The following is a 266,134-nucleotide window of genomic DNA, read 5'->3' as shown; positions in this document are numbered from 1 at the left end:
CACATCCTGTGTTCTCTATCTCTGCTTATTTTTTCACCAGTGCCACATTGGGCAACCTGAGATCTGGCTTTTTGTTTACATTTTTTTTCTCCTCTTCTCTTTTTGGAAAATAAATTGTAGAAGTATCTTGGCATATAGATTAGGCCACAAGACTGAACTCAATAACAGCTTTCTTCAAAACGGCACCAATATAAGATGCTTACCACAGACACACAAAGAATCTGGTACTGCTGCTTGGGTTAAGATGGTCTTAACTGTGCCCACTACAGAAGGATGTTGACCAGAACCAAGAAGTTCAGGGCCCTCAGGTAAGTGTGGGAGGCCATCTTCAGAAGGTTTCAAGTCAGGAAGATAGGAGAACCCCAGTAAGCAAGGGACACTGGAGAGGCTACTTGTTTTCCTGGAGTGAGACTTCCACAGGTCAACAAGGAGGCTCACCACTGGAAAGGCATCCTTTAGAGGTGGTTGCCAAAAAGCCCAAACAATACTCTGCCATGTGTGTGCCAACGAGAATGGACTCTTGTTAGTTGACCCTCTACTTTGCAAAGAAACATCTAGAACTGAAGTACAAGGAATCAGAATCAGCTCATTTGGCATTGAAGCATCTGGAAACGGGAGTGCCAATATACAGTGAACCCTTGCAACAGAAATAGGTACTGGTGCTGACAGTGGCCTTCAGCTGTGAAAGTTATAGAACAAGTCATCCTGATGCCAAAGGAAGATAATTTCTCCCTCATGCTTCCTGCATTATCGTCAAACTCATGCTGATGTGCCATTTCTTCCCAGTCAGATCAGAGAAAGCAGCTTAGCCAGTCCCTGAATAGATATGCAGTCAGTCCCCCTCCCCTTTCCAGGATATTTTGGGTTTTCCTATCTCTCAACAGGTTGCAGTTTCAAGGCTTGAACAGGTTCATATTTTCACTGCCATCTAGACCACTGGGGTAGTCATCTGCAGAACCTCATCCTTCCTGAGGAGGATTACTACCAGATGCTAGGAGATCTACCCTTCTCTCCCAGTGGGGCACTAAGACTTTCTTCAGGGTTACAGTCCTGGAGTACCTCACCTGAGTGGTTGGAGTGGGAGAAATTTACAGGTCTTCCATTGGACCCATCATTGCCAAGTCCAGGGGTCACTCAGCCATCCCACTGGGGAAAACCCAAAAGAACCCAGGGCTCAGTAGGCAACAAGATATTCCAGAGTGCTATGATGGACTCCGTAATCACAGTGCACCAGCTTGATATGGTAATACATCATACATGTACCTGCAGAAACTAAAGTTGCTCTGAGAGGCGTATCACCACTTTCAAGGTCCTGGAATATGATGGTATGCGGAAAGTAGCTCATTCATTCATCTTGGGAGTCATTTGATATATCCCATAGCACTTTACCCATAGTGACAGAAGTGAGGCAATGGCATGGGTGCATTTAAGCAGCCTAAGGGAAGACATGCATGGTAGCTTGTTTGAGAGTAATGTAGATAAAATAGTTGATCTCATCAGAGACTATACCATTACATAGCTTCCCACTGTTTCAGTACCTGTGGGATAGTTGTGTCCATCAACCAGCAGGTGGAGATAGACAGCTGAAAACTGAGCTTAGACATATCTCTCTTGGCATCCAGTCCATCTCTTTAGTATTTTCTATCTCCAGCAGGTGTTTGAACACACTTTTCAGCCTCTAGTTCTGAGTGATTTGCTCCTGGTCCAGTTGGTTAAGTTGAGCTTTGCAGGTGACTTGAGTCTGCAGAGTCATATCTGGAGGACTTGAGAATCCTCTATGTTTGTTGCCTTGAGAATTTACTTCTTCCCTCCATTCACGTCTTCCCTGTTTCCTGTGGAGTTCTCCTTTTCCAGCACAACCTTTTAAAAAGAAAAAAGACAAAGTTTTACTGGAGACCGTGGGACAGAATATCAGTCCTGATTCTTTTTCAACTGAGGTGATACTGTGAGCTTGGGGGGGGGGGGGGGGGGGGGGGGAGCAGTGTGCAGTGGTAAGATTGACTAAACTTTGACTCGGAACCACTTGAAGGATTGCAAGTTCTACTTGGTGCAGTGGAGGGACCTGACACCGCTTGGGGCTGTGTTGTGCTGCGTTTGTGCCAGTTGTGGTCAATGGCGACTTCTGTGGAGGCAGTTAAAGCTGTTTTCCTGCTGTGGGATGCACTGGCTGGCTGCAGTATGTGCAAGCCAGTAATCTTGCGGGACTGGGGGAAGTGATCACCAGCAGCACATCTTCAGATTTGGTGCAGCATCTAACTTTGGGCCGGTGTGCAGTTTGATGCAGGGTGACATTTTGTCAGGAACAGCCTCTGTTTGATCCTGCGCTCAGCACAGCCACCATTTTACAACCTCAGGGCCCAATTCAGCTGCATAGGACTCTTTGTTTACTCTGTAGTTTATATTGCTCTTACACCAGGCTTATTTACTGAAGCAGGGACATTCAGAGTTGCAGCAAGGTGCTTCAACTTCTCACCCTGCTGCACCTCTGGCTCCTAAGAGATATTGTTTAGTCTCATCTGTCTACTCCTGGAGGTCTCTTTCTGATTTTTCCCTCATTTGATGTGGTCTTGGTCTGTTCAGAGGCACCATCATTGAAGGAGCCATTAGAGAAGGGAGAACTCCCTCCTGAAAAGGGGAATGTCCCAAAAGTACTGATCTTGTTTCATAAAGAGGAGCTCAGTACTCTTATTTCTGAGGCATTGTCTGTGCTTTCCATTGAGGAGCCTTTTGCTTTAGCATCAGGAATTCCATCTTTGTCGTCATGAGTAGGCTTCCCAGACATTCAAAACCTGATTACAGCAGAGTGGGAAGAGCCAAGGCTCACTTCTACCCGTTTCCGTGTTACCTTGGTAACTAAGACGACCACTTTGTTATTGGAAGGGGGCATTGCCCTAAATGAGCTACAGTATAGGAAGCTAGAAGGCTTTGAAGTGGCCTCTTTGGGGCCTTCAAGCAACAGTGTGCAGCTCATTCGTGGCTAGAGCATACCTGAAGTGGCAGTCTGCAACACAAGACATGTGTCATAATGTCCAGCTGGAAGCGGGGCTGGCTTACGTGCCGAATGCTGTTTGGCACGTTTATGGGTTATGGCTTGCAGTATGTGTTTGGCTGTCGTGGCACATTGGCAACTCTAGTTGCAGCATTAGGCAGCAGATGCAGCGTCAGTCACGTCTAGTTAAACTGCCCTTTCGGGGCAAGTGGCTATTGGGAGACTATCTCGGTAACTTGGTGAAAGATCTGGGGAAAACTAAGCCACAGCAGTTGCCAGAGGATAAGCTGAAAGCCTCTGGTCACCCGTCTTCAGGGGGCTGTTGATTTCAAGACAGCAGACGGTACCGCCTGGTTGTCAGCAGTATGGTCAGAAATCTTGCTTTTAGGCAGAAAGGAAGTCCTCTCAGCTAGAGTGCCCAGTGCCTCCCGAGTTTTGCAATAATGTGAGGCTGGTCCACTCTTCTCTTCCTCCAGTGGGATGATGTCTTAATGAGTTTCGGGAGGTGTGGGCCAAAATCACGTCAGACCAGTGAATTCTGGATATGCTTACAGAAGGTTAGAAGTTGGAGTTCTCCTTGAAGTCTCCTTGTGTGAAGGAAACCAAGGTGTTCAAGGTTCAGGCCACTGTAGATTCTTTGCTGACGCTCCGTTCCAGTTCCCCAGGCCAAATAGGGACAAGGCAGATGCTCTGTTTACTTCATTGTTTCAAAGAAGGAAGGCACCTTTTGTCCAGTCTTTTAAACCGCTGCTTCCAAGTGTCCTGCTTTTGCATGGAAACGCTAAGAGCAGTCATAGGCATGGTTCAAGCGGGAGAATTTCTCACCGCTCTTGATATCTCTTGCCACTTCATTAGAGGTTTCTACGTTTTGCAGTGCTGTGCTGTCACTTCCAGTTCAGGGCTTTGTCCTTCAGTCTTGTCACAGCACCAAGAACGTTTGCTATGTCATGGAATTGGAGTTCACCCGTATCTCAATGACCGGTTCATTCGTTCATCATCCTATTTGTATGGACAGCATGGCAGTGACTGAGTTGTCCGTCTTCTGCAGTCATTGGGTTACATGATCAATTTTGAGAAGAGCAGACTATCTCTCATCACACATTCTGGAGTATCTGGGCGTTCTAATTGACACAGCATGGGAGAGGACCTTCCTCATGGAACACAGGAGGTTGAAGGTGGTTCAACAGATTTGTCTTCTCAGTCAAGGCAGGCCTAGCTCTGAGGTCAATTAAAGTGGTGATGAAAGTGGTGCCAGGGGTAATGGCTCATTTTCGGCCATTACAGGAGTCTCTTCTCAGTCACTAGTGTCCAGTGTCACAAAAGTACACAACCTTCATCTTACTTGGATGCAGTGGTGGTTGTCGTTAGGAATTTGACCGTTGGCGCTCCCTTTCTGTTAACACACTGGGAGGTGGTGACAGCAGATGCCAGCAAGTTGGGTTGGAGAGCTCATTACAATTTCTATCTGGCACAGGGCATCTGGATGGAGCAGGAGTCTGTGTATGATAAATTGCTTGGAGGTCAGGGCCATGCAGATGCCTTATGCAACTTTGCTCTGAATATAGAGGTGAACTTCCTCAACAGGCACTCCTCCCGGGAGAATGGGAGCTATCCAGCCAGGTTTCCGGCTGATAGTGCACTGATGGGGTTTTCCGTTTTTAGATGATTGGAAAGAACCTTCTGCAGCCATGGCCAGAGACACATGTACTGTATGTCTTCCCTACTTTGCCTGTGGTAGGCCATTTGTTGAAAAGGATCACATGGTACCAGGGTCAATAATTCTTGTAGCTCCGATTTGGCCATGGAGGCTGTGGTATGTGCACCTGATTCCAGTGCTGGACGGGGATCCTCTCCATTTTTCGCAGGCACACGGCCTACTGAAGCAAGGTCTGGCGCTCATGGAGGATATGTGGCCCTTTGGCCTTATGGCTTGGCTGTTGAAAGGGCTTGGTTGAGATGAAAAGGTTATTCTGATTTGGTTATTGCTACCTTGCTTCAGGTTTGGAAATGCTGTACATCAATAGCTTATGTGAGGGTGTATAGGACATTCAAGGGCTGGTGTTCTGAGCATGGACTTTCTCCCTTCTCTGCTCAGGTTGTGCACATCCTAGCTTTTCTCCAGGCAGGTCTTCAGAAAGGATTGGCGTTGGGTTCTTTAAAAGTTCAGTTTGTGAATTTGACCTGTTTCTGGGACTGACTACAGAAGACATCTTGCGGCTCACACAGATATCATTTGATTCTTGTAGATAGCAGGCGGCTTATGGCATCCCTTTTGTAGGCCATGTCCAGAATGGAACCTTTAATTTAGTCCTTTGGGTCTTCTTTTAAGCCACTGTGGAAAGCGTCCTTGAAAAATCTTATGCTAAAGACAGCATTCTTGGTGGTGGTTGCGATGCCACATAGGGTTTTGGAGCTTCAGGATCCTTTTTTCCGTATTTTGGAGGCCAGGGGTCTTCCTGTGCATGGTTCCTTCCTTTTTTCAAAAAGCTGTGTCAGCATTTAATCTCAGCCAGTCTGTGGAGCTTCCGTCCTTTCAGAGAGGACGAAGAGGCTCCATATTCTTCCTTGAAGTTTCTCGAAGTGTGTAGAGTTCTCATTAGATATCTGGAAGTCACATAATTACATAAATATTTTCATACTGGGAAAGACCAAAGGTCCATCGAGCCCAGCATCCTGTTTCCACAGTGGCCAATTCAGGTCACAAATACCCGGCAAGATCCCAAAAATGTACAAAACATTTTATACTGATCCCAGAAATAGTGGATTTTTCCCAAGTCCAATTTAATAATGGTCTATAGACTTTTCCTTTAGGAAGCCGTCCAAACCTCTTTTAAACTCCGCTAAGCTAACCACCTTTACCACATTCTCTGGCAATGAATTCCAGAGTTTAATTATTTATTTATTACACGTTGAGCGAAAAAAAATTTTCTCCGGTTTGTTTTAAATTTACTACATTGTAGCTTCATCACATGCCCCCTAGTCCTAGTCACAAAGGAGTTTCACAATTTGGACAGACTGACTGTGCTTTTTAGTGAACAGAGGCATGGCCTTATGACTTCCAGGCCAACAGTTGCTAGATGGTTGAAGGAGACTATTGCGCCAGCTTATTTGTTTGTGGTGAAGCAGGCTCCTCAGGCCTTGTGGGCTCATTTTTATCTCTTGTTCAGTACAAGTTATTGTAGAGAAGAATAATTTGTAGAGAACATGGTTATCTGTAGGTATCTACCACAGAGGGCCTTGTATTCGGATACATCTGTGTTACTTGTGAGTGAATATGGCAAGATATGCTGTGATGTAAGCAGCTGCATTTTTAATTGCTGGCCTACAGATTTGGGATGCTTTACTTGAGGCCGTGCAGCAGTATGGAGCAGTTTATCAAAGGTTTGAAAACCTGTCTATGAAGGTATGGGGTTGATACCTTTGTGATGGGCTGGGTTTGATCAGCAACTTCTGTTTGTGATTTTTATGATTATGTATGTTTATTTGGTACTCCACCTGATCAAGTGGATGCTCTCCTTCCAGGTGAATTTGTATTCTCCAAGTTGGCACAAAGACTATCAGATTGAAGGTGGGACAGTTCTGCTATATACTTCTCTTTCTCAGGTCTGCCTGAGATAAGACTCATTTTCTGGGAGCCATGAGCATTTGCACAGATATAACCTCTCCCCAGTTGGGAGGTAATTATACATATGTGGTACTCAATACAAAAGACAGAATAGTTCTATGACCATACCCAAGGTTCCTGCAGAAGCAATTATTGTCTTTATTGGTCAGTCCATAGTGCTGCCTATCATTTTTCCAAGGCTTCATACTAAACGAAGAGGAACAAGTCCTGGCGTACTTTATGAAAGAACACAACCACCCTGCCAGTCCTCCCAGCTGTTTGCTTCCATTGTGAGCAGACTAGGATCAGCAGTATTTATTGTTTTTATTTTTATTTGTTGCATTTGTATCCCACATTTTCCCACCTATTTGCAGGCTCAATGTGGCTTACATCATACCGGAGGTGCGTTTGCAGTCTCCGGTGTTTACAAATATAGAGTGATGTTGAGATGAGAGAAAGTTCATATGGGACAGCCACATAAGGTCGTATCTGAACACACATCCATATTTGTTGCCTATGTATGTTCATTTGGTAGAGGAAATCCAAATATACCACATGGTCATTGTTACAGTACTATCTGGATAATATGTCTTGAAGAGGTCTTTGGTTAGGTTATCCTACAGGGCCAACTCCTTTTCCGAGCATTCTACGAGACCATTGTTTAGACTGAAAAAGGGCAACATCAGCTTGAGGTTCCTTACTAATATGTGGCTGATGTCATCCTACATGTTGACAGAATAGGAATTTGCTTACTCCCAGTGGGATTCTTTGTAGACAGCAGGATAAATCAGATGCAGGTACTCTCCAGCATTCGGAAAAGTTGTGTCTTCTGTCATCAACTGAGGATCTGGAGGTGATGCACACAGTGCTCAGGACACTGGTTAAGGATTAGTTATGATTCCTTCACTATTCTGAGTGGGGTACATTTAGGTTTACTATGCTGAATGAAAGGGGGTTGGAAATGTTTATGTAACGATATTATGTGTGTATATTTGCATTTATTTTTATTTAGATTGTACAGGTCTTCACAAATTTTCTTTGGACCTGGACCCAAGAGCTATCTCCAAAACTAAGAAGCTATTGGCTGAGAGCTTTCTCAATCTTCCTGTTGTCCTTATTGAAGTTGTTAGGGTGGTCTTCATTGACAGTTTGAAATTAGATCTCCTCTGATATTTGTCACAACTTCTTTGGTGTTGATTAGGGAGAAACTTAGTAAATCAGGTCTTTACCAGTTTGCTGTTGTAACAGGAGCATGTATCCTAGCATTTCCCGTAGTTTTCTGTTTGGCAGTATGTTAGAATGGAGGAGTAGCTTGTGGTTATAGAAGCAGGTTGAGAACCAATGTTTAAATTCCACCTCTCACTAACTGAGACAGTTGGTCCAGAACATATCGGTCTCCCTTTCTATATCATCAATCCCCTTCCTTGTCCCCAGCATGTCTTAACCCAGTGTTTCCCAAGTCTGGTCCTGGAGTACCCCTTGCCAGTCTGGTTTTCAGGATATCCACAGTGGATATGCATAAGAGATTTGCATATAATGGAGGCAGTATGTCAAATCAAATTCATGCATATTCATTGTGGATATCCTGAAAACCTGACTGGCAAAGGGTACTCTGGGCCTGGACTTGGGAAACACTGTCTTAACCTACCTTGTTCTTGGCTGTGTCTCCTGCAGTGTGCCACGCTATCTGTGTGGTATTGTAGTAGTAGTAGTAGTAGTCATCCACTTTCAATCTCCCACCTTGCTCTGGTCTCCGTTTCTGAACCCCTTCTCTCAGCACCGATCACCTAGCCAGCCCCACACCAACTAGCTGTCTCCTATCATTCCCTAGCCAGAATCCTGCTTCCCCAAGCCAGCTTTGAGCCAGCTGCCCCCAGATTTTAGCCAGTTACCCATCCCTGCTGCTACCACTGAAACAGTTTTTTCCCTTTCATCCGGCATCATAGTTTGACTTGCATTGTGGCTGAACGCCTGTGCTAGTCTTGTGGTCTTGAGTTTTTTTTTTTTTTTTGTTACATTTGTACCCCGCGCTTTCCCATTCATGGCAGGCTCAATGCGGCAGGCAATGGAGGGTTAAGTGACTTGCCCAGAGTCACAAGGAGCTGCCTGTGCCGGGAATCGAACTCAGTTCCCCAGGACCAAAGTCTACCACCCTAACCACTAGGCCACTCCTCCATCAAGGTCTTGACAAATAAAGCTTCTCCAGTAATTGCCCTAAGTTTACGTGAACATCAACCAACACATTGTCATCAGTTAATTTTCTAGATGTTCCTTGTTTTCGAAGATTCACCTTGATGAATATAGAAACTTGGTATTTTATGTGGGAGGTCCTAGAATGTGGAATTCACTGCCTTACTCTGAGATCGATGAGGAACTTGGAACAGTTTTAAAAAGCCTTAAAGACTGCTGTATTTCTGTGAACATTTGATATTGAGTCACCCAGGTTATCTTGAGTCACCTGATGCACCCTGTGGAAGGTTATTTGAAACTGATGTATATTGTTTGTTTTTATGTTATTTTGAAATTATGTATCTTTTTGTAGTTTGCTGAAGAGTGTAGATTAAGCAGAATGTATATAAACCACAAGCAAGCATTCATAGATGTTTGGACACTGCACAGCTTAAAGTCACTGAGAGTTGTGCAGTGTTGGTCCAGAGGAGAACAGTTGTTTGGGGAACAGTGACGGAAAGTAAGGTTATTGGGGGGCAGTTGTAGTAGTGACCTGGAGCCTGGAATTTGTCCAGCTTTGTTATATATTGCTGAAGCTGCTTTGAGTCCTTAGGACATTTTGAGGGGCATGTTTGATAAAACGTCTAAAGTCTGATTAAACGTCCAAAAATTTAGTGGTGAACATAGACACTTTCAAACCTGAAAAAGTCTCTTTAGGTTCTAAAATTGCCTTTTTCTGAAAGCGCTGGGATTGGTTTTGGGCTTTCAGCCACTTTGCATTAAGTTGCTGCCTTTCTACTATTTAGCACCATTGATAGAGCAGTTGTCTGTCACTTGAAGCACTGTCGACCCCTGAGGCAGGTGGGCTTGGTGCTAGCTTAATACAGAGTGTGTTGACATTTAACTCTCCCATTGGAAGTCATGTTTGTTCCCTGGTTTGTTCCATGGCTATTTCTCCACTCTACTGGGATGCACAAGTGATGCTAACTCTACACAGCGTTCAAGCAAAACCCAGCATGATACTCAGTGCACCATACTGGACTAATCAGAATTGGTTTCTTTGTCTCGAAAGGTGGTCAGTTTTCCTTCACCAGACTCAAATCCTTAGCTTTAAAAACATGGAGGTTGAGTAACACTTAATTAGCCTATTTAGATTACATTCAGGATATATCAGTAGCAGTGCAGAAACCTTCCACAGGATGTTCCTGTTTTCACTTTCTTACATGACAAAAGGCCAAAGCTCTCTCGGTTGTCTCCAGCTACCATACTGTACTGCAAACTTCCTCTGATTTCATCTTAGTGCATCTATTATATCTTCATAAACAAGGCTCCTGATTATATCTTGTTTGTCAATGGAAAAAACTGAGTTGCTTACCTGTAACGTGTTCTCCATAGACGACAAGATTGATCAGGCACACCATCCCTCCCATGTCCCTGAGGTGCAGTCCTCTTTGAGCTCTGAAACTAACTGAGGAGACCTCTGTGCATGGGAAGGACCACACATGCTCAGACCCTTGTTCTGAGCCCTGGGATAGTTCCTTCTCTACGCTGTATTACCCACCTGTATTTCCAATTAACACCTATTACAGGTAAGCAACTTTTCCTCTCTCTCAAAAGCTCAGACCGTCTTCAGTCCATACCCCTTATCAAATTGGAATTTGTAGCGGCTTTTGCCTTTGTATCTTCTTTGGAAGCTCTCCGTTTGGGTCACATGTTTTTTCCCCAGATGGAACTGGCTGCTTACTCTAACTGCCATCCCAATATTGGCTGTGCAGGACTGTATTTTGCACTAATAGGAGCTATTCTGTAGCTTAGTAAAGAGAGAGGGGTCATCTTGTTTTAAGATCCACTGTACTATTTAGACTACTCGTTCTGCCCTACTCTTAACCTGCAGTGCATAAGGATTAATTTTAAGGTGGACCATTGTCGGTAATTAATTCATCTGAATGTTCACATCTGCAGGGATTGAAAAAATACAGTGGCCTGATGGAAGGTCAGTTTCGCAGAGGAAGGGGCAGGAGCTGGACCACGAACTGGCAAACACTTCTGACTGCAAGTGGAGATTAGGGCTGTGGGTTGCACCTTTCTTGCTGGTAAGATAAGGTAGAACAGGGTGATAACATATTCCCCCCTCCTACATCAGAAAATATTTCATAGTAGTGGTGTTGAATCATACCTCCTGCTGGCAGAAGTAGTGAGGAGTAGGGCTGCAGTACACATTCCCCTCAACGGGCAATAACACAGGGGGATGCTGAAGGGACCGTATACTCAAGCAATTTTGTGGATAATATCTGCAAAGTAGCATCTGTGTTTACTTTACTGTTAATATACCTGACAGAAGGAATGTGTAATTTTTTAATCTGGGTTGTTCCCCTTTCCATGTTTATTTTTCAAAGTCTTAAAAAAATATTTGAGAGTAGCAAAAGGCAGTATACCAGTGCTGTTATCTATCCCAGGAGGTGGTGGTTCAGTGCCAAAAAGCCTGCTGTGCCCCAGAATCTGAACTCCTAGTAGTTACCTTTTTAATGAGCAACCAAAGCACCATGTTGATCACTGGTACTTTCTTCATAAAACTTTGTAGTCTTCACAGGACCATAGGTGCCATCTGTCCACAGAAAGTGATCAATGAGAAATGGTGCCAGCAGGATTGGTCAAGCAAGCGGTGAAGAGTTATGGTATGAGAAAGTAAATTGGAGTATGCTCATTTTTCCCCCCAGTCAGTGAATACCGAGCAAGTTTTTACACGCCCACCTCTGGCAAAAATATTCAACTAATGACGATAGAGCATTTGAGACCTGGCATATGGTCTTTCACCAAGTATCTAGAAAAGTAGTCTGTAGTAACTCAAAATCATCATCTCCAGCTCTTTCCAGGGTCTGTCTGACAATTGTGCTACTAATTGTGGCTCTTTGGGCTGAGATTTGTTTATCTTTTAGTCCCTCCGTTTGGTTTGAGCCTATTTGTGGCCATTAAAAACATTGTTGCTTGCCCAGGGTATTTGATGATGATGGGATACAGTAACATCTCGATTATCCGAACTAAATGGGACCGATCTGTTGTTGGATAAATGAAAAGTCGGATGATGGAAAACAATGGTAACCCCTCAAACAATGCAGAACCAAAGGCTGTAAAGGCAAGGTCCCAGCTCACAATAGTGGTAAATGTAGGATCCCGTGTTTGTAAAGTGGAAAGAGAAGATGTGTGACATCAGTGCGGGTCTGTAGGATATGATGGATGGTCATATCTACTACTACTACTATTTAGCATTTCTATAGCGCTACAAGGCATACGCAGCGCTGTACAAACATAGAAGAAAGACAGTCCCTGCTCAAAGAGCTTACAATCTAATAGACAAAAAATAAATAAAGTAAGCAAATCAAATCATTTAATGTGAACGGGAAGGAAGAGAGGAGGGTAGGTGGAGGCGAGTGGTTACAGTGAACAACGGATAGTCGAGACTGTACTGTACTTCTTTGTGGCAGCTCTTTAATGTTTTGTCTGCCTAAAGATCCAATGTCTTAGATTCTGCAAGCTTATTTTGTTCAGCAAAGAACAAAATGCTCATTGGGCATTTCTCAAGAACCAAAAGAGTAAATTGACCAAAAGAGTAAATCTCTTCCAAATATTTGAGTGAGGTTTATCACTGTCACAGTGGTGTGCATACTAGTAGACATCCCCCATGAGAGAAACTTGCTGTGGGTGTAAAATACTCTTGGACCTTCGTACCTGTTTTGTGTGTGGAAATTAATGCATGTGTATGGTTCAGTGATGAGAACAGATGCATAGTGGTTTGTGATTTTAGATTTGATTCCTTTCCAAATTTGAACTCAAGATGGATTATATACAGATACAGTTGTGTATGTATTCCTCTTCCTAAGAATGCTTACAATTTATAAGGGGTCCTTTTACAAAGTAGTGCTACCAATTAGCATACACTAAATGCAAAGGAGCCCATGGGAGTTGAATGGGCTAATTGGTAGAGCCACTTTGTAAAAGGAACCCCAAGTTTGCTAGATCAGGGTTAAATGGGCTTTTCAGCTTGGAGAAGAGACGGCTGAGGGGAGATATGATAGAAGTGTATAAAATAATGAGTGGAATGGATCGGGTGGATGTGAAGCGACTGTTCACGCTATCCAAAAATACTAGGACTAGAGGGCATGAGTTGAAGCTACAGTGTGGTAAATTTAAAACGAATCGGAGAAAATTTTTCTTCACCCAACGTGTAATTAGACTCTGGAATTCGTTGCCGGAGAACGTGGTACGGGCGGTTAGCTTGACGGAGTTTAAAAAGGGGTTAGATAGATTCCTAAAGGACAAGTCCATAGACCGCTATTAAATGGACTTGGAAAAATTCCGCATTTTTAGGTATAACTTGTCTGGAATGTTTTTACGTTTGGGGAGCGTGCCAGGTGCCCTTGACCTGGATTGGCCACTGTCGGTGACAGGATGCTGGGCTAGATGGACCTTTGGTCTTTCCCAGTATGGCACTACTTATGTACTTATGGCTTGCTCAACATCAAAGACGGTGTTGGGGGTATTTGAGCTTCTTTGCTTCTTATTTCAAATCCACAGGTGTTGAAACTGTGGCCTGCATGATGATGATATCAAAATGTTCCCCAGCATACATGAACTTGCAAGTATATTAATAATTTCAAACTACAAAGTAATTTAAACTAAAATATAGGAAATTTCAGGAAAGAAAGTACAGGTATTTGGATTCAAAATGGACGCAGTCTTGAGCAGATAACACTGCAATCATTTCTCATTGCTGAATTGCCCAGAGCTTGTGATGGAGTCACACTTTTTGAGGAATTGCAGAACTGTTTAGTGGAAGTAAAGCCACAGTTTCCAAGGCAAGTTACAGATTTGATGAGTATACATTATGCTTTATATTTATGTAACTGGATTCAAACCAGAATATGTCTGAATTTCTCAAGCATCTTCCCAGTTAATGTGACTGTTGGTTTCAAGAGGGACTGACCGACTGACTGAAATGAAGCTCTACCTTCCATGAAGACACAGTATGCTTGGAATAGAGCTTCTAGATCTACTCTAGAATTTCTAGCTATCTCACCAATCTGTGCAGTGTTTAGTTCTCTGAAAGTACATTCTCTTTCAGGAAACTGCTGCGAAAAAGAAGCTGAGAGCCTCCACTGCTAGAGACAGATTTGAGAGATGCTCTGAGGACATGAAATGAGATTGAAGGGGGGCAGACTCAAGAAAAAAATGTCAGGAAGTATTTTTTCACAGAGAGGGTGGTGGATGCTTGGCATGCCCTCCCGCGGGAGGTGGTGGAGATGAAAACGGTAACAGAATTCAAAAATGCTTGGGATAAACAAAGGAAACCTGTTAAGGGATCCTCAAGCTTAGCAGAGATTGGGTGGCAGAGCCGGTGGTTGGGAGGCAGGGCTAGTGCTGGGCAGACGTCTGCGGTCTGTGCTGTGAAAATGGCAGATACTAATCAAGATCAGGTATACACAAAAAGCACATATGAGTTATCTTGTTGGACAGACTGGGTGGACTGTGCAGGTCTTTCTCTGAAGTCATCTACTATGATTGAATACACCCATACCACCAGCCCCCACTAAGAATAATAATATCCTCCCACTGTCCTCTTGTACCTTCATGCTACATTGTGTTCTCCCTTAATTATTTTAAATATATTGTAAACGACTTAGATTTCTTTTGAAAATTGGCGGTATATCAAATAAAGTGAACTTGAACTTAAGTACCAGTATTCTCATTGAAAATAGTTAAATAGCCTGTAACTGTGCCCTTTTGTATGAATGTTTTTTAAACCAGTATTATTGACTTGATGAAAATTGATCAGTGACTAGCACTGGGCCAATTACTGTGCATTTTTATATGAATAAAGTTGATTTAAATTGTTTGTGAATTGCTTTTGTTGCTGCTTTAAAAAAAATCTTTTTGAGAAGTTAGCAGACAATACTTCACTATTGTAATAAAAAAATTAAAAAAAACAACAAATCAAGCAGCCTGTATGCTTTTGGATGGATGGGGGGGGGGGGGGGGGGGGGGGATGGCAGTTCTATAACTGGGTACCAGAAGTTAGGTACCTAGAGGCAGTGCCCTGAGCATTAATTGTATAATGGCAGCGTCAGTTTTCAAGTGCGTAAGTGGGATGTGTGAACAGCCCCTCACATGTATGCGCTAAGGCGGCTGTGCACTTAACATGTTACTGTTACAATTAGATTCATAAGTGTTCGTATTCTATCGCTTACATGCGCAATTGGTACCTAACATTGGGTGGCCTGTTGGAGAATGAGGGGGGTAGTTTGTTATTGAATGCTCCTGCTCTAACCAATAGACTTTAGTAGCATCATAGATGATTCAAGGTAAATGATCATTATGTAAGGATGAAATACCAGACAAACTACAGGAAAATAAACTTCAGTGCAAACCACTTGAATTTTAAACTGAGTTAACTGGAAGGAGATTGAGGATGTCCTGAGCTTTTGCAGAAGTGAGTTTTCACAAGATGCTATTATACATATCCTAGCAAAATGGAGTAATAGAAAATAAAAGTAGGGCTCTAACTGAAACAGCCAAATATATGCTAACATATAACAGTATGTGTAAAAAATGCTGGGGTGAACTAGGACAAACTTTGGAACAGTGAAGAAAACCCCATCTGAATTGGGACATGTAGAAAAACTTAGTGTGGGATATCAGCATTCTCCGAGGACAAGCAGGCTGCTTGTTCTCACGACTGGGTGACGTCCGCGGCAGCCCCCACCAACCGGAAAAAAGCTTCGCGGGACGGTCGGCACGCAGGGCACGCCCACCGCGCATGCGCGGCCGTCTTCCCGCCCGTGCGCGACCGCTCCCGCCCCCGCCAGTTCCTTTTTTTCCGCGTCTGGAGAGAGTCGTGCCCCGCCGCTCTCTCTGATTCAGCCGCCGGATTTTCGATCGCGTTTACGCCGATCGTGCTTTTTCTTTGTTTTTTTTTTTTCGGTCTAGTTACCGTCCGGTTTCTTTTTGAAAAAAAAAAAAAAGAAACCCTGCGCGTGTGAAGCACGCGCTCCCTTTTTTCCCTCGCTTCCAGCGGGGACGCTGCGTTGCGGCCTAGTGGCCGCACGGTCGTTTTCCTTTTTCGTGGTGTGATTTCAGCCACCATTGACGACTTTGACTTCGCCGACACGATTTTTCCGTCGATGTCCTCGAAGGTCCCGAGTGGATTTAAAAAGTGTGGTCGCTGCGGCCGGCCGATCTCGCAGACCGACACCCACGCTTGGTGCCTCCAGTGCCTCGGGCCGGAGCACAATATCAAGTCGTGTTCTCTGTGTCTCGGTCTCCAGAAACGGACTCAGGTTGCGAGGCAAGTTCTGCGGGACCGTCTTTTTGGAACTTGCGCCGGCCCCTCGACGTCGACCTCGAAGGCATCGGTATCGACGCCCGGCCCTTCGGTACCGGTATCGATGCCCGAGACATCGGCACCGATGGCAGCGACCCCAGGAGAACAGGTCCCGTCGGCCAGCCGGTCCTCCGGTGAGAGTGGGGGTGAGAGGCTGCGTGGGCAGTCGGCCCCGGTCACTCCCTCAACTCGTGGGCCACGGGACCGAACCCTGTCTGACCCGGTACCTCGAGACCGAGGGGGATCGACCTCCTCCTCCATGCCTTCCGGCGCCGGTGACGGGCATCGTAAGAAAGATAAGAAGCGTCGTCACCGGTCGCCCTCGGTGCATCCGGATATCAGAGAGGAGTCGACGCCGAAGCGTCATCGTCGAGAGGAGAGGTCTCCGTCGGTTGTGGAGGTACCGACGCGTCGGGGTTCCGGCACCTCGGTGCCGTCTCCTGGCCCCCAGCAGCTTCTGGCGCCGACACCCCTACCGGCCCCACCGCCTTTCCCGGCAGCAGGCCTGGACGAGTGCCTCAGAGCCATCCTTCCGGGGATCCTGGAAGGGCTGATGCGCCAGGCTGCACCCCCCGGCGCCGATGACTGTGGCGCCGGCGAGCTCTAGCCCGGTGCCGGGGCCGTCGACACCGTCGCCGCTTGCGGTGCCGGTCTCGACCGCCACGCAGGTGGAGTCCCCGTCGACGTCGATGGAGGGAGCTCCGTCCCCGCCGGCGCGGGAGTCCACCGCTCGACGACACCGAGACCTTGGTGCCTCGACGTCGAGCCGGGCCCGGTTCAGGACTCAGCTACATGAGCTTATGTCCGACACCGAGGATGAGGACTCGTGGGGGGAAGAGGAGGACCCTAGATATTTCTCCTCAGAGGAGTCTACGGGCCTTCCCTCGGACCCCACGCCTTCACCGGAGAGGAAACTCTCACCTCCTGAGAGTCTCTCCTTTGCCTCCTTTGTGCGGGATATGTCTATTAGCATTCCCTTCCCCGTGGTCTCTGTGGAAGAGCCGAGGGCCGAGATGCTCGAGGTCCTCGACTATCCATCACCACCTAGAGAGTCCTCCACGGTGCCACTGCACAATGTCCTTAAGGAGACGCTGCTTCGGAACTGGGTGCGACCATTAACTAACCTCACCATTCCCAAGAAAGCAGAGTCCCAGTACAGGATCCACTCCGACCCAGAGCTAATGCGGCCACAATTGCCCCATGACTCAGCGGTCGTGGATTCTGCTCTCAAGAGGGCACGGAGTTCGAGGGATACCGCCTCGGCGCCCCCGGGGCGGGAGTCTCGCACTCTGGACTCGTTTGGGAGGAAGGTCTACCAATCCTCCATGCTCGTGACCCGCATCCAATCATACCTGCTCTATATGAGCATTCACATGCGGACCTATGTGCAGCAACTGGCGGACCTGGTCGAGAAGCTCCCGCCGGAGCAGTCCAGGCCTTATCAGGAGGTGGTCAGGCAGCTGAAGGCGTGCAGAAAGTTCCTGTCCAGGGGTATCTATGACACCTGTGACGTGGCATCTCGTGCTGCGGCCCAAGGTATAGTGATGCGCAGGCTCTCATGGCTGCATGCCTCTGACCTGGACAACCGCACCCAGCAGAGACTGGCCGACGTCCCTTGCCGGGGGGATAACATTTTTGGTGAGAAGGTCGAGCAGATGGTGGACCAACTGCATCAGCGGGAAACCGCTCTCGACAAGCTCTCCCACCGGGCGCCTTCAGCATCCACCTCCACAGGTGGACGTTTTTCCCGGGCCCGGCAGGCTGCACCCTATTCTTTTGCGAAGCGTAGGTACAACCAGCCGGCCCGAAGGCCTCGTCAGGCACAGGGACAGCCCCAGCGCGCTCGTTCTCGTCAACAGCGTGCGCCTAAGCAGCCCCCTGCGCCTCCATAGCAAAAGCCGGGGACGGGCTTTTGACTGGATCCACGGGAACATAGCCGCCCTACAAGTGTCCGTACCGGACGATCTGCCGGTCGGAGGGAGGTTAAAATTTTTTCCACCAAAGGTGGCCTCTCATAACCTCCGACCAGTGGGTTCTCCAAATAGTGCGGTGCGGATACGCCCTGAATTTGGCCTCCCTGCCTCCAAATTGTCCTCCGGGAGCTCAGTCTTTCAGCTCCCATCACAAGCAGGTACTTGCAGAGGAACTCTCCGCCCTTCTCAACGCCAATGCGGTCGAGCCCGTACCACCCGGGCAGGAAGGGCAGGGATTCTATTCCAGGTACTTCCTTGTGGAAAAGAAAACAGGGGGGATGCGTCCCATCCTAGACCTGAGAGGCCTGAACAAATTCCTGGTCAAAGAAAAGTTCAGGATGCTTTCCTTGGGCACCCTTCTGCCAATGATTCAGAAAAACGATTGGCTATGTTCCCTGGATTTAAAGGACGCATACACTCACATACCGATACTGCCAGCTCACAGACAGTATCTCAGATTCCGCCTGGGCGCACGGCACTTTCAGTATTGTGTGCTGCCCTTTGGGCTCGCCTCTGCCCCACGAGTGTTCACCAAGTGCCTCGTGGTGGTAGCGGCCTACCTACGCAAGCTGGGAGTGCACGTGTTCGCATATCTCGACGATTGGCTGGTCAAGAACACCTCGGAGGCAGGAGCCCTCCGGTCCATGCAGTGCACTATTCAGCTTCTGGAGCTGCTGGGGTTTGTGATAAATTACCCAAAGTCCCATCTCCAGCCAACCCAGTCTCTGGAATTCATAGGAGCTCTGCTGAATGCCCAGACGGCTCAGGCCTACCTTCCCGAAGCGAGGGCCACCAATCTCCTGGCCCTGGCTTCGCAGACCAGAGCGTCTCAGCAGATCACAGCTCGGCAGATGTTGAGACTTCTGGGTCATATGGCCTCCACAGTTCATGTGACTCCCATGGCTCGTCTTCACATGAGATCTGCTCAATGGACCCTAGCTTCCCAGTGGTTCCAAGCCACCGGGAATCTAGAAGATGTCATCCGCCTCTCCACCAGTTGCCGCACTTCACTGCTCTGGTGGACCATCCGGACCAATTTGACACTGGGACGTCCATTTCAAATTCCACAGCCCACGAAAGTGTTGACGACGGATGCATCTCGCCTGGGGTGGGGAGCTCATGTCGATGGGCTTCACACCCAGGGTCTGTGGTCCCTCCAGGAAAAGGATCTGCAGATCAACCTCCTGGAGCTCCGAGCGATCTGGAACGCACTGAAGGCTTTCAGAGATCGGCTGTCCTGCCAAATTATCCAAATTCGGACAGACAATCAGGTTGCAATGTATTACGTCAACAAGCAGGGGGGCACCGGATCTCGCCCCCTGTGTCAGGAGGCCGTCGGGATGTGGCGTTGGGCGTGTCGGTTCGGCATGCTCCTCCAAGCCACGTACCTGGCAGGCGTAAACAACAGTCTGGCCGACAGACTGAGCAGAGTCATGCAACCGCACGAGTGGTCGCTCCACGCCAGAGTGGTACGCAAGATCTTCCGAGAGTGGGGCACCCCCTCGGTGGACCTTTTCGCCTCTCAGACCAACCACAAGCTGCCTCTGTTCTGTTCCAGACTTCAGGCACACGGCAGGCTAGCGTCGGACGCTTTTCTCCTCCATTGGGGGACCGGCCTCCTGTATGCTTATCCTCCCATACCTTTGGTGGGGAAGACCTTACTGAAGCTCAAGCAAGACCGCGGCACCATGATTCTGATAGCGCCCTTTTGGCCCCGTCAGATCTGGTTCCCTCTTCTTCTGGAGTTGTCCTCCGGGGAACCGTGGAGATTGGAATGTTTTCCGACTCTCATCTCGCAGAACGACGGAGCGTTGCTGCACCCCAACCTTCAGTCCCTGGCTCTCACGGCCTGGATGTTGAGGGCGTAGACTTCACTGCGTTGGGTCTGTCTGAGGGTGTCTCCCGGGTCTTGCTTGCCTCTAGGAAGGATTCCACTAAAAAGAGTTACTTTTTCAAGTGGAGGAGGTTTGTCGTGTGGTGTGAGAGCAAGGCCCTAGAACCTCGTTCTTGCCCTGCACAGAACCTGCTTGAATACCTTCTGCACTTATCAGAATCTGGCCTCAAGACCAACTCAGTAAGGAATCACCTTAGTGCGATTAGTGCTTACCATTATCGTGTGGAAGGTAAAGCCATCTCTGGAGAGCCTTTAGTCGTTCGATTCATGAGAGGCTTGCTTTTGTCAAAGCCCCCTATCAAGCCTCCTACTGTGTCATGGGATCCTCACCCAGCTGATGAAACCTCCTTTTGAGCCATTGAATACCTGCCATCTGAAGTACTTGACCTGGAAGGTCATTTTCTTGGTGGCAGTTACTTCCGCTCGTAGGGTCAGTGAGCTTCAAGCCCTAGTAGCTCATGCTCCATATACCAAATTTCATCACAACAGAGTAGTGCTCCGTACCCACCCAAAGTTCCTGCCGAAGGTGGTGTCTGAGTTCCATCTTAACCAGTCAATTGTCTTGCCAACATTCTTTCCCAGGCCGCATACCCGCCCTGCTGAACGTCAGTTGCACACATTGGACTGCAAGAGAGCATTGGCCTTCTACTTGGAGCGGACACAGCCCAACAGACAGTCCGCCCAATTGTTTATTTCTTTCGACCCTAACAGGCTAGGGGTCGCTGTCGGGAAACGCACCATCTCCAATTGGCTAGCAGATTGCATTTCCTTCACTTACGCCCAGGCTGGGCTGACTCTTGAGGGTCATGTCACGGCTCATAGTGTCAGAGCCATGGCAGCGTCGGTGGCCCACTTGAAGTCAGCCACTATTGAAGAGATCTGCAAGGCTGCGACGTGGTCATCTGTCCACACATTCACATCTCATTACTGCCTCCAGCAGGATACCCGACGCGACAGTCGGTTCGGGCAGTCGGTGCTGCAGAATCTGTTTGGGGTGTAAATCCAACTCCACCCTCCAGGACCCGAATTTATTCTGGTCAGGCTGCACTCTCAGTTAGTTGTTCTTCGTAGGTCAATTTCTGTTGTACCCTCGCCGTTGCGAGGTTCAATTGACCTGGGTTCTTGTTTTGAGTGAGCCTGAGAGCTAGGGATACCCCAGTCGTGAGAACAAGCAGCCTGCTTGTCCTCGGAGAAAGTGAATGATACATACCTGTAGCAGGTGTTCTCCGAGGACAGCAGGCTGATTGTTCTCACCTACCCTCCCTCCTCCCCTTTGGAGTTGTGTGTTTCATCTTTTGCTAGTCATTCAACTGGCGGGAGCGGTCGCGCACGGGCGGGAAGACGGCCGCGCATGCGCGGTGGGCGTGCCCTGCGTGCCGACCGTCCCGCGAAGCTTTTTTCCGGTTGGTGGGGGCTGCCGCGGACGTCACCCAGTCGTGAGAACAATCAGCCTGCTGTCCTCGGAGAACACCTGCTACAGGTATGTATCATTCACTTTCGTTGTCTAGGGATGGTCCCAGGTCCAGTTTACAGAGGCAGTGGGTTCGTGGAGGCAGTCGGGTCCAGTTCACAGAGGCAGTGGGTTCCCAAAGAATACACAATCCACATGGGTTTGGATATATATAGAAAGTATATTGTATTTGCATATATAGGATCACAGCACTTAGTACAGGTAAATATTCCAATGCTGTATTTATTTATTGCATTTGTATTCCACAAAGAAAGAAGAGCCTAAGAAAGCAGAGCCATGTGCTCTGGAGAGAAAGCTTTGGGGTAGAGCTGAAGGAGAAAGGGGGGCCAGGACCAGGGGGTCTGGTGGCTGAAGATGTGTATGTGCAGAGAGGAAAAAAAGAGAGAGAAGTGAGAGCAGAGCCCTGTGCTCTGCTTTATATATATCAAATGACTTCTTTTCTTCCTAGCCTTTGAATTCAGCTCTTTCCTTTATAAACTCCAGTTTCCTTTCCTGAAGTCAGGAAGGTGACCATTTCACAGATTTTCCTCTTTGAAGTCCCTAGTTCTGGAGCCTGTCTGTCTGGCTTTGGTTCTCAAGCCCTGCTCCCAGATAGGACAAAAGGTACGTTAATCAGGAGTAATTAAGAAAACAGGGCTAGCAGGCAGCTGAGCACCATTTGGTCCATTTGCCATCCTTAGTGATTCCTGAGGGGGTGGGGGGGTTCTCAGAAGTCAGAAGCTGGTTTCATCAATCCTGACATTGGACACATCAAAGTATTTATAAACTATATGTTTTATATCCTACCAAATTGCACCTCTGAGTGGAGCAATACCCAAACTTTCTGTTGGTGTGGGCATTTTAGAAAGGACGTCCAACTCAGAATATGGACATTGCAAGTGAGATGGACATACTGACATTTTAGAACACAGCTTGTTCTAAAATATGTGAGATGGATGTTCATGTGCTGGAAATGTCCAGGTCTGACATCATAACCTGGCTATGCTTCATGGACATCTCTCTGGCAGCAGAGGAACATCTATATCATAAAATGGCCACTCAATTCTGTATGGAGGAATAGCCTAATAGTTAAAGCAGCCATTGAAGATCCAGAGGTTGCCTGGTTTTTAAGTTCCACTGCAGCTTTATGTAATTTTAGTTTCCTTTAACAATATATATATATATATATATATATTTTGTGAGCACACACGGGGGCAGAAAAATACCTACTGTGACTTTCTTTGTCTCCATTCAGTGGAGAACTACTCAATCAGAGCGTCTTTCTGTAACCTGGACGTGCCAAGTAGGTCAAAATATGGACATGGCATTATTTGAACGTGACTGTCCCTTCTCCTCCTGCAATTGGATCTGGGCATTCATCTTTTGGCCCAAAACACACCCAGACCACTCCCCCTTGTCATACTGCAATTTTAGATGTCCATATTCTGGTTTTATAAAATCAGTATTTGGATGTCCAATCTAAATGGCAGTTCTCAGATTTCCAAAACAGAAATAGAGCTTCTACAATAAGAACTATAAAACAAAGTGTGATAATATGTCAGATTTCAAAGGGATTTTACACTTTAACCATAGGGTGCCATTGTCTGAAGGCAACAGGTGTGAGGTGGAAATATACATAGAAACTGTTAATAAAGCTCTACAGTTCAGCAGATCGCCAAGACCTGTTGTTTCTTTCTTTACAACATCCGTAAAATCCGCCCCTTTCTTTCCGAGCACTCTACCAAAACCCTCATCCACACCCTTGTCACCTCTTGTTTAGACTGCTGCAATCTGCTTCTTGCTGGCCTCCCACTTAGTCACCTCTCCCCTCTCCAATCGGTTCAAAATTCTGCTGCCCGTCTCGTCTTCCACCAGGGTCGCTTTACTCATACTACCCCTCTCCTCAAGTGCCTTCACTGGCTCCCTATCCGTTTTCACATCCTGTTCAAACTTCTTCTACTAACCTATAAATGTACTCACTCTGCTGCTCCCCAGTATCTCTCCACACTCGTCCTTCCCTACACCCCTTCCCGTGCACTCCGCTCCATGGATAAATCCTTCTTATCTGTTCCCTTCTCCACTACTGCCAACTCCAGACTTCGTGCCTTCTGTCTCGCTGCACCCTACGCTTGGAATAAACTTCCTGAGCCCCTACGTCTTGCCCCATCCTTGGCCACCTTTAAATGGAGACTGAAAGCCCACCTCTTTAACATTGCTTTTGACTCGTAAACACTTGTAACCACTCGCCTCCACCTACCCTCCTCTCCTCCTTCCTGTACACATTAATTGATTTGATTTGCTTACTTTATTTTTTGTCTACTAGATTGTAAGCTCTTTGAGCAGGGACTGTCTTTCTTCTATGTGCAGCGCTGCGTATGCCTTGTTGCACTATAGAAATGCTAAATAGTAGTAGTAGTAGTCAGTACATTTCATTGTGGAGTTTGCAAGAAAGAAAAATGAAATACACATGAATAATGAGGCAGCCTATCAGGCATAGGTGGGGAGGGTGTAGTTGGGACATCATGCATCCTCATATACGTCCAATTCTTCTGTGTGTGGGCTTATGTCTGTGTTGTAGCTATTTGTATATGGATGACACTGGGAAAGTAGGAAAAAGAGGTAGTTTGAAAAGAGCAGTCCCCTAATTGTTATGAGTAACTGCATCAAAGTTTATATTCTGCAAAAGCTGAAACTGCTTCCGTAGAAATGCACTGGGCTGATGCAGTAGTGCAGTGCTTCTCAACCCAGTCCTTGAGGTACACTGAGTCCTATCAGGTTTCAGGATATCCACAATGAATATGCATGTACTACCTCATTGTGGATATCCTGATGGGACTAGGTGTCAAGGACTGGGTTGAGAAGCACTGCACTACAGCATCAAAAACACTGCCCATATGAAAATGTGTCAGATCAGACTGAGGATTCCAGGATTGAGAAGCACCACCCTGTATTTGGACACAGGTGGAGATAGTTCATTCAAAAGCAAGGGTCCTAGGCTTCAGAAAAATGAACTTGTCAAGATGGAGGACTAACAGAGTCAATAGTAGGATGGAGGAAGGATGTTTGTAAAGGATGTCCTTATTCTGGAAAAGAAGGTGAGTAGTGGAGCGTCTCGGGGATTCTGTTTAATATATTTGTGAGAGACATTGATGAAGGGTTAGCAGGAAAGGTCTGCCTTTTTGCAGATCACACAAATTACCAAGTAAGATCACTAAAAGGCAAAAAATGAAATAAAGACATGCCAGATGTAAAAATAGGACGAATACAAGGGAGTGTAATAAATAAATAAAAACAGTAATAATGCAGGACATAATAAATAAAATAATAAAAAATAAAAACAGTAACAAAAAGACACCCATAGGAATATTATGAGCATCTACATGGTTAGCACATCCTAATTTTTAACGTGTGCTATTTGTTTTTGTTACATTTGTACCCTGCACTTTCCCACTCATGGCAGGCTCAATGCTGCAGGCAATGGAGAGTTAAGTGACTTGCCCAGAATCACAAGGAGCTGCCTGTGCCGGGAATTGAACTCAGTTCCTCAGGACCAAAGTCTACCCTAACCACTAGGCCACTCCTCCATCCTATTTTTACATGCTCATCTTCCAATGTGGTATATATCATTCAGTGTAAAAAATGTAACGAAGGATGCTATATTGGAGAAACAGGCCAGATGCTTAAGACAAGATTCAATCTGCACAGACATCACATGAAAATAGCCGGTGCCAGTCCCTGTGGGCCAACACTTTACAAGACCAGAACACTGCACCAGTGATTTCACAGTAAGAATACTGAAAGGTAATTTTAAAACAATACAGGAACGTAAGACCTTTGAAATAAGAATGATTGAATATTTTTGATACCCAACAAACAGGACTTAATAAGTATCTGGGTTTTCTAACTCATTATAAAACATAAAGCTGTATTTCTCTGTTTATTTCTCTGTTTATTACCCTCCTCTCACCTACCAACACCCATCCTGTTAGAATATCAATGAAATGCTTTGATGTCCCCATGCATACCCCCACCCTCCCACTCTGTCAGACAGTCAAAGTAAGGCTTTGATGTTTCTCTTATATATACTATCTGCTAACACATTTGCTTATTTCCGATCTGACGAAGAAGGGCAACCTTCGAAAGCTAATCAAGAAATGTATTAAGTTATGTCCAATAAAAAAAGGTATCATCTTATTTTCTTTTCCATGTTTTATTTTGTTTGATTTCTATTGATAACGTGCGCTAAAAATGCTAGCACACCTTTGTAAAAGACCCCCTTAGGTAGGTGTCCTGTTTTTACTCCTCACTGCTGTTTCACAGCACAATTGGTTATTGTGGCTCACTTATCAATGTTATCTTTTTATATGTCTTGGGTTTTTTATTTGTAAATTATAGATAAGTTATCTCTATCAATGTTATATTTTACTTAGCTTATGTATATTTGTAAATTATGGTTGTTACTCTCATTGTTTATTATTGTTTTTTTTTATTTTACTAATGTTTTTGTTAATTTATTTTTAAGCCAGTACCATCAATCCAATCTGCCCAACAAGATAAACTCATAGCATAGCAAACTACATATGCACACGGGCATCAACACCTCCTTTCTTCTCCTAGTTATTCCCCTTCTGGCCATGGCCACCTTGAGATCCTCAGACACCATCATCCCAAGGTCCCTCTTCTGAGCTGTGCTCATCAACCTCTCTCCTTTTAACTCATACATCGCCTTTGGATTTCTGTACCCCAAGTGCATCATCGTTCTAAACTTCTTCACCTGATCATTCTTCAAATTTTTGGACATCTCATGGTTTCTACTCCCTCCGGGAGTATCCACAAATTTGAGGTATTTTTAGAGGTTTCCGTGGCTGTGCTGATTTTGGAATGCATAGTGACGTCATTAACACACACTGATGTCTCTGGCACCAGCTTTACTATGGGTTTTATTATTTTTTATTTTATAATCATTCTTAGGCATGTAGTTTTGATACATTTTTTGAGTCCTGGTCACCTTCTAGTGTTTTTTTAATGTATATGTGTGATTCAGTTTTTATCTTTTGATTTTCGTTTTTATTTATTTTTCACCTTTAACCCTTGTCAGGATAAAAGTTGCTGTCTGGATTCTTTGCCTTAGACTGCCATCTTCAGGACTTAGCCGGTAAGATTTGCATCATACTTTGTTCTCCAGCACATCTCTGCTGCCACTGTTTTTTGGCATACTGATTCTAGCAGGTTTCTAGGCATTGTTTGTTTTTTTAATAATATGCACACTACCCTTTGCCATTCCAATTATGTCTATGACTGATTTTTTATATATTTTCTTAGTTGCACCAAGGTGGTGAAGTGCCTTTGAACACCATTTAGGTGTGTGTTCTGTTTTTCATCCCCACTGCTATTTCACAGCACAATTGGTTTTTGTGGCTCACATAGCAATGATCTATTTTACATGTCTTGGCTTATTTATATTTGTAAGTTATGATTAATTATTCATATTATTTATTATTGTTTTTTTTACTAATATTTTTGTTATAATTTATTTTTTAGCCCCCGCAGCCCTTGCATGGGTGAAACAAGGCCTGTGTCATGCTCTCTTGGTTCACATATCCTATATAATAAAATGCACCTCCAACATTCTGAAGCTGACTGCATGGCTGAGGCACTCCTGCTCTCTGTATCCATCTCCTGAATTGACATCACGTACTTCCGGGTTCGTCACAAGCAGAAGTGACCAACCACACGAGGTTTCTCGGCTTCAGAATGTTGGAGGTGCATTCTATTAAATAGGATTGGTCAGTTCCTTGAAGCACAGCCAGAGCTCAGCGTCCTGCACAGTAACGCTCAGAGAGAGGGAGGGGGGGGGGCCTGACACCAGAGATGGGGGGGGGGAGGTATCTCTGTCACACACACACACACTCTCTCTCTCTCTCTCTCTCTCTCTCACACAGTCAATGTCTTTCTCACTCTCTCACACAGTCAGTGTCTTTCTCTCTCTCACTCTCACACACTGTCTCTCACACTATGTCTCACACTGTATCACATTCACTCTCAATGTGTCACAGTCACTCACACACTCTCTTGGTCTCATACACTGAGTCTCACAGAGTCTGTGTCTCTCTCGCACACACTGTATCTGTGTGAAACACACTCTCTCTCACACTGTCTCTCACATACGCACTTGCACACACTCTCATTCTCACACACACATTCTCTCTCTCACAGACACACTCGCACCCAGACTCACTCTCTCTTTCTCTCACACACACACACACACACACACACACACACACTCGCACATTCACTCTCTCTCTCTCACACACTCACTCTCACATACACTCAAACATACACACTCCGAGGAAAACCTTGCTAGCGCCCGTTTCATTTGTGTCAGAAACGGGCCTTTTTTACTAGTTATTAATAAAGGTGTTTTTTTAAATTCCATATCTGATCTGCTTGATTTTGTCGCCATCTTGAACTTTGAAGATCGATTGCCTGTTGCTTTCCAGGGACAGAAATGCCACAAGACATGTCCGGACCAGATCCCTGACCCTTTCACACAGAGAGGGAAGGAAATGTGGAAGGCATATTTGCTTCCTGTACAATTTTTGTTTTTTTAGTTTTAGCCTTGGGTCTACTGAGGAAACCGTTATGCTAGGTCTGGTGCAGCGTAGAAGGGTTGGCATCCCTTCTGTTCTCCCAACCCAACTATCCTGCCCTGGATAAATTTCTTCATCAGCCCCCCTTGACCACAACCCGATTAAAAAAAGTCCTGCTGTTTAGTGGCACCCAACGGACCCCTCCCTCAATTTTCCCATATTACTCTGGTGTCTAGCAGCACCCCTCTTCCCTCCCCCTTCACCCAATAAAATAATCCCTTGTGTCTAGTGGCGCCCACCTGATCTGTCCAGGATGTACCACACAGACAGGGCACTTTCATTTTGAGGCAGAAGCTAGTGGGCATCACTCCTGCCTCAAGTTATGGGGGTCTGGGGGAGGGATAAGGTGGGTGCTGTTAGACACCAGGATTATTTTTTGATTTAGGTTGAAGGAAAGGGGTGCTGTGCTGCTAGACACCATGGAGTTGGTCTTTTTTTTTTTTAATTGGAGGATCCTGGGGTGGGGTCAGGAGGGGGTCAGGTGGGTGGGGAGGTGCTGGAGAAGCACAACACAACATGGCCATGTTTTGGCAAGGAGTCCAATGCACCCAAAAATAACACAATTATTTTGCATACAGCGATGAGAAAAAAATGACTGAAGTGTAGCAAAGCTGCTATTCTGGAAAATGAAAGGAATGGACAAACAACAGCAAACTCTACTTGAACCCAAGCAAATGCCCTGTACACTGGCCAAACCAAAAAGAGTTTACATATACATAGTAGATGACGGCAGAAAAAGACCTGCACGGTCCATCCAGTCTGCCCAACAAGACAACTCATGTGTGCTACTTTTTGTGTATACCCTACTTTGATTTGTACCTATGCTTTTTAGGGCACAGACCGTATAAGTCTGCCCAGCACTATCCCCGCCTCCCAACCACCGACTCTGGCACAGACCGTATAAGTCTGCCCAGCACTATCCCTGCCTCCCAACCGCCAGTCCCACCTCCCACCACTGGCTCTGGCACAGACCGTATAAGTCTGCCCCGCACTATCCCCGCCTCCCAACCTCCAGCCCCGCCTCCCACTACCGGCTCTGCTATCCAATCTCGGTTAAGCTCCTGAGGATCCATTCCTTCTGAACAGGATTCCTTTATGTTTATCCCACGCATGTTTGAATTCCGTTTGCACAAGAACATAAGAGTAGCCATACTGGGTCAGACAATGGACATCTAGCCCAGTATCCGGTTTCCAACAGTGGTCAAGCCAGGTCTCAAGTACCCAAATCGTGGCAAGACTATGGACTTTTCCTCCAGGAACTTATCAAAACCTTTTTTTTAAACCCAGGTATGCTAACAAAGAGTTCCAGAGCTTAACTATTCATTGAGTGAAAAAATATTTCCTCCTATTTTGTTTTAAAAGTATGTCTATTCAAATCTTGAGTGTCCCCTAGTCTTTGTACTTTTGGAATGAGTAAAAGATTGATTTACTTCTACACCACTCAGCATTTTGTAGACCTCATCCGTCTCTTTTCTAAGCTGAAGAGCCCTAATCTCTTTAGCCTTTCCTCATATGAGAGGAGTTCCATCCCTTTATCACTTTGATTGCTCTTCTTTGAACTTTTTCTAATGCCACTATATCTTTTTTGAGATACAGCAACCAGAACGGAACACAATACTCACACCGTGGAGCGATACAGAGGCATATTATTTTTGGTCTTATTCACCATCCCTTTCCTAATAATTCCTTGTGTGCTTTTTTTTGGCCGCCGCACTGAACAGAAGATTTCAGCATATTATCTACAACGACGCCTAGATCTTTTTCTTGAGCGCTGACCCCCAAGGTGGATCCTAGTTTCAGGTAGGTAACTATGATTCGGATTATTTTTTCCAATGTGCATCACCTTGCATTAGACACATTAAATTTCATCTGTCATTTGGATACCCAGTCTTCCAATTTCCTAAGGTCTTCCTGCAATATTTCACAGTCCACACGGGCTATGTACAACTCAAGACCACCTCTACTTCAGGAAGCAGGTGAAAGCCTGGATCTTCTCTCAAGCCTTTAATACACCCATTCTGCACCTGGACTAGCTTGCTACACACACTGTAACTTATCTCTTGTTTAACTGTACAAAGAACTTGCTGTGAGTTTAGCCATCCTTATCCCAACTGCCTCGGTCCCGTCTATATATCTGCACTTGGCCCCTCAGCTGTATTGTAGAAAAGCATTTGTATCTTTGCAATGTTACTTGAATGTTCTAATGCATGCTTATTAGGGGTATCATTAGTATTATGCTAACATTGTATTATATCTCTGGTATTTAAATTTCAGAGCTGTTAAATGTGTATATTTTAATCCTGTTTCATGGTAGACCTATTATTAGGTTTCATTTATTGTATTTATGTTTATATTTGGTTATTTTATTACTGTTAACAAAATTGAGTGAATCTCTTCATAAAAGTGGTTAAATAAATCCCAGGGGTGTAGCTACGGGTGGGCCTGGATGGGCCCAGGCCCACCCAATCTCGGCTCAGGCCCACCCAGTTTGTCCTGATCCTCCAATCATAGCCGGTCTTCTAGGCGCCGGTTAGCCTGCAGTGCACAGCCTTTTAGTTTAGCGGCGTCTCAGCCACGTGCATTCAGGCAGCTGGCTGGCAGCAAACACAGCAGCTCGTCATGGGCGTAGACTGGGGGGGCGACCCCCAAACGACAACGACTGGAACGGCAACTTTTACCCGAAGTCGCAGCAACAAACGGGCGGGCAGCGCTGCGGTAGTAAAAGCAACAAGGAGGCAGGTTCAACTCAGTCCTTTGCTTCCCTGCCCTCTGCGTTCCGCCTTCCTCTGATGTCATTTCCTTTCGGGCAGTCAGGATGCTGCGAGGGCAGGAAAGTGAAGGACGGAGTCGAACCTGCCTCGTTGCTTTTACTACCTCCGCCTGCCTGCCCAACTTCAGGAGTGGAATGGAAGTGAGCCAGCCTATCTCGTCCACTGTAAGTAAGGAAGACATTTGAAATCACTGTTTCCACTCCACCGCACAGCTGTCGCCGTTCACTTAAAACACAGCAAGCAAACCTGCGAGCTGCTGCATCCACGTTGTCGTTCTTTACAGATGGCTGGGAGATGCTGCGAAGGGGGAGAGACGCTGGATAGAAGGGGGAAGGGGATGGACAGAAACAGGATGGGCAGGGGAGAGAGGAGAATTGCTGGACAACAGGGATTGATGGAGGGGACAGGGGAGAGAGGAAATTTGCTGGAGATGGATGGAGGAGAGGGCGGGGGAGAATGGAGAGTTGCTGGACAGAGCAGAGGGCAGGGGAAGGAGGAGAATTGCTGGACATGGATGGATGGAGGGGAAAGGGGAGAGAGGAAATTTGCTGGACATGGATGGATGGAGGAGAGGGCAGGGGAGAATGGAGAGTTGCTGGACATGGAGCGGAAGGCAGGGGAAGGAGGAGAATTGCTGGACATGGATGGAGGGGAAAGAGGAAATTTGCTGGAGATGGATGGAGGAGAGGGCAGGGGAGAATGGAGAGTTGCTGGACATGGATGGATGAATGAATGGAGGGGCAGGGGACAGAGGACATTTGCTGGATATGGGTGGATGGAGGAGAGGGCAGGGGAGAATGGAGAGTTGATGGAGGGAGGGGAGAGAAGTCAGGAAGGAAGTGCACATGGATGGAGGGGAGGGAAGAGAGGAGAAATGCTGGACATGGATGGAGTGGAGGGCAGGGAAGAGAGGAGAAATGTTGGACAAGGATGGAGGGAAAGAAAGACAAAGGAAGGAGATGCACGTGGATGGAGGGGAAGGGAGAGAGGAGAAATGCTGGACATGGATGGAGGGGGGGGGAAGACAGAGGAAGTAGATGCACATGGAGGGGAGTGAGGAGAAATGCTGGATATGGATGGAGGGGAAACTGCTGAGTTTAAGGGCTGGTTTGGAACACAAGAGCAGATACTGAAACTCGAGGAAGGGTAGGGACAGGGCTACAGATGGTAGACAGGACGCATAAGGACACAGGAGGGTGGTGGACATGGTGAGAGAAAAAATATCAAATGGAAAGAAGACACTACATAAAACAGAAGACACTGGGACCAAAGTGAATAGAAAAACTAAATTACTACTACTACTACTAACTAGCATTTCTAAAGCGCTACTAGGGTTGCGCAGCGCTGTACAACTTAAACATAGAAGGACAGTCCTTGCTCAAAGAGCTTACAATCTAAAAGACAAGAGAACAATCTAGAGACAAGTGAACAATCTAGAGGACGAGTGAACAGTTATTCTATATATCTCGAGCGGTTAGGCGCCGAAGGCAGCATTGAAGAGGTGAGTTTTAAGCAGAGATTTGAAGATGGGTAGGGAGGGGGCATGGCGTATGGGTAAAGGAAGATTGTTCCAGGCATAAGGTGAGGCAAGGCAGAATGAGCGGAGCCTGGAGTTGGCAGTGGTGGAGAAGGGTACTGAGAGAAGGGCTTTGTCCTGTGAGCGGAGGTTACGGGCGGGAACATAGGGGGAGATGAGGGTAGAGAGGTAGTGAGGAGCCGCAGACTGAGTGCATTTGTAGATAAGGAGGAGGAGCTTGAATTGTATACGATATCTGATCGGAAGCCAATGAAGTGATTTGAGGAGAGGGGTGATATGAGTATATCGGTTTTGGCGGAATATAAGACGTGCAGCAGCGTTCTGAACTTATTGAAGGGGGGATAGATGGCTGAGTGGGAGGCCAGTGAGGATTAAGTTGCAGTAATCAAGGCGAGAGGTAATGAGAGCGTGGACGAGAGTTCTGGTGGTGTGCTCAGAGAGGAAAGGGCGAATTTTGCTGATGTTGAAGAGGAAGAAGCGACAGGTCTTGGCAGTCTGTTGGATATGCGCAGAGAAGGAGAGGGAAGAGTCAAAGATGACTCCGAGGTTGCGGGCAGATGGGACGGGGAGGATGAGGGTGTTGTCAACAGAGATAGAGAGTGGAGGAAGAGGAGAAGTGGGTTTAGGAGGAAAGACGAGGAGCTCGGTCTTGGACATGTTCAGCTTCAGGTGGCGGTTGGACATCCATGCCGCAATGTCGGATAAACAGGCCGATACCTTGGCCTGGGTCTCCGCGGTGATGTCAGGTGTGGAGAGGTATAGCTGGGTGTCATCAGCATAAAGATGATACTGAAAACCATGAGACGAGATCAGCGAGCCCAGGGAAGAGGTGTAGATTGAGAAGAGAAGGGGTCCAAGGACAGATCCCTGGGGAACTCCAACAGATAGTGGGATGGGAGTGGAGGAAGATCCATGGGAGTGTACCCTGAAGGTGCGGTGGGAGAGATAAGAGGAGAACCAGGAGAGGACAGGGCCTTGGAACCCAAAAGAGGACAGCGTGGCAAGGAGTAAATCATGGTTGACAGTGTCAAACGCGGCGGAAAGATCGAGGAGGATGAGGATGGAGTAGTGACCTCTGGATTTGGCCAGGAGCAGGTCATTGCAAACTTTAGAGAGTGCTGTTTCTGTCGAGTGCAGAGGGCGAAAACCGGATTGAAGTGGATCGAGGATGGCATGAGAGGAGAGAAAATCAAGGCAGCGGCTGTGAACGGCGTGCGCAAGTATTTTGGAAAGGAAGGGTAAAAGAGAGATGGGGCGGTAGTTGGAGGGGCAGGTAGGGTCAAGTGAAGGTTTTTTTGAGGAGAGGTGTGACAACGGCGTGCTTGAAGGCGTCAGGGACAGTTGCAGTGGAGAGAGAGAGGTTGAGGATGCGACAGATGGCGGGGGTGACAGTATGGGAGATGGTGTTGAGTAGGTTGGTGGGGATGGGATCAGAGGAACAGGTGGTGCATTTCGAGGAGGAAAGAAGGCGGGAAGTTTCATCCTCGGTGATCTCAGGAAAAGAGGAGAAAGAGACCTGGGTAGGTTGGTTGAGGGAGAGGGTTAAAGGGTGAAGAGGAGGTGGTGGCTTGGTCGTGAACTCAAGGTTGATCTTTTGCACTTCGTCGCGGAAATAGTCGGCCAGTGATTGAGGAGAGAGAGAAGGGGGAGTAGGAGCGGGGGGCACTTTTAGGAGGGAGTTAAGGGTGGTGAAGAGACGACGAGGGTTGGAGCTGAGAGAATTGGTCAATTGGGTGTAATAGTCCTGTCTTGCACGGAATGATCAGACAACAAAGGTAGTAAAAAGTATTTTATTCAGAATTTATTAATGTCAGGTTCTCAGGTTCAGAGCCCGCGGGGCCGGGCTCTGGAGCAAACGTGAGCCATTGGGCTGCTGACGAGGAGCGACAGCAGCAGGCAAAACCCACCAACCAACGCTGGGCAAGCACACCGGCACTGGCAGGGACTGCAGGCACCGCCCAGCGAGCCGGAACACATGGACTGGAATCCCCCGGACTGGAGGACACAGGACTGGAACATCTGGACTGCAATCCCCCAGACTGGAGGACACAGGACTGGAACACATACCGGACCGGAACACACTGGACTGGAGCGCACCAGACTGGAACACACTGGACTGGTCCGTACAGCTTCACCTGCGCTTGGCCTCTACCCCTCCAAGGGTTGAGCCCTTGGGTTCGAGTGGCCGGCAGGACTTACCGGATACCGGATGACACAGGGACCAGGACTGGAAACAGAAGTACTCCTAAACCTAAACTGACCTAAGTGCTCCCAAGCCCTAAACCAGCAGAAGTGTTCCTAACAGTAAACTGACAAAAGGACTTCCTAAGCCCTATATTAAACAGAAGCTCCTAAGCCCTGCTCAACAAAGGGACTTCCTAAGCCCTAAACTAACAGAGCAGGAAACTAAACACAAAACTAACACAGGTGCTACTAAGCACCAAGCTACAAGCAGTGCTCTACAACTCTAAACTAACTAAGGTGCTCCTATGCACCAAACAACCAGAAGAGCTCCTAGCACTGAAAGGGAAGATAGGGGAGCCACAAGGAAAAAGCAGGGAAGCTAACACATAAGCCAAAAGTGCTTCCAAAGCACCGGACCCAACCGTGCTTCTAAAGCACCAAACACAAACAGCAAAGACTGCAATGCTCCCAATAGCACAAACACCAGAAGTACTTCTAACAGCAAAATCTGTAGTGTTCCTAACAACACCAAACCCTGAAGTACTTCTAACAGCAACAGAGCTTCCAAAGCCCTACACACAGCAATGCTTCCAAAACCAAGAGGGAAAAGCAGGGGAACCACAAGGGAAAAGCAGGAAAGCTAAACACACAGACACCAGTGCACACTGCACTAACACTAACCTGGACCTTTAGCAAAAGCAAGCAGGGAAACTAGACACAAAGTCAGAAGTGCACACTGCACCACCCTACCTAAAGCCAACGGAACCATTGCAAAGGCCCTGAAGGAAAGAACACCACTTCCTTATCAAGGCTCTCCCTGATGATGTCACACTCCCTAGACCCAGGCAGCACACTGAAACCCAGAGAGCACACTGAAATCCATAGAGGCCCAACCCACACCAATGCAGCACCGTGAAGCACTTGAAGCCAGTTCACCCAAAGACATGGCTGCATAAGTGAAACTAACTTTCAAAAGACCATAACTCATTCTATAGTAAATATACTTATACATCTGCTTTATTCCATGCTGCCATCTCCCATAACATCACATAGATTAAAGCTGACTACTTGTTGGCAGACACTGCTCTGGATCAAAATACAACAGCAATACTATCTGTGCTGTGGCTTCCCATGTATTTTTTATTTTATTTTTTGTTACATTTGTACCCCGCGCTTTCCCACTCATGGCAGGCTCAATGTGGCAGGCAGTGGAGGGTTAAGTGACTTGCCCAGAGTCACAAGGAGCTGCCTGTGTGCCTGAAGTGGGAATCGAACTCAGTTCCTCAGGACCAGAATCCACCACCCTAACCACTAGGCCACTCCTAGCAGATGTATAAGTATATTTACTACAGAATGAGTTATGGTCTTTTGAAAGTTAGTTTCACTTATGCAGCCATGTCTTTTGATGATGTTATAGTAAAGGCTGATAAAGTTTTAGGATTCAAGGTGGTCTATTTGTAGAAGATTTATAACAGTGAGTAATTGAATGCTTTACACCATGAAATATAGTCAATTGTTGATATGATGAGAATTTTAATTGAGCTGACTGGTGAGATGTAGAGTTTGTGATACATGGGCTGATCAAGATGGGATTAATGTATATATTTTAAATTTTGTTTTAGGCTTTTTTTGAAGGGGTATGTTGATCACCCCTGATTTTTAGGTATGTATTGATACATTATTGGATTTGATTAAATCCATTCAATGTTTTATACACTTATGTTTGGAAAGTGGCTTGTCTTATCTCCTCCTCCATTTTACTTTTGAATGTGTAATGCATTTATTGTACTTTATGTTATCATTTGCTGTTATGACTTTATATATATATATATATATATACATAACTTGAGATGATGTTATCACTATTTTTATGTTTTTATTTGTAGTTTTACCCCTGACGCAGCCTGAGGGCGAAACGTGGCCACGTCAGGTACTGCTTTTGTCTTGGTTTGAATAAATTATTTATTTGTTTTTATTTTGATTACAGCTTTTTCAGTAGTAGCTCAAGATGAGTTACATTCAGGTACTCTGGATGTTTCTTGGTCCCAGGAGGGCTTTAAGTTTGCACCTGAGGCAATGGAGTGATTGGCCCAAGATCACAAGGAGCAGCAGTAGGATTTGAACTGACAACCTTTGGATTACAAGACTGGTGCTCTAACCACTAGGCCACTCCAGCCACCTGACTTAAGGGCTCAGTACCTGTGTCCACCTTGAAAATAGTTTACAGGCTAGAATTTAGAAATGTTGTTGTTCCATAACTAGGGAGGATTGTAGGACTGTTCAATAATGTGGAAAACACATTCATTGCATATATTCTTCCCCTCTCCCCCCTCCCAGCAACCTTGAGAATGGGTGGGCACTTCATATATGGGGACTGGGGTTCACCACATAAAGAAGGATGGAACCTAGTGGGGTGACACATGAGGTTCAAAGCGGGAGAAAAAGTACCAGCTGTGGATACCCGTGAACCTGGTAAAAATAGAGGTAAGAGTTGACTGTAGAGAACCTAGAGAGAATGGGGAACCCTTGACCATGAGGGATGCACACATCCATTCTCAGGACCCCTCCCCCACTCCACAGGCAGCCACAACTGAGTGTGTCCAAGACAACTGTACAATGAATTGGGTACAAACAATCATGGCTCTCGGAGTCCAGTGTATTACAATCCACTGCTGTCTCTTGCAATGCTCTTGACCTGCAAGATGCAAGAAGTGTTTATGTAGCACCTACATAGCAGAAAGGGGTGGCTGAGAGATACGAGCTTACCTTGAACTTGTGGTGCAAAAATCTGTTGGCTCCAAGGGACCAGAGGCTGCCTGCTTCAACAAAGGAGAGAGAGAGAGAGAATGGGGGGCAGTGAGGAAGCACATCACACACAGCAATGAACTCCTGGAGGGTAGAGAATGGAGAGTTGGTCACATGTAGAAAATGCAGAGTATATGCTAAGCTACCAGCTAAAACCCAGTCTGAAACAAAACCCACACACCAGTTATCTTTCAAGAATTGGCAAAAAAGGTCCCCCCTCCCCCCAAAAACAAAACAAAACCACAAACAAAAAGGTGAACAAAAGCATACAGTGGGTTTACTATAACCGGAGCTAAAGCGCTTTCAAGTATAGAGAAAGCCATTTGAAAGAGGCGCCAATAAAGCAAATGCAAGCTTCCAAATGAGAAGAGCAGCTGCGGCCGCCCATAGTCCGTCCCTACCTAATCGAAATGAAGGCGGCCAAAACACAGAACTGCTGGGGCCGCCCATAGTTCCCTATAATCAAAATTAGGACGGCCAAATCTCCACATTTTATGTCGACCTTAGAGATGGCCGGCCTCAGTCTTTGGCAATAATGGAACCTGAAGCCGACCATCTCAAACCCAGCCAAATCCATGACATTTGGTCGTGGGAGGAGCCAGCATTCGTACTGCACTGGCCCCCCTGGACCAGGACACCAACCGGGCACTCTAGGGGGCACTGCAGTGGACTTCATTAATTGTTCCCAGGTACATAGCTCCCTTCCCTTAGATGTTGAGCCCCCCAAATCCCCCCAAAACCCACTCCCCAGAACTATACACCACTATCATAGCCCTTATGGGTGAAGGGGGGCACCTACATGTGGGTACAGTGAGTTTTGGGTGGGTTTGGAGGGCTCAACATTTACCACCGCAAATGTAACAGGTAGGGGGTGGAATGGGCCTGGGTCCGCCTGCCTGAAGTGCAGTGCACCCATTAAAACTGCTTCAGGGACTTGCATACTGCTGTTGGGAGCTGGGTATGACATTTCAGGCTGGCATAGACACTGGCAAAAAATGTTTCTAATTTTTTTTTTTGGGTGGGAGGGGGTTGGTTACCACTGGTGGTCATCTGGTGAGTTCGGGCACCTTTTTGAGGCTTGGTCGTGAAAATAAATGGACCAAGTAAAACTGGCCAAATGCTTATCAAAAACGGCCTTCTTTTTACCATTATCAGCTAAAGCCGGCCATCTCGTAAGCACGCCCCCATCCTGCCTTCGCTACACTGCCGACACACCCCCTTTAACTTTCACCGGCTCTGCGATGGAAAGCAGTTGAAGCCAGCCAAAATCGGCTTTCGATTATACTGATTTGGCCGGCTTTAGGAGATGGGCGGCCATCTCCCGATTTGTGTTGGAAGATGGCTGGCCTTCTCTTTCAAAAATGAGCTGGATAGTCTCCAGAATTTTACACAATAGTCTAAATGAGGGTTCACCAGAGTCTTATACAAAGTGTGATATGCCCCTTAAGACCAACAGCCCAGCTCTCCTCCAGTACTAGCCAGACCTTTCTGTCTTAGAAAGTGCTCAGAGACAGCTAGTATCTTCAGTGTTAGGGATAGGGTCCTCTCTACACTTAGGGTGACTTTTCCATACCCCGGGTCATCCAGCCCTAAACCTCCTGAAAGGTTCTTCATGGATCACATAATAGTTCTGGTACATCATATGAGCCCCCGGTGCCTCTTATAGGAATAAACAAACTTGGTTAGCAGGCTCTTCCTAGCCTTCACCAACCATTGGGGGAGTATTTTTCAAACAGTTTTTACAATACTATTCCAACTGAGCCTTCTTTTACTGGAGAACTGAGGTTTACTGGAGAACAGCCACCACCCTTTGGACAGCACTTTAACTTTCTCCATAACCATATGTCCTCCACCCCCAGCTGTTAGTCCAATTCTCAATTGCCTCACACTGATCCTAACATAGAGAGGGGAGTGACCAGCAGAAGAAAAGAGGTTTTAATGCCCCTGTATAAGTCATTGGTGAGGCCCCACCTGGAGTATTGTGTTCAGTTCTGGAGGCCGTATCTTGCTAAGGGTGTAAAAAGAATTGAAGCGCTGCAAAGAAAAGCTACGAGAATGGTATGGGATTTGCGTTACAAGACATATGAGGAGAGACTTGCTGACCTGAACATGTATACCCTGGAAGAAAGGAGAAACAGGGGTGATATGATATTTGAAAGGTATTAATCTGCAAACGAACCTTTTCCGGAGATGGTAAAGGAGGTAGAACTAGAGGGCATGAAATGAGATTGAAGGGGGGCAGACTCAAGAAAAATGTCAGGAAGTATTTTTTCACGGAGAGAGTGGTGGATGCTTTGAATGCCGCGGGAGGTGGTGGAGAGGAAAACGGTAATGGAATTCAAACATGCGTTGGATAAACATAAAGGAATCCTGTTCCAAGGGAATGGATCCTCAGAAGCTTAGCTGAGATTGGGTGGCATAGCTGGTGGTTGGGAGGCGGGGATAGTGCTGGGCAGACTTTTTACGGTCTGTGCCAGAGCCGATGGTGGGAATTGGGGCTGGTGGTTGGGAGGCAGCGATAGTGCTGGGCAGACCTATACGGTCTGTGCCATGAAAATGATAGATACAAATCAAGGTAAGGTATACACAAAAAGTAGCACATATGAGTTTATCTTGTTGGGCAGACTGGATGGACCATGCAGGTCTTTTTCTGCCGTCATCTACTATGTTATGCTATGTTATGATACTAGTTGCAACATTTATCCAGTATAATTTCAAGTTAAGTACCTTTTCCTGCCCTGGGATGTGGCTTCCTACCTCATGCATCCCCAGGCCTTCAGTGAAAATCCTTCTCACCAGTCCAGTTTCCTTAGGGGTCCATGCCCCAGCATTCGAAGCCCATTCCAACCGGACTCCAGGACTCCATTCTTCTTCCGGGTCCCCTTCCCTTCTGGATACCTCCTTCTAGGAAAGGCCTTTTATAGGGCTGCTAATAGCACACCTCACCCCTTCTGGGCCCCTTTTCCTAGGGTCCAGAATTTTCTCCAGGGTGTTTCATTGGTAAAGGGGAACCATACTCTTCCCTCTGCTGTGGGACCTCCCCGTCCCATAGATTCGTGGCTCTAGTGGCTCTTTCGCATAATTTCATAGGCTTTTTCACCATGAGAACTCCCTCTGGTGGCCTCTTCATGGTGGGACATTACTATTACTACTACTACTACTTAACATTTCCAAAGCGCTACTAGGGTTACGCAGCGCTGTACAGTTTAACAGATAAGGACATTCCCTGCTCAAGGAGCTTACAATCTAAAGGACAAATGTACAGTCAGACAAATAGAGCAGTCAAATTGGGGCAGTCTAGATTACCTGAATAGAGGTATGAAGGTTAGGTGCCGAAGGCGACATTGAAGAGGTGGGCTTTGAGCAAGGATTTGAAGATGGGCAGGGAGGGGGCTTGGCGAATGGGCTCAGGAAGTTTATTCCAAGCATAGGGTGAGGCGAGGCAGAAAGGGCGGAGCCTGGAGTTGGCGGTGGTGGAGAAGGGTACTGAGAGGAGGGATTTGTCCTGTGAGCGTAGGTTTCGGGTGGGAGCGTAAGGGGAGATGAGGGTAGAGAGGTAGTGAGGGGCTGCAGATTGAGTGCATTTATATGTTAGTAGGAGAAGCTTGAATTGTATGCGGTACCTGATCGGAAGCCAGTGAAGTGACTTGAGGAGAGGGATGATATGAGCATATCGGTCCAGGCGGAATATAAGATGTGCAGCAGAGTTCTGAACAGATTGAAGGGGGGATAGATGGTTAAGTGGGAGGCCAGTGAGGAGTAGGTTGCAGTAGTCAAGGCGAAAGGTAATGAGAGAGTGGATGAGAGTTCAGGTGGTGTGCTCAGAGAGGAAAGGGCGAATTTTGCTGATGTTAAAGAGAAAGAAGTGACAGGTCTTGGCTATCTGCTGGATATGCGCAGAGAAGGAGAGGGAGGAGTCGAAGATGATTCCAAGGTTGCGGGCAGATGCGACGGGGAGGATGAGGGTGTTATCGACTGAGATAGAGAGTGGAGGAAGAGGAGAAGTGGGTTTTGGTGGAAAGACGATAAGCTCGGTCTTGGCCATGCTCAGTTTCAGGTGGCAGTTGGACATCCAGGCAGCAATGTCGGATAAGCAGGCCGATACTTTGGCCTGGGTTTCCACAGTGATGACTGGTGTGGAAAGATAAAGCTGGGTGTCGTCTGCATAAAGATCATATTGGAAACCATGCGATGAGATCAGCGAGCCCAGGGAAGGGGTGTAGATTGAAAAAAGAAGGAGTCCAAGGACAGGTCCCTGAGGGACTCCAACAGAGAGCGGGATGGGGGTGGAGGAAGATCCATGAGAATGTACTCTGAAGGTACGGTGGGAGAGATAAGAGGAGAACCAGGAGAGGACAGAGCCCTGGAACCCAAATGAGGACAGTGTGGCAAGAAGTAAATCATGATTGACAGTGTCAAAAGCGGTGGAAAGGTCGAGGAGGATGAGGATGGAGTAGTGACCTTTGGATTTGGCAAGGAACAGGTCATTACAGACTTTAGAGAGTGCTGTTTCTGTCGAGTGTAGAGGGCGAAAACCAGATTGAAGCGGATCGAGGATGGCATGAGAGGAGAGAAAATCAAGGCAGCGGCTGTGAATGGTGCGTTCAAGTATCTTGGAGAGGAAGGGCAGGAGGGAAATGGGGCAGTAGTTGGAGGGACAGGTAGGGTCTAGTGATGGTTTTTTGAGGAGTGGTGTGACTACGGTGTGCTTGAAGGTGTCAGGGACAGTTGCAGTGGAGAGAGAGAGGTTGAGGATATGACAGATGGGGGGGGGGGGGGGGGTGACAGCCAAGTGCCTGAGCCTGCTCTGAGTTCCAGCCAAGCTTCGGAGCCTGCCCTGATTTCCAGCCAAGCGCCGGAGCCTGCCCTGAGTTCCAGCCAAGCGCCGGAGTCTGCTCTGAGTTCCAGTCAAGCCTCTGAGCCTGCCCTGAGTTCCAGCCAAGCCTCGGAGCCTGCCCTGAGTTCCAGCCAAGTGCCTGAGCCTGCTCTGAGTTCCAGCCAAGTGCTGGAGCCTGCCCTGAGTTCCAGCCAAGTGCCGGAGCCTGCCCTGAGTTCCAGCCAAGCGCCGGAGTCTGCTCTGAGTTCCAGTCAAGCCTCTGAGCCTGCCCTGAGTTCCAGCCAAGCCTCGGAGCTTGCCCTGAGTTCCAGCCAAGTGCCTGAGCCTGCTCTGAGTTCCAGCCAAGTGCTGGAGCCTGCCCTGAGTTCCAGCCAAGTGCCGGAGCCTGCCCTGAGTTCCAGCCAAGTGCCGGAGTCTGCTCTGAGTTCCAGTCAAGCTTCTGAGCCTGCCCTGAGTTCCAGCCGAGCTTCTGAACCTGCCCTGAGTTCCAGCCAAGATGTTCCTGAGCCTGCTCTGAGTTCCAGCCAAGTGCCTGAGTCTGCTCTGAGTTCCTGCCCAGGGCCTGAGTTTGTTTTGAGTTCCAGCCCAGAGGATGCTGAGTCTGTTCCGATTTCGAGCTTCAGCCCAGCTGTTCCTGAGTCCACTCCGAGGTTGAGTTCCAGCCAAGCTGTGCCTGAGTCGGCTTCGAGGTCCAGTCCTGAGAGCGGTTCGAGGGCCAGCCTTGATGCCTGTCCGGATGCCAGTCTTGACTCTGGTTCCAGCTTCAGCCAAGCTACCCCTGGTCAGGTTTCCAGGGCTCTCCTGGTTCTCCTCTTATCTCTCCCATTGTACCTTCAGAGTACACTCTCATGGTTCGTCCTCCTCCCCTATCCCGCTATCTGTTGGAGTTCCTCAGGGATCTGTCCTTGGGCCCCTTCTTTTTTCAATCTACACCTCTTCCTTAGGCTCCCTGATCTCTTCTCATGGTTTCCACTATCATCTTTATGCTGACAACACCCAGCTTTATCTCTCCACACCAGAAATCACTGCGGAAACCCAGGCCAAGGTATTGGCCTGCTTATCCGACATTGCTGCCTGGATGTCCAACCGCCACCTGAAACTGAACATGGCCAAGACTGAACTTATTGTTTTCCCACCCAAACCCACTTCTCCTCTCCCTTCACTCTCTATCTCAGTTGATAACACCCTCATCGTCCCCGTCTCATCTGCCCGCAACCTCGGTGTCATCTTTGACTCCTCCCTCTCCTTCTCTGCGCATATCCAGCAGATAGCCAAGACCTGTCGCTTCTTCCTCTATAACATTAGCAAAATTCGCCCCTTCCTCTCCGAGCTCACCACCCGAACTCTCATCCACTCTCTCATTACCTCTCGCCTTGACTACTGCAACCTACTCCTCACTGGCTTCCCACTTAGCCATCTATACCCCCTTCAGTCCATTCAGAACTCTGCCACACGTCTTATCTTCCGCCTTAACCGATATACTCATATCACCCCTCTCCTCAAGTCACTTCACTGGCTTCCGATCAGATACCGAATACAGTTCAAGCTTCTCCTACTCACCTACAAATGCACTCGATCTGCAGCCCCTCCTTACCGCTCTACCCTCATCTCCCCTTACGTCCCTACCCGTAACCTCCGCTCTCAAGACAAATCCCTCCTTTCAGTACCCTTCTCCACCACCGCCAACTCTAGGCTTCGCCCCTTCTGCCTGCCTCTCCCCATGCTTGGAACAAACTCCCTGAGCCTATACACCGGGCCCTCTCCCTACTCATCTTCAAATCATTGCTCAAAGCCCACCTCTTCAATGTCACCTTCGGCACCTAATCACTACATCTCTTCTCAGGAAATCTCATCTACCCCAACTTGACATTTCGTCCTTTAGATTGTAAGCTCTTCTGAGCAGGGACCGTCCTTATTCGTTAATTTGTGCAGCGCTGCGTAACCCTAGTAGCGCTCTAGAAATGTTAAGTAGTATTTGTAGTAGTAGTTTTGAGGCTCCTCCGTAGATTCCACCATTGCTACCCATGGAGATCTGAATTCCCCGTGGAGGTAGGGGGAGTCTTGTGAAAAATTACAAGAGGACCTTACGAGACTGGGAGACTGGGCGGCTAAATGGCAGATGATGTTTAATGTGAGCAAGTGCAAGGTGATGCATGTGGGAAAAAAGAACCCGAATTATAGCTACGTCATGCAAGGTTCCACGTTAGGAGTTACAGACCAAGAAAGGGATCTGGGTGTCGTCGTCGATAACACACTGAAACCTTCTGCTCAGTGTGCTGCTGCGGCTAAGAAAGCAAATAGAATGTTGGGTATTATTAGGAAAGGTATGGAAAACAGGTGTGAGGATGTTATAATGCCGTTGTATCGCTCCATGGTGCGACCGCACCTTGAGTATTGTGTTCAATTCTGGTCGCCGCATCTCAAGAAAGATATAGTAGAATTGGAAAAGGTGCAGCGAAGGGCGACTAAAATGATAGCGGGGATGGGACGACTTCCCTATGAAGAAAGACTAAGGAGGCTAGGGCTATACAGCTTGGAGAAGAGACGGCTGAGGGGAGACATGATAGAGGTATATAAAATAATGAGTGGAGTGGAACAGGTGGATGTGAAGCGTCTGTTCACGCTTTCCAAAAATACTAGGACTAGGGGGCATGTGATGAAACTACAGTGTAGTAAATTTAAAACAAATCGGAGAAAATTTTTCTTCACCCAACGTGTAATTAAACTCTGGAATTCGTTGCCGGAGAAAGTGGTGAAGGCGGTTAGCTTAGCAGAGTTTAAAAAGGGGTTGGACGGTTTCCTAAAGGACAAGTCCATAAACCGCTACTAAACGGACTTGGAAAAATCCAAAATTCCAGGAATAACATGTATAGAATGTTTGTACGTTTGGGAAGCTTGCCAGGTGCCCTTGGCCTGGATTGGCCGCTGTCGTGGACAGGATGCTGGGCTCGATGGACCCTTGGTCTTTTCCCAGTATGGCATTACTTATGTACTTATGTACTTATGAGGTACTGTTACGTCTGTGCTTTCCTCGCCCTCTGGTGGCCAGAACGGGTGGCTGCTATGGACCATCACCCGTTCCAGATTTTAGCTTAGTCCAGTCCGGATCTTCCAGGCTGCCAGGTTTGCTTGTGTTGTTTGAGTCTGCACCGCACCCGTAGCTGCCTGGTGATTGCAGCAACTGAGTCTCAACTGCTTTCAGGCTTATTAGCCATCTTGAAATGTTCTGCTTGCCTTTGCATTGCGTCTTAGGCCCTGGTATGTGGGTGCTGGTGCTCTTCTGCCAGAGAGACTGTCTGGACCTGATTCTGGCTCCTCCCATGACCAAATGCCTTGGATTTGGTTGTTTTTGAGATGGGTGTCTTCGATTTCCATTACCGCATACAGCCGCATGAAAAAGCAAATGAACAAACATTTGCTTATTTCCGATCTGACGAAGAAAGGCAACCTTCGAAAGCTAATCAAGAAATGTATTAAGTTATGTCCAATAAAAAAGGTATCATCTTATTTTCTTTTCCATGTTTTATTTTGTTTGATTTCTATTCATAACCATTATCACTGAAAACCGGGGATGACCATCTCAAAGGACAACCTAAGGACAACCATCTGTAAGGTCAACCTAAATGTTGAAATTTGGGTGTCCCCTACTACTACTACTATTTAGCATTTCTATAGCGCTACAAGGCGTACGCAGCGCTGCACAAACATAGAAGACAGTCCCTGCTCAAAGAGCTTACAATCTAATAGACAAAAAATAAAGTAAGCAAATCAAATCAATTAATGTGTACAGGAAGGAGGAGAGGAGGGTAGGTGGAGGCGAGTGGTTACGAGTCAAAAGCAATGTTAGAGGTGGGCTTTTAGTCTAGATTTAAAGGTGGCCAAGGATGGGACAAGACATAGGGGCTCAGGATGAGCTTCATTTCCCACTACCCTCTGTTGCTTTCTACTCAACCACTCAATTTAGGGCCCATACCGACAGCACTCAGTTTATTTATTAGTTGCCTATACGGAACCGTATCAAAGGCTTTTCTAAGGAAGTAGTAGTAGTAGCTTTTGAATGTGCTCTGTAATTTTGTTCTTAATAATAGTCTCTACCATTTTGCCCGGCACCAACGTCAGACTCACCGGTCTATAATTTTCGGATCTCCTCCTGTAACCTTTTTAAAAAATCGGCGTTACATTGGCCACCCTCCAATCTTCAGGTACCACGCTCGATTTTTAAGTATAAATTACATATTACTGACTTCAAAGGTCTTACTTTCCTTGATTGTCTTAAACGTTCCTTTTAGTGTTCTTCCCATAAGATCATTGAGCAGTGCTCTGGTTTTGTGAAGTGCTGTGCCACAGAGGTGACATCCTGGTTGGCACTGAAGTGCTTAATATTGTGTCTGTGTAAATTGAGTCATGTCTTGAGCATCTGGCTTGTTTCTCCAATATAGCAAGCACCCTTTCTATATTGAATGATGTAAACCACATTGGAGAATGAGCATGTGAATGATCCCCTTATTCTGAATGTTTTTCCCGTGTGACTGTAGGATCCTGTGAAAAGTGTTGGCACAGTTTGCAGCTGGGAATATAGCAGGGGCATGTGCCATTCTCTTCTTTTTGAGGTTGTATATGGGAGTTTGCTTTTCACTTTTTTTTTTTTGTTACATTTGTACCCTGCGCTTTCCCACTCATGGCAGGCTCAATGCGGCTTACATGGGGCAATGGAGGGTTAAGTGACTTGCCCTGAGTCACAAGGAGCTGCCTGTGCCTGAAGTGGGAATTGAACTCAGTTCCTCAGGACCAAAGTCCACCACCCTAACCACTAGGCCACTCCTCCACTGTTGCTACTATTTGAGATTCTACATGGAATGTTGCTATTCCACTAGCAACATTCCATGTAGAAGTCGGCCCTTGCAGATCACCAATGTGGCCGCGCAGGCTTCTGCTTCTGTGAGTCTGACGTCCTGCACGTACATGCAGGACGTCAAACTCACAGAAACAGAAGCCTGCGCAGCCTTCTACATGGAAAGTTGCTAGTGGAATAGCAACATTCCATGTAGAATCTCCAACAGTAGCAACATTCCATGTAGAATCTCCAATAGTATCTATTTTATTTTTGTTACATTTGTACCCTGCACTTTCCCACTCATGGCAGGCTCAATGTGGCTTACATGGGGCAATGGAGGGTTAAGTGACTTGCCCAGAGTCACAAGGAGCTGCCTGTGCCTGAAGTGGGAATTGAACTCAGTTCCTCAGGACCAAAGTCCACCACCCTAACCACTAGGCCACTCCACAATATAATTTCTGTTTCAAATGAGGTGGCTGTTGGAAGGCCAGCACTGGTGGGGCTGGTAATACTTCTTTCAGTAACTCATCCTCCTGGAGTACAAAGAAAAGAAAGCCAGAGAGAATCCCTCTTGTAGCAACATACAATCCAGAGCTAGAAAAATTGAGAAGAAGCACAAAAGATCTAGAAAAGCCTTTTCCCACACCAAGCTCCATCAGATAACACCATCCTGTTTCTCCCTGGGAAAACGTCACTATACATATATCTGAAGAAATAGAAACGATGTAGTAGTGGAATAAATCACAAGGGGATTTTTTTTGAACAGTATATTACAGAGCGGATATACATATATCCATGTTACTGTGGATTCTGGGGGGCAGCCCAAGCACCAAGTTGCAGGAAGCTTGTCTAAAGGCGAGAAGCAGGAACAGCGAACAGGGGAAACCTGAACGACAAGTAAAACAGACTAGCCTCTACTCCTGTTGGTCTGGAAGCTTGACTAAGACAGTACTACCAACAAATACAGGAAGATGACCAAAGAGTAGTGACGGACTCCCAGAGTCTATTGGCACAAAGCATTCTGTCCAAAATGAAATTAACAAGTGTAAGGGTAATTTTGTACATTTCATTTCTTTTTATTGTTTAAAGAATAATTTTTATTTACAGTAATAATATATGTGTCACAATCACTTATTTTGTAAACTCATGGTGATAAGCTCACATTTTTCCTCGCAATGATAATACCAAAGGATTTACTGGTCAATCTTGAAGCAATCTTGAAGTTTCTAGATAGAGACTCCCAGGGTAGAAGATGAAAATGCTCTGCTTTCACAGACATCCTTTGCAGGGTCAGAATTACATATGGCTGCGGTGGCTTTTATACTTTGATGAATCCATTTCATGAAAAATAGTTCACATATTGTAGACAATTTCTTGGTATGGTCATGTCACTTGAGGAAGTTGCTCGAAGCAGTAATACTGAATAGTGTTAAGCATGTTATCATATGCACTGCTGCAAAACATATGTACACAACAGTGGATGGTCCACTGGGGGAAGGAAAGGGGGAAAGGAGCTACATACTACTACTACTTAACATTTCTAGAGCGCTACTAGGGTTACGCAGCGCTGTACAAATTAATAACTAAGGACGGTCCCTGCTTAGAAGAGCTTACAATCTAAAGGACGAAATGTCAAGTTGGGGTAGTCTAGATTTCCTGAGTAGAGGTGTTGTGATTAGGTGCCGAAAGCGGCATTGAAGAGGTGGGCTTTGAGCAATGATTTGAAGATGGGTAGGGAGGGGGCCAATCAAAACAAAATTACGACTCTAATAGGAAGGAAGAGGATGTGCCTTATTTGGGGGGCAGAGAGAATCTTTTTCATGTTCGTGTGAAACACTTTAAATGGTTTTTGAAGTACAGCAGTGCCAGTTTGTGCCTGACTTGATCCTGCCTTTCTGTTCGGAAGGTGTCATAGGTTTTCTGCATATCTGCAGCCTTAGGATCAGAGGGCTTGCCCTTCTTCTGATGGCTAACAGAAACATCCCTGCAGGACCCAACGAGCAAGGTGCCCAGGCCATCAATAAAAAACTCTGTAAATCAAAGCAAACCACCAGTTACCATCTTCATATCATTCAAACACACGATACCTACTACTGTATAATGAAATCATGCTGTAGATATAATTAAGCCAAAGGATACATTTCAGAAAGGGAAGCCCCATCACAAAATATGTAAGCATTTGGTAATTGACTAATATTAAACAAAAAGATGAAGGCAATTTATGAAAACAATGTGAGAGAACCTGCTCCATCGTTTCCTACCACTAGAGGGCACTCATGACATGCTCTAATATCCAAAGTCTCTCCTTAAACAACAGGGACTTAAGTACTTTTAAGACCCACTGAGTCAGTATTCAAAGGGACTTATACATTTATAGCCCTGAAGACAGAGACATCCATGTTTGCATGTGGAGACTGCAGGTGTCATTTTCCAAAAGCAATGATGAACATAAAAAACATGATGACAGATAAGGGCCAAAAGGCCCATCCAGTCTGCCCTTTCTCATTATCCACTAGGTCCTCCTTTTCCTAAGGGATCCCCCATGCTGACACATTCTGACAAAGTCCTTGTCTCCATGACCTCCTCCTTTTAATTTCATGGCATGCCCTCTCATTCCAGAGTTTTCCTTCATATGAAAAAGGCTCACCTCCTGTACATTAACGCCACAAATATTTAAACATCTATCATATCCCCTCTCTCCCAGTGTATACGTGTTGGTGTCCATAAGCCTGCCCCTATGTTTTATGACAGAGACTCCATCCTGTTTATATCTTTCCAGAATTGCACACAGTATTCTAAGTTAGGCCTCACCAGAGCAGGGCTTTTTTGAGGGGGTACTGAGCACCGGCACCTTTTCCATTGTCTGCTAAAATTGACCCATAGTCCCCAAATTTTAATGAAAGAGCTCAGGCTCTACACACCAATTCTGTGACTGGTTGCAGGGGGCCTGGCTATTGTGGGGTGGATCCCTCAGTGATGACCCCAGCCTTGGCATTTGAATACCGGCACCTTTTTCACTAGAAAAAATGCAATGCACCAGGGGCACTATCACCTCTTTTTTCCTGCAGGTCATCCCTCTCCCTATGCACCCGAGCTTTGACTGTCGCCTTTTCTACCATCTTAAGATCATCAGACACAATCACACCCAAGCCCCGCTCTTCTTTCGTACACAGAAGCACTGTACCGTTCCCTTGTATTTTTGTAACACTACATTTCTTAGCATTAAATCTTAGTTGCCAATTTTCAGACCAATCTTCAAGCTTCGCTAGATCCTTCCTCATGCAATCCACACCCTCTATTACAGAGTTTGGTATAATCTGCAAAGAGACAAACCTTACCAGACAGTCCTTCCGCAATATGTTAAAAACAGCCAGCTCAAGGACCAACCTATGCGGTACATCACTGATAACCGTAGTAAATGGAGCTTGCTCTGAGGAAAGGGCTACCATCTGTCTCCTCCCATTTAACCAGTTTCTTTTTACCAGTTTGGAGGTCAATGTAATGTAACCGGCCAGCTATGAACTGCACATAGTCCTATTTCTTTTACCTATATTTGTAGTCATGGATTTAGCCGAGTTCCCGACTCCACCCATACTATGTTCACTGGTGCAGACTGTGTCATTGAAGTTCTTATAGCATTCACATAAACATACACACACATCTAGCTCTCATTCACTTTGCAAATAGAACTAGGGAAGGTTACAATTAAAATAAATCCTCTTATGTTTTCTCTGCATTCACATGAGTGGAGGAGTAGCCTAGTGGTTAGGGTGGTGGACTTTGGTCCCGGGGAACTGAGTTCGATTCCCTCTTCAGGCACAGGCAGCTCCTTGTCACTCTGGGCAAGTCACTTAACCCTCCATTGCCCCATGTAAGCCGCATTGAGCCTGCCATGAGTGGGAAAGCGCAGGGTACAAATGTAACAAATATAAAATAGATACTATTGGAGATTCTACATGGAATATTGCTACTTTTGGAGATTCTACATGGAATGTTGCTATTCCACTAGCAACATTCCATGTAGAAGGCTGCGCAGGCTTCTGTTTCTGTGAGTCTGACGTCCTGCACATACGTGCAGGACGTCAGACTCACAGAAGCCTGCGCGGCCACATTGGTGATCTGCAAGGGCCGACTTCTAGTGGAATAGCAACATTCCATGTAGAATCTCAAATAGTAGCAGCAGTGGAGGAGTGGCCTAGTGGTTAGGGTGGTGGACTTTGGTCCTGAGGAACTGAGTTTGAACTTCAAGCACAGGCAGCTCCTTGTGACTCCGGGCAAGTCAAGACTTGCCTGTGCCCTGAAAAAGACAGGTACAAATCAAGGTAAGGTATACACATATGAGTTTATCTTGTTGGGCAGACTGGATGGACCATGCAGGTCTTTTTCTCCCGTCATCTACTATGTTACTTAACCCTCCATTGCCCCATGTAAGACGCATTGAGCCTGCCATGAGTGGGAAAGCGCGGGGTACAAATGTAACAAAAAAAAAATCTCTGCAGGGAAAGGTGGTGATGGGGTGGGGGAGGATATAGAGATTGAAAGCAGGAACAGGCTACCCTAGCAGCTGGCATCCCCGGAAATCTTACAATTTAACTTTAAAAAATTAATTTTAATGATATAAAACAACCTGTTAAAAATTGTAAATGACTAAAACAAGTTTTTAGAAGTTTAAGAAAAAATAAAAAGATGCATAAAAACAGTAGTAGTAGGTAGTTAAAAAATTCCAACATAAGAAACCTCTCTATTCCTTGTAGCTGAGAGTTTGATGACATCTAAAGAAGACATCTTGAGATAAGTGAATTATTTCTTGTGGTGTATAGGAAAGATAAACTGGAAGTCCCAAATGAAAAGATATGCAAACTAAACACAAGCCCCTCAATATTCAGCTAGTGCTGGCTAAATTATCCCCCGATATTCAGCGCCAGACCATGTCTGGGCGGCACTGAATATCAGGGATAATTTTAGGTGGCCTGGTCTGATATTCCGCCAGGGCCGCGCAAGAATTATGTGGCTCCGGCTGAATATAAGACCAGGACCCGCAGCTGAGCTTCTGATTTTGGCCCACGGGGGGCCAAGTTAAACAAGCCGGTTCTAGGCAATAAGGAAACCCCAGGCAAGTTTCAACCAACTTAGTATTGTGTATTGATTGTTTTCAGTTTTCTTTACTACTTTATTTTGAAAGCCAAAACGTTCTGTCGTCTTCCACTCCCCAGCAGCTCCTTTTTGACACACGCCCCTGATGTCACTTTTGATTTTCGTCACCCAGTCTCCGAGATCTGCCTTAGTCTGGAGGGCAGAATCATTCAGGTTTCAACCACCATGGTGATCTGTGAATGGTGGACAGTCAGCACTGATGGTGGGAGGCGGGGCTGGTGGTTGGGAGGCGGGGATAGTGCTGGGCAGACTTATAAGGTCTGTGCCAGAGCCGGTGCTGGGAGGCAGGGATAGTGCTGGGCAGACTTATACGGTCTGTGCCAGAGCCGGTGGTGGGAGGCGGGACTGGTGGTTGGGAGGCGGGGATAGTGCTGGGCAGACTTATACGGTCTGTGCCAGAGCCGGTGGTGGGAGGTGGGACTGGTGGTTGGGAGGTGGGGATAGTGCTGGGCAGACTTATACGGTCTGTGGCAGAGCTGGTGGTGGGAGGTGGGGCTGGTGGTTAGGAGGTGGGGATAGTGCTGGCCAGACTTATACGGTCTGTGCCAGAGCTGGTGGTGGGAGGTGGGGATAGTGCTGGCCAGACTTATACGGTCTGTGCCAGAGCCAGTGGTGGACAGGTACAAATCAAGGTAAGGTATACACAAAAAGTAGCACAAAAAGTATCTTGTTGGGCAGACTGGAAAACTCTTTTTATTGGAAAAAACTAAAAACAAATAACATACAAATCAAAAACAAGCCCCTAGCTATACACGGTCCTCCTATCTATGTACACCCCCTCCCCCTCCTCAATAGTACAGTGGAAACTGTTTATTAGAAAAACCAAAGAAAAAAAAACCGGACATGCAAATCAAACCCCAGGCTCCTAGCTAGACATGGTCTGCCTATCTATGTACACCCCCTCCTCAATAATACAATGGATCAACCCCCCCCCCCGACCCCCCACAACCCCTTCAGACAACTGGCACACAATCCCCTGGGAAGCATGTCCCCTCATGGTGGCTTAAGCCTCACGTGTCTCCACCACCTTGAAGCCACCCCCACCCCTCTTTCCACCCTTTCCCACTTCGCCGCTTCCTGCACTGCCCTTACCACATCCCAGCTGACTACCTCCGCCGGCCGGACCTCCTGGTACAGGGACACCCTGCAGCGCGCCATCCAGAGGCAGTACCGCAATATCACCGAAATCAGAAAGCGTGTTACCGGATCCCCGCGTCCCCCTCCACCCTCTGGGCCGTACACCCAGTCCGCATAGCTGTAGTTGCGGAAACTGGGGATCTGCAGCAACGAGGAAACCCGGTCAGAGACCTGGACTGTAAATGGGCACCTCACCAGGAAATGCTCCATCGTCTCTTCAGTTCCAGCACATTCCTCCCGTGGGCACCCTCTATCTCGCACATTGCGATATTTCAAATTTCCTCGGACGTACAGTCTACCATGAAAGGACAGCCACGCCAGGTCTTTATACTTCGCCGGGATGCGGTTCGAAGCAATCAACCGTAACCCCTGCTGCACCCGTGGGGCCGGCGCGTCCCTCAGCGCCAGAGGAGCTGAGAACACCTGCGCCCGTACTCTGTCCATCCAGACCCCCCGTTGTCCTGCCTTCACCTCCCCCACCGTCAGCCCCCACACCCTCACCAATTTCACTAGGGTCTTGCAATAACTCACCCCCCCCGGGGCCCCCCTTCGCAGTGCCACTACCCTCCCCCCCTCCCACCATAGGTCCCAATATCTCGGCCACCACTGCAGGACACTCCTAGCCCACCCCGGTGGCTCCCGCCCTACCGCCCTCCCCAGATTAAACTGCAGGAACAAAGCGCTGAAAAACAGGACTGGGTTTATCATGCCCACCCCCCCTCCCTCCTAGGCAGATAGGTAACATTCCGTTTTACCGGATTCGTCCTGTTGCCCCAGAGCAGCCGGAAGAACACCCCATACAAGGCCGCGTACCGGCTCTCCGGCAGCAAGCAGATGTAACTGACGAACAGAAACAAAGGAACTAAGTGTGCCTTGATGAGCTGTACCCGCTCCCCCATGGTCATTTTCCACCCCTTCCATCTATCCACCCTCCCCTTCACTTCATGGAGACACCTATCCCAGTTGTAGAGCCTATAATCCCCCTTCTCGAAGTATATTCCCAAGACCCGTATACGTTCCACAGCTGTAGGAAACCTACCTCCCAACTCAAATTGCAGCCCCTGATCCCCAACCCACAGGCTATTGGACTTTTGAAAATTGACCTGCGACGCTGTTGCCTGCGAGTATTCCTGGATCAGATTCTGCAATCTACCTCCCTCCCTCTGGTCCGCTACCCACACTGTAACGTCATCTGCATACGCCACGACCCTTAACTGGTTATTGTCCCCCACCTCCACCCCTTCCAGCCCCTCCACCCCCCCCCTTCTCCAGCCGTCTTATAAAAGGGTCGATGGCGTATGCATACAACAGCGGGCTGAGTGGGCACCCCTGTCGGACCCCTGCCCCTACCTCAAACCCCTGCCCTCTCCACCCGTTAACCAGGGGAAAACACCCCGCATGCCGATAGAGTAGCTGTAATTGCTCTATCCAGCCCTTCGGAAACCCATAGCGCTCCAGAATGCTCCATAGGACACCCCACTGCACTCTATCAAACGCTTTTTCCTGGTCGAGTGTTACCAACAGCCTACCATGCCCTCCCACTCTACTGCGTTCTACCCCCTCCCGCACCCACGCTGCAGCTTCCAAGACCCCTCTCCCTTTAACCCCACATGCTTGCGAGGCTGCTAGCAAATCCCCAGACACCTGCCTCATTCTCTGGAATAGCATTCGCGCAAAAATTTTTCGATCCGTATTAAGCAGTGCTATAGGCCGCCAGTTGGCCAGCATCGCCGGGTCCTTCCCCTTACTTAGTAGGATAAGAGCCGCCTCTGTCAAGGAACTAGGCAAGGAACCCTTCAACTGGGCTGCCCCCCATACCCTCACCAGGATCGGCACCAGCTGCTCCTTAAAGGCCTGGTAGAACTCAGTTGTTAGCCCATCCGGCCCCGGCGAGGTCTTCCTGTGGAGCGCCCCGATGGCTTCCTCCACCTCCTGTTCTGTCCACGGGTTCAAGAGGGCCTGAAGCTGGGGTCCCCCGTGACCTATCCCCGGGGTTCCTTCCACATAACACTCCATCTGCTCCATATCAATCTGCTGGGCTGAAAGGAACGCCGCAAAGTGGTCCCTCACTGCCCCCAGAATCCCCTCCCTGGTGTCCTGCAGGACCCCCTGTGCATCCTGCACCCCCTCCATCACCCTGCGCGCCCTCCGCTCCCGGCAGCATGCGAAGGGGTCCGGGCTACACATTTTCCCGAAGTCCCGCTCATACACCAAGGAGGTGTACCGGTTGTGCTGTACCTGCTCCAGGAGTGCTTGGAGATCATGTATTTCTTCCTCCCTCCCCCCTTGTGAAATCAATGTGTCCCTCTTTTTCTTTATCGCCATGCCCAACTTTGTCCTTTCCCTCCCCTCCCTTCTCGCCTGTCTGAGAAAGAATCCCCGCGTTCGTCTTTTCACTGTATCCCACCACTCCCCCAATGACGGAAATGCCCCCTGCACTGACACCTGATCTTCCAAAAACCGGTGGTACTCCTCCCGCACCTGCTCGCTACCCAACCACTTTAAATTTAGTCGCCATAACCCCCTCCCTGGCCTCTGCGCTGCCGCTCCCCCCACCTGAAGGAGGACCATGTGGTGGTCTGAAAAGTCCACGTCCACGGTTCGTGGACCCCCCAGACAAACCCCCTTCTTTACCAGGAATCTATCGATTCTACTTTTACACTGCCCTCGAAAGAACGTGAACCCCTCCTGTTCCTCACAGAAGGCCACATGCGCGTCTACCAGCTCCGCCTCCCGCATGATCCCTGCCAGCCTCACCCCGTCATAGCCCACCTGTACCGATCGTCCCCCACTATCCTTTTTCCGCAATATGGTGTTAAAATCTCCCCCCCAGACTACTTGGCGCGAAGTGTATAGGTAGGGCTTGATCTTCCCAAAGAGGAGCACCCTTTCCTTCTTGCTTTGGGGCCCGTACACGTTCACCACCCTCAGTGCTCTATCCTCCCAAATCGCATCCACAACAAGACATCTCCCCACCCCCAGCTCCACCACTCGCTGAATATTCACCCGGTGGGACTTAAATAAGATCCCCACCCCACCATACCTCTCCCCCGCCAACCCCCACACCGAGGGACCCCACTTCCAGGCCCGCCTTGCCCGCCTGATCACCTCAATGGACCGCAGCCGAGTCTCCTGGAGCAGGAAGCAATCTGCTTGGACCCTCGCGAACCAGTCATACGCTAAACCCTGCTTCTTTGGAGAGGCGATGCTGGCCACATTCAACGTGGCAAATGTCAACACTAAGCCTGCCATCCTCATTGCGAGTCATGGGTCTGCTCACTCCCAACTTCTTTCCTTATCTCCTGGGATACCCCCTTCTTACCCTGAATCAGGTCCTCTGCTATGCGGTCTACATCATCCCCTGCCAGATCCCCCTCCCCCCCCGCAGCCGTCCTGTCTGCACCTTACCCCCCCTCCCCCTTTCTTCCTTCCTTTCTTCTTTGCTCTATCCGGACCCACCCCCTGATCCCTCCCTCTCCCCTCTTCACCCCCACCCCCTACCTCCTCCTCCTCCACCTCCCCCAAGTCCTCCAAGTCCTCCAGATCCTCCTCTAGCTCCACTCTGTCCCCCCAAGCCTGCACTTGGGCCTTCACCACCTGCCCGGCCCCCTCAGCTTTCCTCTTACTCCCCTTTCCCCTCCCTCCCTCCCTTCCCTCTTCCTCCTCCCTCACCCCTCCCCCTCCCCCCAGAGCCTTCCCGCCCTTCTTCCTACCACCAGTACCCTCCTCCAGTGCTTCCTCATATTTCCGTTTGCCCTCTCCAATCCCCCCTGCCGCCCCCTCTTCCTCCATTAACTCCACCTCTTCTCCTTCCCCCTGTTCTTCCTCCTCCCTCCCCACCTCCCTATCCTCCTCTTCCTCCTCCAACACCTGAAATCTGTTCCCCCCCCCTCTTCCCCTGCAGCGACCCCTCCCTGCCCACCCCTAGTTTCCCCCCCCTCCGAAACTTCCCTTTCCTCTGTGGCACTTGTACCCACTCCCCCTCTCCCCCCTGCTCCACTCCTGACCCAGCCCCCTGCCGCCCCCCCTCCTGCATCCCCTCCTTCTCCCCCCCTTGCCCCTCCCTGCCTATCACCCCCTGCCCTATCCCCTCCTCCATTACCCCCCCTCCCCGTCCCTTCCCCCACATATCCCACTCGTTATGGGCCGCCCTAGGGCAGTTCCGATATGCATGGCCTAACCCGCCGCAGAGGTTGCACCTGATCGCGGTGCAGTCCTCTGTGGCGTGCTGATCCCCGCATCTTCCACACTTTACCACTGGGCATGACATGCTGAAGTGCCTAAACGAACCACATCTGAAGCACTGCCGCGGCTGCCCCTTGTAAAAGCACAGTATCCTGTCGCGACCGATAAAGGCAGCCGAAGGAATGTGCTGGACCACATGGCTCTCCTGTCTCAATTTGACCAGGGCTCCCCAACCTCCTGCCCAAACCCTGCTTGGATCCGGTAACTTTGTAAGTGGGGATCTCAGCTCCGCGTGCCTCTGTAGCCAGTAGGCTAAATCTGCCCCAGAGATAGACTCATTTCTCACGAGCAGGGTGACCTGCACCAGGTCCGGCTTGCTGATTGGAATGGCCCTGAGGTCCCGCCACTCCCCCTTTCCCCTCACCCCCTCGTACCTTTCCCAGAATATTTCCATCCCCCTCTGGGTCATGAAGCTCAAGTCATATTCTAGGATGTTGATGGGGTGTATACACGCGTAAAAGTCCTCGGGTATAAACCCCATCCCCATCACCAGCCTCAAGACCCAATCCCTGGAGGGCATTGCCCCCTCCCCTATCCATTTGAGCTGTACCACATTTTGCCGCTTAGGCAGCTGTCCACCCCCTGTCCCCGCTCCCCCCCAACCCCTCCCTGGGCCCTCAAAACCACCCGATCTCCCCCCCTCCTTCCTTCCCCCTCCCTGGACTACTGCCGCAAAGGACTTGGACCCCAGCCCCCACCGCCCCCCCTCCACACTTGTTCCAGCCCTTCCCTCTGCCTCCCCCCCCCTTCTGTCCCTCTGCCCCTCCCCTCATCCCTCTCCCTTCCTCAATATCCACCGCCCCCTCCCCCTCCCGCTGTCCCCCGTCCCCTTCCCTCTCAGACAAACATCCAGCAACGTCCATAGTCAGTTCTGCGGCTTGGGCTGCCTCCAACTGATTGTCCTGCCCATCTCCACTTCCTGGAACGTCCCTGCTCGTCCCTGCCACTGCAGGCTCCAGGCTCTGGGCTAATCGCCTCCTCTCCTCTGTCTCCTGGCGATACTCTGGCACCTGCCCAGTCAGCTGGCGATACCAGACTCCCTGCTCGCTCCGCCCCCGAACTCCCTCCAACCTCCGGCACCAGGGGCGAAGCCTCCGGAACTCCGCCGCTCCCCTTGGCTCCTCGCTCCCAGCCGTCCTGCTGGCAGGTCCGCTCCACCACCCGCTGCACATCTGTTAGACTTGCCATGTCCACTTCTGTAGTCAATGAAAGTCTCTCAACAATCGGGTTACTTCCCCCTTGCTTCTGGTGCAGTCCCTCCTGCGTTCTCCCAATGGCTGGCACTTCCCGGGGGCATGGCTTGTCTGTTCCTGATTCCGCCACAGGCTGGCTGTTAGCACCCCCCGATTTCACCTCTTTTAATGGACAGCTGGTCAAATGAGCTCCCAGCTGCTGCCCGCTCCTATTCCTCTCTCTCCGACCCCTCTCCTGTAAACCGCCAGCTACTCCATGCTCAGGGAAGACCTCCCCTGCTCCCGGACTTCGTGGGCGGGGCTTCTCAAGCCATGCTGCTTCGGTTTCCACTTCAGTCATTGCAGACCCGGCCAAAAATACCGGAGTCTGCCTCTGCTGACCCTTTTCCAACAGGGCCTCCTTCACGGCAACTGTCTCTGTTGTTTGCACAACTGCAGGTAAGCCCTCTGAGACTTCGACCACCACCTCTGTAGAAAACAGGCTGCTACCTGCGTCTCCCTCTGCTGCCTCCATTATCTGGAGTTTTGACAATGTACTGAGCTCTTTCCTCCCCTCCACAGGTAGGATCTCCGCTCCAGCCCCCACCTCAGAGCCATGTCCTGCCGCTGCGGGGTAAGTGCTCTGGACTGTGTTGCCAACTGTCTCATGTATTTTAAAGTGGGGTCACCTCTGAACCCAGACAACTCTTTTGATTCTAATGCTGCTGAAGACACTGAAGCTTGCTGCAACTGTAGTGTTCCTGAACCCCCAGACTGTGGTATAGAAGCCATCCTTTCTCGGTTAACATAGAGCTCCCTCAAAGGATTCACAGAGCCCTTTTTTAAACAGTTCAGCAAGTGTTCTTTTTTCCCCAACAACTTCGATATCCGGGCTTCCTCTTTAACATACATTTGTCTGTGCTCCGCTGGGGCAAATTTACACATAGTTCTTGCCATTTTCAGACGTTTTCCTAGCTCCACTACTTCTTTTTCCACCAGCTTAATTTGTCTTACAATATTTACCACACTACTTGCTGGATCATCAGGGTCATAGCTCACTTCAAGGAACTCCTCATCTGACGATCCACTCTCCTCACTCTCACTCTCAGCTGCCTCCAGCAAAGGCTTCTGGCAAACTTCCATCGCCTCTTCCTTCTCCCTTCCTTGGAAGCGCCCTTCTGGGGCCTGTACTATCTTCCTCCCCCCTCCACTGTCTTCTCGCTTACCTTCCGCAAGCTGGGCCATGGAGGGGGAAATGCTCTGGTGGCCTCCACTGGGCTGCTTCTCCCTTCGGTCCACTGGACTCCTTTCCCTTCTCCCGGTAGTCAAACCAGGGAGAGAGCCACTCCTTTCGGCCTTCTGGTCCCGGGCCCCAGGAGGCCCCATAGCCTGGGACTTTCCTGAGGCCTTCTCCCCAGGGACCCTCCTCATCTTTGGGGAGGGAGCTAGGTCTCACTCCCTTTCCACTGGAAGTCAGCAGAGCTCTCTAAAACACCTCCTTCCTCCTCAGCAGACTGGATGGACCGTGCAGGTCTTTTTCTGCCGTCATCTACTATGTTACTATCCAGCTTATAATCAAAATTTTTCGCCGGTGATCTTCCGACACAAATTGGGAGATGGCCGGCCATCTCCTAAAACTGGCCAAATCAGTATAATCGAAAGCCGATTTTTGGACACACTCGCCGGCATTTGGTCGCGGAGGTGGCTAAACTTCAAGGGGGCGTGTCGGCAGGGTAGTGAAGGCGGGACGTGGGCGTGCTTACGAGATGGCCGGCTTCAGCTGATAATGGAAAAAAGAAAACCGGCGATGATGAGCATTTGGCCGGTTTTACTTGGTCTATTTAGTTTCACGACCAAGTCTCAAAAAGATGCCCAAACTGACCAGATGACCACCGGAAGGAATCGGGGATGATCTCCCCATGCTCCTCCAGTGATCACCAACCCCCTCCCACCCAACAAAAAAAAACTTTAAAACATTTCCTTCCCTAGGAGGGGAAGCCAGTCGGCCAGCTCGTAAAAAAAAAAAAAAAAAAAAAGGATCTTGCTGATCAGTTATGTTATGACTTACTTATTCTTGAGTGCTGTATTTTGTGATACTGTTTTGGTAAATGTTCAAGACTTCATACAAATTAAAAAAGTCCCTGCCATTCATTTTCCCTTGATGGCCGTCATGCACTTCCCTTAATAGCCGTCTTTCTCTCTGAAAGTGCAATTCTCTTAATGGCCGGCTTTCTCCCCGAATCTGAGGAAGAAGGGCGACTTTCGAAAACTAATCAAGAAATGTATTAAGTTATGTCCAATAAAAAAGGTATCATCTTATTTTCTTTTCCATGTTTTATTTTGTTTGATTTCTATTGATCCCCGAACAGGGAAATCAAAACAGTTTTTGCTCACTGTTTTTTTAGTAGTAACAGGGGGATTTGAACCAGCCACCTCTGCATTACAGAAGCCATGATGTAACCACTTGGCCACAGCTCCACTTACTTGGGTGTCCCTCTCTTTTGATTATACCCCTTCAGTTCTCTCTCAGTCAATCACAGTGCGTTTAGCTGTCTGTGAGTGACTGACAGAGACCTGGAGGGGTATAATCAAAAGGGAGGGACACCCAAGTAAGTGGAGCTGTGGCCAAGGGTTACATTACTGGGCTTGTAATGCAGAGGTGGCCGGTTCAAATCCCCCTGTTACTACTAAAAAAAATGGTGAGGTGAGCAAAAGCTGTTTTGATTTCCCTGTTCAGGGAGAAAGATGGCCATTAAGAGAAGTGCACGTCAGGGACTGCCATCAAGGGAAAATGAACGGCAGGGACTTTGTATAAGTCTTTCTTGAACATTTATCAAAACAGTATCACAAAATACAGCACTCCAGAACAAGTAAGTCATAACATAACTGATCAGCAAGATCTAAACATCCAGAAGTACCAGTGCACTATGAATGCTGGCCAGGATTTGGCCAGGTTTGAGATGGCCAGTTCCAGTTTCCATTATCGCTGAAAAACAAGGTCGGCCATCACAAACCCGGCGATCTCTGGCATATGGCCTGCCCCAACCGTATTATCGAAACAAAAGTTGGCCGGCTATCTTTTTCGATAATACGGTTCCGGCCAGCTGTTGCGGCGCCGCCAAAATAGATTGCCGGCGATCAATTTCGCCGGCGCCGTTCGATAATGCCCCTCCACGTTACTATGTTATAACCTTGTTTTATTTAAAAAAAAAAAAAAAAACAGCCCCAAAGCCTTTCTCGCCTCCCTGTGCCAGTGTCCCTTCCTTCCCTCTTCCCAGCCCACATAAAGAAGACCCTCCCCCCACCCCCCTCAACCGTGAAGATGTCCCCGGGCTTACCTACATCCCTGGTTGTCCAGCGGTGTCATTGGGGGAAGGAACTAAGCCCCCTTGCTCCTGCCCCTTCTGGCACCTCTGTAAAATGGATGCAGTTCGCGATAATTTGTGTAGTGCCACAAGACATTGTGGCAGCTATTTTACTGAGGCGCTGCAAAGGACAGGAGTGAGGGGGCTGCGTTCCTGCCCCCAACAACCATGCTGGACCACCAGGCATGAATGTAAGTAAGCCTGGGGGCTTCCCTTCATGGTTGGGGGGCTGGGGAAGGGGACATCGGTGCAGGGCAGGGCGAGATGGGGCTCGGGAACTGCTTTTTTTTTTTTTTAAGAAAACCAAAAGTTATTCAGATAGAGCTGTCACTATAATGAAACAATTTAATTTACTATTTCAGTCAATCAATTGTTCAACAAACTTCTTCAGCAAAACGTTTTTTTTATGTTTCAACAATTTTTTATTGATGAGGTCACATGGTATACAATTCCATCTCAGTCAATATAAATCGTATAACAGCAAAGTCTAGTACACATTACTAAACCTGAAACATCCATCATCAATGTTTTCCAAACGTTTCTCCCCTATCCCTTCCTTCGTCTTCTCCTATATTTATAATGTGTACATGTATAATTACTGTGCAGTTGCATAACTATTAACAATAAACTTTTATATGAAACTCCAATATTTATAACTCGTGTTTTACTCAGTGTAATATCCCAACAATATTTACTGGTGGGTCCTCTTAATGTGCTCCTTCAAAGGATTGTTCTCCTGTCTAATAATACACATGTCCCTCTATTATGCATTGAACATTACCCTTCCCACTCCTATACCCCCTCCCCCCCAACCTCCCTCCCCCTCTACTCGCTTAAAATGTTCTCTACACATCATGGTTAGTTACCTCTACCTCTGCACATGCTATTCCTACCAGAGTGTAAAATATTGGTCTTGCTTCTTTTGGCACTGTGCTCTCTTATAATAGGGGCAGATTATTGAGCACTGCGCTTCTCGCCTTATGTGAGATACTGTGTAAATATCTGTTCCAAATTGAAATAAAGGCTTTTCTTTTCTTTGGGATGCTGCATGCCGCTGTAGCCTCCCATAACATCAACTCATGAAATTTATTCCTCCAAAACCAGATGGTGGGTGGTTCCTCTTGCAACCAATGCCTCAGTATACATTTTTTCCCCACTGCGTATGCCTTACCCAGTAATAGATCCATGTTCTTGTCTGATAGCTCATAGGCCCCCCTTTTGTTTAATAACACCCAAATTTTGTTTAATAACTCCAAAATGCATGCAGAAGTGTATTTCTCCCTTGTCTACACTTTACATACTGAGCATCCGGTGCACAGCCTGCTCTTGCTGCCTGTGTTTGTGCCATGTATCCCCTATATAATATCCTATACTGGCTCTCCTGTAGCTCTGCCCCGCTAACTAGCCTGGGGATATCTTTTATCAATTTTGCAAAATTTACTCCCTTCAATTCATATCCCAGGTCTTTGCTCCAAGCCTCTATGCGTGCTCCATAGTTTCGGGGCGGACAGAGCAACAGCAGGGCCCGGTGCAAACTAGAGATGGAAACGTGACCATGTGCATCCCCTTTTAAGAATTCTCTGAGTTTTTGTCCTAATTTTGTGCCCAATGCCTCTTGATCTAAGCTGTACCAATAGTGATTTAATTGTCTGTATGTAAAGTGATCTTTGTTAATTAGAGAAAGTCTCCGCCCTAGGTCTTGAAATGTATACAAACCTCCTTCCTCATTTACTATGTGTTCCATTAGGCTGATTCCCATGTCTGCCCATCTCTTAAATAACCTGGTCTCCAGTCCAGGTGGAAAATCTCCATTCCCCCGGAGCGGAAGCTGATCGCTAATATTTGGGTTTTGATTCCAAACTGTCCCGTCTTCCGTCAGGACCAACGCGCGCCTGCTCGCCGCTGGCGCCGGTGGACCGTGGGGCCCGGGGCCGCCAGGGATGGCCGGCCTTCGCCGCGGGTCCTCCGGTGGCCGGCCATCGCCAGCCAGTAGGGAGAGGCGGCCATTACCTTTAGTCCAGCTGCAGAGGATCGCCAGTTGTTCCCGCTTTGTTCCTGCCGATGGCCGGCTTTCCAGTTCCGTTATGGAACCCCTGCAACATGGCGCCGGCGGAGGATAGCTGGCATCTCTTCCGGTCGTGGGACCAAGCAGGGGAAGCGGTGACTAGCGTCACCTTGGATTGGTTACGTAAAGGCTCAACCGCAGGAAGCACCAGCTGGGGCCCCACGCTATTGAGCAGGCCTACTTAAGGAGCACCACTCCTCCTGGCCAGTGCTTCGGCTTCTTGTTCCTGAGAGCTCCGCATCGTTGGATGGAACTCTGTACCTTGCTATCGGACTTTGCCTGCCTTGACCACTGCCTGCTACTGACTCTCCTTGATCGCTGCCCGTCTCGACCACTGCCTGCTACTGACTCTCCTTGACCGCTGCCTGCCTTGCCCACTGCCTGCTACTGACTCTCTTTGACCGCTGCCTGCCTCGACCACTGCTTGCTACTGACTTTCCTTGACCGCTGCCCGCCTCGACCACTGCCTGCTACTGACTCTCCTTGATCGCTGCCCGCCTCGACCACTGCCTGCTACTGACTCTCCTTGATCGCTGCCCGCCTCGACCACTGCCTGCTACTGACTCTCCTTGACCGCTGCCTGCCTTGACTACCGCCTGCTACTGACTCTCCTTGACCGCTGCCTGCCTCGACCTCTGCCTGCTACTGACTCTCCTTGACCGCTGCCTGCCTCGTCCACTGCCTGCTACTGAATCCCCTAGTTTGCTGTCTGGTTCTTCCAGAAGGCCTGTCCGCCCCCTGTTCCCGAAGCCCTGTAGGCTGCCCGCACCTGGAGGCTCAACTTCCAGGGAACGGCGGCCTTCCCAGGCGAAGAGTGGGGGTGGGTCGGCTGTCCTCTGGAGAAGGAGGGGTTTACTCCGCTGTCTCCGGCCGGATCCAAGAGCTCACACCAGCAAGCTGCTCATCCTTTGGCGGAGCAAGACAAACATCTATATACAAGAAACCCACAGACAGATGCAGCTACCTCCACAACTCCAGCTTCCATCCTTCACATACAAAAAGATCCATCATTTACAGCCAAGCCACAAGATACCACCGTATCTGCTCTGACCCAGGGGACAGAGACAGACACCTTAAAAGCCTGACTGCATCCTTCAAACAGAAAGGCTACAACCCCAAAATAATCTCCAAGAATATTGCCTCCTCCCTCAAAACACCCAGGGAGAATCTGCTACAGTACAAGAAGAAAAAATCCACAGACAGAATCCCCCTTGTAGTGACATACAATCCAGAGCTGGAAAAACTGAGGAAAATCATAAGAGATCTACAACCTATACTCCAGGAGGATGAATTACCGAAAGAGATATTCCCATCCCCACCAGTACTGGCCTTCCGACAGCCACCCAACTTAAAACACAAGCTAATCAGAAGTAAACTTCCATTACAGACTGAAAAGGAACAGACGGGCACACGTCCCTGTAATTTATCCAGTTGCAAACTATGCCAAAATATTTCACAGGACCCCACAGTTATCCACAAAGGAAAGATATTCAACATAAAGGGATCTTTCACTTGCTCATCTTCCAATGTGGTATATATCATTCAGTGTAAAAAATGTAATGAAGGATGCTATATTGGAGAAACAGGCCAGATGCTTAAGACAAGATTCAATTTACATAGACATCAAATGAACAATATTGGTGCCAGTAGGGTTCCCACGCCTGTTGGTCAGCATTTTACAGGACCAGGACACTGTACCAGTGACTTCACAGTGAGAATCCTGAAAGGTAACTCCTACGCTTCTAAATTCCTCACTCTGACATCCTCCTTTAACCTCCGACTATGCTCTACCACCCCTACTCACCGTAATGGCCATTGTCTCGACTTCGTTCTCTTCTCTTCCTGCTCACCTTCCAATTTCTGCACCTCAGTCCTTCCTATCTCAGATCATCACCTAATCACCCTCACACCATCACCCTCCCCCTCAACCTCGCCCAACTGTAGCCACTGCCTTCAGGAATCTCCAGGCCGTTGACCCCCCTACCCTATCCTCTCACATCTCCAATCTCTTCCCTTCCATCTCGTCTTCCGAATCTGTCGACACGGCTGTCTCTGCCTACAATGAAATTCTCTCCACTGCTCTGGATACCCTAGCACCATCTGTCTCTCGACCCACTAAGCGCATTAATCCTCAGCCCTGGTTAACACCTTGCATCCGTTACCTTCGCTCCTGCACCCGATCTGCTGAACGACTCTGGAGGAAATCTCTCACCTTATCAGACTTCACCCATTACAAATTCATGCTATCCTCCTTCCAGTCCTCCCTATTCCTTGCCAAACAGGAATATTATTCTCAATTAACTAATTCTCTTGGCTCCAACCCTCGTCGCCTCTTCGTCACCCTCAACTCCCTACTTAAAGTGCCCTCCGCTCCCACCCCCCCCCCCTCACTCTCTCCTCAAACACTAGCTGACTACTTCCGTGATAAGGTGCAGAAGATAAACCTTGAATTCACTTCCAAGCCTTCTCCTCCCTGTGACTTCTTAACCCACTCCCCCAACCAACCTAGCCTGGCCTCCTTCTCCTCCTTCCCTGAGATCACCGAAGAGGAAACTGCTCACCTTCTCTCTTCCTCTAAGTGCACCACCTGTTCCTCTGATCCCATTCCCACCAATCTGCTTAACAACATCTCTCCTACAGTCAACCCCTCAATCTGTCACATCCTCAACCTCTCTCTCTCCACTGCTACTGTCCCTGACACCTTCAAGCACGCTGTAGTCATACCACTTCTCAAAAAACCATCACTAGACCCCACCTGTCCTTCCAACTACCACCCCATCTCTCTTCTACCCTTCCTCTCCAAATTACTTGAACGCGCTGTCCACAGCCGCTGCCTTGATTTCCTCTCCTCTCAGGCCGTCCTCGATCCGCTCCAGTCCGGCTTTCGCCCACTACACTCAACAGAAACAGCACTCTCTAAAGTCTGTAATGACTTGTTCCTTGCCAAATCCAAAGGTCACTATTCCATCCTCATCCTCCTCGACCTATCTGCCGCCTTTGACACCGTCAATCATAATTTACTTCTTGACACACTGTCCTCATTCGGGTTCCAGGGCTCCGTCCTCTCCTGGTTCTCTTCGTATCTTTCCCAACGCACCTTCAGAGTATATTCTAATGGCTCTTCTTCCACCCCCATCCCGCTCTCTGTTGGGGTTCCTCAAGGTTCTGTCCTTGGACCGCTTCTACACATCGCTGATCTCATCACATGGTTTCCAGTACCATCTCTATGCTGATGACACCCAGCTTTATCTCTCCACTCCCGACATCACGGTCGAAACCCAGGCCAAAGTTTTGGCCTGCCTTTCAGACATCGCTGCCTGGATGTCCAACCGGCATCTGAAACTGAACATGGCAAAGACTGAGCTCCTTGTCTTTCCACCCAAACCCGCTTCTCCTCTTCCCCCACTTTCCGTCTCTGTTGACAACGCCCTCATCCTCCCCGTCGCTTCAGCCCGCAATCTCGGAGTCATCTTCGACTCCTCCCTCTCCTTCTCTGCCCATATCCAGCAGACAGCTAAGACCTGCCGCTTCTTCCTCTATAATATTAGCAAAATCCGCCCATTCCTCTCTGAACAGACCACCCGAACCCTCGTCCACTCGCTCGTCACCTCTCATCTTGACTATTGCAACCTTCTTCTCATTGGCCTCCCGCTTGACCATCTATCCCCCCTTCAATCTGTCCAAAATTCTGCCGCACGTCTTATCTACCGCGTGAACCGATACTCTCATATCACCCCTCTCCTTAAGTCACTTCACTGGCTCCCGATCCGCTACCGTATACAGTTCAAGCTTCTTCTATTAACCTTCAAATGCACTCAATCTGCAGCCCTCCATTACCTCTCTACCCTCCTCTCCCCGTATATTCCCACCCGTAACCTCCGCTCTCAGGACAAATCACTCCTATCTGTACCCTTCTCCACCACCGCCAACTCCAGACTCCGCCCCTTCTGCCTCGCATCACCATATGCCTGGAACAGACTTCCCGAGCCCATACGCCATGCGCCCTCCCTGCCTATTTTCAAGTCCTTACTCAAAGTCCATCTCTTCTCCCTTGCTTTTGGCGCATAACCACCTTCCCCATTCATGATACCTACACTGACTACATAGTTTGTAACCTTTAGATTGTAAGCTCTTTTGAGCAGGGACAGTCCTTCCCCATGTTAAACTTGTACAGCACTGCGCAACCCTGGCAGCGCTATAGAAATGCTAAGTAGTAGTAGTAGTAGTAAAACCATACAAGAACGTAAGACCTTTGAAGTCAGAATGATTGAATATTTTAACACCCAACAGAAAGGACTTAACAAGGATCTAGGGTTCCTAGCCCATTATAAACCATAAAGCTGTATGTCTCTGTTGATCACCCCACCCCTCACCTATCCACACCCATCCTGTTAGAATATCAATGATATGCTTTGATGTCCCCATGCATACCTCCTACCCACCCCCATCCTCCCACCCTGTCAGACTGTCATAGTAATGCTTGAATGTTTTCACTTATATACACTGTCAGCTAGCACATTTGCTTATTTCTGATCTGACGAAGAAGGGCAACCTTCGAAAGCTAATCAAGAAATGTATTAAGTTATGTCCAATAAAAAAGGTATCATCTTATTTTCTTTTCCATGTTTTATTTTGTTTGATTTCTATTGATAACCTTAAGAGTGGACTAACACGGCTACCACACTCCTCTACTTAAGGTTTAGGAGTTAAAAGCAACATCGAAGAGGTGGGTTTTTAGCCTAGATTTGAAGATGGCCAGAGATGAGGCTTGGCGTACCGGCTCAGGAAGTTTATTCCAGGCATACGGTGCAGCAAGATAGAAGGAACGGAGTCTGGAGTTAGCGGTGGAGGAGAAGGGTGCAGATTTGCCCAGTTAGCGGAGTTCCCGGGGAGGAGTGTAGGGAGAGATGAGAGTGGAGAGGTATTGAGGAGCTGCAGAGTGAATGCATTTGTAAGTCAGTAAGAGGAGTTTGAACTGAATGCGGAAACGGATAGGGAGTCAATGAAGTGATTTGAGGAGAAGGCTAATATGAGCATAACGACACTGGCAGAATATTAGTCGTGCAGCAGAATTTTGAACAGATTGAAGAGGAGAGAGATGGCTCAGTGGGAGACCTGTGAGAAGCAAGTTGCAGTAGTCTAAGCGGGAGGTGATAAAGTGTGGATGAGGGTTCTGGTTGCATACTCAGAAAGGAAAGGGCGAATTTTGGTGATGTTATAGAGGAAGAAACGACAGGTTTTAGCAGTCTGTTGAATATGTGAAGCGAAGGAGAGGGAGGAGTTGAAGATGACCCCAAGGTTACGTGCTGATGAGACGGGAAGGATGAGCGTATTATCCACAGAAATAGAGAAGGGGGGAGAGGAGAGGTCAGTTTAGGTGGAAAGATAAGAAGCTCAGTCTTGGTCATGTTTAGCTTCAGATGGCGGTGAAACATCCAGGCAGCAATGTCAGACAGGCATGCTGAAACTTTGGCCTGGATGCCTGCTGAGATTTCTGGTGTAGAGAGGTAGATCTGGGAGTCATCGGCGTAAAGATGATACTGAAAACCATGGGATGAGATCAGAGTACCAAGCGAAGAAGTATAGATGGAGAAGAGTAGAGGTCCCAGGACAGATCCCTGAGGTACACCAACTGACAGCGGGATAGAAGAGGAAGAGGATCCACCAGAGTATACGCTAAAAGTACGTTTGGAGAGATAAGAAGAAAACCAAGAAAGAACAGAGCCATGAAAACCAAGCGAGGATAGCGTATCGAGGAGTAAGCTGTGATTGACTGTGTCAAAAGCAGCAGATCAAGAAGGATGAGGATAGAATAAAGCCCTTTGGATCTGGCCTGGAGCATTCAGTGTAAAAAATGTAACGAAGGATGCTATATTGGAGAAACAGGCCAGATGCTTTAATTTACATAGGCATCACATAAAGAATGCTGGTGCCAGCCTTGTTCCCACCCCTGTGAGGCAACACTTTACAAAACCAGATCACTGTACCAGTGACTTCATAGTAAGAATCCTGAAACAATACAGGAACGTAAGACCTTTGAAGTCAGAATGATTGAATATTTTGACACCCAACAGACAGGACTTAACAAGGACCTGGGTTTTCTAGCCCATTATAAACGATAAAGTTGTGTTTCTCTGTTTATCACCCTCCTCTCACCTATCCCTGTTAGACTATCTCTGAAATGCTTGGATGTTTCTCTTATATATACTATCTGCTACCACATTTGCTTATTTCCGATCTGAGGAAGAAGGGCAACCTTCGAAAGCTAATCAAGAAATGTATTAAGTTATGTCCAATAAAAAAAGGTATCATCTTATTTTCTTTTCCATGTTTTATTTTGTTTGATGAGACCTTCAAAATTTAAAAATCACTTTTCTTTTAAACGCTACACATTTTTTCCAGACATTGACTTCAAAATACACTGAAAACTACCAGAGTTCAAGAAAAATTTAAGTAAGTTTTCTCTTTTGCGGCCACAACCGATGGGCCCGGAAGCCCTGCACCATAAGCAGTGGAAAATTACTTAAAATATATATTTTTAAAGGCCCTACAATACCTGAGTCTGCCTTTCAAGAGCCTTGAAACCTCATAAAAAAAAGAAATTTTTAAACTGCTCCCTGGAGACCGAACCCAAGCCTAAAAACCAACAAATTAAAGGGGTCTTTTATTAAGGTGCGCTCATGTTTTTAGCACACGCTAAAAATAGGCACACGCTAAACATTAGAGACGCCAATGCATTCCTATGGGCATCTCTAAAGGTTAGCGTGCACTAAAAACATGAGCGCGCCTTAGGAAAAGACCCCCTCAATAATTAAAATTTGCGGCTGCCCAACCAGCGAAATAGCTCTCTTCACTCGCTGCTGGCAGCTGTCCACGATGAAACAAGCAGTCAAAATTGAGCTCTGGTCACCACAATTGCACACGAGAGAGCTACCTCGCATGCATAGGAACTCTGGCAGGTCAGGCTTAGAAACAGCCATTTTCCTGCCGGCCTGCTTCTTCCTACTCCTGTATTTGTGGCAGTGCACCCACTCATGCCTGCCACATTCTGGCTTCTCTTTGGCCCTGGAACAAACTCGGAACTGGGATGAGTCCTAACAGAGCTGGGACCAGTCGAGGCCAGCCCCAGAGAGGCCTAACAGCGTCCCAGACCAACCCAGGGACCAAAGCCCCCTCCCTTTGACCAGGTTTTTTCTTCTTTTCTTCCTTCCTGCCTTTCTCCTTGAGTGATTGTGCTATTTTTTGAATATATTCCTTTGTAAAATAGCTGTTCCTGCTGTGTGTATTTTCCATATCCTTATACTCATTTTAAAAAATGCTCTGCAGTCAGTGAGCCTTTTGTAAATACTTGGGAAACTGTGAATGCCCAAAAACCTGGACATCCCTATTCCTACCCAGTCGACATATACAAAAATTGAGCTTCTCAGAAAGTAAACTACGTCAGGTCTGTGAAGTGATGTGACATATACAGATAATACAAAAATTAAAATAAATATTAGCTTCTTAATTGATTGATGTGTTACTAATGCTATCAACAGACAAAACCAAACTGTCAGGATTGTTATACCACAGGATTTGCACAAATAATCAAAGCAGCTGCAAAGATTTTCACCTGTTTTCTTGGTGGGTCATTGTTATGTTAGAAGCTACATCCAGAGTTTTCATTATACAAAACTATTCATATTATGGCATAACCCACTGGATCTCTGACCCTGGAAATGTCTCTTGACAATGCTGCCAAATTTACTTGCATTGCCTTCACTGAGGGTGGTCAATAATTAAAGTTCCCATTTCCTGGAGCACTGTTTTACTCCAGGAAATCTCTTTGACACACGGGACCCAGGTGCTTTCTGAAACACCAGTGCTCAGGTTTTTTGAACTGTATAGGATGTTTTCTTTTTACTTGTGTGATGATCAGATGCTTTACCTATATAATATTTTTGTCTACATGTGATAAGTAGACTCCATTTATCTGAAACATGGTTTATCTGTGACAATCAGAGGCCTTATTTACCTGTGTGAGCCACTCTTTGGTGTTTTGGATCAAAGCCAACACTTCGTACTTTCTCAGTATGGGCCAAGAAGAAATTCACTACGCCCCCAGTGACCACACAGTTTGGGAATCCTTCCAGTGGGTGGTAAGAGCCAGATCTCCAGTGTAAACAGTCTCCATCTTCACCTCCTTCCTCCAGTAGCAGTTTAAAACTGAAAAAGTTCCCATTGACTCCACCACCTACCTGTACAAAACAGAAATCACTCTAAGCCTTTGAAAGTATCCTGTCACACAGTGGGCTGATTTTCAAATAATTAGAGACTTATGTAGTTACCTCATGCTAAAGGAATTTCAGCACATCAATAAAACATTCTCAGCAGGCAGATGGGCTCAATGTTTTGTTTTGTTTTTACTTTGATTAATTGGTGATTTGCTGAGTTGTATTTGATGTTTGTTGCTTGGTTTGCTAAATGGAATCCGGGTGGTAAGAGACTTCTTTTTAATTGTTTTGTTTTTCTATTTTAAATATTAGGGGGCTGATATTCAAAATAATTTAACTGGGTAGGAGAGTTTCCTTCCCAGTTAAAATGGGCTGGCTGCTAATATTTAAGTGGGTGCTGCTGCTGAATATTAGTGCTAAGTGATGAGGAATTGTCCTGTTAGATCTTGAAAACAGAAAATTAAGTAAATTGTACGTGGAATCTGATAAAAAGGTACCACCCGATATTCACTGGCTGGTTGGTTTAATCCCAGTTAATCCAGGGCAGGTGACCGGCAGCCGTGTTCCTGCTCCGTGCAGGCAAGGAGGTTAGGGACGCGCTTTGGGAGGTGGCAAACAACCTAGGAAAGCCACGGCTTTGTCCCATGAAACCAGTAATTCTATTCCTTATAATAGCTTCAGCTCTTGTGCCTGGCACTCACTTCAGGCTTACGAGTCTGTAGTTTCCCAGATCATCGAGCAACCATTTGTAAGAATTTAGTTATGTTGGGTCAGCCTCCGATTGTCAGGTACCATATAGACAGTGTGACTAAGACCTGAAAGAATTTTTCAAACCTTGCTTATTTGGCTGTAGATTTTGAAAGATTCACTGCAAGGTTGCAGACGTGTTCTCAGCTCTTACCACATCCAAGTTTGTCTTTTCCAGGACATCAACCATCTTCTCAATTTTAGTCTTTTCATTGAATAGAAAGTCATCATCAATCCAAAGGAAATATTTAGTTGTCACCTGAGATACTGCCAGATTTCTTCCTGCAAACCAACCCTATAACAAGAAAAACATTCAAAATGCAGGAAAGCCAGTTACATTAACCACTAACTCTCATATAATCCAAACAGAAACATTTTGAAGCTAGAGCCCCCATGACATAGGCGCCCGGTATAAGAGGCTTGGAGAGGCTAAGCCTCCCCCCTGCTGCAGCAGAATGGATCAGCTGTGGAGTCCAGTTGCTCTGAGGAGATTAAATTGTTGATTTACCTCCATCCTCACAGCAGGAGCTGCAGTGAAAGCCCTCTAGCAGTTGTAGAAATTGGTTTATGGTTTGTTTACCTTACTGCTGGGAAAGCAGGGGGGGTTGGCTGGAGGTGTCCTGGGTTGCCAGGGAGATATTTAATGAGGATGACTTCCTGACCTGCACTGAGGACAGATAGCAGCAGAACGGATAACAAAGGTAGAAAAGATCATTTTATTTTCATTATAGTGTTTGGAATATGTCCACTTTGAGAATCAGGTGCTCAACATTAAAAGTTTATATTTATGTACTTATTTATGGCATTTTATCCCACATTAAACATGAATTAGGGTGTTTTGTGGCTCTACATGAGAATTGTGATGATATGATCCCTTGTTTCATATTGTTGACGGTCTGCATTTTCCATATGGGTGGTATATTGGTGTATTAGGTTCTGCCCAGTGTAATATTTATGGTACAGTAAGGTTCTGAGTGTGTTTTTGCACAAAGTTGTGCATGTGGGATATAAATGTTCACAATAAATAAATAAATACATTTATTTATTTTTTCTGCATGTTATCAGACAATTATGGATTTAAGCTCCACCCCTGACCCCACCCCTAACCCCACCCACTTTAGCCTCCCCAAACAGTTTGGCCACCGACCGCCTATGCCCCATGAACAACCATCTTGCCCTTCCCACAGTAGAGCACCGGAGCACCGGGAGGGGGGGTGTTCTTTGAGGGTGAGATTGTTGGGAGGGGGAGGGAGGGAGGGAGGAAGGGGGTTGACTCTTTTTGGGAGGGTCAGTGATTTTGAGGGGGGGGAGGCAGGGAGGGGAATCAGAATCAGACTGGGGGAGGACCTGACCAGATATCCTTATTTGGTTCCCAGCCGATATTCAGCTAAAACCTACATCAATATCTTATACAGGTTTTGGGACCTATGTAGTCAGACCTGGATTTTCAATGCTGGTACCCGCACATGGACTGGCATTTTTTTTTTTGTTACATTTGTACCCTGCACTTTCCCCACTCATAGCAGGTTCAATGCAGCTTACATATTATATACAGGTACTTATTTTGTACCAGGGGCAATGGAGGGTTAAGTGACTTGCCCAGAGTCACAAGGAGCTGCAGTGGGAATCAAACTCAGTTCCCCAGGATCAAAGTCCGCTGCACTAACCACTAGGCTACTCCTCCACTCATTCCACCAATAAGAGCCAACCTCATCAGTGATGTCACAATGGCTTGATTGCCCAATACAGTTCCCCAGGATGAAAGTCCACTGCACTAACCACTAGGTTACTCCTCCACTCATTCCACCAATAAGAGCCAACCTCATCAGTGATGTCACAATGGCTTGATTGCCCAATACAGTTCCCCAGGATCAAAGTCTACTGCACTAACCACTAGGCTACTCCTCCACTCATTCCACCAATAAGAGCCAACCTCATCAGTGATGTCACAATGGCTTGATTGCCCAATACAGTTCCCCAGGACCAAAGTCCACCACACTAACCACTAGGCTACTCCTCCACTGAATACCCAGGTCTAATTTAGCCACCAGCTGAATATTCCCAGGATTAAAACTAAAATACATTTGAAAAGTTGGCCCTTTTTTCTAATTCTAATTTGAATTTAGCTCACATACAGAACAAATTATTTTTAGAGTCTTCATTTCTGTATCAAGGAGTGAAAACTTGGAAAATGCTACCGTTGTATATCATAAAGACCCATTTGTTTGTTGGAAAGACGATGTAATTCTCCTAATGTGTAGGATTTCTTATTGATGTAATCCGCTTAGAATCTAACTGGAATATAGCAGGATATAAGAACTATATAACATAGCATAGCATTAAAGTACAGCGAGTATTTCCTTGTCCCCAGAGAGCTCACAATTTAATTTTGTACCTGAGGCTATGGAAGGTTAAGCAATTTTCCCAAGATAACATAGAGCAGCTGCAGGATTTGGTCCTTGCCTTGCTGGTTGTTAGTTTTGCTGCTTCCTTTATATTTTTCCTCTAAGTTACATAGTAACATAGTAGATGACGGCAGAAAAAGACCTGCACAGTCCATCCAGTCTGCCCAACAAGACAAACTCATATGTGTTGGTCTTTTCCCAGTATGGCAGTGCTTATGTACTTATGTACTTATTGTCTCTCACGTACAGTGCCACTTCTCCACCCCTTCGGCCCTCTCTATCCTTTCAGAAGGAATGGATCCTAAGGAGCTTAGCCGAGATTGGGTGGCTGAGCCGGAGGCGGGGATGGTGCTGGGCAGACTTATACGGTCTATGCCAGAGCCGGTGGTGGGAGGCGGGGCTGGTGGTTGGAAGGCAGGGATAGTGCTGGGCAGACTTATACGGTCTGTACCCTGAAAAGGACATGTACAAATCAAGGTAAGGTATACACAAAAAGTAGCACATATGAGTTTGTCTTGTTGGGCAGACTGGATGGACCGTGCAGGTCTTTTTCTGCCGTCATCTACTATGTTACTGTGTTATGTTATGTATACCTTACCTTGATTTGTACCTTCCTTATTCAGGGCACAGACCATACAAGTCTGCCCAGCAGTATTTCCCGCCTCCCAACCACCAGTCCCGCCTCCCATCACCGGCTCTGGCACAGACCGGTGTTTCCTAAACAGTGTGTCTTCTGATCTGATTAGCTTTGCCAGACAAAAGCTTCAGTGCCAAGTTTCCTTTTTCCGTGGCTTGAGACTGCTCTTTTTAAGTGAATTATTAGTGGAATATATCTGGCAGATTTAGAGGTTCATTTTCAAAGCACCATAATTTTACTACATGGAGATTGATCAATGTTTATGTCCCTAATGCAGGCAAAAGCTGAAATGTGGCCACATCGGGCTCATTTGAATAAAAGTAAGTTTTATTGTACTGTATTGGACTGTTGTGTTTTATCCAGCTCTTTTGCATACCTTTGGGTTTTTTTGTTGGATCATACACTCAGGGATTCATGACCATTTCGAGAGCAGAGAGATCTCTAGTGGCTGGTAAGAAATGCACATACAGACACCCCCACAACCCCAGAACCTAGCTCACATCGGCAATATGCATCACCCCACAACACATCTGTGGTTTCTCTCTCCCCCCATCTCATATAGGGCTACTCACAGACTCCGCGATGAGGCAGAGGAGCACTACAACAGGGCCATCATTGAAGTTACCCCTACACTGCTCAAGACAAGTCTGAAGAGGCTGGACACTCCCCATCATCAACAAACAAATTGGCACACACTGCGACAGCACAGACACTGACAGACAACATGTCACAACTCACAGTCACCACCAGGGCCGCCGAGAGCCGGGCCCGGGACAAGGCCACCCCCGGGTCCCCCACCCCACCCGAGGTCGCCCCCCATCCGAGGTCGCCGGGCCCCCCCTCCACCCACTGCTGGGCCCTCTGAACTAACCTTAAGCGCCTCCGTCCTTTCACCTTCGCAGCAAGCAGCAGCAGGGCAGACCTCTCCTTCCTTCCGTGCCCCGCCCTCGCGGACGTTACATCAGGTTGTAACAAAAAAAGGACCAAGTAAAGTCGTCCCAAGTGCTCGTCAGGGTCGCCCTTCTTTTTTGGATTATGAGTTGAGGACGCCCATGTGTTAGGCACGCCCAAGTCCCGCCTTCGCTAGGCCTCTGACACGCCCCCAGGAACTTTGGTTGTCCCCAGAACGGAAAGCAGTTGGGGATGCCCAAAATCGGCTTTCGATTATGCCGATTTGGGTGACCCTGGGAGAAGGACGCCCATCTGTGTCGAAAGATGGGCATCCTTCTCTTTCGAAAATAAGCCTGATAGTTTTCTAAATATCAATCATCAATTTGAAACAAGTGATGTGGTAGCTGTGTAAGTCTACTTTTAAAAGTAATACACAGAAATCAAAACATAAAAAAGAAAATAAGTTGATACCTTTTTTATTGGACTAAGTACATTTTTTGATTAGCTTTCAAAGGAAACCCTTCTTCTTCAGATCGGAAATAAGCAAATGTTGACAAATATCAGAATATATAAGTGAAAGACAGAGGCATTCCAATGACAGTCTCACAGGAAGAGGGTGGGGTGGATTAGGTGAGAAACAGTGGGAGACAGGGAGAGATGGATGGCAGATAAGAGAGAGTGACAAAGCAATAGAATTTTATGGTTTATAGTGGGATAGAAAGCCCAGATCACTGCATGTGATACATTCCTAAAAAAAAAACACATCCACCCTGTACCACCAGTACTCACCGGAAACCATTACAAAATGAATCAAATTCATTCTACTGTAACTCATAACTATTTTGATTTTAACAATGATATCTATCTGCAAATTGTGGGCACAGAATGGCACCCCTTCATGGCAGAAGTGGAAGAGACGTTTTAAAATACGTATCAAACTAAACCCTTAAAATACTACCGGTATATTGATATTTTCATGATTTGGACTGAGGGAGAAGAAACTCTCAAACAATTTTACAGTTCCTTCAATACATGCCATCTTACAAGAAAATTGAAAAGTGACTACTCCCCAGAAAAAGTCAACTTTCTAGACACCACAGTTTCCATCAGCAGTGACTATATACAAAAATCGATAACAAGAATATTGCTTCTTCCCTTAAATACCCAGAGAAAACCTACTGCAGTAGAAAGAGAAGAAAGCCAGAGAGAATCCCTCTTGTAATGACATAGAGCTAGAAAAATTGAGAAGAAGCATAAAAGATCTACAGCCACCACTCCAGGAGGATGAATTACTGAAAGAAGTATTCCCAGCCCCACCAGTGCTGGCCTTCCGACAGCCACCTTATTTGAAACAGAAATTAGTGAAAAGCAAACTCCCAAATACAACTCAAAGAGAAGAGAATGGCACATGCCCCTGCAATATTCCCAGCTGCAAACTGTGCCAACACATTGCACAGGATCCTACAGTCACTCACATGGAGTGCTTCCTTAGAAACTGGAGTGGTCCCGGTGGACTGGAGAAGGGCGGATGTGGTTCCTTTGCACAAGAATGGAAGTAAGGAAGATATAAAGGAATTGGAGAAGGTTCAGAGAAGGGCATTCCAATGACAGTCTCACAGGAAGAGGGTGGGGTGGATTAGGTGAGAAACAGTGGGAGACAGGGAGAGATGGATGGCAGATAAGAGAGAGTGACAAAGCAATAGAATTTTATGGTTTATAGTGGGATAGAAAGCCCAGATCACTGCATGTGATACATTCCTAAAAAAAAAACACATCCACCCTGTACCACCAGTACTCACCGGAAACCATTACAAAATGAATCAAATTCATTCTACTGTAACTCATAACTATTTTGATTTTAACAATGATATCTATCTGCAAATTGTGGGCACAGAATGGCACCCCTTCATGGCAGAAGTGGAAGAGACGTTTTAAAATACGTATCAAACTAAACCCTTAAAATACTACCGGTATATTGATATTTTCATGATTTGGACTGAGGGAGAAGAAACTCTCAAACAATTTTACAGTTCCTTCAATACATGCCATCTTACAAGAAAATTGAAAAGTGACTACTCCCCAGAAAAAGTCAACTTTCTAGACACCACAGTTTCCATCAGCAGTGACTATATACAAAAATCGATAACAAGAATATTGCTTCTTCCCTTAAATACCCAGAGAAAACCTACTGCAGTAGAAAGAGAAGAAAGCCAGAGAGAATCCCTCTTGTAATGACATAGAGCTAGAAAAATTGAGAAGAAGCATAAAAGATCTACAGCCACCACTCCAGGAGGATGAATTACTGAAAGAAGTATTCCCAGCCCCACCAGTGCTGGCCTTCCGACAGCCACCTTATTTGAAACAGAAATTAGTGAAAAGCAAACTCCCAAATACAACTCAAAGAGAAGAGAATGGCACATGCCCCTGCAATATTCCCAGCTGCAAACTGTGCCAACACATTGCACAGGATCCTACAGTCACTCACATGGAGTGCTTCCTTAGAAACTGGAGTGGTCCCGGTGGACTGGAGAAGGGCGGATGTGGTTCCTTTGCACAAGAATGGAAGTAAGGAAGATATAAAGGAATTGGAGAAGGTTCAGAGAAGGGCATTCCAATGACAGTCTCACAGGAAGAGGGTGGGGTGGATTAGGTGAGAAACAGTGGGAGACAGGGAGAGATGGATGGCAGATAAGAGAGAGTGACAAAGCAATAGAATTTTATGGTTTATAGTGGGATAGAAAGCCCAGATCACTGCATGTGATACATTCCTAAAAAAAAAACACATCCACCCTGTACACCACCAGTACTCACCGGAAACCATTACAAAATGAATCAAATTCATTCTACTGTAACTCATAACTATTTTGATTTTAACAATGATATCTATCTGCAAATTGTGGGCACAGAATGGCACCCCTTCATGGCAGAAGTGGAAGAGACGTTTTAAAATACGTATCAAACTAAACCCTTAAAATACTACCGGTATATTGATATTTTCATGATTTGGACTGAGGGAGAAGAAACTCTCAAACAATTTTACAGTTCCTTCAATACATGCCATCTTACAAGAAAATTGAAAAGTGACTACTCCCCAGAAAAAGTCAACTTTCTAGACACCACAGTTTCCATCAGCAGTGACTATATACAAAAATCGATATACAGGAAACCTATGGACAGATGTATCTATCTCAACAACTCCAGCTTCCACCCTTCACATACAAAGAAAATCCATTTTATACAGCCAAAGCCACATGACACCACCGTATCTGCTCTGATCCAAGAGACATAGATAAACACATCAAAATCCTGACTGGCAGGGCCATGCCGATGCGGTAAGCGGGGTAAGCGCCGCAGGGGGGGCGCCATCCTCTGGGGGGCGCCGCCGCTGCGTGCTTACCTTGCCCCTCCCGCTCCCATGTAGGAACTGCCCACCCTCTTCTCCCGCCCAAGATCCCTTTCCTTTTTTTTTTCTTTTAAATTTACCTTCCTCCGGCAGCGCAGCGTCAGTGAAGGAGGCGGCGCTCCCATTCCCGACGTCTCTAGCCTTCCATTGGTTCGCTCAGTGTTCCGCCTTCTTCTGACGTCAAGGTAGTCTGCAGGGGGGCGCCAGAGACCCTTGGCATGGCCCTGCTGACTGGTTCCTTCAAACAAAAAGGCTACAACCCCCCAAAATAATTTCCAAGAATATTGCTTCTTCCCTTAAATACCCAGAGAAAACCTACTGCAGTAGAAAGAGAAGAAAGCCAGAGAGAATCCCTCTTGTAATGACATAGAGCTAGAAAAATTGAGAAGAAGCATAAAAGATCTACAGCCACCACTCCAGGAGGATGAATTACTGAAAGAAGTATTCCCAGCCCCACCAGTGCTGGCCTTCCGACAGCCACCTTATTTGAAACAGAAATTAGTGAAAAGCAAACTCCCAAATACAACCTCAAAGAGAAGAGAATGGCACATGCCCCTGCAATATTCCCAGCTGCAAACTGTGCCAACACATTGCACAGGATCCTACAGTCACTCACATGGAGTGCTTCCTTAGAAACTGGAGTGGTCCCGGTGGACTGGAGAAGGGCGGATGTGGTTCCTTTGCACAAGAATGGAAGTAAGGAAGATATAAAGGAATTGGAGAAGGTTCAGAGAAGGGCGACAAAAATGGGAAGGTTAAGACGGCTAGGACTCTTTAGCCTGGAGAAAAGGCGGCTGATAGAGGTCTACAAAATAATGAGTGGGGTAGAGTGTTTGAAGCGTTTGTTTACACTTTCTAACAATAATAGAACTAGGGGACACAAGATGAAATTCGAATGTGGTAGGTTTAAAACAAATTGGAGAAAGTTTTTCTTTACTCAGCGCGTGGTTAGACTCTGGAACTCATTGCCGGAGAAGGTAGTGATGGCAGCTGGCCTTGCTGAGTTTATAGGGAGTCTGGACAGATTCCTGAAGGAAAAGTCCATTGATCGTTATTAAATTTGGGGTTTTTGCCAGGTTCTTGGGGCCTGGATTGGCCGCTGTCAGAGACAGAGTGCTGGGCTTGATGGACCTTTTGTCTTTTCCCAGCGTGGCAGTGCTTATGTACTTGATCTGAAGAAAAGGAGGTCATCAGTGGAGTACCGCAGGGATCGGTCCTAGGGCCAGCTCTTTTTAACGCCTTTGTGAGCGATATTGCGGAAAGGCTGTTTGGTAAGGTTTGTCTCTTTGCGGATGGTACTAAACTCTGCAAAAGGGTGGACACCCTGGAGGGTGTGAATGACATGAGGAAGGACCTAGCGAAGCTAGAGGAATGGACCGATATTTGGCAACTAAAGGTTTAATCCCCAAAAATGCAGGGTCATGCACTTGGGTCGCAAAAATCTGAGGGAACAGTACAGTATAGGGGGTGAAGTGCTTCAGTGTGCGAAGGAAGAGCGGGACTTGGGGGTGATTGTGTCTGACGACCTTAAAGCTTACAAACAGTTAGAAATAGCGACGGCCAAAGCCAGAAGGTTGCTTGGGTGCATAAAGAGAGGCATGACCAGCAGGAAAAAGGAGGTGATAGTGCCATTGTATAAGTCTCTGGTGAGGCCTCATTTGGAGTACTGTGTGCAGTTCTGGAGACCGCATCTACGGAAAGATATAAACAGGATGGAGTCGGTCCAGAGGTTGGCTACAAAATTAGTAAGCAGTCTTGAATGCAAAAATTATAGGGACAGGCTTATGAACCTCAACATGTATACGCTGGGAGAGAGGAGACATGATAGAGACGTTTAAATATCTCAAGGGCATTTATGTACAGGAAGAGAGCCGTTTTCAAATGAAGGAGAGCTCTGGAATGAGGGGGCATACGACAAAGTTAAGAGGGAATAGGCTTAGGAGTAACCTGAGGAAGTATTATTTCACAGAAAGCGTGGTGGAGGCGTGGAATGGCTTCCCGGTGGAGGTGGTGGACTGTTCCAGAATTTTAAAAGGCATGGGATAAGCATGTGGGATCATGTGTAACAGGAAGAATTAGGGGTTACAGAGGATGGGCAGACTGGATGGGTCATATGGCCTTTATCTGCTGTCATGTAAGGGGATCATTCAATATAAAAAGGGAGAAACAAGCCAGATGCTAAAGACATGACTCAATTTACACAGACACAATATTAAACACTCCAGTGCCAACCAGGATGTCACCTCTGTGGGACAGCACTTCACAAAACCAGAGCACTGCTCAATGATCTTATGGGAAGAACACTAAAAGGAAAGTTTAAGACAATCAAGGAAAGTAAGACGCCAATTTTTTAAAAAGGTTCCAGAGGAGATCCAGGAAATTATAGACCGGTGAGTCTGATGTCGGTGCCAGGCAAAATCATAGAGACTATTATTAAGAACAAAATTACAGAGCATAATCAAAAGCATGGATTAATGAGACAAAGTCAACATGGATTTGGTGAAGGGAAATCTTGCCTCACCAATCTTCTACATTTCTTTGAAGGGGTGAAAAACATGTGGATAAAGGTGAGCCGGCTGATATTGTGTGTCTGGATTTTCAGAAGGCGTTTGACAAAGTACCTCATGAAAGACTACAGAGGAAATTGGAGAGTCATGGGATAGGAAGTAGTGTTCTATTGTGGATTGAAAACTGGTTAAAAGATAGAGAGTAGGGTTAAATGGCCAGTTAGTGGGGTCTGTGCTGGGACCGCTGCTTTCTGACAGATGGGAGTAACTAATGAGGTAATTAAATTTGCTGATGACACAAAGTCGTTAAATCGCGGGAGGATTGTGAAAAATTACAAGAGGACCTTACGAGACTGGGAGACTGGGCGTCTAAATGGCAGATGACGTTTAATGTGAGCAAGTGCAAAGTGATGCATGTGGGAAAGAGGAACCCAAATTATAGCTACATCATGCAAGGTTTCATGTTAGGAGTCACGGACCAAGAAAGGGATCTAGGTGTCGTTGTTGATGATACGTTGAAACCTTCTGCTCAGTGTGCTGCTGCGGCTAAGAAAGCAAATAGAATGTTAGGCAGGGGCGTAGCCACGGGTGGGCCTGGATGGGCCTGGGCCCACCCACTTTGGGCTCAGGCCCGCCCAGCAACAGTGCACCTCAAAGCCTAAACTTTTCCCTTGCTGCTGCTCACTTCCGTTTTCCCTCCTGAGCCTCCCCCCAGCCACCCGCCAGCACGCCGCTGGTTTTGTTCCCTCCCTGCTCCCTCCTGTCATCGGGCAGCTATGTGTTAGCTCCGCTACAAAATATGCTTCCTCCGCTGGCCCCGCCTCTTCAGAGAGTTTCGAAGAATGAATGTGAAGCCGGCCGGAAGGAAGCAGTCACGTAGCGTAGCGGCTCGGCTCCCCTGCACTCAGCTGCTGCAGACTTGCAGAACTGCAGACAAAGCTAGATCGCAGCGCCGCTCGACGAAGGTGGAAGGGGAGTGAGGGGAAAGAAGGCCTGCAGCGCGCCAGCGGGTCACCAGTAGCTGGGAGGCGGGAGAGAAGTTGAACAAATCTGCAGCGGTTGGCTGGAGGGGGGGAAGAGGGGAAATAATTTTTTTCATATCTTTGTATTTCTTCCACTTTTTATTTTTATTTAGCTTTTTCTTTTCTCTAGCCTTTCCTTATTAATTTTTCTTTTTCCACACTTCCTCTTCTTTCTGATTTTTAAAGTTTTTTTTGTTTAATTATTCATTTTATTCTTTCAGCATTTCCTGTAGATTTTCCATCATGTTCCCATCTTTTTTTTTCTTATTTTATAGGTTCCATTCTTTTGTTTTTATTTTGTCCTTGTTTCCCATTATACTATTTATACTTTTCATCCTTTTCAAACACAGAGCCCTTGCTTCCCCACTTACCTTCTTCCTCTCCATCTCTGTTCCTCATCCTTCCTCTCATTCATCTCTTCCTCCACAACATCCTCCCTCTCTGTTTCTGCCCCTTCCCACCCTTCTGCTGGCTCTTTTTCCTCTCTCCTATCCCCCTTCCATTTTTTGCTCCACTTCCTTAGCCTCTACCCTTTTTATCTCCAGTCTTTCACCTTCCCCCTCTCCTCACTCTAAACACTCATTGTCTCTCCACTGTGTGAAATAACACAAAACCCAGCAAATGGACTCTTCAGAAGCTTGCCATATAATAGTAGCACCAGTCCAGGAACTCAAATGGCACAAACTCTACCTATGAAAAGTCAGCACTGCAAATATTGTAGAACAACAGTACACCTCCAGTTAGGAAAAGAGAACATGAACTACTACAGATTCCTACACAAAACCTACATGTTGACAGAATCTTTCACCATGGTTATAGTAGGAAACACACACTATCACCTAGTAAAAAAAGCAAACTGCAAATTATAAGCAGATTCAGACAGAAAATGAAGTGAAAGACTGAAAAAAACTGGACTCAGTGAGGCGTGTAACCCTGAATAAAGAGAAACAGATGAAGAGATCATATAATGATCTAGAGCAAGAGGTGGAGAGGTCAGCTCGTAGGCCCACCTGGCTTCTTCACTCCCCATTACTGTCGCACCTGCTATCAATAAAAGCTCAACAGGGTAGCATAGAAAGCAAAATCAGTGGCTAAGTAATGTGCGAACAGCCATAAAGATATGATGACTAAACCAGCTCTGAAGAGAGAAGAAGAAAGGTCTTATGCAAGAGCCTAAGAGAGTGGACATGCAAGGATCATCTTCACCCAGAATTGAGTACGCCTGGGTGGCAGAAAATCGTAGTGGAGGTAATGGCAGAAGTTGTGGTAGCACTGGGTAAAAGTTCCAATTAATATTTGATAAACTTTGGAAAAGAATTTATAGTGCATTGGCAGCGGGTAGCCTTATTGAATCAGGAGGCCGTTTCCTCTACAGAAAAGGAAAGAGCTGACATACAATTGAGATTTACTTGGTGGAGGAGAAGCTAGATAATCTTGAGAACTGCTCAAGATGGAATAATTTAAGATTGAACATCCCAAAATTGGTTGGAGATGTGGAGCAGAGAGGCTATTTGGATCAATGAATAGGACAGTGCCTGCAGCGTCAGTGGTGCCCTTGTATTTTGAGACAGCACACAGAGTAAGTCCTCTCAAGGAAAACACTCCAACCAGCTTAGAGTGGAAATTTTAAAATTGCTAAACTTTGCTCAAAAAATGGAAATTCTCCATATGCTGAGATCCGAGAAAACATAAGACTATGAGAGGGGAAAAATTCCTATTCATTCAGGATTATTTGACCAGGGTTTTGCTACTGAGGAAGGCATCTGTGCTGGTGTGCATCCAGCTTTTCAGTTTGAAGATAAAATTTGCACTCTAGCCATTTAAGTTGAGAATCAGCTATCATGGGTCATAAGAATAGCCATACTGGGTCAGACCAATGTTCATCTAGCCCAGTATCCTGCTTCCAGCAATGGCTATTCCAGGTCACAAGTTCATGGCAGAAACCCAGTTAGTAGCAACATTCCATGCTACCAGTCCTGAATCTAGCAGAGGGATTGGAGAACGGCGGAGGTGGTCCCTCTTCACAAAAGTGGGGATAGGGAAGAAGCTGGAAACTACAGGCCGGTAAGCCTCACTTCGGTTATTGGAAAAGTAATGGAAGCCATGCTGAAGGAAAGGATAGTGAATTTCCTGGAAGCCAATAAGTTGCAAGATCCGAGACAACATGGTTTTACCAGAGGGAAATCGTGCCAAACGAATCTCATTGAATTCTTTGATTGGGTAACTGGAGAATTAAATCATCGACGTGCTATAGACGTAATCTACTTAGATTTTAGCAAAGCTTTTGACACGGTTCCCCACAGGAGGCTCTTAAATAAACTCAATGGGCTGAAGATAGGTCCCGAAGTGGTGAACTGGATTAGGAACTGGTTGACAGACAGACACCAGAGGGTGGTGGTGAATGGAGTTCGCTCGGAGGAGGGAAAGGTGAGTAGTGGAGTGCCTCAGGGATCGGTGCTGGGGCCGATTCTGTTCAATATATTTGTGAGTGACATTGCCTTAGGGTTAGAAGGTAAAGTTTGCCTATTTGCGGAGTGGACACCCGGGAGGGAGTGGAAAGCATGAAAAAGTATCTGAGGAAGCTAGAAGAATGGTCTAAGGTTTGGCAATTAAAATTCAATGTGAAGAAATGCAAAGTGATGCACTTAGGGAGTAGAAACCCAAGAGAGACTTATGTGTTAGGTGTTGAGAGTCTGATAGGTACTGAGGGGGAAGAGGGATCTTGGGATGATAGTATCCGAGAATCTGAAGGCGACGAAACAGTGTGACAAGGCGGTGGCTGTAGCGAGAAGGTTGCTAGGCTGTATAGAGAGAGGTGTGATCAGCAGAAGAAAGGAAGTGTTGATGCCCCTGTACAAGTCGTTGGTTAGGCCCCACCTGGAGTATTGTGTTCAGTTTTGGAGGCCATACCTTGCGAAGGATGTTAAAAAAATGGAAGCGGTGCAAAGAAAAGCTACGAGAATGGTACGGGATTTGCGTTCCAAGACGTATGAGGAGAGACTTGCTGACCTGAACATGTATACCCTGGAGGAAAGGAGGAACAGGGGTGATATGATACAGACGTTCAAATATTTGAAAGGTATTAATCCGCAAACAAATCTTTTCCGGAGATGGGAAGGCGGTAGAACGAGAGGACATGAAATGAGGTTGAAGGGGGCCAGCCTCAGGAAAGATGTCAGGAAGTATTTTTTCACGGAGAGGGTGGTGGATGCTTGGAATGCCCTCCCGCGGGAGGTGGTGGAGATGAAAACGGTAACGGAATTCAAACATGCGTGGGATATGCATAAAGGAATCCTGTGCAGAAGGAATGGATCCTCAGAAGCTTAGCCGAAATTGGGTGGCGGAGCAGGTGGGGGAAAGAGGGGTTGGTGGTTGGGAGGCGAGGATAGTGGAGAGCAGACTTATACGGTCTGTGCCAAAGCCGGTGATGGGAGGTGGGACTGGTGGTTGGGAGGTGGGAAGTACTGCTGCGCAGACTTGTACGGTCTGTGCCCTGATTAAGGCAGGTAGAAATCAAGGTAAGGTTTACACATATGTTGTCTTGTTGGGCAGACTGGATGGACCGTGCAGGTCTTTTTCTGCCGTCATCTACTATGTTACTATGTTACTATGTGCAGCATGTCAGCGGGTGGGAGGAGGAAGGGAGAGAAAAAATACGTACAGCATGCTAGCAGGTGGCTTGAGGGATCAAGGAGAGAGGGAGAGACAGGAGCACTGTTGGGATGAGGGTAGGGAGTGAGACAGGGTAGTGCTAGTGGGGTGGAGGAATAATTGTTCGATGTGGGGGGAAGGATGGAGAGATGCTGCAAGGGGAAAGAGAGGGAGAATTGTTGGACCGGGTGAGGTGGGATGGGGAGAGGGAGAGAAAGGCTGCATAGGAGTGGTAAAGAACTAGAGAGATAAAAAAAGTGTTGGACATGGAAATGGAAGAAAAGGAGGGAGAGATGAGAGGGGAAATGTTGAACATGGCAGGCAGGGAGAGGGAGAAAAATTGGACATGAAGGTGGAGGAAAGGAGAGATGCACAAGCGGGGAAGGGGAGAAAGAGGGAAGATGGATCCAGGGAGAGAAGATGGACAATGGATGGTAGGGAAGAGAAAGGGAAAAATGCTGAACAATGGGGGAGGGGAGAGAGATGGGACAGGAAGATGCTGGTGGTGGGATGTAAAAGGGATAGGGAGATATCAGGCTACGAGGGTGAGGATGGGAGAAAGAGGGAACAGATGCTGGGCTGGAAGGGTGGAAGGAGGGAGACACTGGGAATGGTGGAAAGCATGGGGGAGAGGCCCAGGGAGTGGAGATGGCAAGGAAATAAATGAGAGAACAGTGATTACAGGGGTAGAAATATGGTAATGGTGCGTAGATTGAAGATGGAAGGGAATGATAGGCTGGGAAGGAGAGAGATGGGGAATGGGAGAGCTAGTGGGTGAAAGGAAATGGAAATGTGATATCTGAAAAGATTTAGAAAGAGGATGAAATTTGAGTGTACAGAGGCAGAAAAGAAAGAAAGAAAGAAAGAAAGAAAGAAAGAAAGAAAGAAAGAAAGAAAGAAAGAAAGAAAGAAAGAAAGAAAGAAAGAAAGAAAGAAAAGAGCTAAAATGGAAAGATCAATATTTCAGAGGCAGGTGTAGTGAGGAAATGACAAGAGAAAAAGGACAAATGGACAGCCGCTTGAAGAATTAGCAGAAGACAGAAAAGCAGGAAATGGAAAAATAAAATGTCCACATAATAAAGGTAGAAAATCACTTTATTTTGAATGTTTTAAATGGAATATGTTAGTTTTGGGAAATGTGCATAGTGGATGTCTTTTTATTGTGTTAAGTAGAAAAGGAAATGCGCGTTTGTTTTGTTTTCTCCAGTGTTGCAGTGCATGCTGAGGTTCCCAGTTACTACTACTAAATAGTAGCATGGTTAACAGCAGCCCTGACCCTTGCTGTAGCTAGTGGGAATTCCCAAGCCCTACCAGCTGGGGATCTCTTCCGAAGCTGGCCAGAGCTGCCTTCCACCAAGCTTGACAGATGGGGGCAGCATCCTGGAGCCACTGACAACTAAGCATGTATGGGGTGCTGCTGGCATCAGTGGCTCGAGGAGTTGCTGCTGCCTGCTGGGCTTGGCGGAGAGGAGTTCTGGCCATCTCTAGTGGAGGTCACCAGCTGACAGACATTGGGGATCCTCATCAGCTAAAGTATTTATATTTTGAGTTGGGGGGAGAGAGAAAATTTTGTGCCCCACCCACTTTGTGCTCAGGCCCACCCAAAATTGGTTGTCTGGCTACGCCACTGTGGCAGGCTCTGTCCCCATTGGTCTTTACCTGCTCCTCCCTGAGCCTTTGTGAGGCTTCAAGACCTCTTTGTCCTTTCAGCCATGAGGCATTCACCAACTTGCTACAGACATGAGGCATTCACCATCTTGCTTCAGACAGCACTGTCCTGCTGAAACTCCCTGCAATGAACTTGGTTTTTTACCTTGAAATTATCTCCTCCCTAATGAGATATCACACATTCCAGTCACCCAGCTCTGAGATACTTCTATCTGCTCAACTATGTCTCTCCTCCAACCATTGAAACAGCTCTCAGAATTACCGAGTCTCTGTGCCCTGGGGACTGTGAGTTAATTATCTGTGATTTATTCAAATAAAAGAGACTTCAGAAAAATAATACAGACTTCAGGTGTGATTGGTGTGCTAAGGTTATACTTTCAAGATACCATAGACTTTACAGTAACAAGTCTATGAGAGGCTTGAACAACTAGGACTAGGGGGCATGCGATGAAGCTCCAATGTAGTAAATTTAAAACAAATCAGAGAAAAAGCTTCTTCATTCAATGTGTAATTAAACTCTGGAATTCGTTGCCAGAGAATGTGGTAAAGGCGGTTAGCTTAGCGGAGTTTAAAAAAGGTTTGGACGGCTTCCTAAAGGAAAAGTCCATAGACCATTATTAAATGGACTTGGGGAAAAATCCACTATTTCCCCAGTATAAAATGTTTTGTACTTTTTTGGGCTCTTGCCAGGTATTTGTGACCTGGATTGACCACTGTTGGAATCAGGATGGGTTTGATGGACCTTTGGTCTTTCCCAGTATGGCAATACTTATGATGAAATATTTTGACACCCAGCAGACAGAATTTAACAAATATCTGGGCTTTCTACCCCACTGTAAACCATAAAATTCTGCAGCTCTGTCACTCTGCCATCCATCTCTTTTAGTCTCTCATCCACCCAGTTCTCCCTTTTTCTCACCTAACCCACCCCACCCTCTTTCTGTGAGACTGTCATTGGAATGCTTTTGTGTTTCACTTTATATTCTGATAGTTGTCAACATTTGCTTATTTCTGATCTGAAGAAGGAGGGTTACCTTCGGAAACTAATCAAAATGTGTATGAAGTTAGTCCAATAAAAAAGGGATCATCTTATTTTCTTTTCTATGTTTTGATTTAGTTGCAACAAGAAATCCTCTAACCCAACCAGACACAATAAGTTAAATTCCTCTACAACAACATCAAGTCAAGATTTCATACCAATATAAATTTCTTTCTTGGCTCCCCCCCCCTTAAGCCCCATTGAAAGTACCTTTCCGAATGGCATGAAGTACTGTTCCACATTGGGTTCCTGTACATTTTCAGGAGTTTCACTGTCATCAGCAACAATTATTGTTATGCTTGGATAATACTGACGAATACTTTTGATTAAAATTCGCAGTTTGTGATAACGGAGAAAAGTCTTTGTGCAAATCGTCACCACGGAGCTGATCTTCTTATCTAAAAGAAAAAAAATGACAAAAAACATTTTGCAGGGTTCTGTGGGAGGCCTAATCTCCATGGCAAAATCTTTGGAGTCATCCCTAGTCTCAGGATGTCCCAGTTATGTCTCAGGGGAATCACCGTGGTTGGTCTCTAGTCTCAGGAAATCCTCTCCCCAAAGTACAATTGCTGAGGTTGTACCCCACTCTCAGTTCTTGTGGAATAATTGTTGGGATCTTCAAGTCTCAAAAAGCTGGCCCCAATGAGGGGTCTGTGGGGTGGACCCGAGATGAATGGTTCTGTGCTCGAGTCAAGAGAGCATTGCTGACTTGCTCGGATGTCTTGCATTTGTTTTGATTGTTCGTATTTCACAAACATATCTGAAAAGATATAATAGATTGAGCAGCGATACTGCATACTTAAATAGGGTTACCAGATAGTTCCAGGTCATGGAGGATACGTTGAGCCAGTCCATGTTTTAATTCCATTGAAAGCAATAGAAATACTACAGGATTGGCACAGCCTGTCCACCATGACTTGGAGCCATCTGGTAACATTGTACTTAAAGGTCCATTGAAATCTGGTGTTATATGAGAGCTACAGTACACATCCACCCTGAAGAGACTCCTGAGGCCGTTTTGTGTTGAGTCCATCGGATGTTTGAATGAAATCTTTTTTTAAATTTTTAACAAGAATCTTTATTAAAGGAATCCGTATATTACAACTGATGCTGTTCAAGTACAAAAAGAAAACATCATACAGTCCCTTTGTCATTACTCATCTGGTATACATACATTTCTCAACAGAGAACCTTCACATCACAGCAATAATTTTTCTTGTAACATTTAAACTTTTCAAAGGTACCCCTATCCCTCCAAACCCCCCTTCCCTTCCCCCTCTCCCCGCCCTTCACCCCTTCAGGAAGAGAAACTCTATCCAACATTCTCACTTCAATGACTTTATCACTGGTGCCCACGTCTGTTCCCATTTTGTTAGGGTTTTATGCTCCTTAGCCAGTAGCTTTTCCATGTCACTTATATACATAACCAGATTATACCATCGGCGAATTGAAGGACATTCATTCTTCTTCCACATCCGTGCAATCAACAATCGAGCTGCATTGAAACATTGCTTGGCCAACAAGTTTCTACCAGCACTTAGCCCGGCAATAGATCTATTAAATAAAAACACCGCCGGGTCCCAGGGAATCTGGCCCTCCACCCACACCTGCACTCTTCCTTGCACCGACTTCCAGAATGCTTTTATTTTTCTACAGGTCCACCAAATATGTCCCATTGTGCCTTCCTGTCCACATCCCCTCCAGCATAATTTTGATGCCCCTGGAAACATATGGTGTAACCTCACCGGAGTGAGGTACCATCTGTATAAAACCTTTGTACAGTTTTCTTGGATATTGACTGCCCTAGAACTATGTACTGAGGCCCTCTCCATCTGCTGCCAAAGTTCAGGCGTATAAGTCACCTCCAGTTCCTTTTCCCATCTATCACGGTGCTTACTGCTAACCTCTAATGAATCTCTCATATGAGCATACAATTTAGAAATCAATCCCTTAGTTTCTTCCGTCTCTACACACATTTTCTCCAACAAAGTAACCTCTCCCCTTAGTTTACTCTTTAGACCTGATGTCTGAAGAAAGTGAATAATCTGATTATACGCATACCTATCTTGTAGAGGTAATTCATACTCAGCTGCTAATTCTCCAAAAGTAATAAACTGTTCTTCTTTCATTAATTGTCCCCACCATATCAACCTATTCTTTCGCCACTTAATAAAAGGGGATGGTGAGCATCCAGGAGGGAACGTAGCATTATATGCTATGGGTGTCAAACGTGAGTCATGAAATCCTTTCACTCGTTCTATCTTATCCCAACATGAAAAAGTATATTGTATAATAGGATTAAGAGACTGGGGAAGGTATCTATTTTTAGGTGCCAACCAGAGTAATTGCCCTAACTTTAATGGGCTACGAATCATAAATTGTTCCATTCTGATCCATAGTTTATGATCCGATTCATGAAACCATTCAATAGCAGCTTTTGCCTGGGCTGCTCTGTGGTATAACCCCAAATGTGGTACACCCAATCCACCCTTTCCTTTACGAGCTACATATAGGATAGATCTGGGCATTCGAGGTTTACGACCCTGCCATATAAAATGGTTTGCAGCGATTGAAGCATACGGTCATCAATTGGCAGAGGGATAGACTGAAAAAGGTACAACAGTCGTGGTAATATGTTCGGTAATATAACGGATTCCATCTATCCAGATCTTTGCCCAATTCCTTTATTAGTGGTAAATAGTTGACTGCACTCATATCTTCCATCCTGCGTGTGAGTGTTACACCCAAATATCTTATTCCCCGAGTAACCCAAGTTAACGGGTAACGGTGGCGACATGTCTGATATTCTATCTCTTCCATCCCTACTGCCATCGCCTCAGTCTTTGTATAATTGATTTTGAAACCCGAAACTTGGCTGTACAGTTCAATTTCAGCAAACACTGCCTGTATTGATGTCAAGGGAGAGGTAAGTGTCAACAAAACATCATCCGCAAAGAGGGCAATTTTTGACTCCCAGGCACCCGCCTTCACTCCCTGGATTCCATGATTAGTTCTAATATTATATGCTAAGGGTTCCATTACCAGGGCAAATAAAAGAGGGGAAAGAGGACATCCCTGGCGTGTACCTCTATGCAATTCGAAAAAGGGAGAGGTACAGCCATTAATTACATAAGTACATAAGTAGTGCCATACTGGGAAAGACCAAAGGTCCATCTAGCCCAGCATCCTGTCACCGACAGTGGCCAATCCAGGTCAAGGGCACCTGGCATGCTCCCCAAACGTAAAAACATTCCAGACAAGTTATACCTAAAAATGCGGAATTTTTCCAAGTCCATTTAATAGCGGTCTATGGACTTGTCCTTTAGGAATCTATCTAACCCCTTTTTAAACTCCGTCAAGCTAACCGCCCGTACCACGTTCTCCGGCAACGAATTCCAGAGTCTAATTACACGTTGGGTGAAGAAAAATTTTCTCCGATTCGTTTTAAATTTACCACACTGTAGCTTCAACTCATGCCCTCTAGTCCTAGTATTTTTGGATAGCGTGAACAGTCGCTTCACATCCACCCGATCCATTCCACTCATTATTTTATACACTTCTATCATATCTCCCCTCAGCCGTCTCTTCTCCAAGCTGAAAAGCCCTAGCCTTCTCAGCCTCTCTTCATAGGAAAGTCGTCCCATCCCCACTATCATTTTCGTCGCCCTTCGCTGTACCTTTTCCAATTCTACTATATCTTTTTTGAGATACGGAGACCAGTACTGAACACAATACTCCAGGTGCGGTCGCACCATGGAGCGATACAACGGCATTATAACATCCGCACACCTGGACTCCATACCCTTCCTAATAACACCCAACATTCTATTCGCTTTCCTAGCCGCAGCAGCACACTGAGCAGAAGGTTCTAACACATGCCCTAGGAGCTGCATATAATTCCTGAATCAAGCCTCTAAACATAGGTCCAAAGCCAAACCTCTGCAATACCATGTGCAAAAAGGACCAGTGCACTCTATCGAATGCTTTTTCAGCATCGATACTAAGTAAACAGCATGAGGATCGTGTTTGTTTCGCCAAGTATAGTACATCCAACGTTCTTCTAATGTTGTCAGAGGCTTGTCTTCCCAAAAGAAAACCCACCTGATCTGAATGCACCAAGGTTGGCAAAACATCCACCAATCAAGTTGCCATTACTTTAGCCAGAATACGTACATCAACATTAAGTATGGAAATCGGGCGGTAAGATGCACACTCGGTTACCTCCTTGTTAGGCTTAGGAATAACTGCTATCCATGCATCCTTCATAGTAGGGGGTAAATTTCCTCCCTCCCGGACATAATTTAAGACCTCAGTCAACACTGGAGCAAGATATGGGGCAAAAGCTTTATAGTATTCCCCCGTATAGCCATCCATGCCTGGTGATTTACCTGTCTTTAGTGACTTAATAGCTGTAAGTACTTCCTTAGCCTCAATCTTAGCTTCCAACGTATCCCAATGGTCCTGTTGTAGGGATGGGAGATTCAATTTTTCTAAGTATGCCTGAATAGCAGCATTTTGAATAGAGGGGTCATTAGTATATAATTCAGCATAAAAAGCCTGAAATCGGTTTCTGATAGCTTGAGATGTGGAGAGAATCTTACCCTCCCTATCTTTGATTCTAAATATATTTCTATCCACCCTAAGCTTACGCAACTTAAGTGCCAGTTGACGGCTAATTTTATTTTTCTCTTTATAAGCATGTAAATGGAGTTTTTCATTAACAAAGTCTAGCTCCTTAGCTAGCAGTGCATCTAACTGCATTCTCGCCTTCTGGAGTGATCTATAGATCGTAGGGGATCCTGTGCATTTATGTTGAGCCTCAAGATTTACAATCTGGTCCCTCCAATACCGCTTCAAGCATTCTTTCTGCCGTTTGAGGCGTCCCGCCACAGTCATAAAATGTCCTCGTGAGACTGCTTTCAAAGCTTCCCATACTTCAGCAATGGAGGGACCAGTTCCCAGATTAAAGCTTAAATATTCTTTAAGTACTGTCACATAATTCTTACAAATCTGCTCATCTTTAAGCATAGTATTATTTAAAGTCCATTGCCTATGCGAGCCATCTTCACTAGGAACAGAAAGCAATACTGTACATAAAGCATGATCTGAAATAGTTATGTTTCCTATTTTTGCATCTCTTACATGTCCCCCCAGTAATTTATCTACAAATAGAAAATCAATGCGAGAGTATGAAGCGTGCACTGAAGAGTAGAAGGAATAGTCTCGATCAAGCGGATGTTCATCTCGCCAAACATCAAAAAGCCCCATCTCTTCTACACATGAAGCCAGATGTTCAGCCAGTGCTCTATCCGCCCGAGAAACCGTCCCCGAACGGTCCATCTCAGGGTTCATGGTGGCATTAAAGTCACCCCCAAAAATAAGATAGCCTCCCTGTACAGATCGCACATTTTTCTTCAGTGTTTTAAAAAAGGAGGCCTGGCCCGAATTTGGGCCGTAAATAGATCCCCAAGTGTACTCCCTAGATTCCAGCGTTCCCCTGACAAACAGGAAACGGCCAGCTGAGTCTCTTTTGACTTGCTGGACCTGTACAGGTATGCTATCATGAAAAAGTAATGGCACTCCTCGTTTCTTACTATTTGTGATATCAGAGGCAAAAAAATTTTTTGAGTAATATGCTGGACGAAACAGATATTCATGTGCACGCTTCAGGTGTGTTTCTTGTAACATTACCACCTGTGGTCTCACTCTAGCTAGTTCTTGGTATATCAACTGTCTTTTTCTTGGAGCATTTAAACCCTTAACATTTAAAGTAAGTATCTTCAAGTCAGACATCTTCTTTTTTTCTCAAAAAGAAAGCAAATTATATGCATAGTCAATAAATCCTGTTTGGTATAGACTCTCCTCCCATTTAAGCTCTGAAAACATACATAGTCCCCATCCCCCACCCTCCCCCAACAACATTGTCCATGTGGCAGAGAGAGACAAACCCTCTCCCCTCTACCACACTGAACTCCCAACAAGGCCAACAGCCTCATCTCCGGCCTTCCATCCCATCCCCCCCCCACACCCAGAATTCAGACTTCAAACCTGATATAGTTATTTGGAGAAGGACCAATGTCCCTCTCATACTCCTAGTGGCTTTGTCAGCCCAAGGAAGAAAGATAAAGCACAACCCTGTGTCAATCACAACTCAAGTTGCATGTCGTGTGGCTGCCAATCGTGGCTTCTTCGCTTTATTAAACACTTGTTGCCATTGACGGACTTTGTCCCGAGCCTTGTCCGCCACTGTAGCATCTTCAGCCTCCATTTCCATCAGGCCTGCCTCTTGTAGCAACTGTTTCGCTTCTGCAACAGTACGCATCCGGTGAGATTTGCCTGCTATGGCAAAACATAAGGCAAATGGAAAGGACCATCGGTACTTAATATTGTGTTTGTTCAGTGCTGTCAATACTGGTTTCATCTCTCTACGCCATTGTAACGTATGTGCTGACAAATCTTGATAGACTGTAACCAGAGACTCATTATATCGCAGTTCTTTTTGTTGACGTGCCTGCGCAAGTATATTTTCTTTTTCAGCAAATTTCCAAAATCGGACAACTATGTCCCTCGGTTTATTATTCTGGGGAGACCCCAATGCTCTATGTGCTCGTTCAATTTCTGGCAGAGGGGAGTCAGGCATTGCAGCTAATAATTGCCCACAAATCTCCTGTACAATTCTCAGAACTTCTTCCTGAACCCCTGTTTCTGGCACTCCTCGTATTCGCAAATTCTTGCGTCTGCTGCGATTTTCAATGTCGTCAAGTTTATATTGTAGTTCAATCAGCTGCGTTTCAACTCCCTCCTCTCTCTGCTTCATTTGCTGCACGTATTCCACGTGCTCATCCATACACAGTTCCAGGTCTTCAATACGCGCTCCCACTTCCTTAAGCTCTCCCCGCAAATTATCAATTCTTTCAACAATATCCGCCTTCATATGTGCTAGGTCTTTTCGAAGCTCAAGGAGCAATCGCGCAGATTGCGATTTTCTAACTGCACCCGTTTCGTCCTCCGATCTCCCAGATTCAAAATCCGAGGCCTCCTCGGGCTGTGGCGAAACATGGCGTGATGGGGTTTTGGACACGCGCTGACTGCTGCGTCCCCCTCCTTTGGCCTCCGAGCTTTTTAATTTTTGAGACATCGTACCGTCCCTTACTGCAGGTATGTTTCAGTCCGCCGAAAGGCAAAAATTTCAACGTTTGAAGCGCTAAAGTTTGCTATTTTAGCTGGGTTGGGCAGGAGCAACGGGATCAAGCTTCCATCGAGGACAGTGACGTCACCGGAAGTCGTTTGAATGAAATCTTTGCGTGATTCACGCATCATCTAGCTCCATTTTTTTGGGGGTGTCACCTTTGCTGTGTTTGCTTGTCTTTTACTATGCAAGGGACTTTGTTCTTCTGTTTTTGTCGATTAAAAATTTTCATATTATGTTGGGAATTTGGGGGGGGGGGGGTCTTGTTCATCGTATTTTTCATAGCATCACTGTCACATTAGAGTGCTGTTTTTCAATGGTGCATACTAAAATGGTTTAGAGCAATGGTTTTCAACCCAGTTGTCAAGAGCCACCTGGCCAGTCGTGTTTTCAGGATATCCACAATGAATAATGTTTGTCATACTTCACACACTAACACTATCTGCTTTTGTCTCATCTAGAATGTAAACCGCACTGAACTCTGGAAAGGGGGTCTGGGAAAATTAGGTTCTTACCTTGGTAATTTTCTTTCCTTTAGTCACAGCAGATGAAGCCATTAACTGATGGGTTGTATCTGCCTACCAGCAGGTGGAGATAGAGAACACTGAAAAACCACAGTGACCCTTGGACGGCTAGCCCCAACTGCCTTCAGTATTTGAGATTTCCAAAGCAGAGTGAACCATAAAGGTATAACAACATAAACTTTCCTCACAGCGAACAATCGCCCCATAACAGGAGCATCAAAGGAGGGACGATCTCAACCTCCTGTAGTAGAACATCATGTAGAAATTCTGATAACTGTTTTCCAACTTCTCCCAATGAGATTTATATCTGCATGAAAGATCTGAACAAAAAAACAAAGTCAGACAGGGAGGGATCATGGATTCATCTGCTGTGAAAATTACCAAGGTAAGAACCTAATTTTCCCTTCCTTGTCATCAGCAGCAGATGAATCCATTAACTGATGGGATGTACAAAAGCACTCCCTACTTAGGGTGGGAACAGGCCACACCGCGAGCAAACACTTGTGCTCCAAAAATCGCGTCCTGTTTCGTTGCAACCTCCAGCCTGTAATGCCAGACAAAAGAGAGCTGAGAAGCCCAAGTAGCCGCACTACAGATCTCATGAAGAGAGAGTGCACCCGTTTCAGCCCACGTGGAATGCGCCTTAAACGCTTCAGGCGGAGACCGGCCTGAAAGCAGATACGCAGAAAAAATGACTTCCTTGAGCCAACGGGCTATAGTGGCCTTAGACGCCGGGCACCCGCGTCGAGGACCTGTCAACAATACAAAAAGGTGATCAGAAGTCCTGAAGTCATTTGACATCTGAAGATACTGCAACAGAGCCCTGCGAACATCCAAAAGATGTAACTGCCCAAAAGAGTCCTGGAAATCTTCCCTAGTTTTCTAGGCAAAAAAATGGGCTGGTTCAGGTGAAACGCTGAAACCACCTTAGGCAGAAACCACTTTACAGCCTGTAAGACCAAATCGGCAGGGATCCTCCGTAGACACCGGACCCTGAACCAACAGGCTCAGCACCAGGGGCAAAGGAACTGGTGCCTCCACCATCATCCGGCAGAGATCCGCATACCACGGACGCCTTGGCCAGTCCGGAGCAATAAGGATCACCGACCCCCGGTGTAGCCGAATCCGCAAGAGGACTCGCCCTATCAAGTGCCAAGGAGGGAACACGTACAGGAGGCCCGAGGGCCAGGGTTGAGCCAGAGCACCCAACCCCGCCGACTGAGGATCTCTCCTTCTGCTGAAAAAGCAATGGACTTTGGCGTTTGCACCTGATGCCATAAGATCCATTTCAGGTGTCCCCCATTTGGCACAAATCTGGAGAAAAACTGCTTTTGCCAGTTCCCATTCCGCCAGGTCGATTTGATGCCTGCTGAGAAAATCGGCTTTCACGTTGCTCTGACCTGCTATGTGAGCTGCTGACAGAAGCTGCAGGTGGAGCTCGGCCCAGTGGCAAATCTGCGCGGCCTCCGCGGCCAAGGCCCTGCACTGAGTGCCGCCCTGACGATTTATGTAGGCCACCGCTGTCGAGGTGTCTGACAGAACCCGGACCAGCAAACCCCTTCAGAGTCTTATGGCAGGCCTGGAATATCGCTCTCAGTTCCAAGCGATTGATGGACCACCCCGCTTCCACGTGTGTCCACTGACCCTGAGCATAGCTTCCTTGGCAATGTGCTCCCCAGCCCAAAAGGCTGGCATCCGTTATCACCAGGCACCAAGAAGGAAGCGCAAGCGGCATTCCTTGGCGCAGCTTCCTGTCGGAGAGCCACCACTCCATACTGAGCCGGGCCGCAGGGAGCCATGTTAGTCTGCGTTGATATTCCTGGGAAATTGGAGACTATTGTTGAAGCAGGGCAATCTGCAGAGGCCTCATATGCGCTCTCGCCCATGGAACCACCTCCAAGGTGGCCGTCATCAACCCCAGCAGCTGGACACAGTCCCAAGCTCTCGGGCGAGGCATCCGCAGGAGCAGACGGACCTGATTCTGAAGCTTGCACCGCTGTTGGTCGGGGAGAAAGACAAACCCTGAGGCCGTGTCAAACTGGACCCCCAAATACTCGAGAGACTGAGAGGGGGTCAGGTGACTTTTGGGCAAATTTACCACCCAGCCTAGAGTCTGCAGGACTGTAACCACTCTGGCTGTAACCAGGCGACGTTCGACTGCCGAATCCGCTCTGATGAGCCAGTCGTCGAGATATGGGTGAACTCTGATACCCTCTCGCCTGAGACAAGCAGCTACTACCACCATTACCTTGGAAAAGGTACGGGGAGCTGTGGCTAGGCCGAACGGCAGGGCCCGGAACTGGAAATGTTGTCCCAACACCGCAAACCGGAGAAACCGCTGATGCGGGGGCCAAATAGGAATGTGCAAGTATGCTTCTTTTAGGTCCAGAGACGTGAGAAACTCTCCTGGCTGTGCGCAGGGCTCCCATGCAAAAGTGTCGTACTCCTAGGGCCTCGTTGAATCTTCGTAAGTCGAGGATCGGTCTGAATGACCTGACCTGCCTTTTTGAGGCACGACAAAATTAATGGAATAGCGACCGCAGCCGCGTTCTGCGGGAGGCAGCAGGATCACCGCTCCAAGGTGCAGCAAGACTTGCAAGGTCTCCTCGACTGCCGCCCGTTTTACGGCAGTGCCGCATCGGGACTCCACAAACACGTCTCTCACCGGGGCACCGAATTCCAATCGGTAACCTTCTCTGATCAGGTCCAAGACCCACTGATCTGAGGTAATCTTGGTCCACTCCTCTAGAAAGAGGGAAATATGTCCTCCTACTGCAGGAATCAAGGAGTGGACCGGCGTCCTATCATTGTGGAAGATGCCCCTGAACTCCAGGCCAAGACCGGCCGCTGCAGAGCGTTTGTCCGAGTGAAAGGAGTTCCTCTGCTGAAAACGGGCACGTTGGGAAAACCCAGTAGAGCACCCCAGGCGATACCTGCGAGCGTCACAGAAGCGAGGTCTGGAAGAGGAGGGAAATACAGGACCCTTGGAAGAAGGCCTCGGCCTATCCTCAGGTAACCGCTGGGGTTTAGAGTCCCCCAGGTCTCCTCGACTGCCGCCCGTTTTACGGCAGTGCCACATCGGGACTCCACAAACACGTCTCTCACCGGGGCACCGAATTCCAATCGGTAACCTTCTCTGATCAGGTCCAAGACCCACTGATCTGAGGTAATCTTGGTCCACTCCTCTAGAAAGAGGGAAAGATGTCCTCCTACTGCAGGAATCAAGGAGTGGACCGGCGTCCTATCATTGTGGAAGATGCCCCTGAACTCCAGACCAAGACCGGCCGCTGCAGAGCGTTTGTCCGAGTGAAAGGAGTTCCTCTGCTGAAAACGGGCACGTTGGGAAAACCCAGTAGAGCACCCCAGGCGATACCTGCGAGCGTCACAGAAGCGAGGTCTGGAAGAGGAGGGAAATACAGGACCCTTGGCGTACTGGCTCGGGAAGTCTATTCTAGGCATGTGGTTGAAGGGGGCAGCCTCAGGAAAGATGTCAGGAAGTATTTTTTCACGGAGAGGGTGGTGGATGCTTGGAGATTTCTTTATTTACAGCAACGAATAACAAAAATACAAAAATCATATAAATACCACTATTCACATGCCTAACACAAACCATTCTATCACCAAAACAATCCCTTCTTCCCCTATACGTATATACACCCCTCCCCCTCCCTTTCCCCCCCTTATTCCCCCCCTACAATTAAAACCAACACAACATCACAGTAACTATAATCATAAGGCCTTTAACCTCACATGCTTCCACCACAAGGACACCATCGGTGAATCCCTCTCCACTCTTTCCCATTGCGCCACTTGCTGTACCGCCCGCACCACATCCCAACTGACCTGTTCAATGGATCTATCTTCTTGGTGCAAGGATACCCGGCAACGAGCCATCCAAAGACAGAACCGGAGAATGAGCGAAATCAAGAACCCTGTCCCCGGATCCAGCTGACCTCTCTTGAATCGATATCCATACACCCAGTCCGCATACGTATAGGAACGGAACGTGGGGATCTGGAGGAGAGCAGAAACCCTGTCACCCACCCCCCGGGAAAAGGGACAGTCCTTCAAAAAGTGGTCCATGGTTTCTAACTTCCCCACACATTCCCCCCTTGGACAGTTCCTGTCCTGGATCTTCCTATCTCTCAGATTCTCTCTGACATATAATTTGCCGTGTAGGGACAGCCAGGCAATGTCCCGATATTTAGCCGGAATCCTCTCCGAATTGATATTCCGTAGCCCCTGCCTCAGCACTTCCCTAGGAGCATCCCTAAGTACCAGAGGGGAAGAGAACATCTGGGAGCGCACTCTCTCCACCCAGATTCCTCTCTTCCCATCCCTAATCTCCCCCACTAGGATCCCCCAGACCCGTACTAATTTTACTAACGTTTTATAGTACCCTACCCTTTCCGGAGCCCCTTTCCGCAATACCCCTACCCTCTCCCCTCTCCTCCACCCCCCCCAAACCCTCTCCCACCACCCCAGCACACTACTCGCCCACCCTGGAGGAGCCTGACCCACCGCTCTCCCTAGATTAAAGTGCACAAACAAAGAACTAAAAAACAAAACCGGATTGATCATCCCTACCCCCCCCTCCTTCCTAGATAGATATGTGGTGTTTCGTTTAACTGGATTCAACCGATTGCCCCACAGCAGCTGGAAGAAAATGCTATACAACGAGGCATAGCACTTTTCAGGTACCAAACAAATGTAGCTGATGAATAAAAAGAGGGGCACCAAATGGGTCTTGATGAGTTTCACCCGATCTTCCATGGACATTTTCCACCTCTTCCACCTGTCCACCCGCCCCTTTGCTTCCTGAAGACAACTGTCCCAGTTGAATTTAGCATAATCTCCTATCTCAAAGTAAATCCCCAAAACCCTCATTCTATCCACCACCCCCGGGAACCCCCTCCTAATTCAAACTGCTCCCCTCCTGGCCCCAACCACAAACTGTTGCATTTGTGGATATTCACCTGTGACCCTGTAGCCCCTGCGAAATCATGGATGAACTCCAAAAGTTTATCCCCTTCTGCTTTGTTCGCCACCCACACAGTAATATCGTCTGCGTATGCCACCACCCGCAACTGTTCTCCCGTGCTTACCTCCACCCCCCTCAATCCTCCCACCCCACCCTGCTCCAGACGCCTAATAAAAGGGTCTATAGAAAATGCATACAGCAAAGGGCTTAAAGGGCACCCTTGCCGAACCCCTGCCGTCAGCTCAAATTCCCCCCCTTTCCACCCATTGATCAATGGAAATGCCTGTGCATGAGAATATAACAATCGTAATTGTGCCACCCAATCCCTAGGGAACCCGTAATACTCTAAAACCCGCCAGAGAAATTCCCATTGGACCCTGTCAAAGGCTTTCTCTTGGTCAAGCGCCACCATCAGCCACCCTGACCCCTCCTCCCGACTCCGCTCTAAACCTTCCCTCACCCATGCCGCAGCCTCCAGAACCCCTCTACCCGGCACCCCACAAGCCTGTGAGGCTGCCAACAAGTCCCCCGAGAATTGCCGCATACGCTTGAAGAGCATCTGCGCAAAGATCTTACGATCACAGTTTAGTAGCGCAATAGGCCTCCAGTTAGTTAACAGCTGCGGATCTTTGCCCTTACTTAACAAAATCAATGCAGACTCCAACAAGGATTTTGGAAGAGACCCCCTCTGACGTGCCTCTTCCCAGAGATCCAATAGAATCGGAGCCAGGCGCCTGCGAAACGTATGATAAAATTCTGCCGGCAGCCCGTCCGGCCCCGGAGATGTCCTCTTTCTCAGGGCCCCTATAGCCTCCTCAACCTCCTGCAGTGTCCAGGGGCACGAAAGGGCCTGGAAATGAGACCCCCAATTCCCCACCCCCGGAGTCCCTTCCACATACTGATCCATCCTCCCCCCATCCAAGTGCTGATCCGAAAAAAAAACCCTGAAGTGCTCTTCCACCACCTTCAATATTCCCTCTTTGGAATCCTGCATCACCCCCCTAGTATCCCTAAAACCCTCCACCACCCTATGCTCTCTTCTTTCCCTACAACAAACGAAGGGATCTGGGCTAATCAATTTACCAAAGTCCCTCTCATAAACTAAAGAGGCATACCGATCGTATTGAGTCTTCTCTAACAGACACTGCAATTCTTGGATATCCTCTTTCCTCCCTCCCTTGGAAATCAAATAATCCTTCCTTTGCTTCAAGGCCATCCCCAAACGTGTCCTTTCCCTTCCCCTCCTCCGTGCCTGTCCCATGAAAAGGAAACGCGTCCGTTTTTTCACCACCTCCCACCATTCTCCTCTGGAGGGAAAGATCCCCCGTAAGGATAACTGGTCTTCTAAAAAATTCAAATATTTCTTTTGAGCCTCCTCATCCTGGACCCATCTTAAATTCATCCTCCACAACCCCCTACCTATCCTATGAGCCGCCGACCCCCCTACTTCCACCAGAAGCAGTTTATGGTCGGAAAAATCCACGTCCAGCAGGCGAGGCCCCCGCTGGCATACCCCTCTTCGAACCAAAAACCGATCAATACGGCTCCTACATCTCCCCCTGCTAAACGTGAATCCATCCTCATCTGGGAAATGTTCTATGTGAACATCTATCAACCCCCCCTCTTTCATAATCCCGAGCAAGCGCACCCCATCATATGTCACCTGTACCTTAGTACCCCCACTATCCTGTTTCCTAAGAATTAAATTGAAATCTCCCCCCCAAATTACCTGGCATGCAGTAAACAAGTAAGGCCTGATCTTCCCTAATAACAAACTGCGCTCCTTCCTAGTCTGTGGCCCATAAAGATTAATAATTCGCAACGCCATACCCTGCCATAATACGTCTACCACTAAACACCTCCCCACCCCGAGTTCCATCACACGCTGAATTTCCACCTTATGTGACTTAAATAAAATCCCCACTCCCCCATATCTTTCCCCTGCCAGCCCCCACACCGAGGGTCCCCATCTCCAATCCCTGCGCGCCCTTCTCAGCTGCTCCAGGTTCTGCAAACGCGTTTCCTGAATCAGAAAACAATCGGCCTTAACCTGAGAAAAGCACTCATAGGCCAAACACTGAGCTCTCTGGGAAGCCACACTCGCTACATTTAGGGTGGCGAACGTCAGAAGAAGCCCTGCCATACCCCCCATTAGGACTCATGCAACTCCTCACTCTCCTCTTTCCTTTGCATACTATCTACTCTCTGTGGCAACCTGCTACCCAGAATGTAATCCTCCTCTCCATTATCCCCTATCTCTGCCGCCCAGTCCCTTATCCTTGTATCCTGATCCCCACCTTCCCCTCCCCCCTCCCTCATTCCTTTCTTCCTCCCTTTCTTCTTTTTAAACCCTACGGAATCCCTCCCTGCAACCTTCCCCTCTTGAACCTCTCCCCTCTGCACCCCCTCCCCCTCCTTTCCTACCTCTACACTACCGTCCCCTTGAGCCTGCTCCTGGCTAACCACCCCCTGCCCCATCCTCCTCTTACCCCCCCCACCCTTCCCTACCGGAACCCCCTCCTCCTCCCCAACCCCAGCATCTTCCACTTCCATCCCCCCCTCCTCGTCATGGGTACCCCTTCCCTTCCTACCTTGACTCCTTTCCCCCTTATCCTTTCCCCGACTCCTCTCCCCTCCTCCCTCTTCCTGAGGTCCCTTCTCCCCATCATCCCCCTCCCCCTGTATCTCTGCCCCCCCATCCTCTTCTTCCAAAATCTGAAATCGATTACCCCCCTGCCCCACCCCAGGCGACCCCTGTAATGTCAAACCCTTACCCTTTGAAACCTTCCGTTTCTTTTAATTTTGACACTTGAACCACTCTCCCTTTCCCTCCCCCTCCTGTCCCCCCTCTATTCTCTAGACCCCCGCCCTCCTCTAACCGTAAACCCTCCTCTTCCCCCTGCAAACCACCCCTCCCCTGTACCCCCAAACCTCCCTCTCCTCCCCCTTCCTCCCAAGCCCTCCCAACCCCCAGACCCCCAGAACCCTAACCTAGATCCTGCCCCTCTCCCCGAATCATATTCCCCCTGCCCTCATCCCTCCTATTATGACGCGCCCTCGGGCAGTCTCTAAAGGCATGCCCCAGACCCCCGCACAAATTGCAACGGATAGAGAAACAATTTTCTGTATAGTGCTCCTTACTCCCGCACTTTACACACTGTTGTACTGGGCAAGACATACTATAATGGCGAAAGGATCCGCAACGGAAACACTGCCGTGGCTGTCCCTTGTAAAAACAGAGAATCCTGTCCCGGCCAATAAAAGCCGCAGAAGGAATGTGCTTGACCACTTGCCCTTCCTGTCTTAGCTTAACCCAAGCCCCCCACCCCCCTGCCCACACCCTACTTGGATCCGGGAGTTTGGATAACGGGGTTCTCAAATCCGCATGCCTCTGTAACCAGTAGGCCAGGTCTGCCCCTGAAATGGACTCGTTTCGTACCCATACCGTGACTTGCACCAAGTCAGGTCTACTAATAGGAATAACCACATAATTGCTCCAATCTCCCCTTCCTTTCACCTCCTCATACCTTTCCCAAAAGATTTCCATACCCCTCTGCGTTAGAAAACTAACATCGTACTCAGGCAAATTAACTGGGTGAATACAGGCATAGAAGTCCTCCGGCACAAACCCCAGACCCATGACCATCCTCAAAACCATCTCCCGAGAAGGCATAGCCCCCTCCCCCACCCATCTAATCTGCACAACATTCCTTCGTTTGGGGATTTGCCCCGCCCCTCTCCCTTCCCCCCCTTTCCCCCTTGATCCCTCCACAGGCACTGGCCGCCCCCCCCATCTCCCCTCCCCCCTCACCACCGCCGCAAAGGAAAGAGCACCCTGCCCCTCCCCCGCCCCCCTCACTTCTCCCATACCCTTCTTCCCTTCCTCCGAATCCCGGCTCCCCACATCCCCCTCCCCCACCTGCCGACAAGAAAGCATACCCCTCTCTTGACCAAGACCCTCCCCCCGCCCCCCACCCTCCCCTCGCCCACAGCCCCCCCTCAACCAGTTCAAAACCCAGACCTTCAACTGGGACATCAGGAGCTTTAACATTAGTGCACTTTCAGAGCCTACTCTAGACTGAGCAATTGGTCCAATGTCCTGCTCCATTCCATGCAACTCCTGTTCCCGCTCCTCTTTCTCCTGCTGATTCTCCATGTCCTGGGAACCATACCCTAGCAGGTCCCCTGCAACCTTGACTGCAGATTGAACAGAGACCTCTCCTGATTCTTCCTCCTGTCCGTCCTGACCTCGCGGGCAGACCTGCTCTGAGCCAAGCTGCACAGCTGATGATAATTGATTACCAGAAACTGCTGCCTCAATCAGAGCACCTTTGGAGTGCTCCTGCAGTTGGAAGCCTGCTGGCTTTTGCTTCTCTTGCAATCTCTCCATACAGGTAAGTTCAATACTTTTTTCCACACCCTGTTCTTCTTCCCCACTAGTGGGTACTGAAAAAGTGTCCTGGGTGGAAAACCTGTCTCCATCCGTTTCAATAATATGAAAGTGTTGTAACTTTGTGTCTTTTCCTTTCTGTTCTACCGGAATACCTGAGGCCAAACAATCCGCCCCTCCCCCTTCTCCTGGAGCTGTATCCAACCTGAGTACTCCCTCTTCCCTTGGGCTCATCAGGGCTTTCATAGTTTGCAATGTACTTTGACTGTTTGGACTTTGTACAATCTCTGTTACCAACTGCCTTTTATGAAACAATGTTCCTGAGCTTAAACTGGTAGATTCCTGTGCTGGGGAGAAAACCTCCTGGCTCATAGTTTTAGATGTACCAGCCTGCATCCTCTCTTGATTCTCATAAACCTCCCTCAAGGGATTTGCAGAGCCTGTTTTAAAACAAGCAATTCTTTTTTCCTTCTGTTTCAGCAACTTTGTTAAGCGCTTTTCTTCAGTCTTATACTTTTGACCATGCTCTGCTGGGGCCAGCCTACTCATGGCTTTAGTCATTTTCAACCGTTTCCCCAGCTCCTCTATTTCCTTCTCCAGAGACTTGATGTGCCTCACCCGCTCCACCGTTTCTCTGGCACACTGTCCTGGGTCCATATTCTCCCACTCACCGGCCTCCTCCCCTTCTTCTGACCACTCTTCTTCACTGCCGCTGCCTCAAAACCAACTGGGCCTCCTGCCCCACCTCCATTCCTTCTTGTCCTTGCTCCTTCTGGGTCTGCACCTTTAGGGCCTCAACCTTCCTCCTTCCTCCCCCATGATCTTCAGGCTCCTTACCTGGACGCCGCTGGGTCATGGAGGAGGCGCCAGATCCACAATCCTCCCTGGCCCTGGAAGCTTTACGGTCCAGGGGACTACGCTCCCTTCGTGCTGGAGGAGGGGCTGGCTGAGAGCTACTCCGCCGGGCCTTCAGATCCTTCGGCCTTGTAGGCCCCATAGCCTGGGAGTTTCCTGGGCCTCTCTCCCCAGGACCCCTCCGCCTAGCTGGGGAAGGGACCAGGCCTGGCTCCCCTTTCCTCAGAGCCTCTGACAGCACCTCCTTCCTGTCCTATGTCTGACAACAACTGACACTTGGAATGCCCTCCCGCGGGAGGTGGTGGAGATGAAAACGGTAACGGAATTCAAACATGCGTGGGATAGGCATAAAGGAATCCTGTGCAGAAGGAATGGATCCACAGAAGCTTAGCTGAAATTGGGTGGTGGGGGGAAGAGGGGTTGGTGGTTGAGAGGCTAGGATAGGGGAGGGCAGACTTATATGGGGTCTGTGCCAGAGCCGGTGATGGGAGGCGGGACTGGTGGTTGGGAGGCGGGAAATACTGCTGGACAGACTTATACGGTCTGTGCCCTGAAAAAGACAGGTACAAATCAAGGTAAGGTATACACATATGAGTTTATCGTGGGCAGACTGGATGGACCGTGCAGGTCTTTTTCTGCCGTCATCTACTATGTTACTATGTTAGTACACATTACCTAAATTTGTCTGTGTTAAAGACATTCCGTCCAATCTTTAAAACCATTTGGTTGGCCAGGAATGGTACTTAACCAGTTATCCAGCAATATTCAGCGAGAAATAGCCAGTTATCCCCTGCTGAATATTGCCGGTTCATGCATAGCTATCCGCTAATATTCAGCTTGGCAGTCAAATTAGGCCACAGAGATAGCAGGCCTATCTTTGACCGGTTTCAACGTAAGTGGCCAGTGCTGAATGTTGACTTGGCTGGTTAAGTTAAAACCGGCCAAAAATAAACTGGACATTCAATACCGGTCTGGCATTGAATATGTGGGCTCAGCATCAACTACGGGATGCAGCCCGGCTACCTCGCGTGGTCTGAATATTAGCCCCGTTGAGCACATTCATTTTAGAAGCTCTATTCTTGTTTTGGATGTCTGAAAACTGGCATTTAAAAGTCCAAACCCAATTCTATAACGCCAGGATATTGACTTCTAACACTGCAGTATGTCCATATGTCAAGTGGGGTACCCCGTCATAATAGCCCCGACAAAACAGCCTTGTAACAAAATAGCCCTTGACAAAATGCCCCCCCCCCCCCCACAAAATAATCCCCTAGAAAAAATAACACATCACAAAAAAAGATGATAAACTACAAGTGAAATCTTCACTGATAAACAGCCTTATTTTCAAAAGTGATGGACGCCCATATTTCGACCCAAATTGGGAGATGGGCGGCCATCTCGCAAAGGCGCCCAAATCGGTATAATCGAAAGCCTATTTTAGGCGCCTGCAACTGCAATCTGTCGTGGGAACAAACAAAGTTGACAGGGCGTGTCGGAGGCGTGGTGAAGGCGGGACTGGGGCGTGTTTACCGGCCGAGGAGAGATGGGCGCCTTCGGCCGATAATAGAAAAAAAATGGCCGTTTTTAGCGAGAATTTAGGTCACTTTTTTTGGACCCTTTTTTTTTCCATGAACAAGTCCCAACAAAAGTGCCCTAAATGACCAGATGACCACCAGAGGGAATCGGGGATGACCACCCCTGACTCCCCCAGTGGTCACTAACCCCTTCCCACCAAAAAAAAAAAACAACTTTAACAACTTTTTTTTCCAGCCTGTATGCCAGCCTCACAGCAGTTTGCAGGTCCCTGGGTGCAGTGGACATCAGCCAGGTGGACCCAGGCCCACCCCCCCTCCTACCTGTTACACTTGTGGTGGTAAATGGGAGCCCTCCAAACTGCCCCCAAAACCCACTGTACCCACATGTAGGTGCCCCCCTTCAGCCATAAGTGCTATGGTAATGGTGTAGAGTTGTGGGCAGTGGGTTTTGGGGGGGATTTGAGGGGCTCAGCACCCAAGGGATGAGAGCTATGGACTTGGGAGGTATTTAATTTTTTTTCTAATTTTTACAAGTGCCCCCTAGGGTGCCCGGTTGGTGTCCTGGCATGTGAGGGGGACCAGTGCACTACGAATCCTGGCCCCTCCCACGACCCAATGCCTTGGATTGTTCGTTTTTGAGCTGGGCGCCTTTGGTTTCCATTATCGCTGAAAAACGAAACCGCCCAGCTCAAATCCGCACAAATCCAATGCATTTGCCCGGCACAAACCGTATTATCAAAAAAAAAGATGGATGCCCATTTTTTTCGAAAATACGGTCTGTCCTGCCCCTTCACGTACCCATACTCGGAGATAGACGCCCATGGAGATGGGCGTTCGCGTTCGATTATGCCCCTCAAAGTCTCCTACCAGCATTCAATTGCATAAAGTATATATAAATAAACAAAATTCTATAGCTATCAACTGGTACTCAAGATCTGTTCTGCTGTTTAAGAAAACTTCTTCCATCAACATGCTAATTAAAAATAAACAAAAATATTGTCATCATTTTCATAGTCTTACCAACCTTATCCTGATTGTCAAGGTAAGATTGTTAGGGAAAAAAATGTAGTGCCATATTCTGGGCAGCCTGATCGGGCCCTTTTGTTGGGGGGATAATTTCTCAAGGTCTATATTGTGGGCAGGCCGTTTTGATAGTGGGATATTATGTCAGGGGATATTATGTCGGGAGCTTTTCTGTTTGGAGCTATTTTGACTGGGTACCGTCAAGTGGACATGGTCTGGGTGCGTTTGGGCAGGATTAGGAAGGGCCCAAAAACAGATGGCCAGCTCCAAGGTGAGTATTTAGACCTAGTACTTGTCACATCCAGGTTACAGAAAGGCGCTCTGGAGATAAAGGAAGTCACAGTAGGTATTTTTCTGTCTGTGGAGTGCAAAAAAAATACATAAAAAGAAACAGAAATTATAAAAAAGCTGCTGTAGGACTTGAAGTCTGGATCTCTGTTCTGGTTGTCCGTTGATTGTTTTAACTATCAGGCTATTCCTTCACATGAGAGGTCTATATGTCCAGATGGATGTTCCTCTGTTGTCACACAGATAACCCTCGTTTTGCCCTGTTCATAATTTAGATGTTTCAGTTTGTAAAATCTGATGTTCCTGCGGGATGTTTCCAGTACATGGACGTCCATCTCACATATATTTTAGAACAGGCTCTATCTTTGTACTATGAGTACTAGGGGTCTTGCTTGATTTTTTCACTCACCTTCTCTTGACATATTAACCAGCTATGGAAGAAAACAGTATTCAAAATGAGACAGCTGCGTCTAGTCAGATCATTCTTCGACCAAAAAAGCCTTCACACTACTAGTCCAAATGTTAGTCCTACCTCACTTGGATTACTGTAACGTTATATTTCTTGGTATTAAGTGTCAATATTAGAAAAAACTGAAAAATCATACAGAATACAGCTACAAGACTAATATTTATTATTTATTTTAGTGCATTTCTATCCCACATTTTCCCACAAGCGTAGGCACAATGTGGCGTACAGTAGCTCAAGAAAAGTTACAATAAATGAAAGGTAGAAACATAGGATGACAGAGTTAGGTAGAATTCACAGAAAAGACATGGGAAGGAAAAACTGTCCAACAAGAACAATTAGGTTAGAGTCCCACTTCAAACTACAATGGGAGAGTCAAATGGTGGGGTTCGTTAATGAATAGGCTTTCATAAATAGGAATGTCTTTAAGAACGTCTTAAATAATTGATGGTCTAATATCCTTTTTAATTGCTTTGGCAGTTCATTCCAAGTCTTAGCACTGGTAAATGGGAAAGACAAAGCAAACATATGTTTGTATCTGACTTTCCTTCTGCTGGGATAGTGAAGACAGAGAAAGTTGCGTGATGTTGACAAAGCATAATATACACATTGAATAGATATACTAGTGTTTCAACTCATCTAAACAAACTGTACAGTCTTCCCATAGCAGAAAGACTCAAGTTCAAAGCTGCTTGTTTAGTTTTTCAAATCTTACAGGGCTTCACCTCTGAACTGCTGACTAAGACCACTTCGCTACATTTGGTCCAGTCTAACAGACTGAAAGAAAAACTGATGCTAGCATCACCGTTTCAAAAGACAATTCGAAATCAGAAGATTTTCAGCTTTCTATTCTATACTTGGAGTTAAAATATGGAACTCTCTACCTCAACTTCAGAAAGAGGCTAAAAATGGTTGGACCGCTAGATGACCGAGGAGTAAAAGGGGCAATCAGGGAAGACAAAGCCATAGCAGAGAGATTAAATGAATTCTTTCCTTCGGTCTTCACCGAGGAAGATTTTCGAGAGATACCGGTGCCAGAAATGGTATTCAAAGCTGACGAGTCGGAGAAACTGAACGAATTCTCTATAAACCTGGAGGATGTAATGGAGCAGTTCTACAAATTGAAGAGTAGCAAATCTCTTGGACCAGATGGTATTCATCCCAGAGTACTGATAGAACTGAAAAATGAACTTGTGAAGCTATTGTCAGTAATATGTAATTTATCCTTAAAATCGAGCATGGTTCTGGAAGATTGGAGGGTGGCCAATGTAACACCGATTTTTAAAAAAGGCTCCAGAGGAGACCGGTGACTCTGACGTCGGTGCCGGGCAAAATGGTAGAGACTATTATAAAGAACAAAATTACAGAGCATATTCAAAAGCATGGTTTAATGAGACAAAGCCAACATGGATTTAGTGAAGGGAAATCTTGCCTCACCAATCTATTACATTTCTTTGAAGGGGTAAACAAACATTTGGATAAAGATGAGCCGGTTGATATTGTGTATCTGGATTTTCAGAAGGCGTTTGACAAAGTACCTCATGAGGAAATTGGAGAGTCATGGGATAGGAGGTAGTGTCCTATTGTGGATTAAAAACCGGTTAAAAGATAGAAAACAGAGGGTTAAATGGTCAGTATTCTCAATGGAGAAGGGTAGTTAGTGGGGTTCCCCAGGGGTCTGTGTTTTTTAACATATTTATAAATGACCTAGAGATGGGAGTAACTAGTGAGGTAATTAAATTTGCTGATGACACAAAGTTATTCAAAGTCGTTAAATCGTGGGAGGATTGTGAAAAATCACAAGAGGACCTTACAAGACTGGGAGACTGGGTGTCTAAATGGCAGATGACGTTTAATGTGAGCAAGTGCAAAGTGATGCATGTGGGAAAGAGGAACCCGAATTATAGCTACGTCATGCAAGGTTCCATATTAGGAGTCACAGACTAAGAAAGGGATCTAGGTGTCGTCGTTGATGACACGTTGAAACCTTCTGCTCAGTGTGCTGCTGCGGCTCAGAAAGCAAATAGAATGTTAGGTATTATTAGGAAAGGAAGACAAAAATGAGAATGTTATAATGCCTTTGTATCGCTCCATGGTGCGACCGCATCTCGAATATTGTGTTCAATTTTGGTCGCCGCATCTCAAAAAAGACATAGTGGAATTAGAAAAGGTGCAGAGAAGGGCTTCGAAATGATAAAGGGGATGGGACGACTTCCCTATTAGGAAAGGCTAAAGCAGCTAGGGCTCTTCAGCTTGGAGAAAAGGTGGCTGAGGGGAGATATGATAGAGGTCTATAAAATAATGAGTGGAGTTGAACGGGTAGAATTGAAGTGTCTGTTTACGCTGTTCAAAAATACTAGGACTAGAGGGGATGCGATGAAGCTACAATGTAGTAAATTTAAAACGAATCAGAGAAAAACTTTCTTCACTCAACATGTAATTAAACTCTGGAATTTGTTACTAGAGAATGTAGTAAAGGTGGTTAGCTTAGCAGAGTTTAAAAAAGGTTTGGATGGCCGATGGCGGGACACTGAGAATGAACGAATCAGGAAGCTTCTGCTAGAGATGTCGGGACTCGGGAGGGGAGTGCTTTCAGTGACGCTGCTGCCCATGCGGTCGGACTCCGACGGAGGTTAGGTAAATTTAAAATAAAAGAAAAAGGATCCTTGGTGGGAGAAGAGGGCACCAGGGCAGGCAGGCAGTTGGACATGGGAGCGGGAGGGCAAGGGAGAGAGGACCATCTGGAGATGGATGGCAGGCCTCAGGGAGAGAGGTGCTGGATAGGGATGAATGGAGGGGGCAGGGGACAGAGGAGCATGGATGGGAGAGCAGGGGTCAGGGAGAGAGGGGAATTGGTGGATAGGGATGAATGGAGGGGGCAGGGGACAGAGGAGCATGGATGGGAGGGCAGGGCTCAGGGAGAGAGGGGAATTGCTGGATAGGGGTGAATGGAGGGGACAGAGAGAGCATGGATGGGAGGGCAGGGCTCAGGGAGAGAGGGGAATTGCTGGATAGGGATGAATGGAGGGGGCAGGGGACAGAGGAGCATGGATGGGCATGGATGGGAGGGCAGGGCTCAGGGAGAGAGGGGAATTGCTGGATAGGAATGAATGGCGGGGGCAGGGGACAGAGGAGCATGGATGGATATGGATGGGAGGACAGGTCTCAGGGAGAGAGGAGAAATTGCTGGACATAGAGGGGAGGGAAGAGAGATGAAGGAGATGAAATGAGGGAAAAGAAAGAGAGGAGAAAACCTGCACATGGATGAAGAAAATAGGCAGAAGCTGAGGACCAGAAATGAAGAAGAAAGGAGGAAAGGAAAGAAATAAATGGAAAGGAAGCCCTGGAAACGGACTTAAGAGGACAGATAGCAGCAGAATTGGATACTGGGCTAGCATGATCAGAAAAACAGTCACCAGACAACAAATGTAGAAAAAAAAATCATTTTATTTTCATTATAGTGTTTGAAATATGTTCACTTTGAGAATCAGGTGCTCAACATTAAACATTTATATTTATTTACTTATTTATGGCATTTTATCGCACATTAAACATGAATTAGATTGGAACCTGGGATCATTTAATTTTTTTTCCCTGGAGTAATGCATTGCCGCCCCCCCCCCCCCCCCAGGCTCTCTCCCCGACCATAGCCAGTTCTGTAATTTGGGGGGGGGGGGGGGGTGCAGAGGGGGACCAGGGAGAGACCCTGTTGTTAAACATTTACCAGCACACCTCTGCATATAATTTTCTACAAATGTAGGCTTTGGAGATTTACCTGCTCCAGGATCGTACAGCTTTGCAATACTCGGTTGTTGTATAACCACAGGAAATTGAACTTCATGTGATCCCAACTTCAAGGTGACTGAAAGTAAAACATAAAATTGATATTCACAGAGACCTCTTAGTCCTAAGCAGTTTCCCAGTCTCCCCCCCCCCCCCCCCCCCCACACACAACACTATCTCTCATCCCTTTTTGCACTCCTCCCAAAAGCTGTAAGTTGTGTCCAGTATTAGGACAAGAAATTAAAACGGCACAGTGCCCTCCCTCCATTCCTCAGAAACTGCCAGTGCGTATCCTTCTCCTCAACAGGGAGGCGGTGTGGCCAGGGTGGGCAAACAGGCAATTGCCCTGGGCCTCCATGTCATTGGGGGCCCAAACCTGCCCAAAGTTGAAAGGAGGACAGTCTGCAAGCAAGATTTGGGGCCCTCTTCCTAGTGTCTGCCCTGGGCCCCATCATATCTAGAACCGGCCCTGGGTGCGGCAGTATAGATAGGGTTACCATATGTCCGGATTTACCCGGACATGTCCTCTTTTTGAGGACATGTCCGGGCGTCCGGACGGGTTTTGCCAGTCCGCCCGTTTGTCCGGATTTCTGGACAAACGGGTGGGCAGGCGGAGGACCTATCCTAGCCTCCCCTTCCCTTACTTACTATCTACTGCCCTGGTGGTCTAGTGACCTCTTCGGGACAGGATAGAGCCCCCTCTTTCCTGCCTGGAGCGCTGCCCTTGCCCTGCATCCTGTTGCTGTGTGACAGTCTCGGGATTCAAAATGGCCGCCGAGAGTTGACGTGGCCTTGTCTGATAGGTATGGACGGGGAGAGGGATCTTGGGATGATAGTATCTGAGGATTTGAAGGCAACGAAACAGTGTGACAAGGCGGTGGCCGTAGCTAGAAGGTTGTTAGGCTGTATAGAGAGAGGTGTGACCAGCAGAAGAAAGGGGGTGTTGATGCTCCTGTATAAGTCATTGGTGAGGCCCCACCTGGAGTATTGTGTTCAGTTTTGGAGGCCGTATCTTGCTAAGGATGTAAAAAGAATTGAAGCAGTGCAAAGAAAAGCTACGAGAATGGTAAGGGATTTGCGTTACAAGACGTACGAGGAGAGACTTGCTGACCTGAACATGTATACCCTGGAGGAAAGGAGAAACAGGGGTGATATGATACAGACGTTCAAATATTTGAAAAGGTATTAATCCGCAAACAAACCTTTTCTGCAGATGTGAAGGCGGTAGAACGAGAGGACATGAAATGAGATTGAAGGGGGGCAGACTCAAGAAAAATGTCAGGAAGTATTTTTTCACGGAGAGAGTGGTGGATGCTTGGAGAACTCTTTTATTAAAAAAGAAACGCAAAGCCATACAGAAACATATAACCCCAAACCAAATATATACAAACAAGTCCCCCACCTTAAATCCACCTATATGCCTATATACACTGTCAACCCCCACCCATCCTAAAATGAAATTAAATGAACATAAAATTCAAATAAAACTCGAAGCCAATTCAAAATAAACTGTCCAACCCCTCTATGGAGGTTTGAAGTGCACATGCCTCCACCAAACATTGGTTCTTGCTATCCCCTCCGCCACCAGTTCCCACTGGGCTACCCCCTGGACTGCCCGAACCACCTCCCAACTAACGCTATCGGCTGATCGGTAGTCCTGGTGTAAGGAGACCCCACACCGAGCCAACCAGAGGCTAAACCGGAGTATCACCGAGATGAGGAACTCCGTCACCGGATCTAACCACCCACCCATAAACCCAATCTGCATATGAATATGAATTAAAACTCGGATGTGTAATAATGATGCTACCCTGCCGCATACCATTCGTGTAAAAGGGCATTCCCATAAAAAATGTTCCATCGTTTCCTCCCTCCCCACACACTCCCCCCTTGGGCAATCCCGTTCCTGCACATTCCTGTAGTTAATATTCCCTCTGATATACAATTTCCCGTGAAAAGACAGTCAAACCATATCTCTATATTTTGGCGGGATCCTCCGTGAGGACACCAACCGCAAGCCCTGCCTCAGCACTGGACCAGGTGCATCCTTCAGTACCAGGGGTGATGAGAATGTTTGGGACCTCACCCGTTCCACCCATACCTCCCTCCTCCCTGTCTTTATTTCCTCTGCCAAAATTCCCCAAACTCGTACCAGCCTAACTAAGGGCCTATAGTACCCAACCTGATCCGGAGCCCCCTTCCTTACCATCCCCACCCTCCTTCCCATCTTCCACGGGAGCCAGAATCTCTTCCACCAAGACAGAACACTACCTGCCCATCCTGGCGGATCCCTGTCCAGTGCCCGTCCCAGGTTAAACTGAATGAACAGGGAACTAAAGAAAAGTACAGTGTTTACCATCCCTACCCCCCACTCTTCCCGGGCCAAGTATGTGATGTTGCGCTTGACCGGGTTCAGCCGATTCCTCCACAACATCTGAAAAAAAACACTATATAGGGTGATATAACAATGCACTGGCAACAAACAAATATAACTGACAAACAAAAACATAGGCACCAGGTGAGATTTAATCAGCTGAACCCGGTCAGTCATGGACATCCTCCACCCTTTCCATCTGTCAATCTTTTCCTTAGCTCCCTGTATGCACCGCTGCCAATTAAAGGTTGCATAATCCCCCTGTTCAAGGTATACCCCTAATACCCGCAGTCTGCTAATGGCCTCCGGAAACCCCCCTCCCAATTCAAAAGAACCCCCTGGAGGACCCACCCACAGACTCTGACTTTTCTGGAAGTTTATCAAAGCCCCTGAAGCCTGTGAGTACCCAGAAATGACCCCTTTCAATTTCTCCCCCTCCGTTGTGTCCGCCACCCACACCGTGACATCATCAGCGTAAGCCACCACCCTTAATTGAGACCCTGTACAAACCTCCACCCCCCGAAGTCCCTCCTGCCCTCCCTGCTCTAACCGCCTAACAAAGGGATCAATTGCAAAAGCATAAAGTACCGGGCTTAAAGGACATCCCTGCCGCACCCCTGCTGTAACCCCGAAACTATTCCCTTTCCAACCGTTCACCAGGGGAAAACACAGTGCCCTCGTGTAAAGTAAACGCAATTGAGCCACGCAATCCCTAGGAAACCCATAGTGCTCTAAAACCTGCCAAAGAAACGTCCACTGTACCCTGTCAAAAGCCTTATCCTGATCTAATGCCACCATTAGTCTTCCTTCCCCCCGACTATGTTCCACACCTTCCCTTACCCAAGCCGCTGCCTTTAATCCCACAGGCCTGTGAACTTGCCAACACCCCCCCACCACCACCTCCTTCATCCTATTCAGAAGCATATGCGCGAATATCTTCCGATCACCATTGAGCAGGGCAATCAGACGCCAATTGGCCAAGGACTCTGGATCTTTTCCCTTACTCATAAGTATCAACGCCGCCTCAGTCAGGGATTGGGGTAAAACCCCCTGCTGACGCGCAGCCTCCCAGACTTGCAGCAGGATTGGGGCCAGAAGGTACTTAAATGCCTGATAGTACTCTGTTGTGAGTCCATCTGGCCCTGGTGCTGTCTTCCTCCTTAAGGCCCCGATGGCCTCTTCTACCTCCCCCAGCGACCAGGGGCGCAACAGGGCCTGAAGAGACGGCCCCCTCCCCTTCCCACCCCCGGTGTCCCCGCAATATAGTGACCCATCACTTCCTTATCCACTTGCTTATCTGAAAAAAATCGTGCAAAGTGCTCTTCCACCACCTTTAGAATCCCCTCCTTCGACACCTGAACTACCCCTCCCATGTCCCTTAAACCCCCCACAATCCTATGCTCCCTCCGCTCCTTGCAACACATAAACGGGTCTGGGCTGACCAATTTCCCAAAGTCCCGTTCATAGACCAAGGAGGAATATCGATCATACTGGACCTTTTCAAGTTGCTCCTGCAAATCCAGAATATCCTCCTTTCTCCCTCCATTGGAGAGTAGTTAGTCCCTTCGTTTCTTAATGGCAGTCCCCAGCCGAGTTCTCTCCCTTCCTTTTCTCCGTGCTTGATGGGTGAAAAAAAAACCTCGTCCACCTCTTCACTAACTCCCACCACTCTCCAATGGAGGGAAAAATACCCTGAATCGAAAGCTGGTCACCCAAAAAGGCCCGATATTCCTCCTTGACCTTCTCATCGGTAACCCATTTAAGGTTAAGCCGCCATAACCCCCTCCCCGGCCTATGTCCCGCCCAACCCCCCACCTCCACCAACACCAGTTTATGGTCCGAGAAGTCCACATCCACCAACCTGGGCCCCCGAACGCATGCCCCTTCCCGGACCAAAAATCTGTCTATCCTGCTCCTACACTGTCCCCGTGCAAATGTGAAACCCTCCGCCTCTGGTGAAAATTCAAGGTGCACATCTACCAACCCTGCCCCTTTCATTATCCCAGCTAGCCGTATCCCATCATACCTCACCTGCGCTGCCCTTCCTCCACTATCCTGTTTCCTCAAAATGGTATTAAAATCCCCCCCCCAAAAAAAAAAAAATCACCTGACGTGCTGTGTATAAATAGGGTTTAATTTTACCAAATAACCGTGAACGTTCCCTCTTACTTTGTGGCCCATAAACATTAATAATCCGGGAAGCCACCCCGTGCCACAAAACATCCACCACCAAACACCTCCCTACTCCTAATTCCATCATTGAATCTGTACCTTATGTGTTTTAAATAATATCCCTACCCCCCCATACCTATCCCCTGCCAAGCCCCAAACCGAAGGCCCCCATCTCCAGGCCCTCCTCGCACGCCTGATTGCCTCCATAGTTTGCAAGCATGTCTCCAGGAGTAGCAAACAGTCTGCCTGGATCGTGGAGAGGCCATCAAAGGCCAAACATTGCGCCCTCTGGGAGGCCACACTCGCCACATTCAGGGCGGCAAATAATAATATAATACCTGCCATTATGTAGGGAAAGATGACTGTCTCCCAACCTCTTCCTGCCGAACTGCCTCCTTCACATCACCCCTACCTAGAGCCCAAACCCCTTCTTCAACCACTTCTTCCTCCACCCAATCCCTAACCCCACTTTCAAAAACTCCCTCCTTCCTTCTTCTTCTTAGACTCATCCAACCCCCCTCCTCTTCAGACAAAGACAAACCCCCCGCCCTCCTTCCTCTATTTGTCCCCCCTCCCCCTCTGATCCCCTCCCACCCCCTGAACCTTCCCCCTCTCACTCCCGTGATCCTTCCCCTGTAGAGCTCGAATTCTATCTGATCGCCTCATAAGCTTCTCCCCCTCTCCCCCCCTCCCCGTCCAACCCACCCCACCCTCCACACTAATCTCCACCCTCCTATCCTTCCCCCCCTTCTTCTTACGCTTACCCCCTCTCCCTCCCCCCTCTAATTTCCTCTTCCCTTCCTCCCCTCCCCCCACAACCCCCCTTCCCCTTCTTTCATGACCTCCTCTTCCTCTGCCAAAACCTGAAACAGGTTTCCTATCTCCCTCTCTCGCCGAGCTCCCTCTCCTGACCCCCCTGAAATCCCTCTACCCTTCCCCTTCACCCCCCTCTGCTTCTTGGGGACCTGGGCCCACTCATCTACCCCCTCCAGCCCTTGCCCCTGTTTCCCCCTCTAGAACCACACCTCCACGACCCCCCCTCCCCCCACCCCTCCTCTTCCCTCCCCCCATTATGCGACACCCTAGGGCAGTCCCGGAAGGCATGCCCCAGACCACCACAAAGATTGCACCTGATCAAAGAACACTCTTCGGTGGGATGATCTTTCGATCCGCACTTGCTGTACTGGCGGAAAGACCCACACCGGAAACATTGTCTTGGCTGTCCCTTGTAGAAACACCGGATTCTGTCCCTTCCAATAAAAGCCGCTGAAGGAATGTGTTGTACTACCTGCCCTACCTGGTGAAGTTTAACCAAAGTCTCCCCCCCCCCCCCCCCCCCCCCCCAGACTCTACTTGGATCCGGGAGCTTAGTCAATGGAGTCCTCAACTCAGCATACCTGTGCAGCCAAAAGGCCAAGTCTGCCCCTGAGATGGACTCGTTACAGACTAGCAGAGTCACCTGCACCAGATCTGGCCGACTGATGGGAACTACCCTATAACATTTCCAATACCCCCTTCCTCTTACCCCCTCATACTTTTCCCAGAAGACCTCCATGCCTCTCTGGGTCAGAAAACTGACATCGTATTCTGGGAGATTAACTGGAAGAATACAGGCATAGAGGTCTTCTGGGACAAACCCTAACCCCAAAACTAGTTTCAACACTGTATCACATGAAGGCATTCCCCCCTCCCCCACCCACTTGATTTGGACCACATTCCTTCTCTTGGGCGGTTGCCCATAACCCCTACCTCCCCCGAACCCAGCATCTGTGTCATTACTAAAGGAAAACTGCCCCTTCCCTCTTCCTCCTTCCCTATTAACCACATCTGCAAAGGAGGGCTGACCCTGCCTCCACTGACTTCCCCTCCTCCCTGAGCTTATCCCTTCCTTGCCTGAAGATCCCTTCCCCCCTGCTGATCCTGCCCACCCCCTTTACCTTCCCTTACCATCTCCCCATCAACCCCCTCCCACCTTCCACAAACTGGAACAGCAACCTGTTCACCAACCTTTTCACCAACAGAACAGTTCCCCAAACCCTCTGCCCCTTCCCCCCCTCCCTCACATCAGAAATCAACATATAATGAACATTATCCCCTCCCCCTCCCCCCTGCCCACAGTCAGTGCCCAGAGAACTGAGCCCCCTGGACTCTATAACCAGTTCTGAACAGTCCTTAACTTTTCCAATGCTTCCCTGGGAATGAGCTCCCTCTGCCTGGGCTGCCGATCCCCCAGCAATATCTTCTGTCAGAGAGACTGCTGATACACTCTGAGGAGAGCTCTGTTCTCCCTGCACCAGCAGGTCCCGCGTGAGGCTGCTTACAGTTTTTACAGAGCCAGAGTTTATCTCATCTTCCCTTCTGTGCCGGGGATTCCCTGAGCCTGGCTGTGCTGCTGAATCCACCACTTGTGGCTGTAAACCTGGTGCCTCAATCAGGGAGCTAACTAAGCTCACCTGTGTCTGCAGCCCTAAGACCTGCTGTTCATTAGTCTCCACACTCCCAATGCCAGTATGCTTTCCAGCTTGCTTTCCAATGTTCACCTTCCCTGTCAAACTGTTGCCTGCCTCAGTGTTGGGTAATGTAGGCACTTTTTGTGAAATAACACAAAACCCCAAGTCACCGTCCTCAGTTTCAAAGACAGCAGAATGTGTAAGCTGACTGAGTTCCAACTCCATTGTGTTTTCAGCCATAGTCTCTGCAGCACCAACTGAGGTCTCTTCAACTCCTTCCCTCTCTTCCCTGGCAGCTGCCTCTAAGGTAAGGTTTGCAGGGTTCTGAGTTGCTAGATTCTTCATAAATTGTAAAGTGTCTTGGCTGCTTGTCCCCACCACATTATCTACTGCAACCTGGTGTTTTGTAAAACAATCCTCAGATACCAACTCTCCTGTTTCCTCTGGCTGATTCTGGTTTGGCAATGTCCTGGGTTGAAATCTTTCTCTGGTAATATAGAGTTCCCTTAAAGGCAGGGGCGTAGCCACGGGTGGGCCTGGACGGGCCCAGGCCCACCCATTTTCCCTCCAGGCCTGCCCATTCTTCGCACGCTGTCGCTGCCCTTTTGTCTAGGACTAGGGGGCATGCGATGAAACTACAGTGTAGTAAATTTAAAACAAATCGGAGAAAATGTTTCTTCACCCAATGTGTAATTAAACTCTGGAATTCGTTGCTGGAGAAAGTGGTGAAGGCGGTTAGCTTAGCAGAGTTTAAAAAGGGGTTGGACGGTTTCCTAAAGGACAAGTCCATAAACTGCTACTAAACGGACTTGGAAAAATCCAAAATTCCAGGAATAACATGTATAGAATGTTTGTACGTTTGGGAAGCTTGCCAGGTGCCCTTGGCCTGGATTGGCCGCTGTCGTGGACAGGATGCTGGGCTCGATGGACCCTTGATCTTTTCCCAGTGTGGCATTACTTATGTACTTATCACTAACAGCAGATCAGCAATTTCATGTTTGCGTTCTTTCAGTACCCTAGAGTGCATGCCATTCGGTCCAGGAAAAGAACACCATAATCATATAGGAAAGCGTGAGAACCAAGGATGCTCTGGTTGTGCCTTTCCCATCTCAGATGGTGACCCCATATGCTTAGTGAACAAGAAGGTCTTAAGGGCAGCTTTAGATTAATGAGGGCTTAAGCTGCAGCTGAATGGCCAGTGTGTTCCATAATAAAGGACCTTGGAAGAAAAATGCACTATCCCTTGTGGATTTGAGATGCGCAGAACTAGAAGGAGGAATAGAGAAGCTTCAACATCTTGCCTTTCTGCTATCTCAGATCTACTGTGCTGTCAGTGCGGTTAACATCATCTGAGCTTCCCGGGTGCGGGAGCTTGCTCTGTCCATCCCGAGATCCCAGGATTCTATAATGCTGCATGCATCTTTAGTGAACACCCCTGATCCAATCAAATCCCTTCCATAGCCACGCCCCCTCTTCAGTTGCACGCTAAGAGATTTACACGTGTATCTTTATAGAATAGTGCTTAGCAATTAACACCAATAAATGACTATTAGTGTCCAATTATTGGTGCTAATTGGCTCCTTACTCAATTAAACTGTGTGTGCAATTAGGCACGCCCCTAAATTGCTGCTCGCAATTTTGAGCGCCATTTATAGAATCTGGGAGATAGTGCTTGTATATCACCTCTGTTTGAATAAATATTGACCCTGCTCTCAGAAGACCTCTGTCCCCTCCTAAATCTATTTATGCACATTTAGCTCATGACTTCAGTAGTAACTCAAGAGAAGCTACATTGACTTATAGTCTAAATCGGTAGCTAATGCAAAGGAGTCAAGGAGTGGCAATGAGATTTGAATCCCACCTTTTCTAGTTCTCAGTTCACTGCTCTATCCACTACACTACTCCTACACTTGCATTGCATGGTATAAAATACAAAATTTAAAGGGTTGCATTGTGTTTGCGTGTCAAGTGGAGTGGAGGAGTGGCCTAGTGGTTAGGGTGGTGGACTTTGGTCCTGGGGAACTGAGGAACTGAGTTCGATTCCCACTTCAGGCACAGGCAGCTCCTTGTGACTCTGGGCAAGTCACTTAACCCTCCATTGCCCCATGTAAGCCGCATTGAGCCTGCGCGGCCACATTGGTGATCTGCAAGGGCCGACCTCTATGTGGAATGTTGCTAGAATCTCAAATAGTAGCAACAGTGGAGGAGTGGCCTAATGGTTAGGGTGGTGAACTTTGGTCCTGAGGAACTGAGTTCAATTCCCACTTCAGGCACAAGCAGCTCCTTGTGACTGCGGGCAAGTCACTTAATCCTCCATTGCCCTAGGTACAAATAAGTACCTGTATACAATATGTAAGCCGCATTGAGCCTGCCATACGTGGGAAAGCGCGGGGTACAAATAAAACAAAAAAGTGGTGCTTAGGTGGTGACTCTGGCTGCATCAGCTAAGGCAGGTCTGGCTTGTAGAGTCTGAGTCCTGCATATATCAATCTGGTTTAGGATGGGATGGAGAGAGCTTCGATGGAAACTCCAGTAATTTGGAACATGAGGACAGACCTTTACGATCTTTGTCCTGCAAATGACAAGACGGATTCAGGTAGGCTAGAGTGGGCTTTGACGGCAACTCTAGTAGTTGGAACATAAGGACTTCTGAGTCCAGTAGTTGGACGGACTTCTGAGGTGTATGTTTCAGAAACACCAAAGAAAGGCCATGACCAAGTATATAATATCATGTTCATTGTTGATTTAAATCTGCTGGGCAGACTGGATGGACCATTCATGTCTTTATCTGCCGTCACTTACTAGTTACTATAAGAATAGCCATACTGGGTCAGACCAATGGTCCATCTAGCCCAGTATCCTCTTTCCAACAGTGGCAAATCCAGGTCACAAATACCTGGCAGAAACCCAATTAGTAGCAACATTCCATGCTACCAATTCCAGGCAAGCAGTGGCTTCCCCATGTCTAACAATATCAGACTACGGACTTTTCCTCCAGGAACTTGTCCAAACCTTTTTTAAACCCATAAACGCTAACCCCGTTACCACATCTTCTGGCAACGAGTTCCAGAGCTTAACTATTCATGACAGGATGTTGTTAGCTCTGAATTGCTCACCCACATCCAGTGCCTGGTTCTGGTAAATGCTGCTTGTGTAGGTGATATGCTTTAGTATGTAATTCAGAGTAGCCACATTCATGGTGGAGATCTTCAGCTCCTTCTCACCACGCCTTTGCACCACTTCAGGTGAGAATGCCTCATATGTGTTCAGTGCTCCCAGGGATGCTCGTAATGTCACCTGCAGCAACACAGGAGTCAGAAGATTGGGTCATCCATGCACCCTTGTATTTGTACAACATCTACTGAGTCAAATTTCATAGTGTCCGCATAGCTGCAAAGTCTGTGGATAATTTTTTTATCTTAAGTTTTATTGACAAGCAACAGTAAAGACACAATTGAAATAACCAAGATCATAATAGAAAGAAACATTGAAGGGGTGACATATACAGAAGTGCACACACACAAAAAGGAGAAACAATCCCAATGTGAAGAGTCAACTATGTATAACAGAATTAGGAGTGGAAAACGGTCTAATACAAACCAGGGAAGTAGGTACGGGGGCCTGGGCCCCAGTAGATTTGACCCTGGACCTCCCTGCCGACGACCCTCTCGATCCCCCCTCCCACCGTCGGCTACCTTTGCTGGCGGGGGACCCCAACTCCCGCCAGCTGAGGTCCTGTTCTTCCAGCACGGCCGTGTTGCTGGCTGATGTGCAAGGCTTCATTCTGGTTCTGTGAGTCTGACGTCGTGCAGGACATCAGACTCACAGAAACAGAACGAAGCCTTGCACATCAGCCAGCAATGCGGCCACGCCGGAAGAAGAGGAACTTCGGCTGGCGGGGGTTGGGGTCCCCCGCCAGCAAAGGTAGCTGACGGCGGCAGGAAGGGGAGGTTGAAAGGGTTGGTGCCGGGGGGGGGGGGGGGGTCAAAGTTGTTGGTGGTGGTGGCGGCGGGAAGGGGTGGGTCAAAAGGCTTGGTCAACGTTGCTGTTGGTGGTGGTGGTGGCGGGGGGGGGGGGGGCTAAAATGTGCCCCCTCACCTCGGTCTCAGGACCCCCCTCCCGCCGAAGTCTGGCTACGCCCTTGATACAAACAAGGGAAAAGGACTCCAGAGGACAAAACAATTTATTGGTGTAGAAAGGCCTAAATAAAAATAATAACAAGTCCAAATCAAAAAGCAACAAAAATGTGCTCATAAACATATGTGTTCACAGACTAGACATGGAGCCGTGTTTCGGCGATGGACACCTGCGTCGGGAATCAAAGCGTCTGAGAAACTTAATATGCAATAAGCAATTTATGGAAATGCCACACTATTGATACAAAAGAAAGGGGATGGGATTTGAAATACCGCCTTTTTCTGATTACAATCAAAGTGGTTTACAGGCACTTATTTTGTACATGGGGCAACAGAGGGTTAAGTGACTTGTCAAAGAGCTGCAGGGGGAATTTAAGCTGGTTCTGCTGGTTTGCAGGCCACTGTATCAACCATTAGGCTTCTCCGCCACTCAATAGCATACTCAATACAATAATCGATACAAATCAAGGGGGGGGGGGGGGGAGAGTCCCTCTTCGTGATTTTAAATGTAGCCCCGTTTACCTGGTAGCTCTTCTCACATGTGGCTGAAGTACTACACCACATTTTGTTCCTGTGGGTGTATTTGTATTATAAACCACTTATGTAAATTGTGCACTGCTTAATCATTTTGATTAGGGGAGAAAAATAGCATGTATACATTGCTGAACGTGTACAGTAGAAGGTACAGAACATGCCATACTTTGTATTGTTACTTGAATATTTTTACTGCTGTAATTGCCTATTGCTCATGTTTGATCTATTCTTACTGTACACCGCCTTGAGTGAATTCCTTCAAAAAGGCGGTAAATAAATCCTAATAAATAAATTATTCGATTTAATTATCTTTAAATCGAAGAGTTGAAACAACTGAGATAATGCATAAATTGACCTGGAGGTTAGACAGCCTTTGGTTGCCTTTGAAATAATTATTTTCATAACTTCTCTAATTCTTCATTCCCCCCCGCCAATGATAGGGGTCTAAGAAAGGCTATGTTTTTTTTCCTGTGTATCCTGATTTCTCCTTTTTATTTGTATCTTCTTAAATAAATAAATTATTTATTATTATTATTTATTGCATTTGTATCCCACCTTATCCCACCTATTTCCAGGCTCAAAGTGGCTTACATAGTATTGTTAACGTGGAGGGGCATAATCGAACGCGAACGCCTATCTCCATGGGCATCTATGTCCGAAAACAGGTACGTGAAGAGGCGGGACAGACCGTATTTTCGAAAAAATGGACGTTTTTGAGCTGGGCGTTTGTTTTTTTTAGTGATAATGGAAACTAAAAACGCCCAGCTCAAAAACGTCCTAATCCGAGCCATTTGGTCGTGGGAGGGGCCAGGATTGGTAGTACACTGGCCCCCCTGATATGCCAGGACACCAACTGGGCACCCTAGAGGACAGTGTGGTGGACTTCAGAAAAAGCTCCCACATGCATAGCTCCCTTACCATGGGTGCAGAGCCCCCAACCCCCCTCCCCCAAAACCCACTACCCACAAATGTACAACACTACCATAGCTCTTAGGAGTGAAGGGGGCACCTACATGTGGGTACAGTGGGTTTTGGAGGCCTCCTATTTACCAGCACAAGTGTTACAGGTGGGAGGGGGATGGGCCTGGGTCCGCCTGCATGAAGTGAACTGCGGTACCCACTAAAAGTGCTCCAGGGACCTGCATACACACAGACCTCTAGGACTTGTTGCTGCTGTAGAACCTTGGCACACCAGCTGACACCTGAAGACTAATCTCTCCGAAAACGTCCTTTATTGGAATAAGCACGCTTACTCACAGTTAACTGCAGATCATAGGTTGTGCACCACTGGCAAAGAGTCTCCCTGGTACTGAGATTAGCAGTAGGTCAGAGCTGGCAGAATGCTGTACAATGCCCACTTTCAGTAACGTGGGTAACACGTGAAAGGGATCTAAAACTGGCTTACAAAAATGGCCACTACCTCATGGACTACCGGAAACAAAACAGGGCACACTCTGACCCAGTAAGCAGGGGGAAAAGCACCATGGGAGTACAGCCTACCAACTACCAACATCGTGAGCATTTGCCACAAGCTAGTGGAATCACGGAGCCCAATACCCTACACCCACCACAATGCATTGCTGATATGACTCTGCAGTGCGCATAACAGAAGAGGTGTCACACTCACCCGAGAGCCACATCAGAACCAGGGAAAGGCTGTCAGAGGATAGAACACATTCTGCTGTCATGGAGGTGGGTACGGCATTTGAGGCTGTGGAAAAAGTTTTAAAGTGGTGTTTTTTTTGGTGGGAGGGGGTTAGTGACCACTGGGGGAGTCCGGGGAGGTCATCCCTGATTCCCTCCAGTGGTCATCTGGGCAGTTGGGGCACTTTTTTGGGACTTGTTCATGAAAAAAAGGGTCCAAAAAAGTGACCCAAAATCGCGGTAAAAACGCCTTTTTTTTTCCAATTATCAGCTAAAGACGCCCATCTCTCCTCGGCTGATACCCACGCCCCAGTCCCGCCTTCACCACGCCTCCGACACGCCCCCGTCAACTTTACCCGTTTCCACAACGGATTGCAGTTGGAAACGCCCAAAATCGGCTTTCGATTATACCGATTTGTTCGCCCACGGGAAATTGACGCCCATCTCCCGATTTGGGACGCAATATAGACGTTTTTCTCTTTCGATTATAAGCAGGATTGTTATTCCAGTATATCAAGTATAGTTAGTATTGTGTAGAGATTAATTAAGAAAAGAAAGAAGAAGGAATGAATTTATTAGGGTATTTATAGAACATGCCTTCACCAACCTATTGTGAAAATGCCTGCGTAGGCATTTTATAAATATACAGAAGCATAAGAGTCAAACCAGTTTTGCTTTCCATCAGCAGTGTTGAGCAATAAAAAATTCAAACATTAATTATGATTTGGGTACCAATCTGGCTTTTTGCGCTATTCTGTAACAATGGATGTATAAATTGGATCACATGCAACTCAAAGGAAGGTATGGTCAGGACGTTCCCAAAAGATGCATGCAGGGATCCTTGGCCAACTTGTTTCAACTGGTGTAAGTTCTTCTTCCCAAAGTAGATCATGGAATTCAGCACTCAACACAGTTCTATAAAGAGCACTCATCACAGACTGCCCTTTATAGAATAGGTTCAAAGAACAGCGACCAAAATGTTAAAGCGATGGAACTCCTCTCATATGAGGAAAGGCTGAAGAGTTTAGGGCTCTTCAGCTTGGAAAAAAGACGGAAGAGGGGAGATATGACTGAGGTGTAGAACGAGTAGAAGTAAACTGATATTTTTACTCATTCCAAAAGTACAAAGACTAGGGATTTCTCAAGGAAGTTACATGAAAATACTTTTAAAACAAATAGGAGGAAATATTTTTTCACTCAATGAATAGTTAAGCTCTGGAACTCTTTGCCAGAGGAAAGACCTGATCAGAACATTTCCTAAACAAGTACAGCCACATCTGAAGAAACTCATACCAAACCAGCCTGCTGTGGGCTGCCCAAAATCCACAAACCTGGAATCCCTGGCAGACCAATCATATCGGGTATTGGCACGCTCACGGAGGAAATATCTGGACTCAGAGGGAATTCTGAAACCTCTCGTGCACAAAACAAACAGCTTCATACAAGACACCACAGACTTTCTGAATAAATTGAAAAATATCAAGCAACTACCACCTAACACCCTTCTGGTCATGATGGATGTAGAACCACTATACAGCAACATTCCCCATGCAGATGGCATAGCTGCATGTGAGAAATTCCTAAAAACATCTATACTTGACCATCAATACTCACCAGAAACCATTACAAAACTAATCAAATTTATTTTAACTCACATCTATTTCCGCTTTAACAATGATATCTATCTACAAATAATGGGCACTGCGATGGGCACCAGGACAGCACCCCAATATGCCAACCTCTTTATGGCGGAGCTGGAAGAGACATTTCTGAATACATACCAGACCAAACCCCTAAAATACTACTGGTACATCGATGACATTTTTATGATTTGGACTGAGGGGGAATCAATAGAAATCAAACAAAATAAAACATGGAAAAGAAAATAAGATGATACCTTTTTTATTGGACATGGACGTAAAGAGCCGTCCTTCTTGGACACAAAAAAGAATCCCATGCCAGCGGGCGAGGAGGAAGGACGGATGAATCCTTTCTTCAAATTCTCCTGGACGTACTGGCGCATAGCATCAGACTTCCCGCATGACAGGGTATACAATCGTCCCCGAGGAGAAATCTGTCCAGGCACATGATCAATCGCATTGGTTGTTGGTCCAATGGCATCGCAACGTCCAAGCGAGGGGGAGAGGCACAGTTGAGGCGCGCCGTGCGGGGCCCCCTTAAGCGCGGGGCCCTATGCGGCCGCCTCGGTCGCCTCTCCCTAAGACCGGCCCTGGTTATACAGCAGCAACAAGTCCTAGAGGCCTGCATGTAAGCAGGTTCCTGGAGCACTTTTAGTGGGTACCGCAGTGCACTTTAGGCAGGCGGACCCAGGCCCATCCCCCCTACCTGTAACACTTGTGCTGGTAAATGGGAGGCCTCCAAAACCCATTGTACCCACATGTAGGTGCCCTCTTCACCCCTAAGAGCTATGGTAGTGTTGTACATTTGTGGGTAATGGGTTTTGGGGGAGGGGGTTGGGGGCTCAGCACCCATGGTAAGGGAGTTATGCATGTGGGAGCTGTTTCTGGAGTCTACCGCACTGACCTCTAGGGTGCCCAGTTGGTGTCCTGGCATGTCAGGGGGGCCAGTGTACTACGAATCCTGGCCCCTCCCACGACCAAATGGCTCGGATTAGGACGTTTTTGAGCTGGCCGGTTTTAGTTTCCATTATCGCTAAAAAAAAAAATGCCCAGCTCAGAAACGAACAAATCCATGGCATTTGGTCCATACAAACCGTATTTTCAAAACAAAAAAAAGACGTCCATTTTTTTTCGAAAATATGGTCTGTCCCTCCTCTTCATGTACCCATTTTCGGACATAGATGCCCATGGAGATAGGCGTTCGCGTTCAATTATGCCCCTCTATATAAACTAAAAGACACTTTTATATTAGGCTAATATCCTTAATACTGTAGCAAGTTTTAAATTATTGAGAAACTCAAAAACACTAAGATGGAGTCAGCAGTCCAGCAGCGAGAGGGGTGCTATCCAGTCTTTTGCATTGAGTGTCACATGTATGATTCTCTCCCAGCTGGTGAGATGTCATATGTTTGTGTCCGATGCAAAGAGCTCCTAGCTCTCTGGGAACATGTCTGTTCTGTTGAGGTTAGAGTAGCCAACTTGGTGGAGCTGAGGGAGACAGAGAGGTACATAGAGGAGACCTACAGGGATGTTGTAGAGAAGTCCCACCTCCAGTCTGGTAGCCCTTGTGCTACCTTGGAGGAGGGAGGTCTCCTAGAAGGAAAGCATCATCCTGGTGAAGTAGGAAGTACTCCTGTAGCCAGAACCTGCCCACCAGGGGATGCACTATCCACTCGCACCGAGGATATGTCTCTAAGTGCTGCCCGGGAGGGAAGGGTTAGGACAGCTGTTGTAGTTGGTGATTCGATCATTAGGCATATAGATAGCTGGGTGGCTGGTGGACATGAGGATTGCCTGGTGACTTGCCTGCCTGGTGCGAAGGTAGTGGACCTCATGCGTCACCTAGATAGGATTTTAGATGGTGCTGGGGAGGAGTCCGCTGTCTTGGTACATGTGGGTACCAATGACATAGGAAAATGTGGGAGAGAGGTTCTGGAAGCCAAATTTAGGCTCTTAGGTAGAAAGCTGAAATCCAGATCCTCTAGGGTAGCATTTTCTGAAATGCTATCTGTTCCACACGCAGGGCCCAAGAGACAGGCAGAGCTCCGGAGTCTCAATGTGTGGATGAGACGATGGTGCAGGGAGGAGGGTTTTAGATTTGTTAGGAACTGGGCAACATTCTGGGGAAGGGGGAGTCTATTCCGAAAGGATGGGCTCCACCTTAACCAAGGTGGGACCAGGCTGCTGGCATCGACATTTAAAAAGGAGATAGAGCAGCTTTTAAACTAGAAATGGGGGGAAGGCCGACAGTCGCTCAAAAGCACATGGTTCGGGATAAGGTATCTTGCAAGGATACCTCACAAACAGGGAAGATAGGGTTTCTGGTTAGTGAGGTTGCACAACAGACCATGGTAGGCCAGGTGCCCTTAAATACAACTAAAGATCAGACAAAAGATGGCAAATCAATAGTGTCAAGATCTAAGCAAACAACAAACATACTCTGAAATGTCTATATGCAAATGCTAGGAGTCTAAGAAATAAGATGGGAGAGTTAGAATAAATTGCACTAAATGAAAAATTAGATATAATAGGCATCTCTGAGACCTCATGGAAGGAGGATAACCAGTGGGATACTGTCATACCAAGGTACAAGTTATATCATAGTGATAGGGTGATCGAATTGGTGTAGGGGTAGCATTGTATATTAACGAGAGCCTTGAATCAAATAGATTGAAAATTCTGCAGGAAACAAAACACTTCTTGGAATCACTGTGGATTGAAATTCCATGTGTAAAGGGGAAAAGGATAATGATAGGAGTGTACTACCGTCCGCCTGGCCAGGATGAACAGACGGATGCAGAAATGTTAAAGGAAATTAGGGACGCAAACAAACTGGGCAACACAATAATAATGGGTGATTTCAATTACCCCGATATTGACTGGGTAAATGTAACATCGGGACATGCTAGGGAGGTAAAATTCCTTAATGAAATCAAGGACAGCTTTATGGAGCAGCTGGTACAGGAACCGACGAAAGAAGGAAAAATTCTAGACGTAGTCTTTAGTGGAGCGTATGATCTGGTGTGGGAGGTAATGGTGCTTGGGCCGCCTGATAACAGTGATGGATGGGAGGGGAGGGCAGGGGAGACATGCTGGACATGGATAGAATGGGAGTGCAGGGGAGAGAGGAGAATCGCTGGACATAGAGGGGAGGGCAGGGGAGAGAGGAGACATGCTGGACATGGATGGGAGGGGAGGGCAGGGGAGAGTGGAGAATCGCTGGACATGGATGGGAGGGGAGGGCAGGGGAGAGAGGACACATATTGGACATGAATGGGAGGGGAGGTCAGGGAAGAGAGATTTGCTGGACATGGATGGAAGGGGAGGGCAGGGGAGAGGATAATCATTGGACATGGATGAGAGGGGAGGGAAGGGGAGAGAGGAGAATCACTGGACATGGATGGCAGGGAAGGACAAGGGACAATCGCTGGACATAGATGGAGGGGAGGGAAGACAGGAAGGAGATGCACATGGATGGGAGGGAAGGGAAGAGAGGAGAAATGCTGGAAATGAATGGAGAGGAAAGCAGGAGACATGGGGTTTGGGGGGAGAGAGGAGAAATGCTGGACGGATGGAGGAGAGGGGAGAGAGAATTATTGCTTTATATGAATACAGGGGAGGGAAGAGAGGAGAAGTGCTAGACACGGATGGAGGGGAGGAAAGAAAAAGGAAGAAGATGCACATGGATGGAGATGAGGGAAAGGGAAGAGAGGAGAAAAACTGTGTCATGTTCCCTGCTTACGCATGGTATGGGCATCTGAGGAGATGGCGGGCATCTTGGATTTGGGCATCTCCAGGATAGGGCGGCCATCTCAGAGGTGGGTGCCTTAGTGGGGCGGACATCTTGGAGCTGGGCAGCCTCAGGAAGGAAGCCCATATTTGGGCTTGGCATCTCCCATCTTGAGGGGGCAGCCATCTTGAAGACAGCTGTGCATGTTTGGGCTTAATTCCTGTCCTGTTTAAAGCCCTGCTTCCAGTCCTTCCACGCTTCGGCTTCTATTCAGTCCTCTGGGTAGTTGTAGTGCTTCGGGTTCTTCCTTTGATTGCTGCCTGGTATTGACCTTTGCCTGATCCTGGATTTTCTACTGTTTGCTGCCTGGTCTTGACCACTGTTTGCTCCTGGTCCTTCTTTGCCCGCTGCCTGGCTGTGCCCCATGGACTTTGTTCTGGACTTAATTCTTCCTGCTGTTGGCTTCCCGCATCTGGGGGCTCAACCCCTGGGGAACAGAGGGAGACACAGGGGGAACTCGGGGTTGGCCGACAGCTCGTTGGAGATTCTTCCTCCATTGGGCACAAGGGCTCACATCTCCACTTGGCATGCCTGACAGAAAGCCGAAGCCATGAGCTCGTCGGACAAGTCCGAGATGGCCGAGTTGACCCGAATTGTACAACAGCAGCAAGGACAGCTGAACCAACTATCCGCGGCGCTGCAGAATGTCTGCTCCCAGATGCAGACCATGCAGGCAGCCCGCCAGGTTGCTCCTAGCCCTTCGGAGCTGGGAGGAGCTCCCTTGGGATTCCAGCTGCCGGACCTGCCACGCTTTAATGGCACACCCTCTGCTGAGGTTTCAACAACCAATGCAGAATGCTATTTGAAATGCTGCCCCGGGCCTTTCCATCTGATCAACTCAAAATCACATATATGATGACTCCCTTGTCTGGACCAGCTCTGGCATGGGCCACTCCTCTTTGGGAACAGAGAGATCCCTTGCTAACTAATTTCAACGAGTTCCTACGTCAATTCCGGATGGTGTTCAACGTTCCCGAAAGACCGTCCTCCACCACTGGAGAGCTGTTGCGAGTGCAACAGGATACAGACTCGGTGGGGGTATATGCTATTTGCTTCCGGACTCTTGCTGCGGAACTTGGCTGGAACCAAGAAGCCTTGACTGCCATATTCTGGCAGGGAGTAAATAGCCGCATTAAAGATGAGTTAGCCGGACAAGAAGTACCTGCATTGTTGGATGCAGTGATCTCCCTATGTACCCAAGTGGATGTGCGGTTTCAGGAGAGAACCCAGGAAAGGGCGAACCAGCGTCCAGGACCGCGTTCCACCTCGGGGTCACAGTCATGTCAGAGGGCACAGGGGCTTGCGGCGGAGAGTTCCAAAGAATCAATGCTAATGGGCCTATCCCGACTCTCCGAGGAGCAGCGAACTTTTCGCCGAAGGAATCGACTCTGCTTCTACTGTGGAGGAACCGGCCATATGGTGGCTTATTGTCCTTGTAAGTCGGGAAACAGCCAGACCCAGGACCACTGAGGCGGGTGGCCCTGGGTTATGTATTCGCTAAGCCTGAACAAGTATCCCCATTACATGAAAGATTGGTTATTGTTCCATTGACCCTGCAATATCTGGATTTCACAGTGTCCACCTCGGCTTTGATAGATTCGGGAGCCGGAGGTAATTTCATCGCTGCTGAACTCCTGACAGAGTTAGGTAATTCTTGTGTGCCCTGTGGATCGCCACTGCAGGTAACCTCAGTGCAGGGAATGGCCTTGCCTCACCCTATCACGCAAATCACCAAACCTTTACAAATGAGGCTGGGAGTGAGTCATGATGAGACGATCCAATTGTACGTGCTCCCTCAGGCTATTCATCCGGTAATCCTGGGCATGCCCTGGTTACGCCAACACATGCCTCAGATTAACTGGGAGACCAGCGATGTGGCTAGTTGAAGCCCTCGGTGTCAGGAGACCTGCCTTAAACTTAGGGTCTCATCTAGAGGGAGTGTGAAGGTGGCAACAGGAGGTATGAAGGCTTGCAGTTCTCAACTTCCCGCTGAGTATCAGACGTTCCGGGACGTGTTTGATGCCCGGGAAGCGGATGTTCTTCCTCCTTATCGCCCTTATTATCAAAAGAAAAGATGGCTGGCCATCTTTTTCGATAATACGGTTCGGCCAGCTGTTTGCGGCACCGCCAAAATAGATCGTCGGCAAACTATTTCGCTGGCTCCGTTCGATTATTCCCCTCCATGGCAACTAGTTAATGATACTTGTTTCTCTCTCTCTCTTTCTCTTTTTATTCCCCCCTTAATACTAAACTAGGTCCTGCAGTGCCTGTTAGATTCTATCTGTTAATGCTGTGGTACAAAGTTTTTAAAACTAAGTGGAAAAGACTATGGGGATTAGTTGATAAAATTTGCTTTTTATATTTTTATTTTGCCTAACACTAACCTACAATTCCTCCTTTAAACCCCAATCATTAAGTTCCCAAAGCACAAAGCAAAATAGCATTCACTTACCAGAGAAATGTCCTCTTCTCTCAGAACTTCTCAGAAAGAAAGTTCAGTGGGACCTTTCCTCTTTATATAGTTTTGAATCTAAGGGGCCTCTTTTAAACAGGCTCTTTGAAGCTGACTCAGCAACCTATGCAAGTATTCTACTTCCCCACACCTTAATTAACATTTAATTGAGGTCGCAGCCAAGGAACAGAAAATAACTGCCTTTTAGAACAAGAGTTTTTGGCTGTTTAGTTTCTACCTCTAGAAAGGTTTCAGTTTAAAACTATGGGAAAAGGGTTTGTATACTATCTAGCTCATTTTCGAAACGGATCGCCGGCGATCTTCCGACACAAATTGGGAGATCGCCGGCAATCTCCTGATTCCGGGCAAATCGGTATTATTGAAAGCCGATTTTGGTCAGCCCCAACTGCTTTTTTGTCTCGGCGCCAGCTAACATTCAAAGGGGGGGCGTGTTGGTAGGGTAGCGAAAGCGGGACGGGGGCAGGGTGGGGGCGTGGTTATGGGATGGCCGGCTTCACCTTATAATGAAAAAAAAAATGGCGAGCATTTCGCCGGGTGGACTTGGTCCATTTCTTTTTAGGACCAACTGTAGGCTGTACCCCTCTCACTCTGGCACCAGATGTCATCAGAAATAGAGCTCCAAATTTTCAGATGGCAATAGTCGTGACTCTGGGGCTCTACACCAGAATGGAAGGGACAAGCTACAAAAACTAACCTCTCCTCACAATCCCTTGAACCATGAGGGGAAAGAAAAACTAAATTCAGGATTATCCCTTAGTTGAGGAGTAAATGAAACTCTACTATCTTTACTATAAATAAAACAAGTTTATTTAACACATTCTGTTAAATATAAAACCTAGAATCAATAACATTTTAATTTCTAACCAAATTCCCTTCTATTCTTAATTCAATACTAGTTAAACAATTTCTCAACTCAGGTTTAATATATTAACTTGTTTTCTATTATCTTTTTCTTTACAGGAATCACTTTTATACTCAGAACTTTCAGATAAGTATCTTACAAAACCATATCTCAATTTCTTTTAAATTAAGTTAGATAACCAATAAGCTATACTGTACACTCCTAGAATTGATACTTTGTGTGTTCTTTTGCTTTTATTTTCACAGGTACCGTACCGTCTTCACTCTAGAGAAACAAGCATGGTAAGTATTTAAGAAATTGTCTTTGCCTTTCTCTATCTTTTCTTTTCTATTTTTTTTCTCTATTCTCTCAATAGTCACTTAGCTAATATCGGTTCACTTGACGTGTAGTCTGTCTTGCGGAGGGGCCCTTGGTGGTTCTCCAACTTACAGGTTCTTCTTCCAGGTCTCTTCTCCCTAAACCTATCTCTTAAAAACTTAATAGGAAGGAAAACCCTATCTATTCTCACACTTTATTTATACCTTTAGTTCTAGTGAATTATTAGATTATACTTAGGGCCAATTAAACTATTTAAATAAAATAACACAAAAATCCCTGTACTGATTTTTGCCTATACTAATCACTTAATTCCCTAACTGAAGAGGCTGATAACCCTTTCATTCACTTGCATCCCAACTTTCCACGTTCTTATGCTCACATGTACTCATACACTTTCCCCTATCCTTCATACACTTCACTACCAAAACCAATCACACTTCATACCCCCCAAGTTTATTATAATTAATCAAAAATTAAATAAAATCCCTTGTCTGGCTTTTCCTTTCATTCACTATCACTATCACACTTTTTACTATCACACTAGACTCACTTTTTAACTTCCAACCACTACTAATCTCACACTGACTCTCCCACACTGAGCTGCGCTTCCGCTCTCTTCAGTCACCAGCCTCTCACTGCAACTGCCAGTTAGCCTCATCTCCTAGGAGACCAAGCTTTGGCTTGGGATTCCGAGCAGTGCTGACCAATCCCAAGCCTTTTCCAACATTCTAAACCCTCTAGCTGACCCGCGGAATCTTGAGAAGCACAGCAAAATCTCCATTTTATTTTATAATTTCCCATAGAGTTTAATGGGAAATTATAAAATAAAATTATAACTCCTTCCCATTTTCTCCAAAACACCCCAAATTTTCCCTGCCACTAAAACCCTGAATCCTCCATCTAACCATACTTTTAAATTTTAAAAATACCCCAAATTTCCTATCCGCCGCACATTATCCCCTCTAACACCCCTCCAAAATTACCCAAATTTGTAAAACCCATTTCAAAAATTAATATACCCCTTCCTTAATCTACCCTGTCGAATTTAAGAATTTAACCCTTTATTAACCCCTTCAAACTAGCACCCCTCCAAAATACCCCCTAAAAATATTTAAATTAAAAAACTAACCCACCCCAAAGATCCAGAAAAATTCCCCGATCACGAATATGCAAACCAAATTTAAATAACTTAAACCCCTGATTTTTAAAAAATCAAAAACTGTATTTACTTAATTTAAAAATAAACAAAATAAAATTTCAGGTCAAAAGACCCCTTACCTTGTCCGTGATTTTCCCCTTAATCGGAGACCCCCTCCGGTTCTGGTCCCGGACGTCCGGATGCAAAAACGGAGACAAAAATCAAAAAATCAAAAAAACTCCCGGAGCTCCGTCCGAAAATTTAGGCCCTGGCTTAGGCCTAAACGGAGCTCCGGTCCGGCGCGCGTTCCCGAAACGTGCGTGTGACGCGCCCCCATCGGGAGCATGCTCGCACGCTTCCTCTCCTCTCGTCGCTTCTCCCAGGCCTAAAAACAGGCCTCGCCCGCTTCTTCGGCGCCTCTGTGCCCACCGCCGAACCCGACCTTATTTCTTCCGGTCCGGGGACGTCCGCAATTGTCCCCGGACATGAAAACGACGGCGCCTCTGCGCCCACAACCCTGAGCCCCGAACCCCAAAGCAAAACGGCCCTGGACAGGGCCCGAAGACCCATACCATCGTCGCGCTGCCTGCTGCAGCTGATTCGGGCCCCAAATCGGCCCGAAAAACCTCACCAGCTCCCTAACGGGCCTGAAATCGGCCCTGACATACAATCCCTCCCCGGACTCCCAAATTTGGGGTGTTCCTCGGCCCCAACTCAGCGCCGAATCTCGGAGGTCCCAGGTAAGTATTAATTTAATTTTTCTTTAACCCTAGGTTACACAACTCTGAAAAAAGTGCCCCAACTGACCAGATGACCACCGGAGGGAAGCGGGGATCACCTCCCCTTACTCCCCCAGTGGTCACCAACCCCCTCCCACCCAAAACAAAAACCTAAAACGTTTTTTGCCAGCCTGTATGCCAGCCTGAAATGTCATACCCAGCTCCTTGACAGCAGTATGCAGGTCCCTGGAGCAGTTTTTAGTGGGTGCAGTGCACTTCAGCCAGGTAGACCCAGGTCCATCCCCCCCTACCTGTTAGACTTTTTGTGGTTAATGTTAAGCCCTCCAAAACCCCCAAAACCCACTATACCCACATGTAGGCGCCCCCTTCACCCCTTAGGGCTATGGTAATGGTGTAGAGTTGTGGGGAATGGGTTTTGGGGGCGATTTGGGGGGCTCAGCACCCAAGGTAAGGGTGCCATGCACCTGGAAGCTATTTTTGTTTTTTTTCTAAATTTTTTGAAGTGCTCCCTAGGGTGCCCGGTTGGTGTCCTGGCATGTCAGGGGGGCTAGTGCACTACAAATGCTGGCTCCTCCCATGACCAAATGCCTTGCATTTCGCTGGGTCTGAGATGGCCGGGCCCGGTTTCCATTATAGCTGGAAAATGAAGCCGGCCATCTCATGTAAACCCGGCGATCTGCCCTCGATCCTGCTCTAAACTCGGCGAGCGATTTGGCTAGCGCCAAGCGTATTTCGAAAATACGCTTGGCTCCGCCCCCTCATGGAGCCGGCCCCAAAGATGGCCGGCCAGCGATTTCGCCGGCGCCGTTCGATTATTCCCCTCCATGGCAACTAGTTAATGATACTTTCTTTTCTCTCTCTCTCTTTCTCTTTTTATTCCCCCCTTAATACTAAACTAGGTCCTGCTTGCTTTTCCCTCTCTCTCTCGTTTTATTCACCCTTTTTGGGCACCACAGTCTCAATCAGCGATTGCTATATATAAACATCCATATACAAGAAACCCACAGACAAATGCTGCTACCTCCACAACTCCAGTTTCCACCCTTCACATACAAAAATATCCATCATTTACAGCCAAGCCACAAGATATCACCGTATCTGCTCTGACTCAGGGGACAGAGACAGCCACCTCGAAACCTTGACTGCATCCTTCAAACAGAAAGGCTACAACCCCACCAAAGCATATTCCCCAGGCAACTCCTATGTTTAACACCTCACCCTTGCTGACTATATATGATTATCTGCCGGTTGCTTTGCCCCTTTCTCTTATCCTGTGTAGTCCCCTATTTCAATCCCAGCCTGTCTCATTCTTTAACTATGTCCTCCATGCATTGTATTACTGTAAGCCACATTGTGCCTGCTCTTGTGGGAAAATGTGGGGTAAAAATGCACAAAAATAAATAAATAAATACATTTCTGAATATTGACTGATAAAACAGTGCAGGGCAGACTCCTACGGTCTGTGCCCTGAGAATGGCAAGGACAAATCAAAGAAAGGCAAAACACACAGTGGATCCAAAAAAGTCCTCTCACAATGAGTGTCTTCCTGAACAAGGTCTTTATTGACAGTAGCAGAAATGACAAATCAAACTCAGGTATACATATGAAGTATCATATACCATGCAAAATGAGTTTTTATCTTGTTGGGCAGGTCTTATCTGCCGTCATTTGCTATGTTATATTACTTTAAATTGTCTACTTTTTGCTCAGTGAGTTCAAGAATCTAATACCTCTATAGCAAACTATAGGTATCTATCTACACAGTCTTTAAGAGGTAAAAAGACTTCAGATCCCCGGTGCCATTCCCTCTCTTTTGAACAGCAGCGCTCCGCTTCACCTCTGGTTCTTACAAATACCAGTGTGGTAACAGGCGGGAATCCTCACCAGTCAAAACTTACTCTATTAATTGCTTTTATACAGTCAATATATATTCTAATATGCAATTTTTAGCACTTATCTTTTTTACGGGCGTTTTTCTGATAGGTTCGCTCGAGCGATCACTTGTCTCAAAGATTAAGCCATGCACGTGTAAGTACACACGGCCAGGAAAGTGAAACTGCGAAGGGCACATTAAATCAGTTATGGCTCCTTTGAACGCTCGAGCAAACCTATCAGAAAAACGCCCGTAAAAAACATAAGTGCTAAAAATTGTAACCACTGCAAAACAGGGGCGTAGCCAGATACCCAATTTTGGGTGGCACTGGGCCCAAGATGGGTGGGCAGAAGAACCTCGCCCCGTCCCACAAGTGATTTGGTCTCTCCTCTCGCCTGCATGCCATATGGTCTCTCAAACATCCTCCCTCTCCCGTATACCTTTTAAATAGCAGATTTTCACCAGCAGCGAGCAGCAACTAACAGGGCCGGTCTTAAGGCGAGGCGACCGAGGCGGCCGTATAGGGCCCCACACTCAGGGGGGCCCCGCGCGGTGCGCCTAAGGTCGCCCCGCCCCGACCGCCCGAGTTCCAGTCCTCCCTCCCTTGGATGGCGCGCGACGGCGGAGTGGTGGGGGCGGTCCGCCCCGGATGTCAGCGGGTGGGGGGTGCCCTGCACCCGCTGCTCCCACCCTGTCCTACCTTAAAAAAAAGAATTTGGTAGCGCCTGAGTGACAGACAGCGCCTCCCGTCTGCCCTGCTACTAAAAATGTCTTCGACGTCGTCGTCGGGCCTTCTCACATTGAGTCCCGCCCTTCTCTGAGGTAACTTCCAATTACCGCGAGGGTGGGCGGGACTCAATGTGAGAAGGCCCAATGACGACGTCGAAGACATTTTTAGTAGCAGGGAGGGCAGACACGAGGTGCTGCCTGTCCCTCTGGCGCTTCCAAATTCTTTTTTTAAAGCCAGTGAGGGTGGTGGGCGGCAGGAGAACAAAGCTAGTAGGTAGGGGGGGGGGACACAGATGGGAGAAGGGTGTGTGGGGTGGGGGTTCTCAGGTGGGGGAAGGGTGGGGAGGGGGTTCTCAAATGGGAAGGAGACTACTACTTAACATTTCTAAAGCTGAGGTGGGGAGGGGGTTCACGGATGGGAGAAGGGGGTGGGGAGGGGGTTCTTGGATGGTTGAAGGGGACGGGTGGGGAGGGGACTGGAGTTCTTGGATGGGAGAAGGGGACTGAGGAGGGAGTTCTCGGATGTGAGAAGGGGAAGGGTGGGGAGGGGACTGGGGTTCTTGGATGGGAGAAGGGGACCGAGGTGAGGAGGGGGTTCACGGATGGGAGAAGGGGTGGGGAGGGGGTTCTTGGACGGTTAAAGGGGTCGGGTGGGGAGGGGACTGGGGTTCTTGGATGGGAGAAGGGGACTGAGGAGGGAGTTCTCAGATGTGAGAAGGGGACGGGTGGGGAGGGGACTGGGGTTCTTGGATGGGAGAAGGGGACCGAGGTGGGGAGGGGGTTCATGGATGGGAGAAGGGGGTGGGGAAGGGGTTCTTGGATGGTTAAAGGGGACGGGTGGGGAGGGGACTGGTGTTCTTGGATGGGAGAAGGGGACTGGGGAGGGTGTTCTTGGATGGTTGAAGGGGCAGGCACTGGGGTCTGAGAAGGGGCCATATGGGAAAATGGGGGCCATGCCTGGGGCTGGTGGGAAAATGGGGCATGCGTGGGTCAGGTGGGAGAATGGTCCTGAAAAGGGGGCCCTAATACAAGGCATGTGGATGAAGGGGGCTGGAACTGGGGGCTGAAAAGGAGGGTAGGTGGGATAAGGGGGCTAGTACTGGGACTGGAGGCTGAAAACGGGATAGGGAGAAGTGGCTGGGGGGCTGAAATGGGGGACTGGTGGGATAGTGGGGCTGGAACTGGGGGCTGAAAAAGGGGCGGAGAGAGGGGCAGATCCTGGATGGGGTAGCGAGAGGGAGGGCAAACCCTGGATGGATGGGAGAGGGAGATGAAATTGTGGATTGAAGGGGCAGAGAGAAAGGGCAGACAGTGGATGGCAGGGATAGAAAGGGCAGACAGTGAATGGATGGGGGAGAGAGAGAGGGCAGATGGTGGATGGATCATGGAAGGGGCAGAGATAGAGGGCAGATGTGGATGGAAGGGGCAGGGAGAGAGGGCAGACATTGGATGGAGGTGACAGCAGAGAGGGCAGACACTGGATGACAGATGCTGGATGGAAGGAAGACAGTGAAAAGAAGATGAGGAAAGCAGAAACCAGAGACAACAAACTGTAAATAAAATATATAGTTTTATTTTTTTGCTTTAGGATATATTATTGTAGCTGTGTTAATAAATGTTTATAAATAGAACATGTAAATAAGGTAATCTTTTTATTGGACTAATTTTAATACATTTCGACTTAACTTTCAGAGAAAAAAACCCCCTTCCTCAGGTCAGGATAGGATACTGTAACAGCACTATACTGTATTGACCTGAGGAAGGAGATTTTGGCCTCTGGAAGCCAAATGTATTAGTCTAATAAAATGGTATTATTTTACTTTCTATATTTGTTTTATTTCTATTTGTTAATTTGTAAAGTGGTGATTGGTATTTGTTAGTTTTTTCAAATTTACATCTGCTGTCTTTATATTTTCTGTTTCTGTGGTGTTGCATTGTATGCAGAATCTGGCATTGGGGGTTCAGTTTAATTTTTGTCTAAATAGAAAGTTTATGATTACTTATTCTATAGTGGATTAGGGTGTTTGTGAAAAAGGCATGCCTTTCAGTTGGCATTGACTGTGCAGGAGCGACGATCTGTACTATTCTGTCTGGTTTCATTTTACAATAGGTGAATTGATGTTCTAGTGCTCACTGTAGTGTTTTAAGATGTTTTCCTTTTCTTTGTGTGATTCGTAGAAATGACTGCTTATGGTATGGTAGAATTGCTCAATAGGTCCTGAGTGTTTTGTATTCTCGGCATACCTAGTACTGAATTTTGGAGGGGGTGTTAAAAAATGACCGGGAGGGAGGGGGGCCTTGGAGCTGGGAGCCCTAGGGGGGGAAGCCCTGGAGCTCTATCTGTAACAAACTCCCCTATATCCAGGACCTCTTTATCTCGCGTCACCTCCATCTGCTCGCCATAACAGAAACCTGGCTCTGCCCTGATGACTCTGCTTCAGTCGCAGCCCTGTGCCATGGCGGTTATCTATTTTCACATACTCCTCGCCCTGCTGGCCGTGGGGGCGGTGTTGGACTACTTCTCTCTCCCTCCTCCAGATTTCAACCCCTTCTTCCACCTCAATCTCACTGTTTTTCCTCCTTTGAAGTCCACTCTATCCGCCTTTTCTCTCCTCTGCCTCTTCGAATAGCGGTCATTTATCGTCCCCCTGATAAGTCCCTTTCATCCTTTCTCAGTGACTTTGACGCCTGGCTTGCCTTCTTCCATGATCCTTCCTCCCCCTCTCTCATCCTTGGTGACTTTAATATTCCTGCTAATGATCCTTCCAACTCTTATATTTCCAAGTTACTCGCTTTAACGTCGTCCTTTAATCTCCAACTATGCTCCACCTCCCCCACTCATCAAAATGGTCACTGTCTTGATCTCATCTTCTCCTCCAACTGTTCACCTTCTAGTTTCCTTGCCTCTGATCATCCCTCCTCTGATCACCATCTTATAACTTTCACACTTAAATCTCCTCCCTCCCAGTCCCGTCCTATCCTATCTAATTTATCTAGGAATCTTCACGATATCGACCCTTCATCTCTATCCTCCCATGTTTCAAACCTCCTCTCTACTGTGGCACCATCCACGTCTGTCAACGAGGCTGTTTCTTCTTACAACAATACTCTATCCTCTGCCTTAGACACTCTTGCACCTTTGATGACCCGCCCTGTAAGGCGTACAAAACCCCAACCTTGGCTGATTTCTAATATCCGCTACCTACGTTCCTGTACCCGCTCCGCCGAACGCCTCTGGCGGAAATCTCGGGCCCTCGCTGATTTCTTACACTTTAAGTTCATGCTGACCTCCTTCCAATCTGCTCTTTTACGTGCCAAACAGGATTATTATATCCAACTGACCAACTCTCTTAGCTCTAATCCTCGACTTCTCTTCACCACATTGAACTCTCTCCTCAAGGTGCCCCCTCCCCCAACTCCCCCTTCATTATCTCCTCAGACCCTTGCTGAATTCTTTCACAACAAGGTTCAAAAGATAAACCTTGCTTTCTCTACCTCACCAGCTCTCCCTCCACTAGTCTGTTCCCCTCTCTCTCCTTCCCCTCATTCCCTTTCCTCCTTTCCTGAAGTTACTATTGAGGAAACTACACTTCTCCTTTCTTCCTCAAAATGTACCACCTGTTCCTCTGATCCCATTCCCACCCACCTTCTTAATGCCATCTCTCCTACTCTTATTCCTTTTATCTGTCATATTCTCAACCTCTCACTTTCCACTGCGACTGTCCCTGCTGCCTTTAAACATGCTGTGGTCACACCTCTCCTTAAGAAGCCTTCACTTGACCCTACTTGTCCCTCTAATTACCGACCCATCTCCCTCCTTCCTTTTCTCTCCAAATTACTTGAGCGTGCTGTTCACCGCCGCTGCCTTGATTTTCTGTCCTCACATGCTATTCTTGACCCATTACAATCTGGTTTTCGCCCTCTCCACTCAACCGAAACTGCGCTTACTAAAGTCTCCAATGACCTATTACTGGCTAAATCCAGAGGTCACTATTCCATCCTCATTCTTCTTGATCTTTCCGCTGCTTTTGACACTGTCGATCACAGCATACTTCTCGATACCCTGTCCTCACTTGGATTCCAGGGCTCTGTCCTTTCCTGGTTCTCTTCCTACCTCTCCCTCCGCACCTTTAGTGTTCACTCTGGTGGATCCTCTTCTACTTCTATCCCTCTGCCTGTCGGCGTACCTCAGGGTTCTGTTCTTGGTCCCCTCCTCTTTTCTATCTACACTTCTTCCCTTGGTTCATTAATCTCATCCCATGGCTTTTCCTACCATCTCTATGCTGATGACTCCCAAATCTATCTTTCTACCCCTGATATCTCACCTTGCATCCAAACCAAAGTTTCAGCGTGCTTGTCTGACATTGCTGCCTGGATGTCTCAACACCACCTGAAATTAAATATGACCAAAACCGAGCTTCTCATTTTCCCCCCCAAACCCACCTCCCCGCTCCCCCCGTTTTCTATTTCTGTTGATGGCTCTCTCATTCTCCCTGTCTCCTCAGCTCGAAACCTTGGGGTCATCTTTGACTCTTCTCTCTCCTTCTCTGCTCATATCCAGCAGACCGCCAAGACCTGTCGTTTCTTTCTTTACAACATTCGTAAAATCCGCCCCTCTCTTTCCGAGCACTCTACCAAAACCCTCATCCACACCCTTGTCACCTCTCGTTTAGACTACTGCAATCTGCTTCTTGCTGGCCTCCTACTTAGTCACCTCTCCCCTCTCCAGTCGGTTCAAAACTCTGCTGCCCGTCTCATCTTCCGCCAGGGTCGCTTTACTCATACTACCACTCTCCTCAAGACCCTTCACTGGCTCCCTATCCGTTTTCGCATCCTGTTCAAACTTCTTCTACTAACCTATAAATGTATTCACTCTGCTGCTCCCCAGTATCTCTCCACACTCGTCCTTCCCTACACCCCTTCCCGTGCACTCCTCTCCATGGATAAATCTTTCTTATCTGTTCCCTTCTCCACTACTGCCAACTCTAGACTTCGCGCCTTCTGTCTCGCTGCACCCTACGCCTGGAATAAACTTCCTGAACCCCTACGTCTTGCCCCATCCTTGGCCACCTTTAAATCTAGACTGAAAGCCCACCTCTTTAACATTGCTTTTGACTCGTAACCACTTGTAACCACTCGCCTCCACCTACCCTCCTCTCTTCCTTCCCGTTCACATTAATTGATTTGATTTGCTTACTTTATTTATTTTTTGTCTATTAGATTGTAAGCTCTTTGAGCAGGGACTGTCTTTCTTCTATGTTTGTGCAGCGCTGCGTATGCCTTGTAGTGCTATAGAAATGCTAAATAGTAGTAGTAGTAGTAGTAGCTGGGGGCCTTGGAGCTCAGAGGGAGCAGCCCGGGAACTCAGAGGGAGGGGTAGCCAGCCCTGGAGCTAGGGTGGGGGCGGAGTTAGGTGGGGGCAGGGCTAGGGTGGGGCCCCATCAAATTGGTCTGCATAGGGCCCCGCACTTGCTAAGACCAGCCCTGGCAACTAATACACACTGCTCTAGTTGGCCCCACACCCTTCCCTCTGATGCAGCTTCCTGTTTCCGCCTAGGCAGAAATACATCAGAGGGAAGGCTGTGGGGCCGGTGCGAGCAGTATGTATGTCACTGCTCACTGCAGGCGAAGATCTGCTACTTACAAGGTATGCAGGAGGGACACTTGTTGGGGGTTTTCGGCTGGTGGGGCCTGGGGATCCCTGCCAGCTACATCATAGGTATGCTGCTACTGGGTGGGCCTGAACCCAAAGTGGGTGGGCCTGGGCCCACCCAAGCCCACCCTTGGCTACGCCACTGCTGCAAAACACAGCATCATACAACCTTATAAATGTAATTCAACCAATGTAATCTCAAACAATTGTTACATGTAAGCCACATTGAACCGAAACTCATTTTTGGATAATTGTGGGATACAAGCATGAATAAATAAATAAATTAAATAAATAAAAATAAATGAATAAATATCATTACGTTGCTAATTTACTGCACTTGCACACAGTGTCCTTGTGTTCAGCTTTTGAAATATAAACTTACCTCGTGTATTTCATCATCTGGCCTAAATATTTTCAATCCTACAGACAACAAACATTACAATTAGTAATAAAGCAAGTTCTCAAATAGAAATGTTCTGTTGAATTCGGCTGGGTTGCTACAAGTATATTCTACACACCAGGCAACCTTCAGCCTCGTGCCTCCTTCAATTAACATTCAGGTCCCAAAAATCCCTCTGCTGAGATTTTCATAATTAAGCTCAATTGAATACGCTATAAGGCAATACCTTGCTTAAGATAACTCTCTCAACATAAAAAGAATAGCAAGCTTTTCGGATTTATCTCCCGAGGAAGAATGCTGTGAAACAGAGGCGCTCTGTTGAGCAAACCGGAATGAGTCACTTTAAAATTCAGATAAGTGTCAAATATTTTTAAGGTTCCTAATATGGAAGAAACTTTATGGCTTGAAGTAATAAAAGAAAGCAATTAATAAGAAAATTGAAAAAAAGTAAACATAAAAAAATAAAAATTAATTGAAAGGAGGTTTTTCAGACTGACGAGAAAGTTCGCATGGCAGTTTTGTTGAATAATCCACAACGATAAGCCGAGCATCAGAGGTCTTTTTCTCCTCTCGTAAAGGGAAGTAAGTACATAAGTACATAAGTACATAAGTAGTGCCATACTGGGAAAGACCAAAGGTCCATCTAGCCCAGCATCCTGTCACCGACAGTGGCCAATCCAGGTCAAGGGCACCTGGCACGCTCCCCAAACGTAAAAACATTCCAGACAAGTTATACCTAAAAATGAGGAATTTTTCCAAGTCCATTTAATAGCGGTCTATGGACTTGTCCTTTAGGAATCTATCTAACCCCTTTTTAAACTCCGTCAAGCTAACCGCCTGTACCACGTTCTCCGGCAACGAATTCCAGAGTCTAATTACACGTTGGGTGAAGAAAAATTTTCTCCGATTCGTTTTAAATTTACCACACTGTAGCTTCAACTCATGCCCTCTAGTCCTAGTATTTTTGGTTAGCGTGAACAGTCGCTTCACATCCACCCGATCCATTCCACTCATTATTTTATACACTTCTATCATATCTCCCCTCAGCCGTCTCTTCTCCAAGCTGAAAAGCCCTAGCCTTCTCAGCCTCTCTTCATAGGAAAGTCGTCCCATCCCCACTATCATTTTCGTCGCCCTTCGCTGTACCTTTTCCAATTCTACTATATCTTTTTTGAGATACGGAGACCAGTACTGAACACAATACTCCAGGTGCGGTCGCACCATGGAGCGATACAACGGCATTATAACATCCGCACACCTGGACTCCATACCCTTCCTAATAACACCCAACATTCTATTCGCTTTCCTAGCCGCAGCAGCACACTGAGCAGAAGGTTTCAGCGTATCATCGACGACGACACCCAGATCCCTTTCTTGATCCGTAACTCCTAACGCGGAGTAAAATCAGAAAACCTTGTTATTATTTATATTGACATAATTAAACACAACGAGCAATATCACCCCAACAGTACCTCTCCCAGATTGGATATTACACATTCAGATATTAAAATCTTTCTGCCCAATATTTAACCGTGGCACTCAGCATTTAGGGAAATACTGGCTGCTGCGGTTAAAATGAAATTGGATATTTAGCACTGGGTCCGTTTCAGCACAGGTTCAGAAATGATAACCGGATAAAGTAAAACACCATCCGTGGACTGTCCACCACTGTCCAGGTAGGGCTGCAATTATCTTAGTCACACCTGAACCAGATCTTTTAAATATCTGCCCCTTTGTTTCATATTTCATATATACTTATGTTATGGGCGTGATTTCACACATGGAAAATTGCCTGGGGATATACGTGCATGAAAAGTGCATACACTGACAGACAGCACCCATTCCAGGATTATTGAAGCAAATGAGAGACATATTAAGAAACTCTATAACATTAATTTGAACTTATCAAAGCCAGTTTTGGCACAGAAGCATTCATCCAGTTCACTGCCTTCTGCCTCTGACCTGGCTCCACCTCCTCGAGTAATGGTGTCTGCAGCTGAGGAATTGCAAGAAGGTTCCCCAGCTACAGAAGGGATTTCCCGGCCGATTTTGGAGTCATTGGGGAGAGCTATGGCTATGGGAGAAAAGGCTTCTGAACTTCTTTGCATTCCCGGATCAGTGTTGAAGATTCTACACATATGATTAACCTTTTGTAACAATTTGGTGGTGACTTAACTGACATCATCATGATTACTTTAGATATAGATTCATTGAACACAAACATCCCTCAAATAGAAGCTCTCATTCCATATCATCAAGCTGATCAATCCATAGACTGGTGGGTTGTGTCCATCTACCAGCAGGTGGAGATAGAGAGCAAACTTTTGCCTCCCTATATGTGGTCATGTGCTGCCGGAAACTCCTCAGTATGTTCTCTATCTCAGCAGGTGGTGGTCACACACAGCAGCAGCTCTGGCTAGGCCTCCAAGCCTAATTTTTAGGTTTTGTTGAGTGCCTGGGGTTGAGGGCTCTTTTGAACAAGTGCAAACCTGGTGGTGCCAGGTCCCTCCTTTTCTCCCCCCTCCCGCTGGCTCCGTTAAAAAAAAAAAATTTTGAACGTCCTTAAAGGCGTTTATTTCGACGTTTATTTAAGCGTCTATTGCAGCTACTCACTGGGACACCAGGTCGTTACAGCTCGGAGCGGACAGCAGGTAATTTTTACCTTTTTATAGCGGGCAGGGGGTTCCCCGATTCTTCTCCTTGTGGCATATGGCGTCGGAGGGCGAGGGCGCAAAGGGTCGCTCCCCGGATCGCTTGAGCGCTTCTAGAGGGGATGCGGGGGTCTTAAAGGCTGATTCGCCCTTGTTGGGTGACAGTTTCGTGACCGATGAATGTCCCGGTCCTTCCTCCGGCGTGGCGGTTTTTCCCGCCATAAACGCCCATCCCCCGCTCCTCGCCTCCGCCACCTTGGCCGGCCACGCGGCTCGGACGGCTTCTTCTTGGGCCGCCCTTGAGGTTGGAGACATTAATGCCATGAACGCCCTTAATTTGGGCGACGGCACAAAAGCGGCTAAAGTTAAGAGCCGTTCTTCCCGCGCGGCTCCTTTGCGGAGTGTCGCGCCGGACGCCATTTTGGATGCGCAGCATGTCTCTCCCCCGCTCTTGCGAGCGCCGGTTGAGGGTGCGTCTAGGGCTGTTGCCCAGGCTGCGGCAGTGCACAGTCTGGGGGGTTTCTCCCCCGAGTTTGTTTTGCTGCTGCATCAGGCCTTCCTCATGCACAACGCTGCCCCTGCTCCCTCGTCTGGAAAAGAGGTTGAGGTTCCCAGAGGTAAACGCCCTCGGGTTGATTCCCAGGCCTTGGAGGAATTTGTCTCCTCCGATGTAGATGAGGGCAGCGTGTCTGAGGTCTCCCAACGGTCCTTTACGGATTCCTTGGAGGAGACGGATCCCCGCTCGGATGGAGCGGATGACCCCTCTGCAGCGCGGCTTTTTAGCCCAGAGGATTTGCCCAACCTGTTGGTACAGGCCATGGACACTTTGAAGATTTCCTCTCTGGAGGACGTCTCTCCCTCAGCCCCTGTTGGCTCTGCCATTATGCTGGGGACGAAGCGCCCGCCTAGAACCTTCCACGTGCATGATGCCATGCACACCTTAATTTCGGCTCAATGGGATGTCCCAGAAGCGAGCCTTAAAGTGGCTAGGGCTATGTCCCGCCTCTATCCTTTGGCTGTGAGTGAACGTGAGGCCTTTCTGTGGCCTACCGTGGATTCTTTAATCACTGCGGTGACTAAGAAAACGGCGTTGCCGGTGGAAGGTGGCACGGCCCTAAAGGACGCCCAAGACAGAAGATTGGAGGCGGCCTTAAGGTCGTCCTTTGAGGCGGCTGCTTTAAATTTGCAGGCCTCAGTTTGCGGCTCCTATGTGGCCAGGGCGTGCCTGACTATGGTGCAGCGGGCTTCCCCCTCGGATCATTCCTTGAGGGCTGATTGGCCGGCCCTGGAATCGGGCTTAGCCTATTTGGCAGACTTGCTGTATGATGTCTTGAGGGCCTCAGCGAAAGGCATAAGTACATAAGTACATAAGTAGTGCCATACTGGGAAAGACCAAAGGTCCATCTAGCCCAGCATCCTGTCACCGACAATGGCCAATCCAGGTCAAGGGCACCTGGCACGCTCCCCCAACGTAAAAACATTCCAGACAAGTTATACCTAAAAATGCGGAATTTTTCCAAGTCCATTTAATAGCGGTCTATGGACTTGTCCTTTAGGAATCTATCTAACCCCTTTTTAAACTCCGTCAAGCTAACCGCCCGTACCACGTTCTCCGGCAACGAATTCCAGAGTCTAATTACACGTTGGGTGAAGAAAAATTTTCTCCGATTCGTTTTAAATTTACCACACTGTAGCTTCAACTCATGCCCTCTAGTCCTAGTATTTTTGGATAGCGTGAACAGTCGCTTCACATCCACCCGATCCATTCCACTCATTATTTTATACACTTCTATCATATCTCCCCTCAGCCGTCTCTTCTCCAAGCTAAAAAGCCCTAGCCTTCTCAGCCTCTCTTCATAGGAAAGTCGTCCCATCCCCACTATCATTTTCGTCGCCCTTCGCTGTACCTTTTCCAATTCTACTATATCTTTTTTGAGATACGGAGACCAGTACTGAACACAATACTCCAGGTGCGGTCGCACCATGGAGCGATACAACGGCATTATAACATCCGCACACCTGGACTCCATACCCTTCCTAATAACACCCAACATTCTATTCGCTTTCCTAGCCGCAGCAGCACACTGAGCAGAAGGTTTCAGCGTATCATCGACGACGACACCCAGATCCCTTTCTTGATCCGTAACTCCTAACGCGGAACCTTGCAAGACGTAGCTATAATTCGGGTTCCTCTTACCCACATGCATCACTTTGCACTTGTCAACATTGAACTTCATCTGCCACATGGCTCAGACAATCTCTGCGCGGCGGTGGCTTTGGTTGAAACATTGGTCTGCTGACCACGCCTCTAAATCCCGCCTGGCTAGGTTGCCTTTTAAAGGCAAGCTGCTCTTTGGGGTCGAGCTGGACAAAATCGTGACCGATCTCGGCACGTCTAAGGGCAAGAAGTTACCAGAGGTCAGGGCTCGAGCTAGTACTCGTCCCGGTACCTTCAGAGGACGGTTGCAGGAAGCCCGTCGGTACCGCCCGGGCAAGTCGGGTTCCTCTGCCCCCTCTTCCTTCAAGAGGAATTTCTCCCCCAAGCAGCATTCCTTTCGCAGAGACCGCCGTCCCGGAGGTGCTCCCTCCGGTCCTCCCCCAGGGTCTCGTACCCAATGACGGGGCCTTGGTCCACGCCCCAGTGCAGATTGGAGGACGGCTGTCCTCGTTTCTGGGCGAGTGGACCACAATAACTTCAGACGCGTGGGTGCTGGAAGTCATTAGAGACGGCTACAAGCTAGAGTTCTGCCGACCCTTAAAAGACGGGTTTGTACTCTCTCCCTGCAAGTCTCCGGTCAAAGCTGTGGCAGTGCAGCAGACCTTGGACAATCTGATCCGCCTGGGCGCGGTCGTTCCGGTGCCAGAAAGTCAGCTTAGCAAGGGACGTTACTCCATTTACTTTGTGGTACCAAAGAAAGGAGGTTCTGTCCGGCCTATCCTCGACCTCAAAGGGGTCAATCGGGCCTTGAAAGTGCGGCACTTTCGCATGGAGACTCTCCGCTCTGTTATAGCGGCAGTGAAGGCAGGAGAGTTCCTGGCATCCTTGGACATCAAGGAAGCGTACCTGCATATTCCCATCTGGCCTCCTCATCAACGCTTTCTGCGTTTTGCAGTCCTGGGACGACACTTCCAGTTCAGAGCCCTCCCATTCGGGTTGGCTACTGCTCCGCGGACCTTTTCCAAAGTAATGGTGGTCATTGCGGCCTTCCTACGAAAGGAAGGGGTACAAGTCCATCCTTATCTGGACGACTGGTTGATCCGAGCCCCCTCCTATGCAGAGTGCGGCAAAGCTGTGGACCGGGTAGTTGCTCTTTTGAGCTCCCTGGGATGGATCATCAACTGGGAGAAGAGCCAGCTGCGCCCGACTCAGTCCCTGGAGTACCTGGGAGTTCGATTCGACACCCAAGTGGGCAAAGTGTTCCTGCCAGACAATCGGATTGTCAAACTTCAGGCTCAGGTGGACCAGTTCCTAGTAGCCTCTCCTCTTCGGGCTTGGGACTATGTGCAGCTGTTGGGCTCTATGACGGCCACGATGGAAGTAGTGCCCTGGGCCAGGGCTCATATGAGACCACTTCAACACTCTTTGCTGCAGCGATGGACTCCGATGTCGGAGGATTATGCTGTGCGCCTTCCCTTGGACCCAGCAGTGCGCAAGGCGCTGAGCTGGTGGATGCAGACAGACAAGTTGTCTGCGGGAATGCCTCTGGTGACCCCAGAGTGGATTGTCGTCACGACGGACGCCTCGTTGTCGGGCTGGGGAGCCCACTGCTTGGGAAGGACAGCGCAGGGGCTCTGGTCTCCTGCAGAGGCAAAGTGGTCTATCAACCTCCTGGAACTCAGAGCCATTCGGTTGGCGCTTTTGGAGTTCATCCCGGTACTGGTATTGAAGCCTGTACGGGTCCTGTCGGACAATGCCACGGCTGTGGCCTATGTCAACCGTCAGGGAGGTACCAAGAGCGCCCCTCTAGCCAAGGAGGCTATGAATCTTTGCCAGTGGGCGGAAGCGAACCTGGAGCAGCTTTCAGCGGCCCACATTGCCGGAGTCATGAATGTCAAGGCGGACTTTCTCAGTCGCCATACCTTGGAGCCCGGAGAGTGGCAGCTATCTGCTCAGGCGTTCTTGGACATCACGAAGCGCTGGGGCCAGCCGAGCCTAGATCTGATGGCGTCATCGGCCAATTGCCAAGTGCCGCGCTTTTTCAGCAGAGGACGGGACCCTCGATCCCTGGGAGTAGATGCTCTTCTCCAACAGTGGCCGACACAAGAGCTTCTCTATGTGTTCCCGCCCTGGCCCATGTTGGGCAGGGTGCTAGACCGGGTGGCAAAGCATCCCGGCAGGGTAATCCTGGTGGGTCCGGATTGGCCCAGACGTCCCTGGTATGCGGACTTGATCAGGCACTCAGTCGACGATCCTCTGCGGCTGCCAGTGGAGCAGGGCCTGTTACATCAGGGTCCCGTGGTGATGGAGGATCCCTCCCCCTTTGGTCTTACGGCCTGGCTATTGAGCGGCAGCGTCTGAGGAAGAAGGGCTTCTCAGACAAGGTCATCGCCACTATGCTGAGAGCGAGGAAGCGCTCTACTTCTACTGCTTACGCCAGGGTTTGGCGTATCTTTGCAGCGTGGTGTGAAGCAGGCTCACTTTCTCCCTTCACTGCTCCAATTTCTTCAGTGTTGGCATTCCTGCAAGAAGGTCTGGAGAAAGGCCTGTCGCTCAGTTCCCTTAAAGTCCAGGTAGCGGCTCTGGCTTGCTTCAGGGGCCGCCTGAAGGGTGCTTCCCTGGCTTCGCAGCCAGATGTGGTGCGCTTTCTCAAGGGAGTTAATCACCTGCGCCCTCCTCTGCACTCAGTGGTGCCTGCGTGGAATCTCAACCTGGTGCTAAGAGCATTGCAGAAGCCGCCTTTTGAACCCTTGTCGAGGGCATCCCTGAAAGACCTGACGTTGAAAGCAGTCTTTTTGGTGGCTATCACTTCAGCCAGAAGAGTTTCCGAGCTCCAGGCGCTCTCATGTCGAGAGCCTTTTCTGCAGTTCACTGAGGCAGGAGTGACTATTCGCACAGTGCCTTCCTTCCTGCCCAAGATTGTTTCTCGCTTCCATGTGAATCAGCAGCTCTGTCTCCCTTCCTTTCGTAGGGAGGACTACCCAGAGGAGTACTCTGCTCTTAAATATCTGGATGTGAGACGAGTCATCTTCAGATACTTGGAAGTGACCAATGATTTCCGGAAATCGGATCATCTGTTTGTCCTGTTTGCAGGTCCTCGTAAGGGTGTGCAGGCTGCTAAGCCTACAGTGGCAAGATGGGTTAAGGAAGCCATTGCAGCGGCTTATGTGGCCGCGGGGAAGGTGCCGCCTATCCAGCTGAAGGCTCACTCCACGAGAGCTCAGGCGGCCTCGATGGCAGAGGCCGGATCCGTCTCCTTGGAAGAGATATGCAAGGCGGCAACTTGGGCTTCGGCTCATACATTCTCCAAGCATTACCGCTTGATTGTGGCGGCACGGGCGGAGGCCCGGTTTGGAGCTTCAGTGTTGAGGTCAGGGATTTCAATGTCCCGCCCTGGGTGAGTACTGCTTCGGTACATCCCACCAGTCTATGGATTGATCAGCTTGATGATATGGAAGGTAAAATTATGTATCATACCTGATAATTTTCTTTCCATTAATCATAGCTGATCAATCCATAGCCCCTCCCAGATATCTGTACTGTTTTTATTCTGGTTGCATTTCAGGTTCAATTTTAGTCTTCAGTTACTTCAGAAAGACTTCGTGTTCAAGTTTTTTCACTTGGATTCTTCAAGAGTTGAGACGAGTTTGTGTTACAGTGAGCTGCTGCATTCCTCTCCCCTCCGTTTTACGGGGCTGGATTGAGACTTAAAATTCTGCCGGCACTCCCTCCCGCTTCGTGCGGTTGTAGGGCAGCTTTGAACCCCTCCCGCTTCGGCGGTGTTAGGGTCAGTCAGCTCCTCCCGCGGTTGCGGTTGCAGGATAAGCCAGATCCCCCCGCATCGGCGGGGTGGTGTCCCTCCCCCGCTCCGCGGGGATGAGCTGGACGGATTCCCCTCCCCCACTTGTGTGGGGATGAGCTGGGTTAATTCCCCTCCCCCGTTTCGGCGGTGGTGAGCTGGGCAGAGTGTCCCTTCGTGGGTGTAATTCTCTAAGTGCTGAGTCCTGCGGATGGAGCTTTGATATCGACATACTGAGGAGTTTCCGGCAGCACATGACCACATATAGGGAGGCAAAAGTTTGCTCTCTATCTCCACCTGCTGGTAGATGGACACAACCCACCAGTCTATGGATTGATCAGCTATGATTAATGGAAAGAAAATTATCAGGTATGATACATAATTTTACCTTATTGAAGAGACATTGAAAGGATGTGTTCACCATAGATGTATACCTAACCATTTAATCCTTACATTTGCTTCCATGGCACTTACCAAGAGTTATTTCTATTTTGAAGATGATAGAATCAGCAAATTAAGGGAACAATGATGGGAGCCTCTATGGTTCCCGATTTAGCTAACCTTTACGTAGCCAATTTCGAAAAGATCCCTTTCCTGGTCGATGACTTCTGTTATCACCAATGTAAGCCAATAATGGTTTGTTAACTCCATTTTACAGCTGATTGTTAAATTAAGCTGCACGCACAACTGACCTTAGTCTGTAAATTGGGTGCCCTGCTTTGCGTGCTAAGAGGAAAGTTGGGTGCTCAAGTTTAGAGAATTAAGGAGATAGTGTATAAATAGAAGGGGGCACAGGAGGAGGTGCTTGGGTGGGGCATGGACATACCCCAAAATTATTCGTGTAGGTTATTTACGGGCTATGTTTACACCTGTAGGTCCCTGAATGTTGCCAATTTTCACTCAGAATCTGGGCGCCCAGATGGAGTTAAAGAATTTGCACTCAGCGCAATGCATTTTGGCATATAAATTGTGGCACATCCTATATAATAATTCCCACCTCCAACGTTCTGTGCCTGGGACCGTGGATCCCTGGAGGTGGTCTGCTAGGCAGACATGCACTGACATCACTGACATCATGACAGCTGATTCCAAGGCAAGGGGAAGCGTAGGGAAACACGCACAGCTTGTTTCCCTACTCCTCCCCCTGCCTCGGAATCATCTGTCACCCCCCACGCTATGGCCCTCTCGACCCCCCCCTTCCGTGAACCTGTCGACCCTCCTTGGACCGCTGAAAACTGCCCCCCGCCGCCGTTGTGGACTACCTGTGCTGACAGGGGACCCAAACCCCCAACAGCCGAAGTGTTGTTGTGCCCTTCTTTGCGTTGCTTCCTCAATCATCTCTGCAAGTTTCTCTGCGTGCGTCTGACGTCAGACGCACGCAGAGGAACTTCCAGAGAAGATGATTGAGGAAGCAACGCGAAGGGCACAACAGCATTTTGGCTGTCGGGGGTTTGGGTCCCCCGTCAGCACAGGTAGTCCACAACGGCGGCGGGGGGGGCAGTTTTCGGCAGGCCGGGGGGGGGGGGGGGTCGACAGGCTCGTGGAAGGAGGGGGCGAGGGGGCCGTAGTGGGGGGGGGGGGGGAGAAATTGCCTGCCTAGGGCCCGTTTCCTTGCCTTCAGAAACGGGCCTTTTTTACTAGTATTATAGAATTGCCTGCTAAGGGTCTTATTCTATAAATTTACACTCCTAAATTACAAGCGTAATCTATGCTTCTAAATTTATACTCCTAATTTAGGGCCTATTATTCTCATAAATGTAGGAGTGTAAATTTAGGAGCACAACCTTTATAGAATAAGGCCCTTAGGGCCCCTTTTACAAAGATGCACTAAAAACCTTTGTAAAAGACCCCCTTAGTGTCATTCTGTCAGCAATGTGGCAGTCTCATGATTCCAGTTACCAGAGAGAAAACCTACCTGGGATCAAAACAGTATGAAGTGGCATCACTTTGACTCCGTGGATGGGATAACTCAGTGGGCAGTCTGGCACAGCTAGGAGAATATTTTGATACTTAGATACATATCTGCAGAAGAAGGAAAAAAATCCAGGAAAATCTCACATTATGACACCACCCTTATCAGGTGCGAGAATGTTATCAAGATGTCTAAGCTCAGATGTACAACTGCTTACAATCTAAATCAGGACAGACAGACAGGACAAATAAGGGATAAGGGTAGGACAGACAGAAGGACACATAGGGAAAGGACCTATTGAAGACAAGATAAGGTTACGAGCAGGTGACAAGTTAGGAATTACTACTACTACTACTACTTAACATTTCTAAAGCGCTACTAGGGTTACGCAGCGCTGTACAGTTTAACAAAGAAGGACAGTCCCTGCTCAAAGGAGCTTACAATCTAAAGGACGAAATGTCAAGTTGGGGCAGTCTAGATTTCTTGAATGGAGGTATAATGGTTATGTGCCGAAGGCGACATTGAAGAGGTGGGCTTTGAGTAAGGATTTGAAGATGGGCAGGGAGGGGGCATGGCGTATGGGCTCAGGGAGTTTATTCCAAGCACGGGGTGAGGCAAGGCAGAAAGGGGGGAGCCTGGAGTTGGCGGTGGTGGAGAAGGGAACTGAAAGGAGGGATTTGTCTTGAGAGCGGAGGTTATGGGTAGGAACATAAGGGGAGATGAGGGTAGAGAGGTAAGGAGGGGCTGCAGAATGAGTGCATTTGTAGGTTAGTAGGAGGATAGTGGTAAGGGAAAGGGAAGAAGATGATCGGGTTCTCAGCCAGTAATTGTGTTACTGTGTCTTAAGGTCCCTCCTCCTCTTCCTCTAGGCTGGCCAGAGCCTCTCTCTCATATGCAACTCTTATAATAGCCCGAGTAGACCAGAACTGTTTCATAAGCAGAAAGGACCGAGAGACCCTGCAGAAGATCTTTCAGTACACTGCATATGCTAGTGCTCCATTGGTCCAAACCAGGCCCGGTCTGCACTGCACTTACAAGACCCCCCCGTCACTTCATTCCCTCATATCTGCAGAGAGACCTACCTCCAAGGGAATTGTTACCTGCTCTGAAAGTGACTCAGTTCCATCATTCTTCTTTCCTGGACAAACTTTATCTCATCTGGGCTGAAATTATCTTGCAGCTGATAGACTTGCATTCCTTTCATATCCTTCATATTCTGACATGAACATGATTTATTCTGGAACAGGCTGTAGAAAAAAAACACTTGTTTAAAAAGCCCCATTTATCAGAAACTCTTCATTGCATCCTTCAGTGGAAAAAAAGATCCATAGGCCAATATTCAAAGGGAAATATCCACATAACTGGTAGAGTTAGCTAGCCACATCTCTCCCCGTGGCACTGTTCGGATAATGCCACTAAACAGAGCAGATGAGGTCTCCAGCAATTATCTGGTTAGTGGCATTAATTACACTCCGGCTGATATTTAAAACTAACCAGCCAGGAACAGCTCTTGGCCGGTTAAGTAGCCTAAAGATGGGTAAGCGCTCCGAGATGGCCGTCTATCTCAGCTGAATATTACCACTTAGGGGGAGGATTCTACATATGGCACCTAAAAAGTCAGCGCAGAAAACATTTTCACCTAACCATATTCAACAAGTGGTGTCTAGATTTAGGCGCAGTAGTGCTGAAGTGGCTCAACAGAGTTGAAAAGCAGTAAATTGTTGCTGGTGTTTGCAAGGCCTAGTCCTGGATTGCGTAGAGGACTTGACACACCTTTGCCCGAGAGCTGTGGTTTAATGAGAATTGGAAGAGCATGCTTTGATCAACTTGACAGATAGAACGGAAAAGGCACAAGCTCACAGCAACCAACCTGGACCCTTATCTCAACTCTCTAATCTTACATCCCTACTGACCTTACGTACTTTGTACCCACCATCCACCGAAGGACTACTAGCCTGACCAATAATTCAACCCTATTTGACTTGTGATCCTATTCGACTCTCTTTGTAATTCTCTAACAATGAATCATGTAAACCAACCAAACAATCTCCTAAGGCCGTTGCCTAACCCAATACTTCTGCAAGAGACCTCTACAAACTCTCGCTGTATCTATCGAATTTTTAACCCCACTCGTTACCTTTTAACTGCCCCCATTGTTCCATGTAAGCCGCATTGAACCTACCAATAGGTGGGAAAATGAGGGATACAATGACAATAACTAAATAAATAAAAATAAATATAGAATATGCTTAGTTAATATCCCAGGCGCCTATCTACGCACCTCCATTCACACCAACGAAAATGTGGTGTAAATCCCTGCACGAAGATTTATGCGCACCAGGCCATATTCTATAACTATGCAGTACATTTGGGAACGCCCATAGCCACGCCCCTTTCGAACTGCACACATTAGAATTTAGTTGCAGTTCATTACAGAATACGCTTAGCGAGTTGAGCACATAAATTCTAACTATTGCCAATTAGTGCTCATAGAAGGAGATTTTAATATACCCCTTGTCTGCCCTGCCCATGCCCAGAGGGAGATCCTTCCTGTCCAGCCTGATGCAGAAATCCTGAATGCAGAATCAGCACTAATTCTAATGCTAAAGAAGCAAGGGACAAGTAACAGACCCAAAACCTGGTTGCTGGCTTTTAGTGGGGAGGTATAGGGGGAACCTTTCCACCCCTGTGTAGTCCAGGGAAGGACAGAGGATTCAATCAGGGTACCTGTGGTGACATCCAGCCATTTCATCCAAACCAGGCAGGAGGAGAAAAAAAAACTATTTACCATCTGATAATTTCATCACTGAAGAGCCACAGTGTATCACCTAGCCATCAAGGAGCCTGTAAATGTTTACCAACTAATTAAATCTTCTTTTGTCAAGATGGCAACGGAGTAGGACGCACCGGTGAGAGCTCCAGACTCCGAGAAAAGCGGAGCCAGGCAGAAGCAGCTGACAACACTTGGGGAGCCCCTGTGGGACCGGCGAGTGGCGCCGCTGCTGCCTCGAAGCAGGGAGAGGCAACTGAACCTCTACCCATGGGGGAACCACACGAGGCTCGCGGGACAGCGACCGCATGCCCAGTTCTGCCTCCTCGCCCACTAGCCCACCCAGAGCAGGGAGAGGCGACCGAGCCTCTCCCCACGGAGTACCGCATGCTCCCAGCTCTGCCTCCTCGCCTGCCCACCAACCGGTCCTCAGACGGCAGCAGGGGGAGGGGAGCCCATATCCAGCGGAGCTGCCCCAAGAGAATGGGACCCATGGAGGTGTGAGGACGCTCTCGGCGGGGATCGCCAAGGGCTCTGCCGACAACGGCCTCGATCAGTGTGGTCGAAACAGCAACGGTGACAAAAGGTGCGGGAGCAGCACGGCGAGGCGTCCCGACGACAGGCTCTGAGGGGCTCAGAACAAAGCAGCAGCAACAGCCAAGACTGCTGCCTCCCCTCTGGCTTTTACCTCCAGCCACTATACAGCTCTCAGGGTTGTGGAGTCCCTGTACCCTGGGCAACGCAACAGAACATTGGACTGTGAGTAGTTTCACTATCGTGCCTTGCAATTTGACGAGGTTCAAAAGGCTTGACAGTGAGAACCAGAGTAAAGGCTGAGTGATTGCTGAATTTGCTGTAGACACTTTCGGCGTGCTTTTGAAGGCGCCTTCTGCACTGCATCTGATCAAGCCGGAGATGCTGGGCTTGTGAGGAGAGCAGATTTATTTAAGTTGGTCTAACTAGGAAGGAAAAATTAATCTTGTAATCTAGATTGTATTACTACTACTACTATTACTATTTAGCATTTCTATAGCGCTACAAGGCGTACGCAGCGCTGCACAAACATAGAAGAAAGACAGTCCCTGCTCAAAGAGCTTACAATCTAATAGACAAAAAATAAAGTAAGCAAATCAAATCAATTAATGTGTACAGGAAGGAGGAGAGGAGGGTAGGTGGAGGCGAGTGGTTACAAGTGGTTATGAGTCAAAAGCAATGTTAAAGAGGTGGGCTTTCAGTCTAGATTTAAAGGTGGCCAAGGATGGGGCAAGACGTAGGGGCTCAGGAAGTTTATTCCAGGCGTAGGGGTGTTGATACCTCTGTATAAGTCGTTGATGAGGCCCCACCTGGAGTATTGTGTTCAATTCTGGAGGCCGTATCTTGTTAAGGATGTAAAAAGAATTGAAGCGGTGCAAAGAAAAGCTACGAGAATGGTATGGGATTTGCGTTACAAGACATATGAGGAGAGACTTGCGGACCTGAACATGTACACTCTGGAGGAAAGGAGAAACAGGGGTGATATGATACAGACGTTCAAATATTTGAAAGGTATTAATCTGCAAACGAACCTTTTCCGGAGATGCGAAGGCGGTAGAACGAGAGGACATGAAATGAGATTGAAGGGGGGCAGACGCAAGAAAAATGTCAGGAAGTATTTTTTCACGGAGAGAGTAGTGGATGCTTGGAATGCCCTCCCGCGGGAGGTGGTGGAAATGAAAACGGTAACGGAATTCAAACGTGTGGGATAAACATAAAGGAATTCTGCTCAGAAGGAATGGATCCTAAGGAGCTTAGACGAGATTGGGTGGCAAAGCCGGTGGCGGGAGACAGAGATGGTGCTGGGCAGACTTATACGGTCTGTGCCAGAGCCAATGGTGGGAGGTGGGACTGGTGGTTTGGAGGCGGGGATAGTGCTGGGCAGACTTATACGGTCTGTGCCAGAACCGGTGGTGGGAGGCGGGGCTGGTGGTTGGGAGGCGGGGATAGTGCTGGGCAGACTTATACGGTCTGTGCCCGGAAAAGGACAGGTACAAATCAAGGTAAGGTATACACAAAAAGTAGCACATGTGAGTTTATCTTGTTGGGCAGACTGGATGGACCGCGCAGGTCTTTTTCTGCCGTCATCTACTATGTTACTATGTTACTATGTGCAGCGAGACAGAAGGCGTGAAGTCTGGAGTTGGCAGTAGTGGAGAAGGGAACAGATAAGAAGGATTTTAGTGTGGGAGGGGGTTGGTGACCACTGGGTGAGTACGGGGAGGTCATCCCCGATTCCTTCCGGTGGTCATCTGGTCAGTTGGGTCACCTTTTTGAGGCTTGGTAGTGAATATAAAAGGACCAATTAAAGTCGGCGAAATACTGCTTAACGCCGCTTTTTTTTTCCATTATCCACGAAAGGCGGCCATCTGGTAGCCACGCCCATGCCCACCCATGTCCCGCCTTCACTTCACCGCCGACATGCCCCCTTGAACTTTCGCCGGCGAGGTGACGAGAAAGCGGCGATGCTGTCAAAAAAGCCACTTTCGATTATACCGATTTGGCCGCGTTTGCGAGCTCGCCGGCCATCTCCCGATTTATGTCGGAAGATGGCCGGCGATCACTTTAGAAAATAAGCTGGATAGTAACATAGTAGATGATGGCAGAAAAAGACCTGCACTGTCCATCCAGTCTGCCCAACAAGATAAACTCACATGTGCTACTTCTTGTGTATACCTTACCTTGATTTGTATCTGCCATTTTCAGGGCACAGACCATAGAAGTCTTGCCCCGCCTCCCAAACACCAGCCCCGCCTATCTCGGCTAAGCTTCTGAGGATACATTAACCCAGTCTATATGGGGATAATTAAAATCACCCATTTATTTGCCTCACTAATTTCCTTTAACATGACTGTGTCCGTCTGCTCATCCTGGTCGAGTGGACAGTAGTACACCCCTATCACCGTCCTTTTCCCCTTTACACATGGAATTTCGATCCACAATGATTATATAAACAAATTCTCAATATTACACGAATCACAGTCAGGTTTTCGCCCCCTCCACAGCACTGAAACAGTACTACTCATTCTCGTAGCCAAATTCAAGCAGGAAATAGCAATAGGCAAAAACATCCTCCTCCTCCAATTTGACATGTCTAGTGCATTCGACATGGTAAATCACAATATATTAATAAGATTACTAGATGAGTTCAGGATTGGTGGAAACATACTTAGCTGGATCAAAGGCTTCCTAACCACAAGAAAAATCAAACTCTAGCATATCATCACCATGGAAAGCAGATTGTGGAGTACCACAAGGTTCACCACTATCACCGATCCTGTTCAATCTATTGATGACCCCACTAGCCAAGTCCTTATCCACCCAAGGTCTTAACCCTTCCAAACTGACAGAAATCACCAACGAAATCAAGCTCAGCCTAAACATCATGAACTCATGGGCAAATGCATTTCAACTAAAACTCAATAAAGAAAAAACACATTGTTTCATCCTCTCATCCGAACACAGCACGGACAACCCCACAACTATCAACACCCCAGACTACACCCTTCCTATCTCAGACAGCCTGAAAATCCTCGGCGTTATAATAGACCATAATTTAACACTAGAGAGCCAAGTGGCATCCACAACAAAGAAAATGTTCCACTCAATGTGGAAACTCAAATGCTTGAAACAATTCTTCCCGAGGGAAACATTTCGCAACCTGGTACAATCAATGGTACTAAGCCATGTAGACTACTGCAATAGAATTTATGCGGGATGCAAAGAACAAATCTTAAAGAAACTTAGAACGCCCAAAACACGGCAGCTAGGCTCATATTTGGAAAAACGCGATTTGAAAGCACAAAACCCCTCTGTGAAAAACTACACTGGCTCCCAATCAAAGAATGCCTTTAAAATCTGCACCGTGGTTCATAAAATTATCTACGATGAAGTCCCAGGATACATGACAGACTTGATCGACTTACCAACTAGAAACACATCAAAATCAACACGAACATATCTAAACCTCCACTACCCAAGCTGCAAAGGCCTCAAATACAAATCAACTTACACATCCAGCTTTTCCTACACAAGTATACAACTGTATGTGGAGTAACTGGAGTGGAGGAGTGGCCTAGTGGTTAGAGCAGCAGTCTTGCAATCCAGAGGTGGCTGGTTCAAATCCCACTGCTGCTCCTTGTGATCTTGAGCAAGTCACTTAACCCTCCATTGCCTCAGGTACAAACTTAGATTGTGAGCCCTCCTGGTGTAACAGGAGACAAGAGGCAAATTGGTTCCAAAGGCATGACAGCTTTATTGCTAGCAATGAACAGCACTGAGTTCTCTCAGGATACTGCTCCCTGAGCGTCACCTGACACTCGTTCTTATACACTCTTATCAGTAGTCATGCGCAGTTACAGACAGAGGATCTTACACAGAACCCAGGAAACGAAACTTATCTTTGGCTTTGCACACAACCCTCTATTTCCAACACTAGTCTATTCACAGTTATTTGGCATTGCATATACCATATAAGGCAATATACTGATAAGCAGCACAAGTTCCAGCTGGTTTCTGCTATCTGGCTACAGCTGCTTCTTCTGAGCTAACTGTCAGCTTGCAAGCCTTATATTTCAGAAAAGGCACAGAAGGAGAGAAAATGTATTTCACAGAAAAAAACAAAGTTAATGGCTGCCATGCTATAAGTTACAGCTTCTTTCAGTGTTCCAGCACATTTACACAATACAGCCTCTATGCATGGATCACGAGACTGCGCTGGCAGAGCCAGCTGCCTTCCCTACAACCCCAAATTGCTGATTACTACAACTTGTTATCTAGCTGCTGGTTAACAAATACATACTACTAGTAAAAGTCCAAACTGCACAGGTTTAGGTCTTAGTCTAGGCTCATTATATGAAAGCTGAGGTTTTGGTACAAAGCAAAGGTGCAAGTGTGAATGCAAAGTCCATAGGTAGTATGCACAGAGCTTGAGGTTGTCCTGCCAGTCTAGTGATGGCTGCAGGCCGTGCACAGTGTTTGCTTGTCCACTCCTACAATTCCCCCCTTTTGATACTTGAACATCCATTCTGGTGGAGAGTATCACCTCCAAGAGTCCTGAAAAGGAAAAGAAAAACAGGGAGAGTTAGCGTAAAGAAGCAATAGGAGGGCCCTAGGTCCTTGCGCAGCCGTTGGGTACTTCGCCGGGGTTGAGACGGAGGGTCCCTAATGGAATCCCCCCCCCCCCTTTGTAGCCGGACTTGTGCTGTCACAAGGGCGTTGGCCCGTTAATTGCCTCGAGAGAACAGAATTCTGCTTCATCCACATCGGATTGGGGAATGGGGGAATACATCTGGAGGGCCATAAGTTGGGCGGCTGCTCGGCGGTCAGCGATGCTTTCCATGGTGGAGTGGAGACACCTGAAAACAAAGGGGAGAAACAAGGGTATTAATAAGCAGGACAACAAGAACAGGCCACCCATGACGAGGATACTCTTGAGGCTCCCAGAGGTCGGTAGCCAGTTGGTTAAAGAGGGATCGGTTAGCTCTCTCCACTATTCCACTGCTCTGGGGTCTCCATGCACAATGTAACTTCCAATCGAGACCCAGCCTTGTACTGAGTTGTTGTGTTACTTCGCTGGCGAATGCAGGACCGTTGTCGGAGTTTATCTGTCTGGGAAGGCCGTATCTCGGCAGGAGGTGATGGATCAATAAGGAAGTGACTTCTTTCGCCATTTCCGTTCTGGTAGGCTGGGCCTCAATCCATCCGGTGTAGGTACACACGGCGACGAGGATGGCTTTGTAGCCCCGGGCTGGGGGCATATGCGTGAAGTCAATCTGGCAGACGTGGAAAGGGCTAGTGCCTCGGAGAACATGTCCTGGCATAGGACCGGGCCCCGTTCTTGGGTTGTTCCGAGCACAAGTTGCGCATTGGCTGGAAGCATTTTTGGTCCACAGGGACAGTTTGTTGATGTAGTAGGTCTTCTCGAGTAGGCGCCCCAGGGCGTCCCTGCCCAGGTGGGTGCGGTCATGAGCCTCCTTGGCCACTGTCCAGGCCAAGGCTTCGGGTATCCATATGCGCCCATCCTGTAGTACCCACCAGCCATTGCGTGACTCCAGGCCCTCTTGCCGGGCCCACTCAGTCTCTTGTGGGGCATAGATAGGGGTCTCTGTGGGGAGGTGAACGACGAGTACAGGGTCAGAGGAATGAGAAAGGTAAGGGAGTCGACTCGCCCTTTTTGCAGCGTCGTCTGCCCGCTGATTTCCCCGGGCGATAGGGTCCGTCCGGCCTGTGTGGGCCCTGCAGTGCATCACAGCCACCTTCTTCGGTTTCCATACTGACTCGAGTAATTGGCAGATCTCAGTGGCATTTGCAAGTCCTTTCCCCTCAGCTGTCAGAAATCCCCTCTCCTTGTACAAGGCTCCGTGCACCTGGAGGGTGAGGAAAGCGTATTTGGAGTCGGTGTAGATGTTAACAACTTTTCCTTCAGCCCACAGGAGGGCTTTGGTGAGGGCGATCAGCTCCGCTTTCTGGGCTGACGTTCTGGGCGGCAGAGCCATAGCCTCGATCACATGGTCCTCAGACACGACAGCATAGCCAGCTCTTCGAATTCCCTCTATCACCTGGCTGCTTCCATCGGTGAAAAGGGTGATGCCCCCTTGCCAGGGTTGGTCCTTGAGGTCAGGTCTGCTAGAATGCACAGTGGCCATTACCTCCTCACAGTCGTGGAGTGGTGGTTCAGGGGCCGGAAGGAGGGTGGCGGGATTAAGGTTGGTTGTGTCCAGGATCCGCACCTCCGGATTTTCGCACAGGAGGGCTTGGTATTTAACCAATCGGGAGTTGGTCATCCATCTGGGTCCGTGGCTCTCGAGTAGGCCGCGGATGGTGTGGGGTGTAGTCACAAAAAGTGTTTGGCCAAACGTGAGTTTATTGGCCTCGTGTATCAGCAGACAGGCCGCCGCAATGCTTCGGAGACAGCCCGGCCATCCTCGTGCCACGTTGTCCATGCCCTTGGAGAGGTATGCTACAGGGCGTTGCCAGGTGCCGACCAGTTGGAGTGCCAATCCCTTCTTTTCGTCGATGAACAAGTGGAACGGCTTGGTCACATCTGGCAGTCCGAGCGCTGGTGGGGCCACAAGGGCCTCCTTGAGGTCCTGAAGGGCTTTCAGTTCGTGTTTCTCCCACTGGAGGTTTTGGCCCTCGAGTTCAGGTCCTTTCAGTTTGGCGTACAAGTCTTGGGTCAGGACAGCGAAGTTAATGATCCAGATCCGGCAATACCCAGCTGCTCCTAGTAGCGCACACAGTTCTTTCTTATTTGCAGGAATGGGTTGGTTGCGGATAGCTTGGGTACGGGGTGTACCGAGCCTCCGGGTTCCTTCTCGGGCCACCAACAGGTCGTCTACATACTGGACGACAGGCCCGTACTCGTACTGTACCACGTGGTTTGGGCTGGCGCTTGGGCTAAAATGGAGTAGGGATTAGGTACAAGAGCAACGATACCCACAACCTGATTATTGACTTTCCTCAAGTCCTGAACTGGTCGGTACTCGGGGGTTCCTGACTTCTGGTAAATTTCAAGACTCCCTGTTGGGGGAGTTTCTGTAAATGCGGGGGTTTCTTCAGGGAGATGGATGAAGAGTAGGTTCAGGAGGATAGGGTTCTTGACAGGCTTTCTTGGCTGCCTCGTCCGCACGTCGGTTGCCCCGGGCTATGGAATCTGTCTTCCCTGTGTGGGCCCTACAGTGCATCACAGCGACTTTTCTTGGCTTCCACACAGCTTCAAGCAGGTGACAGATTTCAGGGGCATTTGCAGCCCGCTGTCAAGAACCTTCAGGCGAACACTACACAATCAACAGGTCACCCACGTACTGGACAACCGGTTCATATTTGATCTGGCACATCATCAGATCTCTGGCGGGTTGTTATATCGAGCTGCATAGGGTATACTGTGTGTGGGACTGGATGAACTTTAGGATCTTGTGTTTGCAACATGAGACAATACATGCGATACCATAGAAATATGTCTTGAAACAATATCATACAGGAAACAATCAGTGGCTTCAGAGGCGTTACTGATGATGCCTATACCAAGTAAGCAAAAAGAAATCATTACAATTGAGAATGTATAGCAATATTCCTATATGGACCACCAGTTTAAATGCTGGCCTAGAGTTTAGCAGTCTATCTAACAAAATGAGTTCAACCAAAATCCCCTTCCAGCATTGGTGCAACCTTAACAGAGTTGTTTTGGGATATAAAGGTTACAATTCTAAAAAGTTCATTGCAGTAATAGGCAACAACCCTGAGAACAGAGGAGAATGCGGTGGCCAGGTCTGTTTCAGGAATGGTAGACAGCAGGCCTTAACACAGACTGGTGCCATCAGTGATCACAGTCAAATGATGTCACGTCCTGCCTGCCAACTAAGGTGAGAGGACAATATGATGAACCTGAAAAACAAGAAAGAGGACTCCAAACGATAAATCAATTAATCAGAACAGGGCCTCTATGTAGGCCTCAGGGCATAAATGATAATAATTCACTCAATATCTGGTCAAACCCTTAACAAAATGCCATTAGCTCAAATTTCATGCTTCTTTTGATAGGTAATACAGAATAAAATGAATTGCTATTCTGTGGCCTATCCCCAAACAGTATAGTCCTGTTGAAACACTTCCACATATATCCACTTCCACAACCCTTCTATCTAACTTACAAGTGTACTTTCGTAGCACATAATCATGTACTCCTGCCATGTGGTTATTCACACAACTTGCACATTGGCAGTATATCTTTTACAAGCTTCAAACATCTCAGTAACCTTTCAATGACTGGGAACTTGCTTCCATCTTCTTCACAATGTGATTCCCTATGATTTAAAACTTACATTTAGATCTTTATCATGGTACACCTCACCTCTCTGGACAACCTGGTTTAAGCGTCCAGCTAAAATCATGAGACATATGATTTATGGAGAAAAGTTAGAACAAGGATGATGTCAGCAAGTAGGCAGGTGCCTAGAAATGTTCTATAGCAGCACAAAGCATTCTCATTCAAGGTACATTAACAACTTCTTAATCTGAGCATTCAGCTAAATTCCTTTACCCTGGAGGGGGCAATATCTCTGGAGTCCCAATTGCCCAAGGTAAAGTAACACAGATATATATTTATCACAAGCATGATGAATTAAACACATTAAGTAGTTTAGTAGACAAACGGTTCTTTGCATAAATCACATTATTAAAACTAAAGTCTGTAATTGTGAGTCTTGTCTGTCTGCCCTGGTTTAGACCGCAAGCTCCTTTGGGCAGGGACTGTTTCTTTTTTTTTTTCTTTTTTTCTCTTTCCCAAAGCAACTTGTGCATGTAATACACACAAAGATCAGCAGAGGGAGCAAGTCATCAATAAAAGAAAGAAGAGTGACATCATAAGCAAACAACTGAACACTGAAACAACGAAAATCCACATGAAACCTAAAACTTATCTCTCTGAAATCTCAATTACCGTACAGAACATACACGTGGGATATTTCACTAGACATTTATTGTACAAATCCTACTGAGGTAGGTACAGAGAATAGGCAAGAAATAGTCTGCAAGTCTCATGAATAACTTAGGAATTTGCATCCCTCCTCTGCAGTGGAGGAAAACAAATTTAGTGCAATACAATTAAGCAGCTGTGATTTGCACTGCCTACGAGACTCATAAGGTTTGCATAAAAGGCAACTGCTCATGGCTACAGGCAGCTGATATGTCCCTGAAGAAAAGCACAAACTGGACCCTTTTTTTTTTTTTCCCGAATGCAGGGTTTGTTTAAACTGAATGTATCTGTGCAGAAGTGGGGAGGAAACAAGCTGCAACAAGCTCTCTCGGTAACTTTGACATAAGCTACAAATCTGAGTTTTAAAATCCAATGTTTTAGCTTTTGGGGTGTGGGATACCTTCTGTGGTTTTCTTTACATTCTTTAGGGACTATGGTCAGTAAATGAACACGATACCATAAATCTCACAGTAAATTACAACAGATGCACCGTGCTTTGAACCCAAGTGCAGCATGGAGCTATAAGAATACAAATATTAAATCTAATGTAATAAAGGAGAAACAAAGTGAGGCAACCCAGGCAGTTGCCTAGAAGGGCACTGGGATAGCACAAAATCCTGGTATACAAGGTATATAAAATTTGTAATAACTACACAATCCAAAACTCAGCTAAATAATTCCTATTTATTTATTTATTTATTTTAAACCTCAGAAAATGCCGTCATGCACCTTTCAGTAAATCACAAAGTTGAAAGTTAACATAGCGTGACAAAAACAGCTGGAGGAAAATCAAGGCTGCATTCCTGAAGGGAGGCTTTATATTTAACCTCCGTAATACTATACCCATAAGACTTAAAGAAAAGCCTGAATTGTCATACCCTTTTTAACAACCAGATTCAAGAAAGATAAACAACATTATCCCCAGCAACGAAATCCTGGTGCTGCATATACAAAGCTTGCACCGTCTCCTGTTCTCCTGTTTCAGAGAAACAAAATCTTATCTCTCTATGTAAAAGGCAACACGTCAAAACGTCATGACGTCGAGGGCGGAGCTATAACACTCGAGGGCCGAAATGCGAGGCAAACGCGAACCCCGAACAAGTAACGCAAGTAGCTCCGAGGGACGGAGGGAGGGGGCCCCTTGCTAGCGTCCGTTTCATTGCACTCAGAAACGGGCATTTTTTCCCTAGTATCTTATAATAACTTCTAACATAATGCAACAGTTAAGTTCAAAGGGTCATATCACTCTGTTAACATGCACCCGGAGTAATTATTTCCTCGAGCCCACTCCCACCACCGGCTGTGGTCTTATGAGTGGGTCCCAAACCCCGGACTGCTTTTACTCTATAGCAGCTTAAGACAACAAAAACCTGCACTCCTCAGCTGCTGAACAGTTTATCTGATTCTCAAGCACGTTATCTAAGCACATTCCATTCTACAGCTCATGCAGCTCGTGTACACAAGGTCATGGAATCTGCAGTTCAGAGAAGCCTGAGAATCTACATTTAGTTCACCATCCTAACCTGAGTGCCAAAGGATAGGAGACAGACAGAGGGGGAAAGGGGTGGTGGAGGAGTAAGGGGTCTCGTTCCACCAGACACAAAAGGGTCAACAACCGGCCTGACCGGAATGCGGTCACCCAATCACTCAACTTTCTTTCATACGCCACAAGAAACCCTCCCGTTCGGTTTCTTCGCAAAAGCCTAGTGAGTTTCGGGACCTAGTCCGTATTAGTCACTGGCTAAAAGAGGGTGATCATGCCTCTTCTTCGGTCCTTACTGGGCCGGTCACTACGTAGAGTATACTCGCCTGACACTCGTTCTTATACACTCTTATCAGTAGTCATGCGCAGTTACAGACAGAGGATCTTACACAGAACCCAGGAAACGAAACTTATCTTTGGCTTTGCACACAACCCTCTATTTCCAACACTAGTCTATTCACAGTTATTTGGCATTGCATATACCATATAAGGCAATATACTGATAAGCAGCACAAGTTCCAGCTGGTTTCTGCTATCTGGCTACAGCTGCTTCTTCTGAGCTAACTGTCAGCTTGCAAGCCTTATATTTCAGAAAAGGCACAGAAGGAGAGAAAATGTATTTCACAGAAAAAAACAAAGTTAATGGCTGCCATGCTACAAGTTACAGCTTCTTTCAGTGTTCCAGCACATTTACACAATACAGCCTCTATGCATGGATCACGAGACTGCGCTGGCAGAGCCAGCTGCCTTCCCTACAACCCCAAATTGCTGATTACTACAACTTGTTATCTAGCTGCTGGTTAACAAATACATACTACTAGTAAAAGTCCAAACTGCACAGGTTTAGGTCTTAGTCTAGGCTCATTATATGAAAGCTGAGGTTTTGGTACAAAGCAAAGGTGCAAGTGTGAATGCAAAGTCCATAGGTAGTATGCACAGAGCTTGAGGTTGTCCTGCCAGTCTAGTGATGGCTGCAGGCCGTGCACAGTGTTTGCTTGTCCACTCCTACACTGGGACAGAGAAATATCCAGTGTACCTGAATGTAGCTCACCTTCAGCTACTACTGAAAAAGGTGTGAGCAAAATCTAAATAAATGAATAAACTGTGGAACGCATTACCAAAAGCCTTGAAAACGACACACGACCACCTAAACTTCTGGAAATCACTAAAAACTAACCTGCTTAAAAAGGCATACCCTACTGATCCAACCTAAATGCCTGATCTCTGCGACACAACAAAACTAAAGTACGTAATGGACATAACACAACTCTTCCGTTGTACGATTCCCTAATGTGGCTGTGCCACATGAACTTGATCTTACCACAACATCACCCTGTATTTGTTCTCACCGGAGTCTGCAAAGGCCTCTCCGGTACTATGTAAGCCACATTGAGCCTACAAATAGGTGGGAAAATGTGGGATACAAATGTAACAAATAAATCTTGATAACAGTTAACATCTGCTTATGTGTACCAGAAAATGAACTGTGCAAGCCAAGGCAAGACCTCACCAAACTGGTGTGTGGTTTGAGTAACAAGGAGAACAAGGAGAAACTGTTTTTAATTTCTGTGCTTGATTGGAGGAGAGGAAAAGGCTATTGTAAATAGTTGGCCATCTGTGTTGAAACAGTGGAAGCTGTTCCCTCATCAACTGAAGGAGAGTAAAGGTTCTGGTTTTCAGCAAAAGACTGTGTGAAACTGGTGTAGATTGCGCGGCCTCCTAGGTATATCCTAGTCCCACCCTGGTCCCAACAAATAAATAATAGCGTGCACCCCTGTTGTCCACCTATCTTGGGAATAATATAGGCAGCCACCTAGACCAGGGGCTACAACTTCATTGGCTCACTATCCATTTGCATAAACAGTTCACACCTCTTACTGGCCTACAAGTGTATTCATTCTGCAGCTGTTCAGTATCTCTCCTCTACTTTTCTTCAGGAGCTCTGTTTATCAGGTAAGTCACCCGTATCTGTGTCCTTTTCCTCCATCACCAACTCCAAACTCTGCTCCTTTGACCTCGCTGCTCTGGAAAAGAATTCTTGTCAGAACCTCATGCTCTGTCTCTGGTCCTGTTCAAAACTAACCTAAAAGCTTCCCTTTTTGAGGCTGCTTTTAAAATCATTACTCCTTATTTATTTGTGTATTATTATATTTATTAAACTTGATAAGCCACTTCAAGTTATAGCCAAAAATAGCTCAGAACGAAGAGGGAATGGGAGATGATTCCATAAGGAAGGGCCGACAAAGAAGAATGCACATTGATGGGTGGATAAATAGTATGCATTCTTTGGGCAAGATATCATCAAATGATGATCATTTCATGAGTGAAGAAGACAGGGAGGTACATAGGAATGATTATATTTCACAGGTAAGGCAGAGTCCCATCATGTAGTGTTTGAAAGGTGAGGAACTAACTACATAGTACCTAGAGCCATTTTGAAGTAACTTAAAATGTAACCACTTTCAGTCCACCACTGCCCAGAGGAAATTACAACCATACATATAGTCATACTATATGACTAAATAAAATCAAAAAGCATTCTGCCTCCCCCGTCTACAAGGTGTTTATGGTTTTCATGTTTACAAGTCTTTTATGACACCTCCAGGGCTATTACATGTTTCTTTAGCTTTAAAAGGCTACTGACCTGATTCCATCATAGAGAAACAAGTTCTTGATACTCTTGGTAGAGTGAAATGCTGGAAGAAATGCAGGTATTTCTCTTTTTCTAAGAAAGAACCATGCTGTCATGAAGTAGCACACGAATCCCAGTAGCACAAATTTCACCAACAACTTCAGTAAGTCACTTCTTCAAAGAAACAAAAAGAAAAGATTAGTGGGTTAATAGGGGAGATGGAAGAGCTGAGAACCAAGAAAACCCAGTCCAAATTGCACTCGTACACCTTGTGATCTTAGACAAGTCACTTAACGCTCCATTACATCAGATACAAACGTAGACTGTAAGTGAGAGGAAAATTCCTGCAATATCTTGAATTACCAAGAAAGGTATGAGCTAAATTCAAAAACCAAATCTATCAAACAGATAAAAAATAAAAAGAAACATTTCATCAGTTGGGGGGGTGGGGGGGAAGAGGTGGGAGGATGGGTAGCATGTGCAAGGAAAGTCCTAAAGTGGCTGTCAAACGCCAAAAATCTGAACTGCCCCTTCAAGAGATGCCAGTGGTAAGGAACAGAGGACACATCTCACTTGCTGCTATTTTCTGCTTAATGCTCTGCTTTTTTTACCCTAAGAAAAAAGGTGTTGTTACTTTTACAGAGAGAGCCAAAAAATACTGGGACTAGGGGGCATGCAATGAAGCTACAAAGTAGTAAATTTAAAACAAATCTGAGGGAAGGGGGAGAGGTGGAGGGATGGGTAGGTAGAGGGAGGGGGTTGGTTGGGGGTATGACTGAGAGACAATGTCAAGATCAACAGCTATAGGTTCAATCACTGTATTAAGCTGTTTATTGCATCACAGGACCTCATAGTGCTGTTTGCGGTAGCGTGATGTCGATAATCTATTTGACCAAGGAAATACGGGCCTGGTAAGGAGACAGGGGACTATAAGACACAAGGCCCCTTGTCTAGATCTGTAGTTGTACAAACTATTAAAGGCCAATAAGCAAGATGTCGACATGTGTCCCAGAACTGTCCCCAACCAACTAGCTGGGTACTTACACAAGGGAAGCTGGGAGGAGGGCAGGCTGGGGTGGGGAAGGGGGGGAACTGTTTCATTGATGATAGCCGTTGTTGGGATCGGATGTTATGTTCTTTATCATAGATGTATGGCAGTGTATAGGAGATCTTTTGTTATAGTATCAATAATGGTGGACCATGAAGATAAGGGGGAGGGGGGTGGGTGAGGGGTGAAAACTACTACTACTACTTAACATTTCTAAAGCGCTACTAGGGTTACGCAGCGCTGCGCTGTACAATTTAACATGGAAGGAGCTTACAATCTAAAAGACAGGTGTACAATCTAAAGACAATCTAAACAATCTAAAGACAAGTGTACAGTCAAAAGACAAGTGTAGAGTCTGTCTGATAGGGCATACTATATTTCACGAAAGGTTAGGTGCCGAAAGCAGCATTGAAGAGGTGAGTTTTAAGCAGAGATTTGAAGATGGGTAGGGAGGGGGCATGGCGTAGGAGTTGAGGAAGATTGTTCCAGGCAAAGGGTGAGGCAAGGCAGAATGAGCGGAGCCTGGAGTTGGCAGTGGTGGAGAAGGGAACTGAAAGGAGGGATTTGTCCTGTGAGCGGAGGTTACGGGCGGGAACATAGGGGGAGATGAGGGTAGAGAGGTAGTGAGGAGCTGCAGACCGGGTGCATTTGTAGGTAAGGAGTAGCAGCTTGAATTGTATGCGGTATCTGATCGGAAGCCAGTGAAGTGACTTGAGGAGAGGGGTGATATGAGTATATCGGTTCTGGCGGAATATAAGACGTGCGGCAGCGTTCTGAACAGATTGAAGGGGGGATAGATGGCTAAGTGGGAGGCTGATGAGGAGTAAGTTGCAGTAGTCAAGGCGAGAGGTAATGAGAGCGTGGACGAGAGTTTGTGTGGTGTGCTCAGAGAGGAAAGGGCGAATTTTGCTGATGTTGAAGAGGAAGAAGCGACAGGTCTTGGCAGTCTGTTGGATATGCGCAGAGAAGGAGAGGGAGGAGTCGAAGATGACTCCGAGGTTGCGGGCAGATGGGACGGGGAGGATGAGGGTGTTATCAACTGAGATAGAGAGTGGAGGAAGAGGAGAAGTGGGTTTAGGTGGAAAGACGAGGAACTCGGTTTTGGACATGTTCAGCTTCAGGTGGCGGTTGGACATCCAGGCAGCAATGTCGGATAAGCAGGCCGATACCTTGGCCTGGGTCTCGGCGGTGATGTCTGGTGTGGAGAGATATAGCTGGGTGTCATCAGCATAAAGATGATACTGAAAACCATGAGATGAGATCAGTGAGCCTAGGGAAGAGGTGTAGATTGAGAAGAGAAGGGGTCCAAGGACAGATCCCTGGGGAACTCCAACAGATAGTGGGATGGGAGTAGAGGAAGATCCATGAGAGTGTACCCTGAAGGTGCGGTGGGAGAGATAAGAGGAGAACCAGGAGAGGACAGAGCCTTGGAACCCAAAAGAGGACAGTGTGGCAAGAAGTAACTCATGATTGACAGTGTCAAACGCAGTGGATAGATTGAGGAGGATGAGGATGGAATAGTGGCCTCTGGATTTGGCGAGGAGCAGGTCGTTGCAGACTTTAGAGAGTGCTGTTTCTGTCGAGTGAAGAGGGCAAAAACCGGATTGAAGTGGATCGAGGATGGCATGAGAGGAGTGAAAATCAAGGCAGCGACTGTGAACGGCGTGCTCAAGTATTTTGGAGAGGAAGGGTAGGAGAGAGATGGGGCGATAGTTGGAGGGGCAGGTAGGGTCGAGTGATGGTTTTTTGAGGAGAGGTGTGACTACGGCGTGCTTGAAGGTGTCAGGGACAGTTGCAGTGGAGAGAGAAAGGCTAAGGATGCGACAGATGGAGGGGGTGACAGTATGGGAGATGGTGTTAAGTAGGTTGGTGGGGATGGGATCAGAGGAACAGGTGGTGCATTTCGAGGAGGAAAGAAGGCGAGAGGTTTCATCCTCGGTGATCTCAGGAAAGGAGGAGAAAGAGGCCATGGTTGGTTGGTTGTTGGATGGGGCTACATGCTGAAGAGGAGGTTTAAATGATTGATGATGGACTTAACATTGTTCGGTGAGCTTGGGAAGCTTTGTTAGAAGCATTTTGTGTATCCCAGACCATGGCTGTGATAATTATTGTTTACCATCAATAAAAAATGTTGAAACATAAAACAAATCTGAGAAAATATTTCTTCACTCAGTATGTAATTAAACTCTGGAATTTGTTGCCATAGAATGTGGTAAAAGCAGTTTGACAGCTTCCTAAAAGAAAAGTCCATAAGACATTATTAAGATGGACTTAGGAAAAGTCCACTACTTATTTCAGCATAAAATGTATTGTACTGTTTTAGGATCTTGCCATTTATAGAATGGCGCCTAAGTGTTTCCGAGCAGATCTGCAAAGGGGACGTGGCCATAGGAGGGGCCGGGGCGTTCCCTTAAAATGTGTGCAGTGTTATAGAATTCAGGGGATCCGCACCCAACTTCCATGCCAGGATTTACATGTGTTTCACTTGGTGTAACTCCTCACACCCAAAGCTGAGCATGAATTAGTCAATAAAGGATGCCAATCCCAGAATGCCTGTTATAGAATAGTGTTCAGCACCATTTTTTTTGGCACTGAATTTTCAGCACTATGTATGTCAGCTATATGGCATTTATATGCAGACCATGAATAGAGCCTCACCAAATGCAAAATAAGTGACTACAAATTAGAAACACCCAGTCAGTATTACCGACACTGTTTATCACTGGTTTCAATCCTACCTAGAGGATAGAGACTATACAGTACACCATTTTCCTAACCATTCCACCTTACTACAGGCGTATCCCAAGGATCCACAATTTCTCCTTTACTCTTCAATCTTTTTCTCACCCTAGCACAATCACTGGACTTGACTATGTTTGCTTAAACTGATGACATACAAATTCTTTGCCCTGTTGACCCTTCTAATGCTGATGATATCTCCTCTCTTAATACTTGACTCAGATTTATCACTACATGGCTGGCTGACAATAAAGTACTTCTAAACTCTGAAAAATCAACTTTGCTTTTTTTTGCTCCAACTACCAAGGTAGTCCTTCCTCCTCTGTTCTTTTAAATGGTTACAATGTCATATTAATGCACTCTGCGTTTATTTTAAGTTTTATGCTCTTTTTACAAACTTCGGCTTATAAGATCTATTCAACCACTCTTGCACCCTTCCGTTCTCAATATCCTAATTTAAAAAATCATCTATCCTGGAATAGCTCATGTGTGGTGGGGAAAAGAAAGTATAGACTCTCTCTGTAGGTTTAACTAGTCTCCCCGAATCCATAAGACCTAAAGTTTTCTTTAAGGTTGCAATAGCTAAGGTTGCTTTTGTAGGACAGTAAGGGGTATTTGACTTTCTGTCTATAACTGAGTCTTGAATCTGGTTGAAATGTCCACCTAGAATAATTGGTGCATGGCCCAGAGTTGTTATTACATTGGTAATAAAGTGAAAGAATTGATCACATAAATTAGGAGCATATATATTAAAGGTAATAATAGGTTGGTTATTAATAAGAAGAGATATCCCTATCTATCTTCCAGTTATCCGCTATTTGTTTCTGAATAGTATATTGAATGGATTTGTGAATAAGTATGGATACACCATTTTTCTTCTGAGGAAAGGAAGAAAAAACTATGAGAAAATAGTTCTTGTCTTGAAGGCGCTGGTTGTCAGGTGCTAATAGATGAGTCTCAAGAATAAATGCAATGTCAGCTTTTAAGCGTTTTAAAGAAGAAGTTTTTTTTTTCCTCTTTATGGGAGTATTGAGCCCTTTTATATTCAAAGAAACTATCTGTCTAATGGGTCCTTTAACTAAGGTGCGCTGAAAAGTGGCCTGCGCTGGTGTAGACACATGTATCAAACGTGCGCAGGGTTCATTTTTCAGCGCACCTGCAAAAAAAGACCCTTTTTTGGGCCGAAAATGGACGTGTGGCAAAATGAAAATTGGCGTGCATCCATTTTGGGCTGAGATCTTACTGCCACCTATTGACAGCGGTAAGGTCTCACGTATTAACCGGGCAGTAATCAGCGCGTGTACAATGCCGATTACCGCCCAGATAGCACCACGTGCCGGAACATTTCTGGCGCACCTACTGTACACACATGCAAAATGAAATTACGCCCGGGCCACACGGTAGTCAGGCGGTAGTTCCAAATTGGTGCGCGTTGGGCACACGTAGGCACCTACGCAGCTTAGTAAAAGGGCCCCTAAAATGGAATAGAAGATTCCCACAAGTGTGATATGAAGACCAGTAAGGTGGACAAGAGATGTGCATTCATAGGATTGTTTAAGTGGTGTGGTAGCCATCCATCTCTCCCTGACTCTCATCCAGTCGTTGGTGAGGCCCCACTTGGAGTATTGTTGTTCAGTTTTGGAGGCCTTATCTTGCTAAAGATGTAAAAAGACTGGAAGCGGTGCAAAGAAAAGCTACGAAAATGGTATGGGATTTGCGTTGCAAACCGTACGAGGAGAGAGGCTTGGAAGAAAGGAGAAACAGGGGTGATATGATACAGACGTTCAAATATTGAAAGGTATTAATCCACAAATGGGAAGGTGGTAGAACTAGAGGACATGAATTGAGGTTGAAGGGGGGCAAACTCAGGGATAATGTCAGGAAGTATTTTTTCACGGAGAGGGTGGGGATATGTGGAATGCCCTCCCGCGGGAGGTGGTGGAGATGAAAACAGTAATGGAATTCAAAAATGCATGGGATAAAACACAAAGGAATCCTGTTTAGAAGGCATGGTTCCGTGGAATCAGCGAGATTGGTGGTGACACCGGTATTGGGAAACAAAACGGGAGCTGGGCAAACTTCTACGGTCTACACCCTGATCGTGACTGAATAGATAGGGATGGGCTGGAGTGTAAATTTTAAGGGGCTTTGATGTTAGCTTCAGAACTTAGTACAAGAATAGTACTGGGCAGACTTCTACGGTCTGTGCCCTGAGAATGGCAAGGACAGATCAAACTCGGGTATACATATAAAGAATTGCATACCATGTAAAATGAGTTTACCTTGTTGGGCAGACTGGATGGACCGTACAGGTCTTTATCTGCCGTCATTTACTATGTTAGTATGTTACTCTTTGGGGTTCTACATGGAATTTTGCTACTAATTGGGATTCCGGAATCTTGTAACTCTTTAGGATTCCAGAATCTTCAGAACTTTTAGTACAAGAACAGTGCTAGGTAGACTTCTACAGTCTGTGCCCTGAGAATGGTAAGGACAAATCAAACTCGGGTATAAAGTATCACATACCATGTAAAATGAGTTTATCTTGTTGGGCAGACTGGACGGACCGTTCAGGTCTTTATCTGCCATCATTTACTATGTTACTGTTTGGGGTTCTACATGGAATGTTGCTACTATGTAAAATGAGTTTATCTTGTTGGGCAGACTGGATGAACCGTACAGGTCTTTATCTGCCGTCATTTACCATGTTATGTTACCACGTTACCCAGCTCTCCTTGTTTCTCACATAACCTACTCCTTCCTATTGGAATGCTTTTGTGTTTCACTTATATATTCTGATATTTGTCAACCTTTGCTTATTTCTGATCCGAAGAAGAGGGTTACTTTCGAAAGCTAATCAAAAGATGTATGAAGTTAGTCCAATAAAAAAAGTATCATCTTATTTTCTTTTCTATGTTTGATTTATTTCTATTTCTAGAATTATTTGAAGGGCTGTATGAAAAATTGTGATGATGCCAAGCAAAGAACTGTAAATGTTAACAATACACCAGAAAATCAGGCCAAATTTAAACCAGATGCGTCTGTAGTGAAAGGTGCCAGAGACATTGAAAGTGTATATACTAGAGGCAAAAAGAAAACAACATTATAGGTAACGTTTCAAGACGACCAGCATATTAACCCTCCTATTTACGAAGCTGCTGTTTGGGCCTGTTGGTGCTGGGCTTCAGAAACCAAAAACTCACACCTCACCCAGACAAATTCCTCAACTGATTTCTTAGGACCACTGGCCTGATAAGTACCAAAAAACAAAACAAAACTATAAACAAAAGACGTTTCTCTCGTTAATAAAGTTTATTCTTACCCAAGAATATGAAAAATAAGAAATTAGTAGCAGCAAGAGAAACTTCCGGTGACGTCATGATGGAGAGCGGTTGGGACTAACTGTTTCTCCGACTCCTGACTTCCCTCCACTGTAAAATTCGCGTGTACCCCCAATAAAAACAAGGTACTCACAGCTGTTATAGGTCCCGTAAGGCTGGTGCACAGATTTTAGACTCATCCGGCGCAATGGCGAACAAGGGTGACTATAAAACCAAAACTTTGCAAGGGAGGGGATGATAAAATGGCGCCGCCCACAAGCGCTCCTATTTCAACGGTTCCCTCTGCGTGGACGCGGAGCTCACGGCGGAGTGTCCTCCGTGATGGAAGAGCTTTTTGAACGGCGGCTCTCTCCCATACAAGCTAAGCTGGAGCAAGTGCAAGCCCAGCTCTTGATCTTTCCCGTGACTGCACGGGGTTTCAGATGCGGGTGAGTGATGTGGAAGACAGGGTGTCTGCGGTGGAAGCTTCGCAAGCCCTAGACACGAAGCAGTTGCAGGTGTTGGAGGGGAAAATTGAAGATCTGGAAAACAGATCCAGAAGAAACAACATTCGTGTGGTGGGCTTGTCAGAAAGTGTGTCGGAGCGGGGTTTGGAGGTTTTTTTAGCCCGTTGGATTGCCAGCGAACTAAGTCTCCCAGAATCCTCGAGGCCCCTGCAAGTAGAGCGGGCCCATCGCTTGGGTTTCAAAACTCAGGGAGCAAACAAGCCAAGAGTGATCATAGCTCATTTTCTACATTATACTCAGAAGCAGGAGGTACTGCAGCTGCTCAGAGCCGGGAAATCATTGGCATATGAAGGATCCCCAGTGCGCTGTTTTCAGGACTATTCGGCAGGGGTGGCAGCAAAGCGGCGCCAGTTTTCGGATGTCTGTTCCGCACTGTTTCACAGACATATTAAATTTGTGCTGCAATATCCTGCCAAACTGCGAGTAATACATAATGGCAGCACTAGAGTGTATGAATCGGCGGGAGCAGCCAGGGAATTTCTGCAGCAGTTGGACACATCAGTCATAGAGACTAGCTGAGCTGCTCCATGGAGTGTATATATCTGTAGTTTTGAGGAAATGGACTGTTGGTGGCTCGTGCTGATAACAACTTGTTTGCTTCTTTTCAGCAGAGACACTGTGCAGTGGATATACAATTGGCCTGACCGGAGAGAGCTTACTCAGTTTTAGTTGCAGGGTTTCTATTTGCGCTGCATGTGCTGTGCACTGTTCCTGGTGTGTACAGACTTTACTTGTTTAGTTTAAACTAGGGGTTATTTGTTTATTTACTTACTATTTGGAGGGAGGAGGGAGGACTTCAGAAGTGATGGTCCTAGTTGGAGGACTTAGGTATAGGTGGAGAAGGGGTGTGGGGAGGGGGGAAGGGGAATGTGTGGGGAGGGGGGAAGGGGAAGGTGTGGGGAGGGGGGAGGGGGTGGGGGAGAAAGGGGGAGGGGCAGGAGTGGGGGGGAGAGTGGGTGTTAGACAGAAGCCAAGTTCTTGGGAGGGTGTACATCTGGGTGGAGGTTTGTGGGGAGTGGGGAGGCATCAGATGGTCCAGGTTAAGGGGTTGGAGCTACATGATGGAGAGTTGGATGTGGGAGGCTGGAGGGGACAGGGGCTGGGATGTTCCCTTTGGCTGCAAGTACAAGTACAGTTTTTTGTAGAGGTGGTCACATTCCTCCATTTACCATCATAGTACGCATTATATCGTGGAATGTGGGTGGAGTGAATTCGCCAATCAAACGATCTAAGATTTTGCAGAATTTACAGAGGCAGAGGTCCGATATCGCACTCCTTCAGGAGACACACTTGGATTAGATAGAGCATGCCAAGCTTTGCACTTGGTGGGTTGGGAGCTGTATAGCGGCTCATGCACAGGGGAAAAAGGGTGGTGTGGCGGTGCTATTCAGAAAAGGTGTGGCAATCGTCGATCAACCCACTTTGGTTGATGTAGCAGGACGTTACGTCATTTTGGAAGCGTTGGTTGGGAGACAAAAGCTGTTAATTTGTAACGTGTATGCCCCTAATAGATATGACCCTGGGTTCTTTCAACCCCTGGTAACATTTTTGCTAAAGCAACCGCACACTGCCATAGTGGTGGGGGGAGATTTCAATGCTGTCTGGGACCCCTCCTTGGACAGGTCGGCCGTGGGGACATCTTCCCCATATTATAATAACAGAGGACTTTTGCAGTTAGGCCAGCTGGTAGATCTTTTTGATGTTTGGCGAGTTTTGCATCCGGGAGAAAAAGATTATACTCACCTCTCACGGGCCCACTCTACCCAGTCGCGAATAGATTATGTTTTGACATCTCGTCAGATGTTTGGTGAGGTGTGTGGAGCGGATATTGGGCCGTATGCAGTGTCAGATCATGCATGGGTCAGCGTGGATTGGGTACCGAGAAGTGCGGTTAAGCAAGGGAATAGATGGCTGTTTCCTTTAGAGTTCAGTCATGATCCAAAACTTAAGGGTCGTTTACAAAGTAGTTGGAAAATGTATGTTGAATGTAATCAGGAGCACAGGGACGACCCAGTTTTGTTTTGGAAAGCGGCAAAGGCGGTTCTCAGAGGTGAAGTTATCAGCCATGCGCATTTTGTGCGGAAGGCCCGGGATAGAGAGATTTTACGATTAAGCAAGTATCTTTGTCAAGAGCGCAAACTGTTTGGGGAGACACACGCGGAGTGCCATAGACAGAGAATGTTAGAACTACAATCGGCGTTGAATGAACTCCTGCAGAAGAGGGCGCATAAGTCGCAAACCTACTATCGTTACTCACTTTACAAATACGGAAATAAATGGGAAAGTTGATGGCAAGACTAATCAGGCCACGGGGAGGAAATAGAACTATTCTCTCTCTTAGGAGGGAGGGGGGAGGCCTCCATACGTCTGATAAGGCTATCTGTGATACCTTCCGGGCTTTTTACAAAGCTTTGTATGCCCCTCCAAAGGATGAAGGTCTAACAAGTCAGATGTATTTAGATAATCTTAAATTGCCAAGAATCACACAGGAAGAACTGGGCTGCCTTAATCAGTCAATTACTGAAGAGGAGGTCAACATGGTCATAGCTCGTAGCCCGTTGCTGAAAGCCCCGGGACCCGATGGTCTCCGAGTGGAATTCTACAAATTGTTGGGGAGTGACGTAGTACCTACTATAACTAGGTTTTTGAATCATGTAATAGAGAGCCGGGCGTTACCCTCCTGTTTGAACAGAGCGCAGATCATAGTGTTGCTTAAGCCTGGGAGGGATCCTTTAGAGCCGACATCTTATCGCCCTATCTCTTTGCTGAACTATGACACAAAGTTATTAGCAAAAATCCTGGCTAATAGGTTGGCGCACTTGCTGCCTAGATTGTTACATGAAAGTCAGGTGGGGTTTGTAGGAGGTAGGTCAGTGAGCAAGAACTTACGGGCGATTTTGACCTCTTTGGAACATTGCTCGCAGCGGGATTTAGCGTCATTACTAATCAGCTTTGATGCGGAAAAAGCTTTTGATAAGGTTCATTGGGATTTCCTTTTTGTAACTTTAGAACGTTATGGATTCTCTGGGTGGTTTGTTGAAGCAATCCGCGTATTATATGCTAATCCCAGTGCAACATTATTGGTGAATGACCTTGAATCGGAGAGCTTTCCGATCCAGCGGGGTACTAGGCAGGGGTGCCCTTTATCTCCGCTTCTCTTTGTTTTAGTCTTAGATCCCCTTATTAGAGATATTATGGTGAATCCCGTGATCCGGGAGTTCGTGTGGGCTCTCAAATGTTCAAGGTCTCAGCTTTCGCAGATGATCTCTTGGTACATCTCACGAATCCGAGGGAGTCGTTGGAGGCGTTGTTAGAGACGTTTCGAGAATATGGAGACTATGCGGGTTTTCGGTTAAATTTAGACAAATCTGAAGTTTTGGCCACCCCAACAGTACAACAGTGGAACTGGGGACCAGAGTTCCCATTGCGGTGGGCTACTGAGTCTTTCAAATATCTAGGCATTCGGCTTGTCATGAATACCTCTGAACTTTACCAAATAAATGTTAAGATCTTGCTAGAGGACACTAAGGCTAAGTTGGATGCTTGGATGCATCTCCCTTTGTCGTTAACGGGCCGCATAAATTTGATAACGATGGTTTTATTTCCCCGTTGGTTGTATGTTTTACAAATTTTGCCTCTTCGATTGCTGCAGAAAGATCTGAAAAGGGTAACGCGACTTTTTAGTCGTTTTTGTTGGGCGGGGAAAAAAAACCTAAAGTAAATCAGGATTTACTAGTTGGGAGTTGGAAACAGGGTGGTATAGGTTTCCCAGATTTGTTCTTATACAATCAAGCATGTTTGCTGCGCCATCTGGGGGACTGGTTGGAATCCACTCAATTTTATACACCTACAAACTTAGAGCAAGCTTTATTTGCCCCTTACGATATAATGGCGCTTCTGCACCTGCCTCATAACAAAATACCCCCCAGGCTTAAAAACAGTGTTTTGTTGCAGCCGCTTCGTGAGGTGTGGCATTGGTGGGTGCATCATTTAGAGGGAAAACCCCATATCACTGACTTATTACCAATTATGGGAAATGTCATGTTTCCAGCAGGAATGGGACAATCCGATTTTTGGCACCTGGGCGCAGAAGGGAATTGTGCAATTAGAGCATTTGCTGCAAGATGATGGGGAGGTGTTGCCATTTGAAGCTATACAGGCAGGGTGGGAGTGGCCTGGGGTAATAGGTTGCATTTGCACAAGTCAAGCATTATATGAAGTCCTTGCATCAGGCCTCCTTGAGGGGCCGTTGGGGGAACCGGATCCGTGGTTTTTTTGAAGAGCTGGTACCTGATAGGCATTTGGTCTCTGATTTGTATGGGGCTCTGGTTCGGCGTATACCACAGAGAAGATATGAGGGCCTCAAGCATAAATGGGAGCAAGATCTGGGATATTCCTTGACATCATGGAATGTGGAGGCTACTTTACTAGGATTAAGGCGGTTAGTAAAGGATGAAGGGTTAAGAGAATGTGGGTACAGGATAGTCCTTCGGGGTTATATGTCCACAGCGCAGCGGGCTCATGTGTTGGGTTTGGTTAGTACTGCCTGTTCCAAATGTGGGGGGGTTCCAGGCTCCTTCTACCATGCATTGTGGCAATGCCCAAAAGTGCGTGCATTTTGGCAGCGGATACGAGGGTTTCTGATCAGACTAGGATATAAAATACAGGGAACGGAGGGCCAGTTTTTGCTTGATCGACCAAGAGCTTTTTCCCCTTTGTGTGCTCCAGCAACTCTGTTATGTAGAAAGTTGTGTTTGGTGGCTCGAAAGTGTATAATGCAATATTGGACCTCACCGGAAGCGCTTGCCTACTGGCATTGGCGCAATCAGGTGCACCAATTAGCTTCTTGGGAGGCTAGAGATTCAAAATTATCGCCTAAACGTAGGAAACAATTTCTTCAGATATGGATGCCTTATCTTCAGGTGCTCAGCCCAAGGGGTAGAAGCTTGCTTATTAATGCTCATTGAGGATGGTATGACATGGTTCTGATGTATTTACTTGTAACCACTCAGTTAGCAGTAAGTAGGTTCCCGAGACTAAGTACTAGGGGGGAGGAGGGGTTGGAGGGGGTGTGGGGGGGGGGGGAGGAACTTTACATGTTGTATAGTTTAACCGTGATATGTATGTACGATGTTATGAGTATGTTATGTTGTTTACCTTTGTTATAACAATCAATAAAACTTAAATTAAAAAAAAAAAAAAAAAAAAAATTAGTAGCAGCAAATAAAAAGTAGGGTAATAAGGGAACATAAACAAAAGGGATTTGCCTATTCCTTAGTAAGTTGAGGAAAACTGTCAGCATGTCCTCCTGCCTTTGAATGGGCTGTTTCGGTATTATCTCAGCAGCAGCTGCTAGCGTGACTTTGTAAAAAAAGGGGAGGGGAGGGTTAGAGAGTTAATTGGCATCCTCTGATAGGGACATTTTGAATAAAAAGGCTTTTAAAGATTTCCGGAATAGTAGGTAATTATTCATGTGTGTCCCACCATTTTGTGGCGAGGTAAGAGAAATATAAACAAGATGGAGTCAGTCCAGTGGTCAGTAGTCTTCATCATAAAGCATATGGGGACAGACTTAAAAGAAAGAAAGATGGGAGAGAGGAGATATGATACAGATGGTTAAATACCTCTGTGGCATCTACTACTTACTACTACTTATCATTTCTATAGCACTACTAGACACATGCAGCACTGTACACTGGACATAAAGAGACAGTCCCTGCTCGACAGAGCATACAATCTAATCGGGACAGACAAACAGGACAAATAAGGGATAAGGACAAAGAGTAGTAAGATTCCGTGCAGAATCCCAGAGTAGCAAAGATTCTGGAATCCCAAAGACTTGCATCAACGCAAGGAGGCAAGTCTCTTTCAATCGGAAGGAGGCTCTAGTCTAAGGGGGCATAGGATGAAGGTAAAGGGGACAGACTCAGGAGAAATCTGTGTTTCCCCACTGCTATGTTCTACTCTGAGACTGTACAAAAAAATGGCTTAAGAAAAGTTCTCTTGATTCAATATTAGTGCAAATCTGAAACAACCAGACCTATATGGTTATCTGGTTGTTTTAGTTTTGCATTACTCCCAGACTGTACCAGCCTGTTCACTCTCTGAGGTCTTGTCAAAGACACTTGCTTGATGTACCATCTTTTCAGCAAGTGTATATGGAAGAATATAGATCTTCCATTTTTTACTGGTCCAAAGCTCTGGAATGCATTACCTACCAAGCTTCGTTCAATTCAGAACATTGATCAGTTTAAGAAGGAATTGAAAACTCACTTCTTTTTTCAGGCGTATGGATTGCTGGAACAGTGAGGAACCTGTTGTTATATATTAAAAATTGCCTTCTACTTACTCTGTTTTGTTTACATCGCTGATTGTTTGATTTCTGATGTAATGTCTATACTGTGTTATTATACATGTAAATTTGTTCTCCACTTAGGATGCTATGGTAATGCGGGCTAAAAATAATTTTATTATCATTATTACCTAAGGAAATAGTTCTTTATGGAAAAGGTGGTGGCTATGTGGAAACAAACCTTCCAGCAGATATGGTGGACATGAGGACTGTATCTGAATTCAAGAAACCATGGTACAAGCATGGAGCTTAGTAGTTCGTATGGATGGGCACAGTTGCTAAGGTCTTTATCTGCCATCATGTTGAAGGGGGGCAGACTCAGGAAAGATGTCAGGAAGTATTTTTTCACGGAGAGGGTGGTGGACGCTTGGAATGCCCTCCCGTGGGAGGTGGTGGAGATGAAAACGGTAACGGAGTTCAAACATGCGTGGGATATGCATAGAGGAATCCTGTGCAGAAGGAATGGATCCTCAGAAGCTTAGCTGAAATTGGGTGGCGGAGCAGTTGGGGGGAAGAGGGGGTGGTGGTTGGGAGGCAAGGATAGGGGAGGGCAGACTTATACGGTCTGTACCAGAGCCGGTGATGGGAGGAGGGGACTGGTGGTTGGGAGGCGGGAAATACTGCTGGGCAGACTTATATGGTCTGTGCCCTGAAAAGAATAGGTACAAATTCAAGGTAAGGTATACACATATGAGTTTGTCATGGGCAGACTGGATGGACCATGCAGGTCTTTTTCTGCTGTCATCTACTATGTTACTATGTTACGTTAATGCTGGAGAAGGAGGCATATGAGTGGATTATGGAAAAGAGGAGAAGGAGGAATAGTGCCAGGATGTCCGACATACAGCGTGTCTGACCTTGGGATATAGCTCCCAAAACTCTAATCTAATTAGCTAGCAGAAATTATTTAGTTTCTATTTTTGTAGCACCGGTGCTTACCCGGCAGTAATGGTTACCGCTGGGTTAGCGCGGGAGCTCTTTTCGCCACTAAGTGCTCCCCTCCGAAATGGCCACTTGGCAAGTAGTTCACTTACCGCACTGTCATTTCTTTTCCTCAGAAAAGGACAGTCTTTTACCCATTAGGGTAAAAGGGGTCCTCAGCGCACATCAAAAACACGCACTGGCGCTAGCACAAGCCGCCTTTTACCACAGCTTAGTAAAAGGACCCCATAGTCATCAGTGTGGGCTAACATTAAAATGTGTATTTTACCACTAACTGGTGCTATTTTAGCACAGGTCCTATTTTATGCAATGAGATCTAGGGGTCCTTTTACTAAGGTGTGCCAAAAAATGGCCTGCACTGCTGTAGATGCATGTATTGGACGTGCGCAAGTCCATTTTTCAGCGCGCCTGCAAAAAAAGCCTTTTTTGGGGGGCCAAGAATGGATGTACGGCAAAATAAAAATTTGCGCGCCTCCATTTTGGGCCTGAGACCTTACCGCCACCCATTCACTTAGCGGTAAGGTCTCATGTGTTAACCGGGCGGTAATCAACAGCGTGCATATAATGCCAATTACAGCCCGGTTAGCACCATGCGCTGGAAACTAAAATATATTTTCCGGCGTGCGTACTGGACGCACATAAAGAATGAAATTACCGCCCAGGCCACACGGTAGCTGGGTGGTAGTTCCGAATTGGCATGCATTGGACACTCATTGGGCGCACATAGGCGCCCACATGGCTTAGTAAAAGTTATTAATAAAATAACATTGATAGCAACATTGATAATTTCCCTCCTTAAAGAGAGTGAAACTTTTCACACTAAGAGGGGAATTTATCAATGTGGCTATCATTAAAGATGGTTTATTTTACTGTTAATGCCAGTTACTTGTAACTAGGTTTCATTGTATAAAATGGGGCCTGTGCTGAAATACCACAGGTTAGTGGTAAAATAACACCTCTTAGCCCAGATTGATAACTTCCCCACTTAATTAAAGAAAAGAGAAATGTCTCTACAAATCAAAATGACTCCTGTATGTAATAAAAGTGAGGGCAATCAAGTCATTGTGACATCACTGATGAGGTCGACTCTTAGGCACTGATGGATTGAAGCATTGTGACATCAGAATATCAGTAGTGAGTCAATGAAGCCATTGTGACATCACTGACGAGGTTGGTTCTTATTGGTGGAAGAGGCATTATGGCATCACAATATCAGCTCTGGTTACCAGAGACTGAAACTCTTCACACTAAGGGGGAAGTTATCAACGTGGGTTGCTGTTAAGATGTGTTATTTTGCCACTAACTCATGCTATTTTAGCACCGGTTCTATTTATGGAATTAGAGCTGGTTACTAATAACTGGGATTCTATTCTATTGTTGGTATTTATTTCCTGCTAATGTCAACAAGGAATTCAAGTGGGTTACAATAAGATATAAAATACAAAAATCATTTGGTAAATTATCAGATCACACATTAAAATGCATAACAAAAACATATGTTTTCAGAGCTTTATGAAAGAAAAGATACTCTGGAAAATTACAAATTTGTTCAGGAATAACTATCCAAGATTCTTCTGTATCGAACCGACTTAATAGTTGGAAATCCAAGTAACAATGTAGAATGGAAACAAGAATGTCTCCAAAAAACTGAAAAAGTTATTGAGTATGTAAATAAGAATAATAACCATGCAAGATTTTAAGTATTAAGCAATCAAACAAAATAAAACATGGAAAAGAAAATAAGATGATACCTTTTTTATTGGACATAACTTAATACATTTCTTGATTAGCTTTTGAAGGTTGCCCTTCTTCGTCAGGTAGGAAATAAGTTAATGTGGTAGCAGATAGTATATATAAGTGAAACATTCAAGCATTACTTTGACAGTCTGACAGGGTGGGAGAGTGGGGGTGGGTAGGAGGTATGCATGGGGATATCAAAGTATTTCATTGATAGTCTAACAGGATGGGTGTGGGTAGGTGAGAGGAGGGTGATAAACAGAGAAATACAACTTTATGGTTTATAATGGGCTAGAAAACCGGTGCCAGTCAGGTTCCCACCCCTGTGGGCCAGCACTTTACAAGACCGGAACACTGTACCAGTGATTTCATAGTAAGAATTCTGACAGGTAACTTTAAAACAATACAGGAACGTAAGACCTTTGAAGTCAGAATGATTGAATATTTTGACACCCAACAGACAGGACTTAACAAGGACCTGGGTTTTCTAGCCCATTATAAACGATAAAGTTGTGTTTCTCTGTTTATCACCCTCCTCTCACCTATCCACACCCATCCTGTTAGACTATCAATGAAATGCTTTGATGTCCCCATGCATACATCCTACCCACTCCCACTCTGTCAGACTGTCAAAGTAATGCTTGGATGTTTCACTTATATATACTATCTGCTACCACATTTGCTTATTTCCGATCTGACAAAGAAGGGCAACCTTCGAAAGCTAATCAAGAAATGTATTAAGTTATGTCCAATAAAAAAGGTATCTTATTTTCTTTTCCATGTTTTATTTTGTTTGATTTCTATTGATAACCTTTAAGAATGAACTAACACAGCTACCACACCTCTCCAATTACTAAGCAAGAAACCTAAAATTCCACTTGTGCACAAGTCAGCAACCAATGTAAGTTTCTCAACAATGGTGTTGCAAGATCAAATTTATGACCTTCAAGCAGTGTTTTGGAAAAGCTGTAACCTGTTAATAAAGGTGTAACCTTTTAAAAAGTTTCGAGTGCAGTCCCACATATAGAACATTACAGTAATGTAATTGAGATAGAATAATAGTTTCACCAACACTTGAAAATGTTCAAGAAGAAAGCAGATCTAATTACTTTCAATTGATGTCAGGTCAATGGCTGGCATACCTATATGTGTCTTGCAATGTGCACAACTGATATTGGTCTACAATTTGTGTGCATTCCTAGGTGGCACGCCCATGCTCCGCTCATGGGTATGACCCACTTAGTAATCAACATATGTGCCGTTTATATAATTGAAACCAATTAGCGGCATTAATTGACTTTAATTAGAATGTAAGTGCGCAACTTTGTAGGCGTATTCTGTGCATACATTGTAATGTGCACAGTCAAAAAAGGGGCATGGCCTTGGGCATGGAATGGGTGGGTTGTGGGCATTTCAAAAAAACTATGCGAATTATTATAGAATACACCCAATCTGCGCCTAACTTAAGCGTGCAGCTACGTTTACGCCTAACCACATGGTTTTTCTTTAACGATTTTAAGGTGCCATTTATAGATATTTGGCCCTGATTAGTACAGAAACACCCACTCTCTGCCCCCAAATAATTTTTAGAGTCTGGGTAGTGCGTGCACATTTAGAAGTTACCGCTCCACAGTAAACCCTTTAAAGCTGCGCTAAGCACATTCTAATTTTTACCACAGCTTAGTAAAAGGACCCCTTAGTATGGATAAAGTTTTAAATTATTGAAAAACTTGTATTACTGTTTAATCTCTGTTTTTGCACCATTTCTGACTCTAAAAGTACCCACCACGCACGTGCCATCTTTCTGCTTCAGTTCATGCGAGTTTTGCAATTTTGAGCAGAAAGATGTGTGTGCAAGTACAAGTAATTAATTAATATTTTAAATCAGTTTCAGATGTATTATATTCACTAGAAATGGTGTTTCCAAAATTAACTCCCCTGTTTACTAAGCTGCGCTAATGCCGACATAGCCAATTCAAAGTTAATGGGCTGTGTTGGCATTTCTGCATTGCAGCCGCTAGCGCGGCTTAGTAATCAGGAGGGTAAGCAATTTACTCTGATACATTGGCTCAACTGTGATACCCTGAAAGATCTTAGTTCTGTGACAATTTGCATGGGAAACTGATCTGCATTTTTTATGTCTAACTTGTCATAATCACTGAACATAGCATAAGAACATAAGCGTTGGCATACTGGGACAGACCAAAGATCCATCAAGCCCAGTATCCTGTTTCCAACAGTGGCCAATCCAGGTCACAAGTACCTGGCAAGATCCCAAAACAGTAAAACAGGTTTTGTGCTGCTTATCCTAGAAATAAGCAGTGGATTTACCCAGGTCCATCTTAATAATGGCTTATAGACTTTTTTTTTTTTTTTTTTAGTTGCAATATTTTTATTGTGTTTTATAAATGATAACAAATTGCTAAAATAAAGCAATTAGCCAGCTTAACAAGTTAACAGTAACAAGCAACAGCATACATGTTCAAGTTAGGGCACAATCATAAGTCACAGGAGTAATACATAATTTCAATTCTGACAAAGGTTATTACGTAGTGGGTTTAGTAAAGGAGACCATATTTTGTTGTACTTAACAAGTGAGTTATGTTTTTCAGCCGCAGCATATTCATATTTAGCTAAAATACACACAGAATTCCACCATGATAAATAAGTTACTTTGTCAAGATCTTTCCAACAAAAGAAAAGTGTTCTAAGGGCTTGATGTAACATTAAATCCAGTAATTGTGCTTGATATTTGTCTATTGATGATTGTAACATTAGTGATCCACATATTATATGGTAAAACATCTTGAATATTCAAGGTGGAAGATATTGTGTCCCATACAGAATTCCAATATTCTTGAATATATGGGCAAGAATAGATTTGTATTTATTTTTGTTACATTTGTACCCTGCGCTTTCCCACTCATGGCAGGCTCAATGCGGCTTACATGGGGCAATGGAGGGTTAAGTGACTTGCCCAGAGTCAGAAGGAGCTGCCTGTGCCTGAAGTGGGAATCGAACTCAGTTCCTCAGTTCCCCAGGACCAAAGTCCACCACCCTAACCACTAGCAACATGCCATGTAGAAGTCGGCCCTTGCAGATCACCAATGTGGCCGCACAGGCTTCTCCTTCTGTGAGTCTGATGTCCTGCACGTACGTGCAGGACGTCAGACTCACAGAAACAGAAGCCTGCGCAGCCTTCTACATGGAATGTTGCTAGTGGAATAGCAACATTCCATGTAGAATCTCCAATAGTAGCAACGTTCCACGTAGAATCTCCAATAGGAGCAACATTCCATGTAGAATCTCTAATAGTATCTATTTTATTTTTGTTACATTTGTACCCTGCACTTTCCCACTCATGGCAGGCTCAATGCAGCTTACATGGGGCAATGGAGGGTTAAGTGACTTGCCCAGAGTCACAAGGAGCTGCCTGTGCCTGAAGTGGAAATTGAACTCAGTTTTTCAGGACCAAAGTCCACCACCCTAACCACTAGGCCACTCCTCCAACATCTTTTTCACAGGTCCAGCATTTATTCGCACTGTTTTTTGGTTTTATTGCGTTCAATTTGGCGAGTTTAGCAGGAGTCCATAGGGCTCTGTGTGCTAAGTAGAACATAGATTGTGAAATGGACGCTGATTTGGTGGTATGAGTAATTTTAAACCAAAAGTTTTCTCAAGTTTTTTCATCTAGTTGGGCATTTAGATCGCATTCCCATGATTGCATGGTATTAGTAGGTTCTTTGAATTTAGCTAACTGTAGTATTTTGTACCATTTAGATGCGACTTTTTTGGAAGTCATAAAAGACTTGCAAAGTTGCCAACAAGAAGAGTAATCAGTAGTTAATTTTTTTATATCTACGGAGTTAGTTACACAGTGTTTGAGTTGAACCCATTTGTAGTATTGAGAACTTTTAAGACCATATTTTATTTTATTTTATTTTATTTTTTTATGTATTTTATTTAACATCCATCTATATAAACAATAAATGTTGGATACAGAAATATAATGGTTCACAACTTCATGGAAAAAAGGAAAAAAAATTGGTTTCATTTAGACCACAACTTAAGACAAGATACAAGGCAAAAATATTAGGATAAAGAAAACAAATACAAGCAGGATCATAAAAGGCAATCCGCAGCCAGACTTCAGCGAGTTCTAACACCCTATTGGGTTACCTGGGTTGAACATTCTACACTTTCTTTGGAGATCAAAAATTCCTTCAATTTCTTGGGATCCATAAACATATATGTAACTGAATTTAATGTTGTTATACAACAACAGGGAAAAACTAATTTAAACAATCCTCCCATAGACAAAATTTTGGATTTTAAACCGAGAAACTCTCGCCGACGGGCTTGAGTCTCCCTATTCAAATCTGGAAAAATTTGAATGGTTTGCCCAAGAAATTTACTGTTCAAAGATTTAAAATAAAGCTTAAAGATATTTGTTTTATCCATTTCCAGTGCAAATGAAACGATAAGAGTAGTTCTTTCCGTAATTAATTCCAATGAGTTTTCTAGAAACTCTGTAATATTAAGTTCTGGTTGCTGTGACTGAGGATTCAGCGGATTCACTGTTCTCCCAGTTATGTACTGTGTTCGGGTAATAGGCGGAAATCCCTCTGCTGGTATACCCAAAATTTCTCTGAAATATTTTCTCAACATGTCCATAGCTGGGATTAATGGCGACTTAGGGAAATTAATAAACCTCAAATTATTTTTTTTTCCCCTGATTCTCAAGAAATTCTAGCTTACGTGCCAGAATCTCTCTGTCCTTCGCCACATTTCCCGCAAAGTTTTTTAAAGTGGAAAGTTCAGTTCTCAAAGACTCAATTTGCACTTCTTGGGTTTGAAAATTATCCACAAGTTGATTTTGCTGGTGTTTTAATTTATCAATATCTTGTGAAAAATCACGAGTTACCTGAGAAAGCATGGCGTTCATTCCCTGGATAACATCCCATAGGGCATCTAAAGTCACTACTTTAGGTTTTTTTACCTCCAATAATACCGGAGTAGTTCCCATCGGAGAAGGGGTAGAAGTAACCGGGCCCCTTTGCTGTTCCGCTCCGATTGGGGAAAGACCACCGTCGAGGCCTCCTGAGGGCAGGGAAGTATCGACCACTTCGGACGTCCCATCCGCTCTCACTGTCGGGGTCACTCTACTTCCTGGTTGTGGAGGATTGATGAAGGAGCGAAACCGCCTCCTTGCTGGTCTCCGACGATGTTATTACGGAGCATTCTGTAGCGGGTTGCCGCATGATCAGTGGCTGAACCCCGAATTGTTCCAGAACCGTTTGTCGCGAGGGGGGAGCACTCCCAGGGAGTAAAGAGGCCGACGCCCTGGGTTTTCCTTTCCGCTTCCCCATGTCCTGCACAAGGAAACGAGCCTCCTAACGATCAAGGGCCTGGTAAGTCAGGAGCTCAGACACCTGCGTCTGCTCTGATCGGCCATCTTGTCTTTACTCCCAAGACCATATTTTATACTTATTTGGGCAAAAGGTAGCCCAGAATTATCTTTTATAACATCATTGAGAGTCCATATACCAGCTTTTTTCCAAGTATTCCAATTTATGCAACAATTGTTAATTTTGAATTTTGGATTGTTCCAAATTGGGATGTACATAGTATGTGTTATGGGATGTGTGACAACTGAATCAAGTTCATTAAAAACAGTTCTAAGAGTTATAAACAAAACATAAGAAGAAACATTAGTCTTTTGAGACCAAGGGAAGACTTTTAAGGAAATTATGCAAACCTTTTTTAAACCCTACTGATAAGAGAAGGCCAGCGAGGTGCCTGCCGAGCAGCCGCACGTAACATGACGGCTGCCACACGGCAGCACCCTGGCCGAGCTTCCCTTCTCTTCTGGCTTCCCCACTGCCTGGGTGACGTCGTGGGGGCCCAGCCCCCCTCATTGGTGTTCGGCAGCGAGCAGTGCGACCTCCACATCAGGCTGCGCTTCCTACAGGATTTCAATGGAAGAGCTCTGATACAATCAGAACCCACTTCCAGCGTGGCCCTCAACCTATATACAGATGCCGCCGGGTCCATAGGGTGCGGAGCCTATTACAACGGGGCCTGGTTCGCCCTCCCGTGGCCACGGCAATGGATGTTCTCCGGCCTCACCAAGAACATTTATTTATTTATTGCATTTGTATCCCACCTTATCCCACCTCTTTGCAGACTCAAAGTGGCTTCCTCGAACTGTTCCCCATCGTCAAAGCGGTCCACGTCTGGGGCCCGGTGCTGGCCAATAGAAATGTTATCCTGTGGTCGGACAATGCAGCTGTGGTACAGATCATAAACAAACAAACAGCACATTGCCCACATGCTGCAGCGCTACTCAGGCATTTTGTGCTGCGCTACCTGCAAATTAATCTGACTGCATGAGCAAAGCATGTACCTGGGGTTGATAACTGCATAGCTGATGCTCTCTCTCGCTTTCACTTTTCACTCTTTCAGCAGCTGGCCCCTGCAGGAAACAAGGAACCAACTCCTGTTCCCGAACAACTTTGGCAGCTGGTGGCAACGCCATGCACTTACTCATCACCAGCTCCTTAGCTGCTTCTACGCTGCGCACATACTGGCGTGCCTTTCACCAGGTGTGCGAATACCTCCAGAGCCATGGGAGAAGGGGAATGGTTCCAGAGCACCTTGTCGTTTCCTCCTTCAAAGGGGGCATCTCCAGAACAGCGATCGTCTCATGCATTGCTGGTTTTTCCTTCTTTGCCAAGCTTCGTGGATGGGGCAACCCTCGTGCCAGTTTCCTGATCTGGACGCTGTTGAAAGGATGGGCGCGGTACACCCTGGCGCTCCCTGACAGCAGGCGCCCTGTCACGCACGACATCCTTCACCGACTATGGGTAGTGCTGGACAAGGTGTGGCCCGATGATTACGAGACTGCACTTTTCAGGACAGCCTTCTCTTTGACCTTTTTCGCTGCTCTACGCATAGGCGAGCTGGCTGTGCAATCCAAGTACAAACCCACGGGAGGCCTACAGATGGATGACGTCTCCATAATGCAGGGGCAGGTCTGCCTGCAGATCGCTCGGTCCAAGACGGATCAGGCGGGGAAGGGGCACACCATTACCCTACATGGCGTCCCGGACATACCGACCTGCCCGCTAGCCAACCTTGCATCACACTTAAAGATTAGACCGCCAGCGGGATCTCCCATTTTCCTGCATCAGGACGCCAGCCCCCTCACATGCTTCCAGTTTACGGCTGTCTTTAGACAAGCTCTCCTGGGAACTGGCCAGCGCCCCGAGAACTACGGGACTCATTCTTTCCTCCACCTCTCCTTCCCTTAGTCCATTCTCTCAACCCTCCAACTCCTGCCTCCTTTTCTTCCTTCTCCGAAATCACTGAAGAGGAAACTACACATCTTATTTCCTCCTTGAAACCAACTACCTGTTCCTCTGATCCTATTCCCACCCATCTACTTAACACTATCTCTCCTACTGTCATCCCTTTTATCTGTCATATCCTCAATCTTTCACTGTCCACTGTGACTGTTCCTGATGCCTTCAAACATGCCGTAGTCACACCACTCCTTAAGAAACCTTCATTGGACCCTACTTGTCCTTCCAACTATTGCCCCATCTCCCTCCTCCCTTTCCTAGCCAAGATAATTGAACGTGCTGTTCACCGCCATTGCCTTGACTTTCTTTCATCTCAAGCTATTCTTGATCCACTTCAATCTGGCTTTTGCCCTCTTCATTCAACTGAAACAGCGCTTGCTAAAGTCTCCAATGATCTGTTCCTGGCCAGATCCAAAGGTCTCTATTCTATACTCATCCTTCTCGATCTATCTGCTGCTTTTGACACTGTTGATCACAGCCTACTCCTTGATACGCTGTCCTCACTTGGATTTCAGGGCTCTGTTCTTTCCTGGTTTTCTTCTTATCTCTCCCAGCGTACCTTTAGCGTATACTCTAGTGGATCCTCCTCTACTTCTATCCCACTGTCAGTTGGTGTACCTCAGGGATCTGTCCTGGGACCTCTTCTTTTCTCCATCTATACTTCTTCCCTTGGACTCTGATCTCATCCCATGGTTTTCAGTATCATCTTTACGCTGACGACTCCCAGATCTACCTCTCCACACCAGAAATCTCAGCAGGAATCCAGGCCAAAGTATCAGCCTGTCTGTCTGACATTGCTGCCTGGATGTCTCAGCACCATATGAAACTAAACATGACCAAGACTGAGCTTCTCATCTTTCCCCCTAAACCAACCTCTCCTCCTCCCCCATTCTCTATTTCTGTGGATAACTGTTATCCTTCCTGTCTCATTAGCTCGTAACCTTGGGGTCATCTTCGACTCCTCCCTCTCCTTCTCTGGACATATTCAGCAGACTGCTAAAACCTGCCGTTTCTTTCTCTATAATATCACCAAAATTCACCCTTTCCTTTCTGAGCACACTACCAGAACCCTCATCCACACTTTTATCATCACTAGCTTAGACTATTGCAACTTGCTTCTTACAGGTCTCCCACTTAGCCATCTCTCTCCTTTTCAATCTGTTCAAAATTCTGCTGCACGACTAATATTCTGCCAGTGTCATTATGCTCATATTAGCCCTCTCCTCAAGTCACTTCACTGGCTTCCTATCCGTTTCCGCATACAGTTCAAACTCCTCTTATTGACCTATAAGTGCATTCCCTCTGCAGCTCCTCAGTACCTTTCCACTCTCATCTCTCCCTACATTCCTCCCTGGGAACTCCATTCACTGGGTAAATCTCTCTTATCTGCACCCCCCTTCTCCACTGCTAACTCCAGACTCCGTTCCTTTTATCTTGCTGCACCATATGCCTGGAATAGACTTCCTGAGCCGGTACGTCAAGCTCCATCTCTGGCCGTCTTCAAGTCTAAGCTAAAAGCCCACCTTTTTGATGCTGCTTTTAACTCCTAACCCTTATTCACTTTTTTCAGAACCCTTATTTTATCATCCTTACTTTAATATTCCCTTATTGTTTGTTCTGTCTGTCTGTCCTAATTAGATTGTAAGCTCTATCGAGCAGGGACTGTCTCTTCATGTTCAAGTGTACAGCGCTGCGTACGTCTAGTAGCGCTTTAGAAATGATAAGTAGTAGTAGTATAGGTGCTGCTGTTGCAGGAATTGATACATGAATTTGTGATGCTTCAGGAGTCAGACAGCACACACCAGTATGAGAGAGAAATCTTCTTTATTTGCCAGCAAACAAAGCAGGACATCAGTTCTAGCTCTCTTCTCTCTCTCTCAGCTCTCTGGATGTTATGGCTTTTGTCTGTCCTCTTCAGCTCTCTTCTCTTCTGTTGTCTTCCAGCTTTCTTTCAGCTCTCCTTCCTTTCTTCTGACGTAAACTGCTTCTGCTCCTACTTAAATACTGTTCTATCCCCCTCCTAGCCTTGCCCCCCCTTCCTCTCCAATTGGTTAAGGAATAGATTGGTTACCTGGCCTCAACCAATCATTACTTTAAAAATATCAGTTACATAGGTTCCAGACATCCTAAACTGACCTGCGACCTGGGGCCCCTTACACCAGACATTTGGGCTCCAGTCTCTTACATGTTATTATGATTGATTTCTCATATTCCTAATCAGCTTCATACTACCTGCTAGCTGAACTCTGGCATTCATTAAAGGGGTCAAGGGCCAATCTTACTTAATGGCATACGGCTATGGTCTGTTATTACTTTCAGGAGGCCAGTCCTACACTTAGCTATAATTAATCAAGGAGAAGAGAGCTGACTAGTTCTGACCTCGTTCACCTATCAGCTTATACATTGAACCAGCCAGAACTATGGCTAAGTCAAACCACATGTTGGCCTCTTCACTGCAGCCCTACTCAGAACGTCAGACAGAGAGTTGAACAAACATTCCACACAGAATTATTAATTTACACAGAATACAGCATATTCTAAAGTAAGCATCCTTATAAGACATATTCTACATACTTATAATGGTCTATATATCTAAGCTATCGTCTTATAACAAAATCTACATATCAAGAACTTCTGAAATAGTATTTCAGCTTTAAACTACAGTATGCCTAACAGTATACAAATGTTGAGCTAGCATTCATTATTCACAAGGGTGAAAGAAATTCCTGTCTCTGACCTTTCTAACCTAGCCCGGCAAACGCTAGACTTCTAGTAATTAATTCCAGCCTGCATTCCTTTATCTTGCTTGCAAGGTAAAAAGCTAGAATTCAAACACCACTTTTAAACCCCAGATTTTAACAGAATTAACCCTTAATATGATTTCTTAGAATTATTCTTTGCCCATGGCTGCCTCATTCCCCCCTTTGAGACTAAAATCAGCTTATGCAGAGATAAGTCTCAAAACTCAAACTCTGGAGATTATAGTGATCCTAACTGGGAATAGACTTGTGAATCACCATTACCCTACTTGTTAAGGTCCGACGGCATACTGCCGAAGCACATGAGGCCAGGAAACAAAACAAAAACCCTGCTAAAACTAAGACTATTAGGGAAATGAACAAAGGACGTATCCAGGAGGTCAATGACCACCACTAGGAGGTAAGGTCTAATCCTCCTCGGTAATCCTCCACATTAAGGCTGGCCAACTGTAGGACTTTATCCATGGCATGCCTAACTACATGCGTCCTATTTATGACAATAGTACAGCACTCTGAAGAATTTAACACTGTGCAGAGACCACCCTGGGCTGCAAAGAGGTAGTCAAGACCCATACGGTTATACCGAGAAACTATACTTAATTCATTAATTTGATCCTGCAATGCATTGACTACCACATTCAGCTCATGAACTAAAACATGAAGTAGGGACTGAAGTCTCCGGGTAGCCATACCTAGTTCAGTAATACCCGCTACCGGGCCTCCAATTGGAATCCAGGCCGTGGCAGAAAGGGCTACAAGTCTCTTTTTAGTCAGAGGATAAGTAGAATTGATATACTGGAGGGCTAATTCAATCGCCTCATCCTCTGTGGCAACGGAGGAGGGTAAGGACAAAGCCTCTCGCTTAGAACGGTGCGGGGATGGTGGCTTAAGAAGAGGAATAACTTTAGGAAAATAATTCAAGGTTACCAATACACAAAAATCATATGTGGAGGGAAGAATCATGTGGAGGACATTATCACAGAGCCAGTAATGACCAAGGAGAGGGTGAGGAAAGTTCCCAATAAATGTTGGCTCAGGCTGGACAAGGTACTTAGGGTGCCCATAATGCGAGCCCCTATCCCAGGGGGAACGAAGACGAAATGGAGACTTTGCACACTGTAACCTTGGAGGATGTAATGGGTCAGTTCAGCAAGCTGAAGAGTAGTAAATCACCGGGACCTGATGGTATTCATCCCAGAGTATTAATAGAACTAAAAAATGAACTTGCGGAGCTACTGTTAGAAATATGCAATCTGTCCCTAAAATCGAGTGTAATACCGGAAGACTGGAGGGTAGCCAATGTTACTCCGATTTTTAAGAAAGGTTCCAGAGGAGATCCGGGAAATTATAGACCGGTGAGTCTGACGTCGGTGCCGGGCAAGATGGTGGAGGCTATTATTAAGAATAAAATTGCAGAGCATATACAAAAACATGGACTGATGAGACAAAGTCAGCACGGATTTAGTGAAGGGAAGTCTTGCCTCACCAATCTAATGCATTTTTTTGAGGGGGTAAGCAAACATGTGGACAATGGGGAGCCGGTTGATATTGTATATCTGGATTTTCAGAAGGCGTTTGACAAAGTGCCGCACGAAAGACTCCTGAAGAAATTGCAGAGTCATGGAATCGGAGGTAGGGTATTATTATGGATTAAGAACTGGTTGAAAGATAGGAAGCAGAGAGTAGGATTGCGTGGCCAGTATTCTCAGTGGAGGAGGGTAGTTAGTGGGGTCCCACAGGGGTCTGTGCTGGGTCCGTTGCTTTTTAATGTATTTATAAATGACCTAGAGATGGGAATAACTAGTGAGGTAATTAAATTCGCCGATGACACAAAATTATTCAGGGTCGTCAAGTCGCAGGAGGAATGTGAACGATTACAGGAGGACCTTGCGAGACTGGGAGAATGGGCGTGCAAGTGGCAGATGAAGTTCAATGTTGACAAGTGCAAAGTGATGCATGTGGGTAAGAGGAACCCGAATTATAGCTACGTCTTGCAAGGTTCCGCGTTAGGAGTTACGGATCAAGAAAGGGATCTGGGTGTCGTCGTCGATGATACGCTGAAACCTTCTGCTCAGTGTGCTGCTGCGGCTAGGAAAGCGAATAGAATGTTGGGTGTTATTAAGAAGGGTATGGAGTCCAGGTGTGCGGATGTTATAATGCCGTTGTATCGCTCCATGGTGCGACCGCACCTGGAGTATTGTGTTCAGTACTGGTCTCCGTATCTCAAAAAAGATATAGTAGAATTGGAAAAGGTACAGCGAAGGGCGACGAAAATGATAGTGGGGATGGGACGACTTTCCTATGAAGAGAGGCTGAGAAGGCTAGGGCTTTTCAGCTTGGAGAAGAGACGGCTGAGGGGAGATATGATAGAAGTGTATAAAATAATGAGTGGAATGGATCGGGTGGATGTGAAGCGACTGTTCACGCTATCCAAAAATACTAGGACTAGAGGGCATGAGTTGAAGCTACAGTGTGGTAAATTTAAAACGAATCGGAGAAAATTTTTCTTCACCCAACGTGTAATTAGACTCTGGAATTCATTGCCGGAGAACGTGGTACGGGCGGTTAGCTTGACGGAGTTTAAAAAGGGGTTAGATAGATTCCTAAAGGACAAGTCCATAGACCGCTATTAAATGGACTGGAAAAATTCCTCATTTTTAGGTATAACTTGTCTGGAATGTTTTTACGTTTGGGGAGCGTGCCAGGTGCCCTTGACCTGGATTGGCCACTGTCGGTGACAGGATGCTGGGCTAGATGGACCTTTGGTCTTTCCCAGTATGGCACTACTTATGTACTTATGTACTTATGTAGGCGCCAATCCCCAATTGTGACAGGCTGCTCATTTGTTAGTAACTCTTCATACCCCGGGGACTTATGAAAGTAGAAAATAAGCTTGGACACTATAGTCTTCTCAGTGGTACGCTTAGGAGCCAGATAATCACCTGGGTCATAATCTACAGGTATGGTAGTAGGGCACATAGGAGTACCTGGAGAAACTACCCACACAGATTCTCCTTTTTCTGGGAGAACATTAGTATAGTTACAGGGAATGGGAAGAACAGTTGAGATGCTTCTTGTTAAACAAAACACTCCAGAGGCTGGATAGGGAGACGTAAAAACTGGCCTTAGAGAAGAGTCAGAGGGGGAAGTAGCATTATAAAAGGACCACCAAGTATAATCCTGGCTCCAAGGACCTGAACTCGAAAAGTAGGGAGGTATAAGAGCTGGGAGTTGCACAGGGACAGGAACAGCTGGGACATCTGTAGTATAAGGAGAAAATCGGGAACACACAATACAAGGGGAAGTAATCTTTGCCTGGCTAATTAGTTCCTGGACAGAGTGTAACCAAAGGTTGGAGCGAGTTGGGGTATTAGGAACAAGGAGGCAAGGAGTAGAAAACAACAAAAGCATCCAAACTACTAACATTTTCTTTCTTCCTAATCTAAAACAAATACAGCAAACTAATTAAGCAATAATATTTCAACAGTCTGTGCTAATCACAGATTACACTCATATAGTGTTCTCAGTCTTTGAGTTCTTATACCAGTTGGGATAGACCCTCAACTGACAAGGATCAAGCTCTCAAATTCCAAGAAAGCCAGAATCAGGCAAGAAAGAGTCTCAGTGTGAAGCCGAAGTTCAGCCGCTCCTGCAGTATGCAGTTGACCCTTCTTTTCAGCTAGTAGATTCTTTGGTTCGGGTCAAGCGCAACTTCAATGGCTCCGCTGGATCACTTTCTGCTCTCCACTGTCTAGGCTCCGTCTGATCCGTGCTGGGCTCAGTCTGGTCAGCAGACTTAATTCGAGACCAATGGACCCATGGAGTAATCCCTGCGACCTTCACAGCTGCAGGGGTAGAAAGCAAAACAGTAAAAGGTCCTTTCCATCGGGGCCCCAGAGGCTGAAGCCTCCAATCTTTCACCCAAACTCTATCCCCTGGCAGGAAGGAATGTACCTGAGCCTGGAAGGGGACAGGGTTTATTTCTCTCACATAAGACTGAAGCTCAGAAATTATCTTTCCCAAGAGGGCTACCTGCTCCTGCACCTGGGCAGACCCTAAAATCCCTATGTCTCCCTTAATTCCCTGTAAAATGGCTGGGGGCTTCCCATACACAATTTCAAAGGGAGAGAGGGCTGTTCCTTTAGTTGGGGTGCATCGGAGGCGGAAGAGGGCTAGTGGCAATGCCTGTGGCCATTTCAATTGGGTTTCCTGACAAATCTTTGCTAGGCTATTTTTCAAGGTTCTGTTTGCTCGCTCAACCTGCCCTGAACTCTGGGGAAGATAGGCACAATGCAATTTCCAGGTAATGCGCAATGCGCGGGACAGGGCCTGAAGTGTAGCTTCAACAAAGGCGGGACCATTATCTGAACCTATGGCAAGGGGCAATCCATACCTGGGGATGACATCCCTAAGGAGAGCTCGAGCTACTTCTGTGGCTTTCTCAGTAACTGTAGGATATGCTTCCACCCACCCAGAAAAGGTACAAACCATAACTAAGAGATATCGGAGCCTACCGCTCCTGGGCATTTCTGTGAAGTCTATAACTAGGGACTCAAAGGGTGTTAGTCCTCTAGACTGAACTCCTGGTGGAATACGGGGTCCCTGACGAGCATTATTCTGGGCACAGAGAGTACATCGGGCAGAGGCAGTGGCAACCAGACTATCCAATCCTTCCAGCACCACTACTCGATTGAGTAGACGGGCTAGTGCTGTTTTCCCTAAGTGTGATAGGTCATGAGCTTGAGACACTACAGGCCAAGCTAGGTGGCGTGGCACCAGAACTCTGGTATCAGGGAGATGTAACCAGCCATCAGGTCTCCTTACTGCACCTTCTTCTTGAGCCCATTTCTCTTCCATTTGGGTATACATAGGTGTCCATTCTTGCAATCGAATTTGGAACAGGGGAGTCACAGTACTTGCTGGAGGTCCTCGAGCAGCTTCCTTGGCCACCCGATCAGCATGGCGATTCCCTCGGGCCACTGGAGTATCTATTCTTTGGTGTCCCCTACAGTGAATAACAGCTACCTTCTTAGGGGCCCAAACAGCCTCTAGCAGCTGAAGTATTTCAGGTCCATACTTAACAGGTTGGCCTGCAGCATTTATGAGTCCCTTTTCCTTATACAAAGCTCCATGAGCATGTAGAGTTGTGAAGGCATACTTGGAATCAGTATAAATGTTGGTTACCAGTCCTGCTGCTAGCTCCAGGGCTCGTATGAGGGCCACAAGTTCTGCTTTCTGGGCTGAAGTTCCTTGGGGCAGGGCTCTTGCTTCTATCACCTTGTCTTCTGTCACCACAGCATAGCCTGCCAATCGCTTAGAGTTCTCCACATAACTGCTTCCATCTGTGAAATAAATTACATCTGGGTCCCTCCACGGCACATCTTTAAGATCTGGTCGACTGGAGTACACTTCATCCATAGTTTGGATACAATCATGATCCGGTGGTCCCTCAGATGCTGGCAAAAGAGTAGCAGGATTGAATGTAGCCACTGTTTCCAGGTGTATCCGTGGATTCTCACACAAACTGGCTTGGTACTTAACCATGCGGTTATTTGTAAACCAGTGGTTGCCCTTATACTCCATGAGGGTGAGAACTGCATGGGGGACTTTAACAACCAGTTCTTGCCCCAAGGTCAACTTATCAGCTTCCTGGACCAGTAAGGCTGTTGCTGCAATGGCCCTCATGCAGGCTGGCCATCCTTTAGCCACTCCATCCAGCTGTTTAGACAGGTATGCAACAGGCCTCTGCCAGGATCCCATCATCTGGGTCAGCACACCCAGAGCAACCCCCTGTCGCTCATGGACATACAATGAGAAAGGTTTCTCCACATCAGGAAGGCCTAACGCAGGGGCTTGGAGTAGGGCTTTCTTTATAGCAATGAAGGATTGTTGAGCTGTAGGTCCCCATTCAAATGGTTCCTTTTCACCCCCCTTTGTGGCTTGGTAAAGGGGTTTCGCCATCAATGCAAAATTTGGAATCCAAATTCTGCAAAATCCGGCTGCTCCCAGAAATTCCCTAACTTCTCTTCTGGACTTGGGTTGGGGAATTGCAGCAACTGCTTGCTTCCTACTAGCATCCAGTCTCCGACTTCCCTGGGAAATGCAAAAGCCCAGATACTTCACTTCTGACTGACAGAGTTGGGCCTTTGAGCGTGAGACCTTATAGCCTGCATCCAAGAGTAGCTCCAGCAATTCTCTAGTAGCCTCAAAACACTCTTCCTGGGTCACTGCTGCAATCAGGAGGTCATCTACATACTGGAGTAAAACTCGCCTGGAAGGCTCAGATTTAAAAGTCTTAAGGTCTTGTCCTAGGGCAGTCCCAAAAATGGTGGGGGAGTTCTTGAACCCCTGTGGCAGGCGGGTCCATGTATACTGAAGCTTCCTTCCTGTTACTGGGTTTTCCCATTGAAAGGCAAAAAGCAATTGACTGGCGGGGGCCACCCGAATACAAAAGAAGGCATCTTTTAGGTCTAGTGTCGTGAAATGGGTAGCTCCAGAAGGTATCAATCCTAACAGGACATATGGATTAGGCACTACAGGGTGTAATGAAATAGTGGATTTGTTGACCACTCGTAAGTCTTGGACTGGCCGGTAGTCCTCAGTCCCTGGCTTCTGAACTGGCAATAGTGGCGTATTCCATGGAGACTGGCAAGGACGAATAATTCCATGGGATAACAGACGATTCAGGTGTGCCTGGATCCCTTCCAGAGCCTTTCGGGGAATTGGGTATTGGCGAAGATGGATTGGCCGGGCACTTGGAAGTAAATCTACATGGACAGGAGGAATATTTCGGGCCAACCCTGGGGGATTATCTTCTGCCCATACCCCACTGACCTGAAAGCTGTCTGCCAGGGGTAGGTCAACTTGGCCCTGTGACTGATGCAGCCGCCATTCTTCTTCAAGAGGGCAACAGAAACTCAATATACCCTTAGGGCTGGATGTCAGGGGCCGAAAGGAGACTGAAGTCTGGCCATCAGAGTCAAAAGAAATTTGGGCCCTAAGCTTGGACAGCAGGTCTCGACCTAACAAAGGGATTGGACAGTCTGGCATATACAGGAATTCATGAGTGACTGTGTGTGAGCCTAATTGGCATCTACGGGTTGTCAGGAAAGGCCTCCGGTTCTGCACCCCCGTGGCTCCCACCACTCGGACAGTTTTTCCAGACACAGGCGCTAATCGCTCCGTTACAACAGAATGTTCAGCTCCTGTATCAATCATGAATGGAATTGAGCGGCTCCCTATAGTTAACTTGACCATAGGTTCCTGGGAGCCCAGTTTGTAGGAACCCGGTCTGTCCTATTCGTCCCATTCTGCCATCTCAGCTATCCCGATGATGTCAGATTCAGGAGGCTCATATCTTCCCTCTCGAACTCGGCCTCGGCTTCCTCGATCTCCTGGTCCCCTTCTCAGTCCCTGGCGCCTCTGGGGGCATTCATCTTTCCAGTGCCCTCTTTCCTTACAATAGGCACACTGATCCCTCTCCAATCTTGGTCTGGGATTCTCCCCCCTTGGCCGGGATTGATTGAAGGAATCTCGGGGCCTGGCTGGTGGTCCGGGGTCCCACTTTGGCTTCCCATTAGCTAGAGGTCGACCTCGATTAAGGGTGGAATTAGTAATGGCTGCCGCTAAAAGGTCGGCCTTCTTCTGCATCTTCCGGTCAGCCTCTCGGCGCACCTCCTGATCTCTATTAATGAAAACCTTGGTTGCGATCTCAATTAGCTGGGTGGTATTCATCCCTGCGAATCCCTCTTGACGCTGCAACTTCTTCCGGATATCTGGCATACTCTGGGCCACCAATGCGCTATTCACCATTCTCTGGTTTTCTAGGGCTTCAGGGTCAAATGGGGTGTATGTTCTGTAGGCTTCAATTAGTCGCTCTAGAAAGGCCCCAGGGGATTCAGTTGCCCCTTGGAGAATTTCAGAGACCTTTGCTAGATTAATGGGCCTCTTTATGCCTTTCCTCATACCTTCCAGCAAGTCCCGGCAATAGCCAGACAACAGTTCATAGTGCTGCCCATCATTTGGATCCCAATCTGGAGCTGCGCGAGGAAACCGAGCTCTAACCCATCCCTCTGGGTCCTGTGTCCCCCCGGGGACACGCTCTCGCGTGATGGCCTCAGCATTTTGCAAAATCTTCCGCCTCTCCTCAGTTGTGAAGAGGGTCAGGAGAAGTTGTTGACAATCAGTCCAGGTTGGGTTATGGGTGGCCATAATGCTAGTCACTAGGTCCACCACTGCCTGAGGCTTTTCAGTATAAGAGGGGTAATGCGTCTTCCAATTCAGGAGATCAGTGGTTGTGAAGGGTACATACTGATAGGCCTGTGCCTGTATAACCTGACCCTCATTATTAGGATCCGGTCGAGTGATGGTTACCTGTCGGAGTGGCAGAACTCTCGAGGAGGTGGGAATGGAACCTGAGGTAGAGCTAGGAGCTACCCTCCTATCATGCTCAAAAGTAATTGCAGCAGGTCTAACCCATTCAGTGGAGGTAGGTTGAAATCCTGAGGGATGGGGAGGGGTACTCATAGACTGAGAGGTGGTCACAGGTGATTCAGTCCATTGAAAGGGATGCCGGGCCCCTAATGAATGGGTAGGGGTATTAGAGGGAGAGGCTGGGCTGTCAGGAGTTGAGGAGTCAGGGAGTGGAACCCAAAGCGGGTCTTCAGAGGTTAACAGGAGAGGATGTGGCACAGAAGGGTAGAGACTGGGTGAAAAGTCCAACCTAGGGTGTGGCAGGTTTTGCACAGGAGGGGAAGAACTATCCGGAGAAGCCTGTGCTGGAGAGGCTTGGGCTGGGCGGCGTGGATCTCTGGGGGTGGCACGGAACCCCAACAATGGGCCATAAGGTGGTGGCTCAAGGTCTGAGGGGTCATCAGAGAGTATGGGTTTCTCGGACAGGGTAGGGGCGGAAGCCACCGATTGGGTGGTAGGCTTCCTGGGGCTCTTTCCCTCTTCTAGTTTAGATTTTCTAATCTTTCTTTGAACTCGGCCTAACATGAATTTTACTGGGGATCCCATATAAGTTTTTAACCAGGAAGGAGGGTCAGTCACAAGGCTGTCCCAGGAATCTATATAAGGGAGTTGTTCAGAATATTCTGGTTCTCCTACAACTATGCTGTAGACCTTCCGGATTACTTCAATATCTAAGCTGCCACTAGGGGGCCACCCCACTCCCATAGATGGCCACTCAACTTCACACAAGGTTCTTAAAGTACTTAAGCTTAAAGTCTGTCCATAGTCATTAATTAAAAATCCTTTTTTAAAGTTCTTAAGCATACAATCTAGGGGGGTAGCAATTTGTCTAGATGATGTCCCACCCATAATGCTTACAGTTACAACACACAAAAGGGAGGGAGTTTTTGGATTTGCGGTAAGGGGTCCGCAGATCCGGAAACAAAAGGGTAGAACAAACAACAATCGCTTCCTTCCGTTGCTGGTCAATTGAACTCGCGTTAATTGAAAACGCAGCTATAAGAAGTCCGCACTCAGTTAATCATTCACGCATCACACATTCCATACAGAAAATCCCACCCAACAATTTCAGATTTCTCAGATACAGATAAGCTCAAGCGTTTTCGCTTCTAGTCCCCGCGACTAGAAGGTACTAGGGCCTTCGCTGAGAGTTGATCAGGCTCTCCTTCCTCAATTTTTGAGGGGCTGATTTACAATTTTCTAGCTAGAATTACAATACAAAATACAGAATACATACCCGGCGAATGTTCTCCAGTCAGTTGGGTGCTGGGATTAATGCAGGATTGATCCCACTGCTGCCACCAAGAATTGTTGCAGGAATTGATACATGAATTTGTGATGCTTCAGGAGTCAGACAGCACACACCAGTATGAGAGAGAAATCTTCTTTATTTGCCAGCAAACAAAGCAGGACATCAGTTCTAGCTCTCTTCTCTCTCTCTCAGCTCTCTGGATGTTATGGCTTTTGTCTGTCCTCTTCAGCTCTCTTCTCTTCTGTTGTCTTCCAGCTTTCTTTCAGCTCTCCTTCCTTTCTTCTGACGTAAACTGCTTCTGCTCCTACTTAAATACTGTTCTATCCCCCTCCTAGCCTTGCCCCCCCTTACTCTCCAATTGGTTAAGGAATAGATTGGTTACCTGGCCTCAACCAATCATTACTTTAAAAATATCAGTTACATAGGTTCCAGACATCCTAAACTGACCTGCGACCTGGGGCCCCTTACACCAGACATTTGGGCTCCAGTCTCTTACATGTTATTATGATTGATTTCTCATATTCCTAATCAGCTTCATACTACCTGCTAGCTGAACTCTGGCATTCATTAAAGGGGTCAAGGGCCAATCTTACTTAATGGCATACGGCTATGGTCTGTTATTACTTTCAGGAGGCCAGTCCTACACTTAGCTATAATTAATCAAGGAGAAGAGAGCTGACTAGTTCTGACCTCGTTCACCTATCAGCTTATACATTGAACCAGCCAGAACTATGGCTAAGTCAAACCACATGTTGGCCTCTTCACTGCAGCCCTACTCAGAACGTCAGACAGAGAGTTGAACAAACATTCCACACAGAATTATTAATTTACACAGAATACAGCATATTCTAAAGTAAGCATCCTTATAAGACATATTCTACATACTTATAATGGTCTATATATCTAAGCTATCTTCTTATAACAAAATCTACATATCAAGAACTTCTGAAATAGTATTTCAGCTTTAAACTACAGTATGCCTAACAGTATACAAATGTTGAGCTAGCATTCATTATTCACAAGGGTGAAAGAAATTCCTGTCTCTGACCTTTCTAACCTAGCCCGGCAAACGCTAGACTTCTAGTAATTAATTCCAGCCTGCATTCCTTTATCTTGCTTGCAAGGTAAAAAGCTAGAATTCAAACACCACTTTTAAACCCCAGATTTTAACAGAATTAACCCTTAATATGATTTCTTAGAATTATTCTTTGCCCATGGCTGCCTCACTGCGACTACTGCATTCCGGCATGGCCTCTCCGCCCATGCCATCAAACAGCTGGGCCGCTGGAAATCCACAGCCTACCAAACCTACATCAGACCACCCCTGACTGCGGAGCAATACAGCTAACCTCTTCCTTCCTTTTGCAGGTCTCCAGCCTTGCCCAGGGGCTGTATGGATCATCGAACACTCTTACATTGCCAATGCTGGCAAGCGCTTGACAGCTCGGGGAATGGGCCTGTACCTAAGGTCGGACAGAAAGGGGGCAACACTTACATGTATCGGGATTCCTGGCATGAGATGGCACCAGCTTATGTCATCTGTCCTTTGGCTACTGGACGCCGCACCCCATCCAGATGTCCTACTCGTTCACTTGGGGGGCAACGACATTGGCCACACTTCATGCCACCGCCTGATCGCCATGGAAAAGCAGGACCTCCTGGAACTTGATGCGCTTATGACTACCACCACTATCCTCTGGTCGGTCATCATCCCGCGATGGCATGGATCCTCTTCCAGAGGTGTAACCAAGGTCAATCGCCAGATTGGCAAATGGGTGGAGCAACTCGGCAGAGCAAAGATCTGGCACCATTGAGCTTCCCCTCTCATTCAGGGGTACTTTCTCCCAGATTCTACCCATCTCTCGGAAGTAGCGGACTACCTCCTTCTTAATGACTTTCAGGAGGCGCTTGAGAGACTGTACTGAAAATGACTGGGGAAAGGGGGGGACCCGGAGGACCTTCAAGTCAGGCCCCCCGGGTTGTGGCAGAGGCACCCAAACCTGGGAATTCTGGGATGTGCTGGAACAACAGGTGACAGGAAGATCGGCCGTTCCAGACAAGGGACAGGAGCACTCACTGATGCAGACCAATCACCTCGCTGGCTATTCATGGCAGGTAGAACACTGGTCGAGGAGTGCAGTCCCAAGCAGACGGATGCTTGGCCACGCTGGGGGCGGAGTCATGGCTGGCTGACGTGTGGGGCAGTGATGCAGGCTCTCTAGCTGGAATGGCATGGCGGAGGGCAGAAGCATCCGCAACGTCCCGCCCAAGGCTCGGGTGCTTCCTAGGGATTGTTTAATGTGTTTTCAATAAAGCTGTGGCCATTTATTCCCAGAAATAAAATCTGTCTCATGCTTGATCTGTGAGTGCATTAAGGGGAAGAGCAAGGGGAAGGGGGCGAGAGGGTTTGCAGCCTGCCTATGTTAGAGAAGGCCAGCGAGGTGCCTGCCGAGCAGCCGCACGTAACATGGCGGCTGCCACACGGCAGCACCCTGGCCGAGCTTCCCTTCTCTTCTGGCTTTCCCATTGCCTGGGTGACGTCGCGGGGGCCCAGCCCCCCTCATTGGTGGGGAGGCCGGAGGAGGGAGGAACCCCTCTGCACCGCATAAAAGCTGACGACGAGACGAGAGGGGTCTCTCCTTCGGCAGCGAGCGGTGCGCGAGTTTCCTAGCCCTCCCCCCCCCCCTCTTTTTCACACCGCCCAGGAGGCACATGGTGCACACAAGGCCATGATTATAAGGGCTCGGGATTCCAACAGCTCCGAGACTTCCAGTTAACTTGACATACCCACTGGGGATTGACTGTAAATTCGTGTGATGCCCATATGGCTACAGACTCTTGGGGGAGCACCTGCATGCACTGTTATTGTTAACTTATAATGCTCACTGTTGTGGAATGTTAATTCTTTGATATACTAAGCTACTATAAAGAATGATGAAGATTGCCCAGTAATGTTAACATGCCATTGTCATTTCTTTGCGTTACCATGTTTGATAGAAATTGTTGTACTGTTAGGACTGCAGAGAAGGAGGGGGTCTTGGGGAGGCCAAAGGGAATTGTTATTCTTTGTCTCCCTCTAGGCGTGTTATTAACAGCCATTGTATACTGTCACAGCAGCGGAGGCACCCGAGCCTGGGAATTCTGGGATGTGCTGGAACAACAGGTGAAAGGAAGATCGGCCGTTCCAGACAAGGGACAAGAGCACTCACTGATGGCAGACCAATCACCTTGCTGGCTATTCATGACAGGTGGAACACTGGTCAAGGAGTGCAGTCCCAAGCAGACAGATGCTCGGCCACGCTGGGGGCGGAGTCATGGCTGGCCGACGCGTGGGGCGGTGATGCAGGCTCTCTAGCTGGAATGGTATGGCGGAGGGCAGAAGCATCCGCAACGTCCCACCCAAGGCTCGGGTGCTTCCTAGGGATTGTTTCATGTGTTTTCAATAAAGCTGTGGCCATTTATTCCCAGAAAGAAAATCTGTCTCATGCTTGATCTGTGAGTGCATTAAGGGGAAGAGCGAGGGGAAGGGGGCGAGAGGGTATGCAGCCTGCCTATGTTACTGCTTTTATCACATTCTCTGGCAACAAATACATGTTGAGTGAATAAATATTTTCTCCAGTTTTATTGTTGTCTGCACCTTTGTATTTCTGTTTCGTTTGTAAACTGACTAGTTCTACAGGATCAACATGAGAAAATATAGCCTTGCTGTTTTTATAAGGTTTATTATTCTTATTTCTACTACTACTACTACTACTACTACTACTTAGCATTTCTATAGCGCTGCCAGGGTTACGCAGCGCTGTACAAGTTTAAACATGGGGAAGGACAGTCCCTGCTCAAGAGAGATTACAAATAGAGCTGAAAAATGAACTTGTGGAGCTACTGTTAGTAATATGCAATTTATCCCTAAAATCAGATGTGGTACCGGAAGATTGGAGGGTGGCCAATGTAACGCCGCTTTTTAAAAAGGGTTCCAGAGGAGATCCAGGAAATTATAGACCGGTGAGTCTGACGTCGGTGCCGGGAAAAATGGTGGAGGCTATTATTAAGAATAAAATTATGGAGCACATACAAAAGCATGGGCTACTGAGAGTCTGAGACAAAGTCAGCATGGATTTAGTGAAGGGAAGTCTTGCCTCACAAATCTACTGCATTTTTTCAAGGGGGTGAACAAACATGTGGACAAAGGGGAGCCGGTGGATATTGTATATTTAGATTTTCAGAAGGCGTTTGACAAAGTGCCTCATGGAAGATTCCAAAGGAAACTGGAGAGTCATGGGATCGGAGGCAGTGTATTATTATGGATTAAGAGCTGGTTAAAAGATAGGAAGCAGAGAGTAGGGTTGAATGGTCAGTATTCTCGATGGAGAAGGGTAGTTAGTGGGGTACCTCAGGGGTCTGTGCTGGGACTGCTGCTTTTTAACATATTTATAAATGACCTTGAGATGGGAGTAACTAGTGAGGTAATTAAATTCGCAGATGACACAAAGTTATCCAGGGTCGTCTCGTCGCGGGAGGAGTGTGAAAGATTACAAGAGGACCTTGTGAGACTGGGGATTGGGCGTCCAAATGGCAGATGAAGTTCAACGTTGACAAGTGCAAAGTGATGCACGTGGGAAGGAGGAACCCGAATTACGGCTATGTCATGCAAGATTCCGCTTTAGGAGTTACAGATCAAGAAAGGGATCTGGGAGTCATCGTGGATAGGACGTTGAAATCTTCCGTTCAATGTGCTGCGGCGGCCAAGAAGGCAAACAAAATGTTGAGTATTATTAGAAAAGGGATGGAAAACAAGCATGAGGATGTTATAATGCCGTTATATCGCTCCATGGTGCGACCGCACCTGGAGTATTGTGTTCAGTTCTGGTCGCCTCATCTCATAAAAGATATAAAGGAATTGGAGAAGGTGCAGAGAAGGGCGACGAAAATGATAAAAGGGATGGGACGACTACCTTATGAGGAGAGGTTAAGAAGGCTAGGACTCTTTAGCCTGGAGAAAAGGCGGCTGAGGGGTGATATGCTAGAGGTCTACAAAAGTTTGAGTGGGGTAGAGCGGACAGATGTGAAGCGTTTGTTTACGCTTTCTAACAATAATAGAACTAGGGGACACAAGATGAAATTAGAATGTGGTAGGTTTAAAACAAATTGGAGAAAGATTTTCTTTACTCAGCGCGTGGTTAGACTCTGGAACTCATTGCCGGAGAAGGTAGTGACAGCAGCTGGCCTTGCTGAGTTTAAAGGGGGTCTGGACAGATTCCTGAAGGAAAAATCCATTGATCGTTATTAAATTTTGGGATTTTGCCAGGTTCTTGAAGCCTGAATTGGCCGCTGTCGGAGACGGAGTGCTAGGCTTGATGGACCTTTGGTTTTTTCCCAGCCTGGCAGTGCTTATGTACTTATGCTTACGTACTTATGTACTTATGTAATGGGCAACTACCAACAGCATTAAAAAGGGCAGTGGTATGTCCTTTGCTCAAGAAAAACAACCTTGACCAGGACAAGCTTGATAGTTACCAGCCAGATCTAACATCCCATTACTAGGAAAACTTATTGAACAGTCTGTGTTCAACTCAGCGATTGGCTAGAAGAGGGAAACTGGATTCAGACCCAGTTATGGAACAGAAATGGTCCTTGGATCCCTATTAGATGATCTTCACAGAAACCAAGACAGGGGATTTGCCGCGGTGTTAGCACTGTTAGACTTCTCAGCGGCTTTTCACACTGTCCAATATCCGACAACTTGAAAATCCTAGGAGTAACGTTAGACAACCACCTAACTCTAGAACCTCACGCAAAGGCCATGACGAAGAAGATGTTCAACATGATGTGGGTATTGAAAAGAGTAAAACCATTCCTCCCCCAAAAAACTTTCCGCAATCTGGTACAATCCACAGTACTCACCCAAGCCGACTACTGCAACAGTATCTTCATTGGTTGCAAAGCCCAAATCCTAAAAAAAAAACTCCAGACTGCCCAAAACACGGCAGCCAGACTAAATTTTGGTAAATCACGGTTTGAAAGTGCCACACCTCTCCGGGAAAAACTCCATTGGCTCCCCATCAAAGAACGAATAAACTTCAAAGTCCACACACTGATCCACAAGATCCTCCACGGAGAATCTCCAAGTTACATGACCAATCTAATCGACCTTCCAGCCAGGAACAGGTCCAAATCTTCTCGAACATATCTCAACTTTCACCTGCCTAATTGCAAAGGTCTCAAATACAAAACCTACTATGCATCCAACTTCTCCGTCATAGGCAGCCAACTTTGGAACGCCATACCAAGATTCATCCGAACAACAAATGAAAATCTACGCTTCCGTAAGCTGCTGAAAACATACCTCTTCAAACAAGCCTATCCACACGACCCAACTTAATATACAACCCCAATCCACACCACTAACATTAAACATGTCTCAATCCTTCCCCCCACATCTCCTCCTGTCCTTCTCTATACAATTGTTTTATCTTTGTGATACCTTTTACCCATACATTGTATTACCCTATGATACTTTGTACCCATACATTGTTATCTCTGTGACACCTTGTACCCATACATTGTAAGCCGCACTGAACCTGCTATTGAGCAGGAAGAGCGGGGTATAAATGCTATAAATAAATAAATAAATAAATAGATCAATCATGATATCATGCTAGTATGACTAGCAGAAACAGATATTAATGTTACAGGACTTGCTTGGTTCAGATCCTAACAGAAAGGCAACGGTTCATATGGTTCGGCAGCACCTCATTCCCACTATGGGCACTGACCTGCTGTATATCTAAATGAAAGACTCCAGAGTAAATTGGAGAGTCATGGGATAGGAGGTAGTGTTCTATTGTGGATTAAAAACTGGTTAAAAGATAGAAAACAGAGAGTAGGGTTAAATGGTCAGTTTTCTCAATGGAGAAGGGTACATAGTGGGGTTCCCCAGGGGTCTATGCTTGGACCGCTGCTTTTTAACATATTTATAAATGATCTAGAGATGGGAGTAACTAGTGAGGTAATGAAATTTACTGATGACACAAAGTTATTAAAAGTTGTTAAATCGCATGCATTATTGATCAGTTTCAACGCTGAAAAGGCGTTTGATCGTGTAGAATGGCCCTTTTTGTTTTCTGTCCTCACTAAATACGGATTTACTGGCTGGTTTGTGCAAGCAATTCAAGCCTTGTATACCTCTCCTCGAGCACGGGTCCTGGTAAATGGAACATGGTCAGAGAATTTTAAGATTAGTCGAGGAACTAGACAAGGGTGCCCACTGTCACCGTTGCTCTTCGCTCTTTATCTAGATCCTCTAATCCGGGATGTAATTTCAAATAGGACTATTAGAGGAGTAACGATTGGACAGGCGGAATTTAAAATCGCGGCATTCGCCGATGATTTATTAATGACTCTTACTAGTCCCCGTAAGTCTCTTGCGGATCTTTTAGAAGTTTTTGCAGAATTTGGAGATTACTCCAGTTTTACACTTAATCTAGAGAAATCGGAAGCTCTGGCTATCCCTATGACTACCCGATTTTTTTGGAAAGAAGATTTTCCTTTGAGATGGGCAGAAGGCTCATTTCGGTACTTGGGAGTTCTTCTGACAGCTCAGATGGAGGATATATACAAGCTGAATGTCACTCGGTTGCTTAATCATACTGCGCAACAGCTGGACACCTGGAGGGCCTTACCTTTGCCATTGATAGGTCGGGTTAGCCTTATTCGAATGGTAATTCTACCTAGGTGGTTATATGTCCTGCAGGTTTTGCCGCTGAAATTACTTCAAAAAGACATTAAACAATTCTATCAATTAGTGGGGCGGTTCTGTTGGGCAAGAAAGAAAGCTAAGCTCAAGATGCACTTTTTGCTGGGAGCCTGGCAACACGGAGGATTGGGTCTCCCTAATTTGCAATATTACAACCTTGCTAGTTTGATGCGGGTGGTGAGAGATTGGGTTTTCTCTTCACACACACATACACCTCTGGAGTTGGAGAAAGCTTATTTTAGCCCCTACGACTTGATCACCCTACTACATATAGAAAACATTTCATTGCCACAGAGGTTGAAACATTGTATACTTTTATTGCCTCTACAAGCAGCGTGGAGAGGCTTGGCAAAGAAACTGGGGGGTAACCCGAGTATATCAGAATTGTTGTCTATAAGGGTATCAATAGAAATCAAACAAAATAAAACATGGAAAAGAAAATAAGATGATACCTTTTTTATTGGACATAACTTAATACATTTCTTGATTAGCTTTCGAAGGTTGCCCCTCTTCCTCAGATCGGAAATAAGCAAATGTGCTAGCTGACAGTGTATATAAGTGAAAACATTCAAGCATTACTATGACAGTAAAATAGATACTATTGGAGATTCTACATGGAATGTTGCTACTATTGGAGATTCTACATGGAATGTTGCTACTATTGGAGATTCTACATGGAATGTTGCTATTCCACTAGCAACATTCCATGTAGAAGGCTGCGCAGGCTTCTGTTTCTGTGAGTCTGACGTCCTGCACGTACGTGCAGGACGTCAGACTCACAGAAGCAGAAGCCTGCGCGGCCACATTGGTGATCTACAAGGGCCGACTTCTACATGGAATGTTGCTAGTGGAATAGCAACATTCCATGTAGAATCTATAGAAATCAAACAAAATAAAACATGGAAAAGAAAATAAGATGATACCTTTTTTATTGGACATAACTTAATACATTTCTTGATTAGCTTTCGAAGGTTGCCCTTCTTCCTCAGATCGGAAATAAGCAAATGTGCTAGCTGACAGTGTATATAAGTGAGAACATTCAAGCACTTATATACACTTATATACACTGTCAGCTAGCACATTTGCTTATTTCCGATCTGAGGAAGAAGGGCAACCTTCGAAAGCTAATCAAGAAATGTATTAAGTTATGTCCAATAAAAAAGGTATCATCTTATTTTCTTTTCCATGTTTTATTTTGTTTGATTTCTATTGATAACCTTAAGAGTGGACTAACACGGCTACCACACTCCTCTACTTGTCTATAAGGGGAAATCCGATGTTCCCACCAGGGTTGGAAAATCCAGTCTTTATACAATGGGAGGAAAAAGGCCTTATACGTTTGGAAACAATATTAGATGCAGAAAGAAGTTTGAAATCCCTAGGACAACTCACACTAGAGGGAAATTGGAGGTACATTTTTAGCTATGGTCAGATGAAGCATTATATTCAATCCTTGGATGGGGAGGCATTAAAACTTCATTTAGGGGAGAAAATCCGAAAATTTTTTGATGATATCTCTGATGAAGCCCCATCAATCTCGCAGCTCCAGAAGACATTGTGGACCCTGACACCGCGAGTGGGGTTGACTCAGCTCCGTCGGCGGTGGGAGGCAGATACAGGAGCGGATTTATCTAACTGGGATGTTGAAGCCTACATAAAAAGTATTCCCCGGCTAATCAGTGGAGCTAATTATAGGGAATGTGCATTCAGGGTGTTACACAGAGCCTATATCACACAAGCTCAATTGTCCCGAATGGGAGGAATCCTTACACCAAAATGCTTGAAATGTAATCTTGTGGAGAACACTTTTTACCACGCATTTTGGGAATGTTTAATGATTCAGAGCTATTGGCGGAAGATAGTAAACTTTATGACTTCACTGATATCACGTAGAATAGTGGGTACTCCTCTGCAATTGATATTGGACTGCCCAGGTGCATTCCGGGGTTTAACAGCAGATGAGACACTTCTATGTCGAAAGTTATGTCTGGTGGCAAAAAAATGCATATTACAATCTTGGACTTCAGATAAACCTCCTGACTATTGGCATTGGCGAAACCAGACACATCAACTGATGACATGGGAAGCAAGGGAGGCTAAAGGTTCATGCCGCCGTAAGGCGCGTTTTCTAAAGCTTTGGGGGCCATTGTTAGACATACTAACCCAAAGAGGACGGAGTCTTGTACTTAACACGTTATAACCGAGAAGCAGTCAAAGATACATATTTATGACCTTATTTTTAGAAACACACATTTGATGAGATTCAAGGAGGGAGGGGATAATGGGGGGGGGGGGGGGTAAAGGGATGGGGGGGTAGGAGCATTATAAGGAGTGTTCATTTGCTAATTTGTTATAAAAGTTCCTTTGAGTGTTGGTTTAATTGGAAGAGGAAAACACTAAGATGCTGGTTGTATACCATGTTCATTATGGCTGACAATCTTTGTTGCCACAATCAATAAGGCCAAAGGTTAGTGTGTACTCAAACTGCATGTAATCTGATGGCATACAGGTAGAAACAACACAATGCACAGACTGCTAAACAACTGGCTATTAGAAAACCTGTTTGTTTAATTATAGATTCGCAATAGATTTACTAAATAAAGGTTTAAAGACTATATAGGACACAGTTTCATAGTTATCAGGGTATATGGTTTACATACTGTCCATCCAACAGCGAGCAGATGAAGATAATAGCCACACAATTGCTGATTGTATGGAGCCTCTGGTATTGACTGCAAGAAAATTTCAAATATTTACCTGAGGTTCAGATCCATAATCTGTTTGAGAATTCCATGTACAGTCACTACTAAAGCAATGCGTAAATGACATGGGGACATCCCTCCTATCAAAGAGGGGGAAGGGGATAAAATGTGATAATTGGTTGGCACTCTGTATTAGCTTAACAAAAAAAAAAGTTTCTTTATGAACATTTGTACCTGTGAGGCTGTATATATATGGTCAAGCATGTATTTTATTGAAGTGTCACTAATAAAAATGTTGTAAAATAAAAGTCGTTAAATCGCGGGATGATTGTGAAAAATTACAAGAGGACCTTACGAGACTGGGAGGGCGGCTAAATGGCAGATGACGTTTAATGTGAGCAAGTGCAAAGTGATGCATGCGGGAAAGAGGAACCCGAATTATAGCTACATCATGCAAGGTTCCACGTTAGGAGTCACGGACCAAGAAAGGAATCTAGGTGTCGTCGTTGATGATACATTGAAACCTTCTGCTCAGTGTGTTGCTGCGGCTAAGAAAGTAAATAGAATGTTAGGTATTATTAGGAAAGGAATGGAAAACAAAAATGAGGATGTTATAATGCCTTTGTATCGCTCCATGGTGCGACCGCACCTTGAATATTGTGTTCAATTCTGGTCGCCGCATCTCAAAAAAAAGATATAGTGGAATTAGAAAAGGTGCAGAGAAGGGCAACGAAAATGATAAAGGGGATGGGACGACTTCCCTATGAGGAAAGGCTAAAGCGACTAAGGCTCTTCAGCTAGGAGAAAAGGTGGCTGAGGGGAGATATGTTAGAGGTCTATAAAATAATGAGTGGAGTTGAACGGGTAGATGTGAAGCGTTTGCTTACACTTTCCAAAAATATTAGGACTAGGAGGCATGCGATGAAGCTATAATGTAGTAAATTTAAAACGAATCAAAGAAAATTTTTCTTCATTCAACTTTCTGCCTCGCCTCACCCCATGCTTGGAACAAACTCCCTGAGCCCATACGCCAGGCCCCCTCCCTTCCCATCTTCAAATTGTTATGATTCTGCTGGTTTGGCTGAGGGGGAGGGGGGATGTCTCTTCTGATTGGCTGCCAGGGGTTGTGCTGACGTCAGGGGATAGTACTTTAGCCTGCAGCTGAGGAGTTTCTCTGCTTTTGCGTTACTTATTAGGTTGTTTAGTGGGGGCTGGGCATTGCTCAGCCTCCGGGGCTCTGGGCTGAGTGAGAGCCTTCTCCTTTGTTTGCTTGTTTTAAGGATTTCTCTTCCCAGTGTCCCGGCCTGCTGGCTCAGTGAGTTTAACCCTTTGTGTACTGTGTGTATTGTATTCCTGCCTCTGCCAGTGTCCGCACTCCCTCTGGGGAGGGGAAGCTTCTCTCGGATTGTTTGTTGATTTATGGCACTCTCTCTCTGCTGGCTCTACAAGCTTAACCCTTTGTGTTCTGTGTGCCTCTGTCTACAGTGGGTTTGAGGCAAGGGCTTTCTGCCTTCCTTTTGTGTTTGGTTCCTCTGGCTTCTGCCTGGGGCTCCTACCCTGGTGGGGGGGGGGTTGCTGTGTTAGTTCCCCTGTCCTGCGCTAGTCCCCTGCGTGGGCGTGGCCCGCTCTGGTCCTTTGTTTCCCCCGCTGCCCTATTGCTGGTGTTCAGCGTGTGTCTGGCCTCTTGGGGCCCTCTGGGTTCTTTCACCCCTCCCTGTGTGTGATTGGGTTCCAGTTCAGCCGTGAGGCTCGCACGAGTGGCTCTGTCTGCGTGGGTTCCGGTTCGGCCGCGAGGCCCGCCTGTATGCCTATTTCCCTTCTTCCTGAGGGACAGTGGGGAGGGGTAGCTTAGGGGGTATTGTGTAGCTGGGGTGTGCGGTGGTGGGTCGGTCTCCCCTTGGCCTGGGTCGGCACCCTGCTGGCCTCGGCCAGGGCCCAAGGGCTCACAACCAACCCAACTGATTACACAAATCATTGCTCAAAGCCCACCTCTTCAATGTCGCTTTCGGCACCTAATCACAACACCTCTACTCAGGAAATCTAGACTACCCCAACTTGACCTTTCGTCCCTTAGATTGTAAGCTCTTCTGACCAGGGACCGTCCTTAGTTATTAATTTGTACAGCGCTGCGTAACCCTAGTAGCGCTCTAGAAATGTTAAGTAGTAGTAGTGTAATTAAACTCTGGAACAGAACAGATGACAGCATCGATAAGTACATAAGTATTGCCATACTGGGAAAGACCAAAGGTCCATCGAGCCCAGCATCCTGTTTCCAACAGTGGCCAATCTAGGTCACACTCACAGACACCCGACAAGATCCCAAAAATGTACAAAACATTTTATACTGCTTATCCCAGAAATAGTAGATTTTCCCCAAGTCCATTTAATAACGGTCTATGGACTTTTCCTTTAGGAAGCCGTCCAAACTGTTTTAAAACTCCGCTAAGCTAACCGCCTTTACCACATTCTCTGGCAGCAAATTCCAGAGTTTAATTACACGTTGATTGAAGAAAAATGTAGTAAATTTAAAACGAATCGGAGAAACCTTTTCTTCACTCAACGAACACTGTTACACAATTCTGGTAAATTTGAACACATCAGGGGCTCCTCCCACTCCCTCATTACAGCACCAGAAAAAAAAAAAAAACAGCTTTTCCACTTGGGTTTTTAAACCTCTGCTGCAGCTGTTCTGCTTATATAAAAACTGGCCAGGCCGCTGGGAGATGTAGACTGGACCACTGGTGGGAACAGGGTGGGAATTTACAAACCCTTACAAAAGGGTCAAAATTTGATCTTCTCCCTATCCCACTTGAATTTCTTGGGCATTGTTCTCACATGAGACTGACTTTCCTGCCACTTACAGCTACCCATAATCATTTCATTTGATATTCCACTAGCATATCAGTTTACGGAGACAAAAATGTTTAATAGAAGGGAAATTATCTTTATGCAAAAAAAAAAAAATAGCACATCCAACAGTGATACATTCAAGTTCAATACAAAATCACCAAAAATATACACTAGGCGTGAAAAGGGAAAGGAAGGTGAGAAAGTAGGAGAGAGAGTATATAGTCTCATTCCTCAGAGACTGGTCAGAAAGCGTCAGTAGAATCAGGCATCGCACTTTAGCACCGGGTAGTGGTCAGGAAAGCAAGGAAGAAATAATGGATAAAGGGACAGACTATCTTTAATCCTTCTCTCCCCCTTTGGTTTTGTATTTTCTTTCGTTCCCTCCCCACCCAAGTCTCTCATACTAGACTCTTTTGCTTCTTCTCCAGGATCCCTGTTTTCTTTCTTTGATCCCGGACCTCTTGAGTCTCTTATGTCTGGGACATGCTGCTCTTATTTCTTTTTATCATAGCCAGTTTCTTGACTTCTTTCTCTCTTTTTTTTTTAAGCCTATGTAAAGCAGAAACACAAAAGGAAGCATTCACCATGAGAGTGAATACAAGTGCTTCCACCCAGCCATTAAATAAGCACCATCTAGAAAAAAAAGCTCACACGTCACCCTTTCCTCTAGCTAAAAGAGCTACAGAATATCTGGGTTTTTTTTTTTTAAACAAACTGAGCTCACTAACCTGGATCTCGGCATCCTTACTGTCAGTGATAGCTGCAAGGTACAGGCAAATGAGTTTAATGCAATTGCAAACTTTTGCCAAAGTGAGATCCTGCAAATCCCGCCCCTAACCACACCTACACCTGTCCCTTAACAGAGTAATTGACCTGTAGAGTCTACCTGCTTGTTCCTGTCTGTACTGCTCTACCGAAAAGTGACAGGACCTAGTAGACAATGGCAGACAAAGACCTGTATGGTGTATCCAGTCTGCCCGTAGGGAAACAGGATGGGATTTGATATACTGCCTTTCTGGGGTTCCAATCAAAATGCTTTACACAGGTACTTATTTGTATCTGGGGCAATGGAGGATTATGTGACTTGTCCAGAGTCGCAAGAAGCTGCAGTGGGATTCAAACCCAGCTCCCCGGGTTCTCAGGCTACTGCATTAACTGATCCTATATTTATTTTTAATACCAAATATTTATGTGTTTCTTTATCTGCGTTCTGTATAGAAAAAGAATGGAAAACTACAGGAGGCTTGTAAAAAGCTGAGACCTTGCAAAGGAATGTGCACATGATTGATCAGTGGAATGCTGAACAGTGCAGAAACAGGAGAAAAACAAACCTTGCCTTAAGAACAGATAATGTCTGGGGTGAACAGTTCTTGTCCTATTTTGTTGATAGGTCCACCAGAATTCCAGTGCTGTTAAATGTGTGTATTTTTTATACTGTTTCATGGTAGTTCTATTATTAGGTTTCAGTTTACTGTTTTCAAGTTTACCTCACTTATTGTATTTCTTTATTCTTACATAAGAAATAGACCGCTATTAAATGGACTGGAAAAATTCCTCATTTTTAGGTATAACTTGTCTGGAATGTTTTTACGTTTGGGGAGCGTGCCAGGTGCCCTTGACCTGGATTGGCCACTGTCGGTGACAGGATGCTGGGCTAGATGGACCTTGGTCTTTCCCAGTATGGCACTACTTATGTACTTATGTACTTATGTACTTAAGTACATAAGTACATAAGTAGTGCCATACTGGGAAAGACCAAAGGTCCATCTAGCCCAGCATCCTGTCACCGACAGTGGCCAATCCAGGTCAAGGGCACCTGGCATGCTCCCCAAACGTAAAAACATTCCAGACAAGTTATACCTAAAAATGCGGAATTTTTCCAAGTCCATTTAATAGCGGTCTATGGACTTGTCCTTTAGGAATCTATCTAACCCCTTTTTAAACTCCGTCAAGCTAACCGCCCGTACCACGTTCTCCGGCAACGAATTCCAGAGTCTAATTACACGTTGGGTGAAGAAAAATTTTCTCCGATTCGTTTTAAATTTACCACACTGTAGCTTCAACTCATGCCCTCTAGTCCTAGTATTTTTGGATAGCGTGAACAGTCGCTTCACATCCACCCGATCCATTCCACTCATTATTTTATACACTTCTATCATATCTCCCCTCAGCCGTCTCTTCTCCAAGCTGAAAAGCCCTAGCCTTCTCAGCCTCTCTTCATAGGAAAGTCGTCCCATCCCCACTATCATTTTCGTCGCCCTTCGCTGTACCTTTTCCAATTCTACTATATCTTTTTTGAGATACGGAGACCAGTACTGAACACAATACTCCAGGTGCGGTCGCACCATGGAGCGATACAACGGCATTATAACATCCGCACACCTGGACTCCATACCCTTCCTAATAACACCCAACATTCTATTCGCTTTCCTAGCCGCAGCAGCACACTGAGCAGAAGGTTTCAGCGTATCATCGACGACGACACCCAGATCCCTTTCTTGATCCGTAACTCCTAACGCGGAACCTTGCAAGACGTAGCTATAATTCGGGTTCCTCTTACCCACATGCATCACTTTGCACTTGTCAACATTGAACTTCATCTGCCACTTGCACGCCCATTCTCCCAGTCTCGCAAGGTCCTCCTGTAATCGTTCACATTCCTCCTGCGACTTGACGACCCTGAATAATTTTGTGTCATCGGCGAATTTAATTACCTCACTAGTTATTCCCATCTCTAGGTCATTTATAAATACATTAAAAAGCAACGGACCCAGCACAGACCCCTGCGGGACCCCACTAACTACCCTCCTCCACTGAGAATACTGGCCACGCAATCCTACTCTCTGCTTCCTATCTTTCAACCAGTTCTTAATCCATAATAATACCCTACCTCCGATTCCATGACTCTGCAATTTCTTCAGGAGTCTTTCGTGCGGCACTTTGTCAAACGCCTTCTGAAAATCCAGATATACAATATCAACCGGTTCCCCATTGTCCACATGTTTGCTTACCCCCTCAAAAAAATGCATTAGATTGGTGAGGCAAGATTTCCCTTCACTAAATCCGTGCTGACTTTGTCTCATCAGTCCATGTTTTTGTATATGCTCTGCAATTTTATTCTTAATAATAGCCTCCACCATCTTGCCCGGCACCGACGTCAGACTCACCGGTCTATAATTTCCCGGATCTCCTCTGGAACCCTTCTTAAAAATCGGAGTAACATTGGCTACCCTCCAGTCTTCCGGTACTACACTCGATTTTAGGGACAGATTGCATATTTCTAACAGTAGCTCCGCAAGTTCATTTTTTAGTTCTATTAATACTCTGGGATGAATACCATCAGGTCCCGGTGATTTACTACTCTTCAGCTTGCTGAACTGACCCATTACATCCTCCAAGGTTACAGAGAATTTGTTTAGTTTCTCCGACTCCCCCGCTTCAAATATTCTTTCCGGCACCGGTGTCCCCCCCAAATCCTCCTCGGTGAAGACCGAAGCAAAGAATTCATTTAATTTCTCCGCTACGGCTTTGTCCTCCTTGATCGCCCCTTTAACACCATTTTCGTCCAGCGGCCCAACCGACTCTTTGGCCGGTTTCCTGCTTTTAATGTATCTAAAAAAATTTTTACTATGTATTTTTGCTTCCAACGCTAATTTCTTCTCAAAGTCCTTTTTTGCCCTCCTTATCTCCGCTTTGCATTTGGCTTGGCATTCCTTATGATCTATCCTGTTACTTTCAGTTGGTTCTCTTCTCCACTTTCTGAAGGATTGTTTTTTGGCTCTAATGATTTCCTTTATCTTACTGTTTAGCCACGCCGGCTGACGTTTAGTCTTTTTTCCCTTTTTTCTAATACGTGGAATATATTTGTCCTGAACCTCCAGGATGGTGTTTTTAAACAGCATCCACACCTGATGCAAGTTTTTTACTCTGCGAGCTGCTCCTTTCAGTCTTTTTTTCACCATTTTTCTCATTTTGTCGTAATCACCTTTTCTATAGTTAAACGCTAGCGTACTTGATTTCCTAGTTTCACTTCCTTCAATGCCAATATCAAAACCGATCATATTATGATCACTGTTATCAAGCGGCCCTCGTATCGTTACCCCCTGCACTAGATCATGAGCACCACTAAGGACTAAGTCTAGTATTTTTCTTTCTCTTGTCGGCTCCTGAACTAGCTGTTCCATGAAGCTGTCCTTGATTTCATCAAGAAATCTTATGTCCCTTGCGTGTACAGATGTTACATTAACCCAGTCTATATGCGGGTAATTGAAATCCCCCATTATTATTGTGTTGCCCAGTTTGTTTGCATCCCTGATTTCCTTTAACATTTCCGCATCCGTCTGTTCGTCCTGGCCAGGCGGACGGTAGTACACTCCTATCACTATCCTTTTCCCCTTTGCACATGGAATTTCAATCCACAGTGATTCCAAGGAGTGTTTTGTTTCCTGCAGAATTTTCAATCTATTTGATTCAAGGCTCTCGTTAATATACAATGCTACCCCTCCACCAATCCGATTCACCCTATCACTACGATATAATTTGTACCCCGGTATGACAGTGTCCCACTGGTTATCCTCCTTCCACCAGGTCTCAGAGATGCCTATTATATCTAATTTTTCATTTAGTGCAATATATTCCAACTCCCCCATCTTATTTCTTAGGCTCCTGGCATTCGCATATAGACATTTCAAACTATGTTTGTTGTTCCTAAGTACATCATGCTTAGTACTTGACAGTATTAATTGGCAATCTTTTGTCTGATTTTTATTGTTATTTAAAGATACCCGATCTACTACAATCTCTTTTGCAACCTCACTATCAGGATACTCTATCTTCCCTGTTATGGTGATATCTTTGAAAGATACCTTATCCCGAACCATGCTCTTTTGAGCGACTGTCGGCCTTCCCCCCATTTCTAGTTTAAAAGCTGCTCTATCTTCTTCTTAAACGCCGATGCCAGCAGCCTGGTCCCACTCTGGTTAAGATGGAGCCCATCCTTTCGGAATAGGCTCCCCCTACCCCAGAATGTTGCCCAGTTCCTAACAAATCTAAAGCCCTCCTCCCTGCACCATCGTCTCATCCACGCATTGAGACTCTGGAGCTCTGCCTGTCTCTTGGGCCCTGCGCGTGGCACAGGTAGCATTTCAGAAAATGCTACCCTGGAGGATCTGGATTTCAGCTTTCTACCTAAGAGCCTAAATTTTGCTTCCAGAACCTCTCTCCCACATTTTCCTATGTCATTAGTACCCACATGTACCAAGACAGCCGTCTCCTCCCCAGCACTATATAAAATCCTATCTAGGTGACGCGTGAGGTCCGCCACCTTCGCACCAGGCAGGCAAGTCACCAGGCGATCCTCACGTCCACCAGCCACCCAGCTATCTATATGCCTAATGATCGAATCACCAAGTACAACAGCTGTCCTAACCTTTCCCTCCCGGGCAACATTTGGAGATATATCCTCGGTGCGAAAGGATAATACATCCCCTGGTGGGCAGGTCCTGGCTACAGGAGTACTTCCTACTTCACCAGGGTGATGCTCTCCTTCTAGGAGACCTCCCTCCTCCAAGGTAGCACAGGGGCTACCTGACTGGAGGTGGGACTTCTCTACAACATCCCTGTAGGTCTCCTCTATGTACCTCTCTGTCTCCCTCAGCTCCATCAAGTCTGCTACTCTAGCCTCAAGAGAACGGACACGTTCTCTGAGAGCTAGGAGCTCTTTGCATCGGGCACACATATATGACACCTCACCAATTGGGAGATAATCATACATGTGACACTCAATGCAAAAGACTGGATAGCACCCCTCTCGCTGCTGGACTGCTGACTCCATCTTAGTGTTTTTTGAGTTTTTCCGTAATTTAAAACTTGCTAAAGTATTAAGGATATCAGCCTATCACTTGGTTATTTTACTATTGTTATGCTGTTAACAGAATTGTAAGGTGCACGTGACGTCATCACTTTCACTCCGTCCTCAGCCCTTGGTGTGAATGAAAAGGAAGTTTATTAAACTTCCTTGGTGTGAATGAGGTTCCTACCAAAGAGGTACAATTCTTATAGTTTGAAAGTTGGTAAGAGAAGATAAGAATAGTCATTTCATGATAACAAATACAGTTATTACCGTTTAAAGATTAGGTAAGGGAGGATAGACGGAAAGTGTTAGGTAGGTTAGAGGTAAACTGCGGTAACTGTGTGGATTGTTGAAGTAGTTTTGTAGGCTATGTATTTTCCTTGTAGGCCTTTTGGAAGAGATGAGTCTTCAGGGATTTGCGGAAGTTAATTATTTCGTCAATAGCTTTCAGGTCTGTTGGTAGAGCATTCCACAGCTGCGTGCTCAAGTAGGAGAAGGTGGTGGTGGCGTGTGTCAGCTTGTATTTTAGTCCTTTACAGCTGGGGAAGTGCAGATTGAGAGATTTGCAGGATGATCTTACAGCGTTTCTGGGAAGCAAGTACACAAGGTTTAGCAAATGACTACCGTCTTGTACTACTAAATCCAAAAGGTGCCCATTATGATTCCACCCAACGTTTGGCCTTTTTATTTTCTGTCCCCTTGGACTGTCTGACACTGACCCACAGGCGTGTAATTTTGGGGAATGCCCATGACCCACCCATGGCCACATCCCCTTTTTTAGATCTACATATTTGAGTTTAGAAAGTTGCGCACATAAATTCTAGCTACTGCCAATGCGTGCCTGATAATTAATTGTTAGTGGCTAATTATCGGCACTGATTAGCTCAAAAGTGTTGCACAATAGGACTGCCTTTTGTCTCTTATTAATTGCACCAAAACAGACTTATTAGAATTTTTGCATGAAAAGTAACAAATACTAAAAGACTGAAACATTACTATGAATACATCTAAACTCAAATTTGTTAGATGAATGTGACTGCCTTTAGCATTACACAAAGTTACCATCATCCAAAAGATGAGCCTGTTGCAAAATCATCCTGCTTTGGCCAGTTTAGAAATGCTACTATCTGACAAATTCATCTTACTTAAAAATTAAGGTCTTATGCGTGCTTGCCTATATCAAAACACATTTTTTTAAACTTCAAAAAACCACTTGAGTGAATAAGCACTTAATATTATAAATGCAAGAATATCCTCTTATGCTGTCTCTCAGCGGCAAAATCTTATTAAATACTCTTACCAATAAATGTCACAATAGATAACCACACTATAAATAAGAACATAAGTATTGCCATACTGGGACAGACTGAAGGTCCATCAAGCCCAGTATCCTGTTTCTAACAGTGGCCAATCCAGGTCATAAGTACCTGGCAAGATCCCAAAACAGTACAATACATTTATTCTAGATATTAGCGGTGGATTTTCTCCATTTTAGTAATGGCTTATGGATATTTTCTGGCAACGAATTCCAGAGTTTAATTACACGTTGAGTGAAGAAATATTTTGTCCGATTCATTTTAAATTTACTACTTTGTAGATTCATTTTGTGCCCCCTAGTCCTAGTGCAGTGCAATCTGCTTAAGTGCAAGGGTCTGGGACCAAAGAAATACATGCAGTTAACCAGAGCGTGCACTTAACCGTTGTGACCCAAAGAAGATTGACATCTGATAAACATATGAACAGTACTGTTTATTATACGTACAGTATACAGTCTCCGTTAACTGACGTTATACAGTCTACTTCAAGTAAGCCTAACGTCAGTTAACGGAATCAGTCATAGTCCTCTGTACACTCTTGTGCCTGTGAGTTCCATAGACTACGTTTGCCGTAGCACTGACATCCAGTGGCCTCCAGATAGGCCCGCACGGTGTTAGACTCTCCAGCGCTGTTGCAAAAGTGACAGGAGGTTGTTGAATTTCGTCAGCATGTGCCTCGCTGCTCATTTCATCATCTGTTTCATCATCAGCCGTTGCCTGCGTGTAGGCGCATATCTCGATATCAGTGCTGTCGTCAGCTGTTTGTAGATCGTAATCAACAGCTACGTAGTGAGGAAACTCCTCTTCAGTAACACGGGCTGGGATGTCAATAGCCTGTTCATCTGACGCATTTGCAACAGCTGCATCTGTTTCGTCCCTCTCCACATCCCTAACAAAGCTTGCCTGCTTGTAGCAGTTCACAATGGTTGCCTGTGTAACATGATTCCAGGCTTCTTTCTGCATATGTAGGGAATCCAACAGTGATAGATTACGAGCCAGTTCAACAGCACGTTTATCCTTGCCAGTCTGGTCATCCATAACGCTCATCAGACGACGTAGCACAAGAGCCCGATAATGTTGTTTGAAATTGGCTATCAAGCCCTGATCTATAGGTTGGATCAGAGAGGTAGTGTTTGGTGGAAGGAAGACCACCTTGACATTAGACAGCCTGACATCATCACTGTGTGCAGCACAATTATCACAAAGCAACAAAATCTGACGCTTTTGTGCCCGCATTCTAGTGTCTAACTTCTTTAGCTACTGCTTCCAAATTTCCCCAGTCATCCATGAATTTGCATTAGCCTCGTATGTCATAGGAAGACGCTTAATATTCTTGAAGCAATGGGGCTGTTTGCTCTTTCCAATGACGAGTGGTTCCAACTTCTCACTCCCATCCATATTGCAGCAAAGGAGGATCGTCAGTTGGTCCTTCGACGTTTTACTTGCTGTAGTTTTGGCTTGTTTGAATGCAAGTGTTCCATCAGGAATCGCTCGCCAGTAGAGACCGTTTTTGTCAGCATTGAAAATGTCACGAGGTGCAAACTTGTTCAAGATGGTAGAAAGAACTGAAACAACACAATTTTCAGCACCAAAGTCATCAGTGTCTTGTTTTTCACCATGCTGTTTCTTGAATTTTATGTTGTTCCTCTCCTTCCATTTTTCCAACCATCCAACAGTGGCTTTGAATTCAGTTAGTCCAAGACTTTCAGCTAGCTGATTAGCTTTCTCCATAAGCAGTGGACCACTGACAGGAAACTGTCTGCTCCTGACTTGAGAAAACCACCGAAGAAGAGCATCTACATCCTCAGCTTTTCCTGCCCATTTACGTTTCCATTGTGGATTTGTATTGTTTTCCCAGTGTTCCAGAAGCTGGTCTTTCTGCTTCAAGATACATGAAATTTGACTGGAATTGACACCATATTCTTTAGCAATAGATGCTTGACTTTGTTTGCCCATGAGTCCATAGTGTTCAGACCGAGCTTGATTTCATTGGTGATTTCTGTCAGATCATGTCTAAAGGGAATGTATGTTGTGACATCGTCTGCGTAGATGAATGGGTTGAGACCTTGATTGGATAAGGACTTAGCCAGTGGGATCATCATTATGTTGAAAAGTATTGGTGATAGTGGTGATCCTTGAGGTACTCCGTAGTCTGCTTTCCACGGTGGTGATATGTTTGAATTTGATTTCACTTGGTATGTTCTGGTGGTTAGAAAACCCTTGATCCAGCTGAGTATATTTCCACCAATTCCGATGTAGTCTAGGAGTCTTAGTAGTATATTGTGGTTTACCATGTCGAATGTGCTCGAATTGGAGAAGTATGCTTTTACCTGTAGCTATTTCCTGCTTGAATTTGGCCAGGAGAGTGACTAGCACAGTTTCGGTACTATGAAGGCGCAAAATCCTGATTGTGATTCATGTAGTATTGAGAACTTGTCCAATTAAAATTCAATGCGAAGAAATGCAAAGTGATGCACTTAGGGAGTAGAAATCCACGGGAGACGTATGTGTTAGGCAGTGAGAGTCTGATAGGTACGGACAGGAAGAGGGATCTTGGGGTGATAGTATCTGAGGATCTGAAAGCGACGAAACAGTGTGACAAGGCAGTGGCCATAGCTAGAAGGTTGCTAGGCTGTATAGAGGGAGGTGTGACCAGCAGAAGAAAGGAGGTGTTGATGCCCCTGTATAAGTCATTGGTGAGGCCCCACCTGGAGTATTGTGTTCAGTTTTGGAGGCCGTATCTTGCTAAGGATGTAAAAAGAATTGAGGCGGTGCAAAGAAAAGCTACGAGAATGGTATGGGATTTGCGTTACAAGACGTATGAGGAGAGACTTGCTGACCTGAATATGTATACCCTGGAGGAAAGGAGAAACAGGGGTGATATGATACAGACGGTCAAATATTTGAAAGGAATTAATTCGCAAACGAACCTTTTCCGGAGATGGGAAGGCGATAGAACTAGAGGGCATGAAATGAGATTGAAGGGGGGCAGACTCAAGAAAAATGTCAGGAAGTATTTTTTCATGGAGAGAGTGGTGGATGCTTGGAGAACTCTTTTATTAAAAAAGAAACGCAAAGCCAAACAGAAACATATAACCCCAAACCAAATATATACAAACAAGTCCCCCACCTTAAATCCACCTATCTACCTATATACACTGTCAACCCCCACCCATCCTAAAATGAAATTAAATGAGTATAAAATTCAAATAAAACTCGAAGCCAATTCAAAATAAACTGTCCAATCCCTCTATGGAGGTTTCAAGTGCACATGCCTCCACCAAACATTGGTTCTTGCTATCCCCTCCGCCACCCGTTCCCACTGGGCTACCCCCTGGACCGCCCGAACCACCTCCCAACTAACGCTGTCGGCTGATCGGTAGTCCTGGTGCAAGGAGACCCCACACCGAGCCATCCAGAGGCTAAACCGGAGTATCACCGAGATGAGGAACTCCGTCACCGGATCTAACCACCCACCTCCCCCCTGCCACCTGTAAACCCAATCTGCATATGAATATGAATTAAAACTCGGGATGTGTAATAATGCTGCTACCCTGCCACATACCATTCGTGTAAAAGGGCATTCCCGTAAAAAATGTTCCATCGTTTCCTCCCTCCCCATACACTCCCCCACTTGGGCAATCCCGTTCCTGCACATTCCTGTAGTTAATATTCCCTCTGACATACAATTTCCCGTGAAAAGACAGCCAAGCCATATCTCTATATTTTGGCGGGATCCTCCGTGAGGACACCAACCACAAGCCCTGCCTCAGCACTGGACCAGGTGCATCCTTCAGTACCAGGGGCGATGAGAATATCTGGGACCTCACCCGTTCCACCCGTACCTCCCTCCTCCCTGTCTTTATTTCCTCTGCCAAAATTCCCCAAACTCGTACCAATCGAACTAAGGGCCTATAGTACCCAACCTGATCCGGAGCCCCGTTCCTTACCACCCCCACCCTTCTTCCCAACTTCCACGGGAGCCAGAATCTCTCCCACCAAGACAGAACGCTACCTGCCCATCCTGGCGGATCTCTGTCCAGTGCCCATCCCAGGTTAAACTGAATAAACAGGGAGCTAAAGAAAAGTACAGGGTTTACCATCCCTACCCCCCCTCTTCCCGGGCCAAGTATGTGATGTTACGCTTGACCGGGTTCAGCCGATTCCCCCACAACATCTGAAAAAAAACACTATATAGGGTGGTATAACAATGCACTGGCAACAAACAAATATAACTGACAAACAAAAACATAGGCACCAGGTGAGATTTAATCAGCTGAACCCGGTCAGTCATGGACATCCTCCACCCTTTCCATCTGTCAACCTTTTCCTTAGCTCCCTGTATGCACCGCTGCCAATTAAAGGTTGCATAATCCCCCTGTTCAAAATATACCCCTAATACCCGCAGTCTGCTAATGGCCTCCGGAAACTCCCCTCCCAAATCAAAAGAGCCCCCTGGAGGACCCACCCACAGACTCTGACTTTTCTGGAAGTTTATCAAAGCCCCTGTAGCCTGAGTACCCAGAAATGACCCCTTTCAATTTCTCCCCCTCTGTTGTGTCCGCCACCCACAGCGTGACATCATCAGCGTAAGCCACCACCCAGAAGGTGCTTAAATGCCTGATAGTACTCTGTTGTGAGTCCATCTGGCCCTGGTGCTGTCTTCCTCTTTAAGGCCCCAATGGCCTCTTCTACCTCCCCCAGCGACCAGGGGCGCAACAGGGCCTGAAGAGACGGGCCCCCCCTTCCCACCCCCAGTGTCCCCACAATATAGTGATCCATCACTTCCTTATCCACTTGCTTCTCTGAAAAAAATCGTGCAAAGTGCTCTTCCACCACCTTTAGAATCCCCTCCTTCGACACCTGAACTACCCCTCCCATGTCCCTTAAACCCCCCCACAATCCTATGCTCCCTCCACTCCTTGCAACACATAAACGGGTCTGGGCTAACCAATTTCCCAAAGTCCCGTTCATAGACCAAGGAGGCATATCGATCATACTGGACCTTTTCAAGTTGCTCCTGCAAATCCAGAATATCCTCCTTTCTCCCTCCATTGGAGAGTAGATAGTCCCTTCGTTTCTTAATGGCAGTCCCCAGCCGAGTTCTCTCCCTTCCTTCTCTCCGAGCTTGACGGGTGAAAAAAAACCTTGTCCGCCTCTTCACTAACTCCCACCACTCTCCAATGGAGGGAAAAATACCCTGGATCGAAAGCTGGTCACCCAAAAAGGCCCGATATTCCTCCTTGACCTTCTCATCGGTAACCCATTTAAGGTTAAGCCGCCATAACCCCCTCCCCGGCCTATGTCCCGCCCAACCCCCCACCTCCACCAACACCAGTTTATGGTCCGAGAAGTCCACGTCCACCAACCTGGGCCCCCGAACGCATGCCCCTTCCCGGACCAAAAATCTGTCTATCCTGCTCCTACACTGTCCCCGTGCAAATGTGAAACCCTCCACCTCTGGTGAAAATTCAAGGTGCACATCTACCAACCCTGCCCCTTTCATTATCCCAGCTAGCCGTATCCCATCATACCTTACCTGCGCTGCCCTTCCTCCACTATCCTGTTTCCTCAAAATGGTGTTAAAATCCCCCCCCCCCAAAAAAAAAAAACCACCTGACGTGCTGTGTATAAATAGGGTTTAATTTTACCAAATAACCGTGAACGTTCCCTCTTACTTTGTGGCCCATAAACATTAATAATCCGGGAAGCCACCCCGTGCCACAACTTGTACAGTAGTAGTCAGCAATTTAGGGTCGTAGGGAAGGCAGCTGGCTCTGCCAGCGCAGTCTCGTGATCCCTGCATAGAGGCTGTATTGTGTAAATGTGCTGGAACACTGAAATAAGTTACTGTTTTGCTGCAGTTTATACTAGAGTTAGATTTTGCTGTAAAGGACAATCTATTGTGCTTTGCTAAAAGAAGCTGTAACTTGTAGCATGGCAGCCATTAACTTTGTTTTTTTCTGTGAAATACATTTTCTCTCCTTCTGTGCCTTTTCTGAAATGTAAGGCTTGCAAGCTGACAGTTAGCTCAGAGGAAGCAGCTGTAACCAGATAGCAGAAACCAGCTGGAACTTGTGCTGCTTATCAGTATATTTCCTTATATGGTATATGCAATGCCAAATAACTGTGAATAGACTAGAGACCAGTGTTGGAAATAGAGGGTTGTGTGCAAAGCCAAAGATAAGTTTCGTTTCCTGGGTTTTGTGTAAGATCCTCTGTCTGTAACTGCGCATGACTACTGATAAGAGTGTATAAGAACGAGTGTCAGGTGACACTCAGGGAGCAGTATCCTGAGAGAACTCAGTGCTGTTCAATTGCTAGCAATAAAGCTGTCATGCCTTTGGAACAAATTTGCCTCTTGTCTCCTGTTACATCCTGGATTAGGAAACAGTCTGCCTGGATCGTGGAGAGGCCCTCAAAGGCCAAACATTGTGCCCTCTGGGAGGCCACACTCGCCACATTCAGTGGCAAATAATAATATAATACCTGCCATTATGTAGGGAAAGATGACTGTCTCCCAACCTCTTCCTGCTGAACTGCTTCCTTCACATCACCCCTACCTAGAGCCCAGAACCCTTCTTCAACCACTTCTTCCTCTGCCCAATCCCTAACCCCGGCTTCAAAACCTCCCTCCATCCCCACCCCCTCCCCCTCCCTTCTTCCTTCCCTTCTTCTTCTTAGACTCATCCAACCCCCCCTCCTCTTCAGACAAAGACAAATCCCCCCCGCCCTCCTTCCTCTATTTGCCCCCTTCCCCCCTCTGATCCCCTCCCACCCCCTGAACCTTCCCCCTCTCACTCCCGTGATCCTTCCCCTGTAGAGCTCGAATTCTATCCGATCGACTCATAAGCTTTCCCTTCTCCTGCCCCCCCTCTTCCCCCCTCCCCGTCCAACCCGCCCTCACCCTCCACACTAATCTCCATCCTCCTAACCTTCCCCCCCTTCTTCTTACGCTTACCCCCCCTCTCCCTCCACCTCCTCTAATTTCCTCTTTCCTTCCTCCCCTCCCACCACAACCCCACCGACCCCTTCCCTTTCTTCTTCCACCACCTCCTCTTCCTCTGCCAAAACCTGAAACCGGTTTCCTGTCTCCCTCTCTTGCCGAGCCCCCTCTCCTGACCCCCCTGAAATCCCTCTACCCTTCCCCTTCACCCCCCTCTGCTTCTTGGGGACCTGGGCCTACTCATCTACCCCTTCCAGCCCTTGCCCCTGTTTCCCCACCTGTGCTGCTGCCTCTGGAACCCCCACCTCCACGACCTCCCTCTGTGCCCCCCTTGCCCCCTGATCCCAACCCTGACCCCCCCCTCCCCCCACCCCCTCCTCCTGCACCTCCTCTTCCCTCCCCCCCTCTTCCCTCCCCCCATTATGCAACACCCTAGGGCAGTCCCGGAAGGCATGCCCCAGACCACCACAAAGATTGCACCTGATCGAAGAACACTCTTCGGTGGGATGATCTTTCGATCCGCACTTAGCACATTGCTGTACTGGACAGGACATGCTAAAATGGCGGAAAGACCCACACCGAAAACATTGTCTTGGCTGTCCCTTGTAAAAACACAGGATTCTGTCCCTTCCAATAAAAGCCGCTGAAGGAATGTGTTGTACTACCTACCCTACCTGGTGAAGTTTAACCAAAGCCCCCCACCCCCCCGCCCAGACTCTACTTGGATCCGGGAGCTTGGTCAATGGAGTCCTCAACTCGACATACCTGTGCAGCCAAAAGGCCAAGTCTGCCCCTGAGATGGACTCGTTACGGACTAGCAGAGTCACCTGCACCAGATCTGGCCGACTGATGGGAACTACCCTATAACATTTCCGATCCTCTTACCCCCTCATACTTTTCCCAGAAGACCTCCATGCCTCTCTGGGTCAGAAAACTGACATCGTATTCTGGGAGATTAACTGGATGAATACAGGCATAGAGGTCTTCTGGGACAAACCCTAACCCCAAAACTAGTTTCAATACTGTATCACGTGAATGCATTCCCCCCTCCCCCACCCACTTGATTTGGACCACATTCCTTCTCTTGGGCGGTTGCCCATAACCCCTACCTCCCCCGAACCCAGCATCTATGTCATTACTAAAGGAAAACTGCCCCTTCCCTCTTCCTCCTTCCCTATTAACCACATCTGCAAAGGAGGGCTGACCCTGCCTCCACTGACTTCCCCTCCTCCCTGAGCTTATCCCTTCCTTGCCTGAAGATCCCTTCCCCCCCACCTGCTGATCCTGCCCACCCCCTTTACCTTCCCTTACCATCTCCCCATCAACCCCCTCCCACCTTCCACAAACTGGAACAGCAACCTGTTCACCAACCTTTTCACCAACAGAACAGTTCCCCAAACCCTCTGCCCCTTCCCCCTTCCCCCCCTCCCTCACATCAGAAATCAACATATCCTGAACATCATCCCCTCCCCCTCCCCCCTGCCCACAGTCAGTGCCCAGAGAACTGAGCCCCCTGTACTCTATAACCAGTTCTGAACAGTCCTTAACTTTCACAATGCTTCCCTGGGAGTGAGCTCCCTCTGCCTGGGCTGCCGATCCCCCAGCAATATCTGCTGTCAGAGAGACTGCTGATATACTCTGAGGAGAGCTCTGTTCTCCCTGCCCCAGCAGGTCCCGTGTGAGGCTGCTTACAGCTGTTAGAGAGACAGAGCCAGAGTTTATCTCCTGATTGGCAAACCAATCCTGGCCATTCTCCCTTGGGGAGTTCCCTGAGCCTGGCCGTGCTGCTGAATCCATCACTTGTGGCTGAAAACCTGGTGCCTCAATCAGGGAGCTAACTAAGCTCACCTGTGTCTGCAGCCCTAAGACCTGCTGTTCATTAGTCTCCACACTCCCAATGTCAGTATGCTTTCCAGCGTTCACCTTCCCTGTCAAACTGTTGCCTGCATCAGTGTTGGGTAGTGCAGGCACTTTTTGTGAAATAACACAAAACCCCAAGTCACTGTCCTCAGTTTCAAAGACAGCAGAATGTGTAAGCTGACTGAGTTCCAACTCCATTGTGTTTTCAGCCATAGTCTCTGCAGCACCAACTGAGGTCTCTTCAACTCCTTCCCTCTCTTCCCTGGCAGCTGCCTCTAAGGTAAGGTTTGCAGGGTTCTGAGTTGCTAGATTTTTCATAAATTGTAAAATGTCTTGACTGCTTGTCCCCACCACATTATCTACTGCAACCTGGTGTTTTGTAAAACAATCCTCAGATACCAACTCTCCTGTTTCCTCTGGCTGATTCTGGTTTGGCACTGTCCTGGGTTGAAATCTTTCCCTGGTAATATAGAGTTCCCTTAAAGGGTTATCAGAGCCCTTCTTCAGGGAGTCCAACACCTTTCTTTTCAGGCAAAGCTGCTTTCTCAAACGAGCTTCTTCCTTTCCATACAGACTCTTCTGTGCTGCTGGGGCCAACTTCTGCAGGGTTCTAGCCCTGTTTAGTTTTTTCCCCAGCACTTCCACCTCCTTCCCCAGGGCTTCAATCCTCCTCACCCTGTCCACGATACCTCTGGCTGAAGAATCTGGGCTGCTGCTTCCCAGCTGCCCTACCCCCTCTTCCTCCTCTTCCTCAGACCACTCATCCTCACTGTACAACGGGTCCAGCACCGGCTGAAGCTCCTGACCCTCTTCCATCCTCTGTTCTGCCACTTTCTGGGCCTGCGGGACCCTCATCCTCTGCCTCCCCCTCCCATGCTCTTCGTGCTCCTTACCCGGTAACCGCTGGGTCATGGGAGGGGTGCTGGGTCTACTGTCCCCCCTGGACCTCAAGGCTCCACGGTCCAGGGGACTCCGCTCTCTTCTCCCAGGGGCCAGGCTCGGCTGAGAGCTGCTTCTCCGTCTCTCCTGGTAGCTGGGCCCGGCCGTTTCCCGAGCCGGGCCCTGCCCTGAGGAGTGCTCCCCAGAGCCCTGCCTCATGGCTGGGAAGAGAGCTAGGCCTTGCTCCCCTCCCTTCCTCCAACCACAGAGCCTCCTGTAGTATGTCCTTCTCCTTCAGTGTCTAGCTACACACTGACTTGGAATGCCCTCCCGCGGGAGGTGGTGGAGATGAAAATGGTAACGGAGTTCAAAAATCCGTGGGTTAAACATAGAGGAATCCTGTTCAGAAGGAATGGATCCTCAGAATCTTAGCTGAGATTGGGTGGCACAGCCGGTGGTGGGAGGCGGGGCTGGTGGTTGGGAGGCAGGGGTAGTGCTGGGCAGACTTCTACGGTCTGTGCCCTGAAAATGACAGATACAAATCAAGGTAAGGTATACACAGAAAGTAGCACATATGAGTTTATCATGTTGGGCAGACTGGCTGGACCGTGCAGGTCTTTTTCTGCCGTCATCTACTATGTTACTATCCACCTTATAATTGAAAGAGAAAAACGCCTAGATTTCGACCCAAATCGGGAGATAGACGTTTATCTCACAAAAACAAATAAATCGGTATAATGGAAAGCCGATTTTGGACGTTTTCAACTGCACTCCATCGCGGAAGCGTACAAAGTTGACGGGGGTGTGTCGGAGGCGTGGTGAAGGTGGAACTGGGGCGTGGTTATCGGCCGAGAAGAGATGGGCGCCTTTCGCCGATAATGGAAAAAAAGTATGCGTTTGTAGCTAGGATTTAGGGCACTTTTCCTGGACCCTGTTTTTTCACGAATAAGGCCCCAAAAAGTGCCCTAAATGACCAGATTACCCCCAGAAGGAATCGGGGATGACCCCCTCTCACCACAAAAAATGATGTTTCACAACTTTTTATTTTCACCCACAAATGTCATACCCACCTCCCTGGCAGCAGTATGCAGGTCCCTGGAGCAGTTGTTAGGGGGTGCAGTGGACTTCAGGCAGGTGGACCCAGGCCCATCCCCCCCCTACCTGTTACAATTGTGCTGCTTAATGCTTAGTCGTCCAACCCCCCCAAACCCACTGTACCCACATGTAGGTGCCCCCCTTCACCCCTTAGGGCTATAGTAATGGTGTAGACTTGTGGGCAGTGGGTTTTGAGGGGGATTTGGGGGGCTCAACACACAAGGGAAGGGTGCTATGCACCTGGGAGCTCTTTTACCTTTTTTTTTTGTTTTTGTAAAAGTGCCCCCTAGGGTGCCCGGTTGGTGTCCTGGCATGTGAGGGGGACCAGTGCACTATGAATCCTGGCCCCTCCCACAAACAAATGCCTTGGATTTGTTCGTTTTTGAGCTGGGCGCTTTCATTTTTTATTATCACTGAAAAACAAAAACGCCCAGCTCACAAATTGTCGAATAAAACATGGACGTCTATTTTTTTCGAAAATACGGTTCAGTCCGCCCCTTCACGGACCCGTTCTCGGAGATAAATGCCCATGGAGATAGACGTTTTCATTCAATTATGCCCCTCCACATAATTAGTAAGCTGTTTGGTCACTGTGCTCTCCATCAGTTTGACTGCTAGTGGGATAGATGCAACTGGGCGGTAGTTGGTCAGTTTGTTTGTTTTTTTGTTGGTGTCTTTTGGAATTGGGATGAGTAGGATGTTGCCATATTCCTCAGGGAAGAGACCTTGTTGGAGCATGTAGTTTAGGTGGGATGTGAGGTCTGCTATGAAGTGGTCGGGAGCGGATTTAAGTAGATGGCTGGGGCAGGTGTCCAATTTGCAGTGGGTATTGGAGAACCTATGAATCGCATGGGTAACTGATTCAACGGTGAGGAGAGCAAAGTTTGACCAGGTTCGGTCTGCTGGGTATTCTCCAGAGGTTAGGTCCAAGCCATTGATGAAGTTTTCAATGTCGGTGTTGTGCTGAGGAAGTGTATTGCGTAGTTATTATTATTTTTTTGTTGGAGTATTTTTAGCAAGTTTGTCTGCAGATGGGATGTCTGTGTTGGTTGTGGTGACTGGGGTGGTGTTTAGTAGCTTATTTACGAGTTGGAATAGTTTCTTCAAGTCTTTGTAATCCGGTCCTATTTTAGTTTTGTAATAAGACCTTTTGGTCTATCTTTTTGTATATTTGTATTTTCTTTGTATTTGTTTCCATGCATTGAGTGTGTGTTCATCTTTTATTTTTTTCCATGCTCGTTCGAGTTTCCTGGATTGTGTTTTGAGTTTTTTCAGCTCATCATTGAACCATGGTATCGAGTTTTCAGCTAGGACCCACATATAAAGTATTACATACCATGTAAAATGAGTTTATCTTGTTGGGCAGACTGGATGGACCGTTCAGGTCTTTATCTGCCGTCATTTAGTATGTTACTATGTTACTGTTTGGGGTTCTACATGGAATGTTGCTACTAATTGAGATTCCAGAATCTTGTAACTCTTTAGGATTCCAGAATCTTCAGAACTTTTAGTACAAGAACAGTGCTAGGTAGACTTCTACAGTCTGTGCCCTGAGAATGGTAAGGACAAATCAAACTCGGGTATAGAGTATCACATACCATGTAAAATGAGTTTATCTTGTTGGGCAGACTGAATGGACCGTTCAGGTCTTTATCTGCCGTCATTTAGTATGTTACTATGTTACTGTTTGGGGTTCTACATGGAATGTTGCTACTAATTGGGATTCCAGAATCTTGTAACTCTTTAGGATTCCAGAATCTTCAGAACTTTTAGTACAAGAACAGTGCTAGGTAGACTTCTACAGTCTGTGCCCTGAGAATGGTAAGGACAAATCAAACTCAGATATAAAGTATCTCATATCATGTAAATGAGTTTATCTTGTTGGGCAGACTGGATGGACCATTCAGGTCTTTATCTGCCGTCATTTACTATGTATGTATGTTACATAAGTATGTAGGTCCTGGCTGAATATTGGCTGGAATCCACATAAGTATGAGCAGCCAGTAGCAGTTCGGTCAGACCTGGATATTCAGTGCTGACCATCACTGGCTGAATATTGACCTGTAGCAGGTGTTCTCCGAGGACAGCAGGGTACATATTCACACACGTGTGTGACATCATCTGATGAAGTCTCTTGTGGTGATAGCTCACACGCATACGCCTTCCCACCTGCAGGTGTCACCGGGACCTAGCCAGTTGAGTTTCTAGCTAATTGAGTTCAACTCCAAGGGTAGGTAGAAAGGTATGTGAGAATACGTATCTTGCTGTTCTTGGAGAACATCTGCTATATGAATGTAACTTGCTTTGTCTGAGGACAAGCAGCATATCGTATTCTCACATGAAGAGCTTCCTAGCTACAGAACGCCTTCAACAAAACGAGGGCATAATAAACTGGTTGTCTTGCAAAATATATTTTTTAATACAAGCGGACACCCCCAGCAGAATGGAAAGAAAGATTTAAAAAACCCTACACAAACTAAGAAACGACAACTGACAAAAGTCCACATAACACTGAACACAGAAGACCCATACCAAAAAATCCAAATAGGCTACGTTAATGCTAGATCCGTAGTAAACAAAACAACAATAGTAACAGACTGGATTACGTCAGCAAAACTTGATCTACTCTTTATCACTGAAACATGGATCTGTGATCAAGACGACCCTATCATCCTAAACCTATGCCCACCAGGATACAAAATCACTCACTGGTCCAGTAAGGAAAAGAGAGGAAGAGGCATAGCGCTTATATATCGATCATATTTCACCACCGAAACCACTGCCAAATCCATAAGGGTAAATTAGGCCTTACCTGCTAATTTGCTTTCCTTTAGTCCCTCCGGACCGGCCCAGAATGTGACTGATGGGTTGTGCACGCCTTCCAGCAGGTGGAGACTGAGAAAAAACTGTGACTCTAGGGAGCCAATAAGAGCCCTTGCCCGCCAGAGAAAGATCCAGTAATAGATAATCAAAGCAGAGGAAAAGAAGTACCTAATCTGTGCATCCAAAAAACCTGAGCAGCCACCGGCACATTGCCAACCAAGGGTGAGTGCCTGAAAACATATCTTTGTTCTTTTTTTTTTTTTTTTTTTGTGTTTTTCAATAGAGAAACAAACTAGCAACACAGCTCCAAAAGAAAAACGATACGGAACCTCTGAAAACTCAGATATCTGAAGGGAGGGATCTGGGCCGGTCAGGAGGGACTAAAGGAAAGCAAATTAGCAGGTAAGGCCTAATTTACCCTTCCTTAGCGTCCCTCCGGACCGGCCCAGAATGTGACTGATGGGACGTAACAAAGCAGTGAAATCATGGGAGGGACCCTAACAGCCCCACCGACAACACGCGCGCCCCAAAATCAACCGAGCGACGACTGAGAATGTCCAAACGGTAGTGCTTAGAAAAGGAATGCAAGGACGACCAGGTCGCCGCCCTGCAAATGTCCTCCGGAGGAACCATACAACGCTCTGCCCACGAAGTTGCCTGACCTCTTGTAGAATGAGCTTTGACATGGTCCGGAACCGTTTTCCCAGAAATAAGATAGGCCGAAGCAATCATCTCCTTGAGCCAATGAGAAATCGTGGGTTTAGAGGCCATGAGCCCCTTACGCGCACCTCCAATCAAAAGAAACAACCGATCAGATCTCCGAAAGACCTCCGTAGATTTAGTATAGTGCTTCAACACCCGCTTGACGTCCAAACACTTCAAACTCCGCTGCTCCTGTGAGCCAGAAAATGAACCTAAGACAGGCAAAACAACTGGCTGAGAAACATGAAACCGAGATACCACCTTGGGAAAAAAGGAAGGCACCGGCCGCAAAACTACGCGATCTGGACAGAATTCCAAAAAGGGAGACCTACACGACAAAGCCTGCAACTCCGAAACTCGCCTGGCCGACGCGATGGCCACCAAAAACACCGCCTTCAGAGTTAAATCCTTCAAAGAACAGGACGACAAGGGCTCAAAAGGAGGTTTAGTAAGAACCGATAGCACCAAATTCAGATCCCACGAAGGGAACGCACAAGACAATGGGGGACGAAGAAGATTAACCCCTTTAAGGAAACGTACCACATCCGGATGAGTAGCTAACGACTTCCCTTGGATAGGACCGCGAAAACATAACAAAGCCGCAATCTGCACTTTAAGGGAAGACAACGCCAAACCTTTGTCAAACCCCCGCTGCAAAAAATCCAAAATCTGCGACACCGAAGCCGCCAGAGGAGAAATAGAATACTCCGAACACCAATCTTCAAAAATCCTCCAAGTACGTACATAATTCAAAGAAGTAGAACGCCATCGGGAACGCAGCATAGTAGCAATAACCTGAGCAGAATAACCTTTCTTTGCTAACCTAGCCCTCTCAAGAGCCAAGCCGTAAGACAGAATAGACCCGGATCCGGATGAGCGACCGGACCCTGCGACAAAAGATCTGGAGTGACCGGAATCCTGAAGGGAAGATCCACCAGAAGACGTCGAAGGTCGGCATACCACGGCCTTCGAGGCCAATCTGGCGCCACCAGAATGAGACGACCCTTGTGAGCCTCTACCTTCTGCAGCAGACGACCTATCAGAGGCCAAGGAGGAAACGCATATACTAGCCCGTCCGGCCAGGATTGAAGAAGAGCGTCCACCCCGTGCGCTTTGGGATCTCTGCGACGACTGTAGAACAGAGGAAGCTTTGCATTGACTGCGGACGCAAACAGATCCATCCTGGGAGCCCCCCAACGATCCACCAACAGACGAAACGCCATTTCGCTTAACGACCACTCTCCGGGATCGAGGAGGTGACGACTGAGAAAATCTGCTTGAACATTGAGCGTTCCTGCTACATGAGCCGCTGACAGAGCCACCAGGTTGACCTCCGCCCATTGCAGAAGCCGCGCCGCTTCTCGCTCCAACGGTAGACTCCTCGTCCCTCCTTGCCGATTGATGTATGACACTGCCGTGGCATTGTCTGACATTATTCGCACTGCCTGCCCTCTCAACAGATGACGAAACCTCAGGAGCGCTAGACGGATGGCCCTGGTTTCCAATAGATTGATTGAATTGGTGGCCTCTGGAAGAGACCAGAGACCTTGAGCAATCTGCCCCTGACAGTGAGCACCCCAGCCTTGAAGACTGGCATCCGTCATTACTACAACCCAGCTGGGCTGCTCCAGAGGTGAACCCTTGGTTAAATTGGCTCTCCGTAGCCACCATCTCAGACTGGCCCTGACTTGCAACGAAAGTGGCAGATGGTGATAAAGCGATCCGGTCTGGGATGACCACCTGGAAAGAAGGGACCTCTGCAAAGGCCGCATGTGAGCCCTGGCCCAGGGCACCGTCTCTATTGCTGCCGCCATCAAGCCCAGAATCTGAAGATAATCTCTCGCCGACGGACTGGACATCTGTAAGAAGATTCGAATCTGAGCTTGCAACTTGAGCACGCGAGCCGGAGGGAGAAACACACGGCCGAGCCTCGTATCGAAGAGGACACCCAGATATTCTAAGGACTGAGAGGGCTGAAGATGACTCTTTTGTAGATTGACTACCCAACCGAGGGAGCGTAAGAACGCGACTACCCGAGCCGTCACCTGAACACTCTCTTGGAAAGACTTTGCCCGAATCAACCAATCGTCCAAATAAGGGTGGACTAACACACCTTCTGTTCTGAGAGCTGCCGCTACCACCACCATGATCTTGGTAAACGTGCGGGGAGCCGTAGCTAGCCCGAAAGGAAGGGCCCGAAACTGAAAATGGTGGCCTAGAATCGCGAAACGAAGAAACCTCTGATGTGCCGGACGAATTGGAATGTGAAAATAGGCTTCTGTAAGATCTAGCGAAGTCAGGAACTCTCCCGCCCGCACCGCAACAATGACAGACCGAAGAGTTTCCATCCGGAAAGAGGGCACCTTGAGAGCCCGATTGACCCCCTTGAGATCTAAAATGGGACGGAAAGACTCGTCCTTCTTGGGCACCAGAAAATAGATGGAGTAACGGCCCTGACCTCTCTCCGCCGACGGCACCGGACAAATCGCTCGAAGATCCAGAAGCTTGCGCAGAGTAAGACGAACAGCTCCGGCCTTGATGCGAGACCGACAAGGCGATTGCAGGAAAGCATCTGACAAGGGACGAGCAAACTCTAATGCGTACCTGTCTCGAATAACTTCTAGAACCCACTGATCTGAGGTAATTTGGGCCCACCTCTCTTGAAATTGCGCCAACCGAGCGCCCACTGGGACCAGAGGCTGGGCCCGCACACCTTCATTGCTGCGAATTGGAAGAGGTGGAAAAGGAACCCCCTGTCCCCCGACCTCCTCGACGACCTCCCCGAAAGGACTGAGTTCTTTGGGCAAATCTAGACCGAGGGCCTTGAAAACCTCTGGTTGGACGGAACCGACGAAAATCACGCCCTCTGCCACGAGCGGAAAAAGAACCGCGACCAGAACCTCTAGGCCGATCCTCCGGTAACCTCGGAACTTTAGCCTCACCTAAGCTATTCACCAGTTTGTCTAGCTCCTCTCCAAACAAAAAGGAGCCCTTAAAGGGAAATTTGCTTAGTTTGGACTTAGAAGCCGCATCCGCAGACCAACCACGAAGCCAGAGAGTACGGCGAGCCACAACTGAAAAAGCCATAGACTTTGAAGAGGCCCGAAGCAAATCATACATAGCATCTGCCAAAAACGCAGAAGCCATCTCCAGCTTAGCCACATCGTGGTCAATGGCCGAAATATCATCCGAAGGACGGTCCAAAACCCGCTCGGACCACCGGAAACTTGCTCGTGCAACCAAGGAACCACAGATGGCGGCCTGCACTGCCAGAGCTGAAACATCAAAAACATTCTTTAACAGGGATTCAATCCTGCGATCCTGGGAGTCCCGCAGTGCCGTGCCACCATCTACCGGCACTGTGTTCCGCTTAGTCACCGCAGAAACCACAGCATCCACTACCGGAGAACCTAAAAGCTCTTTATCCGCCTCAGGAACAGGGTAAAGCCTGCCCATGGCTCTAGCCAACCGAAAACCAGAATCCGGACGCTCCCACTGAGCCTGGACAATATCCCTTATGTCTTGATGCATGGGAAAAGACTTGCCGGCCCTGCGAATTCCTTTTATCAGCATATCTACCTTCCTAGTCTCAACCACAGTACTATCCTGGTCATCAAAACGAAGCGTAGAGGAAACCTGAGAAATAAGCTCCTGAAGGTCATCCTTATGAAATATTCTGACCACTGAAGGATCCTCCCCTAAGGAAAGGGAATCACCCTCATCTACCGTCTGAGAAAAATCCTCTGAAAAAATCTCCTCAGGAAAGCCTGACTCCTCTGCTAAAACCGGGAGCTCTGGATCAGGATCAAAGGAGTCCTCCTGCTCTGCCTGCAGGGACTGCCTGACTCTCTTTAAAGGCACAGCAGAGCCTTCCAGGGAATCCTGTGCTGGAGGTACAGCAGGAGCTGATTGATGTAATAAAAATGCCTGATACATTTGAAGGACAAACTGCGGAGGAAATCCAGCAGCTCCCTGAGGCAACAATGAGGCTGAAGACTGTTGAACAGAAGGCAGAGAGGCCCTAGGGGCATCAGGCCCAGCAAGATCCAAAATGGCGGGCGTTCCCGCCAAAATCGGCAACAAGGGAGCGGGAGACGCGACCGCAACACGGGAACCCGAATCGGCCCCCCCCCCCCCGACGCCTGTAGCACTGAAGCCGGCGATTTAGCTGGTCCTACACCCTGCTCCTCAAAAATCTCATCTGCCGTACAAAACTTACATACTCCGCTTGAACCGAGGCCCCGACGCTGACAGACGGAGCAGCGCCGCAAGCGCTCAGACATCGCGAACAGCTGATCGCCAAAACAAACAACAGCCCCCGAAAACGAAAGTAAAAGCGCTACTCGGCAGAAAATCACAACGGAGCTGCCCTGCTTGCTGAAATAGACTCAACCACAGTAGTGCTGACAATCACGGAGCCAAAAGCCCGGATTTGCTTTTTTTATTTTTTTTTTAAAGAGCAGCTGCCTCTCCCTGCCTCTACAGTTCTCTCTACTGAGGAGCTGGAGGAAATTCACAGGAGTCAGCCTGTTCCAGACAACAGACTGCTACTGAAAGCATCTCAACATCAATATTATGCTTAGTTAATAGGGAGGAATAGGGGGGGGAGGGACTCGACCATCCGAGTGTGACACCCCCGGGGCAAAAGAGACCCCCACGGACCTCAGCCCCAAATAAGCAGGTTTTTTTTTTTTTTTTAAACAAATGCACAGGAGAAACCGAACCTTTTACCAGAAAAAAATGACACTAGAGAAAAGAAAAGAATGAGACTGAAGGACTCACCACCTTCCACCTGCTGGAGACTGAGATTACTGGATCTTTCTCTGGCGGGCAAGGGCTCTTATTGGCTCCCTAGAGTCACAGTTTTTTCTCAGTCTCCACCTGCTGGAAGGCGTGCACAACCCATCAGTCACATTCTGGGCCGGGCCGGAGGGACGCTAAGGAACACCTCATTTCGAAATAGCCTCAATCAGAATCCACCACAAAAACCTGATCGACCACCTAATCTGTGTCCTGCTTTACAGACCACCATGTAACTGGAACAATAGCCAGTCAAATTTCATGGATTTCATTTCAAATACCTGTGTAACCAACTCCAATACACTAGTGCTAGGAGATATTAATCTTCACCTAGAAGACCCAACCTTTATCAACGCACGAGAATGCAAGGAGCTCCTTCAGTTATGTGATCTTACATGGCCACACATGCAAACAACCCATACGAAAGGACACACACTCGACCTCATCTCCCACAAACTGTCTTCTGACCAAAACTTAATAATAACAGAAACTAACTGGGCAGAAACGCCGTGGACCGAGCACTAGAAATTGAACCTATCCCTAAAATAGGTTCTTGTGTGTGGAGAGAAAAGAGGTTCTCTCCACACACGAGAACATATAACTCACACCAGGAGAGGACAAATAGACCTGGATACATTCTGGCAACAGATTTACGATAACGATTGGACAGCACAAACGGACTCCATTTATTACCTTTCAGAATGGGACAAAAGATGCAGACACATATTAGATGAAATAGCACCCCTACGAACAAGAACTTCACGTAGACACCCTGGTACAATGAAGATCTGAAAAAACTAAAAACACAATCCAGGAAACTGGAACGTGCATGGAAAAAAATAAAGGATGAATACACACAAATCGAACAGCCAGTCAAACCTCATACATGCCCTTCTCATTATAGTCAAATCTACACGATATTTAAAACCATTTAACCAGCAAGGAATGGCTTCTGGCCAGTTAAATGGTAATATTCAGCAGAGGTTAGCGCTTAGTCAGTTATATTGTGCGATATAACCGTCTATCTGCCAATATTCAGCACATCACTGGCTAAGTTTGGCAGCTAAATTAAGATAGCTAGAATATTCTTGGCCAGTTTAAACGTAATCAGCTACTGCTGAATATCAGCTTGGCTGGTTATATTTAAACTGGCCAAAAAACACCCGGATATTCAATGCAGGTCACTAGAAATAGCTCAGCATTGAAAATCCAGGCTCAGCGGGCTTCAAACATCAGTTGATCTACCTTGACTCTTGGCACTGACACCATTAAAGCAGCTTCTTCACTTCAAAAGAAGAAGCACTCCATGCATTCCTCGAGCTTTCTCATGAGCTGCTCTTTGAAGGATGGAAATATCACAATTAGAGTGGCCACATTCTTCTGAATTACCTGAGGTGTATCAGGAGCTAGGTGTTGGCTCCGTGGACATTATTGTACCCCCTCTGATATTACAAGGATAAGTGGTCCTCACATGAGGGCACTTTGAGGACACTGGTGATTTCGGGACTCAATGACATTCGCCATCTTTGTCTCTCAGAGCCAATGAGGACAAGGACAAAACCTTCCTCTTCCTTGGGAGGTGAACAAAGGTTGACTAATCTTGATAGCCTCTATTGATGCCTGAATTTGAAGGTGATTGAGACATTCTCAATGTCAATCCAGTGTTTGATGTTTCTGATGCAGATATCGATAGACCAGACATATTGGTACCAAAAATCCCTTTGTGCTGCTTCTCATCTTTGACATCTGTGAAGCACAGAAAACATTGAGAGTGATCACGATTGAGTCCCAGGCTTGCAAGCACCAAGAATAGGTACCTGTTATTGATATGATCCTGTTGCACTGGGAACACATGTTAAAGCCACTGTAAACTTTTTTCTGGGCCATATCTAGAAAAATAGTTGCAAGAAAACCAAACAATGTGATTATGAAAAATACCTGACTGGGGACCCTAAGGCCTACTGAGGCCAAAAGGGGGCTGATGAAAAAGAAAGGAAACTTAGAAATGACCTAAGAAGCTATCTGAGTGGCTATTGGGGGTTAAAAAAAAAGACACTGCATGACATCAAGTAAATCACAAATTCTGGCAGAAAATTGCCCACAAGAGATGTAAGCTGAGAGAGAGCACCAGAAGAGTGCAATGGTTAAGCTCCGTGGAAAAATGGTGACTGGTAGGTCTTGTGTAACAATGGCAGCTGGGAAGGCACATGCATGCACAATGAACTATCTGAAGAGCTGTTTCCACATACCCTGCCTGTTCTCGGAGAATGTGGGTGCCTCTCTGTATAAGTGCCCTCCACATCCCAAAGAATACGGTGCTTGGAAAAAATAGGACCCCAACATTTTACCAAGTAACCCAAAAATGTCCTACTGCAGCAGACACATCTGCCTGAAATTTGAGACAATGCTGAGTACTTCATTTTTCAACAGGATGAGGCTCCAGTGCATCGAACTCGCAAAACAATTGAGCTCTTAATTAATGAAACCCCAGAATTCATTGAGCCATTGAAGAATTCGTGAATGTGTCAAGCTTTATATCTAGAGGCAGACGCCAAAGGTTTATGGACTAAGTGCAAATTCTGTTACCACAATTAAGCTCACAATTACCATTAAAGTATACTAGTGTAAGTTGGCATTTACACACAAGCCTTTAGGTGTGACCACTTTGTGCACATAAATATGGCACCTTGTGCACATAACTGATAGTATTCTCTGAAAAGCACACTAGAATAGTTGGAAACCTCATGATCTGCCCATGCCCCTCCCACATAAACATCCTCTTTGCTGTTATTTACACGCACCCCCAAGCAGTCATAACTCATGTGTGTAACTGCAAATTACATAAGAACATAAGTGTTGCCGTATTAGGACAGACCAAAGGTCCCTCAAGACCAGTATCCCGTTTCTAACAGTGGCCAATCCAGGTCATAAGTACCTGGCAAGATCCCAGAACAGTAAGACACATAGAAGGGCATAATCGAACGCGAACGCCCATCTCCATGGGCGTCTATCTCTGAGAACGGGTACGTGAAGGGGTGGGACAGACAGTATTTTCGAAAAAAATGGACATCCATCTTTTTTTTCGATAATACGGTTTGTGCCAGGCAAATGCATCGGATTTGTGTGGATTTGAGCTGGGCGGTTTCGTTTTTCAGCGATAATGGAAACCGAAGGTGCCCAGCTCAAAAATGAACAAATCCAAGGCATTTGGTCATGGGAGGGGCCAGGATTCGTAGTGCACTGGTCCCCCTCACATGCCAGAACACCAACCGGGTACCCTAGGGGGCACTTGTAACAAGTAAAAAAAAAAGTTAAATACCTCCCAAGTCCATAGCTCCCTTCCCTTGGGTGCTGAGCCCCCCAAATCCCCCTCCAAAACCCACTGCCCACAACTCTACACTTATGGCTGAAGGGGGGCACCTCCTAGATGTGGGTACAGTGGGTTTTGGGGGCAGTTTGGAGCACCCCCATTTACCACCACAAGTGTAACAGGTAGGGGGGATGGGCCTGGGTCCACCTGGGTGAAGTCCACTGCCCCCACTAACAACTGCTCCAGGGATCTGCATACTACTGTGATGGAGCTGGGTATGGCATTTGAGGCTGGCATACAGGCTGGAAAAAAAGTTGTTAAAGTTGTTTTTTTTTTGGTGGGAGGGGGTTAGTGACCACTGGGGGAGTCAGGGATGGTGATCCCTGATTCCCTCCGGTGGTCATCTGGTCATTTAGGGCACTCTTTTTGGATTTGTTCGTAAAAAAAAAAAAGGGTCCAAAAAAGTGACCCAAATTCGCGCTAAAACACCTTTCTTTTGTCGATTATCAGCCGAGGGCGCCCATCTCTCCTCGGCCAATAAACACGCCCCAGTCCTGCCTTCACCACGCCTCCGACATGCCCCCGTCAACTTTGTTCGTTCCCGCGATGGAGTACAGTTGAAGACACCCAAAATCGGCTGTCGATTATACCGATTTGGGCGCCTTTGCGAGATGGGCACCCATCTCCCGATTTGGGTCGAAATATAGGCGCCCATCACTTTCAAAAATAAGGCTGATATTGTGCTGCTTATCCTAGAAATAAGCAGTGGATTTTCCCAAGTCCATCTTAATAATGGCTTATGGACTTTTCTTTAAGGAAACTATCCAAACCTTTGTTTAGACCCTGCTAAGCTAACAGCTTTTACCACATTCTCTGGCAATGAATTCCAGAGCTTAATTACACATTGAATGAACAAATATTTTCTATGGTTTGGTTTAAATTTAAATTTGTGCCAATTAATGCTACTTAAAGCCTATTATGATAGTTATTATCAATTAAATGCCAATCAAGGGATGATTAATTAAATAAGGTTCCCTTTTACTATGTTGCATTTAGCACTAATGCATGCTTAACTTGGAAAAAGGCAGCATTAAAGTGTTTTGCGGTAGATTGCCTGTCTGCACACGCTAATCACGCAGTATTTATTTTAAAACTTTTGGGGGGAGGGAGTGTGTCATGGGCGTGGAAGCGTTATCCTACTTAACGTATTCACATTAACACTAACATGAAGTTAACATATGAGAACAAATGACCCTGTATTAACTTTTCTCCGGTTAACACCCTCTAGTAAAAGGGTTCTTAAGTGTTTCTAGTCTATAATGATATAACTTTGTGCAATAGAATTAGAGGCATTGAGCCAATGAAAACCAGCTAGAAGTATACATTAACCAGCTTATAATCGAAAGTCAAAAACGCCTATATTGCGACCTAAATCGGGAGATATGCGTTTACCTCCCCAAAACGAATAACGCGGTATAATCGAAAGCCAAACTTGGACGTTTTCAACTGCACTCCATCGCGGAAGCGTACAAAGTTGACGGGGGCATGTCGAAGGCATGGTGAAGGCGGAACTGGGGCGTGGTTATCGGCCGATCAGAGATGGGCGCCTTTCGCCGATAATGGAAAAGAAATATGCGTTTTTAGCGAGAATTTAGGGCACTTTTCCTGGACCCTGTTTTTCCACAAATAAGGCCCCAAAAAGTGCCCTAAATTACCAGATAACCACTGGAGGGAATCGGGGATGACCTCCCCTGACTCCCCCAGTGGTCACAAACCCCCTCCCACCACAAAATATGCCGCTTCACAACTGTTTATTTTCACCCTCAAATGTCATACCCACCTCCCTGGCAGCAGTATGCAGGTCACTGGAGCAGTTATTAGGGGGTGCAGTGGACTTCAGGCAGGTGGACCCAGGCCCATCCCTCCCCTACCTGTTACAATTGTGCTGCTTAATGCTTATTAGTCGTCCAACCCCCCAAACCCACTGTACCCACATGTAGGTGCCCCCCTTCACCCCTTAGGGCTATAGTAATGGTGTAGACTTGTGGGCAGTGGGTTTTGAGGGGGATTTGGGGGGCTCAACACACAAGGGAAGGGTGCTATGCACCTGGGAGCTGTTTTACCTTTTTTTTTTTTTTTTTGTAAAAGTGCCCCCTAGGGTGCCCGGTTGGTGTCCTGGCATGTGAGGGGGACCAGTGCACTATGACTCCTGGCCCCTCTCACGAACAAATGCCTTGGATTTATTCGTTTTTGAGCTGGGCGCTTTCATTTTCCATTATCGCTGAAAAACAAAAACGCCCAGCTCACAAATTGTCGAATAAAACATGGACGTCTATTTTTTTCGAAAATACGGTTCAGTCCGCCCCTTCACGGACCCGTTCTTGGAGATAAACGCCCATGGAGATAGACGTTTTCTTTCAATTATGCCCCTCTAAGTATACTTAATATTTCTCAGCTAGAAGTATACATTTAAATGCTTTTGGACATGGCTTGGAGTAAAAATATTGACTGCTTACTAGATTCCCTCTTTTTTTATCTGCCATGGTATCTGCTAATTTACCTGCAAAAAGTCTGTAAAAGCAGGATGCCTATGATAGAATTATCAAAAGACAAGGATAAACCAGACCTGAAGAGGTTATATGGTCTATCACTTGCCTTCAGGCAGTATTACATGAGTTCTTGGCTTCGGTCTTCACTGAGAAAGATGTGGAGGAGATACAATGGTATTCAGTGCTGATTGAAACAAATCTCTGTAAACCTGGAAGATATAATGGGGCAATTTAATAAATTGAAGAGTAGCAAATTACCTGGACCAGATGGTATACATCAGAGTACTGAGAGACTTGAAAAATGAACTTGCAGAGCTATTATTAGTAATATGTAATTTATCTTTAAAATCAAGCATGGTACTGTAAAATTGGAGGGTGGTCAATGTAACACCAGTTTTTAAAAACTTCCAGATGTGATCCTGGAAATTATAGACCAATAAACCCGATGTTGGTGCTGGGCAAAATGATAGAGACTATTAACACAACTACAGAGCATATTCATAAACGTGGACTAATGAGACAAAGCCAACATGGATTTAGTGAAGGGAAATCTTGCCTCACCAATCTACTACATTTCTTTGAAGGGGTGAAGGAACATGTGGATAAAAGTGAGCCGGTCAATACTGTGTACCTGGATTTTCAAAAGGCATTTGACAAAGTACTTCAGGAAAAACTGAGGAAACTAGAAAGTCATGGGATAGGAGATAAAGTCCTATTGTGGGTTAAGAAAAAGTTAAAATAGAGTTAAATGGTAGTAAATTTAAAACAAACCAGAGAAGATATTTCTTCATTCAGCGTGTAATTAAACTCTGGAATTTGTCGCCAGACAATGTGATAAAATCAGAGTAGCAGGGTTAAAAAAAGTTTGGATACTTTTCTAAAAGAAAAGTCCATTGACTGTTATTAAGATGGACTTGGGAAAATCCACTTCTTAATTCTAGGATAAGTAACATAAAAATCTGTTTTACTGTTCTGGGATCTTGCTAGTTTCTTGTGACTGTTGGAAAACAGGATACTGGGCTTGATGGACCTTTCATGGTCCAGATAAATAATGCCTCTTACCCACACTTAAAAACCTTCTTGACCATTTAGATGTAATAGATGAAATGATTGGGCAATCTGCCACTACAGATGCTTTGTAACTTTGTTCTTAAATTCCTTTGTACTCTTCCACTTTCAGACTTCAGGGTCTGCAAGTGACTCTTTTCTTGAGTCATTATGAGTGACAGTGAGCTTTAATTAATATGACTAAGGAATTATCTTTTTTTTTTTCAAAGTAGTGGCATATAATCGACATGACCCCTCCCCAGCCCTGACTTCTGTCTTTGTTTATGGATGTCTGACATCTACTATTTTGCACCTCCAAAGATCGATATAAAGCTCTGAAGATCACCAGGAGACAGCAGAAACTTTCTTAATAGCACAGTTTCGTTTTCAGGCCTCCTTTTTCAAAAATCTTCCTAACATAGGTTCAAGGAAGAAGTTTTGGGTGGCTTTTTGTCATTTTTTTTCTCTCTTTAGTGATAATGGCTCAAGAGATTTTCTGGAGATTTTCTGTAGTCCTGTTTCTTTGCTCATCTGTCCTTTCCTTGAATTGTAAAGGACTTCAGCCCCAGCAAAGGCATCTGAGTAGAAAGATCCTTCTTGCATTTCAAACAATGGTAAGTTCATATTCATTTAATATAGAATATATTGCTCTTGGTGAACAAGATTACCAGAGATATGTAAAGATAATGTTTTCATAAATGAACACTGGTGTCACTTATTTTACCTTAAGATACTGTGATCTATTTTAAATGGCATATATTCAGAAAGAAAAATTAAAACCTTTTAAAACTCTGCCGCTCCCCAGTACCTCTCCACTATCGTCTCTCCCTGCGCCCCTCCTCGGGTACTCCGTTCTGTAGATAAATCTCTCTTATCCGTCCCTTTCTCCTCTACTGTTGATTCTAGACTCCGTTCCTTTTGTCTTGCTGCACCTCGCGCTTGGAATAGACTTCCCGAGCCTGCGCGTCTGGCCCCGTCTTTGGCCGTTTTCAAGTCCGAACTTAAAGCCCACCTCTTTACCACTGCTTTTGACTCCTAACCACTGCTCACTTGACCTGTCCTTTTATCCTCACCTCTATCCCTTACCCTTAATTGTTCTGTCTGTCTGCCTGTCTTATCTAGATTGTAAGCTCTTTGAGCAGGGACTGTCTTTTTTTGTGTATGGTGTACAGTGCTGCGTATGCCTTGTAGCGCTATAGAAATGATAAATAGTAGTAGTAGTAGTCATACTTTTAAAATATATATATATATTTTTTACTGTGCCACTGGAATCTTGGTTTCCAATAGTACTTTTCTTCATATTCAATTGTGAAGCGCTGCGTACGACTGGTAGCGCTATAGAAATTATTTATAGTAGTAGTAGTAGTAGATTGGATAGCTGTCTTCAGATTCTTAAAAAAAATGGAGACATTTGTTTTCCATCTTTCTTGAAGATGAGACAAGAAGTTAGGATCTTAAATTTAAAAAGGTTAGGGCTGACACCCAGGACTTTTAACAAAACATTTGAAATATATTACCTAGGTCAAGTGAAAGAACCTCTATCACTGGAAGGTCAAGTGAAAGAACCTCTATCACTGGAGCATTTTACAAACAGCCTAAACAGACATCTGTCTGTGATGACTTACCATACGTTCTGCCTTGTTGACCAGATGATATATCAGATTCATGACCCTTTTACTCTTTAAAATTCCTTCCAGCCCTATCTTTCTGAGTCTGAAATTAAAGGCGTAGTGGTTAAAGCAACAGGATGAAAACCAAGGATGCCAAGATAAAATCCAAATTCTCCTTGTGAGTTTGAGAAAGTCATTTGACCTTCATCTAAAATCTTAGAAAACAAGACTTCTTGAATCAGGAATTTGTATCTTACCTTAAATGTGGATTCGGAAAGGCAAATAATTAAGGCTTCAATCCTAATCCATTGTAATCTATTACCACAGGACAGGAGCTGAGAGTGGATGGTGGCTTAAACCTGTGCATTTCTATAAATAAATCTACATATTTTTATATTACACACCTTTTGTTGTGTTTCTCAAAAGGCAGTGCTACAAATAAATTGAACCTTGAACTGAATGTGTAAAATGCTGTAACAACATTTGAAAAGATGATAAACACTAGATTTAATCAATTATTCTCTGGTGTTTTACCCAGTAAAGTTATAGCTCTTTACTAGTTGTGAAAGATTCTAGACGGGTACTTTCATCACATATCAATGTTTGCGTGTATTTGTTTTCGGGGAGGGGGGGGGGGCTCTTCAGCTTGGAGAAAAGGCGGCTCAGGGGAGATATAATAGAGGTCTATAAGATAATGAGTGGAATGGAATGGGTCGATATGGAGCGTCTGTTTACGCTTTCCAAAAATACTAGGACAAGGGGGCATGCGATGAAGATGCAGTGTGGTAAATTTAAAACGAATCAGTGGAAATTTTTTTTCACTCAATACGTAGTTGGACTCTGGAATTCATTGCCTGAAAAAGTGGTTAAGGCGGTTAGCTTAGCGGACTTCCTGGAGGAAAAGGCCATAGAATGTTATTGAATGGACGTGGGAATAATCCACTATTTCTGGGATGGGCGGGACAAATTGCTTCTTCTTTTGGCCGCAGTCAGTGACAGGGTGCTGGGCTCGATGGACCCTTGGTCTGTCCCAGCATGGCGATGCTTATGCACTTATAATATGTAACCATCAAATCCCATCCACCTTCCTTTCCCTAAAAGACTGATAATCTCCCTCCCTCTCTCTGTTCACGGTTTCCAAAAATACTAGGACTAGGGGGCATGCGATGAAACTACAGTGTAGAAAATTTTTCTTCACCCAACGCATAATTAAACTCTGGAATTCATTGCTGGAGACCGTAGTGAAGGCGGTTAGCTTGGCAGAGTTTAAAAAGGAGTTGGACGGTTTCCTAAAGGACAAGTCCATAGACTGCTACTAAATGGACTTAGGAAAAATCCACAATTTCGGGAATAACATGTGTAAAATGTTTGTACATTTGGGTAGTTTGCCAGGTGCCCTTGACCTGAATTGGCTGCTGTCGGGGACAGGATGCTGGGCTCCATGGACCTTTGGTCTTTTCCCAGTATAGCATTACATATGTACTTATGTATTTCTCTTCCTTCCTTCCTTCCCTCCCTCTCCTCTTTCCCCAGTTCCATAATGTCTTTCTCTTCCCTTCCTCCCTTTGTCCAGCACCCCTCCCTCTCTCCCTCCCTCCCCTCCAACCCCACCAGCACAAAATTCTTCTCATGGCTGCTGGAACTCACTTCCTCAGTCATAACTTCCATTGGTGGCCTCTCCAGTTCTGCTTGGGGTCTGCAGTTCACTCCCCTTCCTGCAACTGCCTCCTTCCCCTCAATCTCCCTTGCCCATCTGCCTTAAAGATGGTCCCCAGAAGTCGCGGCATTGCACATGTACTGCCTGTGTCCTGCTCTGAAGCTTTCCCTCTTGCTGTACCACCTCCTCTGACATCATTTCCTGTTTCTGAATGGACAGGACAGGTCAGAGGGAAAGCTTCAGACCAGGCTGTAGCAGTGGAACAACCAGACATCATTTTGGGTGGGCCCACAGTTAGTATGGGTGAGCCTTCCAAGACATCCCCACCTCTTTGTCCTGCACCTTTCTCCCTCTCTTCCGACCCTGGATCCAACATTAACTCCCCCCCCCCCCCATGCCCATGACCCGCAACACCCTCATGGTCTACCTCAGCATCTTTGCCAGCACAGCAATGATACACCTTTGTTGCTTGCACTGGCCTGGCAGGCTTCCCTCTGCTGTGTCCAAGAAAGAGGAAGTGTCATTAGTGAGGGTGGGACACAGCAGAGGGAAGGCTGAGGTACCAATGCAAGCAGAGGATGTGAGTTGATATTGTGCCAGTGAAGATGCTGAGGCAGATCAGAGAGGGAAGGGGTAGAGAATTGCCAGATCCAGGTGTGGGAAAGAGCAGAGCGAGGAAGCTGCCAATGAACCTTTCTGTTGGGCCATTCTGGATGGGCCTGAGACGAGAATGAGTCCCATATCTATGTCACTGGGCTGCACGCAGCATATGTGCAACGCTGCCACTGGTGAGGATCAACAGAAGCCCATCTTTAAGGTACACTGGCATGGGGGGGATGTTGAATCACAGATGGGGGGAAAGATGTTGGTTTGCACCGAGGACAGTGGTTGGATGTAGAAGAGACTAGAAGAGGTCTGTAGAGGAGACAGGAGACTCTGCAATGTGATTAATTTTTTTAAAGTATGCATTAATTCCAGAGCTAACTTGCGATTAAAATGCAACTCTAATTTTTTACTACCAATATGTAAACATTTTGGGGGGGGGGGGGGATGGGCCTGGGTCTGCCTGCCTGAAGTGCACTGCACCCACTAAAAACTGCTCTAGGGACCTGCATACTGCTGTGATGGAGCTGGGTATGACATTTGAGGCTGGCATAGAGGCCGGAAAAAAATGTTTTTTAAATTTTTTTTTAGGGTGGGAGAGGGTTGGGGGAGTAAGGGGAGGTCATCCCCGATTCCCTCCGGTGGTCATCTGGTCAGTTCAGGACCTTTTCGAGGCTTGGTCGTGAAAAAAATTGGACCAAGTAAAGTCGGCCAAATGCTCGTCAGGGACGCCCTTCTTACACTGCCTTTCTGTAGTTTTTACAATGACATTCAATGTGGTTTATGTGGAGGGGCATAATCGAATAGGGCACCCGAGTTTTCTTGAGGGCATCCTCGCAGGATGGCCCCGTGAAGGGGCAGGGAAACCCGTATTATCGAAGCTAGATGGGTGGCCATCTTTCGTTTCGATAATACGGTCGGGGACGGCCAAATCTTAACATTTAGGTCAACCTTAGAGATGGTCGTCCCCGGTTTTCGGTGATAATGGAAACCGAGGATGCCCATCTCAGAAACGACCAAATCCAAGCCATTTGGTCATGGGAGGAGCCAGCATTCGTAGTGCACTAGCCCCCCTCACATGCCAGGACACCAACCGGGCACCCTAGGGGGCACTAAAATGGACTTCACAAATTGATCCCAGGTACATACAGTAGCTTGTGTGCTGAGCCCCCAAAAATCCCCCAAAAACCCACTCCCCACAACTGTACACCACTACCATAGCCCTGTGAAGGGAGGCACCTACATGGGTACAGTGGGTTTCTGGTGGGTTTTGAAGGGCTCACATTTACCACCACAAGTGTAGCAGGTGGGGGGGGGGGGGGGGGGATAGGCCTGGGGCCGCCTGCCTGAAGTGCACTGCACTCACTAAAACTGTTCCAGGGACCTGCATACTGCTGTCATGGAGCTGGGTATGACATTTGAGGCTGGCAAAAAACTTTTTTAAAGTTTTTTTTTAGGGTGGGAAGGGGTTGGTGACCACTGGGGGGAAGGTCATCCCCAATTCCCTCCGGTGGTCATCTGGTCAGTTCAGGCACCTTTTTGAGGCTTGGTCGCAAGAAAAAATGGACCAAGTAAAGTCGGCCAAGTGCTCATCAGGGACGCCCTTCTTTTTTCCATTATCGGCCGAGGATGCCCATCTCTTAAGCACGCCCAAGTCCCGCCTTTGCTACGCTGCCGACACGCCCCCGTGAACTTTGGTCATCCCTGCAACAGAAAGCAATTGAGGGCGCCCAAAATCGGCTTTTGATTATGCAGATTTGGGTGACCCTGATAGAAGGATGCCCATCTCCTGATTTGTGTGGAAAGATGGGTGCCCTTCTCATTTAGCCTGATAGTATATACAGGTACTTATTTGTACCTGGGGCAATGGAGGGTTGAGTGATTTGCCCAGAGCCACAAGGAGCTGTAGTAGGAATTGAACCCAGTTCCCCAGGATTGAAGTCCACTGCACTAACCACTAGGCTACTCCTCCACCCCACTCAAGTACCCACACTTATGCCATGCCTATGGCTGGTTTAACTACAGACACATAAATGGTAGGGAAGCCAATTCCGGATCAGTAAAGTACCAAGGACGGGGCAGTGGGGGCAGTCCATCTGGGGTGCAGGCAGCAAGGGGGTACACGAAGCTGTTGTGCAGCTGTCGGCTCCGCCGGTCCTCAGCCCCCTCTGATGTTACTTCCTGGTCTGGGGTTGAGGACTGGCGGAGCAGACAGCTGTGCGACTGCTCCGTGCACCCTCTAGCTAGGAGGAAGGGTGGTGGGAGTGATGCGCTTCGGGGGGTGGGGGTGACGCTCCTCAGGGGGGGAACAGCAGTGATCCTCTCTGGGTGCTATTAGAAAATAATGTCCTACCAAATGTCCTCAGGCCACCGAGTGCCCAATTGCATAATCGCCCCCTATGGGCCAGATTCTGTAAATGACATCTAGAATCTAGCTGTGTTCTATATAATGTGCCTAAACGTAGGTGTTGCCTGAATTCAGGGGAACGCACCTAAATTTATGCCATGAAAACCTGGTGTAAATACCCGCCTTAAATGTAGGTGTGTTCCCCCAAATTCAGACAACACCCCCGACATACCCACACTCCTCCCATGACCTCGCTCCCTTTTCACCTACGCACTTTATAATTTACATGCGCCTCTTTTTAGAATACGCCTAAAAAGAAGTGCGCCTAAATTCCAATTATTGCCAATGAGTGATGAGAATTGGTTGTTATGAGCCAATTGTCATCACTGATCGGCTTGTTACTCAATTGAGTAGCGTGTGTAAATTAACCGCATGCGCAATTTAACGCATGGTAGTCGCTGCTCCTTATACAGAATCTGGGGGAGTGTTTGCTAATTCATAGCTTAATGCATGTTGCATCAATTTTGCATGCATTCAATTTTTTAAATCCACTTAACGCAGTCAAAAAAGTTTCATAAGAAACCCAAATACCCAGCACTCCACAACAATAAAATTATGAAGGCAGGCTCTCAATACCCTTTCATAATGAACCTCAATACTGGGGATTCAGTATAGTTCCTCATATCATAGGAGTTGGCTTTGTGGGTGCTGTGGATGCTTGAGCACCCCCAGTATTGAGAGAATTCATTGTATGTGTCCAGGGAGAGGTTATTTCCATTGGGCTTAGCACTCCCAATAATCCTGAAAAGTTGGCTCCTATGCATTATACAAAACTTTATTCTACATACAAAATTTTGTTCTTTCAATCCAAGTTGCTTAAAAATCCCCAGTATGATGTTCTGAGTCGGGGGGAGGGAGGAATGGGAGGGTGGCACTGTAGAAGTTGCTGTTTAGGAATGGGGGTGAAGGTGAGGGTGAGAGAAGGATCTAGATGTTTGCTTGCTGATTGCTGGAGGGAGGGTGGAATTGTGAATATTACTGTAGTGGGGGGGGGGGGGGGGTGAGGGAGGAATTTGTGCAGCTCATATCCCCAGATTGTCCCCAAGATAAGGGGTGGGGCAGGGGTATGGCAGGTGGGAGGCAGGGGCATTTGGGGGGGGGGGGGTTGCAAGAGCAAAAGTTGGACCAGGGTTCCACAGCCTCTTGAGCCGGCCCTGATTGTAGATGATGCAAATTAGAAAGTCTTTTAAATAAATGAACCCTGTCCAGAACATATCCCAACAATTTCAATAGCTTTAGTTATAGTGATGACGAGAAATTTTCAGGTACGCACTGGTTTTCATTTTGCCGCACATCCCGTTTTTCCAGGTGCGCTCAGGAAATGGACCAGCACGTGTCCAAAACGCATGCCTACACCAGCGCAGGCCACTTTTGGGCGCACCTTAGGAAAAGGGCCACTGTATGTGTTGGTGTATAGCTTGATGGCGGGGGTGCATGTGGGTGGAGTCTAAGCAGGGCACAGAGTTACATTGAGCACAAAGCCAGTGGCAAAGTTTGGCGCTGAAGCTGTTATAGAGAACTAGTGGAAGTGGGTACTTGAGCGCTAAGCTTCAGGCGCAAGCATTTACGCCATGTCAAAGGCTGGTGTAAACTCTG

The 266,134-nt window shown here is 46.8% G+C and overlaps 1 protein-coding gene across 3 annotated transcripts; it reads right to left on the bottom strand.

The window, feature by feature from the left end:
• Positions 1-48,743: 48,743 nt before the first annotated feature.
• On the bottom strand, positions 48,744-226,125 carry B4GALNT2 (beta-1,4-N-acetyl-galactosaminyltransferase 2). 3 transcript variants are annotated; one of them, XM_030221267.1, is made up of 11 exons: positions 225,812-226,122; positions 175,279-175,440; positions 159,974-160,120; positions 158,877-158,983; positions 148,336-148,373; positions 125,540-125,720; positions 115,420-115,506; positions 90,604-90,791; positions 73,325-73,465; positions 72,225-72,447; positions 48,744-49,102 (listed from the first exon to the last, which is right to left on the bottom strand). In XM_030221267.1, the coding sequence occupies exons 1-11, from the start codon at positions 225,823-225,825 to the stop codon at positions 48,891-48,893; spliced, it is 1,500 nt and encodes a 499-aa protein (XP_030077127.1). In that variant the 5' UTR covers positions 225,826-226,122; the 3' UTR covers positions 48,744-48,890. The 3 variants fall into 3 exon arrangements, with proteins under 3 accessions (XP_030077127.1, XP_030077128.1, XP_030077129.1); XM_030221269.1 differs by lacking the exon at positions 72,225-72,447 and adding an exon at positions 72,448-72,525 and having other exon boundaries at positions 49,022-49,102; positions 225,812-226,125; XM_030221268.1 differs by lacking the exons at positions 125,540-125,720; positions 148,336-148,373 and having other exon boundaries at positions 225,812-226,124.
• Between the last annotated feature and the right edge of the window lie 40,009 nt (positions 226,126-266,134).

This window comes from Microcaecilia unicolor, chromosome 12 (assembly GCF_901765095.1).
Source record: "Microcaecilia unicolor chromosome 12, aMicUni1.1, whole genome shotgun sequence".
In the NCBI taxonomy this organism is placed as follows: domain Eukaryota; kingdom Metazoa; phylum Chordata; class Amphibia; order Gymnophiona; family Siphonopidae; genus Microcaecilia; species Microcaecilia unicolor.
This window is presented reverse-complemented; position numbering and strand designations above follow the sequence as displayed.

What these genes read in the sequence shown, in the direction of transcription:
- B4GALNT2 (XM_030221267.1), bottom strand. An exon ending in GCTGTACGATCCTGGAGCAG is followed by an intron (nt 90,792 to 115,419) that starts GTAAATCTCCAA and finishes TTTTTCTTTTAG; the next exon opens with ATAAGAAGATCAGCTCCGTG. An exon ending in AAAAGACAAACTTGGATGTG is followed by an intron (nt 72,448 to 73,324) that starts GTAAGAGCTGAG and finishes TGTTTTGTACAG; the next exon opens with GTAGGTGGTGGAGTCAATGG.